Below are 243,793 nucleotides of genomic sequence, written 5' to 3' on the forward strand. Positions count from 1 at the left end.
TAGGCAACTCATAAAAGTTGAGTATAAGATGGTGCAATTTACAGAGGTGAATCAGGAGTGGGTTTACAGTGTGCTTATAAAGAGTAGATGGAGCTGTTTATGGAAAGCTTGCTGAAGGAAATAAGCTCTGAACCCTCACTTAAAACAGGAGAAGGAATCCATATGGTGAGTGGGCAGAGGGAGGTGACAAATCCACATGAAGGCGCAGTTGGCATGTTTCCAGGAAAAGTAATTGCTCCCACAGACTTACCATGTAGATGGACCACATTTAAATAAGTCAGAACCACTTTCATAACTGCTGTATAGCGAAACATATAGACAGTAGCTGAACTATTTCAATGATTATCTACAAAATATCTTCAATTAAGAAAATTAAATATCATGCTACTGTAATTGTAGCCACTGTAATTACTGGATTATTGATTTTCAAAGAGCATACTCAACACACTGAACACAAATCTGGTTACCTAGGACCAAAGTTCATCCTCTACCTTGTTCTAAACTCTGGTACACAACAAAATGACAAGCGGAAATTTTTGAATATATACACACCCAGACCTCATTGCTGGAGTTTCTGATCCAATGGATCCAGGGCTAGAGCCAGGGCACCAGTGTTTTTCAAAAACTCTGCAGGTGACCTTAACTGGCTCAGCACAGTTTCTTAGTGCAACTGGCTTCTCAAAATAACTGGCTTCAGCTTATTGCATGAGTATGTCTGCCTACCATTCAAAAGCTGGTTCTTTAGCTTACCATGCATTTTCCACTTTCAGAATCTGCATTTCCCTTTTGGAAGAAGAAAAAATAGTGACCACTCCACTTCCAGATCCTACAACTAATGATTTCTGCAAGATTGTCTTAATCGCCACCACATAACACAAACGTTAGGAACTCTTATGTAGACTGAGGCTGCAACACTACTTGAGAAAGTCCTAATGACAGTCACGTGTCAAGAATTTTAGCTAAACAGTGGTGCTGGTTTAAATCAAAGGGGTGGGTTTGTGTATGTGTGTGCACGCACGCACACACAACTAAAGAAGAAAAGAGTGAATTTAAAGTTCTGATCCTGGCTCTCATATCCAGTGTCTGTGCAGTCCCAGGCAGCTTGCTGAGGCACTGGGTACATAGTAGTAAGCATCACATCACCAACCTCATCTTCATGAATCTTACAGTGCAGCAGGAAAAGCAGAAAATGAATGAGCAAGAACTCAACATATTGTGACTCATGTGGTGTATTAGGCCATTCCCGCTGATTATAACAAAATACTTGGAACTGGGTAATTTATAAGAAAACAAAATTCATCACCTACAGTTTTGGAGGCTAGGGAGTCCAAAGTCCAGGGAACACATCTGGTGAAGGTCTTGGTGGTAGCAACAGTGACCCAGGAGTCTCACATGGCAGTAAATGGCAGAAAAGAGAGACTAACCTTCCCATTCACTTTCCTTTTAAAGCCCACAGAAACACTCCCCTGACCACCAGTTTTAATCCATAGCATGGTCCCACAATCTAACCACATCTTCAAGGACTCATCTTTCAATTACCATCACAAGATTTCCCACCCTCAACTGTTACAGTGGAGATTAAGTTTTGGGGGGACATTCAGCCAAAGGCTGAATAGTAAGTTCTGGGAAGAAAATCAAGAAAGTGCAGTGACAGGGGCAGGATAAAGATTCTCCCCATATAGGAGAGTCAGAGAAGGTCTTTTTTAAGTCATGACATTTAGCATTTAAGCTTTCAGCTAAGACCTGAAAGGGAAGATGCTGATGGCCATATAAAAAAGGAGGAGAAAAATGTTTCAAGCATGTGAGAAATCCCAGGGCTGGAGAGAACTGAGCCATCCTGGGCCATCTGTAAAATGATGAATTGGGCTACGTAGTTTCAAACAATACTTCCTGTTCTAAAATTCTGTAAAGAACAGACCTAAGTAATTAGCAAGTCAGGAAGTAGATGAAAAACATTAACACGGCATTTTATCCCAATTTGATAGACAGGTAGGGATGGAAAAGATTTGTTTGTCTAATTCCAATTCTACCAATTGGTTTAATGACCCAGAAATAAGGTTACTCACCCCTTCTTATTAGTATAACCAGTAACTTCTACTCACAGATCATCTCTATGGCATTTCTTGAAAACATCACTTTAAAAGAGAAAGCTTAATGGACAAAAATACATAAATGGATAATGTAAAAAGAAGACTGGAATCAATTATTCTCATTAGTCAGGGAGACAGAATAAGAACTGATGGCTTTTAAGCTGTAGTGGGGAAAATGGGTTAAATAGAGCAGAACCTCACTAATCCTCACTTCAATAATTTCTAAATGCTATAATTTTCAGAAAGAAAACCGGTAGTCACAGCCACATTTCAATAAGCATTTAACAACACAAAGGTGGATGGAAAGTTCTCATAAATTAAGTTCCACTGCTATTCCAGACATGCGACAAGAATGTTTGCTAGGTAGAGTTTCACATAATATTACCAACAAAGTAAAAATCCTTCTTCAAAAGTAATAAGCTAAATATAAATTTGGCTATGGCCGTCTTTTGTCCTCCTAGAAATTTCTCTTTCAGTTGAGCTCTTACATTTCAAGATCAATAAATCATCAGGGGGGTTTCTATATAGCAGTGTGAATTAAAAATCAGACATCAAAGTATCCCATTTCCATCAGGAAGGGTAAGGTTTGTTTCATAAAGTTTTCTTCTATATTTGCTTTAAATTAATATATATATATACATATACATATATAAAACACGGAAAGATAAAATTTATCTTACAGTGCCATCTTTTGCATATATTCAGAATACAAAGAAAAGCACTACTTAAAAATAAAACAAAAAAAATAAAAAGTAAATGGTGGTGTGTCTGTTTTAGCATCTAAGAGTTTATTTGTCCCCCTGTCAAGCTAGGGCTGGGTCTGGAGGTCACAGACCCCTCGAGCCCATTCACAAACCCTTCACACGCAGGTCTATGAGCTAGGTAAATGGCAAAAACGTCCCTGGAGCGCTGTTGAAGTAGAAATACTCTTTATTCAGTACACACACGTCTGAGAGCTAGGCGATACAAAGAGAAACTAAAAACTCAACAGCTACTGGCAAAGTCCAAAGAAAAACTGAGCAGCAGCCAGCAGAATAAACATGCTCTATTTTTAGATGCAAGCTCTTCTGACCAGCTCTGCTTCACAAACTGAGGAACACACAATAGCAATTAACTAAAAAGATACATGGGTGCACATGTGCATTAACTCCACCCACACACAACTTGTATAAAAGAAATGTGCTGCACCACCCTCAATGGGACCTGCGTCGAGGGAGCCTGACTAAACTATTCTATTTTCCCCACATCCCTTTAGCTTAGAAAGTTGATGACTATACTCGGGCATGGAGTTTTTCAAGACTGGATCAGTGGATCTCAATCAGTTCTCTGTCACATACTGATGGGCTGCAAACTCTCCGTGGATATTAGCAATTTGTGGTCTAAGTGTGAAATGTCTGTGTGTTAAAACTAAGGATATATACTGTTGTATAATAGGCAATGTCTTGTCAGATAAAATGCCATAGAAAGAGGGCTACAATTTTCTTGGAGTAAAAAGTAAAAGGCATAGCATAACAGCAAAGTAGGTAATGCTAAATAAATACTACTAGTAATATTGGCCAACATTTACTGAGCAATCAACATGTGTCAAGTGCTGTTGGAAACTTTCTTATTGCTTTAATCTTCACAACAACCCTCAAGGGAGTTACTGTTGTCATTCCTATTTTCAAGATTAGAAAATAGAGATTCCTAAAGATTAAGTAACATTCCCAATTTCAAACAGTAAGTGATAATTCTCCGGGTATAGAAACTAGACCTACTGGAGATGTCTGCGCCTCTTTCTATCCTGGAGAGGACAGTATGAGCAAATAGTGTTTCAGAGCCCTATTGAGAGTATGGGAGAAGGGGCCACCAGGAAGCTATTGTAAACTAGTTTCAACCTCACCACTGTGGACACTGGAGCTGGATCCTTCTCTACAGTGGGGCTGTCCCGGGCACTGCAGGATGCTCAGAACTGGGATTTGAATCCAGGTAGTCTCACTCCAACGCCTATTTTCTTCACTAATACACTATAATCCAAATTAGAATGTGAGATAATTTTTTGTGATATTAAACCAATGTATTTGGTTATCCATATCAAAGGCTCCCATATCAAAGCCCATTTCTAGAAGATTCAAATCATAGACTTTCTTTCACACTGAAAAAGGCATTCCCCTTCATCCACAAGGATAAGGTCTGTTGCCTAAGCCCCATTTGACACAGAGGGGGAAAGACCACTCTTTTCAGCCCAAGGGACTGTAGCAATAAGATGAAAGACAGAGGTGGCAGATATCAGAATCCTTCATTATTATTTTCTTCCTCTTACCCTGTCTCAGGCCAACCTGTGAAAGTACAGGAGGTCAGATGCAGGAAAAGTTGTGGAAACCTACAGTTCAACATGAAAGAAGTGCCTGCAGTAGTGTAATCTCAATGGCTCATCAAGTTTAGGCAGAGAGAAAGGCAGAATTCAGCTCTCCTGAGACCCCTCACTCCCTGATGGTGGGGATGGGACTGAGAGAGTGGACTGCAAATTGTTCACACGCTCCCAGAGGAAAACTAGGAACTTAGTTGAGACTTGACCAAGCAGAGAGAGAATGGATCATAGGTACACCGGTATCACACTTCAGTAATGGACACTGAAGTGAGAAAAACGATAGGGCAAGTTGTATTTCAGTGTTCAGTCCTAGAAGCAACTTAGAACAGCCACCCCTCAGCAGGGACCAGCAAATAACAGTGACTCATCGTCAATTAAGTCATTGTCCTCCTTCATGTACCTTGGTGCCATCTTTAAAAAAAGATAGATGGTCAAGGTTTGAGTTATGTCTCCCCCAAAACAATATATTGAAGTCCTAATCCCCAGTACCTCAGAATGTGACCTTATTTGGAAATAAGGTCATTACAGACATAGTAAAGTTCAGGTAAGGTTATATTGGAGTGGAGTAGGTTCCTAATCCAATGTGACTTCTGTCCTTATAAGAAGACATCCATGTGAAGACAGAGACACACTGGGAGAATGCCGTGCCATGACAAAGGCAGAGATTAGTTATGCAGTACAGGCCAAGGACCACCAAAAGTTGCTGGCAAACCACAAAAAGCTAAGAAGAAGCAAGGAATGACTTGCTAAAAGTTTCAGATGGAGCATGACCCTACCTACTCCTTCATGTCAGACTTCTAGAAGACCATGAGACAGTAAATTTCTGTGTTTTAAGCTATGCAGTTTGTGGTATATTGTTACAGCAGCCTTTAGAAAACTAATACAATGAGCATGAAATTGAGTTCTAAAAGACTAAGCATTTTATTTGAATCATCTACACGGAGGTCAATTTATATAAGGAAACTATTTAAATGCTAGACTAAAAAATAGCCGGATTTTTTTTTTCTCCCACTATGCAATGGGTGAAGCCTTGTTAAGAAGATCAGATCACTATTGAAAAATTAAGAGTTTACATTTTCTTTGCAGATTTGACTATAGTTTGAGTGTATTTGTGATCTCATATCATGGAATCATTAAAATTGTCAGAAATTTGCCTCAAAGATAAATAAGAAAATATTGTCAGGATGGTAAACAATCCTACTTACATTGTTGAATGACAGCAAGTGAATAGTGTGATAAAAATAAACATTTTTTCTCAGTTTTCACAATTTGATTATTTAAACTATTTTTTTATGATTTTATTCCCTTAAGCATGTTGCCATAAATTTTGGTATTACAAACAGTGTTGACACCCAGATGTTTGAGAACTCTCTGCTCATTATTCTCTCCTTCAGACACGTTGTCAACCAGACTTATTTATTAAATACACAATGTAGGTTGGGCACTACAGATATGAAGAAGAAAAAATATTTCTCTCTCCTCAAAAAATAGTCAAGTACATCATGGACTATAGGAAAGTATGTTAATTGTTTGTCAGGGTATTATTTTTCAAATAATTTTCCAAAAAAAAAGTAAAAAGCAGGAGGGGAAAAAAAGACAATGAGACCCTATATGCAGGGTTTTCATGGAGTTCATGGATAATGCATATTGCAAAAAAAATCTATGTATGTATTTCAAAATGTTTTTGTACCAAAATAAGTTCACACTAACTTGTTATGACATGTCTGAACAGGATCTAGTTTGAGGCACTAAGAAGGGTAAGGTATCACTTTGAAAAGATCCCCTATCAGAACAACATGAATTTTGCTAAAATTGAAGCAAAAACAAACATCAAATTTATGGGGAAGCTTGGGTAGAAGAATGGTAAAATCACTGATGCTTAATGAAAAGTTTATGAGGACAACATCCCTAGGAAATCAGCCATTTACAAATGAATAAGTCATTTTAAGAAGATGTTGAAGATGAAGCCCACAGCGGCAGACCATCCACAGCAATTTACAAGGAAAAAATTGATCTTGTTCATGCCCGAATTGAAGAGGACTAACAACAGCAGAAACAATAGCCAACACCATAGACATCAATTGGTTCAGCTGACATGCTCCTGACTGAAAAGTTAAAGTTGAGCAAACTTACTGCTCAATGAGTCCCAAAACTGTTGCTCCCAGATCTGCTGCAGACAGGAGCAGAGCTTTCAATGGAAATCTTAAACAAGTGGAATCCAGATCCCTAAGTTTTCTTCAAAGAATTGCAAGAGGAAATGAAACAAGGTTTTACCAGTACCATCCTGAAGACAAAAAGCACAATCAAAACAATGGCTCCTGAGAGGTGGAAATGGTCCTGTCAAAGCAAAAGCAGACAAGTGAAGAGCAAAGGTCATAGCAACAAATTTTGGGGGATCTCAAGGCATTTTGTTTGTTGACTTTCTGAAGGGCCAAAGAACAATAACATCTGCTTATTATGAGACTATTTTGAGAAAGTTAGCTAAAGCTTTAGCAGAAAACTGCCCAGGAAAGTCTTCACCAGAGAGTCTTTCTCCATCATGGCAATGCTCCTGCTCATTCCTCTCATCAAACAAGGGCAATTTTGCAAGAGTTTTAATGGGAGATCATTAGGCATCCATATTCCAGTCCTGATTTTGCTCCTCCTGCCTTCTTTTTGTTTCCTGAGCTTAAAAAACCTTTAAAGGGCATCCATTTTTCTTCAGTTATGTAAAAAATTGACATGATTAAATTCCCAGAACCTTCATTTCTTTACACATGGACTAGTTGATTACAAAAGTGTCTTGAACTTGATGGAGCTTATGCTGAAAAAAAAGTTTGTATTTTTTATTTTTATATTTTAATTCTATTTTTCTATGATCTTTTTGAAGTCCCTGCATGTAGTGACCCTACATAGAGCCACAGGGAATTAGAAAGATTCCTTAACTAGCAAGGCATGATACCAGCACAGGCCTGGCAGGGCCACGTGGATGATGGGTAGATAGTTTCCTAGGGGTTCTGTAACAAAATGTAACAAAATAGGTGGCTAAAAACAACAGACTTCTGGGTGCCAGAAGTCCAAAATCAAGGTGTCAGCAGGATCATGCTCCCTCTAAAGGCTCGAGGGAAGGATCTGTTCCATGACTCTCTCCTAGATTCTGGTGGTTTCTGGTGATCTTTGGTATCCTTTCACTGTCAGATACATCACTCCAATCTCTGCCTTCATCTTCACATGCCTTCTTCCCTGTTTCTCCTCTGTATCTTCAAATCTCTCTTCTTTTAAGGACACCAGTCATTGTATTTAGTGTCTACCCTAATCCAGTGTGACCTCATCTTTACTTGACTATATCTGCAAAGATCTTATTTTCAAATAGGGTCACATTCACAGAAACCAGGGGTTAGGACTTTAACATATATTTCTGGGAGACACAATTCAACCCACAATGTGGGGTCACGAATGTTTACTAGATACTGGCGTTGAAAGACAACATCAAGAATCATATGCTTGCCTTCCCAGACCCTCTTCCCTGCCCAAGACTTAGCACCCTGAAACTCAGCCTCAACTCAAGAAAGAAGGATAAACTTCAACTTGACTGACATTGTCACTTGCCTTGGGAAAATGGGGTCTTAAAATAAAAATTGAGGTGTAACACAGTTACACATTTTGCTTTCCTAGGCTGTGGACTGAATTCAGGAACACCGCAATGCATTTGAGGAGGTGTATTTTGGGAGCAGAGCAAAGAGCAGGGCTGGGAGATGCTTGTCAGAAGCAGTGTTCTTGAGCTAATCCCTGCAGGAAGAGGAGGAATTGAATGCACTGCAACAAGGGATAAAAAGAATGCAAAGACCTTCCAAGCAGAGAGAACAACATGAGCTTAGGCACAGAGGCAAGAAGGAGTATTCAGAGCACTGGAATTCTTTTGGCACGACTGATGTAACAGCTGGATGAGGGATAGTAGGAGGAGATGGGGCTAGACGGTAAGCTGTGCCGACTGCACATATGTCAGAAGGATGGCACCAGCAGCTATGAGAAGGAGACTGTGAGAAAGGCACTACTGAAGACTGAGACCAGCTAGGAGGCCCGCTCATTAAAACAACGGAGACTTGAATGAAGGCAGTAGTGGAAGGAATGGAAAGGAAACAAATCTCATCTGAAGGAGAAAGTGAATGTTACCCCCAGGTTTCACAGCAAGGTGACAGAGAGCAGCGCCTTTCAAAAACTTTTACCTGTGATGCACATTAAGAAATATTTTACACAGAGACCCAGTGTACACACATGCACACACCACACATACATACACACATATAGATAACTGAGTACAGTTTTAGGAAACAATATTTAGCCCTACTATGTGCAATGCACTCTGATATTTTCTATTCTGTTTTTGTTTTCAAATGCTGGTCACAAGCCAAGACACTGACTTTACAACCCATTAGTGGGTCACAACTTCGAAAGAACTTAGGAAGACACCGAGTGGATGATGATGCTGTCCCTACAAAATTAAATGCAGGAGGAGGAGAAGTGGCAGGGAAGGAGGGAAGATGAAGAATTTAGCTTTAGAGGTGTTGCTTTTGACATTCGAGGACTAAAGTTTGTCTAGGCTGCTTTTGTTCAAACTCTATAGTCACCTAAAGATCAAGGTGTCCTTTTGCTCCTAGAGCTGACCTTCCTGGAGAGGTCATCTGCTGAGAGACATGCTGGAGGGACAAGAGGCAGCTCCACACTTCTCACTTCTGTATCCAGTTGCTGCTTTGTTCTGTGACCCTGTCACCCAGCAAGAGGAGGAAGTAATTTTCCCCGACCATGTACACGTTTAAGTAAATGTTTGCCAAGAAATGAAGTCAAAAAACGTTTGATGAACAAATTAACGAATTAATAAATAAATCCAAGGAAGGATAGGCATCCTTATATTTTGAATTTTTGAAATTTTAAGAGCACATTGTTGACAGACATGAATGTTTGAGGTATAATTTTAGACTTTATAGTCATGTTTTTACTAGGTGGATGATGTATGCAGCCAAAGTATCAAGTATACAATCAGTTATTTCTGGAGTATTTTCCTATAAACAATATTAGTTTTATAAATTGCTGCTAAATCAAAGGGATACTCACTGAATATTCTGCAGCTCAAACTTTGTATGTGTGCACCAACACAAATCCACACACATACCTCTATTTTTCCTCCTTTTAAACATATCTGTCTTTACCTCCCTCATTCTCTGACACTCTGGTCCCCTGATCCCCTCACATGCAAATCTCCATGCAATGTTGCACTGTAAAAGATTCCCTGTTTTGCCACCAACAACCACTAATTGGGGTATCTCTCTCAGAGTATAATTTGTGAAAATGGCTGAAATTTTACCATCATGGCTAAGGCCAGCAGAATGTTTCAATTTCAGTTCTAGTTGGGTACCATGTGTCCTGGTGGTAATTTGCTTATACTGATTTTTTTTTTTTTTTTTTTTTTTTGTCATCAATGCCACAAGAGTTTGGTGTTCCCTCCACAGTCCTACCCTGGGTCTATTTCTTACCTTATGCCCCACTGCCCCTAGGAAATTTCATTTACTTTCAAATTGTAAACTACTATCTAAAGCCTAGATGAGCTAAGTCTTTATCCTTAGTCCATACCTCTTGCCTGAGTTTCAGAACTACTTCTAAAGCCATCTATTAGTTATTTCAAGCACTTCCATTTCAGTATGTACAGACAAAATTCATTTTTCATGTACCTCTCACAACCTGTTCCATCTCTTACATTCTTGATCCTAGTTAATGGGGGGAGGGGTCCTTTAAAGAAAATGAGCGATGGGTAAGTCAAAATAACCACTCTCCCAAAATTCTACTGCATTCACAGAAGCTTCTCATCCTCCCAAAGAGGGGGGGAGATTTAGGACTTTTTATGCAGAAATTTGGTCTTATCAATAGCAGATCACTTAGGGGTGGCTGGTTAGCTCAGCTGGTTAGAGCACAGCCTTATAACCCTGAGGTCATGGGTTGGGATCCCCATACTGGCCAGCCACCAAAAAAGTAAATAAATAAATAAATAGCAGACCATTTGTATCACCATGCAAAAGCACCCCACCATGCTTATTTAAAAAAAAAAAAAACCCTTTTGGACTGACAAATTCAGCTTGATCTGTCTTTTTCCCACCTTAATTTTTTTCCTTAGTCTATGAATTCCAGAAGGCCAGTGGAGTCAACTATAAGCCTGTCTAAAATGTGGGGGGAAAAGTAACATTTTACCGAAGACTTCAAATTCTCTTAGCCCAAAGACAGGACCCTGGGGGTGGGGGGGCAAGTATTTCATCAACCCAGGAAAAATCAGATCTGATATCTTAGTATGTCCACCTAAAAAGCAGGTGCTCATTTTAAACATCTTTGTTCTCCACCAAACAACTTCTAGGCAGTCACTCGAGGAAAGCTTTTGCTTGAATGTGACAGTCTGATTAGATATAGTGCTTCTAGCCTTTGGTCTTTAGTTGATAGGTCTCTAGGCTTTACTCATCTGCCTTCTATCACTAAACTTGCTGCTCCTAAGGAAACACCAAAAAACTTTCAAGCTGGTGGGTAGCTTCATCACAATTTAGCATTCTGTCAGAGCCTGGAATACTCCGCTGCTGGGCTCACCTGTAGAGAACAAAACTCTGGTTTAAGAGTACAGGATTACATCTTGTCTACTTAGTAAGGTGGGGAGCAACTCTTTTTCCACATCCAAAGATACCACCTAGCTCAGAGAGATAGAAAGTTATTTTTTTTTAAGTTATTGCCACTTAATCTGAAAATAATAAATTAATCTCAAATATCCAGTTATCATTGTAATAGGCAAAGAAAGTATCACACTATATGGTTCAACTCTTTAAAATGCAAAATGCCTGCTGCAGTCCTTGACACATAGCAGGTGCTCAATAAATGCTCCTGTCCTTTCCCTTCCTTCTCTGCACTCCCCACTTTGACTTCTCTTTCCATCTGTCTCCACTACCACCTTACTGTACCTAACTAATAGGCATGGAAAATAGGCAGAAGAGTATCTTATGAACACAATTACTTTGCTTTAGCTCAATAAGTAAGATTAGAAATCCTATTCAAGACATGAATGTTTAGAAGTCTTCACCTTTTTTTAAAGTAGTTGTGCGGGAAGGCTAAAGGGAAAGCAAGGCTTTCTAGCCATGTAGCCTTTTACATATCCTACAGGAAAAAATATTTCTATGCCTCATTGAGGCACCAGTCCCCAAATCTGAAGACTCTAAAATCTGTCTTTCCTTCAGTAGACAGAATATAACTAAGCCTTTCAGGTGAGAGCAATGACTAAATTGCTAGATGAAGCCTGATCAAAATTTGAAAGGGGAGAAACTCATATTTCACCCTTTTAGCCCTTTTCTTACAGTGCTCTTTACCCATTCCACCTGCCTGATCCCTCGGAGGCTATCCTGCACCCTCTGCTCTCCAGAAAGTGACAACGCTCTTCTCTCCATTATTCTTTGAAACCACTGGCACTCGTCATCATACTACTGCCTTACATCAGTATAAAGTGTGGGCATTTCAACAGGGTTATGAGTAGAATTTCCCACTTTTAGGTTTCCCATCTCTGCAAAGCAAGTAAAACAGTTGTCTCCATTTCACAAACGACAAACTGAAGCTCAGGACTTGTTCAAGGGCAGATAGCCATAAAGTGAAAGCAGCCCTTCCTAATGGCCTTCCTGACATGACCCATGAGAGGAACTCATCAGGAAGTGTCTCTATTGAACTATAGGGGAAAGAGTGCGACATGATTCCAAGACGAATGTTCTACTCTCTTAACATCTGAGCCTTCTTGGCTGACCTGTACAGCATTAATATAGTAAATTCTAAACATTAAAAAAATTGCTCCAAGAAAAATAGACTAGCCTATGATTTAAATTGAGTTCTTGGACTTGTTTTACTAGAATGTCTTCTCAAGCTTTCTCTGAGGCTCACTCCCAGACTCTACTGGTTGAGGAAGTTAATGGAATAGATAAAATAAATTCAGTGGTTATTCAAAATGAAGTAATTCACACATACCCTATCCCTTCTCAGTCTAAACAATCTAGACTTGGTAGTTGGTGTCTAGCAAACTCATAAATGTTGATCCATAAATTTCCTTAATATACTAGGTTTGAAAATACTCAAATAGTGACTAGAGATTACTAGAAAACAAGTTGTCCCCATTTGCACCCTTGGAACTAAAAGAACATGTGTAACTTCTCTCCATGTATAAATTGGTATTTCTCATACAGCGCCTGTCACCAGCCTATCACTCACAGCATGCGGGTTTAAAGAAAATGAAAAGAAAGAAGCGAGGGAAGAGGAAGACAGGAAGGGAAAAAGGAAGGAAGGAAAGAGGGAACGGTGGGAGAGAGGGAAAGAGGGTAGGAGAAAGGAAAGAAAGAAATCTTTAGTCTTTATCTACATACTCAGTATTGAATAAGTCATTTTGAGAACTAGAGAGCAGAATCAAATCGTCTTTTGGAGCCTTAAAGTAAATTATCAGCCTAGTAGAGACCTAAGCTGAGACAGATATAGCATTTAACTTCACTAGTGGCTATAATTTCTGGATATATGAGAAAGTGATCCCTATTTAGTATATTCCAAAAAGGACATGAAGTTTCTTAAGGCCCTGTATAAATCAATTCACAATCATACTGAGGCAGTTTGACTGTGACTCCAAAATGTCTGAGTTTCATTTTCTCCCTGTTAGAGATGAAACCACTGACATTCATTTTTTATGGACATTTTCAGCTAAAGACTTTTTTGGTAAGTTAAAATTTGAAGAGCATGAAAGAGAAATTATTCTGATTTATGATGACTTCCAATCAGGACCAATTAAGAGAAAATGAACCAGGGAAATTGAAGTGGGGAAGGGAAATAAGATCCTGCAAAGGGAAAGTGTTTAAACCCAAGTTATCTCTCACTTGTGATCCCCTGGGTACAATCAAGCCATGGCAGCTTCAGGATCGAGGGCCCCTGCACCCCCAGGCCATACCCACATCTGGCTTTTTCACCTCAAATCCTGCTCTAGGCACACCAACTGCCTGGAATTACTCTACACATCCACCGCCATTTACTTGGGAGTCTTTCAAACATACAGAAATACTTATCCTTTGTTACGATATTCAAGTATAAGTGTAAAGCAATTTCTAATATTACCATGTGCTCCACTGATTCCTGAAGCTAAATACCTTCTGGTTTCAGGCTGAAAATTCAAGGGCTCAATTTTCACATATCTTTAAAAAGTACTTATGTTGGAACTGCCCTTAGATCTGAACACATGAGGCCTTTGTGCTGGGCTGATGCTTTGGGGATCCCTATAACACATTCACGTGCACACACACAAATACCTTCATTAAAGACTGCATTCGTGCCTCTGTCCATCAGGACCCAGCATTGGCATAGCACAACTTGTATTTGAAATATCCACCCTCATGACCAACACTAAGACCACAGGGAAATACTCTTCATCTTTTTTCCCATGTTTTCCACACAATAGGTAACTTCATTCAACTGCTGAAAAAGTTTGTGGGTTGTGCCACTCCTGTTGAATGGGCACTGCTTTATAGTATGAAGAAGACCTCAGCGGCAGAGACACTTAAGAAACAAGATAAATTAATTAACTTGTTAAATCTTTCCTCTGAAGTAGCATGCACAACAGATTATCGCATAACAAAGTACTGTTTCCCAGTAATGCTAAATGTTTTCTTGCTCTTCTTTGTGTTCCAATTCATGGTTCCAGAGGTACTCACAAATTAGTACAATATATGAAACCATTGCACATGGTAGCTGAGGAACACTGAACAATCTTAAACTATACATATTACTCTTACGTGTGTGTGTGTGTGTGTGTGTGTGTGTGTGTGTTTCTCAACTACTAAACTATTTACATTTGGAGTAGGGTAATTCTTTGTTGTGGAGAGGCTGTCCGGTGCACTGTAAGATATTTAGCAGCATCTTTGGCTTCTATCCACTAGATGCTGAAAATGTCTCCCCACTTACCCCCCTCTCCCCACCACTTATGACAACCAACAACATCCTTAGGCATTGTCAAACCTCTTATAGAGAAGCAAAATTAGCAGTGGTCCACAGGTCGAGAGCCACTAGACTAGACACAACATGAGTGAAGCATGATATTTCTTCACATCAGCAGCATAATCGGTATTGAAATCGAGAATTTTGAATAGGCCCATCTTTAAAAGTTTTTTATAAGATTTAATTAAAAATTTTTAAAATTACATTTAAAATGCCAGCTCTATTTAAATAACATTTAAAATCTTATATTTGTTTATTATAATTCGCATTTTACCTTGTAATTTTAACAGATTATTTTGAGCATTTAGGAAAAAACAACTTGTTGCTAGCATACATAAAAGAAATTTTCATTTTTGTTTTTGACATTCACTTTAATTCACATTTCCAATAGAAATATACTGAAATTTTTACTTTGTATAGATTGCATTTTATTTTTAATCTTTTAAATTAAGTGAAAATTATAGAAATAAAAAATAACAAAGTGAATCTCAGAAAAAAATTTTTAAAAGCCTAAAAACATAAATAGAAAATCTTTAAAAAGTGGACTGCTTAAACTTTTGAAAACTGGGAACAATCAAATTGAGTCGACACCTATTGGGCATGACCCACGATTTTAACCACATTACTTTGGGTGAGGTATAATGATGGCAGACACAGATCAAGAGAGAGAAACCAAAAAGAGTTTTACAGTTTTGCTATACTCACAGTCCTCTGGGGAAAACATGGCATGCCACCCAGAGCCAATATTATGTTTTGAATGTGTCCCCTCCAAAATTCATGTTAAAGCTTAATCCCCATTGTGGTGCATTTAAAAGGTGGGGCCTCTTGGGAAGTGATTAAGTCACGAGCGTTCTCATGAATGGATTAGTGCCTTATAAAAGGACTAGAGAGACCTAGCTTAGGCTTCTGCCCTTCTGCCTTGTGAGAACACAGGGTTTGTCCCCTTTTTGCCCATCTGACTTCCAGTTTTCACCATGTGAAGAAGCAGCAACAATGTGCCATCTTGGAAGTAGAGAGAGCAGCCCTCACCAGACACCAAACCTGCCGGTGCCTTGATCTTGGGCTTTCTAGACTCCAGTACTATGAGAAATAAATTTCCATTTTCTGTAAATTACCAGCCTCAGGTTTATTATTGTAGCAGCCCAAACAGACTAAGACAGGCACTGGGGAAGGAGTGAGGTCAGGCCGAGAAAGGAGAAGTGTAGGCAGGCACTGTTGTTGTGGTTTCCGTGGGAAGGAAAGGCTGAGGCTGAACAAGCAGGCTTGGGATTGGCTACTTTGAACGAATTCAGTGGGCTGGAGCATAGGTATGAACCCTGGTTATCTGGTACCTGACCCTGGAATAATTAGGACAGGTATATAGAGGCCCAGAGTGTGAAAGCCAGATATAGCAGATGGTTGAGGGTAAGGACTTGATCAGCTGCTCAAGTCCACACCCTGCTTTTGAGCTTCTGTCCAGGGCCTCAAAAGTAAATCAAGACAACATTTTTAAAAACTATATTACACCTACACACAGAATTCAGAAGTGGGAACTTACAAACTATTTATTCAACGAACATGTAATTACTGATCCATAACAATTAAGAAATAAAGTTTTTCTCAAAAGATAATAAATGGAATAGACCACATACAATCCCTGCAATTTCCCCTTCTCTACCAAGAAGATTTAATCAATTACAAATCAAAACAATGAGAAGGATGTAGGTCTCCTCTGTATTTCTTGGCCTGACTTGGAAAATGTTAAGTGTGTGTGAATCTAATTTAACTTGATTGAAAAAGGATTTGAAACTTACAGAAATGTATATAAACTAGGAATTAATAATAGATAAGGAAGTCACAATGAAGAGAGAAATATATAGAGATATATCCCTGTTCTCCAGAAAACTACATAAAAGCTCATCTTTAGAGATATTGTAGCATCTGTAGAGAGGATCCACAAATGTGACTTCCTAGTGACTCAATCAAAGAGGTAATCATTATTAGTTTCAAGATTCACAAAATACCTATCAGAGAATATACACAACTAGCTGTTCAGAAGAAAGCATCTTTTCCAGGAACCGGGAACCCGAGGAGAATCCATTCTAGAGTCTTGGAGCTGAAGACCATCTGCTTTCTATGGACCATCACTCACATTCACAACAGGAGGTTTTCTACATTGTTACCTTAGCTATAAGGTTCTTTTAACCTTATGATTTCCCATCAAGGGAGTGCACTGGGACCAACTATTGTCAACACTACTGGATTTCCCAGGTAGTTTCATCAAGGGTGGGGAGCCGGACACAAGAAGCGGGGTGCATTAATGCAATCACTAATGGGCAGTAATGCACCTCAACTAGCAATGCTGCCCGAGGCACCAGGGTATTTCTCTTGCAATGTATGCACCATGTCCAACCCTTACCTATCTTCCCCAGGTTCTGAGCACAGAAAATGGCCTCTGTACCACTTCTGGATGCTAACAGGCATCTTATCACTGAACAAATGATGCTATAGTCAGAAATTAGAGAAGGAGTCATCATATTTACCTATTTCAAATCACAATTTGTGCTCAATAACATTAAATGCTTCTATTACCTCAACAGCAAACATCACAAAATAGTAAACTTGGTGAAGAAGGAGAGGTGTGCATTTCATTGCCTGAAAAGAAACACACTCTTATAGCCAGTTAAACTCACTGTAATTGAATACTCTAACAATTTTCCCCAACACACATTTCAAGTTACCACTTCAGTACAATTTGTTTACAATTATCAGGGTTACAAATGGCCTTCCATACCAGTTTCTGCTGCAACCACCACTGCTGCAGTTACTGCCACCATCAGCACCACCAAGCAGCCACCATCATCATGTGAGCAGCCTGCTGCCACTGGAGCCACCATTGCCATGTGAGCAGCCTGCCAAAGCCACCTCCACAACCACTGTTGCTACAAGGGCAGCCTGCTACCACAGCAGAAGCCACAGCAGCCACTGCTCTGTGCAGATAGACCACCAATGACTCAACTGCATTGACACAAGGAGGGTCACTAGCCAAGTTCAGGGAAGGAGAGTTATAGAAGAAGCAACTGCTCTACCAGATGACAAGACATCAATGTAGAGCTACAGGAAATATGACGGGGAGAGGGCAAACACACATGAACATATAAGGACACTAAAGGAATACAGTAACTCTCAAATACCAGACCCCATAGAGCAGGAAACCCTTTAAATGACTGAAAATGAATTCCAAGTAAAAATCTTAAGGAAAAAAAAAATTCTTAAGACAAATAATAACTATAAGAGTTCACCACCACAGAACCAGCCTTACAAGAAATTCTCAAGGGAGTCCTCGTATGGAATCCAGAAAATGATAATCACTACTGTGAATATACAAGAAAGAACAAAACACACTGGTAGAAAAAAAATGCAAATGAGAAGGAGAAACTGTATCTTATCACCTCCAATAACCAACAAACACTGAAGACAAACAATAAAAAGAAAAAAAAGAAACAAAAAATATTTAAAAGGATACCTGCACTCCCATGTTTATTGCAGCCTTATTTACAATAGCCAAGAGTTGGAACCAGCCTAAATGCTCATCATCAGATGAGTAGATAAGGAAAATGTGGTACACAATGAAATACTTCTCTGCCATAAAACATAACGAAATTCTGCCATTCGCAGCAACATGGATGAACTTAGAGAAAGTTATGTTAAGTGAAATAACCCAGGCACAGAAAGAGAGGTACCACATGTCCTTATTCATCAGTGGAAGCTAAAAAATAAACTAATGAAAGAAAGAAAGAAAGGTACAACAATCAACAATAATATGTTGAACTTTCAAAAGGAGAGAACAGAACTGAGATTATGAGAGGTGGGAAAGGGAGGTGAGAGGTAAGAGAGGAATTGGTAAAGGGCCTTGAAAAACAATTATATTGTATAATATCAGATATATTAATTATCCTGATTTGAGCATCACATATTGCATACAGCTAATGATACTCTACCCTGTACCCTACAGATATGTACAATCAACTATGCTACGATAAACAAATAAATAAATTTTTAAAATCAGTTACTGGGGAGGCCTGACAAAGTTTTCTGTCAAGTATATACTGACCTAGCAGGGTAGTTCCCAGTCGGGCCCCAGAATACTACAGAAAGTCACTTTCCAAGTTACAACAAAAGTCTGACCTATACATGCCTTTTTTGTGACATGTGAGCTGTCATTTCCATGCCAGACCACCTACTCTAAGGCAACTTAACTCATATTTCTCCCATGTGTGAAATTTATTTAAAGGCACTTATTGATCTTTGATAAACGGGGGAAAATATTCTCCTCTAAAACAAATAGACAAAAAAGCCATCTATTTCTAAAGGCTTGATATTACACAGAATTTATTTTCAGAATGGTTGTAATCCTCCATCTACTCCCTCTAACTATGCCTAACTTCTTTATTGTTTTGTTTTGTTTTGTTTAACAAATATTTGTATTCAGTGAGTGCTTATTATAGCTGAGTACCACCTTAAGTGCTTTGCTTCACATGCTTTACGTCATTTTGAGCTCAGGACAATCATATGAAGTTGTTCCCATTATACAGATAAAGAAACCAAAGCTGGAATGAACTGAATAATTTGTCCAAGGTAACTCAAGTAAAACAAAGACCCAGAATTCAAACTAAGGTCTGTCCAAACACAGACCCAGCATCTTTAACCATTGTGCACTGAAACAATAGTGCTATTATTATTTCTATTGCAGATACACGACCTGCTGCTTTAATCAAATGTGTGTGTGTGTGTAGGTGTATATGGGTAAACACATATATACACACTGTATTTCAGTTACACCATGGATTAAACAAACTTTCGAAGACTAAGGAAACTTCCAGCCATGCTCATTTTAATTTTTAAAATAAGGCTTATTGGGTGTTTTATTTTAATGTTTATGTATACTCATTAGAGAAATTTGGGGATGTACACAAAAGAAGAGAAAAGAAAATAATCATCCAAACTCTTATGCTCAAAGATAAAACCTTCTATTATCTTTTAACCATAAATTACAACATTTTGATTAAAAAACATTCTTTGGGAATGTACTCTTTACATTTTAAAGAACTGATTTTATAATATTTTTGACATAAAGATTAGCAGACTTAGTAGTCAAACAAGCATGAGTTCAAAATCCCAGCTCTACCACTTACGAAGCTATTTGACCCCCTGAGCCTGAGATTCCTTCTATGTAAAATAAGGATGATAATTATTCCTACCCTACTGGCATGCTGTGAAAATTGAATGAGACAATACATGTAGAATGCTAGGCAAATACTTAGTGCACGGAAGCAGCGGACATAGTGTATACATATATATACATATATTTTAATCTCTCTGAATCTCTGCATTAACAGACAAAGCTATTAGATAGTAAACCAAAAATCCATGGCTAACATTTACAATGAAATTAGATGACTAGATTTCTTTTCAAACTTCAAATACAAGCTGGTGAGAACAAAGCACTCAAGACCAGGGTGGTGTCCACATCTGTGCATAAGAAAGCAGAGCAAAGATGAGGACCTGTGTGCTCCTTTGGGAACAGCCATGAAACTGGGAAGGTTTTCCCCAATCCACAGTGGGTGAGCGCAAGGGGCTCTCGGTGGGGACTGGAGGGACTGGAGGAATCTAGCCCTCAAGCAAGGGCCCTGCACTGAGGAGAAACTGCCAGAATGCAATCAAAATTATGCAAAATAGGCTCAATAGGAAAAAAAAGGGAAAAAAATATCCAGATAAAAGTGGAGAAGGAAAGCAGAACTAGGAAATCTTGGAAAACAACACAAGAGGGAATTCTCTGAAGTTAGAAAAGTTACCCTGAACTAGGCCTCTAAAATTTCAGAAAACTGATTTCACACAATAATGAGCAGCAGAAAAGTACTGAAGTCAAGTCCAATGCAAAGTTATTATAAGATAAAAGAGAATAAAGAGTAGAATAACCTCACTATAGATAATAAAGACATGACAGAAAACAGGAACAGATCAAAACTGTAACTTATTTCAAAATGAGCTAAAAGACATTAAGAAAATGTAAAAGAACAAAATAAATCAGAATTAGAAAAACTCAGAAACCAGGTGGCAGAACAGGAAAGAATTAAAAATAAATGAAAAAGTCATTTCAGAAATGAGCACTAAACTAAAAGAAACACAAAAGCAAATAAGCACAAAATATGTCTTAAAAGAACAGAAGGTATGAAAGAGGAAATTTTTTAAAATCAAAAAGAAAAAGAAAGATTAAAAGGATTAAAGAGAAACTGACAAAGGGAAGATAGGAAAATACGATTCAAATTACATTATATAGAAATCCCTAAGGAAGAAAAAGAAAATAAGGGAGAGAACAGAGACTAAAAACAAATCAGAAAAACTTTCCCGAAATTAAGAAAATTGCAACTATATATTGAAAGAATACAACACACATCTAAGAATATCAGCTCAGTATGACCAACAAAATGGCATACGCTAGTAAAATCATTGGATTTTAAAGAAAAAAAGCTCATTGAGCAACTAAGAAGAAAAGGCAAGTGACTTACAAAGGAAAAAATTGGTTTACCATCAGACTTTACAACAGCAATAAGGTATGACAGAAGAAAACAGAGAAACCTAATTCAAGGAAAGAAATGTCTAAGGGAAATATATAGAAAAAGATTTTTTTTCCCAGTGAAACTGACTTTCAGGTATAAAAAGAGTAAACAAACTATTATCAACATGCAAGAACTCAAGAAAACTCTCATGAGCCCTTACTGGGGAATATACTAGAAATGAGCTTCAGAGAATCCAAGCCACTAGAGAGACATAGACACAAGAACAGATGGTGAGGACTAAATATGTGAAATATACAGTAGTTACAGAACTAAGATCAAATGAGCATTAAAATGGGAAAGCATAGTATTAATGGGTATATACTTAGGTAATGCAGTTATAGGATAGCTATAATAATTAAGGGGAGAGTGGGAAAAGTACATAAAAAAATTTTTTTAGTTATTTTCAGTAATTATATTGCCAGAGCAAATGATTAATTCAGCAAAATTCTCACTCTGTCATCCCCTGTGTCCTTAGAACTAAGATTTTGATATGCAAGAAAGGAAATACAGAGGTAATACACAAGTTAAGTTAAAAAAAAAAAAAAGAAAGAAAAAAACTCTGCATTCCAGAATTTAAAGTAGAAATATCAGTATGAACTCATGAAGTAACATTGTCCACTGAAAACACCTATAAACAATAACCACCCCTAGTGAACAGGTTGTGGTTTTGAAATACTATTTCCCCCCCACACAAAAAAAAAACACCCAAGTCTTCTTGGAGAAGTAGCTTTTTCCATGTCTGGGGCACAGATTGTACAAGATAAGCCTGGAAAACCTTGCTGTGCCAAGTACCAAAAAAGTTATCAAAGAATCATGTTAAAAGGACTTGGAAACTAACTTGTTCCTTTGGAACTTTATTTTACACACACACACACACACACACACACACACACACACACACACACACACACACACACACACACACACACACACACACACACACACACACACCCATCCAGCCCCCCCATTAGCCAGTTATGGATGTGGGCTGCTCCAAGGAACACAGTGTGACCTTAGGCTAAGTAGCTCTATTCCTATGAGGGTAATTCCCAGACAGTCATTCAGCTGAGAGCTGCCAACAACCAATATTCCCAGGTGTTAGGGAAGGAGTGCCTCAGTCCTCCAGGAGGATCTAGACACTGTACTACAGCATCCATTACAGAGAGCAATTCAACCGTTGCACTTCTCTTCAGTCAATCTAAGTGTCAAGGCTACTTTGTCTCTGCAAGTTTGCATTTCATCTTGCCACTTCCATACCTATGGAAGTGAAAGCCTATGTTCTGAAAAAGAGTTTTGCTTCAAAGTTTCTAAGATGTCTAGGCATTTAGCCTTTAAAGGATTTTCTATGCGTATCAAATTCAATATAAGTGAAAACTTGGACCATCTTGCTATTATCACAACATTTTCCCTCACTCACTCAATCCATATTTATTGAACACTTTCTGGGTCCAAGCACTAGGAGCCTTCCAGGTGCAAGTACTGTGTGATGAACGGAGTCCCTTTCTGGCTAAAGTTTCCTGTCTCCAGCTTATCATTCTGTGTTGTTCAATTCTGCTTAATGATAGCATTCTGAGCATGTTCAGAGTAATCCTTCATTCACTTCCATTCTGTGGATGAATGTTGCAGAAGAAAATTATTGCCATTCTTGAAAAGTCTATACACTTTAAGATTTTGCTGTGACATTTCTTCTCTAAGTGGCTTCTTTAACTTGATATCTATTTGAGATTGTAGAAAGAAGAATTAAGCAGAGGCTTTAGTTTGCAATTCAAGATAGTGTTCCGGACACATTTATAATGATTGGGTTTCACACTCGGGGACAGTTGAAAAAAAAATCACACCACCTGTGTTTGTAATCATTCTATATCATTTACCTTTTGCATAAATGCATAGAACATGTGGTGAGATTTAATTCCCCATGGGTCTTTCACATTTCTGCATGTTTTGAGCTTAAACATAATACTCGAGCAATGGAACATACTTCTCACTTTATAATGTTGCTTTTGTCATGACTGATTTACATGCTGGTGTCACCCACACCTTTTTCTCTCCAGCCACAGTGCAGTCCCTTGAACATGGGACTTAAACTTGGGACAAATTAAACTTGAGGACACGGAGATGCCATATGATTTATGCATGATATTAAAAACTTTGCTTTAGTTAATGTTAAAGCTGTTGTTTTGCATTTTTACCAGAGTTCAATAGAAGTGAGTTCAAAACCCCAAATTTAAATTTCACTGACTTCAAATAATTTTTTCAACAGTAAAATCCAATATTAAGGAAAATATGACTTTTATCTATAAATTGTTTCCACTTCTCATGAGGGCAATCTGGTAATAGTTATAACTTTTTATGTACTTGAACACAACAGGTTTGCATATAAGAATTTATCCTAAATAAATAATGTTAAATGTACACAAATACGTAGCCAAATGATGTTGAGTTTTTACTTTTATTTTTTTAATGCTTCCTGGAAACTTAGGTGGTCCATGTTATCTGTACTCACTGCACTTTCTGTAATTTAGGGAATATGTTCTATATAGAAAAAGGGCTTCCAGAATCTCTCAATTTTTATTTTCCTAACTCAAAAAGAAACAAACAAAACAAAATTTGAGCTTTTTGCAAAAACGTTAGACATTTATTTAGGTTACTTATGGCTTCTAGCTGTTATCAATACACAAAGATTTTAGGCATAGGTGTAGATTTTTAGCAACTGTATAAATGAACACTTAAAAGACATGATTTTGACATGTGTTTTACTTTCACACATATTTGGCCTTTGTACCTATTGGAAGAAAACATTTTTTCTCTTTGATAAGCAGCAGAAATTTTATCAGATTTTGTAAAAATTAACGAATTATAAGAAGTCACAGATAAATATTCTATGATACCACTTTACTAGAACAAGATGACAGGAGGTTCCTTTGGGAGCTTCTGAGCACTCGTGAGGGACAGTCAGAAAATGTGGAGAAGAGGTAAATAAGCTGGGATCCCTCCTGGTGGATATGGGTGCATAGGTGATTGTTTCTATTCTCCCAGCTGCCATCTAACTCTAGAGAAAGGGATCAGCAAAGATTCTCTGAAGAGTTCCTGCAACAATCCTCCTTCCTCTACTGGCCTTCTACCCAGGTGAGTTCCAACAGGGTTGCCTCTAAATATTCTTAGATTTGTGGCAGGTTAAACTGCATATTGACCCCAATTTCCACCACCACCACCATGACCACGAAACTTAACTCCAAACCCAGCCTGCAGCAAAGACCACACTTGGTCACCCTCTGCACCCAGGCCCTGGAGGCAAGGCCTGAACACCGTCAGAGTAAGGGCAGTACATAGCTTTGGAGTCATCAGCTGCTTTCAGAATAACAGAAATATGTGAGGAGATCATCCTTAGTGTAATTTAATAATAGCAAATTGATCCAAACTTAAAAATAGTTTTCTGTTACAGAGAAGTAACATTCTTCTAAGGGATTTACTTTAGAACAGTGCTAATTAATCCCTAAAGAACAAGGGTGTCGTTTCATGCTGTTCCTGAGAAAGAGCCTCTCTCAGGGCACCAGCATTTTCCTCCCAATCTCGGAGGTTGAAAAGTTCCCTGGAGGAGGCCTGCACGGTTGCACTCTGGACACCACCCCTGGGCACAGCGTGCAGAAGCTTCCTCTCTGCTCCTCTCCAGCAGCTCAGCAGACACTCCCAAAACAGATAGAAACGTAAGTAGGAGCAGAACAGGTTGCAGGGAGAACAGTTTAAAAATCCCAGAACTTTATAAAACTGAACAATTTTATGGGCTTTGAATGAATCAGTATATATGTATGCATAACTTCAGTTCTCTTTTTTCTTTATTCCATGGGATGAGGGGAGGAGGTTCCATAGTTACAGAAGGTACAAAATTTCAGAGTCAGAGCCTTGGGGATAAGTGCCCAAATTTCCCTTGTGTTTCACAATATTGAAGTAGAGAAGCCACTTACAGCTATAGAAATATTAAACTGAACTTTGGCCAAGGGCCTCTTTGGAGGAGGAGGAAGCAGATAAAAATCCATTAATGTAGCTATTTGGGGGAAAAGAGATTATGATGGAGCCTCAGGAAGACAAAAGATCAGTTCATGCAAACAAAATTATTTACAAGTGAGGAATATAGGAAGTAGCCATGGAGTTAAATTTGGAAAGATGAATAGGTATCAAGGTGAGGAAGGGCATTTGGGACATAGAGAATAGTATCAGGAAAGGTGGAGAAGGGGAAAGGAGCATGGATAGCTCAGGAGAACTGGAACATCGATCTTGATGAATGGAGATAGTTACCTGAGAGTAAGGCTGGGGCCAGGCCACGGGGGGCCTTTGTACCATACCAAACACTTTGGACGTGACGTCTCAGGAGGTACAGCTGAGGCCATCAAAATCACCTCGTCATTGCTCTTCAAGAGCCAGCCTTGTGCCCAGGAGCTCCAGTCCCTGCACTGACATTTATTCTCTATGCGAGCAAATTACCTCATCTCCCTGAAATGCCTTTTATCCATCTTTTAAAGAGGGGATATTTACATCTATGTCATAGGATTATCACAACAATTAAATAAGCTAATAATGTAGGTGAAAGCATATAATACAGTGGCAGGCATGTAAATACTCAGTAGACACTATTTTATTTTACTTTATGCTTTCTTCTATATATTTTTATGTAATGATAGCCCTACTGGAATGAACTTCTATCCCTTCCACGTATTCGAATCTGACTTGATTTGTTTGTTTATTCATTAGCTCATTCATTCAGCGATGGTTATTAAGTGCTTGTCATGTACCAAGAAATGTGATAGGGGTTGAAGATAAATATGGCACTGCCTACTGTGTGGAAATGAAAAATAAATAAATATACACAGGCGATGTAAAAATAAAATGAAATCTTCCTTGACTGCTCCACTTGTCGGTGATCGATCATCTCTGATTCTTTATGCCACTTTCACCACTTAGGGCAAAATTACCTCGAAATGTGTTAACTTTTCAAGTGGCTGTGATTCATCTCCCCAATCAGATGTCAGTTCCATAAGGAAGGGCACCCTATCTTCTCATTTTTGTAATCTCCTCAGTACCTTGATCATGAGAATTTAATAAATACCTGTTAATGATGGTAATGAGATGGAGAAGCAGGACCTTATTCACTCATACATTCATGCAGATAAATTCCTATCATTAATACACTAGCATTCTGCTCATCTTTTTACTGGCTTATCATGTAATCAATATTAAAGGAAACAAGGCACGCATTGTTAAGTTTCCACCCATACAACTAGTGTGTCCTATCTCATTCCCTACAACTAATCCAATTCCCAAACTTCGCCAGTCTTCAGCCCCACCAATACATCACTTATATTCTATAGATGGGTGCCCTAGCTTTTTCTTTCCCAGAAAAAGTAAAGTTTTCCGGGTGAACATTTCTCAGACTTTCTTTCTCCTATCCCTCACCTACACACACGTTTATACCCCCCATCTATTTCTTTCCCTCCCCATCCCATTATTGTTCTTGCTTAACATTACACACTTTCTCTTCTGCATCTGATTTTCTCCCAAACTCAGAGGAATCTTAATTCTTCCCTTATTCTTCCCTGTCCCACACTCAGTCCCTAGTATTTTAAGTCTTTCTCTATTGGCTACTTCTTTGGAGCAAATAAGTATGTTCAAGTTTCTCCAAAGAACTAAAGAGTGAGAAAGAAGATGCAAGAGGGAAGGAAGAAGAACAAAAGAAAAGCCATTCCTTGACTGGTTCCCTCCACTAATTACCTTATCTCTGTGCTCTGTGCAGAGCCAAGCTTAGACCGGGTGTAGGCAGCATTTTTAATGACTTTCTCCAAGATTACAAAATAAATACAGTCTCAATGCAGAAGTCTTAGAAAACATATTTCATAGCATTTTTTATGTCTGTATATTTTCTTCAACCTAATTTTCTAAAGGAATTTACTTTTCTAATTGGAATTTATTGATTGTACGTATTTGTGGGGTACAGAGTTATATTTCAATACATGTATACAATGTGTGATGGTCAAATCAGGGTAGTTAGCATATTAATCATTGCAAAAATTCAACATCATTTTATGGGCAGTATATTTTTTCCTCACATGACTGAATCATAATTTACTTCATCAATGCCTTAGAGTTGAACATTAAAATTCTTTTCAATTTTTATCATTATAAACAATGCTGTAATTAGTATCTGTGTATGTACACTTTTTATGCACATCTCTCATAATTTCCTTAGTAACAAAGTGCAGTTTCTTGGCCGGAGACCACATTTTGGAAGGTCACAACTAACCAGCCTTAAAAGAGTTCCTTTAACATCTATACTTATTTCCCTGACAGTCACTCTTCAGGCCACAGAAGTCTTCCACCCCCATCACATTACTGTATCTGTTTGAATTGTCATGAGTGTCCAGTGTCTACGTTGGTCTCATTAATTCCTCTAAAGCATTTGGCACCATCAGCAATCCCTTCCCACCTCAATGAAATTTTCTCCTCTTTTAGTTTCTGTAACATCACTGTTCCTTGGGGTTTTTTTCTTGCTTTTCTGTGTCCCCATCTTCCAATTCATTTTTTTCCACATTGTATGTGCTACCCGTTGAAGTTGTTATACCATTCTTAACCTTTTTCTCAGTGTATTTGATCTTCCTGGGAGATCTCATCAACCTACACTAAACTACCATCTAGAAACAGATAACTCCAAAATCTCTACCTCCAGTCTAGAAATGTCTCTCCTTAGCTCCAGGCCGGTATATCCAACCACAAACTGGGCATTGTCTTCAAACTCAGTATTTCCAAAATTGAACTTATTCTCTTCCTCCCAAATTCATTCTTTGGCCTGTATTTTATGTCTCAGTAATGATGACTCTATGATAGCACCTCGTCGTCCAAGTTAGAAATCTTGGAGCCATCCCTACTTCTAGTTACTCATCAAGTCCTACTCCTTATCTCCTTAGAAGTTTCCTTTCCTTTGAACTGTGAATGTTAAAACCCATGATACATTCATTATATAGCTCTTCATACTTTATGATTGGCCTTTCATATTTTTCTATAACCAATTATTCTATGGCCTTTTGGTCTATGTCATATCCACACTGGAAACTGGGTTTCTGTCCCCAGTCCATAACACTGAAATCCTTTTATGGTAAGAGGAGAGAGAAATTAATATCTTATTTGTTTATATGCAATAAATATTGTTGAATTGAATAAATGAATAAATAAATAAATAAATGATGGCATTATGCTCCTTGGCAAAATTCTGAAGTAAGAAGTATGTCTTTGGTTCCTGCCTTCCTTGTGCACATTCCTTCTCTTATTTCTTCCTCTCCCAAGACACTCAGGCCTTTCATGTTGACCAATCTCTCTTGCAAAACAGAAAAGATCACCTGATGAAAACTTGCACTGTGAGATGTGTGACAGCTCTCCCAGAAATATTTGCATGTTGAGAAGTCAATGGGACAGCATGATTTAACAAAAACAAATGGATGACAAGTGGAGGACAATTCAAGATTTACCAAAGATGTCTGCAACCGTCTCATGTTGTCTGTGTATAGCAGAGACAGATTTCTCATATCATATAATAGTGACTAAACTTATTTTGATTTGTAAAATACAGTAGTGTAGATTCCAGTGTCTCTCATCCATTTCATAGAAACCACAGTCTTAGTTCATGAACTCTTCTTGGTTGCAGGCTCAGTGACATGGACTACATTAGGGAAGTCAGTGGGGAAGCTAAAAAACGAAGCTAAATTCCTATGGTCTAAAATGGCCCTTGTTGGTACATGGTTTTATGTCAATAAGCCACATATCTAAATCTCAGAAACTATCTTGTCCTTTATTCAATAGTTTAAAGGAGGAGAGAAAAAATCTTCAGACCTGCTAATTCTATGCGCAGTTCTTGCATTAAGTCATTAAAATCCCTCTTCAAAGCTTCGCTGGTACTTAAGTGGACTTAAAAGAAAAGTGCAGGCCAGTTTGTAGTTCGAGAATTATATAATACTCAGTCGGCTTTGTCCGTGTTTTTTCTTTTCAAACTCACAGTGGCCCCCAGCCTTACGTGGAGAATAATGCACTCACAGTGATGTTGGTAGGCACAGCAGTCTCCCATTTTTTCAGGCCACAGGAATTCTCATTACACACAGCTAAGATAATGTTCTACATTGACACACTGGGCTCTCCCAAACATCCCTACAGTCATGCAATACGTTGTGACATTGGTGAGTAAAGAAGAAATTTCAGGGAGGGGATCAGGACAGCAAGAGATTGGTCTTTGGAGTGCTATGACATTATTTCACAAACTGCATATCTCATTCCAAACATATGTTGTACTGTAGACACCATAAATTTTACCCCACTTTTTTTCTTTAGTATCTTCTAAAATATATTTTCTTTTATTCCTGTGAAGACATGAGCATGAAAAACCGAAATGTTCCCATCCTGCTACCCAGTAATGCTTCATTTCACTGACACCTACACCTGCCGCTGTTGCTTTCCAAACCAGAAATCCGGCAAATGGCATCACCAAGGGCTGTTCCCGGCATCCCCCCTCCCCCACCAAGATGTGGTTTGAAGAAATTAAATGCATGCAGTAGCCTGCTGTCCTCCTCCTTTGCGTGTCTCCTCAGAAGTTCCCTGCAAACACAGCACTGCATTTATTATTCTGCGGGACATTTATTATCAACTGTGTGCAAGGAATTTACATTCCCCACCATATTCTCATCCTTCACGTTCCAGAATTCTCTGCCAGGGCCAGTTTCGTTTGTTTTGTTCAGTGGTGGTGCTGGTGGTGAGGTTCTGAGAGGTAGAGAGGAAGCACACCGGGGAGCTCTCGGGGTCAGTTTCTGATTTCTCAGCACTGCCCTTCCCTCCTCTGCTCGCCAGCTCTCCGCCCAGCCCCGTGCCCGACCCCTTCTCTCCAGGAATGCCAGGATCTGCCGTCCCCTTCGGACCTTTATCCTTCTCCACTGCAGCCTGGTGGCCACAGCGGCTTCCTCCCTGCGGGGGCGCTGGCCCAACACGTGCTCCTTTCCAGGGCAGAGTGACAGCTGCGCAGGGGACCCTTGGCTCCCTGCCGCCAGTGCCGCCTCCTGTCCCACAGCCCCCCAGCCTGGCTGTGCACCCCACTCCTGCCACTCGGGTGCTGCCTTCACCTGCCAGGTCCATCTGCCCAGTGGAGCTAACGCCATTCCAGGATTATGGCAAACTGAGCAGCAACCTCATGGGACCTGGGTCGCCACGTGCCTCTGCAGCTGGAAGGTCTCAGTTCCCGCTGCAAGGCCTCGCCTTCCACCTGCTGTGGCGTCTTCCGCACCTCGACCTCCACCCACAGGCCGCCCCACCGATCCTGCGCCAGCGGCGAAGCCCCAGGGGCCTTCCCGATGGGCAAATGAACCTGGGTCCCCAGGGGACAATGAGCCTGGGTGGCCTGCACCAAACTGAGGGAGTTCCCCTTGCCCCCTGCCCCCCAGGGATTGTGTATAGATTATAAATATATACGGGGTAAAGGGGGGGTAGGGAGGAGTGGTGGAGTGGTGGGACTGGGGTCTTGCTTCCTCTCATCCCCCTTTCCCTGGTCTCCCATCCCTAGGGCCCTTTGTCAAAAAAGAATAAAAGAACTATTCAAAAAAAAAAAAAGAATGACATAGAAACGTCCACTTCCAGTAAGCATAAATAGCAGATTACCCCCTAACTATAACAACTAATTAGATAGGTAGGTAGGTAGGTAGGTAGGTAGGTAGGTAGGTAGGTAGGTAGGTAGGTAGATAGATAGATAGATAGATAGATAGATAGATAGATAGATAGATAGATAGATAGATAGATAGATAGATAGGTATGAAAAGTGGTTTTCAGGACATGAGACATCAGAAAATTAAGGACAATCATCACTAAGAAACAGGAAGGAAATGAAGTGAGCCTTATGAATGCTCCACCCTTCTAACTGGAGAGAGTTCCCAGGCTGTAGGACAGGAAAGGAAAATCCAGGAAAGACGCCAAGGTGCCCCTGAGTGAAGAAACGGGAATCTGGATGGGCCAAGGCAGCTAGAATTCATAGTGCAAAGTACCAGAGAGGAGGGAGCTTGAGACAGAGAACTCTGGCAATCTTTAGTGGGTCTCCCCAAAGTGTAAAAGAATTATTCTTCATCCTAGAATTCTGCTCAGAAATAACACAGATGATAGAATTAGTAGACAGATGTTGAAACAGTTATTATGACCATATTCTATGTGTTCACTAAGTTAGAGAAAAGATTAAGTAGAGAGCTGAAAATATATAGACGTATAAAATGAGAATCAAACTTCAGAAATGAAAACTACATGCCTGAAATAAAAAATACACTGTATAGGAATAATAACAGATTAAATGTTGCACATAAAAATACTAGTGAATTTTTAGATATATAGTTAAAAACTATCTAAGAAGAAGCAAAGAAAGAAAAAAGACTTTTAGAAAATCAACAAAGATTCCATGAATTGTGAGACAACTTCAGGAGGCTTAATATACATGTAATTGGTGTCCAGAAAACTGAGGGAGAGGTAAAATATTTCAAAGTATAATGGCCCAATTTTTTCCTAATTTGGTGAAAACTGTAAACTCACAGATCCTAGAAGCTCAACAAACCCCAAGCACAATAAAAACAAAGAAAACTATATCCAGTAACATCATAGTTAAGTCACTCAAAACTAGCCATAAAAAAATATATACTTAAAGCAGCCAGAAGAAAAAAGGCTCATAATGTACAGAAGAGCAAAGATAAAGATAATAATAGACTTCTCATCAGAAACAAGACAGTGAAACAACATCCATTAACTACTAGAAGGATAAAATTGTCAACCTAGAATTTTATATGCAGCAAAAATGTCTTTCAAAACTGAAGGGCAAATAAAGACTTTTTGAATTGTACAAAGCTGAATAATGCATTAGAAACTATATGGATAAATACAAAAACTTTTTCTTGTTATTTAAATCCCCCTAAAAGAAAATTATCCTTTAATGAAAAAATAATAAAAATGTACAGAGTGGATCTTAAACATCATGAGTAGTTAGGAAAATGCAAATTAAAATCACAATGAACACTTTTAAAACACAATTTAAACCACTATGCAACAATTAAAATGTCTAAAATTAAAGGTACTGATGGTGTGGAACAGCTGGAACTCTCCTGCCCTGCTGAAGGGAATGTAAAAGGTACAACCATTCTGAAAAATGGTTAAACAATTTCTTAAAAAGTTAAACATACACCTACTCACAACAACATGGATGAATATCAAAATAATTATGTTGAGAGAAAGAAGTCGACGAAAAAAAAATACACGTGTAAAATACGAAATAATACAAACTAACCCATATTGGTGGAAAGCACATGAATGGTTTTTTGGGACTGAATAGGATGGGGAGGGAATTTAATGAACTTAAAGCCATATGATAACCATATATATACAAATAAATATACACACACGTATATATGTTATACTGCTTGAAATGAAAGTTAAATAATATATTTTGAGTATATGCAGTTTATGAATGCCAATTATATGTCTGTGAAGTTTGGGGTTTTTTTAATATAAAAGAATGGCATAAAATACAAGCTCTATGAATTAGGGATTTTTTTTTTTTTTTTTTTTTTTTGGTCTACTTTAACTGTGTTATCCCAAGCATAGACACCACATATACTTATTAAATATTTCCTGAATCAAAACAACTAGGAAAATCCTGGCATGTAGTTACAGTTGTCACATATATCTGTGCCATGTTCTCTTTTCACAGGGCCTTGTGTGCAAGAGGCCCCTTCTATTAAGATATGGACCTACTGTAAATTTTTACTAGCTGAGCTGGTGGCATTCTGTGAATTAAAAAAGCATTAAGCTTACCAATACTTTTCTGACTTTTCTCACTTGACTACTGCAGATTCTTAAATATTGGCTATTTTAAAATATTATAAGAACTCATTTGTTTCAAACTTGGAAACTTCAAACTTGGATAACAGAGACTGCTAGCTGTCTACCAAATATCCATAACATAGAGCTGCTGCTGGGAAGGGTCTGCCCTGTTAAAGATTGCATTTCTCAGCCTCAGGCCCTGCTAGCTAATTTGTGTGGCCTAATGCAAAGTAAAAATGCAGACCCTCTTTTTTAAAAAAAGTTAAGAATTTCAAGATAGTGGTAATAGAGCATTGAACTAAGCACGGAGCCCTTCTAATCATGGGGCCCTCTGCTGCACAGGTCACATGTCCATGAAGACATTTACATACCTGCTCCACCCCTATCCAATTGGCATAGGAATTAAGGGAAGGATATGATTGGATGTGTCAACAGAACAAGAGCAGAAATGATATCTATCACTTCAAACCAAAATGTTTAAGAGGCATGTGTGCCTTCTCCAGCCTGCGGGATATCAATGGTAGAGTGATCACAATGCCTTGTGTTGAGCACGTCAGAGCCTCCAGAGTCTTGAGTCTCAGAATGACTGTGTGCCACAGAGCCTGCCCTCCCTTTGCATACTTAAACTGGTACCAATCAAAAATGATGAATATTACTTAAGTGCACAATAAATGTCTGAGATGATGAGCCCCTAAGATTTGGGGATTTCCTGTTACAAAAGGTAGCATTACCTTAACTAATACAAGAGTTGAGAATATAAAACTCTGAGCCAAAATCCCTTAAGATGCAGAGAGACAAAGGAGTCCACTGTTCCACTCATAACAAGTCGTAATCTCTACTTCTCCTCTCTCTCTTCTCTGCCTTACATAACTTTGGACACATAGTAGATATTCAAAGCACGTTTATCCATTCTTTACTTTTAGTTTATGAGCACCACCCATGTGACAGGTACTGGGCACTAGGGATTCAGTAGTGAACTAGACTGATGAAGCCTCTGTCCTCATGAAATTTACACTCAGGTAAAAAGCTATTGAATAAATGAATGAAAGAAAGGACGAATATATCAAGAGGAGAGTAAACAATACCCAGGTCACAATGAACAGTTTTATTCCTCAGAAACTGTCATGATAAATGTAGAACCACTGTATCAGCTAAGACCATCTTATACCACTGTAGGACTTAACCCCTTTTGAGCAGCAAATGCCCCAGTAATTGAATGGATTCCAAATCATCATCCAGAAGACCAGCAACCATCCTTGGTGGGAGGGGAGCTGTAGAAAGTGGGTCGAATCTGTCGCTCTCTCCATAACCCAAAATAAAAGGCTTAGAGAAATGCCATTTAAGAGAAATCTATTTTTGCTCATAAGCCAGAGTCCATTCTACTTAACAGTACCATTACCTTTGGAAGACAGAGCTCACTTTCTCTCATCATAAAAAAAGATAATGTTTTGGGTGTTATTGTAAAAATCTTACAAAAATAGCTAAAACACTACTGTATAACATTGAACTTAAAGTCATATGATAACCATACATTGGACAGCAGGGCTTTCAAGTTCAACATTTGAGGCAATAATCATCTTTTAATCATTGTAATTTATTTTATGTCTAAGTAAGCAATTTCAATAGCAAAATATTTTTAAGTAAGCATATGCAGAAACTATACAATTTAACTTAAGCCCCCATTTTCCCAAACTCAAAAGATTTCTGAAGGCCCAGCCCAAGCTCCGACACAGCCTTTTATAAATACAGCATTTTACCCACCATTTTCTCACATTGAAAACCAACCACTTCCACCTCAGTAGAAACAAGCTACTCTAAAATGTGAATTCTCTACTCTGTCTTTTTAATTTTTTTAAGTACAAGATATATATAATACATGCACAAATAGTAAATATATAGCTCGGTGCTCTAGCTCAATGGGAAGACATCCATGTAACCACTTCCCAAGTTAAGAATTAGAACTGTCCTAGACCTCAGTTTGCTTGCATCCCCTCCCAATGACAAGTCCTTCTGTCCTCCCCATAGGTAACCTATATCTTGACTTCTATTGCCATAGATTACTTTTCCCTGTTTTTGAACTTTATACTCATTTAAATGGAATCACACCATCTATACTTTTTGTTCTCTTAACTTTTTATTTTGAAAACTTAAATCTACAGAAAAGTTATAAGAATAGTACAAAAATACCTACCCATATATCATTAACATAGATTTACTAGTTGTTAACATTTGGCTACACCTGCCTACTCTGTCTCTCTCACTCTTGACAGATAGATAGATGATAGGTGATGATAGATAGTAGTTGATGGATAGATACTAGGTAGGTGGCTAAATCATTGGAAAGTAAGTTACAGGTTATGGACATAACACCTCATTTTTAAGCAGTTCACTACTCATGCTCCAAGAATAAATATAACCACAAGATCATCACACATGAAAATTGACAGTAATTCTATAATACCTAATGTACAGTGCATATTCAATTTTCTTTAATTATACCAAAAAATGACTTTTATAGACTTTATTTCTAAGCAGTATTCAAACAGGTCTCATTCATTACATTTGGTTGTTAACTGTCTCTTTAGTCTCTTTTAATCTAGAAGCTAACCCCTATTTCTTTTTTCTCCATGGTATTTCCTTTTTAAAAAAATCTAGACCAATTTGTCTTTGACCAACCTGCTAGATCTAGTTCTTTATGGTGTCATTTGACTTGTGCCTCTATCACCTGTATATCCTCTACACTGTTGGTTAGTTCTAGAAGCTTGATGAATTTATGCTAAATATTCTGGCAAGAACACTTCATAGAAGGTTACGGTATCTGTATATCTAACCCATACATTTTCATATCCATTCATCTCATATACCTTTCTTCCCAATTCTCTGTCACTGTTTCCAAGAATAGCAGCAGTTAAGCCTCAGGAACCCCTCCGTAAAACCAAAGCAATTAACAAAAAATATGGACGGAGAGAAACTTGGCAATTTGACTTAGTTGGCCACAGTATCATTTTCATTGAGGTCTTAGATCCCTGACCCTCACAATTGGCTTCTACGGTCTGAATATTTGTGGGTCCCTCAAGTCCATATGTTAAAACCCTAAGACTCAAGGTGATGGTATTAGTAGGTGAAGCCTTTGGGTGGTGGTTAGGTCATGAGGGCAGATCCTTCATGAATGGGATTAGTGTCCTTATAAAAGAGACCCCGGAGAGCCCTCTCACCCTTTCTGTATGTGAGGTTACAGTGAGAAGACATCCGTCTTTGAGGAAGTTGGCACTCTGCAGACACCAAATATGCCGGTTCTTTGATCTTGGACCTTCCAGCCTCCAGAACTGGAAGGAATAAAGTTTTGTTTGCTTATAAACCACTCAGTTTATGGTATTTGATTATAGCAGCCTAAAGGAACTAAGACTGTGGCAGATTAGAATTCTTAATTTCATGTACGAACAAGATAATTACTATTATCATTTTTTTTAGCAAAAGGTAGCCAGCTCTGTTTTTTGCAGTTACAATTTATTAAAGACAAATATCTCCCCAGTACATTTCATGCCTATCAGCATCAAAAAAGGCAGGAAAAGAGAAGTGAAATTAAATTAGAGAAATCAATCAGGAGACAATAACATTATTAGAGAGGTGGCTTTCAAACTTTTTAGACCATGACTCACAATTAATTATACACAAGTATATATAAACTGAAACAAATATTTCATAAAACCTTGCTATCCTTATTACATGTGAAGAAACCCTGATATTTTATATACTGTTTTTTTTTTAAAGAAAAGCATCTGTGTTTTATCCATAAAATTTCATAACTCCCAATGGTTCATGCCCTGGAATTGGGAAGGGGTGAATGCAGTAGACTAGCTAGGCAGGTATTTAACAAGGAAAAGAGGAAGAGTTAGAATAATAGAAATAGCATATCTCTGTAGAGAATTATCTGTCACATTGCAATTATTCAAACCAGTTTTTTCCTTCAGCTATAATGTCATGTAAATATCAATTGGAATCAAAAGACGTGAATTTGAATTTCCTTTTAACTACTTCCAGCTGGGTGACCATGGGCATATCCCTTGGATTTTTCTGGAATTGTATTCTTCCACTGGAGACAAAGATAACACCAAGTTCACAGAGTTGTTGCAAAAAGTTAAGGGAGAAAAAGAATGTGAAAGGGCCTGGCACAAAACAAGTGAATGCCGTCTTGTGGATCCAGGGGGATGAGTTCTAAAGCCATGGCACAACTTCCCTTGTGCTTGAGGAAACCAGAGAAAGTAGACTAAGTGAGCTTTCTCAGTCATTTTAGAGTGTGTGCCATCACCCTGACAAACCACCATTCCTGGTGTTTCAGGTAGTTTGGGAGAAGGGTAGGTTGGACAGTGAGCAACACTAGGCAAAAAAGATCTCAGTATGTATCTAAATTCTCTCAGAATGACATGATTCTTGGATAAAGAAACAGGAGAAATTGGCACAAACGATCAGCTCAGATTATATAAATTTCCTGCCCTGAAAACCAGCAAAATACTTCAAGTTTATGCTGTTCTAGTCCTCTAAGCACATGAGTCTTGCTTATCATTGGTTTTAATTATTCCTGATGTGTTGCCTGTCACATCACAAGCTCCTTCAAAGAGAAAGGAATAAGCAGTTGTCATAACAACAAAGCTCTTCATTACCCTGGGAACCTTCGACAGCTTTATTTAAAATGAAAGAGAAAAAAGAACCCTAACCAATTAGCTTTATCAGTCTGATTCATGTTCTTCTTAAACTGATAACCGTGTTTCCTGAAGAACTTACAATTTGATGGGGAATGTGTCATGAATATTTATGCTAACATAAAACTCTGAGAAAATTGGCAAGCTAATTATCACTTGGAAGGTGTTTCTGGTCAAATTCCTGCCTGGTGATCCATTTGATTTTTTTAAATGACTTTTATTAATCAAATCAAAGAATGAGTAGGACTTTTGCCAACATCTATCCATTGGTTCAAGAACAGCAATGAGACCTACTTAGGTTGAAACGTTAAAGCCAAGGCTTCGCCTTCGCTAATTTGATTTGCGTTAACTTTTCATTCAGTGAAACCGGGAACGTTCTGGCCTCCCTTCCTCCCTTCCTTCTCTGTGCCAGAGATACAGCAGAAGTCCCAAGACAATTTTAATTCTGCCCTTCTCTGCAGAATTAAAAAACAGATGTTTTCTTCTGGCTATAGGAGATAAGAGTGAGAAGTAATTATTGTTCTGGTCCCAAATCCCACAGGTGTTTTCATTCCTGCCCTGTGACCACAGGCAAAATAAATAGTAAATCTGAGAGGGTCTAGCTGGGGCACTCTTCAAGTTCAGATTTGAAGCCAAATGTCTGAATATCTCCTGCAAGTGAAAAACTAAGTAGTAGTCAGCAAACTTTTTCTGGGAAAAGCTAGATAGTAAATATTTTCAACTTTGCAGGACATAGTCACTGTCAAAACTACACAGCTCCGCCATTGTTGAGTGAGGCCACCACAGACAATATGTAAACCAATGGGCTTGCCAGAGGTGGACTAGCTAGCCACAGATGCTGACACCAAAGACGTCCCAAGAAATTAGATATTTACCACCAAAGAAACAAGTGCATACATTATTTTTTAAAAACAATATTTGGGGGCCGACCTCGTGGCGCACTCAGGAGAGTGCGGCGCTGGGAGCGCAGCAGTGCTCCTGCCGCGGGTTCGGATCCTATATAAGGATGGCCAGTGCGCTCACTGGCTGAGCACGGTGCAGCTGGTCACAAAAAAAAAAAAAAAAAAAAACAACCAATATTTGGATAGCATGTTTACAAAGAGTTTTCACATGTGTTATTCCATTCAGTCCTGAAATGAAGATTACTCTTAGAGGTAAGCACTATCATTTTCTTATCTCACACATGAGAAAGCTAAACTTGAGGTGCTCAAGTAATTTCCTTGTTTTTCAAGATCAAACAGCTGATCTCTTGATAGCAGTTTCAATGCTCTTTCTACCACACATCCAGCTGCCTGGTAAACAATGCACTTTATACAGACTAAACAGAAAGAAATATAAATGATAATAATTTCTATAGGTATAGTTAATACTCAGTAGAGTGAAAAAAAAAATTATCAACACTCAGCAAGCCACTTTGAATCCTCTATGATATTAAATCAAGCATTAGACCAAGTTGTTAGCAACTAGAAAGCCAGAAAATTCTGTGTTCAGTATTAACCATATAGGCCTAGTTCACTCTGAGCTGCCTGGTTTTAATTTAACTCCCAAACTAAAACCAAGAAAGACTCGAATAATCATTTGGGGTAAAGGAAGGAAATTCACCCAGAAACAGTCTGCACTGAATCAAATTTAGGAGTAGTTTATAGATCAGGCTTGGAACACGGAGTCTACATATAGGAAAGATTCTTCAGTTACCAAAGATTGTGCAGGCAACTATTACTTAATTATGACAACTCTACGCAGTCAGAATATTGCATTAGGAAACACAGATGCACCATCTGTTAAGGGAACACGATTTAACTGATTTTTTCCTAGACTTTAGCCCTGTAAATATTAACTCTGTATTGTTCAGCTCAAATGAAAGTCTTCATAAAATATGTTGCTGATGAGGGATCTGTCAATGATATCCTCCACATCCGATTTAATTCCATTCTACAAGCATTTACTAAGTGACTTCTTAGTGTCAGACATAGTAAAATAATATCTTCCTTCAAGTAGTTTATACTTTCAGCAATAAGAATAAAACACCTATATAAATGAGTATGATACAAGACAAAATTTAGTTTAGGAAAGGATTTAATATTACATGGATTCAGAGAAAGAAGAGATGAGGACAAAGACAATGGAAGATTCATGAAGAAAGGTATTTTAGTCTGCTCAGGCTTTCCAATAACAGAAATGTATTTCTCACAGTTCTGGAGACTGGGAAGTCCAAGACTAAGGCACCAGCAGATTAGATGTCTACTGAAGTCTCATTTCATTGTAAACAGCCACCTTCTCACTGTAATCTCATGTATGAAAGGGGCGAGGGGACTCTCTGGGGTGATTTCTATAAGGGCATAAATCCCATTTATGAGAGCTTCACCCTCATAACCTAATCTCCTCCCAAAGGCACCATCTGCTAATACCATCACCTTGGGGGCTAGAATTTCAACACATGACTTTGGGGAGGACACAAACATTCAGATCAAAGCAAAGCAGATCAGGGGAAATTCCAGAAAGAGTGAATGACAGGAAAAAAGATGGAAGGTAGTAGTCCTGGCCCTTCAACTTGCATGACCAAGGAGACTGGGGCAGAAATTCAGTTGCAGGTTGGGGATTTAGCTGGTTTACAGTCTGCCACTGGGGTTAAAAATGGAAGTCTGTGGACCATAGTCAGCCTGGAAACTTTGCATTGTCTTTTTCAGTTTACACATTTTTTGTTTTTTTAAATTTCAATCATTCAACTATTTAAAAGTTGGAAGACTCAATGTAAGTGTTAGATTTGGGCTTCTCTTAAAGAATTGGTAGATCTGGCAACTAGGGGCACCATTACTGCATGTCAACAATTAGGGCTGTGTACAAGCTAACCTCTTAGACAGGGTGTGACTTCTTCCATTTGTCTGGTCTCCTCCAGACTCCATTTACATTGCCTATGTGGTCATTTGCAGGCATTTGAGTTTGCAACAACTACTTCAATGGGCCGAGCCCGTGGCGCACTTGGTAGAGTGCTGCGCTGGGAGCGCGGCGACGCTCCCGCCGCGGGTTCGGATCCTATATAGGGCTGACCGGTGCACTCACTGGCTGAGTGCTGGTCACGAAAAAACGACAAAAAAAAAAAAAAACATGAAATATCTTCTAAGATGAAGTAAGAGAACTTAAAGCAATTTCAATATGATTAGGAAAGTGCTTAAAATTATCCTTTTCAGTTCAAAAATAAGTGACTGAATATTAAGTTATAAGCCATAAATTAACAAAACAGGAAAAGTAGATTGAATACCTATACAACAGAGAAGATAATTGAGTTGCCCATAAGCCAAAAATTGTGAGTTTGATTCAGGAGACAATAGCAAGCAATCAAAGGTTTTTGCACAGAGGAGTGATAAACTTAAGCTAATTTTGGCTTTTTCAAAAGATGTTAATTCTGACTAAAATAAATTTTGAAATTTAAATGCTTCATTTCAGGAAGTAAACAGGTTATTTTATGCACTATGTTGCAACTAAATGTACTGTGAAGTACACTGATGTTTTAATTTATAACTTGGTTAACCTCACTCATTTGTCTATAACTTTTTTTCAGTCCCCTGCATGAATTTCAAAATGCCTTCCCATAAACTCTAGCATAAATATATGTGGAACCACAACCATTAAAATACTTTAGTTTTATAAGTTGTGTGTTTGCCTATAACTTTCCTTTTCTTTATACCACTTACAGGTAATTTTTTCCAAATGGAAAATAATTCATGCTGCATATATTCTAAAGTTTATTTATAAGTAAAAGGCAATCATTTTTGAGACATATATTCTGAGATTGCCCACATTTGCTGTTAACTTTTTTTGAAGTTCACTACAAAATGCCAAAATATCAGTTGATTACATTAAGGAATTTAAAGTTATTTCTTTCATAACATTTATATATGCATAGTCAGCCTTTTGAGTAAGTAATATCTCTAACAAGGACTACTTTTATCCTATGTTTAAAGCATTCATGTCTTACTTATATATTCATATAACAATTTTAGTAATTTATGGCTTATAACATAATTGTTACCTTTTTTGAAATGAAAGAAAGTAATTTTAAGCATCTTTGTGTTGATAATTAAATTAGTTCAAGTTCTCTCACCTTTTCTAAGAAACAATATGACTGAATGGGCACATGTCATCTGCTAGCCTTTTTTTTTTTTTTTTTTTTTTGTCATCCCATTACCTTTGCTCTCCTAAGGTTATTAGTCACTTCTCCCTTTAAGATGTTAACAAATGTATAAAATGTCAAGCCATGCACTTGGGCTATTGGCCAAGAATAAGTCCAGCAACAGCTACTAGTTATCTGTCAGCTAACGTTATTTTTCATCTCTATTACCACTATATGGCCCCTAGAACCATTTGTTTTTAGAACTATAGTCTCCTTAGTATATAACAAACGAGCTTGAATTTGACAATTGTATAAGAATTGCATGCATTTATTTCCTAGATAGGGCCTGCCTGATGACAAATTTTAAAATAATCTCCTCTTCAAACCAAACGATCTTACTTAAGCCAACAAATGCTTGTCCCTCACAATAGAACTGCAAAGAAAACTATAATTAGGTTGATAATCACTGGGTTTCTCTAAGAGATAGCCACATATATGCACACATTTAGTTGGTTGTTGTGCCATTCATTCCTCATAAATCAATCTGGCAGGTCCTTATAATCATTTGTGCTTTTCTCCTTCGTTGTTCGGTGTCCTACTTGTGCTGAACTCCTGAGATCATGTGTATTATTCCAAATGTGTTTTCACCAGGGGAGATATAAACAGACATGTCTATATTCTTCCTGATCTATAGTGTGATTTCTTTGCCTAGTCTATCTAGTTATATCGCCTTTTTTTCTGCGCCTTGCTCCTAAATTTGATTCAGTGCTGACTGTTTCTGGGTGAATTTCCTTCCTTCACCCAAGTCCATCGAGCATTACTACTTTCCAAGTTTTCTCTCCTATATTAGTGTCTGTGTTTCATATTATACTTTCCCAAATACACTCACTTCATTTTACCTCTGTGTATCCTTAGTCAGCAAATTTTCTTTTCACATCTTGTGCTCATTAAACCCAATAGGAATTTGGTGATGATTTTTGAGAGTTCTTCTAATAAATAATTGAGTCAAATTCCAAATATGTTACTGATATTAAATTTCATTTAAATCACTAAACTATTCTTGATCAAGGTATTACGCTCATCTAGCAACTTTGGAATTAAGTGATTTCTACATCTGTATGCTCTGTAGAGTAAAGCTATAAAGCTATGTCTACATGAAAGAAAAAAACTAAAAACCCCAGATTATTCACAGCAGAGATTGACAATGGGATATGCTAAATTTGTAGGAAATATCATTGATCCCATATTACAAACTGCCTCAGTACACATCTTACAATAGGATATTATGTTGCAATTCAACAATTATATCTAAGTTTTTATGCCTTGTCTCCTCAAATAGATTCTAAATGCTTGAGAATAGAGTGTGCGTGTGCATGTCTGTGTGTGTGTGTGTACTACAAGGTGTACATAAGAGGGGCTCAGAAATATGTAAAGAAGGAAAGAAGGAGGGAAAGGGGGAGGAAATAGGAAAGAGGAATAAGAGCCCTTGAACACCACCAGGAAAGGAAAAGCAGGGATCCAGGCTTCCTGATCACCAACTCACTTGTCACGAAAATTTCTATGGGGAAGAAAAGGATAGTGGGAGAGGTAGTTCAATCGCACGCTGTTCATTCTTTTTGGAAGAAAAAAACCAGTGCTATCATGGAGAAAAAGAAAATCATCAGTGCGCAGAGGCTGAGATAAACATGAAATATAGACAAAACCAGGCCAGCTACAGAGCCAGAGTGGAAGCCCCTGGGGTCCTGAGATGGAGGCCGAGGGCCTCAGCACCCCACTTCCCTTTCCCCCACCCCTTCCCCCTCCCCTCCCAACAATATCTTAGAATGTACTTAATAAAAAAATTAATTAAATAACATGAAATATATAGTTACGTAGCTGCCGTTGGATATTCAGCACATTTTTGTCACTCAGTACACAGCAGAGACTCAATACATCTTTGCAGGATCTATTAATAGTAATATCTCACTATTTATATGAACTCGATCATATGCCAGTCACTGTGCAAAGAGCTTTATATGGATTATCTACTCTGAAAAACTCATTAAATTTATATAAACAGGTAATCAATTCATTTTACTTATTCAATGTACATGACTCACCTTATTGAATTCTTGTTGCAGTTCTATGTGGTAATTACTATTATAATCCCCATTTGTACATTTATACAGATGAAGAAACTTAGGCTAAAAATGATGAGTAACTGACCCAAGATTTTACAGCTAGCTAGTAAGTAACGGGGCAGAGTTCAAACTCAGATGCTCTGACTGCAAAGCTTGCATTTAAGCTCTACTCCGGAACTTTAGGGACTCTACTACATAAGGTATATGCTTTATTAAGGAAGAATTATGCAACTCTGTCTGCATGCTCTGACCCATGCTAGGCACTGTAACGTTAAGTCTAATAGTTGAGTCCTATATATAACAATATCCAAAAGAGTGATGCAGCTTTGAGACTCCATTGAGAGATTTCTGGGTAATGCCTGAATACAAATACAGAAATGCGAGTTATAATTATTTTGCTGTTCTTAGGCCTAACGATAGACAACAAATTATTAACACTATACAGTGTTGATTGCATACCAATTCCTCTTTGGAACTTTAAGCTAGTGTGAGGAAAAGAAGAGCTCATTTCTATTTTATCCTGGTCTTGATCTTTTGTGTGTTATCCTAGTTCTACTATACTCTTATCCTCCAGGATGGTCTTCTCTTCATTTTTGAGGTGTCTAGGACAAATTCTTGGTCTTTTCAATTACAAATGCCCACAGCCATTTTTAGGTACCCTGCTCTGTAGGTTTCCTTGGGGCTCTGCTCCCCTCCAATGTGCAGAGCTCTAGGTGTTACCCGCCTCATTTGTTTTTTGGCTCAGAGCAGTCTGTCCCCTAGAGCTCTCTCTACCGACTACTGTCTCTTTGGCAGAGGATTAAAGTGTAGATTTTGAAGTCCACGTATATTGGCAACAAAAACGACTTCCCATCTTGAAAATGTATTTCCCCGTGTCTCATGCCATGATACTCTCTGTCAGTCTACACGTACTGTTGGAAGTGGTGGTTCAGAGACATGACTGTGTAATCATTTCATACCCAGTACCTGTGGGCTACACATCTGCATGTTCACTCTGAAAAAGAAAAGTCTAGAAGGGGCTGAGTCTGGCATGTTCAGTTTCTTCTCTTGAACCTACAAATCAGACAGCTGACAGGAAAGTTAGGATTTTTCTAGCAGAAATCCCATCACATGGAAACATGAGGCCAGAATGATTACACAAATAATAAATAAAAATGAAAACAAGTATAGTTGAGTCAGGGAAAACTTCCTCGTCCTTGGAAACTAAGGATTTATTGAGATTAGGAAAAAACTCTCTGAGTCATGGGTCCATAGGTTAATTAACACTGATTTTGAGGGTTTGTGCATACAATGGTTTCGGTAAATGATCGTAATACTAATGGTGACTTTCATTCTGAAAGCAAAAATTGCAGGTGAAGCAAAGATATGTAGATCAGGAATTGCAAGGTTTCCACTCACACCTGAATTAAAATAAATAGCAATTTAAAATACAGTCTACGTAACAGTGAAGAGTAATTATGACAGTAATTGGAGGAAATATTTTTAATGAAGCATTACATGTGGAGAAAAGTTTTTTGAATAACCCTGTCACTGAAAATTCAGTATCACCTTCTTGCAGGTTTGGCTTTATTAAGCTATTTTCCAATATAATCTAAGAAGAAACAAATGGTTTTCAACCATAACAGCTCGAGTAATCACTCATAAGACCTTGAGTAATGATGGATGACGATTCTCTCACTCCGGAGGCTGCTGCAAACACAAGAGTCAGTCATATTCCAAAGCTGTTGCTTGTTCCTAAGAGATCAGGTCACACCGTTGAGTCCCTCAATTTATTTAAATCTGTTATTTTATTTCAAGTGCTAATTGTCTCTCACAACAAACAGAGACTCCTCTCAGCTGCAATTATTGGCATTACAATAGATAATCAACAGGAAAGCCTGAAGAAGCAGAGCAGGAAGAGTTGCCTTGGTTACAAACCTGAGATGCTTTTGGTATTACAATTCTAGCCATGTTTCCGAAAGTTGCTAAAACAAGAGCAAAGTATTGCATTCTTTTTCTTTTCTTCTTTGTGGCCCATCCAAATGAGTTTTAAGATGGAGGCTTAGTCTTATATGGATAAGGAGGCCTCTTCAATAAACAACCCTGCAAAACAGGGCTTTCATTTAGAACACCCGTATGGACTTTCAGCATAAAGAGAAGTAATCAGAGTAATTGTTTTTAGCTAGAGTAGCATATTACTATATTTGCTCTATCCACAATGATGCAATGTGGCCATTACTCTACATTATACTCTCATCTCCCTTTTCTTAAAAGCAAATGGAAAAACAAATCACCTTATGACCCATCTCTATTTCAGCTTCAAAATGCTCTTTTCCCTGAGTGCAGATTGAGTAGGGCCAACAGAGCAGGCCAACAGGTAGACCTCCACAACAGGACTCTGCTAGTAACTGTTTTGTTTTGTTACCTCCCCATCTATTTAGTAAATCAAGGTTTTAAAAATTAGGATGATTATTCAGACAGTGATCTATTAATATAACTAGCAGTTTAGAAAGCACATAAGAAAATGCATGCTGTACTTATAGAACGACATCTTGTTTAACAGGCTGTATTGGTGGCTAGTATGATCTCCCTCTTCATTCATTAAACCTGGCTACAGGAGATTTTTTGTTTACTTTCAAAATGTTATGTCCACCCCCAAATGACTTACATTTTACCTACTTCAGTGAAGATATTCAGAAGTATAAATGATAAATACCATTTATTAAGACCTTAATGCATGACAAACCCTGTACTAGAACTTTACACAAATGTTGTGCTAATCACAATGTACAATATTACAATGTAATATTTACAATGTGCAACAATCCTATCATGAAGGAATTATTATCCCTATTTATAGGTAAAGAAACTAAGTCTTACAATATAACTTGAAGAGATTTTTTTAATCCAAAATGTTTTTACCAACAATGTAGAGTGGAGTTTAAGAGCAAGAACACCTGGGTTAAAACCCTAGCTCTGACACTTAAAGCTATGTGGTTATTGGCAAGTTACTTAAACTCACACTGACATAGTCTTTCTATCTATGTCTTTCTAAAATGAGGAAAATAAATAAATAGGATTACAGTGAGAACTTTGTACATTAAAATATGTAAAGCCCTTAAAACAATGCCAGGCACATGATAATCATTCAATATTAACTTTTTAAATATCTGGAATATTATATAATTTCCCAAAGTGACCATGTTTTAATGTTTTAGTTACATTACTATAGTTATTTCTTGTATCTATAATAAGTTCAATCATTTTTATCAGAGTCATTGAAAGCTATAAAATATCAGTGTGGGTATAGTATATCTGTACCATGCTTAGCATAGTTGGATATGCAAAACAAATTTTAAACATAAACATGTATTATTATTTTGTTATTTATATACTTAGTAATATTTGCAACTGGCTTTAGCCTTTCTTCGTTAACATTATTTTCTGTAGGTATCAAATATCTGTATCAAAGCTAACACTGTGCAAAACTATGACAAGAAAACCCTCCAATTCTACGGTCCACCCTCCAAATAATTTCATCTGTGTGCCTCTCCAATTCCATTAGAATCTACCTCCCTAGGTTTTCTTGTCTATCAAAACCGGTTTTCAAACCTTTCCTTTCATAATAAGTGTGCTGGTTATTAAGCTATTGTCTTTCAGATCAAAATTCATCCCTCTATATTCTGATACAATGGGTAGGACTTGACAAAAAGAATTTCTCCTTTGTCTATCAGGCACAACCAATAGGGGGCAACACAGAGAGAGAATAGGGACTTGCTTTTCATTTACAGGTTGTTCATGTATTGCCAGCGGCAGTAGTGGTCCCAGTTCCCAGCTTTGTTCATCAATCCTTAGAGGCATCTGGTGAGTTGATCCTCTCCTTAGGATTGTGAGTACTAAATTCATAGGCCACTCCTCTGACCTCCTGAGATTGCAGAAGCAGCTAAACAGCTCCTCCTGCCCAGATGTCTGAATTCCAGCTCCACCAGGCCTCTTCCCTAAGTCTCTAGATTCAGACAACTCCGACTTCTTAGTTCTCCACGGCCTGGATGGTAGCTACTTCTTGTAATTACTATCTCTGTGCTATCTAAATGTTCACTTTGTTTTTTCATTCTTCCAACATTTGTGTAACCAATTCCTTTTTTAAAATTCCCTCTATTAAAACACCTAATGTGGTTTCTAATCTCTTATCTGAATCCTAACTGATCCAAAAATACTATATATAACTGTTTGAAATGTTATATTCTTAGAATTTTTTTAAAATATATCAAGAAAAAAAGAATCAAGGAGAATTTTAGGCATGTTTCAGTAGATAGAAAAGATTTTGTGGGAGCAGAAAAAAATTTTGCCCTGAACCCTACCCCACCCCAAAAATAAATTATACTCCATGTAGGCAGCCAATTCTGCCCACAGCTTAAGATCCAACATTTCCTAACACCCATCTTATGGAAGAACAATTAATAAACTTATTAATTAGCACTTTATGATATATGTATTATAAAGAATTAGCCAGTTTCAAGTAACGTGACTTTAATGATAATGTATTTGATCTTTCACAGCTTGGCTTTTATTCATTGCCCACCAGATTGAATCAACAGTTTTATTTTCTGGCAACCATATTCACTATCTAGGCTTTCAGTTCAGAGAGCATCTTCTGTTATTTATTTTAAAGATACAACAATCATTACTAGCTGCTCTGTTTTGTGAACATGCCTGCCTATACTAAATCTCAGCTATGTTCCTATTCTATTTGGTTTTTCAACTCCGTCTCTTACCTGTTCTTTCTTATCCAGCTCACACTCTGGACACCAATTTTAGTTTCCCTAATGAGATTTCTTTGGCATGTTTCCCTCTTTTGGGGAACCCATAGACATTAGCATTTGCCCCTCTGCTCATGACTTTAATCTTGTCTACCAGTTCTCCATGTTCCCTTCCCCTAATCCTACATTCGAATCTCCAGATTTCTAGTGGTCACACTACTACTTTTGTATGCTGTGATCACCTGTGCTACTGGTAGCTGCCTATCAACCACACCTCCTGATATGCATCTCCTTGTATAATCTGCTTTCCTGGAGTCTTCGCTGGCCCTGTGAAGAAGTAGCAGAAGTGACTCAATGTCAGTAAATATTAAGAAGGATTGACAGCTTTCACTCTTGCCCTGAGACTACAAGAAGAGAGATAAAAGTCTGGCTGCCCCAGCTGAGTCTAGCTTCCAGACATTGTGCCAGCTGAGGACAGCCACCCAAGTAACCACCAGCAAGACTGGCAGAAGACCACCCAACCAAGCCTGGCCCAGCATGCTAAATAAATCATCGCATAAAATTGTTATTATTTTAAGCCACTAAAGCTTTGGCATGGCTTGTCACACAGCAATAGATATACTAGCTGGCCCCAGGCTGGGTCCTCTTTCCCCTCACACAGCTTAGTCTTGCATCTGAATCTGACCTGACTCACTACCACCTGCAAGCTGATATTGAAACTGTTGCAGTGACACAGACACTATACACATGCTTTGTTCACCAATAATTCTTGAGTTATTTTGCCACTTGGAATTTTGTGTTTTACTGCATATCTTTGCTGTTTTCCAGTTTTATCACTAATATGATATTTTCATCATCCTTGCTTAACTCATTTGTCTGATCTCTACTGCCAGTCAATCTTCCTCCCTTGCTGTATTAGTCAGGGTTCTCCAGAGAAACAAAACTAATGGAATGTATACACGTACACACACACACATCACACAATATATATTTAGGATGTATATATATATATATATATATATATATATTTTTTTTTTTTTCTGTTTCTCTAGAGAACCCTGACAAATACAGCAAGGAAAGAAAGGAAGAATATAGAGAGAGATTTATTATAAGTAATTGGCTCATGTGATTATGGGGGCTGACAAGGCCCACGATCAGTAGGGCATGTCTGCAAGCTAGAGACCCAGGAAGATCTGATGTTTCAGTTTGAGTCCAAAGGCAGGAAAGAGCTGATGTTCCAGTTCAAAGGAAGTCAGGCAAGAATTCTCTCTTACTTGGGGGAGATTCAGTCTTTTTGTTCTATCAACCCTTCAACTGATTGGATGAGGCAGACCTCCATTAGGGAGAGCAATCTGCTTTACTCAGTCTACAGATATAAATGTTAGTTTCATCTGAAAACATCCTCACAGAAATACCCAGAATAATGTTTGACCAAATACTGGGCACCCCATAACCCAGTCAAGTTAACACATAAAATTAACCATCACACTTGCTAACAAATTAAGTCATCAGTCAAGATTTCGTCCATGGCCAACTCAAACAGCTGTGATTGCGGAGGAGAACTTTGTGGTAATCCAGTGATCAGTCAGAGCTTTTGTCCTACACCACGCCCCTGCCTGTGAACTCCGCTGCGTCTTTCCTTTACGCGAGTTTTGCCTCATCCGCCAGGTCTTCGTGTTCCTTTCTGTGCTGCTGGAATGGCTCCTCAGTCCTTGGGTTCTGCAGCTCATGAGTAGTGCACATTAGCAGCAAAGCACTGAGAAAACTTACAGGATGCCAAGAAATGTCTTGGGAATAGTGGACTGAATAAGCAAGTGCAAGGTAATCTTTAAAACATTTTTATATATTCCATAATTTTTTAAACGGATAGCGAACTTTTTTAGACTATCTGATTTTTTTCCCTAGAAGCTGCACTGGTCTAGTTAGGATACTTCTAGAAAAACTTAGACCAGGAATCAGCAAAATTGACTTCCTCTATTTTAAGAGTTTTTTGATGACTCTGTCCTTTGTTATCTGAGGCATGTCAACAGCAAGTACAATGCAGGGTCTAGTAGTATGTGAAATTTTAAATTATTCAGAGACTGATTATGTGGCTTGTGAATTACTCTATCTCCTTTCATATCTCACACTTCCCACATCCACTAGCATCTCCAATAAGAGTGTGGCTTTGAAAAGTGAAATTCATAACATGGGATCTTCTCAATCTGAAGGAGACTTAAAGGCTACCCATGCCCCATCCTTTACTTTGTGGGTTAGCTAACTGTCTTAAGAAGGGAAAGTGAATGAGAGGGACTAAAATTAAGCAGTTGGTTATTTGTAAACTGATTTGCTTCTACCTTCGAGGTGCTTCCAGGAAAGACTATGACAATAGTAATGAAAGTAAGGTTTGGAGATTTTATAAGGATTTTAATTTTCTGTGTTAGCCCTACGCTTTCTTCTACAGAAAATTGAAAATTGCCTTTAATGGATTGCTTCTGTTCCTGAAAGAGACAGTTAATATTTCCTAATCCAGTGTCCCAGTCCTAACTGATAGATATATATATACCGTTGTCCTTCACCTTTGAAAATGCTAATGTTGACAGAGTTATTGTCCTTGTTTATGATTGTAGCTAAGAAGACGTAAGCATCCACAGCTGACCTGCCACCCTGCAATATGTATAAAATGTCCTTTCAGAGTGACAGCATCCCTTGACTCAAGCTCTGTCACTAGCTGAGTCCCTACAACACCCACAGCAAGCCAGCAGGCCCAGAAAGGGGACTTGCCAGGATGGCTGGAGAAACACGGAACATAACCCCTCAGTTCACGCTGACCACGGTCCTAATGTTTCAAATGCGTTTAAGGAGAAAAGAACTGGAAAAAGAAAAGAGAAAAAGGCAGCAGATACACACTGAAGGCATTTGATTCTGTTTCTAAGAGTTGGAAATTAACCCTGCAATAGATGCCCTAAATCTCGATGGCTTCCTTTGGAGATGCAGGTACTCAGAATCATTAAAATCTTTGCATACCTACCCATATCCTCTAAAAAAAATGCCAGGCAAGGTCCTTTATGACTTCACCTTTGATGAATTAGCCCGCCCAAAAGCAATATTTCTCAATGCGTGCACTCAGCAGCACCCTCCTACCCCCAAACTCTGAATCCAACAACAGAATGATGTTCTTTCACCCTCCCAGACCTTTGCATATGCTGATGCCTTTCCTTGGAACGGTTTTCTGCTCTCCTGTGCCTGTTGACTCAGACTGCCAGACTCGCTTCCAATGCTCTCTGCTGCAGAAAGCTCGCCTCCCTCCAATGTGTTCTCGGGGGCTCTGTGGTAGCCAGGCTTTATGAAGCCTCCTTTGGATTCTTACATCCTGATGGTGACACTCTTGCAGTCTCCTCCCACAGTGAATAAAGCTGCCCTGTGTAATCTATGGGAAGTTGTCAAATGTGTGACTTTTAAGTTTAGGTCATAATAAAATAGGAAGTCCTGCCATGCTCTCTCTTCAGTCACTTACTCTGGGAGAAGCCAGCTGCCATCTGTTGAGATAATTCACTCAGCCTTATGAAGAGGACAATGTCAATGCTTGTGCCCACAACCCACATCAACTTGCCAGCCATGTGAGTGTGCCATCTTGGAAGCAAATTCTCCAGCCCCAGTCAAGCCTTCAGGCAACTGCCAAACTGGCTGAGCTCTTGAGAGATCCCAAGCTAGTATCCTTAGCTGAGCTGCTCCCAAGTTCCTGACTCACAGAAACTGTGTGAGATAATAAATATGTATTGTTGTTTTAAGCCTCTGCGTTTTGGAGTAATTTGTTATGCAGAGATCGACACAGGGTCTGTCTTATATTTTTCCATAGTACTTTATGTCTCCCTCCACCAAAGCCTATTTCCCACTGCCTATTCACTTGTCTGTCTCTTCCGCTAGCCTGAGATCATCTTGAGAACAGAGACATGGCAATTCATCTTTGACTTTACAGAATTTCAATAGTTCAGAAAAGGACTATTACTAACGGTTGTGCAAATTGTACACTTCAAAAGTGCCTGCCCGACATGCTGAAGCAAACGGAGCTGAAGTCCAGCTCTCACTTCCCGAATGAACTGGATGCCTTGGTGAGGGGTGCTGCCTCTGGGAAAAAGAGGCATTTTTTTCCTTTGCACAAAGGCAACTTTACTCATTAAATCCTGTCAATGAACCACCATTCTAATTCATTCACTGTGTGAGCCAAGGTCCACTCAGGGGGCAGAAATCATAAATAGGTAGAATAATTAACTACAACAGGGGACTGGAGGAACAGGGGGTTGGAGGTCAGCTACTCAGAGTAAAGGGAGCTCTAAACAACACAGGTATAAGGTACGGGGAGCAGCCACTACCTCTAGGACTGAGGCATAGCACCCAAATAGGGAAGAAAGCTAGACAAAAGACCCCTGTCTTCCAGGGCTGCGATACAGGCTTTGCTGGAGAGAGCATGGCAGGGTCCCCTGAATGTCAGAGAGGTTTGCTGAGGCGTGGCGAGAGCACAGCTTACTGGGGAGCTATCCTTTGGAGAGATGGGGAAAGATGCACATGACGAGGCACCACGAATGCCAATGACAGCACACGCTGAAAACAGGACAAGGAGCCCTCCATCCTCCAGGTCCCTCCAGCACCCTCTATTGACAAACTGGACATAGTGCCACTTGGTGGGGGAGAAACGTTCCAGTATCATCAACAGGGCAAGGAAGAGTGGATTTGTGGCTGGAAAGCAACAGACTGACAACTGGCATGTTCAACTAGAAAGGGGCCTTTTTCAAATTTGTCCACCAGAAGGAATGCCTTTTCCATACTCTCACAAAGACACTCTGTGGCTCTGTTTGGGTTTTTTTTTTGGGGGGGGGGGGGTTGTTTTGTTTTGTTTTTGTTTTTTCATAAAAAGATAACCGGCAAGAGGATCTTAACCCTTGGCTTGGTGTTGTCAGCACCTCGCTCAGCCAGTGAGCCAACCAGCCATCCCTATATAGGATCCGAACCCGTGGCCTTGGTGTTATCAGCACCACACTCTCCCGAGTGAGCCACAGGCTGGCCCTCTGGTAGTTTTTTTAAAGAGCCATGAAAATATGGTTTGGGGTAACTGGTGTTCAAGGATTGTTCTTAGTCTGGCTTGCTGTTGGCAACTGTTCTGTTCAGCTTGCTGCTTCTCAGAGGCCATTTGAGCTAGTGTAATCTCTTAGTTATTTCTTTGGACATGTCTTCAAACTGGACTTAGCAGCCTTCCTGTCTCACATCTGGCTGAGTTTGCCTACATGGCAACTGGTTTCTTTTCCTGGTGGCTTCCTGTCCTATGAGACAGCAGCCCATACTCTTTGAGCACTGATGTCACAGAATACCTGGACACCTTGTTATTGCAAATGTGGTCCTTGCAACTGATGTCATGTACATCAAGTAAGTATGACAGATAAAAGACGAAACTCCCCAATGCTGAATCTGATGGGGTATTCTGCCATTTGGAGGCTGACTGGCTCTTAAAAGAAGTTTGGTTTACAATAGCTGTCAGAGAGGTATGGTGTTTAGTGACATCAAATCACAACAGTATCTCCACCAATAGGGTATAATAGTAATAGAAACTTGCATTGAGTTACACAGCATGAAACTATGGCTTGTCATCTCTTCCTATTTGTGTTATTTTTTCTGTAAAGTGAAATGATAGCATTGGTGTAAACACCTAGCAGTCTCTGTTTATCCTGCTGCTCTGAAGAAATACACTAGTTATACGTTGAAGGAAAATGTTCTATTTCTAATATATTAAGGGCAGAATTAATGTCAATTAGTTTAGTCAAAATTTATTGAATGTGGTAAAGTTACAAAGAAAGAAGATACTATATCCTTGCCCTAAACTAACATACACTCTAATATTTCCTGTCATGGCTTTCTGTTGGACTCTGTATACTGCACTTTTTAATTATATTATTTCTCCTCTTTTCTCTGATATCTTGACATTAAAATGAAAGCAGAAAACAGGAAGAGCTTCACCATATGACTAACTGGATTTTGTTAAGCAACACTGTAAACAGCCCTCGAGATGTACATCCTCACTTACCAAAGAACTGCTGAACAAGTAAACAATTGGAAAATAAATTTAAATCTAGTCCTATTAAAATGTCTTTGGTCAACAATTCTTTATATCCTAAAAAAGTATCACACAAAACAAAAGTCGACAGAGAAACTTTAAGTGTTCTGCTATATTTCTTGGAGAAATACAGAAAAGATAAGATTTCCAAGCAAATAAGATGAAAAGGGCCTAATAACCATTCCTTTTAAGAAAGGAAAAACAGATAGCTACTGTCAATCAAACTTACTCACCAATGATGTATTTCCAAAGAAGTTAAAGAATAAGCTTGGTTAATACCAATCCAAAGAGTGCGGGAATGATGCTGTTGAGAAAGGAAAGGGGTCGGAGGTATAATGATGATAATAAAGACGATAATTAATGCTAACATTCCCAAAACGTTTCGGGTGAGCCAGCACCGTTCTAAGCCTATGGGGTGTGTACTGTTGTGATCAGCCAGTCTGACTCCACTTTTAACCACACTGCTCCACTGCACATTTCCCCAACTGAAAGTAGAGACACGCACTTCAACACGTGTTCGCATAAGATTTCTATTGGTATTGACCTATAAAATGTAGAACCAATAGTTGCTATAATTTTACTAAATAAATGGAAATGAGAAGAAAGTAAACATTATTAAGAGACTTTGACATGCCTAGCACCTATGGTAGGTGATTTGCAATACACTATCTTGTTAAAACTGACTCCCAACCTTGTCAGTAGTAAGCAGTACTTGGTATCCTATTTTTATCCTTTGTCAATCCTATCTTCTGATAAGAGTATCAATACTTAGGGGGGAATAGATGTTTGGAAAGCAGTGAATGGACACATGTTTTGGTGTGGCTGTTCAGAGTGGTTTGGGGGGAAGCAGAACAGAAGCCCCTCAAAGAAGAGTCATAGCTTTCTTAAGAACATTTGGTTGTATATTTCAGGAGTTCACTCAAACATGGTTAAGGCAAATGGAAAGGATTTTAGTAGGAAGCCAAAAGGGAGTCCCAAACTCAATTGCAAGAAGTACATCCAGATGTCCCCAGACAAGACCTGGGGAGTGAAATGTTGACAGCAGAGTTTGCTCTTTCTTTCTCGCCAAGGGTCACATGGTCCCCTCCTCCCCACTGCCCATCACCGTGATTCTTCTCTGTGTCAGCCTACTGGTCCTTCTGCTTGCTCAGGTGCCTCTGGGCCACCCCAAACCTAAGACAAGTCCAGCAATCTTGAGAGAAAGGAAATGTTTTGCCCAGCCCAGCCTTCGTATCATCTACACTTCCATCCAATTACCTATAGTCTGACAAGAAGCGTCAGAATCACGAAGTGTAAATGTGAGGCTGTAAAGGCCAGGGCTGGTGAGTGCACGGGGGCAGAGGGCGGGCTTCAAAGTTGTGCAGGCAAATTAGTCAATTTCTACTCTACATCAATACCAGAAGGAGGTGACTGCGACACTACTTCCCTGGGTACCTTGAGTAAGATACTTGACCTCTCTGTGCCTCAATTTCCTCATCTGTGAAATGGGGATAGTAAGGTTTTTTTGGTGAATATTATGTAATTTAATTCACATGACATGGTTAGACATAATAAATTTTACCTATTAGTATTATTGCATGTTGTTATTACCTAGGGTCAACTCCTAACACCTATAGATTTGAGAACCTAAAATATCTAAAGAAATTCAGCACACTTCCTTGTTTTCTCATTTCCTACATGAAAATGATCAGATTCCATAGACTGGCGGATAAAATTATTGAAAGATTCCAGAATGAGAGGAATGGGAGTTTTGACTCAAAAAAAAAAAAAAAAGACTGAACCTTGGGCAGTGGTCCTTGGAGCAGGTGACCAACTACTATAATGTAACTGACCAGTCAAGTAGTCCCAGCAACCAGTTTCACTAGCTTTTCCATTTAATTGACTGGCGATTTGACCACTGTAGAAATGTTCTGGAATGTGAGTGTTACAAAACAAAGCAGAACAAGTACCCCATAAAAATAGGTTGCCATGAAAGGGACAAGGCTCTGCTGGGAACTGGTTTTAAACAAACTGCACCATTTTGAATAGCAGAGACTTTCCTTTCAAATTTTCATTATTTGGAATTATTTTGCAATTTCTGAAATAGATGTATAATTTTTTCATCATCCCTCGAAACAATTCTTTCTTCCATTACTAAGGCTCTATGTAGCTTAGTTGACTATTATTCTAATTCTCTCCAGTCTTTTAATTTTTGTTCTTTCTCTAAATCTCACATACACTGTGTGCTAAGAATTAAGATATTTTCTTAGTTTGTCCTATAAGAAGGAAAAATGCTTCTTTTCCTTCTCTTGCTAGATTGGTGTCTCTGCCCCTCCACCCCCTGTATTAACTTGCCGTTCACTTTGCACTGCCTTCTCCCTATCAAAAAAAAAAAAAAAAGCTAATTTTTTTTAGTCCTTTTTCTCTGTACTGTCACTTCAGATTCACAGTTGCTAAGTATTCCAGGAGCCCACCAGAGGGACCTTCTCATGGTGTGATTTGCAAACTTTGAAATAACACCCACCAGCAGAAGCACCATATGCTACGGAGTTACACAGTAAACTGACAGGAGCATCTCATTTGTCATCTGAAATTCAGAAAATGTCAGCAATTTTCATACCCATTAATTGCCTAATGCCTCTCTGGTTAGCATGGAGTAACATTTACTATAAATGTGCATGAAAATATAATACTTTATATTGTGATTCTAGAGGAATAATAATAGCAAAGCCAGTATTAAGATTTCCACAACTCAATGAGCATATGGACAGAAACATCAAGTTTCTACACTTACTTTTTACCCTACATGTGCATCTCTAGGTGAATGATTTTATCCATAAGGTTTATGGCATTTGGACTATTCACATTCTATAATGTTGGTGATTCAAATGAACCTTTTTATGATAAAATATAATACCAAAGAATATTTTTAATCTATTAAAGGCAAACTTAACATAAAGCACAAGCTGTTTTCTTTGTGATTAATTTTCATCCAGCTGCACTTAGCTACAACAGAGCCAAGAGAGAAAACTACTTGGCAATTCTTCCTAATTAAAGGATGTTAATTACTGCTAAATACCATACACTTTCTATGTTATAAAGGTTCATCTAAATCAATGTTATTACAGTACTAGAGAAATTAACAAAATTTCAAATCTAGTAAGTGTGGCCAAACTACCCATTAGTTCATAATTTAAATTGGCTTCACAGTGAAATCTCTGAATTGGTGTTATGTAAAGACTGGAATGTTCATGGCCTAGCACAGTTAGCACATCTTTTATGTATTAATCATAGTACCTATGATGTCTCTTCTTCATAAGTAAGTGTTGATGATGTGAAAGAAGCAGAAGCAGAGATTGTGGAACAACAAAAAAATGAAACATGATAAGACTCTGGGTTTTTCCTCTAGTCTGAACTCGTCTTTGGCCAGCCTGGCCTCCAAGGAAGGAAGATGTTAGACTAAGTTCTCCACAACCTACATGTCCAGTAGATCATGATGCCTAGCGACAGAGAAACTGACATTTACGGAGCCCCAGATGTTTTCTCACTTGACACACAGTTTTTCAAGGTAAATATAAATAACCCTTTTAGCATAAGAGGACTTTGAGGTTCAAAAGTGAAAGTTCCCAAGTTTACCAAGTGGCGGCGCTGTTCAGGCGAACGTCGTTTTATTGCACTTCGCGGATATTGTGTTTTTACAAATTAAAGGTTTGTGGCCACCCTGCATTGGAGCAAGTCTATCAGCGCCATTTTTCCAGCATCATGTGCTTGCTTTGTGTCTGTGTCTCAATTACATTTTGGTAATTCCTACAATATTTCACGCATTTTCATTATTGTTGTATCTGTTTTGGTGATCTATAATAAGTGATCTGTGATGTTACTGTTGTAATTGTTTTGGGTCACCATGAACCACTCCCATGCAATACTGAACTAAATGAACAAATGTGTGTTTTCTGATTGCTCCGCAGCCAGCCGTGCCCTGTCTCTCTCCCTCTCCTTACGCCTCCCTGTTCTCTGAGACACAATAGTGGAATTAGGCCAATTAATAACCCTACAATGGCCTCTAAGTGTTCAAGTGACAGGAAGAGTTGCATGTCTCTCACTTTCAATCAATAGCTAGAGATGATTAAGCTTAGTGAGGAAGTCACACTGAAAGCCAAGACCAGCAAGGAACTAGGGCTTTTGCTCCAAACGCTTAGCCAAGTGGTGAATGCGAAGGAAAAGTTTCTGAAGGAAATTAAAAGTGCTACTCCAGTGAACAGACAAACGATAAGAAAGTGAAAAGCCGTATTGCTGATATGGAGCACGTTTTAGTGGCCTGAATATAAGATCAAACCAGCCACAACATTCCCTTAAACCAAAGCCTGATCCAGAGAGCAAGGCCTTAACTCTCTTCAATTCTATAAAGGCTGTGGAAGGGGAAGAAGCTGCAGAAGAAAAGTTTAAAGCTAGCAGAGGATGGCTCATTAAGTTTAAGCCTTATATTAGAAGAAGATGCCATCGAAGACTTTCATAGCTAGAGAGGAGAAGTCAATGCCTGGCTTCAAAGCTTCAAAGGACAGGCAGGTGCTCTTTTTGGGGTCTAATGCAGCTGGTGACTTTAACTCACAGCCAATGCTCTTTTACAATTCTGAAAATCCTGGGGGCCTGAAGAATTATGCTAGCTCTACTCTGCCTGTGCTCTATAAATGCAACAACAAAGCCTGGATGATAGCAAAAATGTTTACAACATAGTTGTTGTGGGTAAATGTATCCCCCAAAGGTTCATGTACTGAAACATAATCTCCATTGTAACAGTGTTAAGAGGGTGGGAAATCTAATTACAGTAACTGAAAGGTGGGGCCTTGAAGAGATAATTAGATTGTGAGGACCATAACTTCATGAATAGATTGATCCATTCACAGAGTAATAAGTTGATGGTTTAATGGGTGTGGTTCTGATGGCTTGGAAAAGAAAGCAAATAGGCAGGTTAGCTCTCTCTTGCTCAGCCCATTTGCCATGTAACAACCTGCTTCACTGTAGAGTCACCACCAAGAAGTCCCTCACCAGATGTGCCCCCTGGACTGTGGACTTTCCAACCTCTGAACTGTAAGAAAGTCTTATTATTTAGGAAATACTTTTTGTAAGGCTACCACTGCCATAGATAGTAATTCCTTTGATAAATCTGGGCAAAGTAAATTTAAAACCTCTGGAAAAGATTCACCATTCTAGTGCCATTAAGGACGTGCATGATTCATGGGAGGAGCTCAAAATATCAACATTAACCGGAGTTTGGAAGAAGTTGATTCTTCCAACCCTCATGGATGACTTTGAGTAGTTCAAGACTTCAGTGGAGGAAGTAACTGCAGCTGTGGTGGAAACAGCAAGAGAACTAAAATTAGAAGTAGAGCCAGAAGATGGGACTGAATTGCTGCAATCTCATAATAAATCTTTTAACAGATGAGGAGTTGCTTCTTACGGATGAGCTAAGAAAGTGGTTCCTTAAGATGGAATCTACTTCTGGTGAAGATGCTGTGAACATTGTTGAAATGACAGCAAAGGATTTAGAGTATTACATAAACTTAGGGGATAAAGCAGTCTCAGGGTTTGAGAGGATTGCTCCAATTTTGAAAGAAGTTCTACTGTGGGTAAAATACTATCAAACGGCATCACATGCTACAGAGAAATCTTTTATGAAAGGAAGAACCAGTCGATACAGCAAACTTTATCATGGTCTTATTTTAAAAAATTGCCCCAGTCACCCCAGCCTTTAGCAACCACCACCCAGATCAGTCCGCAGCCATCAACACTGAAGCAAGACCCTCTACCAGTGAAAAGATTAGGACTGGCTGAAGACTCAGATGATCGTTAGCATTTTTTAGCAATAAAGTATTTTTTAATTAAGGTATGTACATTGTTTTATAAGACATGATGCTATTGCACACCTAATAGACTACAGTATTGTGTAAACATAAGTTTTACATGCCCTGGGAAACCAAAAAAAAATGTGTGACTCGCTTTATTGTGTTATTTGCTTTATTGCAGTGGTCTAGAATGGAACCTGCAGTAGTATTTTGGAGATATGCCTGTACTGAAACCGAGTCACCCTGACTTCAATGCACAGGCTCTTTCCACTAAATCATGCCCCCTGTTACATGAAGAAAACCAAAAAAAAAAAAAAAAACCATTTTACTTTATGGTTAAATGTTCTTCCTTCCCTTACCATTTGCCCACATGTCCTACTATGTTTATTTCAGTTTGGGTTCAAAAGGTGTCTCGTCTTAGTCCATTTGTGCTGCTGTAACAAAACTAAGACTGAGTAATTTATAAATAACACGAATTTATTTCTCATAGTTCTGTAGGCTGGAAAGTCTGAATCAATGCACCAGCAGGCTCAGTGTCTGATGGGCACTGGCTGTCTCTGCTTCCAAGGTGGCGCCTTATTGCCACATCCTCATATGGTGGAAGGCAGAAAGGCAAAAAGGGTATAAAGCTCACTCACACCACTGATCCATTTACCAGGGCTCTGCCCTCATGACTTAATCACCTCCTAAAGGCCCACCTGTTAATACTGTCACATTGTCTACAAGTCCCACGTCATCCATCAGTTCCACTACTGGACATATATCCAAAGGAAATGAAATCAGTATGTCTAAGGCATATTTGCACACCCATGTTTACTTCAGCACTATTTACAATATTCAAGATGTGGAATCTACCTAAGTGTCCATCAACAAATGAATGGATAAAGAAATTGTGGAATAGTTACACAACGTAATCCTATTCAGCCATTAAAAAAAAAAAAAGAAAGAAAGAATGAAATTTGAAGCAACATAGATAGAACTAGAGGTGAAATAAGTCAGGCACAGAAACACAGATCTGTGTGATCTTGCTCATTCGCGGAATCTAACTAAGCTGATCTCACAAAAGTAAAGAGTAGAATAGTGGTTACCAGAAGCTGGGAAGGGGAGATGAAGAGGTTGGTCAATGGGTACAAAGGTATAGTTGCATAGGACAAATTAGTTCTTGAACCACTGCACAGTAGGGTGAATATAGTTAACAATAATGTATTGTATATTTCAAAATAGCAAAAAGAGAGGGCTTTGAATTTCTCACCACAAAGAAATGATAAGTATCTGAGGTGAGGTGATGGATATGCCAATTACCATAATTTGATTAATACATATTGTATATATGTACTGGAACATCACACTTCCCCATAAATATGTGTAATTACTATATGTCAATTAAAAATAAATGAAAATATAAGAAAATTTAAAAATTCTATCACATTGTCAATTAAGTTTCAACATAGGTCTTATGGGGGTGGGGGCCATTCAGACCACAGCACTTGTGAAGGAAAGAACTTGGCTCTGCCACTGATGAGTAGAGTAACCTGGGGAATCACTTTGTGACTCTGATCCTCAATTTCTTTACCCGCAGAACGAGTAATGACCCTAAGGCTCTCCTAAGACTGTGATGATGGAATGAGATAACATATTGGGAATGAAGATATTTAGAAACACATAAATTGCAATATAAGGCAAGGTACTTTAGTCAAGTGCTGCACAGGAGACTGGAGAGGGAGAGAAACATGCACTCTTTATAACCCCACAGACTGATAATTATTTTTAGATTACCAAAATCTACCCGGATTGGCCAGTTAGCTTAGTTGGTTACAGCATGGCGCTGATAACACGAAGGTCCAGGGTTGGGTCCCTATACCAGCCGGCCAAAAAATAATTAAATAAATAAATAGAACCCACCAATGGATATTGGCAGCTGCGTAGCTGAATAGTTCGGGGTGTGAACTGTGGGTTCAGAAAGACAGATAGACAGACCAAAGTTTAAATCCAGGCTCCTCCAATTTCTGGTTGTTTAAGCTTAAGTTACTTTCCCTGGCCCACCATTAGTGTTGCATCTAAAAAATGAAGATTACAGTATTAACTATCTCATAGCCAAGGTGGTCTTCACAGACAAGCATCCTGTATAGTCACACAAAGCCCGGTGCTCAGGGAGGCCTTCTTGGCTGAATGCTCTGCTGTCACTAACTTGAAATTCTTAATAATTTTCTCTTTGAACTCATGTTTTATAAGTGAGGTCCAGTGTGACAATGGAGCATGCACAAAACAGAGGAGACACGCACAATGGGTCTCTGGCTCCATTCATTGCTATTTCATTAGCATATGGCATTGGGGATACCCCATGAGCACAGAATTCCAGGGGACCCTCCGTGCAGAGGAGAACTTGAGATTTAAAGCAAGTACTAGGTAAGCATGTTACATCCGTGACTGAGGAAGTGGGGCGAGGTCTGACAGCCCGAATGACCACTCTTTCTCCTTGAACCAGAAATTGTTTGAAATAAAGAAAGAAATTAGTTGTGTTCAAAGAAACTCAAACAACCAAGAAACCCTGTCAGATCCTTTCTTACTTTCTTGTTACTTATGCTAAAAATGATATTGAAGGAAAGGGAAAGATGGGGCAGCACACAGTTTCTCTTTTCAGTCCTTCCTGACTCATCAGTAAACCAGAGGTTGAAAGCACTGGTAGAATGTGTCGCTCAGAAGTTGTTAAATAAAAACACTCAAATTAGTTTTGTGCAGCACCTGGTAAAGGTTGATGTATTAGTCCGTTTCTGTTGCTCATAACAAAATACACGGAACTGGGTAATTTATAAAGAAAATGAAATTTATTGCCTACAGTTTCAGAGGCTGGGAAGTCCAAAGTCCAGGGGACACATCTGGTGAGTCTTCTTTGGTGGTGGCAACAGTGACCCAGGGGTCTTGCATTGCAAGATGGTAGAAGCAGAGAGAGTAGAGAGAGGACAAGAGGACAACCTCCTCATTCACTCTCCTTTTAAAGCCCTCCAAACCACGCTCCTGACCACCATTTTAATCCATTCACTACAGCATGATCCTATAATCTAATCACCTCTTCAAGGCCCCACCTTTCAATTACCATAATAGGATTTCCCACCCTCTTGACAGTCACAATGGGGGCCAAGTTTCTAATATGTAAAACTAGGGGAACACAGTTCAAGCCTCAGTGAGTTTTAGGGTGACATGATTCAATCCACTATGGTTGACTATTATTATTGTGATTGTTTCTGATGTTTTATGACATTAGAGTATAAAAAAGATGCAGCAGAGGGCAAAATTTAAGAACACATGCTCTGGAGTCTGACTAATTATATCTAGGTTAAAATCCGTGTTCTTCCACTTTCTAGTTGTGGGATCTTGAGCAAGTCACTGAACTACTCTGGGTCTCAAAAAATCACAGTGCAGACATCACAAGATTGTTGTAGAGAATCAGAGTCAATGTTCCTAGACCAATGCCTATAGAAAATGTAAATGTTCATTAAATTGTTGCAACGATTAATTCTTGTCTTTGTTGTTGGAATACAGAAGAGGAAAAAGTTAATTAGAGCTTGGAGAAATCAAGGAAGGCTTTACAGAGGAGGTAACTTGAGCTCTCCCTTAGAATTTCACATTCATAAGTAACATTACTGGAAATGAAAATTCAGACTCGAAAGGGCCTGCTGCATTTACTGGTTTTGATGGCCAAGCCACACTAGTCAGAGCCATCTCCGAACTTTCAGATAACTTTTGTAAAACTATTTGAGCTAGCATGCTATTCTCATTACATGTTGATTTATGCTCTTGGGAAGACCATTATCAGAAAAAATAATATTCTTTTAAAACACATAGTTGTCAGAAACAATCCAAGTTTCCCCCGCTGGAAGACTGCATAAGAGAACCTTTTAGCAGAATAAAATTGCTCCTAATGTGCTGCCATACACAGGAATCAATCAGCCCTTTCCTGCCGCTCTTGTCTGTTCATTTTATATAGATGCCCAGTTTGACAAGAAATCCAGAGAAGGGCTAAGAAGTGTTGTCAGCATGAAGATGGGAGAGAGGTGATGTACTAGGCTAATAAAAGGACTCACAAAGGTCCCTGAAGTCATAAATCCTTCTTGCAGCTTTTAAAATCTGTTTCCTTTGTAGGATCACTATGATGGAGCTTTGACAGAGTGCCCTTTCTATCCTCTCCCCTGCATGTGAGAAATCCTGAGCTAAGTACGCAGAGGGAAGAGAAAATATGATATAACTTCCTGCCTTACCTCTTGTCCTCTCCTTGCATGCCATGTCCCAGCCTTGCTGGAGAGAAGAGCGGTGCCGCCCACAGCCTCCCGACCCTCTCCTGCCTGGGCTGACCTGCCGTCCCTATCAATTCTGAAGTTATCCCCTTCCACACATGCTTAGAGAACTACCAGCTTCTCTTCCGCATTAATCTAAATCCTGGCACTAATCCTCAGCATTTTTATTAAGTAGGTGGGTTTCCTTTTGTTTTTAAGTCAAATTCTTCAGGTGAATCCTGCATGGAAAATATTGCAAATGACGCACTGGGTTTTTGACTTTGACTAACATATGAACAGTATCCAGGGATTCCACACATAGGTCACCTTTGAGCGTGAACAATGACCAGAGACACAGTCAGCTTCCCATTTCTGTTTGGGATCATCTGCTTTCCCAGGCTTGGGAAATACAAATTCATTTTTATATTGATGCAGGCAAAATGCAATTAGGAAAATAAATTGGAAAATGCCACTATAAAAATGTACTATCCAAAATAGAATATTAATGTATTTCTATTGTTATTGTTTTTAGTTACCCATACGTTACTTTTCCTTATACAGTGCAAATATTTCAAAGCTATTGGAGTAAAAAAAAAAAAAAAAGCACCCATTTGGGTGTGCAGATCTGGCATATTTTTAAACATCAGACATATTACGTTAGAGTGACTCTTTAAATATGTGATATGTTCAGATATAGGAAAAGCCAACCTGGAACATAAAAACATAAATGTCTTCTGCCTAAAAATGATGTTTAAAACACAACTAAAAAAAAAAAACTATCTGTTTTTAATAAAGTTAAATAAGTTTTCCCTTTAACTTTCCATAGCAATCTGTGTACTTACCCCCACTCTACTGTCAGTGCTGCCAAGTGTTTGTGAGTGTGTGGGTCACCATGTCTCATTTTCCTCTGTCAGGAGATGAGTCCCAAACAAGGGTCCCAGAGTGAAGACGATATGAAACAGAGCCCCTGTCAACCTGCACATAGCAGGAGCAAGATAGGAACCTTCACTGCGTGTGAAAGCAGCATCCCTAGTTTACACTGAGTGATTCAATGCAGCATTCAGGTTAAATCCAGCCTCATTACTTTATAGCCACTTTTTCTTCCTTCGTTTTTCTTATAAAGCTTGAGTAGACATGTCATTCACCAGATTTAGTACCAAATGACTTTGGGCTGTTTTAACAAATTAATTTTGCTTTTAGAGAATGACAATCACCACCAGAGCCTTTAGCCACTGCTCATGAGGATAAGTGCAGTGAGTGTGTGGTCACATAGGGGTTGCACCAAGAGAACTGTTCCAGGTGTCAAGCTGCATAAAGAGGGGTTTTACCCAGAGCTGCCCCATAGCACATTAGGCAGAAGAAAAATCAGGATTGTGGTCAAGAAGAGAAGTAAAGATTACAGCTAAAATTGTGGAGCTAATGGTCATGTCAGAATTACAAGATGAGGTACAAGTGGGAGATTAAGTAATGGATTTAAAAATTAGGGGGTCCAAAGTGGGTGAAGATGTGGAGTAAGGAGACATGCAGACTTAAGGCAATAAAACAGTGAGAGAATATCTGAAGCATCCTTTTCCTATGGAGCCATAGAATCCCAAAGATATTCAAAATAATGCTCTTAAGGCTCTGAAGGCAATTCCAAAATTGCAATTCCAAAAATGTTTTTATCAGTGACAAAGTGACATTGAAGTAAGTGTGTAACATCCCAAGATGCCTCTTTTGAGGGAAAAAAACACCTATTTGGGTGTGTGGATTCTGGCATATTTGTTCAACATCAGACATATTACTTTAGAGTGACTCTTTAAATATGCAATATGTTCAGCTACAGGAAAAGACAACCTGGAACGCTGGTGTGTTTTATTTCTTTGTTGCTAGAGGTCCTATCCTTTTCTTTGTTGTTTGTCTCAAAACCCAGAGTCTTCTTATTTGAAAATATTTATGTGTGTAGGAGAGGATCGGAGATTTTCTGCATAGTTCTTTGAAACTTGTTTTTTACATTACTGTATTCTCACACATCTTTTTCCATGGGGCAGGATGACTCTGTTTTTCTTTATAACCATTAGTTCCCAAATCCACGGGGACTCTAGATAGCACAGCTCATGATAACTTTCTAGTTATGGAAGATTTGGGGCCGGGGGAGAAGCATATTAACTTTCTATCAGCAGATGAAGCTGCTTGACTTTATTTGAAAACTTTATCAGTCTGACCCCATAAAGACAGGTAACTAGGGTACAGTAGGTCTGGTGACACATCTGATGACTGTGATTCAAGTGACAGTCTGAATTTCACCAGTCTCCTTTGAGATTTGGGCTAAGTTGCTTTGTCTTCTGGAATTTCAATTTCTTCTCCCAGTGCTTCCTACACACTTGGCAAAGACATTGTGAATATTAACATGAAAGGGCTTTGAGCACTCCTGAAGAAAGACAGGCTCCAAATGCAGGCATTAAATAATCTGAAAGGCTCCCGTTCATGATTACCATACAAATCATCAGGAGGATTTTGCCAAGAGAGTAGTCACTTTGTGCTAAATCCAGCTCAATAATGGGGTAAAAAAAATTCATGGAAGAGACAGAAAATAACCTAATGTCTCAAAGATGTAAATACAATAATGCTTCAACCAGTGGGAATAAAAGTAAATCAATAAGCAAACTGTAGCAAATATTTTACACTGTTGATGTGCTGGATTTTGAATTATAGCATTCCCATTTTATTGTGGACACAGAGTTCAATGCAGAGGACAAAAGTCAGTGGCAAAATGCTCAACAACATTAGTCACCAGAGATATGCAAATTAAACCACGGTGAGATACATACCCATTCAAATGGATAAACTTTAAAAGACCAACATTACCAAAGGTTGGTGAAGACATGAAGCAACCAGAATACGACTATATATATGGCTGGTGGGAGTTGGAAGTGGCGTAACTGCTTTGGAGATCAGGGTGGTGCTTCTCATAAAGTTAAACAAAACCTATGCAATGACCCTGTGATCCCATTTCTAAGTGTGTACCCAAGAAATGGAAAACAAATATCTATGAAAAGGTTTGTCCAAGAATGTTGATAGAAGATTTATTCATAATAGCCCTAGACTGGAAAAACCCAAATGTCCATCAGCAGGTGAATGGAAAACAGACAGCAATATAGAATACTACTCAGCTATAAAAAGGATAAATTCCTATACAGCAGCAATATGGATACATCTCACAGACATTGTACTGAGTGCGAGAAACCAGACAACAGAGCATATCAGGCTGACAATAACCATTCTGCTATAATGTCCACAAAAACTGTTTCCAATTTCCAGCCATATAACATTTTCTCTCTCACACGCACACATACACGCACACACACATGCCCTCACTTACACAATTTGTGGCATGGTGGAATGTAAAATCATTACATTAACATTAAATCCATGAAAATAATTTTAAATGTTTGAGTGCTTTTTATATGCCAGGCAATATTGTAGATGTTTTTTATCCATTGTATCATTTCATGGGTATAGTACTATTTTTATCCCCATTTTATAGACAAGAAAACTGAGGCTTAGAGAAGGCAACTTCAATCACAGCTAAAAATAAACAGAGTTGGTACCGGCCAGCTGCAAAAAGAAAAGGGCAGAGTTGGCACTTGAACTCACCCCCTCCTGAGTCCAAAGACCATAGGAAAAAGCAGTGCCCTTAGCAGGCTCTCACTGCTTAGTGCGACCTTCGTTTTCATAAAAATTCAAAACCTAATCTATCAATCCTTTTTAACCTATGGTGCTTTGTATCACGTTGTGATAGAGAAGAAATGAGTCACGGACTATGAATTATTTCCTCATAAATATCTACATTTATCAGGACCCAGTGGGCAATAAGGAAGAGAAAGCTCTGTCCAATCTGAAAACAAAGAACCCAGATCTCTTGGAAGAAAAAGTCTCAGTATTGATGGCATACGTCTTCCATTTCCTTTTCTACTACGATTCTACTGAATTCAGTGCATGGTGCCAGTTTCTATGTTCTGTCCCTCTACTTTAGCTCCCCACTTTCTGCCTCCCCCAAAAGTTCACAGCTAAGTCAGCTCATCTTCATTCTCAACCCCCACAGCTAACTCTAATAATCTCTGCTCCCACGTGCATGCAAAGACTCAGCCTGCAGTTCCTTCAAAAATTAAGGCAAGATACAAGAAATATGTAAATAGCCTCAATTCCATTCTTCCTCCAACCGACTTACATATGCATATACATATACATTCTTAGGAATGGGTTGTCGCTTTGGTTCTTTCTGCCCTGCTCTGCTCTTCCTGGTCCTCTCTCTGGGGACTGAACCCTTGCTTCTGAGCCTCGTAAAATGGCTAAGGCCCTGCTATACCATGGAGACCCACCCTGGTTAGCCATGTTTTTTGTCTACTTGGCCATAAAATACCACAAACCAGATTCCCACCCCTGGGTCTCTGTGCATGCTAAGGTACTTTTTGATGGCAGTGGTGTTATGGTAAATGTTTAAAAATGGGTTCTCCTGGGAAAAAAAGATTTGATTTATAGCACTTGCTAATTTTGATGGCAAATAACTTTATTCATAATATCTTTATGTTATACAATTTATTTAATTCTAAGCTTATATAATTTAATTTTTAACAATGGCTCTGTTTAATGAATTGACTCTCACAAGCAAGTACAAGCTGGCTCCAGTGCACCACTGCTTGAGGTCATGGGTCACCCTGTTATTTACTACTATAAGCCCTACTTTAGGGCATATGCAGGCATTCGATAAACCTATACCAGTCAATGCATAGAATGCATGAATGAATGAATGGATAAATAAATAAATCTCTTCTGGCTAAGACAATAAAAGGATTCAATTGGGTATGCTATTTGGAAGTCGTACTACTAAATATTCCAAATGAATAAATATTACAATTTAACATGTGTTCACTTCATAATATCCAGTGAATATCGATCTCCCACTGTTCTACAAGCTGGGGTGCACCCATGAGCCAGATAGACAGGTGCCTGTCCACAAAATCTTAATCCAGTGGAACATAATAAATATTTTAGCACGTTTCCCAGCTCCTTCTCTACTATAACTTACACCCTCCCCTTCTAATCAGAGCAACTCTGCTTCACTCACGGGCATCTCTCTCCCATTTCAGAGCCTTCGTTAGTTAGTACCCTTCTTCCTCTCCCTCAACACCCACCCACCCCAACCTGACACCAGTTTGGAATAACCTATGGCCTCTTATCTCTTCACTAAGTTTTCGCTTTGCTTCTCTGCCTCCAAACTTTCCAAGACATACTACTGTTATTACCACCGCTCTCCTTGGAAAAGGAAATCAACAACTATTGAACATATTTTGCACACTGGGCATTTATGTACCTTATTTCATTTAACTCTCACCATAGTTCAAATGATGTAGGTATTATTACTCCCCACCCCCCTTTTTTTTGGGGGGGGGCAACTGGCCAGTGTGGGAACTCAAACCCTTGACCTTGGTGTTATATCACCACACTCTAACCAACTGAGCTAAGCAGCCAGGCCTATACCCTCATTCTTAAATGAGAAAACTGAACTTTTTTCTATTAAGTATGACAAGATTTAAGGCCGGATTAGACTGACTGCCAAGTTTACATTCTTTTCTTTACAGAGACTTTCTCTTAGCTCTGATATAGAGCTTTATTTGATCATATACATGTTCAGGTGTTCTTTATTTCTTATATTTACTTATCTTTTAGATTATAAGCTTTACAACTATAAAAGAGAATGTATTTCTGTATCATCTGGAATAACTGGAGTTTAATACATTTGGTTCACTGATTTTATTAAAATCTATTTTATTTATTGCTTTGTTTATATGATCAACATTAAAATGTTTATTGCTTTGTAATACATGATCAATATTAAAAAATGAAAAACTTAGATAATCACAAAGAAAAATATACATGATCCTACTAGACAGTGATATGCAATTATTGCTATTTTGTTATTTCAATGTTTTTCTTTTTATGTGTAACCTTTGGAAATATAATCAGCATCATATATAGTACATATATTTTCATATTGTTTTAAAAAACTTTTTTTATACTTGACATATCATTTTCCCATGCCATTTAATAGCCTTCTAAAACTATGGCAATCCCTTGTTTTTATTTATCATAATAATAGTAATCACTTTTCTATTATTTTTCCTTATAATTTCTTACTGTAAACAATGCTTGGTGAACATTCTTGTAGATATATCTGTGCACATCTTTATTTCATAAAATAAATTCCTATATGTGAAATTATAGATTTGGGGATTTAATCTGTGTGTTATCAAATCGTTTTCCTACAAAATTGTGCCAGCTCACCCATCTCCTAACAGTCGAGTGCCCAATTATGCACACACTTGACAGCATTTGGTATTATGTTCATTGTTCATCATTACTATTTTGAAAGTCATGTGTATTCTATTTGTTATTTCTTGGTTGTCAGTGAGTTTGAGTAATTTTTAATAAGTTTACCTACCATGTTTTGCAAAATATCTATTTATGTTTTTTGCCCATTTTTTCTACTGGGACGTCCTTCTTATTGATTGGTAAGTTTTTTATATACTAAGCCTTGGAATTTTTTCCCTCCTTATGCTGCAAATTTTTTTTTCTAGCTTCGTTTACTTTCAAAAACAACTTTATTTTGAAATAGTTATAGGCTCACAAGAAGCTGCAAAAATATAGTATAGAGCTCCTATGTATCCTTTATCTAGCTTCCTACATTGAGAACATGTTAAATACCTATAGCGCATCACCAAAACAAAGAAATTGCCGTGGTACAATACTGGTAGACTACAGACCTTATTTGGATTTCTGTATTTACTTCTAAATTTATTAACGGAGATTTTCAACATAGGTCTTAATGCATTTGCTCTTTTTCTTTTTTTAAATAAAAAAACCCTCATGGCTATCTATCTTGAATTACTTAGACCATACAATTTCCAAAAATTATATAATTTTCCTGTACTTTCTCCTAGAATTTTTATAATTTTATTTTGTGCATTTAACTTCAGGAATTTATTCTGATGAAGATGTATGGTAGGAATATGAGTTAGACATTTAATTATCTTTTTTTATTATTAACACAGTGTTTGCTATATATCACTCACTGTTTTAAGCACAATAAAAACTTCTCACAATCCCATGAGGTAGGTCCTATTAGCATCCACATTTTACAGATGAGGAAGCTAAGGCACAAAATAGTTTTAAGCAACTTGCCCAAGGTCACAGAACTGGAAAGAGGTAATAGAGTCAGGATTTAAACTCAGGTAGGGCCGAGCCTGTGGCGCACTTGGTAGAGTGCGGCGCTGGGAGCGCTGTGACGCTCCCGCCGCGGGTTCGGATCCTATATAGAACTGGCCGGTGCACTCACTGGCTGAGTGCCGGTCATGAAAAGGACACAAAAAAAATAAACTCAGGTAGCTCAGCTCCAGAGTTCATACGAGTACTTTTAAACCGTCATGCTACGCTGACTTACTTGCTGATTTGGCACAGCTTACTTGCTTCAGCTTTAAATAGTACACCTGGGGCTGCTGGTTAGCTCAGCTGGTTAGACTATGGTCCTGATGACACCAAGGTCCAGGGTTTGATCCCTGTACTGGCCAGCCACCAAAAAAAAAAAAAAGAAAAGAAAAGAAAATCAAAAGCACACCTTTTTTTTTTTTTTTTTAAATTTAGCTCTGCAAGGCATAGCAGATAGTTCCAGAGCACTATTTTCATAGACCCTGCTACACTCTGACCTGAGCTCCTACGCTTTTCCAAGCCCGGTACAACATGCTAGGGGTAAGAAGACGGAAAAGACATGGCTCCCTTGAGGAGCTTTCTGACTGGTGGGGACGAGTTAGACCCTAAGCAACTATGCCTAAAACCTGACAGAGACCACCAAGCAAACACATTTGAATCCCAAACAGGAAGGTTGTCCCAGGCCCAGAGCTTAAAATGATGCCATGTTAAACAAATGAAGGCCTCCAAAGTAGCCTACTGCTGTTACAGCTAGACGGGATTCTACGGGCCTCAAATACCTGAGTTAAAGGCCAATAATACCTGCTTTAGGAATTCTTCAGTCCTCTCTCTGAACTGGTTCTTAAGAAATGCATGACCCAGGGTCCCTTTGGCATACAGCAGCTCCAGGTATTTTTCATTTGGATTGGAGCCTTCTGTCTGAATCCTGTGTATACACAAATAGACATGTCCCAGAAAGCAGGAGGAGACTCTCATTTTGAGAAAGCTTTATGAAAGGGATATGTGAGGAGATACAGGATACCATCAAGGAAGAGACTGGGAGAGTGAAGAGTTTGGATGGATGAGTACAGACCAGGGGAAAAAATTCCCATTCGTGCTAAAGGCCTCTGGTTGGATCCAGGTTAGGGGACAGGTAATACAGCTTTGAATGGAATTTGTATTGATTTTTTTAACATCAATTTTTATTCAGAGATATAACAACCACAGCTTATGTTGCTACTATAATAATCTAAAATATGTAAAGGAGCATAATATGCCTGTGCAAATGAATAATGTGGTGTTCTCAAAATATAAAAAGTGGCATAAAAAATAACACATAAAACTGTCACAAAAATGGTCTCGTGATCCCCATGCCCCTAACCTGAATTTTTGTGTCTAAAACCAAACTCTTCACTTTCCTTACAGATATCTGTTCCCTCCTCTGAATTTCTCATCTTAGCTGATTTCACCCAAGCTAGAAATCTCAGAATTTTACTCAGCTCCTCCTTGTTTCTTTATTCCTCTTAACTTATCTATGGCTCAAGTCTCTTTCCTTCTGCTTTATTAACACATTTCTTTCTTTTCCCCCCACTGTGCCACTTCATTGATCGGCCCTTGCCCTTTCTTCCTTGAGCTATTTTCACATCCTCTTGTAATAGACGCCTGCTGTTTACTACCCCATCAGCTTGTCCTTGCCTTCGTGGCATAAAACCCAATATCCTTGGGGCACGGCCCACCCCCACTCTTAGGGGGGTTGCTGACTGGGGTGAGTCAATCAGCTGCTGCATTCCTGTATTTTGTGATTAGCTCGGGGCTAGGCCCTGACCAGGGCAGTTCTAGTCCGATTGCCCCAGACGTCCGTCCTCTTCTGGGGACGCTGAGACAGGCACGCTCTCTTCCCCCACTGGACACAGCCTAGGAAGCACGTGGCTCAACCCACCGCGGGCTGTGCAGCGGACGTCCAGTGGTGGGCTTCTCCGGAAAAAACAGATATGAACTCGCTTGATCAGATTTTCTCTCAAGAATTTGAATTAGAAATAGAGAAGACGGGAATGCAGTTGGGAAGAGGCACAAGCACTGGAAGGCATGTAGCTAAGGCAGTAGCAGCAAATGCCATGCGGGGGTAGAAACTGGAAAGCAGAGGCATGACGCAGGGAAAAGGGTTACCCAGCGGAGGGGAGCGGAACGGGCAGAAGCAGAGCCCGATCGTGCCAAGAGGAAAGAGCAACGCCGCCGAGGTTGGGGGCTGTCTCGGGCTCTGGGAAGCCCAGCAGCACCTCAGCTCCTTTCTTACCTGTGAAGCCTGATTGGTGAGGCCCTGATTCCCCGCCTTACGTCCGTGTATTGAAATGCACCTGAAATCATAAAGCCCCCAATACTTGATATAAGCCTACTTTCTGTTCTTCATAACCAGAGGAGCCCAAATAAAAATACAGATTAATATAATCATTGTATATGCATATTCTTTTTTTTTACTATAAGCAATTTTTCTACATTCAACACTAAACTGTAAACTTCTTTCCATGTCTAAAATTACATCTACATCTTTGTTGTTGAGGTTACATACCATAGTTTTACTGATTCCCTATTATTGGCTTATTGTTGGAGATTGTTAGGAAAATTCCAAGTGGACTTGAAATTTTGGGCACCAATCATGCAAATTTCATTCCTCTTTTAGGAACAAATCTAATATTGTCAAGGATCGCTGTGCTCTACACATTTGCACTGTTGGAAAGGGAGTCTCTTCTGAATGTTTTGATTAGAGTCTATGTGCTTTATAAACCATGTTGTTCTTTAAAAGATATATTTTTTCATAAAAAGTTTTGTGAAAAAGTCATATTTTAATATCCCAAATATGGCAACAGGAAGTTGTAGAATAATTTTATTGTAGACTTAGAATTTTGTCCCAGGAAGTGCAGTACAGTCAAATTCGCAGACTCAGGGCTGTGTGGCCATGGATAATCTCCTCCTCACTGCTATCTCCTGGGCCCTTGGGGAGCAATACTGCTCTGGGTGTCTCTGGATTTTAAAGACCCACCTTGAAGCAGATGGCTGGAGGCAGTGCGGGTAAGTATTGAATATTATTGGGTGCTGATTTTGATGGAGTTCCCTTTAGGGCACATGCATCTTTTGATCCTTCTTGAAATGCTGAGCTCCCAACTCATTATAATTAAATAAAGTATCAAGGCTCAGTCTGGCCCAGGCACTGGAGTGATTCCCCAAACTGGCAAAACCTAAACACAGGCATTTAGGTTGGCTTCTATTTTTTAATAATTATAAACAATACCACAAGTATTCATATAAAGTATTTATATCTTAAACATATGTTCACTTACTTCCTTAGAATAAATTCCTAGAAGTGGAATTTCAGAGCCAAAGAGTATGCACTTTTAAAGTCTTTTGGTACATATTGCCAAAAGACCCTCCTTAAAGGCTGTACCAATTCATATTGCCACCAGTAGAATATAATAATGCTCATTTTCCACATCTTTGCCAACACTGGGCATGGCCATTCTTTGTAACTTTTGAAGAATTAGGTATCTGTAGTCGATTGAGTCATGTCCCCCCAAAACTCATTGAAACTTGAATTGTGTCCCCCAAGTTTTATGTATTAGAAACTTAGCCCCCACCATGGCTGTTAAGAGGGTGGGAAATCATATTATGGTAATCGAAAGGTGGAGCCTTGAAGAGGTGATTGGACAGTAGGACCAATCCAGTCACCTCTTAGTGCAGTAGTGAATGGATTAAACATGGTGGTCAGGGGCATGGTACTGAGAGCTTTAAAAGGAGAGTCTGTCTTTCTCTCTCTCTTGCTCTCTCTGCTCTGCTCTCTGCTCTGCTGTTTTTGCAATGTGATACCCTGCTATCACTGTCACCACCACCAAGACCTTCACCAGCTGTGTTCCCTGGACTTTGGACTTCCCAGCTCAGAAACTGTAAGCAATAAATTTTATTTTTCTTTATAGATCACCCAAGTGCATGTATTTTGTTACAAGCAACAGAAACAGACTAATGCAGTATCCAATATGAATTGTGTTGATTCCCAACTGTAAAACCTCCAGAGGTTCTCCATTGTCTATAGCAGCCACTCTCAACCTTTTTGGTATCAGGACCTCTTCATGGTCTTAACAATTATGGAGCTTTGATTTATGTGGATTATATTTATCAATATATGCTGTACTATAAATTAATATACTTCATATTACAAATATATAAAAACATTTAAAATTTTTATTTAATTCATTAAAAATTGCATTGTGTTTAATTCATAATTATTGAATTCATAATTATGAATTGTGTTTAATTCATAAAAATTATTTGTTTAACATAAATAACTTTTTAATAAAAGATAACTATTTCCAAAAAAACCTACTAGTGAGACATGTGGCATTGTTTTACATTTTGCAAATCTCTTTAATGACTGGCTTAAAGGAAGACATTCTATTATAGTAGAAGCTGAAATCTCCTATCTGCCTCTGCATTCGTTCTTTTGCAATTACATAGCCTCCAGAAAACTCCCTTGTACACTCGTGAGAAAACAAGAGCAAAAAAAGTAAATGTCTTCATATTATTTGAATACAGATTTGGCTTCATGAACACCTGGAAGGTTCTCAGGACCCCTAGAGGTGTCCGGATTAAACTCTGAGAACTATCAAGTGCAAAGAATGAAGTCTAACTCTTTAGCACATCATATAAGTCCTCTCTTGATTCAACCCTAAACTTTCCTCATTCTCCTCTCTGACATGCTCTCTTATTTTTTTAAATTTATTTTTAAATTTTTTATTAGCATATTCATTATTACAAGTCATACTTATTCTTTATGCCCCTTATCCAATCTCTCCCCTTCCCCCTCCCCCTCTCCCCTCTAATAACCATATATTTGTTCTCTCCATCTGGTAGATTAACTGTTCCTCTGTTGGTTTGTTGCCTCAATGATCTGTCCAGTACTGAGACAGGTGTGATCAAGGCCTCCCCTATTTTCGTAAATCAGATGCTTCTTCTATTACTCTGGCGTGTGCTTTGTGGAGAGAGAGGACCTCTTCTTTTTTTTTTTTTTTTTGGTCTCTGCTGGTGCCTCTCGTGTCAATGCAGTTGAGAGTCTAGTGTGCCATCTGCACAGTGGCTGTGACTGCTGCTATAGAGAATAGCCGATTTTGTGGTAGCCATGGCAATTGTGGTAGCTATGGTGGGCTACCCACATGGAAATGGTGTTTTTGGTGTGCTCTTTACCTGGTTGCAGCTGGGTTTGGCTTCCCCCAGCTCCATGTCTCAGGCTCCCGGCTGGGCCCAGGGGTGGAGGTGGCAGCTTGCCTAGTTGCGGCTGGGTTCTGCTTCTCCTGGTTCCATGGCATGCTCCTTCTTAAAGCCATGCAGAATTCTGACTCCTTCCCAAACACATTATGAATTTTTAGTTCTGTTTGCTTTTGTACATACTATTTTCTCTTCCAAGAATGCTGGTCCCTGGCTGATATATTGGAGTTTGAGGGAACCCAATAAATGATAACCTTCTCCAAATTCTCAATAAACTGAGACAAAACAAGAAAGCAAGCAGAGAGAGAGAAAGAAAAAGAGTGAGCAAGCGGGCCAAACATCACCTTTATTACCAGTAGAGTTGATTTTGAAGAACATAGCTTACAATATGGTAACAATAGGCTTCCTAATACTCCACCCCCTGAACTTTACAGACCCACCTAGCCAGGTGCAGGCAGCACTAGAAAACTGCAAGCCTCCCCAGATAGAGTCCCCTTCCCCGTTACTAAATTTTGGTAATAGAGAAATTTAGGGTTCACTCTCAAGAACAGGGAGGAGGAAAGACTTGAGCCACATACAAATGCCCAGTTCCTTATCCCATAGCCAACAACAAGGTAAATCTCTCCACCTTCCCTGGAGGGATAACAGAAAGAGAAAAACAGGAATGGTACAATAAAAGCTTTCTTTCATAAGAATACAAATAAGATACTATTTTTACTTTCAAAACTTGGGGAAAAGATGTCTATGACAGGATCTCTGATATAGCACTCAGATTTTTATTCTTTCAGGAAATTTAGAAGCACCAAGCCCAGGGGCACCCTTATCCAACAAAATAATTTGTGCATGTCATCACACCATCTGAAATATGTTTACACCATTTGACTCTCACCAACCTCTACTCAACTTTCACTCTGACCCTGAAGTCTTTCCAAACTACCCTCATTTCCTATCAAGATCTAGCCACACCAATGTCACCAGTAATTATCCCCCAAACCCAACAATTCATTTTTTTTATCTTTTCCATTTCCCTAGTAATTTTATACTTGGGTGGATGCCTTTGTGTGCTTGTGTGCTTTGTATTTACAGCTATAATGGTAGAAACCTGCAGTATCAAAGCTCATTATATAAGGATTTGGAAATAACATGAGCCAAATCCCAGATCCTAAGAGCCAGCAGTAAATATAATAAAAGCCTGATATAACATGTTTAACCTATAAGGAGGGCATTGTTTCTGTCCCTTAACAGCTCATTATAGAGATTCTACTGCATCCTTTTCTCTCCATCTCCATGGCAGCCTGCAGACTGCTTGAGAACGTGATCATTGGCTAGATGGTTAGATTAAGTGACCTTTGAGGGGTCTGTTTTTATCCCCTGAAATTCTATAATTCTGGTGAGTTTCCTTTTCTTGGAAGTATGGCCCAAAGGCTTCATTTTACCAGAGTGCCTGGCTCATGGTCTATTCCAGTGGTTAGAAGCACAGACACTAGAGCCAAAGTAGCTGGGCTCAAATCCCGGCTGCATGTGTTACCTTAAGAAAATCACTTTAATTTTTCTATGGCTCCATAAACTCATCTGTAAAGTGAAGATAATAATCATACCTATCTCATAGGCTTGTTGTGAGGATCAAATAGTTAAGGTACTTAGAACAGTATCCAACACAGACTAAGTGTATAATAAATTATCAACTACTAGCCAGCAAATATGTGTCCAAGCAATTCCATGAATTCCCAGTAACTTAAAAAGTACATTTAATAGGCACTCAGGAAACATTGGAGTCTGTTCCTGGGTCAGAATTTTATAGACCTTATCCAAACTTTTAAAATAACTGTCTCATCAGAACAAAAGGGTTTTTAAATTAGAAAGGCAGTTAGTCTTTTTTGAAAACTAATTCTCAGCATAAATACAATGTATATGCATATTGAACCTACCAACTTAAATCCTATTACAAGACCATGTTTGCATAATTCTATTATATTCAGAAATATTTGTATGCATTTTTTTAAAGCTCAGATCAAGCATTTACACAACAGTAATATCTCTTCTTTGCAAAACTTTGCTGTAGGTGCGTCAAATCTCTAATCAGTCCACCAGATACAGACACTGACTGCAGTTTAAAAGACATAATCGAATATCATATTAAGTATTTCCATAAAGCTTGGAAAGTGAAACTAACTTTCAACTACGGAATGGCTTAAACAGTAGATAAATTTGGCACATCTGCTCTTAAGTCATTTTAAAACCATTAAAACATATTTCAAAGATTTCAAACATGCAATTATATTTGCTGCCACTCAAAACATGAAGTAAACATTGCTTTAAAAAAGATATGTGCTTCTTCTTTATCTATCAAAACAAACAGCTTAATGAATAAAAATTGTTTTCCCAAACCATTTCTCATACATTTGCAACTCATCCAGCAAGTTTTAGCAGTCTGAAATTAGAAAAACCATTGGTAAAATGTACTATCCCACCCCACCCAACCCCCCAAATTAAAATGTATCAAACTTCAGGTGTGATTATTTTATGAAAAACTCCTCTAAAAATATGTATCATGCATTTACTTTGAAACATAATTTGCTAGTGAGACTATGCTTCTGTCTACCTGAACGGCACTGATTTTTATGATTATCTTGCAGATTAATCCATTTTATAATCAGAACTTCCCTATATTTATCCAAAGTGGTAATTATCTTTTAAATTAATTTAACAAATAAATCTGGAGCACCTGCTCTCTGTAAGGTACCCTCCTGGATGCTGTAAGGAGTTTAAGACTGGTTACAATAAGGCTTACTCCTCAAAGACTTCCTACTCGCAATGGGCAGAAAGGCAATGCAGGAAATAAAATGAATACAAGATACAAGATACCAGCTCTGCCCCTGCCCATTGACAAGTTGCAGGCCCAGTGTGCCACCGCGATGAGGGAAGAGTACACAGGCTACCCAGACATTTGTCCTGGACCACCCCTGCTTGGTTTGTTTGCCACTGGTCCCCAATTTCTTATTCTGCAATCTCTTGGTTTAAGGACTGGTGCTCTGTACCCACTCCAGGCTTGTGCTTTTGTTGACACATTTAGAGCCTTCTCCTGACTCAAATTTCTCTCCACTCCTGAGTCCCAGACTTGCAAAGCTCCAGGTTAGCATCCCTCTGCCCGTCCTGCTTTATAAGACTGACGCTACTTAGCCTTGCCTCCTCCCCACCCTCTGCTTTCCCCTCCCCCTGCAGTCTGCCTGCTGCAGAAGGGGAATCAGAAAAAGGCACTAGACAATAACTTTATTATAAGGATGCTATAAAGAATGATGAAACCAGTTGTTACAGGAAGTCAGAAGAGAAATGGCTTCTGATTTTGAATCTTCTTTTCTGAGGTTGCTTAGTGACAGGCTTAAAGGATGCCCAGTAGGTAGAATTGGAGCAGAAAAAGAATGTTTATACTCATAAAAAGAGTATAGATTTGTATTACCAGAATAGTATATTTTTACACATGTGATTTTCTACCTTTTTTTGTAGTGTCATCATGGTGGTAGAAAGAATAACTGGAACTTTTAAAACAGTTTCTACATGCCATGAACTTTCCAGGTCCAGTTTTATCTGTTATTCTCCTCCACATTCCAATGGGAAAGATAAGTTTTATCTGAGGGTGAGACACTAACACTAACAGTAACAGTGCCTTAGGCACTGCAGCTTTGACCACCCATTTCTTAAAACTTTCAGTTTTAGTTATTGTTGCCTCTTCTACTATTTCAAAGTGAACCAGAATTCTTTTTTTATTTTTTTAACATTTACTTGTACATATTTGTGGAGTACAGTGTGCTGTTTCAATACATGCACATACTGCACAATGATTCCCTTAGGGTAGACAACATAGTTTTGTACCTGTTAGCCCACCACTTCTCCTGAACCAGAATTTACATTCATTGCAAACATCTCTTCCTATTCAAATGTAACATTTATACAAATTTCAACTCCTTGTCCTCAGGCAGGCAGTAGATCAAAGTAGGTGGCGTGCCTCAGGAAGACAAACCCAGAACTTCCATGGATCGATGGGGATAGATGCATGCACTGGCAGCAGGAGTACCTTGGACCCAGTCTGGCATCAGAGAGGATAGGTGGGGCTAAATGAAAATTCAGACAGCAACCCCATACTTGCAGGAAGCAGCCTGTCATCAAGGCAGAGCCAGAGAATGGACTGCATTGTGAGTAGCCCTAAAGCCACCAATTTCTGGTGGCTAAGGAGAGTTGAGTCCAAAAGAATTCATTCAAACATACTATCCTTTGTCATAAGGAACTTATGTGTCTGCAAACAACAAGAATTCTGGCTAACCTAGAACATGGACATGGCATTTCTCCCGTACAAACCTCCTGCCGTAGGTGGTTCAGAAAAAAACGGATCTCAATCAAAAAATGAGCATCAATGAAAAGTTATTGCAAGAAAACAAGAGAAGAAATAAGCAAGGGAAACAATGGAGAACAAAGAATACTCACCAGGAAAAATGTTTCCATAAAACAGATAAAAATTTGGGCCAAACATATTGCCATAAACTTTAAAACAAATAAAAACCTAAATGAAGCTACCATATCTATAAATCAAGAGTTCATATCAAACATACAAGAGCTCAGGTAAGATACTGCAAGACAGTAGGAAATGAAATATGATTTGGTGCAGCCCAGGAAATACATGTTTCACTGGCAGCAATCAGATAGTGCTGAAAACATGGTAAAACAAAAACAAGGATGGCAGGAATGGAAGAAGAGTGCAAAATAAGGTAGGGAAAAAAGAAAAGAATTCAGAGAGAGAAATAATAGCTAGACAGGACAGATAAAAAGACTTTAAAATATGCAATAACTAGCATCCAGAAGAAGAGATTTTTTTAAAAGGTAATAAAGCAGGAAGAAACATCTCCTTGAACAGGAAAAGTTACTTGAAAGTAGCTTTCCAGAAATATAAATCATGAATCTATAGGCTGAGAGAGCACACTGAATCCCAGGAAAAACTGACACAAAATATTCAACCCTGAATCGTATTTTAGTAATGTTACCGGAATTGGGGAAAAAAAGAATCTGTTGTGCCTTAGTGCACTTCCTGTATACTCTGTAATATACTCAACCTGCTTTAAAAATAAATATCTTCTCTGCTTCAACAAGGTGGAAGGGAGTTCTATTGTTTGCAACTAAGAACCATGTATAGTACTGGCAGAGCACATACTTAAAAAGCAAAAAGTAAATTTAAAACATCCTTTAGTATTGAAAAGACTAAGGAACTAATGTTCTAATTAGCTTCCAGTGTAGATATCATCTACAAAGTTAACTTCAAACCAGAAAGTCAAGTTATGTATCCCTTTCCCTAGAACATCTTATCTATTCCAAATGTCAGTCAAAGAACAGGTTCTGTTAAAACAGTTCTTAGTTTTAGGTACATTATTAAATAGGAATCACCAAAAGTTAAAGCATTCCAAATTGGTAAAATCAAATACAGCTGAATCTTACTACCTTGGCTTGCTGAAATCCTTTGGAGATTTTCATGGGTAATGCTACTAAACTTGTTTAAAATGTTTATTCTAGGCTTCAAAGCTTGTCTTTAAGCCCAACGTGGAGTGAAGTTCATTGCCTACTGTGAAAGGATTAAGAGATAATGCCATTTCCATTGTTTCCTCTCCTGTTCTTGGCTATGAAAAGCAGCAAAATGTACATATTGATTCTGGAGTTTCATAATAAAGAAGGGCTGCAGTTGGTGGATTTGACTGCTTAATGGATGCATTTATTTTGGAATCTAGGTGTTTAGTATAAGGCTTTCTAGTCCAGTGGTTCTCAAAGTTTGGTTGCTGGATCACACCACCAGTATCACCTGGGAACTTGTTGGAAATATAAATTCTGGGGCCTCACAGCCAACCTTCTGTGTTGGAAACTCTGGGACTGGGGCCCAGAAATCTGTGTTTATAAATCTCTCCCAGTGATTCTGAGGTATACTGAAAGAAAGTGAGCTGAGATGCCTGGTACCATTCAAGCTTTATTAAAGGAAAAGAATCTGCTGGGCTGTGCTGAAAGTGGGTGGGCAGCCCGGGGCTGCCTTCAAAATGGAAGACAGCACCAGGTGTGGGGTGGTAGAGCTTATATAGGGGGTCAAGGGCTGGCTGATACCATCAAGGAGGGGCATTATGCTAATATGGAAACTATGTGACCAGGGTGGAGAATTGCGCCCTTGCAGAAGCAAAAGGGGTTTCTCTTTAAGTCAGGAGGCTTCTGAAAAAGGGAAGAGGGGAGGGGTTTGGTGCTGGAGTGGAAGACGGGGCTGGCAGCTATTTTGTGCTTATTGTGTGCACAATGGTGCCAGTCACGTCCAAAATCCATCATTCCTGCCTTTTAAGTATAAGAGGAAGGGGAAAGGGGCAAAGGTCTCATTCTTCTGAAGCTACTTCTTGCTGGAGATGGGAGAAGATATGGAAAAAATAAAAGATTTATGTTGGCGAGTAAAACAATTAGGTGGTGGGGTATTGGTTTCGTGTGGGGAGGCTGTATTCCTCTGAGGAAGGGTCGCTGATTCTGAGGGGCTGGTATCCTCCTTTCAGGAACAATTTGGTGACCTTTTGTTTTGTGAAAGCCTGAATACATTCCTGTAAGAAATTAGAGAAACACCAAAAGAGACAGGGACCAAAAAGTAGGATGAGTCCCAGCACAGTTAGGGGTCCTAGTAGGGGCATAAGCCAGGGCATCCAAGGGTTCAGTGACTGGGGCCACCCCCCAGGTGCGCTTGTGTTTTGTAACCCTTTGCATCAGTGATCAATGCTTGCCTTTAAATGGTTTAAGTTGTCTTGGATCACCCTAGACTCATTTACATAATAACAGCATTCCTCCCCCAAGCAGAGGCAGGTGCCTTCCTTCTCAGCTGTAAGGAAGTCAAGGGCCCCACGGTTCTATAAAGTGACTTCACGAGTGAGGTGACCTGTCGCTGGAGGGAGGAGATGCTATCTAGACTTAGTTTTTTGAGAGTTTTTGACAGAATTGAGAGGCTGTGGCAAGGCCCACTATGCCAGTCCCAGTTGCAGGAAGGATCCCTGCCACAATTAGAAGGTACAATTAGTGCCCTACAGGAGCAGGGGCACTTCCTGAAGGGGGGGGATCAAAGTTAGTCCCTGTCCCATCTCTATCCCTCCATCTGTCTGGACAGTGATGTCGTGATGTTAGCGATGTCATGATGTCATGATGTCAGGGACAAGCCAAAAGAATATGCAAGAAATCGCGTTGGGGGCAGGCAACAGGATAATGTAGTTTTACAAAGTAAATATATTCTGGTTTTCGGGCATGGATGAGGAGGGGGTAAGTGAGTGGCAGCGTTTGGTGTTAGTGAGGCACAGTGTGGACGGGCCCCGCACAATGCTGACAGTCCCCACTGGGTGACATTAGAGGAAAGTGAAGAGATATTTGTGGAAACTTTACGAGCTGCAGTGATAGGGAGGGGGGTGACCACAAAAAATCTCATGAAGTGGGAGACAGATGAGTTGCTCGGGGACCAGTCTGAATCGCTGAGGGCTGCATCGTCCCTGCGGACCTGGAATCTCCATGTTCCAGGTAAGGGGGGCATTGAGATAGGAGGAGAAACAAGGGAAGGATGTGAAAGGGTTAGGGAGCCAAGAGAATTTAAAGGGCACATTGCCACAATAAAATTGCTAAGAAGCATCCTACTGATAGGAGGTAAAGAAGGCCAGGAGAAATCTTCCCATAATGTTACACTCCTTTGGGGCAGCACTGGCCAATCGTGTAGCAAGTACTAGAGCAGAGAGTATAATAGAGGTTAGGGACACAGGGTGGCATATACTTATCATGTCCTATGATGGCAAACCCATGATAGCAGATCAGGACCAGTCTTGGAGCAGCTCTTGTGCAGAGGACGTGAAGTGAGCCTGCAGGAGTGAGAGGATAATCGCTGGGGAAAGATCATCCTTTTTCTGGGATTGAGGGAAGAGCGAAGGTCCTGGAGATTTTCAGTTTCGTGGGTCCTAAAATGGACGAAGTGTGAGGAGATGTTGGGTTGGGGGTTGAGCAGAGGGACCCCTCTGCTTGGTGTTAACAGATTCTTGGGTAAAGTCTCAGGTGCTAGTTTTACCAAGGATAAGTGATACCAGGGGACCTTTCTTAGTACTTTTACTGCCATGGGGGTGGCGAGACTTACTGTCTAAGGCCCCTCCCAGCATGGTGACAGTGGCTTTGGGATTCGGGTTTTAATATACACTTGCTGTCCCGGGCTCAGTTTAAAGTCTGAGGGGGTGGTGGGGAAAGGATGAGGTGATAGAAGGTTGGCCTGTTCCCTAAGATTCCTAATGAGCGAAAGAGTAGGGAGATACTGGCCTAAAGGCGATGAGCTGGAAGGGAGAGGTGAGAGAGTGAAGGGTCTACCGTACATAAGTCCAAGGAGGCTGAGGCCTGTGGGTTTGCAGGGGGCAGCCGTAGGCGAGTGAGTGACTGGTGGGGAGGCCCAAATGAGGGATGATTTCTGAGGTGAGAGCCTGTGTTACTGCTGCAGCATCCTCTGAAGTGCAGGGAAAAGCCTCAATCCAACCTGAAAAGGTACCTACTAATGTTAGAAGATAGCGTGTCCTTTTGTGCGGAGCCATGTAAGGTCAATTTGCCAATCCTGGCCAGGAGTGTATCCTCTGGCCTGGTGGGTGGGAAAGGGTTGGAGCAACGAGTACACACAGGACAGTTTTCAGTGATTTATTTTAGTAACTTGGCCATGTGGGGAGAGTAATATAAGGGCTGGGGGAAACGTAGTAGGAGTTCACAGCCTATATGAACTGAATTGTGGAAATCTAAAAGGGTTGCTCAGCTTGTGTGGTAGGGAGGACATAGTGACCGGAGAGAGTATACCAGTTGTCCTTTCTCTGTGCCCCCAACTGTTGAAGGTGTTGTATTTCTTGAGGTGTATATTGGGATAAGGGCTTAAGGTCCATGAGAAGGACCTGAGCAGGAGAGGAAGAGTGGGGCCCTAGTGATTGAGCAGCTTGTTTTGTGGTTAGATCCGCCAGATTCCCTAGGCTATTGGGGTCATTGCAGGTTTGGTGTCCTCTGCAGTGTGTAACCCCAGCCTCCTCTGGGAGTTGTGCAGCCTCAATAGCTTGTGTTAGGTTTACTATGGCATAACCCACCTGGGGGGCGGGTGTGGAGGTGGCGCTCCCATCTATGAACCGTATAATGGGATTCGGGGAGAAGTGAGGAAAGGGATTGAGAAAGAGCTCTAAAGCCACCATGCAATTGTGTTCTAAGGGTCATGAGTGTTTTGGGATAAGAGTGGCTGGATTTTAAGGGAGGGCAAGGTTTAAAGGAGAACTGGGAGTTCTCAATGAAAGTAAGGCGAATAAGTTGTAGGCAGAAAAGGGAGAGAATTGACTTGCCCTTATGGCTCAGAAGGTCTTGACCGTTTGTTGTTCAAAAGTTAGTTTAGAGCTTTCTTATGCTAAAAGGGCAGCTGCCGCCAAGGCCTATAAACAGGGGCCCATTCTCGAGCTGTGGTGTCTAGTTGTTTAGAGAGGTACGCAACCTGGGAGAAAGTATCTCCTGCCTTTTGTCCCAAAACCCCGACTGCCAATCCTTGGGTTTTGGTGACGTATAGGATAAAAAGATGAGATAGGTTTGGGAGGGATAGAGCTGGGGCTGCGAGCAGAGCAGCTTTTAATCACTGGAAGGGAGAATGAATGGGTTCTGTGGGATCTAAAGGAATGGCAGGACCCCCTTTGGCTGCCTCATAAAGTGGCTTTGCTAGCACGCCAAAGTTAGGAATCCGTAGGCGAAGATATCCTGCAAGCCTCAAGAAAGAAAGGATTTCACCCTTTGTGGTAGGAGTAGGGAGTTCAGAAATTAGACTCTTGCGAGCCACCATTATTTCTCTGGTGTTGGGGGTGAGGTGGACTCCCAAATAGGCAACTGAAGGAGAAGAAATCTGGGCCTTGCTGGGGACACTCGACCTCCCCTGGAGGTCAGGAAATTAAGGAGGCAATAATGTGGGCCTGTGAATCCTCATAGGAGGGGCTGCAAAGGAGGAGGTCGTCCATATATTGTATTAAAGTGCTGGAGGTTGGGGGAAGTTCAGATAACTCTTGAGCTAAGGCCTGGCCAGAAAGTGGGGGCTATCCCGAAACCCCTGAGGTAGTACTGCCCAAGTAAGTTGTTGGGAACGGTGAGTGTCAGGATCAGTCCTGTACTAAATGGTATGAGCCGATAGGCTTTATAACTGGAAGGATGGGTGTATTAAAAGGCAAGTGGATGAGCCGTGAGAGATAAGAAAGGAGTTTGTGTATGACGGTTTTAAGCCTATTAGGTGTTTGTTAGTGATGGGGTACTGTGGGCCATCAGGGAACAAAGAGGGGTTCCACAACTTAACAAGGATAGGGGAATGGTGCCTAGCAATAGAGGGCAAAGAAGCGTCTCATACTAGGGATTAACCTTGTCTGAGGGGGAGGGGAAGGTGGAAGCTTCAGGGGCCAGGTCTGGGTGCAGCCTGTGTGACAGGAGTATTGTAGCTGGAGTTAAAGTGTTTAATGTAAGAGTAGCTTTGAATTTGAACAGAATGTCCCATCCCAGTAAGGGGGCTGGGCATTGAGGCATTATTAAGAATTTGTGTGTGAATTGGGTGTGATGTAGGGTGCAGGAAAGAGTTTTGAGTGATCCATGGGCAGTATTCTGATCCTGTGACCCCTACTACTGTGATAGAGGATGGGGTTGTTGGTCCTGCATACTCAGGAAGGGTAGAGTAAATGGCCCCTGTATTCATGACAAAAGAGATTGACTTACCTGCTACAAGGCAAGTTACCCTGGGCTTACAAATGGTGATCTCCGTGGGGGCCTCAGGCCCTGGGCACTGTCAGTCCTCCTCCTGGGCAAAACCTAGAAATTCCAGTAGAGATGGCTGTGAAGCCAAAAGCTGTGGGTTGGGGACTGGGCCACTCCGTCTCTGGAGAGTGGCACAGTCAGTCCCCCAGTGACCTGGCTGTTTGCAGTGAGGACAGGGCCCAGTAGGGGACCTGGGGTTATGACAGGCCCATGTTGAGTGGCTCAGTTGACTGCATTTGAGGCAGTTCTCAGGTGGCTTGCCTCTTAAGGCTGCTGGCTTTGTGAGCCTTGGATGGCATTAGCCAGGAGCTGGTATTTGGCCTGATCTCTTTCATAGTTTTTTGAATATCAGGGGCTGATTGGGTAATGAAATGAGAGTGTAAGAGGGCCATGCCTGCGGGGGAGTTTGGGTCTATATGTGTGTATTCACGTAAAGCCTCAGAGAAGCGGGTTAGGAACTTGCTGGGATTTTCAGTGGATCTCTGTGTGATCTCTCTAAGCTTGTCATAATTGACTGACTCGTGAGTAGCCTTTTGGAGGCCGTGAAGTAGATGTGTGATCAGATTATCCTGGAGATCCCGATCCCCGTGGCCAGCCTGGTAGTCCCAAAGAACAGCAATGGCTCCCACAGGCCACCTATTATTTTGAGCATGTACCTGAGCCACCATCCAGATCTGCTCCCTGTACATGGACTTGGACAATTCCTTCCCTCCCAGACACTTCATGGAAGGGTTATAAAAAGCCAGAGCTGAGGTGGGATTGTTACCTGATGAAGGTGGAGGAGAGGAGTTGGGCTGAGGACGAGCATCTGGAGGCCTGGTGTGGGGAGGAGAGGGAACAGGTGGAGGGGCTGGTGAAGGATTTGGAGCATATGGAAATAGTCGAGGTGGCCCATATGGGGAGCAGAGTAGTCTGACGGATTAAAAGATTAATCTGAGTCCAGAAGTGTAGGTAGGGCATGAGCTAGGAGAATTTGAGAATAGGACAGTTTTGACAGAGAGAAGAATGCGTTCAGAGACAGGAGAAGGCCTGAACAAGGAATCTCTCTAGCCTTTGCTGTTCTGGTGACAAAAGCTGTCTAAATCTCTGATAGTTATCTAAAGCAAGTGCCATCTTGTGGCCACTGGGATCCATTGTAACGAGGCATTAGAGTTTTAGTGTCTCCCTGGAGGCCGAGAAATTGGCCAGGAGACGGCCCAGAGGCATAGAGTGCAGAGTACAGTAGAGTGTGGAGGTTTGGATTGGGAAGATCCCATGTCCAGGATGAGAAAGGGAACAGGCAGTCCTGGTAGGAGAAGAATGCCTTCAAGGAACGTCCTCCTTGGTGTGCATCTTCTTTTTGAGCAAGAAGCCACTGACCAGCTAATGAAGCGTCCTCCAATAGCTGGGGGGCACGAGGAAAGTTCCCTCAGCCTGGCGCCTGGGCTTCGTAGAGACCAGTCGTAGAGTGTAGTTGGGGAAACTGTAGACGTAGGCAGGACAGACCCACTGACTCCTCATGAACTGAGGCCAGAGTTGGATGCATTGGTCTGAAATGGCAAAAGGAGAGTCCCGGAGGCACCCGGTTTTGGCAGGTCTGGGAAGGGCAGCCAGGGGGCAGCCAATCAACCCAAAAGAGAGAGGACCGTCCAGAGGTCCTGGCCAAGACCCTTCCTGGGTTTCAGTACCATAATGAAAGAAAGTGAGGCAAGATGCCAGGTACCATTCAAGCTTTATCAAAGGAAAAGAATCTGCCAGGCTGCCCTGAAAGTGGGGGGCAGCCCGGGGCTGCCTTCAAAATGGAAGACAGCACCAGGAGCGGGGGTGGTAGAGCTTATATAGTGCACCAAGGGCTGGCTGATACCATCAAGGAGGGGCATTATGCTAATGTGGAAACTATGTGACCAGGGTGGAGAACTGCACCCTTGCAGAAGCAAAAGAGGTTTCTGTTTAAGTCAGGAGGCTTCTGATAAAGGGAAGAGGGGAGGGGTTTGGTGCTGGAGCGGAAGAGCAGGCCGGCGGCTATTTTGTCCCTACTGTGTGCACAATGGCACCGGTCACGTCCCAAATCCATCATATTCTAAAGTTTGAGAATCACTTTCTTTGGCAGCACAACTAAACCACTCCAATCAAAGGAGAAGGGAAAGACAAAATGTGCCTTCTTAATAACACATTCCAGAGTATTAAAGGAGTTCTTCTCCAGAACTAACTTAACTTCACATGCAGCATAAATTTATTTCTAAAGAGTAGATATAGGACTTTTATTTACTAAAATCTTATATAAAAGTAACTTTTCCTGGGATTGTCAGACATCAAGTATCCTTCAATATTCTCAGGCTAAATAACCCAAGTTCCTTTTATCTTTATTTAAAATCACTTTTTTAAACTCTTCATCACCCTCGTCAACCTCCAGAATAAGGTATAACCTCATTTCACTGCTCATATGTATTGAAAACATTGCCTGTCGTTGAACCATACAAACTAGTGCCGCAAAGTCTAGATTTCTTATATTCTACCCATTTTACAAGATGTATTTCTAAAAAAAAAAAAAATCAAATTTTAAGTCTGTCATTTCTTGATATTCTGATTCTTACTCCCCACTGCTGTTCTTTTTCCTTAAAAAAGTTTTAGTTCGTTGTAAGGTCACTAAGTATCTCACATATACTGCACTAAATATTCTGATCCTCATTTGCCCTATTAAATAAGAACTGACCAGATGGATATTCCTCTGACTCTCTCTCCTGAGCAGGTTTTAGTTAATTAAAAATGATTATTTTTACTACATATTTTTTATATTAGCCAGATGTTACTTGTGGTCATTTCTGGAAAGGCTCATTCGGTGGTGGTTATAAAATACATATTTTCTTGTGGGAGGCAAGACTCCTGAGTACGATCAGGAAAATAAATGTAGAAATTGATTTCAGTTCATACCTTTTTCCTAGTGCCAAAATGGGCATAACATTTCATTTCCTTTGAAGGTAAGATCTACTCAAATTTTCCTCTTTGTATTTCTGTACTCTGGCCCTATTCATGTTGTGTAAAAAAAATTGTTAGGTTGATGCAAGAAAAATTAATGTTGGCTCCCACCTGTTCTAGAAGTATACATTGATTTTTTCAAATAAACTGATTTGCTTTCTTTAGATTTGGTTTATGTGAGACACATATGTATTACACAGCAAATTATTCTGCTCAATCAGGACAGACACTGTCCCGTGTCACTGTGAGGATGCACTTCCAGATCTCTGTAACAGTTCTCATTTTTGCACAGGTCTCCTTTGAAGCTATTTTTCATGTGGACTGATTTGTCTGGGTTTCCCAATAGTGTTGAAATAATCCAGAATGAGGCAAAAATACTGTAATTATAAAATTGTTTTGTGATTCCACAAGTCATTTTCTCTCTAGGGGTATACAAATTAGAATACAAACAAGCCCCCTCCTTTAAAAATCAAAACAAAGCAAAGCAATATTCAACCTTTTTTCTTTAAATTCAGTTCTAGAGGTCACCCAAAATTCTAAAATTCTAACAGATGAAATCAACCACACTAATAACACTGTCACTTGGGGTTGATTGAGATGGTTGGTCTCCAAAGACCATTTAGGATGCCTAGAGGCAAAAGTGAGTCTCTTGAAAGTCTGAAGCTGCACATGCTGACAAACATTATTAGGTGTGGCAGGTTCACAAAGAAGCAAGAAATTCTCAATTGCAAAGATGTGGCTACATACTGTGAAATATTTCATCATGTGGTGGGGACATGGGTTCTGGCCTCAGCTCTATGTGACCTTGCACAAGTAACTTTACCACCCTGAGTTTCTTTTCTCACGTAAACTAGATTTGATCTAGATGTTATCTGAAGTCACTTTAAGCCCCCAAATTATATGATTGATTGCTTTAAAAATTACTTTAAGGCCTAATATGCTTTATTGAACAATTGCAACAAGGGGGGGGGATGCTCTTATTAACTTAAAAGTTTTACACACTGAACACAGCAACTCGTTTTGAGTGTATAAAGCATCTGCTCTCAATTTTCTGAAGTATATGAATCTGCTTGTAGGAAGCCACAGTCACCCCAGAAATGACCTCTTCCTCTTATGTTTTAATAGCAATCAACATTAACTAGGGTGTGCCTATCAATGTCGTCTGTGTTACATTTGATTTCAAGAGTCTGGTAAGAAGGGGCAGACATTCCTGATGACGAGCCCCACAGTCCTTGGCATAAATTGTCCTCCAAAATGTAACATTACTTACCTTTAGACCAGGCTGTGCTCATCAGCCTCTAACAGGTTTGAGGTTTGAGGGACTCACTAGTCTTAATTTCCTATGTGAATCCATAATTGTCCACAGAGGTCAATTTCAATGGATGCCTTACATAAATTAAAATTGAAGATAATGATGCTTGTTCACCTGATCAACTAAAATGACCAGCTGGGTTTAATGGGAGGAATACAGAAACCCCCCATGAAATTGGAATAGCTTCAAAGGTGATAGAAGGCATTTATTTTTCTGTAATATTTCTTCTCCAAAGGTGACTGGCCATTGCACTGATGGGTACCTGGGCCAGCATGTGATGAAGTTGGATATGGCATTCAGAGCCACTGACCATATCCAAAGGCCCAACAAGTCAAGAGTCAGTGTTCTGCTAAGGTGCTGGGAAAAGGCAGGATTTCTTTTCTATTCTTATTTCAGTCATTTCACTTACTGTTAGAGAGGTGCTTTGAGGGACTTGCTTAATTGACTCCCAAGAGGCAAACTCTAATTTAGATTGGTACAAAAGGAGCCCATTCTCGCCCGGAGTTGCAAAGTGAGTTCCTTCTGTAGGCTTGAGTCAAGACCTCTCAGTCATCTTGGTAATACCGGGTTGGATGCCTAAAGCTACAAGAAAAAGACCAGAACTTTCAGGTTATATTGGATATTTTAAAAGACTGATGTCGGATCCTAAGATGGCGGTTGCTGCAGCGGTTGCGCGGAGTAGCTGAGGTGGAAAAGGTGGCCACTGGGCCTTAGGCAGCCGGGAAACTTGTGGACCTTCCTCTTGCCATCTCTTAAGGTAGGACCACTGCTGGTGGCCGGTCGTGGGGGCTGACCGCCACTTTACCCTTGGCAGGAGAGGCTGCCTCATTTACAGGCAACAGCTTTGAAGTATGGAGTAGGAAAAGAACTGTTTCTTAGCCGCAAAAGCGAGTCTCTAAACAGGGAACACGGCCCCGGGGCTGCTGTTGACGCTGACAGGATCCCGGAGGTCGGGGCCACGCTGAAGGCAGCCAGCTGCCCTATTGAGGATTCGAGGTTTCAGGCCGGCATAAAAGAAGATTCCTGGGAGTGCCTGAGCCGTGCCGCGGGACCGAGTGAGCAGCCCGAGGCGGTGGTGGCCAATAACAGGGACGGAGATAACGCAGAGGCAGAGGGAGCCGCCCGACCTGGCAAAGCCCCGTGAGTGACCCCCGGCCCAGCCCTGCTCGGGGGGTGGACGCCCGCCTGGCTTCTGCCTGCCCCACCAGGCCACTCACCAGCCCTGGGGCTGCCTCCATTTTCTCAGGTGGTGGCGGCTCCGGCCCAGCTCGGCCAAGCCTGTCCTCCTCGCCCGGCTCGGCTCCTCACTGAACCTTCCCACTTGCTTGCCCCGGCGCGGGGCTTCCCAGGTCCTGCGGGCCGGCCTCCCCTCCCACTCCCTCTGTGCTTCTCTGGCGGGGCTGGTGGCGTGGGGCGTCCCCAGCCAGCGTCGGGAGGGCAAGGAAGTACGGGCGGGGCCGACTGTCACTCCACCACACCCTGAACTCCGGCCCCCGGTAAACTTCCTGTTACCGGGAGGCAGATACCATCTCTGTGGCCACTAATTTGGAAAAACGCCTAACCGATTTCTGGTTGGGAATAATGTGGTCGGAGAGTTCCCGAGTTCGCTTGAACCTACCGGAGAGCTGACTGCGGGCGGGCACCGGACTCGGTACGCGCCGGGGGGATTCAAAGGTGAACCGTGTGCTGCAGGGTCCTCCCCCGAGGAGCTCACACTCTGGTGTGGGAGATAAGAAAAGTACACAAATAACTGCGATACCAGGACGAAGGTGATAAGTCCCGAGAAAGATCTACACAGTGCTACAAAGGTACCCAGAACGACCGGTCGTCTGCGCCTAGCAGAAACCTGGTAGACTTCCTGGGCGAGGCGGTGCCGAGCACGGTCTTGAAGGCCCAGCTGATCGACAAGGGCTGCAGAAGACACATCCCAGCCCAGCCCAGTGCGCACAGAGAGGGGAGACGTGCGGCCAGGGAGGCGGAGACTCGACAGAAACCACACACCCTGTGAGGTCGCCACTGCGTGATCCAACAGCCCGGGCCAGAGTGCAGAGAACAGGGAGAAGTCCAGCATGGGAAGTGGAATCTCAGCAGAGACCACACACCCTGCGGTACCACCCCGTGATCCAAGAGCCCAGCAGAGTCCAAGCTGACCAGAGAGGTGGCTCCCCGGACAGGCCCAAGACCCGAGGCAACCACACAAACAAGGCACTAGAGGCCAACTGAGCAGTCATGGAGGTAGCCATACCAAATTGGCAACCACAGCAACATCTTAGTTAGTCAATAGTCTCAAACCGGTGGAATGTGAAACCCCCTGCCACAATGAATAAACATAAAAAAAAAGATACCAGAAATACAAAAAATCAAGAAAGTACACCACCAAAAGTTAATAAATCTCAAACTCTAGATCCTATAGAACAAGAAGCGCTTGAAATGACTAACATGGAATTTCGAGTGATAATTCTAAGGAAACTGAATGAGATACAAGAAAACTCAGCTACACATCATGATGAAATGAGGAAAAGTATACAGGACCTGAAAGAGGAAATGTACAAGGAAATCGATGTCCTGAAAAAAAAGTAGCAGAACTTGCTGAACTGAAGAAGTTATTCAGCAAAATAATAAAGAACGGAGAGTTTAGCCAGCAGGCTTGTCGAAGTTGAAGAGAGAACCTCTGAACTTGAAGATGGGCTGTTTGAAATAACACAAGCAGACAAAAAAGAAAAAAGAAAAAAGAATCAAAGACATTGAAGAAAATCTGAGAGAGATATCAGACAACCTTAAGCGCTGAAACATCCGAGTCATGGGTATTCCAGAAGGGGAGGAAAACGGAGATTGCATTGAAAACATATTCATCAAAATAGTGGCAGAAAACTTTCCAGGTATAGGAAAAATCACAGATCTTCAGATTCAGGAAGCTCAACGATCTCCAAACGTATTCAATCCAAAAAGGCCTTCTCCAAGACATGTTATAGTCAAATTGGCAAAACTCAGAGACAAAGAGAGAATCTTAAAAGATGCAAGAGAGAAGCATCAAATCACCTATAAGGGAGCCCCAATCAGGCTAACATCAGACTTTTCATCACAAACCCTAAAAGCTAGAAAGGAATGGGATGATATATTCAAAATACTAAAAGACAAAGATTGCCAGCCAAGAATACTCTACCCTGCAAGGCCATCCTTCCGAAATGAAGGGCCTAGTATATTTCTCAGACAAACAAAAACTGCGGGAGTTCACTACCACACGACCACCCTTACAAGAAATCCTCAAGGGAGTACTGGGTTTGGTTCCCGAAAAATAACTACAACTGCCATAAAAACCCAAGAAAAATCAAAACCCACTAGTATAATAAAAAAGGCATTCATGAAGAGAAAACAAACAAACAAAAATGCTATCTACAACCTAAGGAACCAACAAACACAGAAAACAAACAGTAAATCAGAAAGCAAGGAACAAAAGACACCTAAGACAACCAAACAACCAATAAAATGCTAGGAATAATCCAACACCTTTCAATAACAACTCTTAATGTAAAAGGCTTAAATTCCCCAATCAAAAGACACAGACTGGCTGACTGGATTAAAAAGGAGGACCCAACTATATGTTGCCTACAAGAGACCCACCTTACCCATGAAGATTCACAAAGACTAAGAGTGAAAGGATGGAAAAAGATTTACCATGCAAACAGAAAAGAAAAACGAGCTGGAGTAGCTATTCTTATATCTGACAAAATAGACTTTAAACTAAAAACCATAAAAAGAGACAATGAGGGACACTACTTAATGTAATAGGACTGATGCATCAAGAAGACATAACAATCATAAATATGTACGCACCCAATGTTGGAGCAGCCAGATTTATAAAACAAACTCTATTAGACCTAAAGAAGGAAATAGACACTAATACCATAATAGCAGGGGACATGAACACTCCACTGTCAATATTAGACAGATCATCTAGGCAAAGAATCAGTAGAGAAACACAAGACCTAAACAATACTCTAGACCAATTGGAATTGGCAGATATCTACAGAACATTCCATCCAACAACCTCAGAATATTCATTCTTCTCATCAGCACATGGATCATTCTCCAGGATAGATCACATATTAGGTCACAAATCAAGTCTCAACAAATTCAAAAATATTGGAATTATCCCATGTATTTTCTCAGACCACAATGGATTAAAACTAGAAATTCATAACAAAAGAAACTCTGGAAACTATACAAACAAATGGAAATTAAACAGCATTCTACTTAATGACATATGGGTCCAAGAAGAAATCAAGCAGGAAATCAAAAAATTTATTGAAACTAATGAAAATAATGATACATCATACCAAAACCTGTGGGATACTGCAAAAGCAGTATTGAGGGGAAAATTTATTGCATTAAATGCTCACCTCAGAAGAATGGAAAGATGGCAAGTGAACAACCTAACACTTCACCTTAAAGAACTAGAAAAACAAGAACAATCCAAACTTAAAGTTAGCAGACGGAAAGAAATCATTATGATCAGAGCAGAACTGAATGAAATTGAAAACCAAAAAACAGTACAAAAGATCAATGAATCAAAAAGTTGGTTCTTTGAAAAGATAAATAAAATTGACAAACCATTAGCATGGCTAACAAAAAAAAAGAGAGAAGATTCAAATAACAAAAATTAGAAATGAAAAAGGCGATATTACAACTGATTCATCTGAAATACATGGAATCATTCGAGACTACTATAAACAACTATACGCCAACAAATTTGAAAATCTGGAGGAAATGGATAAATTTCTGGACACACAGAAGCTCCCAAAACTGAGCCATGAAGACGCAGAAAATTTGAACAGACCAATAACAATAAAGGAGATTGAAGCTGTTATCAGAAGGCTCCCAACAAAGAAAAGCCCAGGACCAGATGGATTCACAGCAGAATTTTACCAAACATTCAAAGAGGAATTGACACCAATTCTTTACAAACTATTCCAAAAGATTGAAACAGACGCAAATCTCCCAAACTCATTCTATGAAGCAAACATCATCCTGATACCAAAACCAGGTAAAGATATAACCAAAAAACAAAACTACAGGCCGATATCCTTGATGAATATAGATGCAAAAATCCTCACTAAAATACTAGCAAATAGAATACAGCAACACATATGTAAAATTATTCACCACGATCAAGTGGGATTCATCCCAGGGATGTAAGGTTGGTTCAACATATGCATATCAATAAATGTGATACACCATATTAATACAGTCAAACACAAGGACCATATGATCATCTCTATAGATGCTGAAAAAGCATTTGTTGAAATTCAGCACTCATACATGACAAAGACCCTCTATAAGTTAGGTATAGAGGGAAAGTATCTCAACATAATTGAAGCCATATATGACAAACCCACTGCCAATATCATCCTGAATGGGGAAAAGCTGAAAGCTTTTACTTTAAGAACAGGAACTAGACAAGAATGCCCACTCTCACCACTCCTATTCAACATAGTGTTGGAAGTACTAGCCAGAGCAATCAGAGAAGAGAAGGAAATAAAGGGCATCCAGATTGGAAAAGATGAAGTCAAACTGTCCCTGTTTGCAGATGACACGATCCTATATATCGAACAGCCTAAAACCTCTACAAAAAAACTCTTGGAATTGATAAATGATTTCAGCACAGGACAGGATACAAAATCAACACACAAAAATCAGTAGCATTTCTTTTCTCCAATAGTGAACATGCAGAACAAGAAATCAAGAAAGCCTGCCCATTTACAATAGCCACCAAAAAAATAAAATACTTAGGAATTGAGTTAACCAAGGAGGTGAAAAATCTCTATAATGAGAACTACAAACCACTGCTGAGAGAAGTTAGAGAGGATACAAGAAGATAGAAAGATATCCCATGCTCTTGGATTGGAAGAATCAACATAGTGAAAATGTCCATACTACCCAAAGTGATCTCAAATTCAATGCAATCCTCATCAAAATTCCAAAGACATTTTTCTCAGAAATGGAAACAACTATCCTGACATTTATATGGAATAATAAAAGACCACGCATAGCCAAAGCAATGCTGAGCAAAAAAAATAAAACTGGGGGCATAACACTACCCGACTTTAAGCTATACTACAAAGCTATAATAACCAAAACAGTATGGTACTGGCATAAAAACAGACACACTGATCAATGGAATAGAATAGAGAATCCAGAAATCAACCCACACACTTACTGCCATCTGATCTTTGACAAAGGCACCAAGCCTATTCACTGGGGAAGGGACTGCCTCTCCAGCAAATGGTGCTGGGATAACTGGATATCCATATGCAGGAGAATGAAACTAGACCCATACCTCTCACCATATACTAAAATCAACTCAAAATGGATTAAGGATTTAAATATACACCCTGAAACAATAAAACTTCTTAAAGAAAACATAGGAGAAACACTTCAGGGTATAAGACTGGACACAGACTTCATGAATACGACCCCAAAAGTACAGGCAACCAAAGGAAAAATAAACAAATGGGATTATATCAAACTAAAAAGCTTCTGCACAGCAAAAGAAACAATTAACAGAGTTAAAAGACAACCAACAGAGTGGGAGAAAATATTTGCAAAATATACATCTGACAAAAGATTAATATCCAGAATATACAAGGAACTCAAACCACTTTACAAGAAAAAAACAAGGAACCCAATTAAAAAATGGGCAAAAGAGCTAGGTAGGCATTTCTCTAAGGAAGATATACAAATGGCCAACAGGCATATGAAAAAATGCTCAACATCACTCAGCATCCGGGAAATGCAAATCAAAATCACACTGAGATACCATCTAACCCCAGTTAGGATGGCTAAAATCCAAAAGACTCTGAACGATAAATGCTGGCGAGGTTGCGGAGAAAAAGGAACTCTCATACATTGTTGGTGGGACTGCAAAATGGTGCAGCCTCTATGGAAAATGGTATGGAGGTTCCTTAAACAATTACAGATAGATCTACCATATGACCCAGCTATCCCACTGCTGGGAATATACCCAGAGAAATGGAAATCATCAAGTCGAAGGTATACCTGATCCCCAGTGTTCATTGCAGCACTCTGTACAATAGCCAAGAGTTGGAACCAGCCCAAATGTCCATCATCGGATGAGTGGATACGGAAACTGTGGTACATCTACACAATGGAATACTACTCAGCTATAAAAACGAATGAAATACTGCCATTTGCAACAACATGGATGGACCTTGAGAGAATTATATTAAGTGAAACGATATAGGCAGAGAAAGAGAAATATCACATGTTCTCACTTATTGGTGGGAGCTAAAAATTAATATATAAATTCACACACACACACACACACACACAAATAAAAACCGGGGGGGGGGGAGAAGATATAACAACCACCATTACTTGAAGTTGATACGACAAGGAAACAGAAAGGACATTGTTGGGGGGGAGGGAGGAGAGGGAGGAGAGAAGGAGGTTTTGGTAAGGGGCAACAATAATCAACCACAATGTATATCGACAAAATAAAATTTAAAAAAATAAAAAAATAAAAATAATAAATGACTGATGTCACAGTTATTTTTTAAAAAAAAATAGATTGGTAAAAAGTGTTTTCTCCTTCTAGCCATAAATGATTTTCTTAGATTTGTTCTAATTATCCTTAGGGTAATATATTTTAGGTCTGAAAGAACCTTGGTATCACCTGCCCCAACCCTTTTATTTTACAGATGAATAAACTGAGGTCAAGAGACGGGAACTGACTGGACCATGGTGCCAATTAAAAAGAGGCAGGGGCTGGACTAGAATTCAGCAGATGAAAAGATGAGACTAAAGCTGACTCCCAGTCCAGGCTTTTTGCTTATGAGTAACTGGAGAGTCATTCAGGGAAGAAAAAAAGATTCTCTAGGTGAAAATCACCATTTAAGGCAACTTAGGTTGTATAATGTGGCAGAGATGCCAGCAGACAAAAAAAGCTGGAGGTGAGAGGTTGGGAGAGACAGAGAGCAGAGGAACTGGAAGACCATGAAACAGACTGGCATGTCCCGTAACTGACAGTGGGCTGTCTGTGTGCACCTAACTGCATGCACTGAGGCACAGTTACACACCGGGCCACTGCACAGACTCAGGAGCCAGCCTGCCTGCTCGGCCTTGATTCTTGACTCTGCCCCTTTGAGCATCCTTTGGCAAGTTGCTTAAATTCTTTTCCTCAGTCCCTCATCTGTGTAAAAGGATGATAATAACAGTACTTACTGTTGTGAGGATTAAAAACCTTACTGTACTCACTTTACTATTATAGAGATTAAATAAGAATAAAATAAATTGATATATGTAAAGGGCTTAGCACACAGTAAGTGCTACGGTAGTATTTGCTGTTTTTCCCCATTCACTCTACTAGAAAACCTTAAGTTTCAGAATATACACGTAAGTTATATTCATTAATAATGTACTACAGTGCTTTATCTGAGATATATACCCAAGGAATCTACTAGAGAGATTCAGAAGGTCATTGATAAAACCTCTTTATATGTTTAATGGACTAATTTTTCAATGTCTACTGTTACAATTTAAAGTATTTTTTTAGGGCCGACCCCGTGGCGCACTCGGGAGAGGGTGGGAGCGCGGCAGTGCTCCCACCGCGGGTTCGGATCCTATATAAGGATGGCCGGTGCGCTCACTGGCTGAGCGCGGTGCAGCCGGTCACAAAAAGACACACACAAAAAAGTGTTTTATTATTTTAATAAACAACCCCAGGGACTTTTTTTATTTAAAAAATTCAATGATGTTCATAGTTTCATATAACAATGCCAGAAAGTTTATTAGCAAAACAGTTAATAAAATAGCATATCCACTGCAAAAATTAAAGACAGGTTTTCATGGTGGGAAATTAGTGCCAAATCAGTGACGTCTTAAGTTATTACTGCGGCAGCTCAGGTACGCTGCATTTCCTTTTGCTATTGTGTGCTTCTTGGCCAGTTTAACATTTTTTTCCCCCTTAATATTTGATGTTATCGAAGCTATCATTAACATTTTACTCAAGAGTTTTTAGGAGAAAACTTTCACAAAATTAATAGTGCAGATCTTCTAGTAATTAAGACCATTTCAGATATGTCTGAAATGGGTACGACATGTGGATTAGTTTATTCTTTCATTATTTAAGTTCAGTGGAAATTTTAAGGGAAAGAAGTCAGCTACCCAGTCCCCTATTTTTTAATTAAATGATTTTACCAATTATGTAAAAAAATAATTTTTAAACACTGTGATAAAGAATTTTTCTGGAACTGGTTGCTGATTTAAGACATTGGAAGATCATGATAAGCTGCATATCTTCCAGTCACATGATGGTAAATCTGTGAGGAAAACCAGAGTTTACAATGAATAATTATTACATAATCATACATATCAGTTAATAATTCTACTATGACATAATAATTACTAGTTTTAATTAACATTTCATTATAAAGCCTCTATTATGTGCTACAGCAGCATCTCCACTCAACCTACTTCAGCTGGAGGGCTGCGTAGAAAAAAGTAGAGGTTTGGGTATGATGAAGTAAATCAGATGAGATTTCATCTCTAGATCTAGACTTGACTTTTTAATTTCTTTCTCCAAAACACTTGTCGATTTGTTCCAGGGACGATGGATTGTTACTCACCTGCCTCTCAATGTCTGAGAGCAGAGTGCTGGCACCTATTCGAAAGAGCTCTGGCTTCAGCCACTCATCTCCCAGCTCCTCCTTTACAAGAGAGAGCCACGCGAGGGAATCCTTCGCACTGCGGATGCCTCCTGCTGGTTTAAAGCCTATCTGGAAAGGAAAGGCAGAAATAGAACAATGTTACTGGGTTGCTTTAAAAAATGGCACTGTGTTTATACAGATTCTTTTTTTTTTTTTTTGTCTTTTTTCGTGACCGGTACTCAGCCAGTGAGTGCACCGGCCATTCCTATATAGGATCCGAACCCGCGGCGGGAGTGTCGCTGCGCTCCCAGCACCGCACTCTCCCGAGTGCGCCACAGGCTCGGCCCTGTTTATACAGATTCTTCTCTTTTCTTTTTCCTAAAGTCTTTTTCACTCCGTCCAGCAAGAGCTTTGGTCACTGACTCATGCCCATTCACACTACAAAATAACTTTGCCAAGATTTTTGGAAGAATGTCTCTGTTTCTGGGGAAACACTAATGAGGATTAATAACCCTCATTCACATTTCACTTACTGGAAAGTCATAAGCCTCAACCATCTAGACTGTAGCTGTGTACCTGGGATAAACAATACGGTGCTAATAGGAAAACATATCACAAAAGCCCACTCACGCTATGTTTCTACAAATAAGTCTGTATAGTCACCTTTCAGCCTTCAAAAGAAATAAATGTGAATTTAAAATAAGAGGACAGAATCAGGGAGGCTGCAAGGTCACCCTAACCAAACTGGCAGCAATATGGCAAGGAGAGTTGACAGTTGTTTTAACCAACTTAACTGCAGGGACTTTTCTGCAAATTGTAGGTACATAGTGTCCTATCAAGCAGGCAGACCAGTTACATCAGCACAGTAGAAAAAGACACCATAGAGGGTACTTCATACTTCAGCAGTCTTTAAGGGATGACCACAAAACAGCCCAATTCAGCCAATATCTGATGTTTATAAATGATGTTCCCGAATCCATTAGGAAAGGAAAATATGTCTCATATACAGTAAAACCCAGATTATCTGGATTTACTTGTTTTGGGAACTTAGCTATCCAGTGCAGAAATCTCCAGATGGGAGCAGTCACACCACCCCATATCCCAAGTACTAAAGTGCTCACATCTTATCACTCAGAGCTGTTGGTCTGACAGGTAGCACCAGCAAAGGTGACTGTTAACAGAATGCTAGAGACACAATAAAATAATGGTGCTATTATCAACCCAAGCAGGAAACCTCACAGCTAACCTGAACTCTGCCATTCCCTAGCCACACCACAGTCAATCCATATCAAGTCCTGCCAATCCCACCTCCTCAATTTCTGTACTTCCCATCTGCACACCTTCCTCTCTACTCTCCCTTCTGTTTCATTTTGGACCCTCATCAGTTCTCAAAGGGAGGATCAGTAAAAGTCTCCCAATCCCACGTCACACAGCTAAGCAGTAGCAGTGCAGGGATTCTAACCACATCTGCTATTACTCTGGAGTCCAAGCCATGACTCTGTAAGGGTGGAGGGGAGCAAATACGCAGGAAAGTAGGATGGGGTTATTTGTTGAGAAGAGGGCAAAAAAAATCAATCAGCTGATATTAGCATACATGTTAATTAAAGGGGCTTTTCTGTCAATTATTCAGTGCTTCATATAGATCTTCATATAGATTTTTAGTGTCTGTCAGCAAGTTTGTTTGGCAATGTTTCCAAAGAGAGGTTCTGGCATTAGTTTATTCTTTCATTTTGGTTTTTTTTAAGGGAGAGAATATGGAAAACATAAATCTGCAATGAAATCAGTTATGAAATATTAAACCTCTGCTTCTCAGGAGTGAGACTAATTATGGTCTAGAAGGCGGACTATCACATTTTAAAACATTCCTTCAATCAATGATGTAGAAACTTTACAGTCTAAGGGCTACCCAGGCAACTTGTCAACAACCCAGAAGGCTATACCTGATTTGCAAATATATTCACAGATCCTCCTTGTTTGAAATCAAACATGATTAAATGAATACAATTTGACATGTACTTGTCCTTTTCTTAATAAAACTAGGATCGACTTTGTCATTAGCTGTGTAAGGAAAGAATCAATACAATTAAAAAGGAAGGACTGAAAGACAGCAAAGGGTCCCTCCCTCTGTACTCTGGTCAGAACACTGAGCACTTAAAACTTTCACTGTAATTCTTTGCTTGTTGTCCAAGAGCTTTCCTGGGAAGCGACTTGTTTGTTTTTGTGTTCTTAGCATTTAACATAGGCTACCGTGGCACATGGTTAACAACTCAATAAATGTTTGTTGAGAACAGGATTGGGTCCCCAAAGGCGAGTTTTAACCCTGACAATAGGCTTATGGAAATGGATGCCTGAGGATGACCCCAGATCCAGAACTGCCAGGGACAGGGGCTCAGGCTTCCCATCTAATTTTGATGTTCTTTGGATGAGAACGAGACCACTGGTCTCGCGAGCGGATGTGGTCTCAACTGAGAAAACCAAAGATGCATTTCTCATTTTTACGACTGTTTTTAAAATAATTTTTTTTAACTTATTTGGATCATTGCTCTCATTTTTACAACTTTTCTTTAAAAAAAATTTTTTTTTAACTTATTTCGATCATTGCAGAAAGGCTGTCAAAGTAGAGGTTACTCAAGATGGGTCAGCTTTCACATGGAGGTCACAACAGATATTTACCCTATTTGTACTCAAGACGTGAAGTTATTCTGAGGGAGAAAACTCTGGACAGAGTTTATTTCTTCTTAAAAACCAGTTCATCCTAAAAAAAAAATTGTCCTATTCCAAAATAAACGGAAGCTACAGTGACATATAAAGTCATCACCTCCAGTTGGCAAAGGATTTGGGTTTCTGTTCAGCAGAAATCAAGAGAAGAGTCTCAACACACACACACACACACACACACACACACACACACACACACACACACACACACACACACACACACACACACACACACACACACACACACACACACACACACACACACACACACACACACACACACACACACACACACACACACACACCCTTTCTCTCCAGTTATGTAAAAAAATCCTTTCAGAGAATTTGCAACTAAACAAGCTACTTGAAGCAAAAAAGGAAAAACCCAAACTCATTTTTAAAAAACACCTCATACACATTTTCCTTTTTAATTTTGTATGTTTCAAAAAATATGTATTATTTTTCGAAAAGCTGACAAAAGCTAGCATATACCCTCCTCAACTTAACAGTCTTCCAAAGAGCACATCCACTGCCATAAAACGCAAAAATGGATATTTAATTCAAGAGCTATATAACGTCTAGCTACCTTTTCCCTGCTGTTTCACAGCATTTCATTATTTTGTTTAATAAGTTCATCTCCTCGAGAATTTTCTCTTCACCTCATATTATTAAAAGTAATAAGTTTTTCTGGACCGGGGGTTTCCCAACAGAAAAACCAATTTATGTGTGTCCTTCAATAATGACAGGAAAAGATTATTTCCCATTATATTGCATACTTTTCATATCACCACCACAGCTTATCATTCAATAAATGTTACTCTGCAATTCCTTCCATTCCTCGAGGAAGTTTAATTTCTGCATTAACCTGTTTTTGCTGGCCAACGCCTCGCCAGAAAGCCTCTGTGTTGCAGCAGAATTAGTTCGTTAAAGAACCCATTTAGGAATCTCTTGTCAGTGATAAAATTGTCTTCGGTTAATAAAAGGACACAGTGAGTTTACATCTTGATCACACACTCATTCCCACACTCACCCTCACTTTCTGCTAATAGCACATTTTTCTCCACGAATGTGTTCTTTTGTAATGAAAGGTAAATTAAACATTTATCTTAATAAAGGTAACTCATTCACACCTTCTGCATATAAAGACAGTTATCGCGGCTGGAACTAGTATTATAAATAACATTATCTTTACTCTGATGAAAGATTTGCTGGCAATAATATACCTTGTTTCCAGTTTTCCAGAAGAAATCTCTAATGGCCCGTAACATTACTATAGCTACCGGGAAAGTGGCATTTACTGTTTCTTTTCCAGTAGAGGTCTTAATAAAATCTGATCCTAAAACAAAGGAAAGAAAAACTACATGTTAATTAAAAACTTATTGTTTACACTTTTGAGGCAGTGGAAGAAATGAGGTGTGTAAACTGTTTTCCTGAGGAACATAACTTTATATTTCATTAATTATTTGAACAATTAAAACCAAAATCTCCCTTTAAAATAGTTGTCTATACTTTCTTCCCCCCTCACCATCAGATGAATTAAATTGGTCACCAAACAGATTCTCACTAACCTCTGGTACTCCTGCCTCCATATCTCCACACCACCAATTAAAATCAAGTTGATTTATTTAATGCATAGCAGAGATGAAAAAAAACAATTTTATGTCCTGTGCTTAATACCATGACACTTTACTACAAAGCTAGAGTGCCTACTCACTGTTCCTTCGGTTTCTCTTACTCAGTAGAAAGGACACAGTACAGTTGTGACACACGACAATACTCACCATTAGCTGATATCTATTACAATTGTTCATTAATCACAGCACTAAGTTTTCCAACCAGATTAGGATTTTTATGAAAAACACCATGCTATTCTCATACTTTGCAAATATTTTAAACAACTTCCTTCTCTCAAATGTATCTTAAACTTACTCATATTAATGTAGTTTAACAGAACAGCACGAGGAGACAAAGAAATGAAAATAAAGATTCATTGAATGCTGTGAGTCATATATTACAAATCTAGGTGCTTTACAAGTATGAACTCAGTCAATCCTTGTAACAACTGTATGAGCTAAGTACCAATGTGACCTTCATTTCTAAAGAGAAAATTGAGGCACAGAAACATGAAGTAACTTGCTATTCTGGAATAATGCTGACCAAGGATGTGAAAAATTCTACGAAGAGAACTACAAACCACTGTTGAGAGAAATTAAAGAGGACACGAGAAGATGGAAAGATATCCCATGTTCTTGGATTGGAAGAATTAACATTGTGAAAATATCCATATTACCCAAACTGATCTACAGATTCAATGCAATCCCCATCAAAATTCCAATGACATTTTTCTCAGAAATGGAAAAAACTATCCAGACATTTATATGGAATAACAAAAGAACATACATAACCAAAGCAATCCTGAGCAAAAAAAAATTAAGCTGGAGGCATAACACTACCTGACTTTAAACTATATTACAAAGCTATAATAACCAAAACAGCATGGTATAGGCACAAAAACAGACACACAGATCAATGGAATAGAATAGAGAACCCAGAGATCAACCCATACACCTACAGCCATCTGATCTTTGACAAGGGCAGCAAGCCCACACACTAGGGAAGAGACTGCCTCTTCAACAAATGGTGGTGGGAAAACTGCATATTCATATGTAGAAGAATGAAACTAGGCCTGTACCTCTCACTATATATCAAAATCAACTCAAAATGGATTAAAGAATTAAACATACCTCCTGAAACAATAAAACTGCTTAAAGAAAACATAAGGGAAACACTCCAGGAAGTAGGAGTGGGTATAGACTTCATGAATAGGACCCCAAAAGCATAGGCAACTAAAGGTAAAATAAACAAATGGGATTATATCAAACTAAAAAGCTTCTGCACAGCAAAAGAAATAATCAATAGAGTGAAAAGACAACCAATAGAGTGGGAGAAAATATTTGCAAAATATACATCAGACAAAGGATCCAGAATATACAAGGAACTCAAACAACTTTACAGCAAAAAAACAACCCAATTAAAAAATGGGCAAAGGAGCTAAATAGGCATTTCTCAAAGGAAGATATACAAATGGCCAACAGACACATGAAAAAATGCTCAACATCATTCAGCATCTGGGAAATGCAAATCAAGACCACTTTAAGATACCATCTCGCTCCAGTCAGGATGGCTAATATCCAAAAGACTGAGAATGATAAGTGCTGGAGAGGTTGCAGAGAAAAAGGAACTATCATACATTGTTGGTAGGACTGCAAAATGATGCAGCCTCTATGGAAAATGGTATGGAGGTTCCTCAAACAATTACAGATAGATCTACCATATGACCCAGCTATCCCACTGCTGGGAATATACCCAGAGGAATGGAAATCATCAGGTTGAAGGGATACCTGTAGTCCAATGTTTATTGCAGCTCTCTATACAATAGCCAAGAGCTGGAACCAGCCCAGATGTCCATCATCTGATGAGTGGATAAGGAAATTGTGGTACATCTACAGAATGGAATTCTACTCTGCTATAAAAAAGAATGAAATACTACCATTTGCAACGACATGGATGGACTTAGAGAAAATTATATTAAGTGAAACAAGTCAGGCACAGAGAGAGAAATACCACATGTTCTCACTTATTTGTGGGAGCTAAAAATAAATAAATAAACAAATACAAACAAACAAGGGTGGGGGAGGGGAAGAAGACAAAACAATCACAACAATTCCTTGAACTTTTTAAGACAAGTGAACAGATATGATGTAGGGGTCAGGGGAGAGAGGGAGGGGGTTAAGGGTCATAAAAATTGACTACAATGTATATTGAGAAGTTAAAATTTAAAAAAAAGAAAAAGAAAAAAAAGGAAAAAGTGCAAAGGCCTTAAACAGTCATATGCTAAGTTCATTAATAAATGAATAAATGAATGGACAACAGGATTGATACCCGGCCCATACAACATCAGCAACAGGACAAACAATAGAGATTAAAAGCTCCACACAGATGTAAGAAGGTGAGGGAAGCAATCTAAAAGAATTCACAATAAGACCAAGATATATTTTCCTAATAAATGACATTATCTTTTGATTCACCACAAGCTTTTTGGGTACAGCAATGAACATCATGTAAATGTTTTTAAGCGTCTTGAAAGAGAAGATTATTAAAAGAAAAGACCAAGGCCACATTTGGAAGACTAAAAATAAGGCATAGTTACTTAAAAAGCACACTACTTAAAGTTAATCAAAAGAGCCAAACACCTTTGGAAGAGGAGTTTGGAGGCAGGGTAAGAGTGGAGACTCTTTCTAATGTATCTGGGAGGAGCAAAGCAGAACATCTGCCCTAGTACCAACAATGGCCCAGGAGTAAGAACACTGGCCCACGCATTATTTATTTACTTGTCTCTCCCCCTCTGTTGACTGTATTGTAAGCACATTTGGGGGAGGGGGACACAGATGCTATATCTTTCCTGTATACGCAGTTTGTCCTGCGTCCCCAGCAAATGACACACAGAAGAAGCTCAGCAAACAAATTTTGGGGTGGATGGGTGGTCATGCTACCAAAAAAACAACAAACTACAATATTTTCTACTTCTTACTAAAGAGGAAGGAAAAACAATTTTATGTTTCATCCCAGTCCCATAACAAAACTGTGCAGGTGACTCACAACAAAATATTGTTTTATTTACTTATTTGTAAATAAACTTTTTTTTATTTTGGTCTTTTTTGTGACTGGTAAGGGGATTGCAACCCTTGGCTTGGTGTCATCCGCACCGCGCTCAGCCAGTGAGTGCACCAGCCATCCCTATACAGGATCCAAACCCGCGGCAGGAGAGCCGCTGCGCTCCCAGCGCCGCACTCTCCCGAGTGCGCCATGGGCTCGGCCCGTAAATAAACTTTTAATTTTAGAAAAGATTTAGGTTTACAGAAAAATTACAAAGATAGTACAGGGTATCCATATACCCCACACCCAGTTTCCCCTATTCTTACCATCTTAAATAAGTATGGCACATTTGTTACACTTAAGGAATAAGGCTGATATATTATTATTAACCAAAGTCCATACTTATTTAGATTTACTTAGTTTTACTCAGTATCCAATCCCATCCAGGACACGACATTTATCATGTCTCCATAGATTCCTCCTGGCTGTGACAGTTCCTTAGATTTTCCTTATTTTGATGATCTTGAGAGTTTTGAAAGTACCGGTCAGGTATTTTGTAGAATGTCCCTCAGCTGGAATTTGTCTAATGTTTTTCTCATGATGAGACTGGAGTCATGGGTTTGGGTAAGAAGATCATTGAGGTAAAGTACCATTGCCATCACATCATATCATGAGAAAATACTATCAACAAGATTTACCATTATCGATGTGGACCTTCAGCACTTGGCTGAGGGGGTTTCTCCACTGTAAAGTTAACCTTTTTTTTCCACTTTCCATACTGTACTCTTTGGAAATAAGTCATTGTGTGTATGCCACACCAAAGGAGTGGGCAATTACAATCCACCACTTTGAGGGGGAAATAATTACAAAACTTACCTGTCTTTTCTCTATTTTTTAATTTACAGTAATTTATTTATACTAGTATGAACTTGGAGATATTTATTTTCTACTTGGGTTTACAATCCAATAATACCTCATTTATTTTGTTGTTCAAATGGTTCTAGCTTTGGCTACTAGGAGCTCTTTTAGTTGCTTTCTGTATCTCTTGGCATCGTGTGGATTTTCTCATTTTTTAAACACTTTCTTTCTAGTACTACAAGATGTTTCAGGCTCATCTGGTATATTTTCTGCCCCAGTGCCAGAATAAGCCATTTCTCCAGGAAGCCCTAGTTCCATTTATTGGAGAATGGTATTAGAAAACACGATTTGGGAGCTAGGTGTGCTCATTGCTACTGCAGTGTTCTTGCTTTTAGGCTCTCCGAGCTGACTGAGAAGGACATATGGTAGAGTTTGGATGTTATTGTCCCCCTAAAACTCATGTGGAAATCTGATCCCCAGTGTGGCAGTGTTGGGAGCTGTATAAGTCATGGGGGCAGATTCTTCAGGAATGGATTAATACTCTCCCTGGGGGCTAGGGGTAGTGAGTGAGTTCTCCATTAGTTCCCACGAGAGCTGGTTGTTTAAAAGACCCTGGCACCTCCCCTCCCTCTCTTCTGCTTCCTCTTGCCATGTGATCTACTTATACCCACCAGCTGCCTGCAGATTTCTTCCATGAGTAGAAGCAGCCTGAGGCCTGTACCAGACGCAGCTGTCCCAGAATTGTGAGCCAAATAAACCTCTTTTCTTTATAAATTACACAATTTCAGGTATTCTGTTATAGCAACACAAAATGGACTAATGCAACATATATTTGTGTATACCAACCTATTTACATACACAGAATATATAAATAGTGCATATGTAATCATCTATATCTGCATTAAAGTAAATGTGAGTTATACTGATCCATAACCACATAGATCATTCTAGCCTCTTTTCCTTGCTTATCTGTAAACCTCTACTCCAACAGTGAAAAACCTAGCACCCACTATCTGCTATCCATTTATTAACTGCTCATGTCCAGTATCCATATATAGTGTTATCAGGATCGGTAACCATACCATCATGGGAAAAACTTCATCACAACAGTACAGTGCTAATGTGCAGTTTCATTTTCCTTTAGTTTTACAGGCTCCACTCATTTATAAAGTTACTAGTCAGCATCTTTTCCCCCCACCCCTTTCAGTGAGTCCGTGCCATACATTTGTAATACACAGATTCTTTGGTCACAGTCTGCAGTCTATCCTGGGATCCCCCAACCTCTTAATTATTTTTTTCCATTTGTATCCATTAAGGTTCACTCATTGTTAACATCGTACGGTTTGGACAAATGCATAGTCATGTATCCGTCACTACAGTATCATGCAGAACACTTTCACCACCCTAAAAAATCCCGTGTCTCATATATTCACCTCTCCCTTCTCCTGATTTTTTATTATCTGAATAGTTTTGCCTTTTCCAGAATGTCACACAATTGGAACCATACAGCCTTTTCAGACAGTTTCTTTCATTTAGTGATATGCATTTCAGGTTCACCCATGTCTTGTCATGGCTTGATCATTTCTTATTATTGAATACTATTCCATTGTATGAAAGTACCACAATTTGCTTATATATTCCCCTATTAAAACACACATTGGTTGCTTCCAGTTTGGGGTAATTATGAATAAAGATGCTATTAAACATTCATGCGCTGGTTTTTGTGTGGACATAAGTTTTTAAATCAGTTGAGTAAATATTGGGAGGGCGACTACTAGAGTGTATGGTAAAATTTTGTTTAGCTTTGTAACAAACTGGCAAACTATCTTCCAAAGTGGCTGTCTTCCCAAAATGGTAATTTTCCATTTCCAACAGCAATGAATAAGAGTTCTGAATGTTTCTCTACCTCTTCACCAGCAATTGGTGTTGCCACTTTGGGGATTTCAGAAAATCTAATAGGTGCGTATATAGCTCCTGTACATATTTTTATGTTTATACCTAAGTGTTCCATTTGAGGAGTGCTTTTGTATATGGTAGTTTTCTAAATTTCAAATTCAATTGTTCATTGCTGGTAGATAAGAAAGCAACTGAATTTTGTTTATTAACCTTGTATCATTCAACCTTGGTAAACTCACTTAGCAGTTTCAGTAGTTTGTTGATTTTGGGGTATTTTCTACATAGATAATCATGTCATCTGAAAACAAAGACAGTTTTATATGCTTCTTTCTGTTTTAATTTCTTACGGTTATTGTAACAAATCATCACAAACTTAGTGGCTCAAAACAACAGAAATGTATTATCTCACATTTCTGGAGGCTGGAAGTCTGAAATCAAGGTGTCAGCAGAGCCACATTCCCTGTGGAGACTCTAGAATTTCTGCCTCCATCTTCACACAGCCTTCTCTCCTGTGTGTGTCTAATCTCCCTGTCTATCCTGTAGGGACACTTGTGATGGCATTTAGGGTCTTATCTGGATAATCCAGAATAATCACGTCATCAAAAGATTCTTAATTTAAGCAATGACCCCTTTTCCCAAATAAGGTAACATTCACAGGTTCCAGGGATTAGGAAGTGGACATGTCTCTGGCAGCCATTATCAGCCTACAATACTTCCCAATCTGCATACATTTTATTTCCATTTCTTGTCTTATTACACTAGCTAGGAGCTCCAGAACAATGTTTAATGAAAGTGGTAACTGAGAGAGAGAATATCGTTACCTTGTTCTTAGAGTGATCTTAGGGGAAAACATCCAGTTTCTCATTCCTAAGTATGTCAGCTGAGGTTTGCTTGCAAATGTTCTTTATTAAGTTGAGGACATTCCACTCTATTCTTCTGCAAGGATTTATGGAACAGGTGGAATTTGTTACAGACCTTGAAGGACAGATAAAATTTAGAGACGAGAGAGCACATGGAAGAACATCACCATTAGAAGAAACACCAAAAGCATAGAAAGTATAAGGCACATGCAAACAATAATAAATGGATACATGTAAGGAATCTGTGTGTGTGTGTGTGTGTGTGTGTGTGTGTGTGTGTGTGTGTGTGTGTGTGTGTGTGTGTGTGTGTGGTGGGTGTGTGTGTGATGTATGAATGTATGTTTTAGAACGTTTTACTGCAAATACCCTTTATGAAAACATTACAGAGGGCTTCAAACCTGCAAACTTTGTTTGTGCTCTGTCCTTTAGGCAACACAAGGACTGATCCCATGAAAAGTGTTTTAAGATACTAAATTTAGCATCTGTTTTGGATGTGTTGAGGAAGGTCAATTGAGAGTCAGAGACCATACAAGATATTAAAAATAGTTCAGGCATGTAGGCACTGCCTACTTTTTTGAATCCAGTAATAAGCTTTAACTACACAAAATATTTTAGAAAGTACATTATTACTTTACTACTGTCAAAAGAACAATGGATTTTCCAATGGAACTAAGTAGGCAGGCACACACTTTTGTTTTTACTTCTCATTTTAATATTGCTTCCTTTGTCCTTCTGCTAAAACAAAATTACCTTAGAGAAATAAATGCTACATTTTGAATTATTAACACCACAGAGCAGTACAGATTCTCTTCAGAGCTCACATAAATCCAACGTGAGGGTAAAAACTTTGTGAGAGAATATCCCACCATGAAAATAGCTATCTGTACAAATGTTCTTTCAACAGTGCCCAAAATTTCAACAGAATGACTAAACTAGGAGATGAAAGGCCTGAAAAAGTCAAAAGTAACACATTAAATAGATTAGTTTTCAATGGTGATTAGATGAAATTAAAATTAATAATAAACTTATAGTATTATATTAAATTGTATTTTTTTTAATTTTCCTAATTTGAAATCTTTAGCACGATACTGTTTTTGTGGTCTGAAGCAACTCGAAGCTTTTCTAAGGCCTATAATTACAAGTCTCCATGGTACAGTTTCATTAAAAACTTTCATTAAACAACAGCTGCCCTTGTATATGGTCTTCTAATCAATTTGGTCAAACAGAATGACTTCTAATCAGCTGTTGATAAAAATAGAAGATGAAATTTTAATTCTAATAGATTAACCACAAACTCAAGACAGTCTTCAAAATCCATCTAGCTCTATTCTCCAGTGGATTTAATGACTATTCAGCAACTCATTACTAAATAGAACAAGATGAACATTTTCCAGTTCATTAAAGAAATGTACTATGTATTTTTGCATTGTCCTCATGATTCGTTACAGGGAGTCTTAATTACAAGATAATGGATAATGGTTATTAAATGCAGACTGCAGTAATGAAGCTCTATTCATTTGCGAACCTCAGAGACTGCAAAGAGAGGAAAATAAAATTACTAGCTTCAAAAGATTAACGGATCAAATTATTATTCAATTTTGAAAATCTCATTCTGACTTCATAGAAACAAGAAGAGATTAAAAACTAGTATTAAGACCAAAGTAGTACATTTAAAAAAATAATATCTTAAGGCTATTACTGCATAATAAGCTTCAGATGTGATTATTAGAAAAACACATAGCTAACAATGGGAAAACATACATTTTTATTTCCCGAACAAATCTCATTTATGATATAGGAAATTACTAGTAGGATCTTAAAAAGAGTCTCAGTGACCATGGAAGATATATGCTACTATGCTACAAAAGAACAGCACAATGGAAGGTATTATTAACATTTTATACCTCACTAATGAAAAATAGGATTTAAAATCAACTGCTGCTTGAGAAAGCTTGTCATTAAGTGGAATTCATGCCAACCCTATAATAAGAGCTTCTGGGCACATTATTCATTAGCACCATGTTTTCTATTGCTCTCTGAGAAATTACTGATTAAAGTTAGCAAGGGAGTTTTGTATTGTAATTCTAACACTAATTGTCACAATTGTCAGCAATAGGACACTTCTTTTTAACAGAGTGTACAAAAATATGAACCCCAAATTAAAACAGAGTCTTTGATATTGTATTCTTTTGCTCAACATAGGTTTGAAAATAATTTGGGATGAGATATAAAGAACCAGCGTATGGTTAAAAAAGTGGCCAGAAGAAAGACGGAGGCAGAAAGCCCCTATGGAGGTATCAATATAGTACTAATACTCAATCTGGATTATTCCACAATCATTCCACAAAGACATGCTTACATGACCCAGGGATAATAGCCACCCATGTGAGAAAGTGGGAAAATAGATTTCGAGAGAGAGAGAAGAAAAGCATAAGAAGGAAAGAAAAACAAAAGAATAAAAACACCTGCTCTTTCCATTTCTTTCCTTCAATCTGAATAGTGAGATACTCTTCAGAAATACTTCTCCCTGGAAGAATAGTTCTTTCTGGTCCAATCCATCACAATACTAAGGCAGAAAGCCGTGCTCAAGTATAATGGCAATCAGAAAGCAATCACAGGCTGGCCGGTTGCTCAGTTGGTTAGAGCGCAGCCTTATACACCAAGGTCATGAGTTCAGATCCCGGTACATGCCAGCCACCAAAAAAAAGAAAAAAAAGAAAGCAAGTTACACTGTCAGGGTTAGAAAATATCTCCAGTCCCCCCAGGGTAAGATTAGCTCTTGATAACCACATTCCTTGCAGATGCCTTCCTCTCAACAAAAATAAAGATGTGGTCGTTTAACATAATGCAAAACAGGATGATTGAAATGGAATACAAGGAGGAAACTCCGTCTATATAATCTTTGGTAACTGATAATAAAGTCCTTGGGAGAACATTCTAAACAGTTATGCTATCCATTCAAAGATATGTGGTTAGAATCACTTTACACAAAAATAAGAGTCCTTGAGTTGTGCCCATTATGCCAGAAGTTCCCTTTCACTTTTAAAGCATTATTTGAAATTAATTTCAGAACTGTGGTAATACTGGAAATGAGATACCAATCAATGCAGACAACTTCTATTTTAGAGTGGGTTTCAACTGTTTAATCTTTCAAACGACTGTACTTTTTTTTTTTTTTTTTTATAAATTTGGAAAAAGAAAAGGATTACTTAATTCAAAAGTTTATAAGGCCATTTGGTCAGCATTCTAGACCAAAAGTCAAATTGGGAAACAACGAAAAGTCTCCTAAACCTAGCTCTGTGCCTACCTTCTCCAATTTCTAATATTGTATCGGTTTTCCTGAGGACTGTTTGCAAATATCTACACAGAGTTAACAGTTCAAATATGGGCTCCCCAAAATGATGGTTCATTTCTTAGTTCTCACCTCTCCCCTGCCCCTGCCTTCTTCTGAGTAAGACTGTCCAGGAAAGAGAGGTACAGGTAAGGGAACCCTACAAAATCTGTAACTAAAACCAAAGGCTCTGGAATAAGATGGTGGGGACGGCTGCACAATTTTGTGAGGATGCTAAAAACCCCTGAAGTGTACACTTTAAAGGGTGAACTTTATTGTATGAGTTATATCTCAATTTTTAAAAGGAAAAACAAAAGGGTGTGAGTTCATGAGGGAGAAGGGAGGAGAAAAAGAAAAACTACCTAGAAAAACTAACTCCACATGAAATTATCAAATAGCTGACAACTGGCAAGTGTGTATAATCATCTGTACCTTTACTCTTTTCCTGAACTCATCTTTTAAGTCTGCTCCTAGTCTTCTCTGTAAATAGTTCCCCATTAGCTCCCAAATACAACGTCCATAATCCAGGCCGCCTCTCTAATCTTCAAAACGTAGCCAGTCATTGGTCACATCCAAGCATTAAACCACCTAAAGCATTTCTTTTGAAGAACAGTATTTCAGCACATTACTAGGGGTCTTTGGAAAGTTCATGGAAAGACTTGTATTATCTCTTGATTCTATTTTTCCATGAATTTTTTGAAGTATCTTCGTATAATTATAGTTCCTTAAAAAGATTTTTAAAGAGTGGTACCAACACTGGGAACTTCTCGCTGGCCAAAGAGAGAGGGTTTGGTTAAAAGGCCTTTTAGGACCACCCCCACGATGCCCACCAGGAGTTACTTACTCTACTCTGAACACTCTAGGGCTGCAGAGTCCAGTACGGTAGTCAGTCACCGTCAGTGGCTACTGAGCACTTGAAATGGCGTTAGTCCAAACTGAGATGTGCTGAGTGTAAAATACACACAGGGTTTTGAAGACTTAGTCCAAAAAATAGCATGTAAAACACCTCAGTAATTTTTATACTGATTATACACTGAAATGATATACTGAGGATTTATTAGGTTAAATAAAATACATTATTATAATTACTGTTTCACCTGGTTCCTTTTACTTGATTAATGCCGTTACTAAAAAATTTTAATTACATATCTCTATTAAACAGTACTGGTCTAGGGTTTCAATGAGACACCAAAACATGTAATCACTCTGTGGAGGCTAACAATTTGATACCCTTTTAGACCAATATCCTTTAAATGCTGGATTAAAATTTATTGAGAAAAAAGACTTAATTCTGCATAGAGGTAGAGTAGAATAGAATAGGAAGATTCCCAGGTGACACCACTTGGCTATTCTCTTTTGTCCAAACAATTTGACTCTATTCTCAAATCTGAACACTTCACTGAGCAAAAAAGCTCTGTAATTAACTCAACCCACCTTCCATTGAAAGCAGAGAATATCTGCTTAGGGAACATGAGGGCATATCTGTAGAATGCCTTATGTCTAATCCCAGTCACTGACAGTAGAGGAATTCCAGTAAATACAATTTTCTCTGTCACAAACACTTTCAGTGGTTTCAGTGCTTCTTAGAGATTAGCACACTGGGATACTGCCCAGCTGGCTGGCCTCTTAATCCTGTTTCGGAACTGGCCTTGCTTTCAGTTTTCAAATACACAGGAGTAACTCTAAAACTACACTCAAAAACTCATCACTGTGTGTGACTTGTGCTCACATCTCTGTGCTCAGCCCAACCACTCGCTTTCCCAACCCTTCAACATCCATTCAAGTAGTATTTATTGAGCACCTGCTATGTGCTAGTACTGTTCTAGAAACTCGGGACACTGCAGTGTACAAGACAAGGCTTTTCTTTATGGGACTTTGCCCCATTACAGGAAACACTAACTCGGTTACGTTAAGTTATGCATGTTTTCTCTTGGCCTGACCACCTAATCTAGAAAAAAATCTTTATCTGTCTTCATCATGCTACCTTTGTTTTTCAGAGAGCTAGTAGCAATGCTGAGAAGAAAAAAATAAGATTCATGGCAATTAGGCAAGTATCCTATGATCAAAAGAAAATGCCAGAAATATCCACAGGCATTATTATACAGGTGTAACAGTTTGGATAAAATATTAATGTGTTTTAGACTCAATATAAAATGAAAACATTTATCTGTAAATCAAATTACCAATGCCAAATGCCTCAAAATCAAAATGCTTTTCCAATTAACTATGTTAGGCAAATATCCTCTATTGATACGGTAGTTTTAAAGCCATCTTATCTTAAAATAACACAACCATATTTAACACCTTTTTTTCCTTCACTTTTGCTGTGAGGGGAAAGGAAGATAGAACCTCAATTTGAGATAAAATATGATTTGGTATCACTATACTTTGGCAAAGAAGAGTAAAATGAGGAAACGTTTTAACAAAATAACAGGCTAGATATGCTTTAAACAACTGAATTTCATTTTGATTGTGCTTTCTATTGTCACTACCAAGTTTGGAATATATAGTATATATTAACATTAAAAGTCAGGTATGCTTGTATGGAATCTATTAACTTGAGAGAAAATTACTCAGATTGAAGAAATAGCTGCTTAAAATGGATTTAGAAATACATTTTACTGAACAAAGCAAGCTAGAAAATTAGGCTACTTTATCAGGATTAGAAAGTGCTATGAATTTTAAACACAAAGATTTTAAAAAACAATGCAGAACATATTTGAGATTATCACACTTCAATGTCATCATAAATCTTTTCTTTTTTTTTTTTCCAACAATTGATAATAAGTATGGGGAGTCACTTTTTACAGTGACCTGTCTTTCACAAAAGAAGTTGTGTTAATTTTTCTGCGGGGAGTTTTATCTCCAGGTGATTGTTTCACTGTACCTGGAGACTCACATGCTTCCCATTAGCAGATCTATAGATGGGTAAACCTTGAAAGGGCTCTGAACGCAAAGCACTCACCATGCAGAGCTCTTGGGGTGGCCGCCTGGGTTACTGCAGTTACCACTTACCAACCACTCAGAGACAATGCTGCTGCTCTCCTTCTGTTCACAAACAATTTTCAAGTTAAAATTCTGTCTCTGTTTCTCAACTAGTCACGTCTTCATTTTTATCTTTACTCCTTTTCACTCAGCCACCCACCAGAGACCTTGATTCCTCAACAAAAGAGGTATATGCTTGCAAAGGAGAAAGCTACCGAGCCTGGAAAACCTCATCTGTGGGTCTGGGTACAATCAGAAAAGGTCACCATAAACCTCTGCCAGGTGGTTATGTTGTGCACCACTGCGATGTTAGAATAGTTCACAACTTCCCGAAGACACATGAGGCGAGGAGAAGGGAAGGAAAAAGAAGTATGGGCAGGAAGAATGGTCCTGACCTAGACCTGCAAAAGTCATGCATTTATACTGACCATGCCTGCAAGCTGGATCCATTATGCATATTAACTAGAAATCATCTACCATATCCCTTGATGTCACACTTTTATCAAGGCACTACCTTGCCATGAATATATATGCTCATGCACTATATTTCCTTCATAGCAGAGAAGCTATGGGTTCCTTTTCTAAAACTCTTAAATAGAAATTATCTACAATCATATGGTAATCATGCATATTTCAGACAAATATCTTACACTGCACACTTAATACAGAGGTTTTCTGTGTGTCTCACACAACTTCCTATTACTAATAGGTTTGATTAAAAGGCCATTAGTTTTTAGGAGCTGTCCCCCCAGCATAAAATAAAATATAAATAGTTTCTTAACATGTATACTATGGAATTTAGATTTTTTTTTACCTGCCTTCCTTTTAAACCTGCGTTGTAAAATTTTGGTACATATTTATTGTTTTGAATGCTACCTGTATGGTTGCTTTGAGTGTTGAATTGATTTCCTCCCCCTAAAGTACATGTTAGAGTCCTCTGTGTTGTAGATATAATTTCTCTCATGCATTTCAGGGGAGTTATTAAATATCAAGATCCAAAGTGAATACATGGGGAACTTAAAAATATATAACCTTAGTGAAGAAAAATTTCAGCTCTTAAATTTATTACCAAAATGGGAAATGAGACTCACATGATAACCTATAAAGTAAAAAGGCATTTGGATTACAAACAGTTAACAGTGTCAATGTATGCTGGAGATCCAGCCACCTGTACTTTTGTCACAAAAATCATAAATTTACTCGGGAGAAGGTTTTCTGGGTTGACTTGGCCTGGTTGTTCACATTTAACATGTGAAAACTAAAGATCACAAAAAATTTTACACATAAGGATCTCAAAGGTGTTATAATATGGAATGGACAGATAAGACTGGTCTGATCGTGGCATTTTTCATCACAAAAATCTTCAAGCATTTTCATCACAAAACGCTTCAAGAATAAAACCCTAGGACTTGCACTCTCTAGGATCTGAATTTAACCTAGTATTTAATTGCTCTCTTCTGCTACTCACACCAAAGCGTCTTAGACTCTAGTTAATTCTGATGATGATGACAACAGTGTAAAAACAACCTTAAGAGGAGGAGTAGTAGTAATAGAATAGGTCTCCTTTTCTGAGAACTGCTAGGTGCTTGGCCTCACCAAAGCACTTTATATGGACTGAATTATGTCCCCCCTCTCCAAGCTCATTGAAGCTTGAGTTGTGTCCCCCAAGTTTTATGTATTAGAAACTTGGCCCCCACTGTGACTGTTAAGAGGGCGGGAAATCCTGTTATGATGGTTGAAGGTTGGAGCCTTGGAGAGGTGATTGAGTTGTAGAACCATATCCTAGTGAATGTATTAAAAAAGGTGATCAAGGACGTGGTTCTTAGGGTTTTAAAAGGGGAGCATGAAGAGTCTGTCCCTCTCTCTGTTCTCTCTGTTCCAACCACCATGCAATGTGAGATCCCTAGGTCACGGCTGCCACCACCAGATGGACTTTGGACTTCCCAGCCTCAGAAACTGTAAGCAATAAGTTTTGTTTTCTTTATAAGTCACCCAGTTTCAAGTATTTTGTTATAAACAACAGAAACGGACTAACGTATATGTCTACACTAATGCAATCTGCACAATACCTTAAAAGGCAGGTACTATCCCCCTTTACCAATGAAGAAACCGGGGTTTATAGAGACTGAAAAACTCATCTAAGACAACAGCTTCATGAGCGTTATGCATGGAACGTGAATCCAGGGTTTTCAAACTCAAAGCCCAGGCTTTTACCCACTATACACTTCTGCCTCCTAAATCAGACCAGTTATTGTTTTACAGAAACACCCTCTACCTTATCAACTTTGTATTCTGCATCCATTCTCTCCCTGTCAAAATCCTACCTGGCTCAGTTCAATGATTTTCTTCAATAGGAAACGGCACTGTCATTGCGTTCTTCCTGTTTTAAATATAAACATGATGACTGGAGTGGTGGCAGCCGTCTTAAAACCGTGAGGGAAATGCCTAGAGAATAACAGAGGCACCAATCCTGATATGACAAACCACCAGCAGTGACTAGCTATCCCTCCAGGCTTCCTGGAATACAAGAAAAACCAGCCACGGTTGTCAAGTTCGGTGCTATCTGCAGCCACCCTCAGTCCTAACTGTTGACTTTTGCTCTGCTGACCTAGAAACCCAATGGTACACTACATGTTAATTTCCCACGGACATCACACTCTGCAGCCACAGACACAAAGTTATCACCTCCTACATACACCCTGCTCCGCCTAGCTGAGACCCCAAAGACCCCATCAGCTATGCCTATCCAGACCGCTAACTCCCCCCACTCCATCTACACCAGTAAATCAGACAGAACAAGTCACAGTCTGACTGACTAGAAAGTAGAAGGAAAAGTAGCAGTGAAAGGGGACCAGAGAAAGCTGTTAAGAATTACTAGGAAAAGCTAGAAGTAACAAGCCACAGGGCTGTAAGATTTCTGTTGGAGCAGCAACCATCTGAGAGACTCAAGTATCTCTATACAGCATCTGTCTGAACAACTTACTGAAGGAGCAGAAAAGAACTGTTATCAATGAACAGAGAATATAAGGAGCTCTAGCAATAGTAGAAAATGGAGGGGAAAACTAAAGCACAACTCTTAGAAGGCCACTTGCAGAAGATACTGGGCCTGAATGAGCTAAGAAATTTTTCTGGCCACCCCTAGTTCCCCACCCCAGTGAACTGCATGCTCTTTGAGGACCGTGGCATCCGCATGCACTGTCTTTACACTGCCACAGAGCTAGCACAGTGCCCTGTGCATAGTACAAACTTAATGAATCTTATAAAATCTACGTGAATTCAGTACGAGGCAGGCTTTAATAAAGAATAAGGTCTATAATGAACATAACGAAATTCTTCAGTGCTTCTACAGCTGCACCTGCCTACTTGTATAAAAAATGGGTTTTTATTTCATTATTTTCTTTAATAAGTACTAATATAACATTTACCATGTGCCAGGCACTTTTCTAAGAGCTTTATAAATAACCTGACAAATCTTAAAAAATAAAGCAGTGATATGACTCCTCAGGCTCCTCCTGAACTATCTTGCTGAGGAAGTCTGGGAGTCTCACAGGCAGAAGGCTTATTTTTAAGGCTGAAGTAGCCAAGAAGGAATCCCCAGAAACCCTTGATGGCAGCACAGGCTTACACCTCCCAACTCTTAGGACCTTTCCTTGACCTATTCCGTCCCCGCAGAGATATTTATGAATAAGTTCTGTGTTCTAGGCTGTGTGCTCAGAAACTATAAATAAGCCTCTGTCCCTGACTGGACACTGCTCCTTTCTGAAAGAGGCAGATACGTGCATAAGTGCTGGAGAGGAGGGGGGAGCACATGGATATGATCAGGTCGCTGGGACCTGTGGGGACGCACAAGGCGTAGCATGTGTGCAGGGCTGTGAGGTTTCTGTCTTCAGTGGCAGGGCGGGAGAAGCAGAGGATGGAGAGAGGGCAGTTTAGCTCCAGCACAGGCTACACTAGGGCTGCTCACTAACTAACTGGTAAAATTTTGGTTTTGTGTTTCTGATTTTAATCTTCATTTTAGTCAGTTTAACTGAGCCAATCTGTATTAAATTTCTTCTGCTCTCCTTTTCTTCCCCCAAATATTTATTTAGTCAGAATATTAACACAAATACGTCGATGGGTAAAAGTTTTCAGCCTAAAGAGACATTCTGTCCTTTCTTGAAGAGTTTCTGATTTGGGTTGGGCAAATGTCCTAACTTTATTTCATAGGGGGGACGGGGCGGGGGGGGGGGGGCAGGGTGAGAAAGGGACTGTAACCTATGGTCTCAATTCAATGGATTTTTAAAAAAATTGATTATTTCCACAAAATCCACATCTAGGTCTCATCTACGACTAGTTTTCCACAATGTTACATATCTGCTGAACACACTACTTCCTTCAAAAAAAAAAAAAAATGTAAATTTTAACAGGCTTAAACTAAAGTGTGAGGATCTACCAGTGGAATTCGAGACATTAGCCACAGGCATGGGAGGGTGTGGTGTTTAAAGAGACTGCCGGGGAGGTTTTCAAAATCGGACCACGTACACCTGCACGCTGACGCTCCTACAGTTAGGTGGTCATTGTCATCTTGTCTGCTTAAAAAAGTATACTCCCCCAGAGCATAACCTTCTATGTCTACAGGACCTGACAGAGCCTAATAAGTACTCACTTACTCTATTTTTTGGTGGAATATTCACAATGATACACGAGAAAAACTTTGTCATACTTTAAATAAGCTTGTTCTGATGGGCTTAAACAAAAATGTACAAGTTTCCCTTTTGTAAACTTTCAGGGTCTTTTCTAAATGCACATGCGCTGTGGATGGCTTACAGGGGTCTATGTTACACAGGGTTTCCCCAAGTTGTATGACCATGAGACCCCTTCGTCAGAGAAGTTTTCACTGGAATAATGTTTAAACAGAACACAATTTAGAAATCACAATTTTAGGTAAAAATAGTTCCAAGACACACAGCCTGTCTTTATTCATTGGGTTGGAGGCAAGCTGGTCTTTGGAATAACCTTTTCAATTCCAATAGTATTTTATAGCACTCCAAACCATCCAAGGGCACATGCTGTCAAGTTCATTCTGTCAACTGGCTAATGTAAATGTTTTGAAGTAGACTGTATGAAAAGACAGAAAACTTAATCTTTTAAACTTTGAAACTGTCTTTTAGCAAAATTTAATTTGTACTCTGTAGGGCATGAAAACAAAACCTCACTTGCTCTTTTTCTTCTTTATCTAGTTATTCACAGACTCTAATTCTTAAAAGAGGTTCATAAATTCCATTAAATTATCAAAAGTTTTCTAAGCCCTTGCACTGAGAAACATACGTCTACACAGAAGATCTTTATAAATCAATGGTTCCTAACCTTGATTTCAGGAAATCCCAAGGCATCTCTCCCTTAATTTATAGTAGGATTTTCTTTAATTCTTGAAAAAAATTTTAATAAACATAATCCACCTTAATCTTTGAAATAAAAATGTAACAAAGAACCAGAGCCTTATTAAGTCATTTGCTGTCATTGTACAAAGGATACATTCGCAAACACCCTCCTAGTTTTAAGAAAACAGCATATAATTCAACAAGTTAAAATAATTACTAATAAAAATTCAGGAAGACGGCCAGTCCTTTTTCTTTCTTCCTATGTCAGAAAATACTGGATCTCTCCTTTTCCTCATTAGCTTCATTTCTTTCCCAATGCATTAACAAAAATTGAGAATTGTGTCACTTAAAAATAATCTCTTATTAAGGATTCCAGGAAGCATAAGACTTCTAGATTTGTAAATCGAAGGAAAAAAAACAAGATTTAGTGGGGGGAACGAGGTTGTTAGGGAGCGGTTAGGTTTGCTCTGTTTTGTTTTTGGCAGTGGTTGCCTTTGCCTTATGTAGGGTCTCTGGGGGAATTACCTGTCCTTTCTATTTTTTCCTCTTTATCTATTTATATTTTGAATATTTGGTTTTAAATTCATATACAAATGATCTACATATATTAAACTGCTAGTTGACTGCTCATATAAACCGAATACATTTTTATACCTTTATTTATGAAATTGAGCAGTTTAATGATGCAATTCTCCAACCTAGAAATGGATTGCACTCCAAAAGTTTGTAAACTCATGGTTGGCTGGATATCAAAATATACTTCTCCAGATTTCAGGTGGTGCTACTCCAGGCCAGGCCCAAAAACCATGTTTTACCCTTACTGAAACTAATGTATGATCCTATTAACCCCTCCTAGGCATTCTGCATAACAGTGTTTTCTTAGGAAACAGAGAAGGCAGGACAAATATTACTGTCCAGGTATACAACCCATCATACTATGTTGTTTGTCAGGTTGGGGATGGGGTTACTCTGAGCTCTCAATTATCAACAGAGTTATCAACAGTTTAAATTTGGACGACGAATCTCAAGATGGGGAGGCAGAGAAGGGCTAGGTATCTAGGTTTGGGGGAGAGGGTGGTGAGGAGTTATGGAAGCTGAGAGCTTCTCAGCACAAAGAGCTAGGAACACCTCTCCCTTGTGAGCCAGGCGATCCTGACTCTTGCTTCCAGACACCCCCCAGCTGCCATAGCCTCTCCTGCTTTTCTTTCATCAGCCCTACAGTCTACTGCCCTGTCCACTGCTGCCAAGTGTTTGTTTTTAGCTGGCGTCCAGCCCACAGCAGTAGAGAAATACAATCTCACAGCTTCTCTCCTACCCAAAACCTGTACTCTGCTCTCAGGCACACGATCAAATCACCGAGCAAAAAGATCCTCCCTAAACTCTAGCTTTGCTTTCCTGGTTGTGAACTCATTTGTTATGGGTTAAACTGTACCTCCCCCAAATTCATAAGTTGAAGTCCTAACCCCCAGCATGTCAGAATGTGACCTTATTTGGAAATAGGGTCACGGCACATGTAATTAGTTAAGATGAGGTCATACTAGAGTGGGGTGGGCCCTACTCCAATATGACTAGTGTCCTTATAAAAAGAACGCCATGCGAAGAGACAGAGACACACACATACAGAGAAGCCCATGTGACCATGAAGGCAGAGATTAGGTGATGCTTCTACAAGCCAAGAAACACCAAAGATTGCCAGCAAGCCACCAGAAGCTAGGGGAGAGGCACGCAACAGATTCTTCTGCACAGCCTCAGAAGGAACTAGCCCTGCCCACACCTGGATCTCACACTTCCAGCCTCCAGAACCGTGAGACAATGGATTTCTGTTGTTTAAGTCACCAGAGTGTGGTGATAATGGGTTGGAGGTGAGGACTGGGTCTTCAAGGTTTGATGACTTAGGTTAGGTCACTTACATTTCATTTCAGAGTAAATCCAAACTCATCTCTCCAGAGTATTTCAGCACAGAGCCGGGGCAGGTAGGGGACTGATAAGAGATGGGACAGAGAAGGACACAGCCAAGAAACCAGCACGGGGCCCAGGAGAGCAACATTTGTAGAGGAGAGAAGAACAGCTCTATTGCCTTACAAGACAAGGTAGTACTTCAAGAAAGGGTAAAGGAATAGTCTCAGGCAGCAACTAGCTCAGGTAATAAGGAGATGTACAGCATGGTGGGGTCAAGTAATCCCAATTAGTAATACTGCATTGTACACTTGGAATTTGCTGATAGTGTATCTTAAATGTTCTCACCACAAAAACAAAATGGTAACTATGCAAGGAGATGTGTGTGTGATTAGCATCACTGCAGTAATCATTTCACAATGTATATAAAACATCACGTTGTACACCTTAAGTACATATGATTTTTATAATAAAAATTAAAATTAAAAAAGGAAAGAAGAGAGAGAGAGAGGAAGATCCCACCTGGCAGTTCTGAGGAGCAGGGGCGTTCCCAAGTTCTCTGCCAAAGTTCTTGCTTGCTTCCTGGCCACATACAAGAGCCACATTTAACTCAAGGTTATATACATTGGGTCCTCCTTGAGATTTCTTTCCACATCTGTAATTTCCCTAGCAAACAACTGAGAGTTGAAGAATAACCCTGCTGCTACAAAGTGCGTGGTAAACATCACCCTAATTTTATTTGATCGGACCTTATTCGGGGCACTAAAGAAAGGAATATTTTGTCTTAAGAGTTCACACTGGGATTTCCTTTCTAAGCTCCCAAAGCACCTGAACTCTCAACAAACTCTCTAGCAAAATGCCTCCTGCACCAGAAATCGGTGGGGTCCAGTAATCCCAGATATGTCTAGAGCTACTAAAACATTGAATACCTTAAGAGCATCAAACACATCACACAAGATCCTATGGCTTCACAAGTGTCTGTGTTTCTCTCTTTGTTACTGAGCACGGATCTCTTTCTGGTCTCTGTGTGAGTGGCTCTTTTCTCTCAGTCAATTGTCTTGAATAAAAAAATTGAACTTTTTCACTCTAGCCCTGAAGGAACAAGCAAAGAAAACCGTTAGTGGAAAGGGGTGGGTTTAACTGAAAAGTATATTCAGTTATAAAGAAGTACCTTATCACCTCCTGGGAGTCTGGATTATAAAAAGCAAAGCAGGAAGAAACAGAGGACTGTATCAGCTATGGGTGTGCGCTTCCAGACAGAAAATGAAAACGACAGACGTACTTCAAAAACAATTTCAGCAGAGAAATATTTTTAATAGCCACTCAATTTAGAAAACACCAACTATAACAACAACATCTCAAAGCAGTTTTAAGGATTTTTATTTTATATTTTTGAAAGGCATTATAATATTGAATCCTGTCAAATAAGAATGCCAAAGAAAACCTGCTTTTTAACTGCCGAAGTTACCTAATTCACAGTCCTAGTAAAAACCTCAGCAGCTCATGGATGCACCCACAGGTATGATTGTAATCTGAGGTAACTTACATGCTTTTTCTTTTTATTAAAAAATAAACAAGAACATTTTAATTATTCACTAGAATGTTAATATCAAACCAATGTCATAGCAGCTAACATTCTATGGACAGCCTTCTGCTGGCTTTGTGTGACACGGATGATCTAAATTCTTTCCAATTTCATTGACTATTCAGTGCCTCTTCTGTTGTCCCTGCCCAATTTAGCAGCTTTGTAACACAGGAAACTAACTATCAATGCCCCAGTTGGTGATGAATTTTTTACAAAAAAGCATGCTATAACACTCATTCTTGGGTCACTAGCAAAGCAAAGCATCACCCTGATAATTCAAGTAAAAGCATCAATTTCCTTTTCCTCCCGAATCACTAGAACAACAGTATTAGTTCTCCATTTTGATTTGCATGCTTTGTCTTGCAAATGATTTCTAAATAGAAAAATCACTTCTCTTTCTTTTACCTTCATAGCCTGTATCAGATTTCCTTAAAAACGTTAAATATTTTTTTCCTTGTTACAAGAACAGAAAAGTAGAGGGAAAGTGGTGAGACTCTCCTATGTTCCATAGCAAAGCAACGATGGAATAAACAGGTGGAAGTCTTCCAGAGAAGGGGAGCAGAAGCTCTGGTTCCTGGACTGGCAAAAAAGCCTTGCTTCTCTTAAATTCCCCATCTCTACAAATGGCACCGTTGTGAGTTGGTTTTGCCCCCCCGCCCCCAGCATGCAGCCCTTCACAGCCTCCTGCTGCTCCCCCATCCCCACTGCACTGCCTCAGTTCATGGTCAGCTGGGCTGTTATCACCGCTTCCTAATGGGTTCCCTCTCTCCAGCCTACATATTACCCAAAGGTTACATGACTAAAATGAGAATCTGATCATTGCTCCACTGCTACAAAGTGTCTAGAATATGGGTGTCATAATAATCTGTCTCCAAGGTCTGACACATAGCAGACTTCCAATAATTCCCTATGACCGAATGAATAAATGGACAAACAAACCACCCATCCAATCACTCATTCAGACAATCGCTCATTCCTTACGCTAAAACCTTTCCATACTCCCCAAAACAGGAAACCCAAATTCGTTAGTATGGCATTAAGCTCCAGGCTACTGAGCAGCGTCATCCCCCACCTCTCCTGACACTTCTCCATTTACTTCCAACCCCAACCCGGCCAGCTCTCTCGGCATGACACGCTCTTGCACGTATCTGTTTACCAGAGCCAGTGATTCTCTGCCTGAAATGCCTTCCTCTGCATCTGCACCTAATGACTCCTGTACAGATGCCACTAGCTTTGTGAATTCTTCTGTGACTCCCCCAGAGAGGGTTGGCTGTTTTCCTGCAGTGCTTGGAAAGTGTCCCTACTTACTCCTGTATTCCCAACAGGGCAAATCATAATCCCTATTGTTCACTCCTCACCAGACTAAGAGTCAGGGCTGCTTTTCACAGGCCAGGAGCTATGTCATACTTACTTTTCTCTTTCCATTCTCTCTTCTGATCTTTCTCCAATACCTAGAACAGTATCTGATAAATATTATGTGTTCATTAAATACTTGCTGGGTGAGCCTATTCAAGGAAAAGAAATATCTCCAGGTATTTAGATGGCAGAAAACACTGGTTCCTCTCTTCTTGACTAGCCTCCTTCCCTTTCTCCCAGTTCTTCAGTCTTCACTCCAGTCCTCACCATCTCTCAATCCCTTATTTCTTTCTACTCCCCAGGACAGTTTGGAGTTGAGGAAGTCCCTATGAAACCCCTGGCTGTCCCCCTGACCCCTGTCAGAGCAGGCTTCGGCTGGGGGAGGAGGAAGATAGCTAATGAAAAGCTGCTTGACCAACGCTGGACGGGTTGGATTCCTAGGAGCAATAATAAGGTAAGAGTAGAGTTGATAAAACATAAATTTCCTTAGGCTAAGACTTGATCTGGAGGTCAGCATGTTTGTTCCTTAAGTAAATGCCTTACGGCTCAGCATAACACCTGTAATGCCAATCTCAAGTTTTCTTTGCAGATAACAAAACTGCAAGCCCTCACTGAAGTGTGTGCACCTCCAGACTCAAGGCAGGCAAGGAGGACCTTAGCCAGGACGTGAGAAATAATGATACTGACCTCACCACTGACTCAGATTCACACGCAACTCACAAGACCCCGCTCATGATTTTGCTCTATAAATGCTTGTGATTTTAAGTGGTTGGGGAGTCCGGGGTCTTAAAGCTCTTTTAGCTACCATGGGCTCCTCTAAATGGCCACCCAAATAAATGCTAATCATTAACACTGCAAACTTTAGCGTGAAAGACTTCTTAGTCATTTGGGCAGCAGATGAGGAGATGGAAGGAAGACAAACCTTGATACAGCTATAAAGGCAGTAGAAGGATAAAAAAGGTTCTTAGAGACCTAAATTAAAACTTTAAATTCATAGCCTTATAAAAACACTGTCTAGGTTCAGATCCCTCTACTGACCTGCCAACAACGACAAAAAAACCACTGTTAGATGTGTTGGTTATGTGACAGGATAGGCTAGGCCTGTGAACCAAACCCACTCCATTTTCCCTGCAGAGGACATTTTGTTATTTTTCTACTCCTCAGTCATGAGACCCTCAGGGCACATGATTACCCCATGGCCCTGATAAAAGTGACCAAAAGAGACTGGTTGGGCATAATCACCCTCATAAAATAAACTGAGATAAGAGGGGAACAGATAGTTACTGAGTTGCAAAACCCCTTCCCCAAGGCTTTAAACAGTTAAAATATAACTTTCAACAGTTAAAATATAACTGTTAGCTTTGTTGAAAACTTATCATTAGGTACCCATTCTTTCTTTTCCCTTAATTTTGAAGAGTAAGTTACAGATTAACTTTAAGACCCCTGTAGGAATTACACACAAGATGCTCCTGGAACTGACCTCCCTTGCTACCACACTAAAAATACCAGAAATCCTCAAAGCAAGATGCCCATGTCAACAGAGGAACTGCTTGCCTTTGAAAAAAACCCTTCTCCAACTTCCCCCAGGCAGCTAGCCCAATTCCCATATGTGCACAAGGCTTCAAGGTGACCACTACACTGACCCTCCTGGGGTAGCAATAGTAAGTAGCATCACCTTGGACCTGCTCAGTAGGTCCAAAGCCCTAACTGGACATGTGCCCATGATGCGGCCAGGAAGAACAGAATGGCCCACCTCCAGAGGCACAGAATGATGACAAGGCCTGCACCCTTTTCCCCTTGCCCTATAAAGGACCCTGAACAGCTACCCCTCGGGAAGCCAGCTTCCCTGTAGCTATCTCCCTTATGCATAAGTCTATCTCCTCTTTTAATAAAGCATTGTTTGCTTGACTGCTGGGCGCATTGTTCATTTCTATGACTTTGAGACCCAAGAGCCTAATTTGGTAACATTTTGGATTTTTATAACTATTGGTGCAGGGCTACATTTGAGTTATTCTGTATGCTAAACTCTGGGCTTGCCTAGAGACCAAGTAACCATGTATAATCTTGTTTCTCTGGGAATATAGGTTCAACTAAACAATTTGTAATGTAAATAACTACTAAAACAATTGGTTTGTTAATAGTGGACTCTCTAGCTAAAGTTCCCCCACCCCAAATTTAAAATTCTTTATCCAAATAATTTCTAAACTACAAGTGTGAGTAGAAAGACTTCCTGTCTTAATATCAGGAAACATAGATTCAAGATCAGAAGTTTTCATTCCTGCCCACCTGGGGAAGTTTTTTAAAGTTCTTTTTAAAAAGTACTAATTCCCTTGGCTCGACTCAAGGCCAATTAAAATCAGAATGTGTCTGGTGGTAGGATCTTTTCAACAGTTCATTTCAGAAGCTCTTCAGGAAACTCTATTGTGCAGCTCAGGCTGCGAACCTTGTTCTAGACTGTGTTCTGACTTTGGTTATTTGTCCTCAGGCAAACTCATTGTGAATCTGACCTTTCTGGACCTCAGTTTTCTCACCTGTAAAATGAAGGTTTGAGGTTAATGGAGCTTCTTTATATTTTATAATCCTCACAGTCTCCTAAGTATTTACAAATGCTATGAGTTAATTTTCGAATATTTATTTGCTCTGTTTCTCTTGGCTTATCTGACAATGTATTTAATGGGGAAACAGAGATGAATTCGTAAAAACCTTTTAGTGGCTTTTGCCTAAAAGGAGTTGCAGGCAAAATCCCAATTTGAAAAGTATGTTTCCCACATACTTAACTGGTTCCTGGGAAGACTAAAGTTACATATATATATATATGTACAGTCACTGAATTCTATGGATTTTTTTAAAGCCACATTAAAAGGAAAGAAAAGAGAAAAAGGTTCCATACTATATTTCACTCCCTCAGTCTCATCATTCTAACAATAACTTTTTTGCATATGCTTCCATTAAAGTCACGACTACAGAATAAGCTGATGATTTCAATAACACCCCCTCACTCCTTAAGTCTTTTTACTGAATAGCTTGCTGAGCAATTTAACACATACGGTCCCTAATTTCTTATTCTAGTGATGGCAATATAACCTTTGTCTTGCTTCAACCAATTTTTCCCTCAGTTAACACATCTTTCCAAATTTAAAAAAATGTATTTTTTCATTTATTTGGCTTATAACGTAAACCTAGAAACCTGCAAATATTTTTTTAAGAAGCAAATAAAGAAATATTCACCCATGCGAAGAAAAGAGAACACAGGAGAATTGCTTGCTTCATTTTATAATATTATGGTACATTGTGTAGTCTTGTGTCAGTATTTATTATCAGTCATTTAGTTTATGATAGAGAATAACTTTTGATTACTGATGCTTGTAGTATTACTCACTCTGTCTTGGACTGTTTGAAGATCTGTATTTTTATTACAAAGTCCAATAAAAATAAAGTGAAAAACCCATAGGTCCCAAAACTGATTCCTGGCTATGCTGTATGTCACTTCTTTCTCATCTAAAAAGTATTTCCTTCTACTGTTAGTCTCTGTCTCTTGCTCATAAGCAAATTTATCTCCTAATGCTTCATTCTTTATTTTAGCCATTAATCTCCCATTGAGAACCTTACCAAATGCTTTTTGCAGATAAAAATATTTAATATCTACTAGATTTCCCCTATCCACAAAACCATCCAACATTGCTTACAGGGAAAAATCAATCTTTTGTACCTGAATTCAAGTTTGCTGGCTGACTCAGAATATTTTTCTCTAACTTCTTCAGGTGTTTATAGAAAATAAAAAAACCAAAGAGCAAGAATACTATTACTTCTTGCTATGAGTTGAGACTCGTGCCCCTCAAAACAATACACAAAATCCTAACCCCTAATACCTCAGAAATAGGGTCCTTGCAGATATAATTAGTTAAGATAGTCATACATAAAGCCATTATGAGGAGTGCATTGCTGGTGTCCTTACAAGAAAAGAGACACAAAGACAAATGACCATGTGATAACAGAGGCAGAGGTCGGAGTGATGCATTGACAAGCCAAGCAATGCCATGTATTGTGAGTAAAAGAGTGAAGTTAGAAGAGGGAAGGAAGTGTTCTCTCCTAGAGGTTTCAGAGAGCAGGGCCCTGCCGACACCTTAATTTCAAGTTTCTACCCTCCCGAACTGTGGGAATAAATTTTTGCTGTTGTTTAAGCCACTCCATTTTTGGTACTTTATTATCAGAGCCCTAGGAAACTAACATACTCTTCCATTACCACTATATCTGCATTTTGGGTCCCTGTTTATACTGAATTGTAGTCTATGCTGAAATTTCATGTACACACACACACCGCTGCACTCATGTGTGTCTGCATAAAATGTCTTTCTGTTCTGCATAGGATCACATCAACTCAAAAACAGAAGGCACTGCAAACGGTTGCTGAGTATCACACACCTAATAGTAGTTCCACCAGGCCGTCGTTCAGCTGTGCTTGGAACATCTCTTACATTCTGACGTGGCTTGTCCAATTTCTGGATGACTCAGACTTTAACCAAATTCCTTCTCATAATAACTAGGCCAAAATCCATTTACCCATAACTCCTAAACACTGGTTCCAGACCTATTACCTTGGGGTAACACAGAAAAATCCTCCCTTTTCAGGAAAGTCCTACAAATATTTGAACACAACCCCAGTGATTTTTCTCTTCCTAAATTAGATGTTCACTTTCTTTTCAACAAATCTGCATGGGAATTTTCTATTTCCCTCCCCCGTGCTGTGACTTCCCTCTGAACATGCTCCAATGTTATTTCCCTTCTCTCACACCCTTCCATCTGACCTACTCTGTTTCTGCGTTCTCAGACTGCCTGCCCTCCGCCTGGATGTCTCTACGTCTTCCCCAGGCGGGAAAGAGAAAGGTCCCTCTTCATTGTCATTCCCTAGCTATTCTCTCAGCACCCTAGGTAGGAGAATCTGAAAGTAAAAAGAACTTTAGTACAAAAATCAAGCAGCAGTTGTAAGTCAGGACCCTGCTAATTCTGTAAGTGCACCATTATGGGGCCATCAGCAGAGCAGGTTAACACAAAAAAACAGTGGAAGCTGCCTGAGGTGAGACTCTTCAACTCTGGGCACCCTCCCTTTTCATTTCAACAAGGATTTACTGCAGACCTATCATAGGCGGGGCCCTGGCTTGCTTTCACTGTTTTCTTTCATTTGACTGCATGTCCACCAGCCCCTATACTTTTTTCTTCAAACACAGTGCCTCTCTATTGTCTTCCTTCCCTTGCCCTCAATAGAAAAGTATAGGGCAACATAAAATCTCATTCAGGGACTGGAAACACATCAGTGTCTCCAAAGATTAAACTTAGCTTATGCACGATATCTTATGTACAAATCACTTGCAGGGTGGAGAGCAGGACCGTGCAATAATAAAACCATGAAATTTGGAGTCAAGAGTCCTTCAGAATTCTGCCACTTACTTGATGTGTGGCCTTGGTCTAGTTTCTTAACTTTTGAGCTTCAGGTTTTCACTTTTCATCTACTAAAAGACAACAATAAAATACCTCTCCTACCTCCCTCTTGGTATTACTGCAAAAATAATTTGTAAATTGCCAACTTCACATGGTTTATTCATCTTTATTCATTAAACAAATATTCAACAGATATATCAAGCACCTACCTGGTGTAATTTACTGGGGGATCCACTTAAGGATTTCTATTTCCCAGGATTTTAAGAGTCTGCAAATAGATCAGTATCTACCTGGCACAGATGTTAGAGAATAAATAACCAAAAGTTAAAGTGACAAGAATTACAGACAAATGAATAACAGAATCTCAGACACATGAGCAAGTATCAACAGGTCTAACCTCTATGTCATGTATCAGAATTTCACTTAGAAGAGAAAATGAAATCCTTTAATGTTTCTTTTAATTGGAATATATAGCTTTATTAGAAAATTGATTTTTATATATGTTGTTTACAAATGTATCTATTGATGCCCCTATATATATATGCCTGATAGCTGCACTAGCCTTTAAACCCATTAATTTCTCTTGCCTGGAAGAGGCAGTTATGTGACTTTGGAATTAAGTTGGGTTATATTTTTTTAGAATTTCATACAGTAAAATTTTACACAGACTAGTATACACCACATAAAAAACTAAGCTTACACGCTTTTTCTTTTTCTCTTTCTTTTCTTTTTCCTAGAAGCACAGCCATGAAGAAGCAAAGAAAACATTTTATGTTTAAATGTATGTCATATATTAATCCTTTTCTCTAAAAGGATATGCATATACCAAAATGCACCATCAGTAGTTCCGGCACTGCTGGGAAGCCAGAAAATATAACTTCTTTCCTCTGAAGAGCTCTTTATTTTGCATGCTCCCCCCCCTAAAAAAAAAATGGCAAAGGGGTGAGAGGGGATAAACTTTCTGAAATTTTTGTTTGGGGACCTGAATTTAAATTTACTCCATGGATGAGATAGCAAGTTAATTAGTTTTCACCTTATAAGTGGTTTAATTTCCAGGGCTAGTTTAAGGAACTGTAAATAAATGTACACTTTAAATACTTTAACTCTTAACCTCAAACACATCTATATTCTTATGCTTTCCCCAGTGATGAACTTTCAGTTGCTGAATACCTTTTTATAAATTAAATGCTTTTCCTATGAAAGGCAAGATCTTATTTTAAAAACAACAACAACAACAAAAAACCCAGGCTGGAACGCCACAGGGGTCTAGATGTGCCATCTGGATCAATACTTCTTGAACACACAAAGATTTGCAGCCTAAGTCCTAGGACTCGGTGTGACTTGTGACAATCTTTAGAAAAATAAATCTACACTGTCATTTACTCTACTGTTTGATGCATGTTCGAATTTTTAAAAACAGCTTTTAAAAAGTCTCAAGTCACAAATCACTTTTTTTAGTGTTTTGGTTTCCTTTGATCACAGCAAGTTTCCCACTATTTTTCCCCCTTTATTTTATCTTTCAATGGCTTTCCTTATATTTTCTCTTATTTCTCTGCTTCACCTCATTGTTTCTGGATTACTTTGATCTTATGGGGTTGAATTTTGAATATTTCCTCCCCTGGTTCCTACTTTTTTCATTTCTTGATTTCCTATGCATTGCAAAATTCCAGCCAAGTTCAAAACTCATTTTGCATTCCTTCAAGGTCTGCTTTTCTCAAGCCCCATATTTTTGTGTTAGTACTCTTCCCACAGATCTTCATCAGCAATTCAAACCTGATGACATTATGATTGCATCTTTAGTGCTTTTCTACTCCAACCTTATTTATCATGCCTGCATTATTTCCAAAGATAAGGTCTAGAATAACTTCAGAGCAGAGCTTGTTAGCTGTTGCGTGTGCGTGAACACACCGCTACCGAAAGATAAAGCCACTTTTCTACATTCTGGCATTATTCTTAATGTTTGCATGTCCTGGGCTGAGATCCCTTAGCAGCAGATTGACCTGCTTTAGATTTCTCTTTTCTGTAAGCGTGTTTCCTATCTTACTTCCTATCATCTTGTTCTTGGATTGCTCCATGAAAAAAATATGGCACTCTTTTTTCTTCACTGATTATATTCCCTTCAAATTGTTACTCCTACTTTACCTCCTCCTTTATTTGCACTTCTCTCATCATATTTCCACTAAAGGAAATGGAAGATTGTTTTTCTTTGACAAAAAGCAAAACATTCTCCCAGGTTCTTCCTTGCCTCTGTATCCACCTCAGTTCTTACAAACCTTTAAACATGTCATACCCCAGCCCTGTATCGCCTAAAAAAATACCTTGGAAATATAATCTCCTTGACAAAGGTATAATTTGTCTATCTTTTTGTCAATTAAAATAAAAGTGTGCTTTCTAAAATAACACATTCAAATGCTACAAGATTGTGGTACATCTGGAAAGATACATCTAGATTTTCAAATTCCATTTTGCCTCTTCACTTTTCTTTATCTCTTTTTTTTTCTCTCTTTCATTCATTCATTTGTGTGTTTGAAGATATATTTTTTTAGGCCCCGTTAGAGGCCAGGCATGATAGTAATCACAGAGGAATAAAAATAAGTAAGATGTATGAGTCCTTGGCCTCAGAGGAGCTCATAGTTTTGCAAAAAAATCTGACAGGTAAAACAATTGATGATGATACTGTGTGACAAATGCTACTGGTATTTACAACTGTCCTAGAAGGACAACAGTGTGATCAATCAATTAATTAATTAATTCTGCCTCTAGATGGGCAAGGGGAGGTTTGACAGAATAGGGAAGGTTTATTTAAACCTTCACAAATGGCTGAGAAGGTGCTAAGGCAGTAACAGATGAAATGATATGGGATGTTCCCAAATATCAACAATGACCAGATAGAACAGCAGCAAAAGGATCCTTTCAACTGATGTCCTTATTTTATCATATGAGTACCTACCACATAGGGTTATTGTGAGGAGTAAACATAAATATGCATAAAGCCCTTAAAACAGTTCCTGGCACATAGTAAAATGCTCAAGAAATTTTAACTATTATTCTTGTTGCATTATAGGTTCTATCACATATTTTTCATCTATTCAACATATCTTCATGTTTTTTCTGGTTCTTGTCTTGGTTCTGGATAATTGTAGCTGCTAAGTGATCTCCAGTTACATATTTTATTTGGATACATATTGAAGAGCTAATGTAGGCGTTACACCTTCCAGAGTAAAAGAGTAAGGGGAAATGACAGATAATCATGGCTGAGAAGTGTACCATAAAAATATAATTAACTGGACCACATCTAGTTATTATTCTCAATTGATCAGATTCTTTTTACACCTTTCTTTTTGAAGACAGAGGCAAAAGTTAGCAAAACAAGCTCATATCCAAGATTCATTGAACCAGCCTGCTAATATAGTAAACTTTGGGATCAGTACAGAAAAATCCAGCTCAATATCATATATATCCTACAGTTATACCAATGATTTTGAAAAGTGATGTTCTGAATAATGCCTTGTAAGAGACTAGGAAAAAAAAATTCAATTATGTTTTTTTTCTTACTGAGGTAGGATGAGGTACAAAGGTATTCTGATTTTTCTTTAATAATTTGCATAGTCTTTAATTTATGACTTATAATGCATTCACATAGCTTACTTCATTTGAACTGATAATCAGATTAATTTATTTACTCAAGGTCCCAATATATGCAAGGTACAACAAAAGACCAGATTTTCTTACTCCTATGACTGTGCTCCTTCCCCTAAAACTTTTTTTTTTTCTTTTTGGTAGCAGGCTGGTACAGGGATCCGAACCCTTGACCTTGTGTTACAACACTGTGCTCTAACCAACTGAGCTAACTGGCCAGCCCCCCTAAACCATCTTGAAAGATTTCTAAACAAGACTAAGCCAAAAGTTGGCTATTAATTATTTAGTTGACTAAAAATGCAAACACCTTTGTTAACTGGGTTTTTACTTACAATGACATATAATATGCCTACCTACTCTTCCTCCAAAGAACTGTTTTTGCCATAATCTAAACAGCTATCAAAATTACAAAATAGGGCCGACCCGTGGCTCACTCGTGAGAGTGCGGCGCTGGTAGCGCCGCAGCGCTCCGGCCGCGGGTTCGGATCCTATATAGGGATGGCCGGTGCGCTCACTGGCTGAGCGCAGCGCGGGCGACGCCAAGCCAAGGGTTGCGATCCCCTTACCAGTCACAAAGAAGACAAAAAAAAAAAAATAATTAAAAAATAAATTATTATAAATCTAAATTATAAACCCCTTTCCTTTGAGATTTTGATTTTAAATTAATGGTTAAAAAAAAAAAAGCAATGAAGAATTCCAGAAATAGCAGAATAAATGTTACCAGGCTTTCTCTCCCATTATAAACAACCATAAAACTGAACAAAATATTTTCAGACACTGGAAAATTAGCAGCTCATGATTACAAACCCTGAGATAATCCAGATGTACAAATTAACAGAGAAGGACTTTAAATCAGCTATTATAAATATGTTCAAGGACGTAAGGGAAAATATGATCTCAATGAATGAAAATATGGGGACTCTCAGCACAGAAATGAAAATTAATATTCAAACGGAAATTCTAAAACAATATGTACAGTAGCATAAATTTCACCAGATGGGCTTAAATGCAGATTTGAGACAGAAAATAAGGGTCCCCAGGCAGCTACTAAACAAAGGAAAAAAAAATAAGGGTCAAGGAACTTAAACAAAGATGAGTAGAACATATGGGAAAAATAGATTATAAAAATAAAATAAACAGGACCTCAGTAACCTATGGGATAATATCAAGCAGTCTAACACTCATGCACTTGGGATCCTGAAAAAAAAAAAAAGAAAAAAGAAAAAAAAAACAGATAGAATGGGGCAGAAAATATATTTGAAACAACAGTTTTGAAAATGTACTAAATTGGTAGAAAACATCCACCTACAGATCCAAGAAACTCAGCAAACTCCACGCAGGATAAATACAAAGAAAACCATACTTAGGCACATTGCAGTCAAATTAGTAAAAAACAAAGATAAAAAGAAAATATTGATTGACAACAGCCAGAGTAAGAAAAGACATTACATAAAGGGAAACAAGAAGAAATGGAATTTAAGAAATAAAATGACATATGTAAAGGCTAAACTAAGAATAAAATTGTCAACCCAGAACTCTATATTTAGCAAACTATCCTTGAAACATGTGGGTAAAATAAAGACATTTTCAGATAAACAAAACCTGAAAGAATTTGCTGCCAGCAGACTTGCGCTGCAAAAAAATACCCATGGAAGTTTTCCAGGCTGAATCATACAAGGTGGAAACTCAGATTTAGGGGAAGGAATAAAGATGGAAATAATATATGTATGGAAAAATATAAAACACTAGCCTAGCTTAGTTTTTTCCTTTTTTAAGCTTCCTTAAAAGACAAATGACTGTTAAAACAAAAATCATTGTATATGGGGTTTGTAACACATGTAGAAAAAAATTAAAATAATTCAAAGGTCCAATGAGGACATAAACAAAACTGTTGTAAGGTTCTTATATTTATGACATATGAAGTATAAAGTAGAACAATATTAATTCTAAGTAGACTGTGATAATTTAAGTATGCATATTGCAATTGCTAGAGCAACCACTTAAAAAAATACAAAGAGATTATAAATAAAATGCCAATAAAAGAAATAAAATGAAAGGCTATAAGATATTTGACAAAACCAAAAGGGAGCAAGAAAAAAGGAACAAAAAATAGATGGGAACAAATAGGAAACAAATTGCAAGATGACAGACTTAAATCCTACCATATCAATAATTATATGAAATGTAAATGAACAAAGCACTCTAACTAAAAAGCAGAGATTGTCACAATGGATAAAAAGACTGCCTACAAGAGATACACTTTAAATATATAGCCACAAGTGGGTTGAAAATAAAAGAATACAAAAAGATATACCATACAAATGGTAAGCACAAGAAAGCTGGCATGGCTAGATTAATATCAAGGTGGACATTTTGACAAGAACTAGTATCAGAGATAAAAAGGGATGTTTCATAATAATGAATGTGCTAATTCAACAGGTAAACATAACAATTCTAAAAGTGCATATACAGAGCTCCAGAATAACAGAAGAAAAATGGGACAGGCTAAAGAAATAAGTAGACAAATCCACAATCATATTTGTAGATTTTAACAGTAATAAACAGAACAAGACAACCAAAAACAAAACAAGTAGATCTGAAAAACACTGTCAACCAATTTGAACTGACATGTGCACTAACACGCACATATACATTCTTTTAAGTGTGCACTTGAAGCATATACCTTATACTATAAAATGAGCTATAAAATAATTCTTACTAATCTCAAAAGACAAAATAGATATTCTCTAAGAAAATTTTAAATTATAAATCAAGAATAAGCTACCCAGAAAAAGTACAAAAATATATGGTGATTTAACATCTCACTTTAAATAACACTCTAAGTAACATTCTAAACAATAAGAAAAATCACAAGGGAGATTAGAAAATAACTTTACGTAATAATAAAACAACAACAAAGCAAAACGTTGGTTCTTTGAAAAAATTAATAAAATTGGCAAACCCCTGGCATGACTCTAGAAGAAAGAGGAGGAGAAAAAGTAACAACAGGAAAGAAAGAGAAATGACCAGTAACAGGAATGAAAAATGAGATAGAACTACAGATTTTAGATATCGGAATAAGGAGATACTATTATGAGCAACATCATACCAATAATTTCAGCAACTCATTTTGTACATAATTTTAGCAATTTTAGAATACTTCTAAGCAAACTCTTTAAGCTCTCACAGCTATTATCTTTCGTGAGGTGGAAATAAAAAACAGGGACAAAAGAGCACATATTATGTGATTATATGATACTCTAAAAATGGCAGAGCTAATGTATGGTGATAAACTCGGAGCAGTGATTACACGTGGGAGAGCAGGTAGGAAGAGTGGAATTGACTGTAAAGAGGCACAAAGGATATTTCTGGGATGGTGGATGTGTTCTACTTTTTGATGGGAGTAGTGGTTACAGATGCACACAACTGTGAGATTCATCACACTGCAGACGGAACATCTGAATGTTACTGAATTCAAGTTTACCTCAATAAAATTAATTTCTAAAAATAAATCAATAAAAAATTCCACAGAAGTATAGAAGTAGGAAGCAATGTGAACTTAAGTCAAGAATTATAAAATTTTGTGAGTTACATATAAAATTAGAATAAGAATATAAAGAATATTTTTAAATTTTAAAAATTCTTCAAAAAATACTTTAATACTCTTACATACCCTCTTAACAGGATAGGAAGTATAAACTACTGGCTGGGAAGTGTGCTAGATGCTTTCATATAGTCGATCTCACAAAGATAGCATCACTAATAGCCTGGTAAGCTGATTTTCAGTAGGGTTCCAGGAATGATCTATTCGGTCTGACAGAGTATTAAAAAAGTACATAAGAGTATAAAAATCTACAGGGTGACTACAATGGATGGCCCACATTTAAGACCAGAGAAGACAGGTGTCTTCATCCAAATGTTGGGACCCTAGTAGGGCACCTAGAAATTCAACACTCAATCACAGTACGATGTAATGAGTTTTCTGATGGAGGTTTTAACAGAATGCTACAGGGGCACACAGAGGAGAGAAGGAGCCAAGTGGTGGGGGAGCTGGCAGCATCAGGGGAACTGTTTCTGAAAAGGGTGAGTCCTGTGCTGAACCCAGAGTTCTTAAGGAGTTATTTGGGCAACAGGCATTTCAGGCAGGTGATAGAGTTTGGATGTGTTGTCCCCTCCAAAACTCATGTGGAAATTTGATCCCCAATGTGGCAGTGTTGGGAATGGATTAATGCTCTCCCTAGGTGGGCGGATGAATGAGTGAGTTCTTGCTCTATTAGTTCCCGCGAGAGCTGGTTGCTTAAAAAGACCCTGGCACCTTCTCTCTCTCTCTTGCTTCCTCTCGCCATGTGATCTGCCTGTACCCGCTGGCTGCCTGCCACTTTCCGCCATGCGTAGAAGCAGCCTGAGGCCCGTGCCAGATGCAGCTGTCCCAGAATCGTAAGCCAAATAAACCTCTTTCCTTTATAAATTACCCAGTCTCAGGTAATTCTGTTATAGCAACACAAAAAGGACTAAAACAGCAGGAGAGCACGGCATGCACAAAGGCCAACTGCAAGTCCTTCTGCATGGCTGGAGCATACGGTGTAAAGCGAAAATGGGATGGCAGAGGCCAGGTGGGGTCTTAGGACAGACCTCTTTTAAAATAAAGAAGGGAAGTCACTAAAGGATCTTAAACAAGCAGAACCACAATCAATCAAAAAGATCATTTTAGCAACAGTGTGGAGAACATATTGGAAGGGGACAAAAGTAAGAGTCAGGGAAGCTAGTTGAAGTAAGTCAGGTGCAGGATGGCAGCGGTCTAAGGAGCAGCACTCAGAATGGACAGAAGATGTACGAGACACAGGAAAGCAGAACCCTGCAGACGCCATCACCGCTTAATGTGAAGAGGAGGAGAAGAAAGAACCAAGCATGACTCCTTGGTGTCACACTCAGGCATCTGAATGGACAGCCCTGAAGCTCACAGAGATAAAGAGCAAGTCACCTTAACATTTGAGAGTATAAAAAACAATGATACGGCACTAAATTTTAAAAGCAGTTAACACAACAAAAGCAGAGGCTGCCAAAGATAGTAGGGATACACATCTCTGCGAAAAATCACAAGCTTAAGTTCACAGAGAGGAATAAGTCAGTGAAAGAAATTCCTGTCTAACATATGTTGATGAATGAATAATCAAAGAATAAAACAGAAGGCAATTCACTAACAAGAGAGCCATCTACTGCCTTACGAGAATAATGCAGCGATAAAATGCCACCAAAAATGTCAAAGAAAGCCAAGTGTCTGACCACTTCACATTGTACACAAAGTATCTGACCCCTCCCACAAAAAAATTCCAAGTGGTTGGCACGTTTAATAATAGCCAGATGCTTTCGCTTATTTATTTCTCCTAAGAACATCAATTCAGTATAAAACATCATTTGAATATAAAACGCTTACCTGCCATCATTGCGATCATACTGGCTTTATAGACATTAGTAAGAGATCCAAGTTCTCCTGTTGCTAATATGGTTTTGAGATGAGCCTCCCCACAGGCCTCGCGAAACTGACGAATCTCATCATACAGGGCTGGGGAAGAAAATAATTGAGGCAGTTACAAAGCAGGCAAGTGATAACATAACTTGGCAGCCATTTAGAGCTGGTAGAACCCATTTCGGATTTGGGGAAAATAAAACATTTGTCACTTTCTAAAAATCAGCCCAATTTAATATTGCCTAGAGCATTCTGTTGCAGTTCACATCCTGTTACAAGGAACGCTTAGTTTGCTACCATGAAACCATTTCTAAGCCCTGTCCCGAGGTCCAGAGTCTTGGAGCTTTTTTAATATCATTATAATGACACACAAATTATAAATGATTACTATCTTTTCCATATGATGGTTACTTACAAGAAGAGACAAATTTATCTACCATACATATAGCGGTATACTACTTTGCAAATTAAATTTTAAAAATCCTCAGGTCCTTATTAATTCTTCCATTCACACGTAATAGGCTCTCTTGTTGGAATATAAAACAGACCTTTCCTGAGAGCTCTGCTAATGACAATAAAGACATAACAGCTTGCCCTACTATCTGCCAGTGTATATGCATATATATGTAACTAAAAAGCGTTGAGCCTAGCTAGGTAGTGTTGGATGTATGTGCACAAAACCATCTGTAGAGGGGCTCAGACATGCAGCCTTGAATCTATTAACCCTTGACCCCCTGGCCCCAGTACCACAACTGGCTTCCTAGGGGTCCATACAGTTCCCAGAAACAGCTTGATTTAAAACTATATATACAAAAGAATGAAATTCTGCCATTTGCAGCAACGTGGATGAGCTTGGAGGAAATTATGTCAAGTGAAATAAGCCAGGCACAGAGAGAAATATCACATGTTCTCACTCATATATGAAAGCTAAAAAAGTTGATCTCATAGAAGTAGAGTAGAATAGTGGTTACTAAAGACTGGTGGGGGAAAGGGGATGGATGGGGCATGGGGAGAAGGTGGTCAGTGGACACAAAATAGTAGAGAGACAGAAAGAATGAGATGTAGGGTTCTATAGTACTATAGGGAGACTCCAGTTAACAACAAAATCCTGTGTGTATCTTTGAATAGCTAGTTGAGATGACGTTGAATGTTCCTAACATAAAGAAGTGACAGATGTTTGAGGTGTGTATACATATATGTACACACACACATTCACATATATACAAACAGTAAGCACCCTGATATGATCGTTTCACACGGTATGAATGTATCCAGATATCATATTGAGCTCCATAAATATATACAATTATCATGGGTCAATTAAGAACAATAAATTTAAAAGAAAGAAAAAAGAGATAGAGAGTAGAATAGTGGTAACCAGAGGCAAGGAAAGGGAGGCGAAGGGGGCCAGGGAAAGGTTGTTAGACTAGTACTAAGTTACAAAGTTACAGTTAGATAGGAAGAAAAAGTTCTGGTGTTCTAGGGTGACAGCAGCTACTAATATTGTGTTGTATATTTCAAGATGGCCAGAAAAGAAGATCTTGAATGGTATAACTACAGAGAAATGATAAATGTTTAGGTGACAGACATGATAACTATTCTGACTGGATCATTACACAATATATTCATGTATTGAAATAACAAACTGTACCCCAAAAAAATGTACAATGAAAAAAATTAAATTATTTGCCAAGAAAAGTACACACAACAAAATAAAATTGGGGGAGAAAACATTTCATATTCAAAGTAACAGAGTTTTAGTAAACAAAACCAATATAATGAGTATTAAATTTTCAAAAAAGTGTTTAGCAGTCTTTTGTTGATGACACCAGTGGATTTCGGCTTTTACCCGGTATCAGGCTGGCCACCCTCATTTCTTAACTCAGGTTATCAGGACCAAGATGGGGCTTTTTCTTTCCTTTGTATGTGTGTTTCATAGAAAGTGGTTTTATAAGCATATGGACTAAACTGAGCAGGAGAGAAACATTCACAATAAGTGTTAGGGTAAGCATTTTTTCATTCTGAGAGTTCTATAATTAATAGATTTACTAAAGTACATATGAGATTAAAACTTAATCTCAAATCAACAGACTCAGTCAAAATCATAAGTTATAACAAAATGAACAGGACTCGCCTTCCCAATCCTAGAAAACCTAAACTTGACTTGAAGTTCAAAAATGGAAACTGAATATAAATAAAAGCCAGCATTCTATTACAAGATGCTTGGTTAGTTTAGAGTGTGTTACCACCAATGATGTGTGTTTAGAATGTGTTACCACCACAGAAGGTTTTGCAAGAACGGATTAAATATTTTCACAAATCCTTAATAGTAGGTAATTTTGAGTACTGGAGGTGATCTGAGATGCCACACTCCTACTTTGTCCATTGTACCTAACCTGTGAGAAAATCATCTTACCTATGCACCAAATAGGACAATTTGTGTATGTTATAATCAGTAACAGCCATGTAGCAATAAAAATTTATATTCTTTTAACAAAGAGAATGAATCTTGGATGGAATGACATTTCTTGAGTTACTGAATCTAAAAAGAGAAAGTTCTCTAAGAACAAGTGATAAAGAAACCTCCTGGTCTAAAAATTCAAGAATACTAATTCAGACTTAACTTTTGATTTAATCAATAATTTTCATTAAAAGCAGGCTTTAGAGTCAGACAAATGTGGATTTAAAATCCAACTCTATCACTTCTTGTGTAGCCTTTGGCAAGTTATTTCTCTCAGTGTCAGTTTCATACTTAAAGTGTCAATAATAACATTTATTTTATAGAGTTATTATCAGGATTAAAAAAGAAGATATATAAGAAGTACTTTGCATACTGCCTGACATATGATAAAGACTCAAAAAAAAGTTTAACCATTAAGTTCGGAATTCTAGTAAAATGAGTTACCATTAAGTGTTGTGTGACAAAAGGCAAATCTTATTTCATGGCCTGACCCAACTCCTTACCCAAACCAAAACTGTGTTGTATAGATGAATGCTTACAATCAGACAGCTATTAGATAAGGCTTAATAATATTTTGTTAGAACATTTGTAAAAGTGAGCTTTTTGGCCTGTAGACCAAATTCTTAAAACATGGATCCTGATCACATTTATGAACAAAACCATCGTCCTTTTTCTGAAGAGTACTACCTTTTGATACCCACTTAATTTCTTTACCTACAGCTAAAAATAATCCCTCCCCCAAAACCCCAAATGTATTTTATGATTCAATTATCAGTATAGAAGTTATGCTCTTTAATTCTTGATCCAAACAGAATGAAAAAAAAGTGGTCACTTAGAGCTTAACAGGGTTTAACAAATACGTAACCAGTTCCTTCCTATTCTTTAACTGCCAGTTCCTCCAATCATTTTACTGACCTATTTTACCACAATAAAGGATCGAGGTTTTCTCAGAAAATATCTTCCCATGGCACATCTGGCAGCATTCTCTGCTCCCCAGCCTCTCAAGGTCCTGCTCATTTCCCAAGCCTAGTTCTCCAGGCTTCCTACTCACCAGTGAGCTTCTCTGTGTCCTCCTAGCAAATCTCGTTTCAGCTCAACTTAATCAGAGTTGGTTTCATTATTTCACAACTCTAGTATAACGAATATTTACTGAGGAAGTACGGTATAGTGCATAACAGCACAGCTTCCCCCAACTGCCTAGATTCATACCCCAGCTCTACCGCGAATTTGGTTTTGATTTGGGCAAGTTACTTAACTCCTAACCTTTTTTTCAGGTTCCTCATCTGTAAAATGGATATAACAGAAGTTCGTACCCCTCATGGAGTTATTCTGAGCACCAAATAGATAGAAAGGACAGTATAAATATATACAAAAGACATACAAAGTTAATATATATAAAGTACACAGGACGCATAGGGACAGTGTCTGGCACATAGTTCATGCTCAAGGAATGTCAGCTGCTTGTTTTCTTGTTGTTGTTATTGTGGTGGTGGTGGTGGTGGTTTGCTCAGTGCTTCTTAGGCTCAGAGTACAAGAGGGAATTACAAAAACAGAGGACACCACGATCTATGTTTCTTAAAGAATGTAAAACACAATTTCTTTGGGGCACTAGAAGAACTGTCTGGGGAAAAAGTTTACTATATATCACAAACAAGTTTTTTCTTTTTAAATTCAGAGCCCATGCTCCTTTAAAAGCACAGACTCTGGGATAAGACAGTTTTTACCACTTGCTCGTTATGTAAACATGTAGAAATTGCTTAATCTAAGCCTAATTACTTAAGAAGGCTCAGTTTGTTCACATATTTTTGTGCAGATTAAATAAAATAAGACATATGACTAGAAGAGATCCAGGCATTTAGTAAGCATTTAAGCATTCAATACTAGTTTTCCATAATTTTCCTCATATACTTCCAGAAATGCAAAAATAATGTTAAAGAAAAAAACAAAGCAAGCACTGTCCCGATACCTATGAATGCACAATTAGAATCTGCAGATCTTATACATAAGAAAAAATAGACCACTTCACTCCAACACAAGCCATGAAAGCCATGAAGAACCATTACTGGTGTTTAGGTAGTTTTGAGTACATTGACATGATAATCACAGACACCTTGGAAACTAGACAGATGATTCTTGCAAACCAAAGTGACTTGATGGCTGAAATGTAACCTGATCAATCTCAAATTATGTCCTTTAACATACCCAACTGACACATTTCTCACAACATAAATAAGCAAAATAATGGAAAAACTAATGTGCTTTCCTACATTAGCAGGAAAGGACAGCAGTAAGGTGTGGATTTATTATAATTGCTACTGGATTATATGTACGGAGGAAATTACAAGAGAAGTAATAAGTTCAAGAGATCCCCTTTCTAAAAAATTCTACATGAGGAATAATTACTCAAAAGAATGAGAAATCCCCTAAGTTTTCAAAGTATCTTCCTTCAAAAATGTTCAAAGTATTTTCCACAAATTTAAACATCCCTTGTGAGGTAGTCAGGAGTTACCTTCACATTTCACATTTGAAAAGTGAAATGTGGAAAGATGAATGACTTGCCCAAAATCTTATCACAAGGCAGTGGTAGAACAGAGATCAGAATTGGTGTCCTCAGATGTGAAATAAAATTTTATTTCCTCAAACATTTCTGCCTCTGTCCCAGCACACACCCATGTATGTGAGTGTACACACGCTATGTTAAAATGTATTCTCAAGGAAATAAGTTGAAGTACTTTGAGTAATGGAGTGATGGAAACCTAGAACCTAAAGGGATGTCAATTCCTATCAAGCTCAAACTACTCACTTTACATAGATGTTATAATGGGTATTTTCATTCTTCTAGGAAACAGTTGCATCAAATGAAAAGTTTCAAGGCAATTCAGTACCATAAAATACTTAATTCTGTATGATTTTAAATAGCAAAACTAATCTATAAATTGCTCCATTAGTCTGGACGGGAACAGAACAAGGGCATTGTGTTGTAGAGTTCACATGTTTGAATCAAGACTTTTCAGCTTTTGGTTGGTGGCTATTTAGCTATGTTGCTTGGAAAAGCTACTGAACCTCTCCAAGCTTCATTTTTCTCCTGAAGATCAGATAGAAGAGCATTACTTTTACAGCCCAAACACCTCTCAAGTTCTGGAAATAAATGTAAAAGTAATCATTCAAGTGATTAAGAAGGTAATCAATTAATTATTTTTCCTTCAGATCTATCTTTAATAATAAATACATGTAAAATGAAAATAAACCTTGGTTTACTCTAAAAGCTTAAGTTATTAACTAAGACCAAATTACATCGTTATTGACTTAGAAAGACGATTCTGAACTCTGTCTTTTGGGAGGTCTCAACCAGAGAGAGGTAGGGGAGCAGGGGTACTTTCAGCCACACAATGACGTGTAGGTGTGGGGAAACCTGGGGCTGGCATGTCACCGGGGCCTAGGGAAATTCTTGGCTCGCATACTGCCAGATCAGGGGTGCAGGCGAGGTGAGGAGGAGCTCTGCCAGGGAAAGTAAGGGACACCCTTAGCAGTGAGGCTTGGGAATTCTGGGGTTTGGGGAGGACTTGGCAAGGGCAGCCAGCAGGGCTGGGCCAGGATGACAGTCCACAGGGTCTAGACATTGTCATGTACAAGGCAATTGATCAAACAGGTAAATATTGACCAAATAGGTGAATATACTGAGGAGAGTGGAGCAAGATTTCTCATTGACAAGAAAGAGGGATGTAAATATGGAAAGGGGGAAGGTGAGAATAAACTACGTGATGCTGAATTGTACTGGAGGTTATCAATGTAAACTTAGGAGTTCTAGGATACATGGACGGATGGATGGAGAAACAGATATAGACGTATGTGTGTTTATACGTGTGCTATATATATGTGTACATTCATTTATTTCCTAGATCTGCCCAGTAAGAGGGCAATAACATCCCAATAGCAATGAGCATATCTAGCACCCAGATCTTGGTTTCTAAATACAATTTCTTCAATAAAAGGAACCAGAGCTCCTTGGAGAAATGGCTGATTCCAGGGCTGAGTTACAGGAAGTCAAAGATAAACCTGAGACATCTTTTACAAAAAAGCAAGGAAGTTCTCAAAAAATGATGGGAACGTCAGCAGGACAAAGGAGCCAGTTTGAAGCAGCTTACACTGGCCAAACCTGAGACAATTTAATATCAAAAATAAATAATGATAGTAAAGGACTATAATCAATTGAGTAGAATCTATGAATTCTTACAAATAGGAAGGAAGGAACAGAAGGAGGGAGAGAGGGAAAGGTAATGGCAACTAATTAGTATAGAAAAAAGGATGGAATTAGAAAAATCACTATTTAGCAACCATCGAAGTAATAACGAAAGAATTACCAAATGGATGCCACAATAGTGAATAAAAGTTAGATGAGAAACAGAATTTTAACACAGTTTCAAAATATCTCCATTCATAATCTGTATTAATCTCTTATTAAGATGCAAAATACTTATTAATTTTGCAATGAAGAAACTTGGCAGAAACCATCTTAGCCAAGCAAAAAAGTAACATCATCAATAATGGGACAAATTAACATACTGTGACTGCAGAAATAATGCACTGAGAAGAACGGAACAAAACTTCTGCGGTGTTTCTACCAAATGCGCATAACCTGAATTTAACCATGAGAAAACGTCAGATAAACCAAATCAAGGTACAACTTACAAAATAACAGGCCTGTCATCTTCAGACGAGGAAAGACTAAGGACTGTTACAGTTTGAAGAAGACTAAAGAAACGTGTAACAATTGACCCTAGACCTAATAAAGAACACTGTTGGGACAATCTGCAAGATCTGAATGGTCTGTGGTTTTAATGGTGGTATGGTATCAATGTTAATTCATGATTTTGACGGTGTACTATGGATTTGTACAAGAGTGCTCTTGTTTTTAGGAAATATACACTGAAGTATTTAAAGCTAATGGGCCAAGAGGTCTTCAACTTAATCACAAACAGTTCAGAAAAATTATACATATATACAATTTATATATATATATATACACACACACACGCCCAGAGAATAAGGTAAAAAAGGTAAATGGTGTAGAATTTTATAATTGGGGAGTCTGAGTAATGAGTAAACCAGAATGGCTTCCGGTCAATAGACTGGAATAGATGGTCCCCAGCATCAGTCCCTCTCACAAATCAACCAATTTACAACTATTAAAAAGCAACAACAACAGCCAAGCTGGGGCCACTAGAGCTCAGGGGAAGGGGAGAATAGACCTACGGAGTTCATGAAGGCAGGAGAAGCCATGATGACAGAGAGAAAGGACCGCTCCCACCGTTTCAAATCCCAGCCACTTCCAGGCTGGAGCTGCTGGGTGCACAGAGCAGGAGCAGGCAAAAGCCACAGCTGTGCCCTTCGTATGAAGTTGCTTGGAGGTGTCAGGGGAGAAGAGGGCCATGGTGGACCCCAGGCCAGCAAGACCACTAACAGGGTTCCTGTGGACCCACACAGGAGTGAGTAGCCACAACAACTGAAGAAAAGGAGCCACTCAGAGGCCAGTGAGTCATTGCAAGGGACTGGTGCATGGCCCAGCCCATGGGAAGTGTTTGGATCGCCGGTGGTGAGGGAGACGGGCCCACTGGGGGAATACTGGGGCATGGCAAGGACAGCTGATCTGCCCCTCAATCAGCACAGGACCACTCAGAGGAGACTGGTCAGAAATATAGAACTGCATGGGTGAGCAATTTGCTGAAAAGGCTCAGGCTCAAACCAGATTTTCCACATAACCCAGGTGTCCCTGACTTCACAAGACCCAGAAATACATACGAGGTCAATAATTAAAACCTGAGCTGCACAGAAAGCCTTCCCCAGGGAACCAGCAGCAATGAAGCAATTTAGTTCAATTACAGGGCTCAAGTGCTGGTCCCCACAGGAAGTTCCATATTAGAAGTAAGCAAAATACAACAAATGAGTTCCAGTGCAGAATCTAAGTGATAGGAACAGCAAATAATCTAACACAGAACTGAAAGAAAAAACAAAATACCCACGCACCAGAAAAAAAATTTGATATTAACTAGTAAAGGTCTAACACCACCAAAGAACACCTACAAAACCTAGGACTGGAAGCCCCCTGGGCTACCAAGCCAGGGAGCAGGGAAGACCATCAGCCATGCCCTCCCAGCATAAGCACCCAGCCCAGCAACAACCACCAAGCCACCCAGGAAGCTCCCTGTGCTCCCAAGCCAGGGTGGTGGGGGGCTGACAGCCTCACCCATGCCCCCTCAACATCCAAAAGCAGACCAGCAGCCACCACCAAGCTGCTGCAGGAAGTGCTCCGGGCTCCCATGCCAAAGTATTGGGGGCACTGAGGGCCTCAGCCACACACCTCCAACATCCATAACCAGCCCAGCAATGACCACCGAGCTGCCGCACGAAGCTTCCTAGGCTCCCAAGCTGGGGAGGTGGTTGGCCAAGGGCCTCCGCCATACCTCCCCCTGACATCTGCACCAAGCTCAGCTATGATCACTGAGCCACCACCAGAAATGCCCCAGTCTCCGGAGACAGGGTGGTGGGGGACCAAGAGCCTCAGCCACACCCTCCTGGCATATGCTACCAGCCCACCAACCACCACTGAGAAGCCACTGGAAACATCCTGGGCTCCCAAGCCAGGGCAGTGGGGGGCCAAGGGCTTCAGCCAAACCCCCATCTACAACCAGCCCAGCAACGACCAAGCCACCACAGGAAGCCCCTAGTCTCCCCTGCCGGAATGAGGTGGGTACCATGGGCCTCAGCCACACCCCCTTCCTCCTCCCACTATACCCCCCCTTTCTTCTACCCCTCCCCCTCAACTGTTCCACAACATCATCTTAGAATGTAATAATATAATAATATTAATAAATAAGTTTTTAAAATAGAAATAAATAAATAAACTAGAGTTTTGTGTACTATTTTTGCAACTTTTCTGTAAGCTTTAAGTTATTCAGAAATAAAAGTCAAAAAGATCTGTTTGATATGTTTGTTTGGATTTGTTTATCATCCAGGTATTTTTCTTATGGGATGGATTTTGAGACTATCAACCACTCTATTGTTTTTAAAACAAACAAACAAAAAATGATTATATATGGTACATATAATTTTGTAACCTGCTTTTTTCCCCTCAACATATCATATACATCTTTCCATATTAATAAATACAGGTCTATAGCACATGTTTTAATGGCTGCACAATCTTCCATCACATGAATATAAAATTCTAATCAGTCATTTTCCTATTATTGGATACTTAAGGTTCCAGATGTTTTCTTATTATAAATAATGCTTCAGTAAATGTCCTTATAGTTAAATATTTGCATGCATCATGACCTTATTCTCTAGAACCTTTAGTACTTTTCCTGCTTACATACTCAGATGTAATATGTGTTCACTACTAAAAACTCTGAAACATTCTGAAACTGAAAACTCACCATTTTAAAAAAAAAAAGAAAGAACAATTCTTGCCATGTACCAGAAAAACAATAATTTGGGAGGCTATTATAAAAGATGACTGACAAATGAAAATGGAATTCCAACACCACAACTGCAAATGAGTCAGAATAATGCAAAATTTAACAAAACACATGCACCAGAGAAGTGGCTGGCATAGTGATGTCACATTGTCACATTAAAAACCTATTAATAAATGCTTTGACTTATCATGAGGTCTTCAGGAGTAGTGAAAGTGGGTGTACTAGAAACCCAGGATGTATTACATTGCAGATGCTTAATCAATATAGTGGCATAACTAGCAGAGGAGTTGTCTTCTGTCTGTCCCCATAGGCCTCCTATTACTGCCACACCGATGAGAAGTGGAGGTCATAACCTCTCCTCGGCCCATCATTGCCAGCTGAAAAACAAGTGAGGCTGTGTCAGTGGAGTCATCACTGACAGGAATCAGAGGACTTAGCCACACGGGAAAGGCTGATGTACATCAGTGTAGATCTGAGGAGCAGAGGGGGAGCGGGAGAGGTCATACTGCATCTGTTTTAAACAGTATCCAAAACAGGTTAACAGTTGGTTCTACCTTCTGCAACACTGCCCCCATTTGCCAGCAGGAAGTTGCATCTGTATTATTTTACTTTTCTCTATTTAAAATTATCGTTTCTCTCCAGGTTCCACCTAAAAGGAAAGTATATTCTTAATCTTGAAGCAGCTGGCACTTGTTAGGTTTTCTCCAAAAACACTGTTCTAGACATAGAAATCTATGTTAGTAAAACTTTCCTGTATAGATTTATGATTTAAGTAAGAATCCAAGTGTTTAAAGACTATGTTTCCTATCTAAAAGTCATAAAATAGATTTCTTTTTATATTTCATGCTATTCAAAGGCACTTAAAAAATAATTGTTAACGAACATATCTAAGCAATTATTTTTCTGAGTACTGGAAAGATGTTCAACACTGCACAAGAATGGCCTGAGAATAACTCTTAAGATAATTATATGTATAGTAAAGCACTTAATATAAAATTTTACAGCAACCTTTTAAACCAAAAAAGTCATAAAATGTTCAAGAACACAGTTTCATCCACCAAAGCAACTAATTAATCTTGTAAGACTAAAGCAGAGATGATCTAAAATACCAGGTAATAAAATAACCTACAAGGGATAAAACACACATATTTTTGTCAATAGAATTTAAAGTTTTGAAGAATCATAGCATAAAAACAAAAACCATAAAAGCATACAGCTGCCATAAGTATCTCCAGAATTTCTCTGTTATAAACAACCCCCAAAACACAGAAACCACAGATTATGGATTATGTGATTCCTCCCCAGAAAGAGTCTATAAATTTAAAGACTGCTTTTCTAATAAGATATTATGATTAACAGCTCTACAAAGAAAGAATGATACCAATTTCTTTTCAGAGATTTCCGTTCTACCATCCTTCTTGTGTAAAAATAAGCAAATTAAAATTTATATATTATTATAAGCAGATTAAAATACATATATTATTGCTCAGATTCAAGATGCTTAGGATCCATTTCATATGACAGAACAAAAGACATTGTGGTTTTGGCCCCGATATTTCATTCTCTCACCCTAAAACCCTTGATAGCCATGAAGTACATACTCCACAAACCAAGTACAGGAGAGCAACTCAGAGGTGAACAATTGAGAGAGAAGAAAAGTACACGAGGCTCTGGATACATGAAACAAACAATACTTCCAATTGCTACATTGAACATACAACACAGGAAAAATGTCCTAGCCACCTTTGGAGCCATGTATGGTGGTGCTCCAGGGTGGAACAGGTCTCCCGAACTAGAAAAGCCAGCTCTAGGTCCTGAGATCAAGGAACTAGATTCCTGAACAAGGTAGAATCTGATAGCATTTCCATGTCAGTGGTAAATATATCAAGCAAATAATACGCAACAGAGAATGGTCACAAAAAAAGGAAAAAGAACACCTGTGTATATTTACATAGCATAGAATACATTTAATTTTTAAAACCTGCTCAATAACTTTTATGAGATGATGAACCACTTCTGGTGAAAGGTTTCTTCAAGGAATGGTTTAAGGAATGCAACTTAGACGTGAACTTTGTGACCATAAAGAGATATTGTATTACGTGAACTGATCATGGGAATAATATTCACTAACAATGAAAACACCAAGTGTAAAATCACAGGCCATTATAGCTCTAAAGGACTGTATGGGGAAAATAGAATAGTTAAACAGGCCCCCTGGCCTGGGATCTGGTTGGGGGTGGTGCAGCACATTCCTTGTAAACAGGTTGTGCGTGGGTGGAGTTAGTGTGCATGCATGCCCGTGTATCTTTTTAGTTTGTTGCTATTGTGTGTTCTGTAGTTTGTGAAGCAGCAGCAGCTCGCCAGAGAGCTCACATCTAAAAATAGAGCATGTTTATTTTGCTGGCAACTGCTGTTTTTCTTTGGACTTTGCCAGTAGCAGTTCAGTTTCTGAGTTTCTCTGTGGACTGCTTAGCTCTTAGATGTATGTGTGCTGAATAAAGACTACTCTTTCTTCAACCAAGGTTCCAAGAACCTTTTGTCCAGTTACCTAGCTCATAAACCTGGGTGTGAAGGGTTTGTGACCCAGTCTGGACAATGGGCTTGAGGGGTCTGTGAGCTCCAGACCCAGCCCTAGCTCTACAGACTGTAAAAATGATTAAGTCCTATCCCCTCATTTGTAGCTTATTTAAATGGAGGCAGAAAAAAGTGAAGTTGTTTGCCCAAAGACTGCATGTAAATTATCAAAATCACAAAGAATAAAACCCAAGTCTTTAGAGTTCCATTTCATTCACTCAATAAATGAGCTATAAGGTTAATTCCCCTGGCAAGGTACCATCATCAGGAGGAAGAGGAAGGGGAGGAGAAGATGAAATTGCAGTTAGTACGGAAGGATTCATCTGGGACAAGCAACAGACGATCATTTGATGTACATTATCCCCATTTACACAGAAGAAACAAGGCATAGAGAAGAACATGTCCAAGAGTAAATAGCTACTAATGACAGAACCAGGATTCCAACCAAGGTCTGTCTAATGTAAAGGCTCTGCTCTCAATCACTCCTGGTCTCCCAGTGCTATCCCCTCTCCTTACTCCACAGTGTTTTCATTCTGGGCATGTTCTGGGCCTGACTGTGACTCCAGTGATGACTGGCCTATCTGTCTGTCTGGCTGGCTGGGTGGATGTCCCCCTTTGGCTGCTATCTTCAACACAGAGCACAGCCCTCTCAAAGAGAGAAGAATTCTCTTTTTCCCAAGATCACAGAAGTATTGGTACTTCCTGGCTAAATTCACCAGAATAATGCTTTATTCATCAAGCCTTCTATTTGCAGCTCACTGCAGATTCAGGCTAAATAAATAGAAACACACGAGATATACAACACGTACTAATTAATCGACATGTAAATTCAACAATGCTTCAGTTATCCAGCACCTAAACTCTATGGAACCAAGAACTAGAAGTATGTTAAAAAAAAAAAAAAAAAAAAGCTCTAAGTTAGTGCTTCTTAATAGGACATATGGGATTGGGGGAGGTGGAATCAAAATCACCCAGAGGCATTTTCACAGTCTAGGAGCGTATTCCTCCCTCACATCCAACCCTTGATCCTGGTAACACACACCCAGGGGGACGTGCTAGATTCTGTAAGGAGGGGAGCCAGGGCAAGTCATTTGAAAAGGTTTGTCAGGCAAATCTGAGAACCAACAACACATCCCATGCCCTATCCAGTGAAAACTACTGTCAATCATGAGTGATAAATTCCATTATACATTTCTATACCTAGACGGAAAGGAGTGAATACTGGCAGGGAAGGACAGTGTGCCATAACGAGCTAAATATGATCTGACAGTAAAAAGCTCAACAAGCAAAGACCAGGCAAAAAGACAATAACAAATAAAAAGATATGTGAATCAAAAAGTACAACAGTCTGGACTGTTAGCTCTGGGGCAAATCATCTCAAGTATTTCAGTAGCCCCTGAATACATCATTGTATTCCAGGATAATACAATCAAATAAAATAGTTCTGAATAATCAAGAAAAAAATAGTGTTCAATAGAAATTGTTAATAAAGCCAGGGAAACGTAAATATTTTTAATAGATTTCTTCCTAAAATGGCTAGATTCTCTATTGTGTCGAGATGCCCTGATTTTGAATGTCTACTGATGTAAAAATGTTTTAGTGGGAAAATGGAATACAAGTTCTGGAGCCAGACAGACCCAGGCTGTTCTGGTGCCCAGGAGGTTTGCTAGTCTTCGGCATAGGGAAGGAGAGGTTTCTAAGGGACAGCGTAGAGGGTTGGAGGAGAAGTCAAGCTGGGACAGAATCTGAGGACCACTGACACTTTAGGGATGACAGAGGAGGCAGAGGAGCTTACAAAGGAGATGCAGGAATAATCAGAAAGACGAAGCAAAACCTGAAGAATGTAGAGTCACTAAAGCCATGAGGAGAGTATGTCCAGAAGAAACAGACAGTCCACTGCGTCACATGTGGTTGAGTCGTGAAACCTGGCAAACAACTGAAAAATAGCCCCTGGGCACAGTGAAATGAGAGGTGATTGGTATCTTGGTTAGAACTTGTTATCAACACAAAATAGTAAATATAACTCTTTTAAGAATCTTAATCATGAAGGGAAGAAAAGAAAGGGAGACTCGGCTAGGGATGAAAGAAACATTGGTGTGTGGGGTTTTTATTTTTTGAATGGATAAGAAAAATCTGAAGTATGTCTAAATGCTTGATGGGAATGAGCTAGAAGAGAGAGGCTGAAGATTCAGGAGAATGGCTAATAAATGGAGCAAGGCCTCTGAAGATGCAGGAGGTGAGAGCCACAGCACAGTGCAGGGTTCAGACCTCAGAGGAAGGAGAACTGGAGGCCCAGAGGAAAGCAGACCAGAGGCCAGGACCTTCAGCGACTTCCTGTCTGATGGGTTCCATATTCTCTGAGAAGTAGCAGGTAGATCATCGCTAACAGGAAAGGAGCCTCAAGAAGGATGTTAGAATTAGAAGTTTGAGGAAAGTAGAGATTTTAAAGGGTCACCAAGGAGAACCCAAGGAGAGGAATATAAGTCCCCTCCAGTCTCCTCCTTGAGTTCAGACCCCAAGTCACGGACCAGGACAAATGGTTAAAACACACTCTGAATGACTAGGTTTAAGAAATATGATTCTTTCTATTGTTCTTTACCAAGTGTCCTACACACCTCAGTACACAGAGGAGAAGGCCTGGATTTGAAAATGCAATAGCCTAACAGACATTCCATCATCAAATTCCAATAAATTAATTTTAGGCTCATATTTGAATAAATAGCTAATATTAAAACATGACACTGAAAGACACAACATGTAATCAAATTGAAAATTGTAATTAAGACAAAATACGGCAGTGAAAAAAGCCCTAAGTCATTGAAGGTTTCCATTTAGAATTAAATTTCTAGTATTAAATGTTCCTTTTCAATTTATTTTGGGTTAAGAGGTTATTAACACTACAAAAAAAGAGTTAATAGAAAAGTATGGTCTAGGACAAATGTGTTATATTTTTGCATAAATGCCTATTATTGGGAGATTATCAGTTTTTAAAAACAACCATTCCTAGTTCATTATGGGACAGTCAATTACATCAAAGTCCTTCTACTATATTTTATTTTCCCATTTGTAGTATAATACAAACTTATTTCTATATCTATAATTGCTTTAAAAAAGACAAAAGTTATCAACTGTATTTCTATATCTACAAATGTTTGAAAAAAGACAAAAGACATATAGGTTTTTATCCAAGTCACATAAAGTTAATTTCCAGATTTATTTTAAATATTATGCTTACTCACTTTTTCTTCTTACTCTAGCCTTAAATCTTAACTGAAATCCAATCTTAAGTTAAATCTTAACTGGAACAAAACTACACAGAGCCAGGAATATCTACTCAAAATATCTTTTAAGAATGATTGCAATTGGACAAAACACACATGAAAAATAATAAGAAAAGGAACACAAATTAAAAGTACAAAAACATATTTGTAAACTGTCAAGAATTTAAATCTGGCAAGGATTAAAAGGTTGACAAGTATTATGGGAATGGGAATGTACCAAAGTGTAGCTAATATTCCAAGCTGACAGCTACGTTTTCCAGCTTCACCTATAGCCAAGCATGGCCATGTGACTCAGTTCAGGCCAATGAGATGCAATCAGCAAAGGTGTTGTGTGAGATTTGAGGATGGGACAAGCCCTTCTCTCCTACCATCTAGGATGAGTGTCAAGGCTGGAGCTTCAGAAGCCATCTTCAACAATGGAGTGCCGCTGAGTGTGCCAGTAGGAGCCACATGCTTTGGAACCAAATTTAAAAGTAACCTAGGTCTCCAAGAACTTTGTGGGGCTACCACAGCACCCCTGAAATACCTGTCTCTGGACTTCACATAGATTTTGTTGTTGCTGGCTGGCCAGTACAGGGATCCAAACCCTTGACCTTTGTGTTATAACTCCATGCTCTAACCAACTGAGCTAACCAGCCAGTCCTTGGACTTTACATAAGAGAATAAATACTTTAGTGTTTAAAACAATGACTGAATCTTTGCTACTTCATAACCAATAGCAATTCGCAATTGATAAGACAACAGGATTAGGCTTTACAGATAAAAAGATAAAGACTTTACAGAAAAACATAGATGGATAGAAAGAGTGACAGGAAGATTTCCACAAGATTTGGTAAGTTCAATAAGCAGTTTAAGAAAAAACACATTAAATATAATCCTATTTCTTATTAAACTTTTTTAAAAGGTGGGGGCAGCATGTGTGTATATGAAAAGTCTGGAAACTTACGCACTGCAGTGTTACCAGGGGTTGTTTCTAGGGGGTGAGATTATGGCAAACATCCACTTCCTTTGTTACTAGTTGGAATTTTTGCTTTTATCAGTGAGTAGGTATAATATCTACAATTAAAGTAAAATATGCCTTTTATTTCACATATGCATATCTAAAAAGGCAATATATTATCCTGGCTTTAACTTGTGATTTCATTAAAAATTTTTGGTTAAACTACTTGCTACAATGCCTTTTTTGAAGAGAGAATTGTATTTATTTGGGCTATCTATGCCTCATCTTTAATATACAAAATATATTTAAGACAGAGGTAAAATCTATTTGATTTTTAACATCTAATTATAAAAACAATAGCTTGTTACTAGAATGGGCAATGTCTTACTGTAATCTGGTGCCATAGTGAGTCAGTAATCTAAAAGGTAAATATGAAATAACAGTCATAGGAGCTATGTGTAAGAATACTAGGAGTAAAACAGAATTATTAATAATCCCATATCCTTAAAGTCCACAAAGATTAACATAAAAATGGAAAGTTTCTTCCAACACACTAAAATAAATTTTGCATAAAAGACTTGCCTGGAGTGATGTGCTCATCGAGTAACAAAACGGTTCAAAATAGTAGTAAATTCTCTAAAGGAAAAGCATATTGGTAAACTAAAATTTTTAAAATAATTTATAAATCTACTGCATGAAAATAACCATTCACCTAAGCACCCAAAGAGACCTAAAAAGTTCATATAGGTAGGCAACTGCCTAAATTAATGAAAAACACAAGGATGAGCTATTCTAGCCCTGTTTTCTCCTAAATTCACCCACTGACCTAGCAGTGACCTGGAACCTAGAACAGTGACCTCCAAAACATGCTGACTCTGACCAGATCCCCACCATTTGTTCACCTAGGAGAGGACATGCTCCTACCTTCCCACTGGCCTGTCAGCACCAAGCTCCTGTTAATGACCACGTCGATTTCCATAGCTCCGTCCTCCACAGCCAATCTGATCTCTTCTAAGCGTGTTTTTAAATGAGTCTGTCCAGCTGGAAAGCCAGTGGCCACTAGGAGAGATGAAAGAAGAAAGGGAAAAGAGGAGGGAGAAAGGGAAGAAGGAAGGAAGGGAAAGAAAACAAATTTCAATTGGTCAGTAGCTCAACAAAGAATTTTGAACCAAAAAAAAAAAATCAGCATTTAAAGCCGAAAATATTAATAACACTTAAGAACATCATGCATATCCTACAAAGCAAGTGTGAAGAAACAGAATGCTATCTCACATCCTATTGGTGTTAGGACAAATATCAGTATTATATTCTCTGAAAGACCTGAAATTAAATTGTTACAGAGATGCTCATAAGCGTACGTTAAACAACCAGCAATTAAGAAAACATGTTATCACAGTGACGGTCATAAAATAGCAGTTGTAGCCCTGCTTGATGAGCACAAGTCGATTCTGGATTCTACTCTTGATAAAGTTGGCTATCTTGATTTACTCATCATTCATGAACCTCTTTAGCTGTTGCAACTAAATCATAGTCCAGGTTCCTCCCACTGCCTGTCTTAAAACCACCACCCAGGCAGACGAGAATAAAGGAGGGAAAAGCACCTTAGTTATTCGACAAAATTAGGGTGGAGCAGAGATGAGACATGCAGGGCCAAGTATAAACGAGCGGCAAGTGAAAACACAACTACACTACTGAAAAAGTATTAACATTTTTTTGCATGCGTGTCATTGATTCCATCCCTGTTTCTGAAGGTAACTTGTGTTTCCTTGAGATCATTAAATTCCTTGAGTCAGCTGCCTTAGAGGAAAGTACATTTCTCTATTGTACAAAGGAAAAACCGAACTGACTGAGACTGATAGAAAATTAAGGTCTATAAAGGTGCAGCTGCCAAATACACTGGGGATCCTCACTAACAGATCATACACAAATACTATATACCATGTTTCTTTTAACGTATCCCTAATACAATAAATTAATGATCTTTATAGGTTCATTTTTTAAAGCACCAAGATACTCCTTTAACATCATTAATAATTAGAATCTAATTTTATATTTATCTATCCATCCATCCATCTATCCACATACACACACAGACACATTTTTAGTAAACTGAAGCTTTTAAGACTTTTCTCTTCCTCACACCGAGACCTCCTGAGCCCATGAGAAGTCAGTAATCCCTGAGGGTGCCCTCTTTTCTTTACCTTACAGGCTTTGCTGTGGCTCTCATAATCTGCCACATGGACTGTGATGAGTCTCCCTAACTCCTTTTTACCCCTTTCTAATTAGCCCACTACCATCAGGTAACTTACTACACCATGAAGCTGGTCATGCCATGCCTCTGCTTAAAACCTTCCCATGTCTTCCCCACCATCAGAGCCCAATGCCACAGCATGGCATGGACTCTCTGTGAGATCTGGCCCTGACCTTCCTTTCCAGCTTCAGCTCCCATAGCTCCACCTTTGTCCTGCCTGTGGATCCAACAATTGCAAACCTCTTTCAGTTCCCTGAACGTGCTTTTGTGCCTTCGAACATGCTAGTTCCTCTGCCTGAAATGCCATCTGCTACCTTATCAATACTGTAAACTCCTCCTCGAGCTTTAAGACCCAAGGCAATTATGACCTCCACTATGATGCATTCTCTTACTCTCTGAGTGCCATCAACCTCTGCAGAATAAATCATTCCCTGCTCAGTCACAATTGTACCTTTTGCATATCTTTATCATATTTCACATATATATAACAGAATACATAAACATGTGTGAGTATGTATACATGCTTCTGTGTTCTTGGGAATTAACATAATGCCTGCTACCTACTAAGCAATTAATAAATACTAAAATCATGAGTAAATATAACTAATTAAATACATAAAACTAATTTAAATCTTAGTATAAAATAATAAGTAATACTCCATGGTGTCTGAGTTGAAGAACTAAAAACATGTTGAAAAAATAACGACAAAAGCCACAACAAATTTTACCTGATGCCACAGGGATATTACAGCCTGCAGCCTTTAGTGCTTTTACAGCGTCATGCACCCGGGCAGGATAAACACAAACAGCAGCTGTAGTAATGCCTGCAAAGAAAGAAATCACAACAGCCTACTCTATAGGCAAGTGAACTCAACTCACCAAAATGCTTTTAATTATTATTTATACTACAACACTGGCAGAAATCAAAATGAGAGAAAAAACAATTCCCCCATGACCCTGCAACAAATTAAAAGGTTTTTACTTTCCACATTCCTTTAATGTAGTTCTTGACAACATGTATCATTTTCTAATAGTTACAGTCATAAAAACAATTTTGATACATTGTTCTTTGAAGTTAACATAATAGTATTTTATTTTTTAATTCCTAAATAGTAAACCTGGTGACCATGACTCAAAGAAAACATTTTATTTCATGCAGATAACAAAATCCAGGTTTGTACAGCATTCAAACAGGACAGTGGATGAAGAAAAATGTAAGTGAAATTTACCAGGTGGTGCAGCAAAAAGACATTTAACTAATCCTACACCCTCTCTGTAAGAAAAAATAAAATCTGAACCTGAAGCCCTCATTTTAAGGAATAAGCTCTTAAATTAAAAAAAAATAATAATAATTTAAAAAATCAAAAAGTCACTATAAAATAAAGCAATATCATATAAGATCTCATACGGAGTTGTTACTTTTAAGTGCTATAAGGGGATGTTTTTATTGTCAACTGGAAAGAAACACAATAAATACTTTTCAAAAACTGTAGAGTTGTTTAGGTTTATAAGCTATCTACAAATTATTTGGGTTCAAATACCTGCCTTGGGCTGACTCAACATCTCTACCTGCACTCACAGCAGACGGCACTCAGGAGTCACACAGCCTCCCTCCAAGGAAAGGAGATCTGTCTCCTAAAACCACCCCAACAAGTAAAAAGACATGTCGTCTTGAAAATACCCTTAGCCTTCCAGGTCTTGGTTTTCTCATTTAGAAAATAAGATCAATTCTCAAAAGTCTCCTCCATCTCTAAAATGTTACGGTTCTAAACTCACGGCAACTTTAGAGAGTTCTTTCTTTCACGTATACTAAGGAAGTGAACATGACTAGTTCTGTAAGATCTAACCTAATATACAAGCATGCAATATTCCTATTTGCATTTTATTCTCAAAAGTATTTCATTTACTCACAGAAAATACTTTATGTATGAGATGTGATTATTAAGTAATGAGACTAGCTTCTTCCACAGGGCTAGGGATTCAGAATCGCTATTTTAGAATCACTAGACAGAAAATTTCCAAAACTGAAAAATTGAAAAGAAATATAAAGAAACTCTCTACCAGCAACTTTAGTCCATGGATGTAAAGAAATGAGCTAAAAACAAGACAGATTCTCTCCCTGCTGTTTTTCAAAGAAGAATCTCAGTTATTTCTCTCCATGCACATAACGCGTGTTTCTACCATGGATTTTATCTCTGCTATCATTTTAGCAGCTGAATCCAAGTCCTCTTAGATATAGCAATTAGTATTGCAAACAAGTAAGCACCAGACAGATTATACACAACAACATTACCTTTATCGTGCATATTTAAAGCTTTTAAGAGATCTTCCCGGATTGGATATTTGGCTTTATAACACAGCCTTTGAATGTTGGAAGGTGTATCATCACCTGAAAGTGTAGTAAGATCTATAAAGGTAACAGCTTTCAGGAGCCAAGCAGCCTGGTTTGAAGAAAAGTAAAAACAAGGTGAATTTAAAACAAACAAACAAAAAAACGAATCTCCAAGCCAGTTACTTATCAGTAGAGAATCATTACACAAATATGGGTGCTAACACTTGATGTGTACCTCGTCCTAAGGCGTAGTCTGATGTATGATATAAACACTGCTCGAAAGGGACTAACAAGATGAACACACCCAGAATAAAATAAAGGGGGGGAACAGTAGGCTTAAAATTTTTTTTTGTCCCATGGATAGCCCAAAATGAAACCTCTAATGAACCGAGTCGCCCCACTTCTGACTTGTTCCTCTCATCCGTAAGGACAGCCCATCGTGGCTACCCCGATGTGGGAGAACTTGGGAGGGTTTCTATATTACCTTTTGACCTCCAGCCCTCGGATCTGGGATCATATGATTTTTAAGTCTCTAAGTTCCTTGTGTGCGTGTGTATGTGTGTGTTTTTAATTTCATCTGATTCCATTTTTAAAACAATACTTATATTTCACAACTCATTCTGATGAATTTCCTTTTATCTTTTCAATTAGAATATTTCCAAGGATGAGCAAAATGTGAAATGTCACTCTAAGAGGACTTGACCACAACATTCTGCCTCGCTTGTGAAATGAACTCTGAATTCTGCTTAGTCCTGACTGGCACGTCTTTGGATGGTAAACACTGAAGAATATGCTGACCACAAGTACTCTACGAAACATCATTTTTGGAATTTTGAAAAATGATTTATGAAAAGTAATAGTAAGTAAAACACAATGGTCAAAGAAGGTCAACTCTTACACCTAAGGGCCTCAGAAGTGGATACTCCAGGTTTAGATGTTACGGTTTTAAAATTAAAATAGAAGACAACCAAAGAAGGCATGTCTAAGAAACTGAATAAATGGGTTGAGAAAATATGCCATTTAATTCACTCATGAATAAAGATGCTTCAAATTCATTTGCGGTTTTGCCACTCAAGAGTGATAAGATTTTTAACTTGTTTGGATAAATGTGTTATCTTTCTCCAACCCATCATCATCATATATGAATTATTAAAATAAGTCATGGACAGCTGCAATCTTTTAAGTTTAGATGCATCTTGAGCGAAATTCAATATTTTGGCCTTGAGGGAAGAGAACACGCGTCGCAAAATACAGGGACAGAATGCTCAAGAAGAACCCTACCTGCCACTCCTTTTTCACGGTTCTGCGGGCCTGGATCTGTTCTGCACGCCTCAGAACTGCCGGTTGATTCACCTGTATTTTGGAGATCCAGCCAAGGTCTAAAGGGGGAAAGAACAACACTTTTTGAAACTTAAAAGTTTTATTAAATATAGTCACCTGTTTTTACATGGCCCTTGAAAGGATACATTTATCAATTGACATCAATGCTCTTTTAAAACTTATGTTTCTTTTTTGCACAACTACAAATAAATAACTTGGTTGAGGGAAGCCCAGTCATCAAAAGGCATACTTCATGTAAAATCAAGTATAACTGGAGCTAGAAGAACCTGTACTGATTCACGGCACAGACATGTCTAACCATGGGAGGAAATGCTGTGTTACCCATGCCACGTACCTCACTGCTGGCAGAAAAGACTTATTTGTGAGTGTCTAGTCCAGGAGAGCAAATGATTAATCAGGACTTAAGTGAATTAATATTGGGGCTTAAAGAAATCCTTGATCACTACCCCGTTACTGACAAGATTAATATCTACTAGATGCTGCTAGGATACAGCCCATTCATTCTTCAAAGGAGTATTTTTCAAAATGTATTAGAAATAACATTGATATAACAGAAGGTAGAAAAAAGGGACAGAAAAAAAACAAGCTGTTCGAAGTTCCAGGAGACTTCTCTGCTGCTTCTGTTCTAAAATGCTCTCTCCTACCTCCATCCAGTCTCTCTTCTCTTCTGGTTGGCTGTAATTTCTACTTTAAGTCCCAGGCTAAATGTCACCTTCTGCAAAAACACTGCCGGCTCCCCGGATAGGGCTAACATTTGGGTATATCTCCACTACAGCACTTGTAGTAGGAGTAAAGTGAAATTGTCTCTTGTGCTTACTATATAGTACGTCATGATCTTACTCATCTTCGGGTGTTTAACACCAAACACAGCATCTGGTACACATGTTTCAGCTTCATCCACTGATATTCTACAATATAAACAGCCTCACAGCTAACTGGACATGAACTCATTCATCTTCCATAACTAACCTCATTTCTATATCCCTCTAGCAAGTCCATGTTTTTGCAGAATCATCGTCTTAAAAGAGCCTTAAAAGACTACTGTGGAAAAGGTTACCCATTAAAAAATATGACCCAACTACACAACTCCTTATAATGTAATGGGCAAAATGAATGTTGATTGCATACTGTGTTATGTAACAACACAAATGACAATAATAATAATAAAGTATTTGCATCCACCACAAAGATGAGATCACCAAGAAAACCAATGCTTAAAAAGATATTCTCTCATTTCTCTATCTCATTTCATTTGGTTCTTCTTTAAAAAATCAGTATTAATGATATAGAAATTCCAAGTTGCAATCTGAGTGATTAATAATGATATTTTTATTTAAACATCACCGAAGAAAGAACAGTTTGGGTGCTTTTTTTTTTTTTTCACGCTAATTAAATTATTTTCTTAGCCGAAATCATTTAACAAAACAGATTTTTAACATTTCAATCCATCTGCTCCTGCTCCTCAAAGACATTGTATGTTTCCCTGCTTGTTTGCTAAGCCAGCTTCACAGAGAAAATGGGAGCCCGGGGTCAAGCAGATGAAATCTGCCTCTTCTTTCCCACCAAAAGACCAATTTGTTTCCAGGCAGAGCTCAAGGGAATAAGACCAGAGAGACACCCTAGACTCATCCCAATTTATCTAAGATCTATCAGCACCTCCCTCTACCCAAACACAGGGGAGTTCTTCTTTTTTTTTTTTTTTTTAATGCCCAATAATGGTGATTAGGTTCATGGTAAAGACAGAAGCTAATATTTCAGGCAGACAGTAAAAGTTTGAAACAAAGAGTTGTGTGGGAAGTGCAAGGCTGACCACCAAGTAACGGCTGACAGTGGTCAGAGGGGGTGGGCAAGGCTTTGAGGGGCCATGTGACACTTCCTCAAAGTTCCTCCCCTCCTTTTCTCTAGTCCCCAAGGTCTCAGGCAAAACCAGGGCTCCCATCTGGCTCCCTCCTCTGCTCACACTCAGCTCCTCCCTGTCTGTCCCTCCAACTCTGTGGAACAACCTTCATCAACTACAGGCACTGCCTGACCAGTTATGCCATGTTCTCTGCAGCTGCGCATTCTGCTTGTTCCTTCTGCATACAATGCCCTTCCTCACCCTGCCTGTATGGAGAACCTCTACCGATCCTTTAAGACTCAGGTCAAATGCTGTCAGTTCTCTGGGAGCCTTCTTCCCTGAACCTCACAGGTGAAAATACCCCTTTGCTTCTTTGTGCTTCCATGCAGTCCCCTTTCCTCAGAAAGGTATGATGTGCCAACAGATTTTTAAAACTCTAAGCAAGTACCTGAGATATGAGTGGCATTCAATAAATATGTTGAGTGGTTCCCAAAGACCAGAAATGATCTAATTCTGGGCAATGTCTTTTTTAATTTCTTTTGATTAGAAAGGACTTTTGGATCTCCACAAGAGAAGTTAGGATTGAAGCATGAATGGGAGGCTCGGGAACATTCACCTTAAAAACCAATTTTTAGTACAATTCTCACCAAAGGTTAGAACCCACAAGGCCTGCTCTCACACTTCTCAGACATCGCTTGGCAGAGGTCCCTGCAAACCATCTACTGGAGAAGAGGGTAATAGGGTTGCTTCTCAGCCTTGACTGCTAAAAATATCATTAGTGGTCATAAAATTATCCAGCCCCATATTTAATCCAGCCGCAGAATTTGCCTCTGTGACCTCCCATGGCAATGAATTATATAAGTGACTATCTCATTTTATTAGCACTTAATTTGCTACTCTTTAATTTCATCAAATAACCCTTGTTCTCATATTATGGGGTCTGGGGAAAAGAAAGGACTCATTGGCCTATGTTACGTCCTTCATAATTTTTAATATTTTATTCAAGTACCCTTTAGCGTCTCCTTTCTAGGAGAAGTGATTCTAATGCACATATTCTCATCAGGACCATAGAATCTTCTTCTTATGAAGCCAGGAAGGGTTTCAAGTACACGTGCCTTTGGGGAGAACAGACATGAAATCTTAATTAGAAGGCAATAATACTTTTTTCTTAAAACTCTCCAATGAAGAAAATCCCACTGTTTCTCTTAGTATGTCATTTTGGTGGCTTTCAGGCCCTTCTGTTGGTTGTTCTCAAATACTCCTCTCACAATTTATTTTTTTATTATTTTTCCTGTGGAGTCTCAGTGGAGACAGAGATGATTTTCCCTGCAAATCTACTCTTTAGCCTTTCCATTCTTCCATCTCTGTTTCTACGAATGTTCTTATAGTCTCCAAAGTATTCCTAAACATGTAATTCCAAATGACAACTCTAGGAAAGGAGGTGCATTTTGTATTTTGATTTTTCCTTTGTTCCTAAAGAACAAAAATAAATTATGATACTTTACTAGATTTTTCCCAAAACATTTTGGAAAAAAATAAAAGAGATTAAATTTCCCATGTTTTCATATCTCACTGTACCACCCAAATTTTTTTTCTAGTGTCTCTAAAGAGTCTTTTCCTGATATGCACTTAAGAGTATATTTTGATAACCACAGTATATTACTGAGTACCCTTTTTACTGTATTCACCTAAGCGTCTATTGTTTCTGCATTGTTTGTTTTCAATTCTAATTTGAAACCTCCCAGGTATTAGCTGCACCTTCCCATTTGTGCAAGGACCTAGCACAGAAATAGTTGTTCAATAAATGTCTGTGCCTCTTCCGTCATGGTAAATTTATTTTTTTACATCAGACACTGAAACTAGTGAAATATCACTTGGTCATATCCTTCACTCTTAACCTTGGAAAGGGTTAAGTTGGCTAGATAAAAGATTCCTGGATGTCAGTACATGCCTGATCCAACCAGGCTCAGAAATCATTCCGTTTTTACAAATATGCAGATTTATTAGCCTTGCCCGGTTCCTAACCCAAAAAGAAAGAAAACGAAGGCTATCCTGAGAGATCAACCTGCTGGCCATTAGAATTAGTCTTCTTTCCAAAGTCCAGCATCCAACAAACTCTGGGTGAGCAACCTAGGGCATCCATGCCCCAACTGGTCATTAGCCAACTCTCCTAACTTGCTACTGGTTAAACCCAGTCCTTGAAACCCAAACAGATGTTCTATAAACCAATAACGACATATCTCCCCACTACCACTCTGCCTCTGATCTCTAACTCCCATCCCACATACATTCACCTGCCAGGCCATCCTTTAGGCTATCAATACAAGTCCAGGTGAGTATATATCCCCTATATCCCCTAAAAAAACGACAACTTAGATTGCTGGCACCAAGTTGAAGTCCAACTTGATTTCCCAATTTGTTGCCTCTGCACCAAGCTCATCTGTTCTCTGTTTATACTCCTCTGCCATTTGGCTGTCTTTTCCAATATGTCCTGTATCCATAGCTAAATGGGTTGTAATATTCTTTCAAAATACATCATCACAACCACAAAGAAATGACAGATGTTTAGGTGACAGATATGCTAACTATTCTGATTAGATCATTGTACAATATGTACATGTATTGAAACAACAAATTGTACCCCATAAACATGTATGATGAAAAAAATAAAATTTAAAGTAAAAAGAAAAAAAAGAATACATCATCACAGCTGAAGATAGTCTGGGTTCATATTACAAGGTATGTGCATTCCCGCACCTTGCTATGCACAGGAGTCACATCATGTTTTAAGGTGTTCTCACCTTCCTTTATCCTTCATCCCTCCTTGAGACAGTAGTCATTTCTCAACTACTGTTGCTTTTTAGTAATAAATTGCCAATTTCTGCCAATTATACTCCTCCTCAACTCATTAGCTATTGCCAGTACGTTAATTTAGGAACTAAAATTATTCTGGCATCTGAAATACTGTTTGGTACAGCCCTCGAGCTGGCCATTTCAGTTCCAGGGTGCCCACGGTCACTCAATTATCAGCCCCAGTTTCCAGCAGCAGTTGGTGACTGCGGTTATGCAGCTAGACAGCCACAGCTCCTTAGTGGAATGAGGCAGATTATATCTGAGCTCCCATATGCAAGTCCTACGGTCTCTCCATTCAGGATTTCTAGAGTACCTTGTGCTACATGGTGTGAGAAATGCAATGGCATAAAAAGAGGTTGTTCCTATTCTGTAAAGGCTTAGGGAGAAAATTGAGGAGAAAAGCCATAGACCTGGGAGGAGCTGAAAAATGCAAAATAAAAGCCAACACAGAAGGACAAAAGTCAATGCTTTCAACCAACATTTCCCAACTGGCTCCACAGGTTTTATCAGTTCGAAATCTTTCAGTCGGAAATATGAAAATCATCTGCGGTGACTGGAGCAAAAAGGGAAGAATATTAAGGGCTAAGAAAATTGAGAAGAGTTTGGAAGACCAAGCTCAGAAAACAGACAGGAGCCAGAGACAACAGAGACCCAAGCTAGAAAGACAACACAGCCTTTACAGCAACAGTCTGGCCAAGATGTCACAGCAGCTGCCACCTGTCAACATCACTGCCATCTTCCTTAACTCAGTCAGAGCTTCAAGTTCCCATTGAGCATCTGATGCCTAAGCCTAGGTCATGTGCTGTGCATGACTATGGCGACAAGGAGGACAAGGAAGATCTCCTTCCTCTGTCATGCCTCCAACCTAGTCCACATACTAAAAGATGCTCCAAGAGTAAGAGGATGGGAGTTGGTTGCTAGAGAGCCAAAAAATGATAAATTTCTATTACAATGATCAGTAAGTTTGGGACATGTTAGATGGGAAAACTTCTCTTGGAGATGCATAGAACACATTAGCATATTAAACTCTATGACAAAGTCCCATAGTAAAAAAAAAAAAAACTCTTGAATTTTCTTGAATCCAGTATTTCTCAAACTTTTTTGACCACAAAAGTCTTTTTCCCCACAACATATATTTATCACACTGATTGGGAATAAGTCAAGTTCAGAGGAAGGGTAGTTCATAGTAGGCTTATCCAATTGGCCAAGAAAACCCTTAGTTGGTAAGTAGAGATTTGAGGGAGATATTTTTGGTTGTCACAGCTGGGGGTGGGGGAGTAGGTGCCACCTGCATCTAGTGGGTAGAAGCCAGGGACACTGCTAAACAGCCTACAATGCACAGGACAGTCTCCGACAACAAAGAACTACCTGGCTCCAAACATCAATACTACCAAGGTTGAGAAACCCTGCCCAAAGGATGGCCAGGATTCAGAAAAAATAAAGAGGAAGCACTGCAGTTTTGTGGAAAATGGGGGTGTCGGGAACAAAAATCTAATGGCTATATTTTATTGAATGGGGCTTATTTGTAAGGCATCTTAAGTACATGGCTAAGTCTAGAGACCTGTGCTATCTAACCAGTAGCCAGCGGCCACATGTGCCTGTCTGAGCACTTGAAATGTGGCTAGTCCAACTTGAGATGTACTTTAAATGTAAAATACACAGATTTCAAAGATTCACTACAGAAAAGAGAAAAATGTAAAATATCTCCTTAATAATGCTTCAACACTAATTCCACCATGAAATGATAATATTTGGGATATATTTGGTTAAGTAAAATGTTATTTAAAATATTTTCACCTGTTTCTTTTTACTCTTTATAATGTGCATACTGGAAAATTTTAAATTACTTCATGTCTTAAATTATATTTCTGTTAGACAGTACTGACCTAGACTTTATCCTATAGGTGATCAGAAGTCACTGAAGATTTCCAAACAGAACTATAATAAATTAAAGAAGTATTTTTTTTAATAACTAGCATACAGAATATATCCCATAGAAATACTTTGTAAGTATGCAAATGCGAATATAAAAAGGTATTTATGGCAGCATTGCTGCAAATGACACAAAGATCCATGAATGATTCCATAAAACACAGCAAATCCATAATAGGGAATGTATTTCAGCCATTAAAAAGAATGAAGTACATCATTAAGCACTGTTGTAGAAATCCGATTTTGATAAATTACTCAGTGAAAATACGTAACCTGCACAGCAGTGTAATTTTTTTTAAAAAATATTTATAAAAAACAAAAAGAGAAAACATCTATCTGTTAGTATATGTGTAAAAAAATAATAGAATATATACCAAATTGATAGAAATATTTCTCTTCAAAAGTATGCTTATGTAAGGTATCTATGAAGGGTCTTCAAAAAGTCCATAGAAAGATTTGCATTAGCTTTTAATTCTATTTTTCCATGGACTTTTTAAAGTACCTTCATACTTTCTCATGTTATGTATTTCCGTAGTAGTTAAAATTTTTACAAAGAGCATGCATTACCTATTGAGCAGGAAAAACAAAATACACTTAACTCTTGAATTAAGAGGAACTGCCAGACAGGACAGGCAGAAAGTGAAGCAGACTGCAGCGGGTAGACCAGTAAGGCCACTGTCACTGCAGTCTAGGTATGGCACCACACAACACCTCTTCAGTATGCTTTCATCACACCACATCCTTCAAGAGCAATTCTAGGCCACCGAGCTCTTCCACATAGTCAGCCTGACAAAGCTGCACAATGTCAGGCAGAAATAATGATGTCAGAATGCCCCTGTTACTGTTCTCAAAGAAAAGATCACCAAAATGTTAGCATCATGCACCACCAGATAGAACCTGAGTATTATATTACTCATACATAATACCAAAATTACACCTAGGTGAGATGGGCCCCCAGTTTAGAGTCTGTTCTGGTCCACCACAGCCATGCCCTCCCCCATAGGTGGGGAGTCTGTGGGGCTAAGGGTACAGACTTTCCCTGGACCCACATTCCCCTTCTAGTCCACGCTCAAGGTGTACAGGACCCCAGAATTCCCAGACCAAATGGCTCCAGGCTTGCTTACAGAGTCTACTGCGGTCTGTACCCAAAGTTGACAGGTTGAACTTAAGATACAAGACAGATAAGAGACAGAAAATCTTCTGGAAATTTTGATAAATGCAATTCTGACTATGAATTACATTCCTACACTTAATATAAAAGGGGTACCCACAATGATGCCAGGCACTACTGTAAGCTCTAGAGATTCAGCAGTGAATGAAAAAACAAAACCTTATTCTCACAGGGCTTTTTCTAATGAAACATAATAAACATATAAATATCTACTGAATATATTATATATATGGCTACAACAAAAACTTACACAGGATAACAGAATGGAGAATGCAGGAGTGGGTATGGGCAAGGAACATCTCTGATAAAAAAAAATTTTGATCAATACCAATGACACTCTTCACAAAAACATGAAAAACAATTCTAAAATTTGTATGAAACCACAAAAGACCCCAAAGCAATCCTGAGCAAAAAGAACATTGGAGATATCACCCTACCTGCCTTAAAAATATATTACAAAGCTACAATAACCAAAACTGCACGGTACTGGCATAAAAACAGACACATAGACCAATGGAACAGAATAGAAAACTCAGAAATAAAGCCATGTATTTATAGGCAACTGATTTTCCAACCATGAATTTTCTTGGCAATGGTGCTAAGAATATTCACTGGGAAAAGGACAGTCTCCTTAATAAATGATGCTGGGAAAACTGAATATCCATATGAAGGAAAATGAAACTAGACCCCTATCTCACACCATATACAAAAATCAACTCAAAATGGATTAAAGACAAGTGTAAGATCTGAAACCATGAAATTGCTAGAAGAAAACATACAGGAAGTTCTTCAAGACACTGACCTGGGCAAAGACAATGAAGAGGACCTCAAAAGCACAAGCAACAAAGGCTAAAATAGACAAAAGGGATTTTATCAAATCAAAAATCTTCTGCACAGCAAAGGAAACAATCAACAGAGTGAAAAGACAACCTGTAGAGTGGGATAAAATATTTACAAACTATGCATCTGGGAAGGCATTAATACCCAGAATATGCAAGGAACTCAAACAACTCAAGAACAAAAATACAAACAAACCAATCAAAAAATAGGCAAATGAGTTGAACGGACATTTCTCAAAAGAAGACACACAAACGACCAAAGGGTATATGAAAAAGTGCTCAACATCGCTAATCATCAGAGAAATGCAAACGAAAACCACAGTGAGATATCATCTCACTCCAGTCAGAATGGCTATTATCAAAAAGACAGAAAATAACAAATGCTGACGAGGATGAGGAGAAAGCGTAACTCTTATATAATGTTGGTGGGACTGTAAATTAGCACAGCCACTATGGAAAACAGTATGGAGGTTTCTCAAAAAACTAAATATAGAACTACCGTATGATCTAGCAATCCCACTACTCAGCACATATCCAAAGGAAAGGAAATCAACGTATCGAAGAGATATTTGCACTCCCGTGTTTACTGCAGCACTATTTTCAATAGCCAAGATTTGGAATCAAGTGTCCATAAACAAATAAATGGAATACTACTCGGCCATAAAAAAGAATGAAATCCTGTCATTTGCAGCAACATGGATGAGTCTGGAGGACACTATGCTAAGTGAAGTAAGCCAGGAAGAGAGAAAGAAATACCATATGTTCTCATTCATACGCGGAAGCTAAGAGAGTTTATCACATAGAAGTGGTGAACAGAAGAGTGGTTACCAGAGACTGAGGAGGCGTGGGGGGAGGAGGGGTAATGAGAGTTAGATTAAAGGCTGAAAAGGTCTGATTTAGGTTTTAAAAGAATACCCCTGGCTACTGTGGGGAAGCTGGTTAGTAGGCTCAGGCAAAAGCAGATGACAGCGTGAACCAGAACTTTAGCAGGGGCACAGCAGAGAAAGGGGGCAGAATCTCATCAGTTCACTGACTATAGCATTTCTATTCTGTCTTTAAAATTTGCCTTCCAACAAATAAGAGCTACTTTTTCTCTGGTGCTATTATTCCCATCTGGTGAGTGAATAGTTAAACAAAAATTGATATTCCAGAAGTGTCTCTAAGGTTCACAAAGCACAAAATTTAAGGAAGAGCTTCCTCTGTTCACCCCACATAAAAATCCTCAGGTAATCTGTGTGTGGAAGAATCCATGGATTAGAAGTGTCAGGGCTAATCTCTCTGCCCCCTCTCTCCAACTACAACATGTTCTAAGTGACTACTGGAGTGAGATTCAATTACTCTTCTCTATACAGTCCACCTGCTGAGCTTTTGGTCCTCACTAAGGTGACCGCCTTTGCCCAGGCATACTCAATTTACACTCCCTGTCTCATCTGGGCTAACATTCATTTTGTGTATTTCATTTTTTAACAATGTTAAAATAAACCAGGATGGGTCTGGTAGTGTTGGGAAAATATAGGAAAATGGTCAGGGCCCCGCAGAGGTTCAGAATCTTTGCTGTGAATAGGTTGTGTGTGGGCAGAGTTAGTGCCCCTGCTCGGCGCCCCAACTTGGCTGGTGTTTACTGCCTCGGGTGGCCACCGCAGAACTAGCAGCCATGCCTTTCCCACCTGCGGCTCCCAAGGGCCTGTTTGCCGGTTACCTAGCCCATAGGCCTGCGTGTAAGGGGTCTGGTGACCCAGCCTGGCATGTGAAGGGTTTGTGACCCAGTTGTGAAGGGGCTTGAGGGGTCTGTGAGCTCCAGACCCAGCCCTAGCTCAACAATTGGCCCAGTCCGCAGGATTCCAACATTGCCTAGCACTACTGGTAGACTCCAGCTTCTTCCAGGTCTCCTGTAGCAAGACGTGAGAGGCACGTGCAGTGAAGAGAGTTCTCATTTTACCAAGTGGCTCATTCTGAAAGGGACCAAAATGACTCTTTTCCCCACCCTGCCAGACATAATTAAACTAACACTTCCAGCAAGCAGGGCATTCACTGATAACTTGAGGGTACTCACAATATTTACAGCTAAAGTCAGCTAAGTCCTTCCAGTCTTGGATGGCGATAGGAGGAATATTCAACATGGTTGTGTCTCTGCACCCATTTGATATAGCAGCTAGTTGTGCATGCAAGTGACACAAATGCACAATGCAGCCAATCAGTAGGGTCAATGAGACCCTACTAAAGGTTAAGTGAACCCACCTGTAGGTTAGGTGAATGTGGAATATGTTTGGGGAATCTCTAGATTCCTTGCAGAGAGCAGACTGAAAGCAGTCCTTTTATAATTTAGTATATTCTAGAAATCTAAAATGATTTACTTTCAGTCAGGCTTTTTAATTCCCGGGGAAAAAAAACTATCAGCAACAATGCCCTCCAAAAAATATATTTAAATGAAAGAATTAATTCTGAACTTCCATTTCTTAGGAAAGTTGATTATCTGTAATTTGCATAAAATGTTTTTCAACATTTGCCACATGCCATGAAAACCAGAGATTACCACTGACTACAAGATGACCTAAACCTGCTAAAAAGCATTGGTATCTACTTCAGAAACTAAGCAGTTATGTTAGGAAGCCTGTGCCTAAAGATGCCGATTTAACACATCCTCAGAAGACACAGCTACATAAAACTCTGCAGCATGACTTTCATTTAGATAAATGACTATTCTAAATACTGCTCATTTTTACATCCAAATTTTCTAGTGAATGTGTAAGAAGTAAAGCAGTAGTTATTAATTTGTTGGCTCCATTAGCAGATAATTTCACAAAGTACTAGAAAATACCTGTTTTATAGCAGAGTCATAGTGTGGACCTGAACCCCTTCCCCCACCCTTAAATATTAACTGACTAGCTTTTCTGCTTCTGTAATTAGCTTGCGCAAAGGTAAGGGCAGATAAAGGACTTTCCAAACCGCCCAATGTTCACCCAGTTCCGGGAAGGGCCTAACCACACAAGGGGTGGGCTGTTGGGCAATTCCCCAGTTCCTCGTCTGTATACTACCCCACTAAAAGCAACCAATGAATTTAAAAGTCACCTCAGGTGACCAATAAGCTGTATACAACTCATCCTGTTGCCAAAGTCTGCCTACCAAACTGTATAAAAAGTGCTTGTGTTAAGAGCTCGGGGCCGCTTCTGTGCTGAAGACGGAGCAACCCCAGCATGCTGGAATAAAAACCTCTTGCTTTATTGCAATGATCTCTGTCTCCTGGGCTTTGCGAGATGAGCCTTCCCAACAGGTAAGATTCGCACTTTCAGGCCAGTCTTACAATAGAAAATCAAACAGAAAATCAGTTAAATTAATTCAAATATTGGCTCATTCTTTAAATCCAATTTACCAAATCAAAGAAAAAAATTCGAAAGTCTGTGTTGCTCACAGTAAAATATCTGACATTATTGTGACTGCCACTACAAATTCAGCTTAAGAGGGTAGCACTGAACATGTAATTATTTGATTCTGCACTGATAACATGGATACAAATTTGTTGGAATATAGTGACCCGATAAAAACAATGCTCTTACTAACAAACCTATGGAGCAGAAATATACTTGGATGTCATTGTGATAGATACATAACTTACAAGTTCATCCACATAAGCTTCCATATTCTAACAAAGTACAAGCTATAGTTGTCAGATTTTAAATATTTCACACATGCACAGAATAAATGAACTACCTGATCTTTGTGAGAAAGCTGATGTTAAATTAAAAATAAATACTTCTTCATGGCAATATGGTCTCTCTCTCTTTGCTGGTCATCATCAGTTGTATACTAGAAACATCTGACTCTTTCAATGTCAGCATTTTGTCAATCAATCTAAGCTGATGTGCACTGGTCATGAATTATTCTTAAAATAAAACCTTTAAATGTTGGTGTTTTTTTTTTTTTTTTGTCAAAATCAGTTGGGAATCCTAAAAAAAAAAATAATAATAATAATAACCCTATTAAATAAATAAAACACCAAAAGCTTCCAGCTTTTCAAATTTTTAGTGAACTGCAATTACTGATGACAATATTGCAGAAAAAGACACTGAAATTTATCCCTACAAAAGTAAGAGTGGATTTGAACAAACTACATTATGAGATTTCAACTAGTTGACAGGTGTTAATTTTAATATTTTAAAGCTGCAATTTGGAATATCTCATCTTATCTGTTTAAAATAGACCCACATGGACGGACAAAATGGACTCACTGAGGTTAAGAGAGACATTCAAACAGAACCAAATGGCCACAGCAGAATGGAAAGAACAGACGTGTATTTCTTAACCTTAAAGTATGTGTCTCACTAACTGTCACAAAGTTTTCTTTTCTGTACCTACACAGTGGCAACTGTCAGAAGATAAGGCCCCATCGGCTACAGCTTGAATTCTACAATCACCTTCAACGAGTCCACCGGGGCCAGCCACAGCCCGTCCCCTCCCTCTCATCCCCGGGGGCCCACTATGGCTCCAGTTAGACAGAAAGTGACTCCAAGGACATTCTTCCTCTTCTCAGAGAAGAGAGGCCACGTCAAAACCAGCCACAGCCAGCCTATATACAGCCTAAGCAATAACACACCTTTGTGATGTGTTCACTCATTACGCATGTGTACAGCCTTCACCATAAATATTCATAGCATTCCTCTAAGCTCACTGAATATGCAGATGACCTGTTAATAGGCATAATTACTAGCTGTCCTCCTTTGTTCGTCAGGATGCGTGTCCTACGTCCAGCCAGGGCCTGTGTTCCCCAATCTGAAGATTGTCCCTTCACCCGTTTTTTTCTTTTTCTGGAAAACAAAGTCTCCCTTTTGTTCTTAGAGGATACATACCATGGTCCTCCTTTGTTAACATCTGTTTTGACTATCTATTGCTGCATAACAAACCACCACAAAGTGTTGTGGCTAAAAACAGCAACTGTTTTATTATTTTTCCCAATAGGTTGACTGGGGCTCTGCTGAGCGGCTGTGCTGCTGCTCTCACTTGAGATCTCTTGCATGGCAGCAGGCAGATGGCAACTGGGGCTGGAACATGCAAGACGGTTTCTCTCATGCCTGGTACCTTGGAAGGGGCAGCTGGAAAACTTGGCTCTGCTGTGATACTAGGTCTCCTCTCTCTCCGTGCAATCTCAGAATCTTTCCATCTCTATGTACCTTCTCCAACAGGGCAGCTAAATCTCTTAAAAGGCAGCTCAGGACTCTCAAAATTGTAAAAGCAATTGTCACAGCATCACTTCTGTTGCAAAAATAGAATAGTTTGGTCAGGGCCCACACCTCGGGTCCAGTTGGGTATGGTTCAGCATCCACTGTAAGCAAATTGTGTGTGTGTGTGTGTGGAGTTAGTGAGCATGTGCACCAATGTATGTTTTTAGTTTTGTTGCTATTCTCGTGTTCTTCAGAGAGAGAGAGAGAGAGAGAGAGGAGAATTTAGTGAAGCAGGCACCCTGCAGTCAGCCTCGGGCATCTGCCTAGCACAGCCATGCTTTCCAACCTAATGCTCCTAGGACCTTTTGGCCGGTTGCCTAGCTCATAGATCTGTGTGAAAGGGGTCTGGTGACCCAGTCGGGTGTATGAAGCGTTTGTGACCTTGTCTGAAAGGGCTCGAGGGGTCTGGGAGCTTCAGACCCAGCCCTCGCTCAACATTTGGCCCAGTTGGCACAATTACCAGCAGGTAAAAGAACCTGACAACTAGCGTGGTCGAGTAGCTAGACAATTGGCATCATGAAAGGATTAAGAGCGCTACGGTTGGCTATGTGAGCAGGATTCCAGGCCTTAGCCTAGCCTCACAACTTCTACCACATTCTATTGGTTACAGTGAGTCACAGGGCCAGCCCAGGATCAATGCAGTAAGGAAGTACACAAGGACATCAATACCAGAGACCTGGTCCATCTTTGGAGACTAGCTACCTCAAGCTCCTATTTTAGTGGACAAATTTATATTCTGTACAGAAAAGAAATAAAATTGAGAAAGCTTGCAATTCTACAGTGTTTAAATTTAGCAAAACATTCAAAAGAATCATACAGACATTTTATTTGACAAGTTTTATCTTATAAAAATATTTCTTATTTTGTCTCATAATGAAGGCAAAAATATTATCTGTGAAGCTATCTGTGTTAAAATATTTACACATTTCAATACCAAAAAATTGAAAATTGAAAACACCCTCCATTTATAGCATGTGCTGAACTTACCAAATACCTCAGCACTTGTAGAGAAAATATTTTCTCAATTAAAAATATGTTCCACAGATAAAAATCAATTGGTGTCAAGAATTTTAAATTTAATAAACATAAAATGCAACTTTGACATATCAGAGATTGATACAGCTAAAAAGCTAATTAAAGCAGAGTAATAATTCAACTTATGCTGCTTTATAATGCTGAGATGAATATGAATTTTTTTGGCTTTGCTGTACAGGAATATATTTTACTTTTAGAATAAATGTTTTTTAAAGTGTCTGAATGAACTATTATCTCTTAAACAGAAAATCCACCAATAAAATAAAATTTGTCAATCAATATTTTTTAATGATAAAATCTTAGGTATTTTTAGTCCCCCCTTTTACTGTCAAATGTAATCTAGTTTAAATACAGGGTCACTTTAGATAATATCCAACTTAAGGTCACCTCTTAGGTACTTTCTCCAGCTCTTCAACCACTAAGTCTTCCTCTGGGCTCCACTGAACCTTAACAGGTAAACATCACAACTCTTACTCCAGTCAGTCAAAAAGCTATCTCTCTCTGCTTCCACCATCTTGCAATGTGAGACCCCTGGGTTGCTGTCGCCACAACCACCAAGACCCTCACCAGATGCGTTCCCTGGACATTGGACTTCCCAGCCTCAGAAACTAAATCTGCCTGATGCATCCCCAGGATGTAGTGAAAACCAGGGAGAAGTCCAGCACGGGAGGTGGAAGCTCAGGAGAGACCACACACCCTGCAGATCCGCCCCGTGATCCAGCAGCCCGGCCGAGTCCAAGCTGACCAGAGAGGTGGCTCCCCGGAGAGGCCCAAGATCTGAGGCAACCACACACACAAGGCACTAGTGGCCAACTGAGCAGTCACTGAGGTAGCCATACCAAATTGGCAACCACAGCAACATCTTACTCAGTCAATAGTGTCAAACCTGTGGACTGTGAAACCCCCTGCCACAATGAATAAACATCAAAGAAAAGATACCAGAAATACGAAAAATAAAGAAAGTACACCACCAAAAGATAATAACTCTCAAGCTCTAGATCCTATAGAACAAGAAGCCCTTGAAATGACTGACAAGGAATTTCAAGTGACAATTCTAATGAAATTGAATGAGATACAAGAAAACTCAGCTAGACTTCATAATGAAACGAGGAAAAGTATACAGGACCTGAAAGAAGAAATGTACAAGGAAATCAATGCCCTGAAAAAAAATGTAGCAGAACTTGCTGAACTGAAGAAGGTATTCAGCAAAATAAAAAACACAACGGAGAGTTTAACCAGCAGGCTTGCGGAAGTTGAAGAGAGAACCTCTGAACTTGAAGATGGGCTGTTTGAAATAACACAAGCAGACAAAAAAGAAAAAAGAAAAAAGAATCAAAGGCATTGAAGAAAATCTGAGAGAGATATCAGACAACCTTAAGCACTCAAATATCCAAGTCATGGGTATTCCAGAAGGGGAGGAAAAAGGAGATTGCATTGAAAACATATTGAACAAAATAGTGGCAGAAAACTTCCCAGGTATAGGAAAAATCACAGATCTTCAGATCCAGGAAGCTCAATGATCTCCTAACGTATTCAACCCAAAAAGGTCTTCTCCAAGACATGTTATAGTCAAACTGGCAAAACTCAAAGACAAAGAGAGAATCTTAAAAGCTGCAAGAAAGAAGGGTCAAATCACCTATAAGGGAGCCACAATCGGGCTAAAACATCAGACTTTTCATCACAAACGCTAAAAGCCATAAAGGAATGGGATGATATATTCAAAATACTAAAAGACAGAGACTGCCAGCCAAGAATACTCTGTCCTGCAAGGCTATCCTTCCAAAATGAAGGGCAAATAGTATATTTCTAAGACAAATAAAAACTGTGGGAGTTCACCACCACACAACCACCCTTACAAGAAATTCTCAAGGGAGTACTGCGTTTGGTTCCTGAAAAATAACTACCACTGCCAAAAAAAAAAAACAAGAAAAACCAAAACCCACTAGTACAATAAAAATGGCATTCATGAAGAGAAAACAAACAAACAAAAACACTATCTACAACCTAAGGAACCAACAAACACAGAAACCAAACAGTAAATCAGAAAGCAAGGAACAAAAGACACCTAAGACAACCAAACAACCAATAAAATGCTAGGAATGAATCGACACCTTTCAATAACAACTCTTAATGTAAAAGGCTTAAATTCCACAATCAAAAGGCACAGACTGGCTGACTGGATCAAAAAGGAGGACCCAACTATATGCTGCCTACAAGAGACCCACCTCACCCATAAAGATTCACAAAGACTAAGAGTGAAAGGATGGAAAAAGATTTACCATGCAAACAGAAAAGATAAACGAGCTGGAGTAGCTATTCTTATATCTGACAAAATAGACTTTAAACTAAAAATCATAAAAGAGACAATGAGGGACACTACTTAATGATAAAAGGACTGATGCATCAAGAAGACATAACAGTCATAAATGTGTACACACCCAATGTTGGAGCAGCCAGATTTATAAACCAAACTCTATTAGAACTAAAGAAGGAAATAGCCACTAATACCATAATAGCAGGGACCTGAACACCCCACTGTCAATATTAGACAGATCATGACGGCAAAGAGTCAGTAGAGAAACACAAGATCTAAACAATACTCTAGACCAATTGGAATTGGCAGATATGTACAGAACATTCCATCCAACAACCTCAGAATATTCATTCTTCTCATCAGCACATGGATCATTCTCCAGGATAGATCACATATTAGGTCACAAATCAAGTCTCAATAAATTCAAAAAAACTGGAATTATCCCACGTATTTTCTCAGACCACAATGGATTAAAACTAGAAATCAATAACAAACGAAATTCTGGAAAGTATACAAACACATGGAAATTAAACAGCATTCTACTTAATGACATATGGGTCCAAGAAGAAATCAAGCAGGAAATCAATAAATGCATTGAAACTAATGAATATAATGGTACATCATACCAAAACCTGTGGGATACTGCAAAAGCAGTACTAAGGGTGAAATTTACAGCATTAAATGCTCACCTCAGAAGAATGGAAAGATGGCAAGTGAACAACCTAACGCTTTACCTTAAAGAACTAGAAAAACAAGAACAATCCAAACCTAAAGTTAGCAGACCGAAAGAAATCATTAAGATCAGAGCAGAACTTAATGAAATTGAAACCCAAAAAACAATACAAAAGATCAATGAATCAAAAAGTTGGTTCTTTGAAATGATAAATAAAATTGACAAACCATTAGCATGGCTAACTAAAAAAAGAAGAGAGAAGATTAAATTAACAAAACTTAGAAATGAAAAAGGTGATATTACAACTGATTCATCTGAAATACAAGGAAACATTTGAGACTACTATAAACAACTATATGCCAACAAGTTTGAAAATCTGGAGGAAATGAATAAATTTCTGGACACACACAAGCTCCCAAAACTGAGCCATGAAGATGTAGAAAATCTGAACAGACCAATAACAATAAAGGAGATTGAAGCTGTTATCAGAAGGCTCCCAACAAAGAAGAGCCCAGGACCAGATGGATTCACAGCAGAATTTTACCAAACATTCAAAGAAGAATTGACACCGATTCTTTACAAACTATTCCAAAAGATTGAAACAGATGCAAATCTCCCAAACTCATTTTATGAAGCAAACATCATTCTGATACCAAAACCAGGTAACGATATAACCAAAAAAGAAAACTACACTCCGATATCCTTGATGAATATAGATGCAAAAACCCTCACTAAAATACTAGCAAACAGAATACAGCAACACATACATAAAATTATTCATCACGATCAAGTGGGATTCATCCCAGGGATGCAAGGTTGGTTCAACATATGCAAATCAATAAATGTGATACACCATATTAATAAAATCAAACACAAGGACCATATGATCATCTCTATAGATGCTGAAAAAGCATTTGATAAAATTCAACATTCATTCATGACAAAGACCCTCTATAAGTTAGGTATACAGGGAAAATATCTCAACATAATTAAAGCCATATATGCCAAACCCACTGCCAATATCATCCTGAATGGGGAAAAGCTGAAAGCTTTTCCTTTAAGAACAGGAACTAGACAAGGATGCCCACTCTCACCACTCCTATTCAACATAGTGTTGGAAGTACTAGCCAGAGCAATCAGAGAAGAGAAGGCAATAAAGCACATCCAGATTGGAAAAGAGGAAGTCAAACCGTTCCTATTTGCAGATGACATGATCCTATATATCAAACAGCCTAAAGCCTCTACAAAAAAACTCTTGGAGTTGATAAATGATTTTAGCACTGTAGCAGGATACAAAATCAACACACAAAAATCAGTAGCATTTCTATTCTCCAATAGTGAGCATGCAGAAAGAGAAATCAAGAAAGCCTGCTCATTTACAATAGCCACCAAAAAAATAAAATACTTAGGAATTGAGTTAACCAAGGATGTGAAAATCTCTATAATGAGAACTACAAACCACTGCTGAGAGAAATTAGAGAGGATACAAGAAGATAGAAAGATATCCCATGCTCTTGGATTGGAAGAATCAACATAGTGAAAATGTCCATACTACCCAAGGTGATCTACAAACTCAATGCAATATCCATCAAAATTCCATTGACATTTTTCTCAGAAATGGAAAGAACTATCCAGACATTAATATGGAATAACAAAAGACCACGCATAGCCAAAGCAACACTGAGCAAAAAAAATAAAGCTGGAGGCATAACACTACCTGACTTTAAACTATACTACAAAGCTATAATAACCAAAACAGCATGGTAGTAGCATAAAAACAGACACACTGATCAATGGAATAGAATAGAGAATCCAGAAATCAACCCACACCCCTACAGCCATCTGATCTTTGACAAAGGCACCAAGCCTATAACCTGGGGAAGAGACTGCCTCTTTAGCAAATGGTGCTGGGATAACTGGATATCCATATGCAGGAGAATGAAACTATACCCATACCTTTCACCATACACTAAAGTCAACTCAAAATGGATTAAAGAATTAAATGTACACCCTGAAACAATAAAACTTCTTAAGGAAAACATAGGAGAGACACTTCAGGAAGTAGGACTGGACACAGACTTCATGAATACGACCCCAAAAGCACAGGCAACCAAAGGAAAAATAAACAAATGGGATTATATCAAACTAAAGAGCTTCTGCACAGCAAAAGAAACAATTAACAGAGTTAAAAGACAACCAACAGAGTGTGAGAAATTATTTGCAAAATATACATGTGACAAAGGATTAATATCCAGAATATACAAGGAACTCAAACAACTTTACGAGAAAAAAACAAGCAACCCAATTAAAAAATGGGCAAAAGAGCTAAGTAGGCATTTCTCTAAGGAAGATATACAAATGGCCAACAGACATATGAAAAAATGCTCAACATCACTCAGCATCCGGGAAATGCAAATCAAAACTACACTGAGACACCATCTCACCCCAGTTAGGATGGCTAAAATCCTAAAGACTCTGAACGATAAATGCTGGTGAGGTTGCGGAGAATAAGGAACTCTCATACATTGTTGGTGGGACTGCAAAATGGTGCAGCCTCTAGGGAAAATGGTATGGAGGTTCCTCAAACAATTGCAGATAGATCTACCATATGACCCAGCTATCCCACCGCTGGGAATATACCCAGAGGAATGGAAATCATCAAGTCGAAGGTACACCTGTTTCCCAATGTTCATCGCAGCACTCTTTACAATAGCCAAGAGTTGGAACCAGCCCAAATGTCCATCATCGGATGAGTGGATACAGAAAATGTGGTATATCTACACAATGGAATACTACTCAGCTATAAAAACGAATTAAGTACTGCCATTTGCAACAACATGGATGGACCTTGAGAGAATTATATTAAGTGAAACAAGTCAGGCACAGAAAGAGAAATACCACATGTTCTCACTTATTGGTGGGAGCTAAAAATAGATAAATAAATTCACACACACACACACACACACACACACTCACACACACACACACACACACACAAAAACGGGGAGGAGAAGAAGACATAACAATTACAATTCCTTGAAGTTGACACGACAAGCAAACAGAAAGGACATTGTTGGGTGGGACAGGGGAGAGGGAGGAGGGAGGGAGGTTTCGGTGATGGGCCACAATAATCAACCACATTGTATATCGACAAAATAAAATTTTTTTAAAAAAAGAAGACTTAAAGATAAAGTGGCGAAAATCTCCCTACTCCCCAGACCCGCAAGAGAAAAATGAGATAGAAAACAGGAGGAAAAAAAAAAAAAAAACATTAGAGAATCAGTCTAGAAAGCCCAACATCCAAGGAACAAGAATTCCAGAAATAGACAAGAAAATGGAAGAATGTGGAGGAAAGGGAACCCTTGCATGCTGTTGGTGGGAATGTAAATCAGTACAGCCACTATGGAAAACAGTATGGGTTTCCTCAAAAAGTTAAAAACAAATCTACCATACGATCCAGTAATCTCACTACTGGGTATACATCCAAAGGAAATGAAATCAGTATGTTGAAGAGATACCCGCACTCCCATGTTCATAGCAGCACTATTAACAATAGCCAAAATATGGAATCAACTATGTGTCCATCAATGGATGAATGGATGAAAAAAATGTGTTATATACACATCATGGAATACAATTCAGCCTTTAAAAAGAAGGAAATCCTGTCATTTGTGACAACATGGATGAACCTGGAGGACATTATGTTAAGTGACATAAGCCAGGCACAGAAAGACAAATACTGCATTATTTCACTTATATGTGGAACCTAAAAACGTTGAATAATAGAAGCAGAGAGTATAATGGTGGTTACCAGGGGCTGGGGGAAGGCAAAGGTTGAGAAGATGTTGGTTAAAGGTGTTAAACTGAAATAAGTTTATCCTAAAGCTGCTTCCATACATATTTTAAGTTTGGCCTAAAGGTTTCCCCCCACCTAGTGAAATGTAACCCAGCTTGAACCAGACTGCACCTGAACATGAAACCTCACTTTTTGTAACAAGCAGCTGAGTCTCAGCCAATCACAGCAGGTCAGCCTCCAGCCAATCAGAGGCTGCATACTGCCACAACGTGACAGTATAAGGCAAATGTGACCACAGCCAATCAGCTTGTTTCTGTACGTCACTACCATTTCTCTGGCGATAAACGTGACCTGCATAGGTGGTGTGCAGCATTCTGAATCATTTTTGGTCTGAACTGCTGCCCATTCCAGAATTGCAATTAAAGCCAATTAAGATATACAAAACTAGACTAGTTGTAATTTTGTTTTTTAACAAATACAGAATTCTGTTTAGATAGGAGAAATAAGTTCAAGAGACCTACTGCAGAACATGGTGACTACAGTTAATAACTATGTGTTCTTGAAAATCAGAGAGATTCCAAGTATTCTCACCACAAAAAATATGTGAGGTACTGCATATTAAGGTGGATTCAGCCAGTCCACAATGTATACAGATTTCAAAACATCATATTGTACATGATAAATACAGATAATTTTTTGTCAATTAAAACTTTTTTAAAAAAAGAAAATGAAAGGGGAGAAATTAATCAGAGAAATAATTCCAGAAAAATTCCCAGAACTAAAGGAACATATGGTTCACAAATTGCAACAGTCCATCAAGTGTGCAGGCAATTAAAAAAGGGAGGCGGGGGAGAGCACACCAAAGCCTATTGCTATGAAATTTCAGAACTCAGAAGATAATGAGATAATTTTCAAGCTTCCAGAAAGAAAAATAAAAGAGACCATATTACAAAATAGGGCTAAGAATATCATCAAATTTCTCAACAGGAACAATGATTGTAAGCTAGAACACAGTGGAAGAGTGCCTGCAAATTCCTGAGGAAACATAATTTCAAACACAGAATTCTATACTCAGACAAATTATCAATTAATATGACTGAATAAAAGCATTTTCTGGCATTCGAAGCCTTCTCAGAAAGTTAGTGGTGGTTGTGCTTCACCAAAATCAGGAAGAAACCAAGAAAGAGGAAAACATGGAATCCAGGAAATAAGGGGCCCAAAATAATAGTGTGAAAAGGGAGAGCCCCGGAGAGCAGACATGCAGCAGGCCTGCAGAACAGCTAGGTTAGAGCAGGAGAGTGAAGGGCTCTTGCAGTGTTGTCTCCAGCAAAAATACCAAGCTGATAACATACCTGATCTGTTTGAAAGTATCAAGAAAAGTTTCATTAAATTAGAAATAACTACACAGAAAACCAAGCAAATGAGACAATTCCAGGGAAAACAAAAACTTGTAGAAGAAAGGGAATGCAGTCTTAGTATACCATATGGCTTAAATATTTATATTTATGTAGTCATAACAACAAAAAACACTGAAAACTGATCTAACCAAAAGTTATATAACAATTATGGTACTATAAGGAGAGGATGGGAGAAGGGAGCTAGGCAAAAAAGGGGGAAAAGAATTTAAAAAAGCACAATCTTTATCTTCCGTAGCAGAAAGTCAATGGATATAATTTTAAGCTAAAAAATTAAGAATAACAGTAAAAGAGTGTTATAGAAATGCAGAGGTAAATACTAGAAAAAATGGCTGCCTCTGGGGAGTGGGAACCGTGGACATAGAAGGTGGGACCAGGGCTCGCTGTATTTGTTCTTGCAGACTTACGCCTTTTTAAAGGATAAACATACATATTGTCAACAAAAATTAAAATAATAATTTCAAACAGAGGAAAAAAGCATTTTATAATTAATCAAGATGAATACCAGCAAGCCTCTTGCTGTACAATAAAAGGGGGAGAAAGTACTGTTTCCATTTCTTTTTTTTCTGAAAGGGATCTTCTTAAAAGAAGAGCTGACCAAAAACTCAGTGAGGAATCAGAGTGTGACCCAAGACGGAAGCCAAAGACCCAACTTGTACTTCAGTGTTTATAAGCTACCTGGTTTTTTGTTTGTTTGGTTGTTTGCTGGCTGGCTGGCCAGTACGGAAATCCGAACCCCTGACCTTGGTGTTTCAAGGAGGCGTTCTGACCGACTGAGCTAACCAGCCAGCCCCCGATACTGCCTGATATTTGTAAATTACTTCACCGCTCTCAGAATTCTCCCAGGAGATGTGATGCCAGGCGTGCGTCCAACATTAAGGGTCACTGAATAGCTCTTAAAAATTCTTTTAAGCTCCATTCTATTTCATCTTTTCCCTCTTTCCAAAATTTCATTAGAATGTATACTATCATACTCCTAAAAGATGCAGCTTCTCCTTTCCTATAGACCACCCAGACTTACATTATGGACTTATGTCATGACTAAAATCTTACCATGTCCCAGATGCTTTGCTTTGCAAGGATAGGAGAAAACATCTCAGAAGCAAGAAGGCAAAAAGTCCTTTACAGTTTCTTTTACACTCTACCTATCACACCCTTCGCCTTCATGAAATGGACTCACTCTGTCAGCCGAAGTCAAGTAAGTATTGATTCTTCAGCCTCTATCTACAGCTATTACTGTGCGAGACAAAGCAAGTTAGGGATCTATAAGTGTTCATACGAGCTTGCCAAATTTGGAAAACACACACACACACGTTTTTATACCCAACAATGTTGACAATACAGGTATTTCCAAAACTATCATCTAAAAATTAGCTTTTTTTCACACTTTTCAGTCAAATTAAAATCTTAAATAAACGTGGTAACAGACAAAGTTCCCAAATCACAAGATATCTCACTGTCAAGATCTTGGTTTTAGTACTATATGTCCTCATGAAGATACACCATAACGGACTTAGTAAACCACATTTGGATTTCTAAATACGTATTCTTTCAACTTAATATACTCTGGGAAAACTTACAATGAGAGTTTCTCCAAGCCCCTAAATGTGCTTAGTGTTCAGAAAGAATCATTAGACCTTAGAGAAATTCATCAAGAAGCCAGATCACTTTGGCCCCCCGTTGGGTAAAGAGTCAACTCTAAGTCCTTTGAAAAGATTCGATCAATTATTCTAGGAGCCAGAACTTCAGAGAAAACATACTTAACTCTTCCCTCACAATGAGAGACTTGATAAAGGACTTTCCTAAATTGAAATTTTAGAATATCCAAAAATGCCCTGTTACTTACTGAATTCATACTATTAGTCAATAGAAATTATGCATAAAGCTGCCACCTATGGTGGATGTCATGCTAGTCACGCAAGTTAGAGAGTCTGTAAGGATATGTGCTAAAACAGACCTGCACACAGTCCTGTGAACTATCATCAGTATTCTTTAAATGCACCAGAAAAGAACAAACTAAAAACAATAAAACTATTTCCCTTAAATTTTAATAAATATGTTAAGCTCCCCCCCGCAAAAGAGACAAATGGCTAAATATGTTAATGGAACTTAAAGGCTATACAGTATCTGTACCTACTTTTCCTGAAACCTATTTCCCCATTACTGCCACCCAGTACTCAACGTCCTACTCTTACCACACACTATCCATTTAAATTTCAACTCAAGAAAAATCAATTATATTTTACCATGAATTTAAGGACATACATGACCCTTCCCAGGAACAATTACTTTTAAGTTTAAGGTGAGATATAGTAAATTATGAACAACATTTTACAAGGGAGGTTAACAACTTTCACTTCCTAAAGTTTGTGAGTTCGTATTATTCCTGAAGTCTAACCTTTTTGGCAAATATTTTTTAAATGATCTACTGGGAATCACTACAATTTTGCTATTAAAATTTGTATATTTGAATTTTGAAACCAATGCCCATTTTGGCCAAAAAAAAAAGTTGCTGTTCTCGGGTAATAGTATGAGAACATTTGTCTCTGATTATTTACCTAAAATACTCATAGGATGGCACTAGTAAGACTTATCTAATGAATATCTACTTTATAGTCTGGCTTTAATTGACAAGGACACTGATCAAAAAAAAAAATCATAAAAATGAAAGAACTTGGAATAGATAAATTCCCATGGTGGGGGGGACCCAGTACTAACTACCGTTAATCACATTTCCATATGAAGGAAAACAAAAGGTGATTGGATACATGTCTAGTTTCAACTCCCAATATATTCTAGCATATACTGGGGCTCCGACTGCCCTGGACACTTTGAAATGTCTCCTCACTTCGCCATGTTACATTTCAGTCAGTGAATATCCTCATTCACAATCAGTCACTCCTTAGCTTTAATGTCACGACTTTCCAACAGTTTCACTACATTCTGTGTAAAAGGAAAGGTGAGTAATTCCTACTGCGGCTCACTACATTCGAGGCACCATGCCAGCTGCTCTCCATGTAATACCTCATTTAATCTTCAAATGACTGTGCCCTAGCTTTTATTCATTACATTTTTTAGGTATTAAAAACTCAAAAATCCTAAGTAGAGAATCAGGATTTGAATCCCAGACAGTCTAACTTCAAAGTCCAATTTCCATTCAAAAAAGAAGTTATGTTCAGTTAAATGGGTAACCATCCCAACATATTTGCAGAAAATTTTAATAAGGGCAGGCTAGGACTACATAACCAAATTCTCAAACTGAGATAAGAGACCATCCTTTGAAACTGAAGTGAGCTAAATTTTGAAAGAAAATAAAGAAAACTGAAAGACTCATTATGTAGCTACTGGATATATTACACCTGCCTTACATCATCTTCTCAGTACCCTTTGATTTGCAGAAAAACTCAAATGCTCTCCGGATCCCTACTTATCAGTCTCATGCTCTGCAGTAATGTCTTGATCTATGTTTAAATATATATTTAAACACACAGATACGCAGAAGGAGCTTGGATGTAGGTGTACCCATTAAACAGCAGGCATCTAACATGTGCTAAAATTCTCCGACTATAAGCAAACAGGGCTTGAGTTGATATTGTCTCCCAAAACAAACAAACAAACCCCCGTACATTATGGAGCACAGTGATTGCAAACACTGTCTGGGAATATCTGTTCAAAGCTGAATTAGAGTGGAAATCACCACCTGCTGGGTGCTGATTCAAAACACTGCTTCCCACAGCACCTGATCTCCTTCTGCAATATCTCCTCAGGAAGAAATTCTTTTGTGGCACAAGTTTTGACAAGGTGGCTGGTTTTCCCATTGCTTTCAGATGCTCTGTGACAAGTCATCAAAAACTTTAAAGTACCATCCTCCTTTAAAAGAGAAGTCATTAGATGTGCCTACTCAGAAGCTAGTCTGAGTTAGTTCTACAATAGCTCTGTGCCTGAATGCTGGTATGGAAACATTGTCCCTTATGGTGCACCACAGGAACACACGCTTCCCGCCGCCTGCTGCACTGACCCAGGTGAACCCAAAGCCCTGGGGGAAGTCACATGACCAAGTTTGCTCTCTAAAGTTGCTGGGTCTTGTCCAATTTTCAAGAGAACCCTGCTCCTGTCTGCAGGGCAGGATTTAACAGCTACATATCTAGAAGGCTGAGACGAGCACTTAAGGTCAAGTGCACAAAAAACAGGGTGGACAGAAGTCAAAATGGAAAGACTTCAGAGATAACAAGAAGGCTCCCCAAAACCAAATATTCCTTTTGGTTACATATTTTAAACTGCACAATTAAAGCTTCATTCTTTGGTACCTATTAAAGTTACCTTTCCCTGGAAAAGTAGCTCTTTACACCATCAGTCTTTTACACTTTAGTGGGAATTGAACTTTCTATTCTTCTCTCATACAGCTTTTAATAGATGAAAGGCACCCTCAAAGACGACCCGCGGGGGTGGAGAAAGCATGCAGCAAGAGGCTGGTGCACAATCCAGAGGCAAAATCTCCCCGACCGCATAAGGTCTATTCCTGACATCAGCTCATTCTCAGTTAGTCAGGGGTTAATGATCCAGCACGTTGGTGGAGGCCCTGGCCTTTTCCTGACTTTCTCACTGTTTGCCCGTGGCATGTCCACCACATAGTCCAAAATGCAAATATAAAACAAATATTCAACTCCTTATACAGGAGTTGAATTTTAAAGTAATCATTTTTGTTTCTTGTTTTAAAATCTCCATAAGAGGAATAATGAGAAAGAAATTTAAAAATTGTAAATTAAAATAACACTTAGAGACTATCTACAGATTTCATATCTACCTTCATTTGGGTTTTCCAGTTAAGACAGGTAATTAGAGATGTTGGTCAAAGTGTACAAAGGTTCAGTTAGGAAGGAAGAATAAGTTTTTGAGATTTATTGCAAAGCATGGTGACTATAGTTAATATTAACATATTGTATATTTCAAAACTGATAAAAGAGTAAATTTCAAACATTCTCAACACAAAAAATAAGCATGTGAGGTGATAGATATGTTAATGAGCTTGATTTAATCATTCTACATTGTATGTATATATCAAAACATCACATTGTACCCTATAAATATATACAATTATTATTTGTCAATTAAAGGTTATTGTTAAAAACTATTTTAAGCCAAGAAAGAATTTCTCTGAATAAATGCTAGCAAGAGAAATATAAAATGACTACCAATTCATTTATCTGCTAATTGTTCTTCCCTCATATAGTTCTTAGCCACTATTCAATTCCATATTGATCTATATATTATCCATGTAAACTATTTTGAATTTCTAATAACAAAAAAGCCTTTAAGAACAGACAGATAGTTAGCAGTTGGTCATACACAGAATGTGAAATTTACATGAATAATAAAACATACATAAGTACATGAGGCATAAGAGGCAATGCAAAATCAGAATGAAAATCAAGATAAAAACAGTACTGACTGCATAAAATTGTTGGGAAGAGCAAAGTACAGGATAACGCATGCATTTACAAATGCCATGCATATTGTAATAATCAGTAAATATTAACTTTTACTATAATATTTATATTACCATCTTAACGAAGGCATGAGCAACTTCCTGTCAAAATCTTTTAGGTAAATCAATTTTAAGAAAAAATGAATTATGTTGTTATATAATGACTTGATCACTGTCATGTTAACACATGCTAATTATATGTTAATCACACGATAATGAGCAAGTCATTATATAACAATGTATTGTTTTTCTAGAGACACTATCAAAGTATCAGGTGCAAAATGGCATGATGTCATGGATTTGTTTTAAAATACTATAGTAAAAAAGGGGTGGGCTAGTAAAACAAATGAGGTAAAATTGATTACTGTAGAATCTGAGGGACAGGTATGAGTTCATTGGACTAGTCTCTGCTTCTGTGAATTTTGAAAACTTTTACAATTAAAAGGTTAAAAAGAATCAACTGGTTCATCAATATATTTTTACTGAGAACCATCCAGGAGTCCCATATAGAGCTGGTGCCATGAAATAACAGTTAACCATTATTTTAAAAAAAAAAAAAATAATAAGGCATGCGTCAACTTTACCTTTCTGGCATGTTGCCCACAACTAAGATTAATTTTTTTTAAAAAAGGCCTTTGACCTGCACATAGAGATTTCACAGTGTGCACAGATGGAGTTTATGCACTTGATTCATAAGAAGAGCCCCATCAGCCTTTTCTAACCAAGGTTCCTCATCTAAACTATAGAACAAAAAAATGATGAATGACTATTTTCTTAATTCTCCCAATGGAGAACTAGTACTGTTCTAGATGCATCAGAAAGAAGCTAATTAAGTACTTATAATGAATGCCCTAGGACATTGGGCTGTATTCTCTTACAGAATCCCAGCTGTGGAAAGCTGCTAGGACCTCCACTCAAAACTGTCTTGTTCTTAGTTTACACACAATTTGAGTAAACTTGATTCTTGTTTCTAGCCTCGTGCATATTCAAAACAGCACACCTGAAGGTGGAATTGCTATGACAGAAGAGTGAGAGCCTGATCACAGGGGAAGAATCAAAAAATTCGTTAAAAACACACTTAGCAAACCAGCAAAACACAGCAGCTCTGGCCACTTGATTAGAGAAAAAGTGGCTCTAAAAGGCTCAGGAGCCCATGGGGGACTCACTGCATGAAAACACCGCAGCTTTGATGCTTGTAATAATGGCCCTCCAAGTCAACAAAAATTACTAAATTCTGGCCAGTACAACCTGTCTACCACAGGGACTAAACTAAACCTTCAAAGTTCTACTTCTGCACGGGATGATACTGGGTAACTTTAATTTCCTTGATAAGTTATCAATAAGTTATAAAGGTAATCTGTGTATTACCTTCAAATTAGGCAAAAATATTTTTTAAAGATACTTAATTTTAGAAAAATTTCATCTCAGATGGCATAAGATTTAAACATTTTTTTCATACTTAAAACAGTAAAGCTTCCATATTGACTCATTTTCTAAAATTTACAGATAGGTAGAGCCCTTGTACGGACTAGTTATTGTTCTTGATGTTAAGAGGCATGTGATCAAAATGGTGAAAAGAAAATTTGCAGAGAAAAAAAATCAAAATAATTAAGCATTAAAAGACAACAGGAGTAAGAGAAAGTTTCACAAAAGTGGAGGCACTTAATAAGCTTGACCTCCAAGGCCAGAGATAATTTCTAATGGCAGAGGGGATAATATCAACAGGCATTCAAACGGGAGCAACATTCTCAAAGAACAAAAATCAAAGACCAAGCCAACCTGGCAAGAGCAAAGGGTTTTTTTGGGGGGACAAGAGGAAATCCCCCCTGGAAAAGGGGTACAGGCATGGGGCCAAGTGACCCAGGATCTTCAAAGGCAGAGAGTGAAGTGTCTGGGCTTGGTACACCAGGCAGTAAAAGGCCATTGTGTAAATTCCCAGAAAAGGCAGCAACTCTTCCTTATTCGTTCAACAAATACTGATAAAAACAATTCCCTACGTGATGTAAAAGTACTGTTCTATGTGCTGTGAGGGATACAGAGACCTAACAAACATAGATCCTACCTGCAAACAGTTTATTCATAAAGCATCATCGCAACATACACACAAGACTGAAGTCAGTAGGAGCCTAAGAGAAAGCAAAGCATCTCAGGACAAGAGCGCGATGAGAAGCCCAGCAGAGGGAAAGCCAAGCAAGCCTTCACAGAGGACGTGAAATGGTGAAAGCGTGTTTTAGGAAGACAATACAGGATTGATTGGAGTTAACCAGAACGAGGGCTAGCATTTATCAGGAAGATAAGGGTGATTTAACCACATTTCATCAATATTCACAACAACTCTACCAGGTAGGAATTAGGTCCATTTTTCAGACGAGGAAACTGGAGCTTAAAGATGAAAGCTTAGAGATCCAAGGTCACACTGTACTTGTGAGGGCTAAGATGGAAGCACAGTTCTCCATGATTCCAAAATCCAAGTTATTTCTAGAATGCTGCATATATAATCTCCAGAGTGAAAAACGTATTTACTTACTTCAACTATTTGACTTATAATTTTAATAGAGTTTTTTTTTTTTTTTTTTTTTTTTTTTTGTCTTTTTCGTGACCGGCACTCAGCCAGTGAGTGCACTGGCCATTCCTATATAGGATCCGAACCCGCGGCGGGAGCGTCGCCGCGCTGCTAGCGCAGCACGCTACCGAGTGCGCCACAGGCTCGGCCCTAATTTTAATAGAGTTTAACAGGCATTTCTATTTCTAGTCTTGAGAAGTCCCACCTGGCTAACCCCGTTCATATACTTCCTGACAGAATTATTTGACTGTCCCCATTAACTCGATTATTTCCTTCAACTAAAGACAGAGGTTACAATAATTGGATTCAGTCAGATTATATACTTTTCATGAAATCAAAGTACATCAAAAAGAAAGCAAATAATCAAAAAAGCAAATCTGAGAAGATAAACATCATTTGAACCATTTGAACAAACAACAAGAAAAAGTTTAACCAAATATTGATTTTCCTGGGGCAGATGAGAAAGCCCAGAGGTAAGGAAACCAGTTATGAGGCCACCATCATGATTTAGAAGTATGACAGAATGAGCCAAACCTAGGAAGATATTTTTATGGAAGAAACAGTAGGACTGTACCCAATGCTCTGCCATGCAGACGAATGAATACAAAATAAAAGGCTCTGCTCACATAAAGATTTATGAAGTCAAAGTGTACAACCATGGAACAACTAGAGAGAAAGAAAATATATAATAATGTGTCTCATCATCAGAGAAAGGAGTAAAAATGTAAACTGATCTCTGGAACTCAGAGCCTTGAAAGCCAAAGAAGATTGTGCTGGCTGGAGGAGGAAGGAAGTCTCAGCTCCAAGCACCTGGAGCACCGCAGACCTATACAATTCCACTGAATGGTCATTTTAAGCAATGATCGGAAGACTCAAGGAAGCCCAGAACTAGAAAATTTCTCAGAGATCACATGTCTGGTTTTTTGGTTTGTTTCCTTTTTTTAAAGACTATTTTTTAGAGCAGGTTTTGATTCACAGCAAAATTGAGCAGAAACTATAGAGATTTTCCATAAACCCCTTGCCCCCACACTGCATTATCAACATTTCCTGCCAGACTGGTGCATGTTACAACTGATGAGCCTATATTGTCATGTGTCTGTTTTACAGATTTGGAAAGTGCAAGCCTCCTGCCCAAGGTCCCATGGCCAGATGCTGTCAGAACTAGGAAAAAAATGCCTGGGTCCCAATCCTATATGCATTCAGTGAAGCATAAACAGGCAAGTACAGGTTCCCCTACATTCACTCCACAGGATGCCTCATTTCAACTTGGCCTGTAAAAATAACTATTGTCAGGCACCAAAATGACTTAACTGTGTTTAGAATGTAGGGAAAACTCTGCTTTTCTTTGAGACAATCTTCAGTATTATCAACACCAATGCCTATCTCCTGGGTTCTACGTGCTAATCACTGCGTCCCACGACTTTTCTATACTATGAAATTACTAGTTTAATACTCAAACATAGCATTCATCTGCAGACTGCCATTATTACTTTCTTCTTCCTGGAGACAGATCTATGGAGGTGTTTTCACAGATAAAACTAAACCCCATATTAGATCTTTTTCTAGCTCAAGAGATTTCCCACAGTACAGCAGTGTCCACTCATCCACAGGGCATACGTTTCAAGACCCCCTGTGGATACCTAAAACCACAGACAGTACCAAACCCTATATATACTATGTTTTTCCCTACACATACATACTTCTGATAAAGTTTAACTTATAAATCAGGCACAGTAAGAGATTATTAACAATAACTAAAAATAAAGTAGAATAAGTATAAGAATATACTGTAATAAACGTTATATGAATGTGGTCTCTCTCTGTCTCTCAAAATATCTCACTGTACTGAACTCACCTATTTTCAGACTGCAGTTGACCACAGGTAACTGAAACCACAGAAAGGAAATTGTGTATAAGGGGGTCTATTGTATTTTTATTTTTATTTATTTATTTATTTATTTTTTAAAAGATGACCGGTAAGGGGATCTTAACCCTTGACTTGGCGTTGTCAGCACCACACTCACCCAGTGAGCAAACCGGCCATCCCTATATGGGATCCGAACCCGCGGCCTTGGTGTTATCAGCACCGCACTCTCCCGAGTGAGCCACAGGCCGGCCCCTCTATTGTATTTTTAAATGATTATCCAAAGGTTAACAAATACAATGTTGACTGGTTAATCATTTCAAACAGGGCAACTGCCTATTCTGATGATGGGAGTGTTTGTTACCCTGACAAGAGCAAACCAGTGTTCTTCCCTAGTGATATTTTAAAGTCTGATGAAGGGAAGCTTCACAAGAGCAGGGCTCCCAGCTTCTATTGCTCTTGTATCTTTCACAAAAACAGGACAGTGATGAGTTCATAGTAAGTAGTCTACATATATGCACATATGTACTGAATGAATGAATGTGAGATTATAATGATTGCCTCCTGAAGAGTCAAAGTTGGAAAAAAAAGAAAAACTATGCTTATAAAGACACAAAACTAAATTACTTCTTGTTTTGTCTTTGGAAAATTATCAGAAGCACTTAAATTTCTCCCTACATACCAAAAAAAAAAAATTGAAAAATCTCTCTCCAAACAACACAATACACAGAGATTGAGCTCCTTTACCAAATACAAATACGATAAGGACTGAAACAACCTACCTTCCTCACTGGGTCCACAATACAAACTTAATAATCTCCAAGGAAATATGAATATGTTCTCTTTTCTACTAGAAAATTAACTGAATTACTCTCTCTGGTAGACAATCTCCCATCTTCAGCTAATGGGAGGGGTCTGTCCCCTCCAGTCTCTGAGACTATGGAGAAGATACCCCTCATGTCATTTCCAAAAATCATCCAGGAGAACACTGTTTGACCACATTTTTCCATCAACCATCGGCATCATTTGAATGAAATATGCCCCTTTTCAGACTCACTACTTTTCAGATACATGAACTTAACTACCTTACCCTCCTGATTTTTCCAATATGCCTTCACAATCATTTTAATACATTTCTTCGCCTATCTCAATCAGAAAATAAAAGGCTAATTTCTGTCCATATTTGCTTACAGAAATTTTGCTTATGAAATATAAAAAATACGACATATAAGGATAATAATATAAAAAATAATATGAAGGTAAGTGACAGAGGATTTGTCAAAAACTAATATACAGTAATTAAAGATTGTCTGAATCTCTAATTAATCTGGGTCTACTCTACGGCCTACTGCATGGTTCTAAATCTGCAGTGTTCATAAGAACCGTCTGGGAAGCTTCTGAAAATGCAGAATCCTGGGCTTCTCCCCAAAATACGAATAATTAAAGCTACTGAGGCGCTCAAGAACTTTTTTTTTTTTTTTTTTTTGTGACCGGTAAGGCGATAGTAACACTTGGCTTGGTGTCGCCCACACCGCACTCAGCCGGTGAGCGCATCGGCCATCCCTATATAGGATCCGAACCCACAGCCTCGGCGCTCCCAGCGCCGCACTCACCCGAGTGAGCTACGGGTCGGCCCAAGAACCTACATTTTTAACAAGCATCTCAGATGATTCTGATGCAGGGCCAGGGCCCAGCCAAGCTCACAGAAAGCTAGTGGGAAGGGAAGTAATACAATGTTTTGGTATAAATCAGCATAGACAGAGCCTGAGTTTCAATTCTAGTACTTCTGGCTCTAACCGGCCATGTGACCATAGACTTAACTTCCCCAGGCCTCAGTTTACTTGTCTGTAACAGAAGGGTGTTGGACTGATGGCTAAGATGCCTTCCTGCTATAAAACTCTGTGATTTATAAAAAACAAAAAAGAGGTAGCTTAGCTTTATAAACGTGGACACTGTTATTTTACTAGAAAATAGTATTTGAATATTCACAAGAATAATGTTTATTCAAGTATTTCTACATCAGAGATAAAGAATCTCTTAACCATCCCTTAAGCATGCCAGATACATAGTTCAATGTCAAATTTTAAACATCCGAATTAAATCTCACACACACACCCCCACACACCCAGCCCTATCTGGGGCTGTAGAGGCAGGAATATGTCTACTAGGTGTTCAGCTGAAAAGTTTACCTAGATTATGTGAACAGTTAATCTGGATAATGTTCCAGACTTTAAAGACCACAATCGTGACATCATTAACCACATTCCAAAAGAACCAAGGCAACATTCAAGTGGCACCTTTTTGGAAAGTAATTACCAGCAGCTACTCGTATCTCAGGCTTTGCTTTGGAGGAGGAAGGCCTCACTCTACAATAAGAGCCAGAAGTTGCAGGCAGAGTGTCTCAACATTTAAAAACTCTGTATAGTTTGCTGGAGCTGAGATTAAACATTTATCCTTCCCTTGCAACCACTTTGGTTTCCAGGGAACTGACTGCTACGGCTGAGGCAGGCTGAGGAGAGGTACACACAGCGCACACCAAAGTTAACTGAAAATTTTCAAAGTGTCTTTTTATCCCTTTAACTCAAAGATGAACACATTTCAAGGTGACCCAATCCTCAAGTGACAGACAGTGTTTTAAAACGGCCAGAGCTCTCCATTTAAACAATTTCTAGTGACATGTTTAAATCGTATTCTCGAGGGCTCTGTCTGCTGTCTCATTTACTAGTCTTTCTCTCCTGACAGAGGCATCCCATTTTAAATGAGTGCTTGAAGTTTGTCTTCCTAATAATTAAAATCCACAGGCCTTAGATGCTTAAAAAAATGTTTTTTAACTTAGCAGGCACCATGGAGGACTTTTAATTATTTAATTATACAACAAACCCAAATTATTACTTTACAGTTTTTCTATTTATCAAAACAGTATCAGAATAATAAAAGACAGCTTCATTACCTATGCTTACAAGCAAAAAGTAAAAGACTTCTAAGGTAAAATCAAAGTTAGCATTTATAACAGATGCCCCATTTAAAATCTAAAAACGTACAAATTCACTATATTGACTCTGTATACGTATTTCATACATAGAATATGAAGAATTTTTTTCTTTCCTCACTAAAATATTACTTTTAACCATTATAGTATAATGAGAAGATTATACTAGAAACCTGATAATTGGGTTCCTGTAGTTAATGAAACATGCCAGGCTGCTTTTGCTCAGTGCCTCTGCAGAAACTACTCTCTGTCAGAAATATCCTTTCCAAAAACACCTCCTCTGGACTGTCCATGAGTTCATCTTTATTGTTCCAATCCTAGCATGTTTCTATTTCAGTCTTATCACACTATATGTGATGATTAACATGACTGTCCCCTTTGGTTGACCATGAGCTCAGAGAAAGCAGAGACCAGGTTAGGCTCACCTTGGTCTCCCTACCATTACCATGAGCAATAAGTAGCAAGGACCAGGAACAGCAGGCATATCACATAAGGTTTTTAAAATATTATTGTATAAAAATGAATTTTAAAAATTTATTCTGGCCCCTTTCCCCTTCCCTTCCTCAACAACTGGGGGTTGGGAGGAGGTGAGCAAGGTAGGCATTTGAGTCAGGTTGGGATGGGGGCGCCATTATGGCCCAGAGAGGGGTATAGGAGCCCAAACAGGTGAACAGGGCACCCATACATGGAGTAGGCCAGAGTTCAGTCACAACAAGGAGGGAAACCGCACAAATGGGCAGCCAGACATGGGGAGTCAAAGCACCAGCAGGGTAAGGAGGGTCTCTACAAGGAGAGGCAGCCTGGCAGAGTCCACAGTCCTACTGCTAGGTAGGGGGCCATGCACGTGGGCAGCAGTCTGCTACAGGAAGTTGGAGCAGAGCAGGATGAAGAAGGTACCCTCACAGGTGGGCTGCCCAGCTCAGGGAGTCAGAGCCTGAGAAAGTTGAGAAGAACGTCTACGTGGGGTAAGAGAAGTGCAGCCCCACATGTGCAGTGTTTCAAATATGGAAAGGACGAAAACGGGCATAAATCCTGTGGTGTCAGACGTGTGTCTCAGATCATGGCTTCTAAATATCATTATCCACTGAAAGAAATGCTCCTTGGAGAACTGACTGACTACAGTGCTGGGACAAGAAAATTATAAGATAAACCAGAAACACCTACTTGAGCCAGAAAGTAAGAAAATATTTTAAAAATAATTGGAGGGGGGGCAGGAAGGGAGTATGTCAAAAAGAAAGAGAAGCCAGCCTGAAGGGGATGCCATTAGCAAATTCTGAAACAATCTGAATATTAAACAATAATAGTGACAATTATAATTAATTGGGAAAATAGGAAACCTCCAATACATATTAATATAAAAAAATAAATTGAAAGTTTGCAAACAAACAGAATACTTAAATAGTTTCAAAGTTCCTCCCCACAAATAATTACAAAGGTTAAAAAGTAACTTTAGAGTAGAGGAGCCTGGCAGACACCGCTTTAATCAAGTAATCAAAACATGATCAATAATGAGACAAATCAAAATCGTGTGTTACCAATAGGGTGCATCATTTCTGTGGTATTTCTGCCAAAGATGAATAACCTAAATCTAATCATGAAAAGACATTAGCAAACAGAAACTGAGGAATATCCTACAAAATAACTGGCCTGTATTCTTCAAAAGTATGATGATCATGCAAGTCAATGAAAGACTGAGCAATTACACCAGAGAAGACTAAAGACACATGACAACTAAAGGCAATGTGTCATTCTGAACTGGATCTTTCTGAAATAAAGGACATTATTTCAACTGGCTAAACTTGAATGAAGTTTGCAAATGAGATAGTAGTCAAGTATCAATGTTAATGTTTTCATTTTGATAGCTGCAGTGTTATAGTTATTGCAGAAAATGTCCTTAATATATAGAAAATACTAAAGTACCCAGGGGTGGCAGAGCTTTGTGTCAGTCAACCATTTTTCTCCAGTGGTTCAGAGGGAAAAGTTCTTTGTACTACACCTGAAACTTTCCTAAAAGTTTGAGATTGTTTCAAAGTTTAAAAAAAAAAAAAGCATAGAAAAACGTAATATGCTAGTTTATAATCAAGACTCCATGGAAGGATAATAAATTCATCATTATAAATATCATGATTATATAAAAATAATTATCTTCACACTATCTTTCTTCCCTACCACATGGTAAATATATTTCTTTACCTAGAACATCATATATATACATGAGAAAGAGAAAAAGACTGACAAACTCTGCTGTAGCAACACCTGCACAGTTTTGGTTCTAATAAAGACTAAAAGAGATAATACGAAAAGCATTCAGCTTACTGCCTCGCACATAAGTAGAGCTCTACATTAACCATGATCATTGTACCCACCACCTAAGCATGGCATCTAGCACCTAGCAGGTGTCAAATAAAGCAAAGAATTATTACGCAAGCATCCCGTGCCCTGTCTACCTTTAAGATTTAAGATTCCATTCCAAAAATTTAAAAATTTTAAAAACAATAACTTTGCAGTGGAAAGTCACCATCACCGAAATCAGAAGCATTCTATATCGTAGCTCAGCCTCAGCAGAAATAGCAGAAATAAGCTCTCTATACCCCTAATTCTTATCAGGTAAGAATTTTAAGAGTAAGGTATTTAAGAGGGAAAATAAAGATTATAACACAAGAGGATCAGAACACTCAGTTATCACAATCCCTTTAAAGTGCAATCTAGGTACATCTGTCTAATTTATTAGACAAAAGTAAATGGAAAATAACTGCATATCATATTTGCAATTATTTTAGTTGTAGCTTTGGCTTGATGCTCACAAGCTCCTGAACCAGACCTAGCCCTGTGAAGGCAGGAACCACCCCTGTCCATCCTGTATCTCCAGAGCCCAGGTAAGGTAGTACTACCCAGGACACAATTGGTGCTTGATAACCACTTGCTGAATGAATAAATGTGCTTCGTGAAATACATAATCCTATAATGGTTCTTGGTTCAGCAAACTAGCCAGCAGTGGTCTCCTTCATCTGTACTTTCAACAAGCTGCTCTATTTGTTCTAACTTGGATTACAGAGAGTGCCTCTACAGAGCAAAATAGTTTTCACATTCACCAGTATCCATGACTCCTGATAATTCCTATTGTGGATGTGTGCCTGAAGCAGTCTCTTGTTAACTCAGTACAGGAAATCCATAGAATTGTCCCCATATCCTCCCAATTAAAGATGAGTTTTCAATTACTCTTTTTTTTTCTGTTACTTTTCAGGTATCTTTTAAGTTTTCCTTTTTTGTACACAGGAGTTTACAGACATACAGACAAATATAGAGCAAGAAGATCATTAGAAGTCACCTAATACAACCCCCCCTCCACTTTCCAGATGCCTCCAAAGGTAACCACATTTGAAATGAAGCCACCCTGTCTACATCTATCGTAAGCCTCTTGAGATATCTTTAAAGAGAGAAGTCACAAAATTGAATTCTGAAGACATTCAGGAGGAGGAAGGTTTAGTGCTTCACAGCACCCGTCCGCACAGAGGAGCCCAGATGGACGCCCGAGTTCCCCCAAGCAAGCAGCAGTGCTAAATTCATTCCTTCATTCAACCGGCCCCTTTGAGGGCCTTCTGTGCAAGACACTGTTCCAAGTGCCTGGGATACATCTGTGAACAAAAGAAAGATCACGACCCACGTGGCACCTACATTTTAGGCAAAAGTTAAGGACTTTAGGCGAATAAAGAGATCATCCATTCATTTTAATAGACCACAAAGGGCATAATAACAACAACACTGCACAGCACCTTAGAGATCATTAGGAAAGTGGTTCTCAAACGTGGGTGTGCCTCAGTGCTACCCAGACGACTTATTAAAACTCAGAATGCTGGATCCCATGCCCTAATATTAAAGTTAAAGGGTCTGTTCGCTACTTGGAAAACATCTTTCACACGTCCAAATGCCATGCTAAAAAGAACGTTTTCCTTGTAGGATTTTTATCATCAGAGTCAGGCACAGTCTCAAAAAAACTCTATAAAAAACTCTTTTTTTAAAAAAAGTCTATAAACTAAAACTATATACATTAAAACATAAATAACAGTGACTGGATTAGTAATAATTCTACAACACTTTCTGTGCAAACAACTGTATTTTCCGGAATTTTTACAATAAACATGAATCGCTTCTGTAATGAGAGAATTAAAAGTCAATTTATTTTAAAAATTAGTGTTTATTAAAAAGATTTTAAATTAGAAAACTCTATAAAAATCATCAATTAATATACTGCATAAATTAATATTAAATAATTTTTTCCTTAGTGCATAAATAATTCAAATAATTTATTTTAGCATTGTAGTCTAAACTTGTCTATATTAATGATTAATACTAGTGAAGGAAAAACACCCTTGAAATATAGCTGATTTTAACAAAGAGAATAATAAAAGCAAAGCTATGATCATTTAAACAGGTGCATAAAATCACATTTACTATTATTCTGTTTGGGTCTACACTATTACTTTTCAATGTATGAATGGAAGTGATTCTAATGTTTGCAAATTAAGAAAGTAAAAATGATTTAATTATATTTCTTGAAAGTAAAAAAAAACCTTCAAGGTTTTGGAAAAGTTACAGTCACACAGCCATTAGGCACAACTACCCTATCCTTATCTCCTATCCACAAATTTCAAGGATCTTCCAATTTAGGGAATAAGCCTTTATTACTAAAGTCCATGTTCCAGAGATAGAACTAGGGATTAAACCATAACCTGCTAGTGGGCAATAACTAAAACAAAATCAACTAGGTGAGGAAATCAACTCTATTTACAAAGAGGGATTTACTCTCTTACCATTCAACAAAAATTCCAAACACCTCTTGAAGTCTAGACTTTAATTAGAACAGCCACTTTTAAAGTGAAAAAAAGTGTTTGTATGTGTTACATATAACTTATAGCTAATTTTGATAAAATTATAAAACATAACTATAGCAGGGTACTTCAAAAAGTTCATGGAAAGATTCGTATTATCTTTTAATTCTATTTTTTCAAGAACTTTTTAAAGTACCCTGTATACTAATACCACTACATACTGAACACTTACCGGGTGCCCACAATGTACCAAATACTTTACACGTATTCTCTCATTTAATGTCCAAATCACCTTATGAGTTAAGCACCATCATCTTACAGATGAAGAGACTTAAAGCACACAGTAATTAAGAAATAGGCCCAAAAGTCACAAGTAAGAAGTTGAAGATCCAGGATACAAAAATACCCAAGCTCTACAACTTAAACTGAGATGCTTTACCTTAGCCCGACCATGGTTTTGCTGTTTAAACTGTAAATTATACACATTTTAGGAAATCTGAGCTAAGCTTTCTTGCCAGTAAACATTTGAACTTGTATCAATAAGATGTAAAAGGCGAAATAATACAGGCACTTTCACAAAACTTTGTACATCTAAAATCATACATAATTTACGTTATACTTTTACCACAGAGGCCTGACAACTTTTTCACCAGCACGGCCACCTTGGGGATGATACGGTTGTGTAATATTATCCACGGAAATCCAGCATTAAATCGTACTGGCATTCTATTAAGAAGGAGGAAGGAAGATGTTTATGTGGTTTTGTTTGTTTAAGATTTTGCTTGTGGTTGTTTGCAACTAAATGCAACTAACGAGCTAGAAAATGAACGAAGAGGTTGGAAGATGAAAATCTAACCCTTTTCCTACTCCTGCTACAAAAATTAGACTTCGGTCAAAAGCCGGCAGCGTCAAGTGCCCAAGAGTTAAGTCTCCCACGCTCGGCCTTCGCTTAGGCTCGGAGCGGACACGATGCCGCCGCTTCCTGCCCGGGCGAGAACCCCGCGGGGATCCATGGCCAGGGCACAGGGCGGCGACGAGCCCCGTGCTGGCCCCGGCGGTGTGGGACGCGAGGGAGAGGGGAGGGGGCGACCCGCTGTCCCCTTACCGAGCTCGGTGCCCGGATTGCGCGCGACCATGGTTAAGGCTGCTCGGGAGCTGCAGCTCGTCGGCGTGCGCCTCGTCTGCGCGCCCAGCCCTTCCTCCTTCCTGCGCGCCCGCGGCGCCGCAGCTCGCCCCGCCCCGCCCCGCCCCCGGCCCGCTCCCCGGGCGGAGTCCCCGAGCTCGGCCGCGCGGTCAGGACAGCAGGCCTAGCGTCCCTCCCGTCTGCGCTTGCCTGCTGCCCCTCTGCAAGTAGATCCCGGAGATAATGTTCCCCAAACCCGCTTTAAAATACTTAAGTTGCCAACTGCACTGAACTAAAACATTCTTATAAACTTTTAACTGTAGAATTACAAAGCCAGAGGGGAGAGGATCTCTCTCTCCCAAGTATGGCCAATCGCTGAGCTCTGCAGCTGAAATGTCCGCAGTGATCCTTTAGCCTTGTAAGGGCAACCGAGGAGCAATCAAGGGCCCCAGAGCACACTGTGTCTTCTAATCTAGATCATGAAAAGCAGCAGCTTTATGGCCTGAAAAACGCAATGGCTTAAGAGTCAGACCTGGTTTCTCAGCCTAGCTGTGACAGTAATTAAATGCGACACCGGGCAAATCAACTGCCTTTCTGAGCTTCATTTTGCTTATCTGTAAGAGATGACCTTGACAATTTCTTAGATCTCTAAAATGCTATGGTTCTGTGATTCTAAGATTTTCTTTAGCCTGAGTTTTTGGGGTCAAGAGGTGAAAATCGTCTAGAGTCACTCCACAGCCTGAATACAGTCAACTCGTCCGTATTCACAATTAGAGGCACCTGAAAGAGAAAACTTTTAGTGATGCCTTGTCTACCGTGAGCCAGTTATTGTGCTAGATGCTTTCAGATGTACGACAGCATTTGAGTCACAGAACAATCCTGCCAAGCATGTATACATCTCCACTGCTATACCTGTAGACACCAAAGTTCTGAACAGAGGCATCATGGTACAGCAGAAATAGAGTGGGCACTGAATGGGCCGAACCCATTCATATATCAGCTCTTCCACTTAATAACTAGGTGATTCTGGGGATGGTACTTGCTGTCTACTTATCTATTAAATGGGGATGATCAAAATTTTCCTTGCAAAGTTCTTGTATGTGTTATTGTTATCGTCAGATTCACACAGGAATCATCACACTAAATAGGAAAAGTAATCCTTGTCTTATTCACCTACATTGAGCTGACTCTGCCTTGTCCACAAAGAACTACTGCTGAATATTTTGGATGTACCTAGATGTTATTCATACGTATAATCGCATTTACCTTAATTTTTATTTTAACCCCGAGAAAGAGAAAAGCAGGACCTGAAATCCTGAGCTGGACTGGAATTCACAGACTGTGTCGTTCCCGTTGAACATAAACAATTTCACAGAACACTAACATCAGCCAAGGCCAGCCATTGTGACCACAATGAATCAACAAAAACAAGACGGCTCATAATCATGTCTGAAGACAGAAAATCCGTGAGTATTGTTCAAACCACAAATATGACCAAACAGCCCTCATCCTAGCTAATATAAGTAACTGTCACTTCTTCACCCACTAGTTTTAGCCTTACTCCATTTTCTTCTCATTTTAGATGAGAATTAAGATGCCCTGTCGTAGAAATATCACCACTTACTGCCAGCATCCAATCCAGAGCAAGGCCCCACTTCCTTGAACCTTCCCCAAATCACCTAACACAATCCCAAATCCTATGTTGTTTCTAACACACTCTTCCTGAGACACCTAACAGTTCCCCATGGTGAGCATTCTTTTTTATTGCCACAAGTCAATAAGTGCAACTTTGTCCAACTACAAGTGTGTTCCTGGTGGTCTTTGCCTGGAGAGCACTGACATCCCTAAAAGGTAAGACAATAAATGTAATTCTATTTTTAGGGGTAGATACAACCCCAAGCCAGCTTCCAAGCTGTTCATTAAATATTCATGCATAATATAAATTTATTAAAACAGAAAAGCTGGAAAAGACAGAATCAGGGCAGCCTCCTGAAGCAAATATTTTAGCAATATGTCTGAAAAGAATTTCTCAAGGACTTCCTCTAAAATTGACCTGGTGCACTGTACTAATCTGGAATTAATCTCTGCACCTTAAAAGCATGTTAAATTGGCAGCATTCAGAGACAGTGGGATAGTATGAAAAAAAATGAGTTTCTTTAATGGAGAAATTTACCAAGTTTCACTTTGTGGAGATCCCTTTTAAATTTATTGCCTTCTGAAACTTCTGAAGTACCCTAAGGCAAGACGTCTCAAGGAAAGGTCTATAGATCACTAAAATGAAATTCCCCAAGATCTTTTTTCTAAAGCAGATTCTAGGCTTCAAACAGCCCTCCTGAACCAGAATCTCTAGGATCCTAGAAACTGTAATTTCAACAAGTTCCCTCAAATGATGTTCATGCAAACTAAATGTAAAGAACCACCAACCTAGGGGCATAAGACAGTAAACTGTGCATGCCTATTTGGAACCACAGCCCAAACTCGCTCTTAAAAGACTTAAATTGTCTTTGAAGTATTAAGTATTGTATTTTTTTATCCATGTAAACTTTGCCTGCCATTCCTGTTTATGGATGTTAATATATTTAAATTGCCAGATAAATTGTCTTTCCATCTCCACTCCTCCTTCAATTAAAATTAAATCTCTAAGCATGTCATATTTGTCTTGACACTCTTAAGAACCAACCTACCTACCTGGCCTGGGAGATAGGAGTAATCCAAATTTTAAGTTCCAAAGGGCGTGGACCATTTGTGTTTGGTTCGTCATATGCCTAGGGTCTAGTAGAGTATTTGGCACATAATAGGCTACAAATATTTGTTAGATTAATCAATGCGTATGGCTGTCTGTGCTATTTTTCTTATTGTGCCTATTGTTTTATCTAGCCCCATTTCATTTATGTAGTCTCTAATCCTATGATTTCTAAGAGCAGTTAGAGATTCATTAGGTAAATATCAACTTAGACTATGGATTGCCAGCCTATTTCTAGGTCTGATGGTGACTAATATAGAAGCAGTGGGTACTAGGGAAGAGTATGAATATTATAGTCAAAATATTTCAGAACTAGAGCGAGACTTAAACGAGCATGTAATTCCTAGTTCATGGGAAAATAAGAAAAATAAGAATTATATCGAGTCTTTTATGAAGTTAACTTTATTCAATTTAAAAAACAGTTCTTCATTCTGAGACTATGTCATTCACTAACAACTTAAATTTTAAAATGTCCTTTCTTTTGTGAAGATCGTGGTGGTAGATAATTTTTTTAATAACCTCACTTGGCAAGATAAAAAGCAGACTATTCTATCTTGCCCCCCTCCTTTTTTTTTAAGTTTATTGGCCATGAAATCCTAAAGTTTGGGAATCGATGGTAGAAATATAATACTAGCTAATATTAAGTGCTTCCTATGAATTAAGCCCTTTACATCAATTATTTAATATTTCAAAAAATATCTATTTTTCCCCCCCAAAATCTGTGTGAGAACTATTATCTCCCTGTACAAAGAAACCAAGGCTCAGAGAGATTAGTCTGTAAGTGCTAGAGGATGGCTTAAAACCCAGGCAATATAACCCTGTAGACCACACCACACACTTATTGTTCCCTAATACCTCTTTTGAAGGCAAACTTATTAGTTAAGCCTCTTAACTTTTCTAAAATTCAGGTTTCCTACACATAAAATGGGGATATTACCTACCTCATTAGGTTATTGGGAGAGATTAAAAAGTAACAAATATTTTAACACAGAAACCTAATGTAAGGTACTTAAAATTTCCAAACTCATCCTTAAACTAAAATCAATTATTTTATACTTGGCCAAGTTCCATTCTCTCATTAAAGTGATTCAAACCAAAAAGTATTATTACTGTTCATTAGCTATCATTTAGATGCATGCTTAGGCCTTGTTCCCAAGGGTAAATTTGTTAGATGCCTCAGTTGTTTCTCCAGTAATTCTACTGGTCTAGAGTCACACTGGTCTAGGAGACGCTTCGTCACACGGGCAATGTGCATTCCTATAAGCAAAGAAAAGCTAAGTACCTCCTTCTGCCTGAGAATGTTCTTGCTCTAATGATTTTTTTTTTAAGTATTCCCCCTAGTATAAGAGACCAACACGCACAGTAACTTATATAGTAACCCAATAGGAACCTCTTATTTAAAATGTTAATCCCCTAGGTGTAAAACATAAGCAAGGTACCTAGTAGAGAAATATTTTCCCTTGGTCTGCTTTCTCAAAGCCCCATTTTGTTGTTGCTCCCTTATGAAAAATTATGTCCTTTTTCTCCCCACCTTGGTCTTACAGAAGAAAAGGCAGCTACATTAATATTCCCACTGAATTTGAGCAATTACTAGAAAATGTAACCTGTAAGTTATTATAAATTATGGCACATCTTTGCTATTTTGTAACCATTAAAAAGAATGTGTTGAACTTTATTGACATTAAAAATATTCTCAAGAGAACTGGCTGACCACACTCAAGCATGGTTGCCTGAAAGTAACCTTTGGACAACACTAAAATTGAGAATTAATGATTCAATAGAAGGTAAATTGTAATATTAGGTGGGAACTTGGGATACCATGACCTACTGGACATTAGAACCTAGACAGGATGCTCCAGAGGATGAAGGGAATGAGGAAGCAGAGTGAGTGGAGATGAGATTGTATCACACAAGCTGGACTCCTCCTGGGTAACTGAGTCTCACGTTGGCTGAGGTTGAACACGGGTTCACCAGACAGGCAAGGGCTTTTAATAGGTTCCTGCCATGTCTGACACTTCAGTGGAGAGGACAGCCTACTGCATGCAGGTTAACTAGAAATTAGTCTTACTGGTCTGATATGATTTGGTGCTAACTTAGGGACTTGTTTCAACAACGACTGAGCACTCACAGCATACCAGCCACCTTTCTAGGCAAAGGTAGTAGGATTGGTGAAGACGAAAAATACACAGAATAATTTCATATAGTGTTTTAAGAACTACAATTAAAATACAGTAAAATAGGAAGGGACACAGCAGGGCTTGAAAACTGAATCACAAGAAAGGGTGAGTCATGCAAACATTTAGGTAAGAGTAGACCAAGTAGCAGAAACAGTGAAAAGGCCTTGAGACAGAAATGAGGCCACTGTGGTTTGAACAGTGCAAGCAAGGAAAATATGAAAAGGTCACAGAAGGCAGAAACCAAATCATGGTAAAAATCTGGTGTAATGGGAAGCCATTACAGATTTAAACAAGGCAGTCACCTAGTCTCTTCATATCCTAAAGCAATGACCTTTCCTACTGTAGATAACTGGGATGAGGGCCAGCGGAGGGAGAGTAGGGGGCAAGAGGGAGCAGTTAGGAAGACACTGCAATAGTCTAAGTGAGAAAGGCAGCCTGGCCTACTAACAATGGACATAAGGCAAAGTACAGATTCAGAAGAGCCCATAGGACTTGATAGACTAGATATGGGGATGAGAGAGAATGGAGTCAAGGACTGCCACATCTTTTAGTCTGAACAAGTGAGTAGAAGGTAGTGCCAGTTACTGGAATGGGAAACAAGCTGAGGGAGAAACAGGTTCAGCTGAAAAATCAAGATTTGTGTTAGATAAAGTCTGATATGCTTATTAAAGGTTAAGGTAGAACACCTAACTATGCCATTAAACTGGTGGCCACAGGCAGGCTGAATGGCTCAGCCATTTTCTACAATGAGAGACCCCTGCACTGATCTAGAGCCACCACCCAAGACCCTCACCAGATATGTTCCATGGACTTTGGACTTCCCAGGCGCTGAAACTGTAGGCAATGTCATTTATAAAGCAAATCACCCAGTTCCAGGTATTTTGTTATAAGCAACAGAAACAGACTAATGCAACTGGTTCTTATTTCTTTCAAGAAGAGTTATCATCAAGTCATTCACATGATCAATCAGGAGAGAAAAAGCAAATTGGCAGAGATATTATTCATTGGTCTAAAGTATTTCCAAATTACTAGTTTAATATCCCCTCCATATTTTAAAAAATAAATTATAAGTTTAAACTAAGTTGATCCAATTTATTAGAAGGTTGATAAAACAGCTTTTTAAATGCCACCCAAACTTAAAGAACAAGTTAAAATAAAATTTGATACTTCTTAAAAAACACTGCAGGTCTACAGTTATCCCATTTTCATAAAAGCATCTTTATCTATGTGTATATACGTAGACAGAGACTCACTAATGTGCATTAACCGTCTCTCAATTTTAATAGTTTTTTGGAGGGAGATGAGATTTTAAGTGATTTTTCTACTATCTTTAATTCTAATTGCTTTATATTTTTTATAACTAGCATACAGCATTTAAATATAAAGTCATTTTAAAAGGCAAGTTCAAGTATTTCTATCCGGTCTGAGAGGGGAGGTAAATGCAACTCAGTAAAGGACATGAAAATTTCAAAAATTCAGTAGAAGTAACTGAATTTCAAAATTCGGAAAAAATGTTTACTGCAGATTCTTTAATCAAATTGTCTTCTGCTACGGTTATGACGGAGAAAAACTTTCTGGCTATTTATAAAACTCAAATCTATGAGTATTTCCCAAAGAAACAAACATTGTTTTGTTTTAGACACTTTTTATTTGGACAACTAAAAACAATTAGATGTTCAGAAGCAGTGTACAATGAAAGAGAAATCAAACCAGTACTTTATCACGTATTCCCTCTTCTTTACAACTAAAGCAAAAAAAAAAAAAAAAAAAAAAAAGGCATCCTGCTTTAAGGGAAGTCAGAAAAATAGGCCAATATATTTTTCTTCTCCATAATAACATAAACAGCTACATGAAATCTAATTGTAATAAGAGAAATTGGATGTTGGCTTACACATATTCATTAAAAACACAACAGGCTGTCGTACTCTAAGAGCATAACTCCACCTGCCTTCATCTGATGCTCATGAATTTTCACTCATGGGTCACACCAAGTTAGTTGTTCCAGCACTGGAGCTAATTCATATTTCCCATTATTTACTGCTGCGTTTGCCTTAAGCAGAGAGTAACTCTGTAAGGCTGATGCTTTTCTCTGCTTGTTGTTTTAGTCCGTAAGTTGTAAACTATCTGTTGCATATGCTTGATGCTCAGGCCTTAACTTCAGGAGTTGAAGAATAGATGGAATCTGAATTCTCTGAAGCAATTTCTTCTACAATTAAAAAAACAGAAAATCTCAGTAGTTAATTTAATAAAGGAAAGAAGCAAATCTACATTTCTGTTTAATGAAGGAATAAAAAATTTTAAAGCATGTTGTGGTGAGGGGGGAGAAAAAGAAGGCAACTGCACATGTCCCCTCTTCTGGGCTAAATTTTCAATGACTCTAGCTATCCAAAAAACCCTGTATTAAAGTCATGCCTTTTTGAAAGATCTGGCCCTCTCCTTTAGTAATTCAAATCCTAGTATGAGGGTACTTCAAAAAATTCATAGAAAGATTAGTATTATCTTTTAATTCTATTTTTCCATGAACTTTTTGAAGACCTCTTACATCTAATACTATCCATATCAAAACATTAGCCACCAAACATTGTTTAGCAAGGAGATGTTTAACAATAAAAAAAAATTAAGGAAAACTAATTGGATAAATGGTAAACACCTTCCCAATGTCTCCAAAAATCATACCAAATTTCTCATGCCAGCAATCTGAAATTTTCCTTATTATACCCCGATTCAGCAATGTAATAAAATTACCAAGTCTTAATTTTTTACTACTAAAAACTCTCAACTCCATCTACCTTTTTCTGTTCTCGCTGACATTTCCTTATTCAAAACCACATAACAAGATCATCTAGATTCAATGTCCCCTAACTGGTCTGTCCTCACCTCTTGTCCCCAGTCCAATTCTTTGTACAAACTACAATCATTAAAAACTTAAATCTAAATTTATTACTATTCCTCTGCTTAAAATTCAAAGTTTCTCGTTGCTCTAAATATAACTCTTCAAGTCCTAATACAGGAAATGATGCCCCTAAATGATCTAGCTTCTCCAGCCTCACACTGCCCTTGCTCTTTAACCTGTAGGCATAGCAAAGTTCTTCTAGTTCCTCATATGCTGTGTTCCTTTTTGCTTCTGAGCCTTAGTTAATATCTTTTTTTCTGTTGTGATCTCTTCCATCCTGTCTCCACAACACCCCATCTCATAATCTCACCTAAGTCACTCTTGCTCATCCTCAGGTCCCAATTTAATTGTCACTTCTCCAGGAAGCTTTCCCTAATTCCCCTTACGATTGTAATAATTTGTTTATTTGTTTTAGCATCTGTCTCCAAGTTACACTCTAAGTTATGTAAGAGTAAACCATCAGTCATGTCCATACTACATCATAGCACCTACTATTAACACAGTAGGTAAATATTTAGTTTATCTATATATATAAATGTTTAAACTTTCCATTATCTAAATATATTTACATGTAATAAATTTCTTTTGCCAATGAGTTAAACGTAACACTTCAATTTTAAATCCCCCAGAACTCTTACAAAGTCAATTATTTAGTATTTACCTAGCTCCTCTTCTGTTGTCTCTGGAAAACCAATCTTTGGCTTTGCCAGCTCACCACTATCTTCTTCTATGAAAAGAAAAGCAAGATGACTGATTATGTGAATTACAATATTACAAGTAATTTCTAGTATTTAATAATAAAGAAGAGTAAGACATAATTATACCAAGCAATGAGCTACAAAACATAATAGGAACAACTCTTTTTTTAAGAATTGCTATTCTAAAGTAGTAAATCTTTCTTCAAAAATTACTTCTAGAGGGTGGCCAGTTAGCTCAGTTGGTTAGCGTGCCACCTTGTAACACCAAGGTCAAGGGCTCAGATCCCTGAACTGGCCAAGGCACCAAAAAACAACAAACACACACACACAAAAAAAACCTAAAAATTACTTTTAGATTCATACCATAACTACTTTGAGATCAATTACTAGGTATTTTTTTATTAAAAACATGTCTACCTTATTGGTAAAAATCACAGAATACTACTACTCAAAGATTAGATATATTTACTTGTAAATTCCTTATACTGCCCTCTAGCAAATTTTGCATTGGGTCCATTTCATTCACCAAATGAGCTAGTATAAAAATTTAGGAATGGAATAGATTATACAACAAAAAAATTTAAACAAACGAACATAGTGGCCAACATATAAATATTGGCTTCTCTTTGCTTAAACCATATTAAATAACTTAAAATCTACAGGAGACAGAAACACTGAAATAGGATTGAAGAAAAATGACACAAAATCATACATTTGAATTTTATAACTCAATAAAAATCCTTACCAGGAAGCACACATTTCCAAAGGCCATATGTTTTTCCTACCACAGTTTGCCAGAGTCTCAATGTTCCATCTTCAGAACCACTAGCATAGAGTTCTCCATCAGGACTAAATCTCACACAGTGAATAGGGCCAAAGTGTCCTTTGTAGGATTCTGAAAAAGAATGAGGGCTATTAGATAATTTAATTCTTAACTATTAGGTTAAGTATTGAAACTAAAGAAAATACTATCTATATTACTTGGGAGATGCAAAATTCATAGGGAAATACGAAGAACTGTACTTAATTAAAATTAATTCTCATCACTAAGTGGTACATCACGTCTACCATTTCTCTGTAAGATATCCTTTTCCAAATCTAGCACACATTATAATTTCAGATTGTCTCCCTAAAAAAAGAAAATGGGGCTTCATGTCCCATTAAGAATGGAATTAGAGGGAAAATGAAAACCCCATATATTTCATAGAAACTAGATCTAAAGTCTATCAGTTCAATCCCAATTTCTATACCTTAAACTCACTGCCTATTTACTAGAGAACCTATTCTTATTATAACTATTGAGAGCCACCAGATGGAGCTCTTTCATACATTTTGCCTCAAACTCCTACCAGGTTATCTAGTCCACTAACTATTCTGTCACACATAAAGTTGAGTTACTGGATCAACAGTGATCCTTAAATATTTAATCTATGAAATCAAGTAAGAAAATGTACAGATTAGGAGCAATGATCTGTTTAAGTTGTACCTTTCTGAATCTTTCACATTTACTTTCTAACGCCTCATCACCTTTTCAGTTCTCAAAGCTCTTTACTAGAACGTTCCTGTTCTGTTCCCCAACTCTGTCCATCCAAGGAATAGAAAAGGTATGAGAGTAGAAAGAACATGAGGTTTTGAAATAAGAATGGCTGGGCCCAAGGTCCGGCATTCACTAACTTGTGACCTCAGATCTCAGGCAAATAATTCCGTTCTCTTATCTTGAAAAAGAACAAAACATGTGTCTGAAACATTCTAAAACTTTGAAAATTGGCATTAAGTAAAAACAATGAGGAAAAAATCTCTTATTTAAAGGTCACTTACGTTCTAGTAATAAAGGGTGAACCATAAACAATTAAAATAGATTCTACATGGTCCATTCAGCAAGGCTCCATTTGTGTAACCCAAATACATCAGTTTTCTCCAAGATACAAAAGATAAAATTGTGTTTTGTTCTTTGTGTATAATTCTAGCAAGCTTAGTTCTTTGGGTGGTAAAGCAGACAGCTAGAAACAGACAAGAAGTTGCTTACAAACAAAAAAAAATTATAAAAACTAAATACAAAGAGGTAAAAGATGTGTGAGGTGATGAATATGCTAAATACCCTGATATGATCACTGCACACTATAAATGTACCCAAATATATTATACTCCATAAATATATACAACTATCATGAGTAAATTAAGAAAAAATAAATTAAAAAAAAAAAAAAAAAAGCAACCTGCTGGCTCTTCATACATCCATTCAATAAACATGTATTTGTTGGAGGAAAAAAAAACCAAAGTACTAATCTTTCCATAAACTTTTTGAAGACCCTTTGTAAATATGTAAAATATATTACTGAAATTAAAAACAAACAACAACAACAAAAAAATCCTAAATGCATTTTTGAACTAAAAGCAAAAATTATTTGTGAAGCCTAGAAGTACATACCAAGAACCAAACTTAGCTACATGAAATATCTGGTCCATCAGATAAATATAAAGTTAGAATATGCATTAACTTCAAATTAATCCCACATGTCTTTCCCTTTTCCTTTATTAAGGACTATTATCATAAAAATGGACACAAAACTCAGACTTCAAAAAAGAATAAAATAAAAACAAATTAAAAAAATAACTCTCCAATTCAGACTCCTAAAGGTATCCTTATAATATGCTATAGTGTTTTTCCCCCCACACTGTTCTCTATAAAGTCTTAGGGATTCCAAATTGGAAAAAAGTAAGGGGGACCAGGTAGGTGGGGTTACACACCCATATCAGAGAAAGAACAAATCTCCTTGCATCTGTTTAATACATGACTTTGGCATAAGATGGCACCTCTCTCCCCCCAAATAAAGCCTGAAAATCTGTACTATAGTACAGATCATCTGCATAAGGATGAACTTCAGTTAAAAGGAAAAGGTAAAACTGAGTTAAGCATACTTTGCTTATGGGTCTACAAAAATTTCTATCCAAAATGAGTAAAACTTTACTTTTTCACTTGTACACACCAAGCTTCAGTTAGCTGAAAAATTTGCTTTCATTGTGTTATGTACATAAATGAGGAGTTAATTACCAGAATGTAACATTTGATAAAGGTAACTACATCACTTTAAGGGAAGAAGAGGACAACTCACCTAATTCTTCTCCACTATTATAATCATACTTATAAAGTTTAAAATCTTCACCACCTGCAACAAGAAACTCTTTCTCAGGATGAAGAGATGCAGAATTGATGGTTGCAGGAGCTTCAAAGGATTTAATTGGGTCCAAACTGGAAAAAACATTTAAATAATAAATATTTACAAATTTTGAATATTATATAAACAATACTTGTACAAGAAAATAATTTTTTATGCATAAATAGTTCCTAAATTCTGAAACCCAAAGAAAATTAAATATTCATTTAGTCAAACATAAACAGTGATGTAAAAAAACTCTAAATAATGTTAGAAAAAAAATTCACAAGGATATTATGCCCAGGTGGAGTTCATCTCAGGAATACAAAGACATTTCAATAGAGGAATTGTCCACACTTAGTGCAACAGATGCCTTCCTGGAAATGAGTGCGCTGGCATATTAAAACAGTATGGATAATATACTGAGATTTTTCTTTTTTAAAAATTTCATTCTGTACTGTTTGATTTTTCTATAACAAGCATGCACTATCTTGTTAATAGAAAAAAGTTTTTACACTAGGGTTTAGCTTCTGCAACAAGATTAACCTTCAATACTATAAAATATAAAACTGCTAAAACAGCTCAGTTTTTATTATCAGGCAGTAAAAGACCAACAAATTTGAGACTACAGTTATACAATAAAAATCAATGCATAACAACAGCTTTAACTGAATGAAAATCAATTACACTTTGGACACTGGCTCTTTTTCATTTTAACCCTATAAAATCAAAAAGACCCCAAATGCAAAACATTATAGCGTTCCAGCTCTTAAATGCCACCCTCCTACTCCCATCATAAGATGCTATAAAGCTTGAAAATTAAAGTTAGTTATAACTTATACAGAATCACTGAATAGCAACTTTCTGGCTTAAATGTAAGAATATTCAATCGGCCAGCGTTTTAAACCTCTGCCACCAAAATGGGATTTGAAGCAATGGTCTACAGCAAGGCTGCATGTTGCCTAACTCCAGGACTGAGCCTTAATATGGCTGTATAATTTGATGGCTCTATGCAACAGTATTCTGCTATTATCAATTCACTGTGTATATATAAACTCCTTTACATTCTTAATTGCCTGTCTCCAATTTTACTGCCTTCTTTTTCCTTCTCCCATCAGTGAAGCTTAGCTCTGCAAAAGGCCCTTTAGAAAGAAGGTAAGGGCTGCTGGTCAGAGAGTAATGAGGTATAAGCTTCATGGAAATCAATTAAGTGCCATAAGAACTCAAACTCATTCCTACCCTTTGAACCGTAATTCTACTTACAGGATTCTATTGTAAGGAAACAGAGATGTACCATAACACTCACTGCAGTGATAAAACAGACGAATTGATACATAATTTAGTACAACCTATAATGCAGTATCTAGTAAAAATGTTTTCAAAGAAGTTTTAATGGTGAGGAATATTTTTTTCAGAATCAAAATTTCATTCATTATGGTCCTAGTAACAAAAGAAAAAAAACACAAGTATACACACTTTTAGGTATAACAGAAAAAAAGTCTAGCAGAAAATTTAGCTACCATTAACATTCTGGCATCTATGGCTATAACACAGTAGGTAAATTTTTTTTAACTGTGATATATATTCCAAATTTTTTATGAGAACATTTTCTATATTTATAGTCACAAAAATTAAGAATATTAAAAAAAATCATTAGGTCTGCACATACTTGTGAACAAGAAACATTAATTAGGGCTGGCTGGTTAGCTTACTTGGTTAGAGCATGGCATTCATAACAAGGTTAAAGGTTCAGATCCCCTGACTGGCCAGCCACCAAAAAAACCCAACATTAATTACAGCACCAATCCAATGGTTTTTTTAAGCAAAATATAATTTAAAAGTTGCTGAATTTTACCAATAAATGTCCTAAATACCTGGAACTTAATTTGTTTAATTCCTCTGATTAGAGTACACCAGATTCTTATAAAACACACAATAATGGGTATAGAAACATTTCCCTCCATACTGTATAATATGGGTCAAAATTTGCCTTTAAAAGCATTAAATGCCTTTCACATGTCTTCTGATTTTTAAGTACCATAATTGTCCTTTGTTACCCAAAAAAGAAAATGAAGGTATTTCTTGAACATACCTTACTGCACTATGAAAAGCAATAGATCGTCCATAAGTCATAACCAAGATCTCTCCCTCAGGAATATATTCCATACTACTAACAGACATATTAAAATTTAGAGATTTCACTTCTGTCATGGTAGCATGATCCCAGAGGCTGCAAAAAGAAAGGAGGAAATATAGTAATATTTACTCACATAAGAAAAAAGCTTAAATTCTAATTACAACTGCAGATTAAACAAATGAAAGAATAATCACAATTGTAGTGCAACAACATTCACTCCAAGTCACGAATATAGATGATAAAGAAATTCTGGGTTTCGATAAAATGTCAAATTATTTGGTAGCTTGTTGGTGAAATCAACTTTAATACCTAAATATACTTCCCAAACAACTTAGCAAAACTATGCTTAAACACTCAAGTCCTAATCTAATCAATTTCAGCATTGCTCTAAATAGTGGTTCTTAACACTGTTTTTGTGAATCTTATATTTCTTTCTACAGAAAAGTGCATCAGGTGTCAACACACAAAATTTTGTATAGAATTTCCGGGGCTTCACAGACCCCATTTAGCCAGACCATCCATAGATCCAGGTTAAGAACACATGCTTCTAATGGTGTCAGTAGTTTTAACTAAATTTCTTATAAATCACACTGTATGTATGTAATAGTAAATGGATAGCTCCAGATAAATGTGACCTGTGTGTAACTTAAATTTTAATGTACAGACCATTTTGCCTACAAAAGTTATTAAAAATATTTAAAATAAGCTCTAAGATAAAATATTTTTCAAACTTTAAATTATTAAAGAAAAATTACTTACCGAACAGTTTTATCATCAGCTGAAAGAATCTGTTTATCCTCACTGCACCATAGAGCCTTTTTAATACCAGAGGTGTGACCACTGATTTCCTTAGGTTCTTAAGATGAAACAATTTAGAATATATTTGTTAATATCTGATTTTTAAACTGAGCAATATTGGAAAAATTCAAACATGTGGGGGGAAAAAAAGCCAAAAAAACCAAGCACATTTAAAATTAGACTGCAACTTTTCAAAGCCCAGCACAATTAAAACTTGATATTTACATAAAATACATTTAGTTTTTCTATACTGGAACAAAAATTTATCTTCATGACTAGGAACCCAAGAACTACAATGCTTGCTATATGTAGCAAAGTGAATGTAAACTCACTCCCCCTAGGCTAGTTTTCTGCACAACTAATATTCAAAAGCATTACTTTACCTCAGTGAAATAGAATAACTAATGTGGCGTAATTTAATAAAAAAATGAACCCAGAAACAAGAAGGCCTGAGCTAATCTTAGTACTACTGCAAACTCTGAGAGCTTCACCAAAGCTACTATGTGTAGTAGCTATGGAAAAAAAGGGGGAAGTAAAGGCTGGAAGGAAAAAATGGAAATTAAACAGTAGTGCAGCAATTACCAGAAATGTTTCTACACTGAGAGGAAAGCACCAAAAAAAAAAAAAGAGAGAGAGAGAGAGAGAGAGACCTGTCTATGTAGGAGACTACCCCTTCAAAAGATTTCAAAAACTCCTCATTGTTATCTCTAGGCAAAAGTAGGTGCTGGAGGCAATGCCATTCAACACTACTTTAACTCTGGGCATGTTGCTTAACTTTCTGAAAACTGCATTTCTTCATCTGTAAAACGGGATAACAATAGTTACTATACCTCATAGTTTGGCTGTGAGGATCAAATGAAAATATACATCTGAAGTGTTTAACATGATGTCTGACATACAATAAAGCCTCAGTTCATATCTATCATTTCTATTGCTGGTACGGTGGAAGAGCAACTTTCAAAAAGTAGCTTTGGGAAAGATAAAATGTTCATCCAATCCCTGAACTACCTTGCTGTGTCGGACAGGTTTGCTAAGTGAGGACAGAGTGTTTTGCTATGTCTTGGCATAAACTTATCAAGAAGAATGGAGAGAAAATTTCCTAGGTACCAATGGAGAATAAGAAATCTATAAATGTAGTTTGTTTCCTCACTTTAGAAATGCTTTTAAAATAGAAGATATCTCAAGAAAAAAATTGCTTAATTTCCAACATAGTTCTGACTCTCCTACTACTCTTAAATGTTATAGATTTATGAACAGATAATAAATGCCCACGGTATAAAACGTAAATGATACTAACATATAACAAAACAAAATTCTGTTTTTCATGCTTTTTAAATACGTATATGGCTAGGAAATCATTAAAATACTACAAAATAGAGGTGAATAGCTGGACTTGGGGAGAAAAGATATCTACAACTACTGTACAATGACAGAATTCAAAAAGGAAATGATAGATTTTACCACCAAAATTTTTTAAATGTATGTACCACAATACCTTATTAACAAAGTTTAAAAGCAAATGACAAATAGAATGCAATAAAGAACCTTTAAAAACCAGTAAGAAAAAGATGAACAACACAGCAGATAAATCAGGCAATGGGCATGAACAGGAAATTAGTTCATAAAAGAGGAAATACATTAAAATGGTACTCAACAGCATTTTAATCTCATGAATAACTTTTTAAAGTTCACATTAATACAACAGAAGCATTTTTAAAATTAAATTGGCAAAAATAAAGTTAGTTATCAGTGTTTTAGCTACAGACACATATTTATATTTTGCTGTAAAGCACTTTGGAAATATTTACTATCAATGGCTTCCAACAATTCTATTCCTCTTTGTCCCAACAATTCTACTTTTGTATGGTTATCCTAAGGAAACCACTGTGAAAATATTTCCAACTATAAAGATGTTTAGCATAATACTGTTTTTAATATTTAACATTTGTTAAACAGCCCAAACAGGCCATAATAGGAAACTGGTTAATTCACTTACGAAATATCCATAGGATGAAGAAGCATGCAGTTATTAAAAACAGTTCATAGAATCTTTAGTGACATGAAAAAATTGTCATTGCAGGTTTTAAAAAATTCTTTTGAATACCTAATACATTCACATGACTCAAAAATCTGAATAATATATGTATACACTGAGAATTCTCACCATCCTCACCTTCTACAGATAACCACTCTTTCTTACCAAAAGGTAATCACACTGTTCTACACTTTTTTTTTTTTTAAGCCAGTCAAATTTACAGGGGTGGGGGTATTACATACCTTTTTAAAATTTAATATCATGATAAAAATTTACCATGACAAATTTTTTAACTGTAAGAAGGCTATACAAGAGTAATGTAGTAAATAAACCAATATTAAAGTGGATATTTGAACAGAAAAAAAGACTAGAAGGATATGAACCAACACCTAAAGATATTAACAGTGCTTGATACTAGATGTTAGATCATGCTTTAATTTTCTTCTTTATGACTATCTTTATTTTCCAAATTTGAGTACTAACCAAATTCCTTTAATCAAAGTTATTTAAATTAAAAGAGAATAAAAACACAAACTAATGCATAAATTACCCTTACCTGCTTCAGGTTTGTTCAAGTCATATATGCGTAACAGTTTATCCTGTCCCCCAGTTAACAAATAATTACTATCCTGAAAACACAAACAAGTAAAATATTAATAGACTATCCATTTCAATAGATATTTCTCTTTGAAACTTCTTCAATACCAAATAAAATCCAAATGCAGCTCACAGACATCACAAAAAACCAACTACTATTAGAAGATGCTGCAGAACAGCTGCCCTTCTCAAAAATGCCAATTCCTTTACACTTCCCAGTTCAAATGTATTATTTACACTACAGCACCAACCACTCACCACATGAATTCTCTCATTCTGCCCCAATCCTGCTCCCCTCCCTTTCTAAGTAGCACTTCTTTGATTATCTCAAATTTATCTTCCCCCTTCTGAAAATAGTTAGGAAAGGTTATTTGGGCTTTTTAGATATTTGTAGCTATTGTTGGAGGATTGATACAAGAGTTCCAGGTTGTCTTCACAGCCTCTTAACATCAACCAAGAAAAAACAAGTTCTGTAGCTTAATATACAATCAAATCCAATATAAACCAATATATACCAAATAGTCCACAAAAAATATAAACCAAATATACAATCCAATTATATTTAAAACTATTATCATACCATATGATAACAGCAATTTAACTCCCTAAAATAAATTCCATTTTCTTTTTTTTTTTTTTTTTTTTTGTCTTTTTCGTGACCGGCACTCAGCCAGTGAGTGCACCGGCCATTCCTATATAGGATCCGAACCCGCGGCGGGAGCGTCACCGCGCTCCCAGCGCAGCACTCTCCTGAGTGCGCCACGGGTTCGGCCCAATAAATTCCATTTTCTGATACCTGCGTGAAATCCACAGTTTTGACAATGTGTTTATGAGCCAGAGTCATCAATTCATCTCCTGAGACAGCATCCCACACTTTGCTAAAATAAAAAAAAAAAATTGAAAGGATAAATATTACTCAATATATTAAAAAGATAAATATAAAGGTACTTTTGATGATTACCAAAAAAGTTAGATATGTGAAATGTTACATAAATGCTTATATAAATCTCCTTTATCTCTAACATTGCCCACAGTTAGACTTCATTTGATAAAATACCTAAACGAGTCTAAGGGAAAATAAATTTCTCCATAAAAGCCTTGTAACCAACATAACGTTTACTGAAGGTGGAAAAGATATGAAGAATTTAAGTAAGTAAGATTCATGAATCAAGCCAGCCTATTTACTTTTAGCCCATAGCCTTAATTAATATCCTTTTAGCAAGCCTGCAAAACATATTAACCAATTTTTCATTTCACCATGCCATTTTTTCCTCTATCCTCTGTTCACATGCTAAATGAAAAACAAGAAATCCTTAAGAAATGTACAGGACAATAAAAGGCTTTGATACAGATTCTGTAAAACTTTAAATCAAGATAATGGAGATCCAAAGGTAGGCTCACTTGTTTTAATAAAAAAAAAAAAAAAAAAAAAGATGGTGTAGAAAATATTCTCCCTCAAAGCTGACAAATTTTCAAATCCCAGTTCAATTAATTTCCCCCAAAGTGTCAGCTTTTGAGTACAATGTTAACATTAAGAACTTTAATCTCTAAGTTACATTTGTTTTCCTTGACCAACCCCACCCAAAAATATATGTCAGTGATAGTGTGTATATACGTGTATGAGTATATGTCAAGGGGTACTCTAAAGGGATCCCCAAATAAAAAAACTTAAGAAGAAGAAGAAGAAAATAATTTTAGATCAGAAGAGGTCAGTGAAAAATAAACAAGAAAACTTTGCACACAGGGAAAAAACTGTTAACAAGTGAAGAAGCTATGCTCTACAGATTTCCATTTAAATGTAATTGACATTTATTTTTAGGAACACAGTGAGCAATAGAACAGTAGAGAAAAAAACAAAAACAGTGAAAAGCAAGGGTATCTCTTCTTTAGCTTACTCAATAAACACATGATAAATATACCAAAGATATACTGTCATTCGAGACAGTGCTAGGACACAAAAGAGAGAAAATATAATTCCACAGAAAGTCCCTGCCTTCGTAGAGCTTTAGCTGAGAAGAAAGACATCCGTTAAACAGCACATTTAACAAATATAATTTAAAAGACAAGTATACTTGCATAGAGCTATAAAAACTCAGAAAAAAACACATTATTAATTATGCCAGAAAAGTCCAGAAAATCTTAGCAACAAAGCTAGCCATCTTTAAAGAGCAAGCAGAAATAAATCAGGAGAAAAACAAGGGAAAGCTATTCTAGACAAGCATTAATAGCCTGTACAATGGTTAAGAAATATGAAAGATCATCTAACAGGAATAGTGATGATACAATAGCAAACCTTGCATATTACATAATGGGTCATATGAGTGGATGAATAAATATGTTCTGAGAGAAATAATGTCAACTATGAGTAGTATTGCTACTAAAACTCCCAAATATTCATTTTTCTTTGCACAGGAAACCTGCTCCAGCCTCTCCCGTTCCGATTCAATTCTCTGGCCCCAATCTACTTCCCTGGCCTTATTTTGGATTATTTCTCTGAATCTAGCCACACCAGGTTGGTTATAAGACATTCCTCACACAAGCCATGTATTTTCCTCCAGGCTTTTATGTCCTTGTTCACATTGCTCTCTTTAATCTGTATTTTATATTCTCAGCTAAAGTTCTACTCATCCTCAGGGCTAATTTCAAATGCTATCTTTTCATTAAACCTTCTATCTATCCTCATCTCCAATAATTAACCATATCCTGAGAATGGACTTACCAGTAACTCTCTTTTGAGACTTTTACAAGAAAGAAAAAGTGATCATACCATTTGATTACCTATAGATTACTGGGCCCAACCCCAGATCTCCTTAAGCGCTCTGAAGCACAGCAGAGGAATCTTTTCTACTTTGGCACTCTCCCCAGATGATTCTGATGGGAGGAAAGTGAAAGTACAGAGAAAACCACGAGAAGTGCTAAGGTTTGAATGCCCCCCAAGTTCATGTTAGAGCTTAATTCCCAATATTGTATTTGAAAGGTGGGTCCTTTAAGAGGTGACTGAACCACGACGGCTAGGCACTCATGAATGGATCAATCTATTTATGGATTAATGGGTTAAGGGATGAATGGTTATCATGGGAGTGACACTAGGAGCTTTATAAGGAGAGCCAGTGAGCAAGTTGGCAGTGCTTTTGCCCAGCCCTGTGATACCCACGGGACTCTGTTGAGTTCCCACCAAGAAGGCCCTCACCAGATGTGTTCCCTGGACCTTGGACTTCCCAGCCTCCAAAACTGTAAGAAATATATTTCATTTCTTTATGAATTACCCAGTTTCAAGTACTCTGTTATAAGGAACAGAAAATGTATTAATACATAAAGTAATGCTAACACTGGCTTTAGGAATGAAAAGATACAAAGAGGATAGTATTGCAGGAACAAAGTACTCATCACCAGACTCAACTATCCAAATTACTTCAAGATAACATTCTAAACTGACCCACAGACCAGTTCTGCTGAATATAATTTCTCCACAACAGATATGAACAAAATTCACCTCTAGATGATCAAGTCAAAATGAGTTTTCTAAGAAACATAAAAATGGGGAAAAAAGAGATTTTCCTAAAAATGATTTATACAAAATATGAAGAATCATTTAAGTTGGAGAGAGCTACTCATTAGCTGGATCAAGTTCCATCATAGCAAGCCTCATACAAGTCATTAAAAGAGGAGAATATAAACCCATAAACACACATACTCAGACAACACAGAAGAAATGAGGGGGTAAGTCTCAGCTAGCACTTACTGAACACAGACTCTACATCCTATCTACACGATGCTACATCTTACACTACACTCCAAGGATACAGTGGAGAAAGATCGCTCTGCACCTCCCAATAACTTTGTGGTTCTTAATCCCATTTTACAACTATAAGAAACATCCTATGATCAAACTGGAAATACACAATACAGCCAGCACATGAATTCACTCAGGCCTACCTAATGCCAAGACTTATTACATCTTTTCACCTCTACCACAGCTCCTAAAGCCTCAATTGAGGAAAAAATTAACAAAAATCTTTGTGACATTTATATGTACTCAAACTTTCTTGCATGAAACTATATGGTTTCATGGCTTTAGCCAGAGAAGTTTTAAAATAACATGCATAATATATGATTTTGGTCTAGTGGGGATGGTAATGTGGTGATGGTGGTGGCTATCATTGTTACCCCACATATCTAACACTTACATAGTTCTGAATAGATTTTAGGCAATGTTCTAAGTATTTGAAACATACTAACTTATTCAATATTCGCAACCAACTTATGAGATAGATACTTTTACTATTTCATTTTTACAGATGACAAAACTGAGAAAAAGAGGGATTAAATAAATTGCCTGAGGTCACAGAGACATTAGATGGAACTAGGATTCAAATACTGGCCATCTGTCTCCAGCATTCGTGCTCCTAATACCCCTTATAAACATGAAATATTAAGAAAGCACACAAACAACACTGAATAACTATCCACAAGCATGTCCTTAAACGTGTGATTTTGTTTAGTTAGCAATGCTCTGTAAATGAACAAAGGTAACTGTTCCTCTAGCAGCAAGATAAAATCTAGGCTACTCATCAAAACTCTGTTAACTACTGAAAGTGCCACATTTTTTCATACCTTTTTCTCTCTTCATTTCAAAGTAATTGTCACATGAATAGTAATTTCTAGCTATTGCTCTTCATTTCTTTTCCTGAGAGCTGCAAATACAATTTAGCGTAATGCACAACAACAGTGTAATGATTTTACAAGGAGACAGGCACCTTTCCTAACAAGCTTTTGCACAGGTCTCTTAAGAATCATTTTAAGACCATCAAGCAGGAGGTGATAAAGCACTGTTTATGTAATTGGGCGAGATAACAATAGAATGGAGGTCAACAAAAACATATCTTTCCAATACGGCTATCCAAAAGCCTGTCTCTTTTAATGCCAATGTCTGCAATGCCTAAAATTCTTGTTACACTTTTAAGTTAATTTAATTTAAAATATCATTTTATTAACTATTAACTTATCACCACTAGACTAGGACCTAATTACCATATGGAATTTTTAAAATCTGCTTGCCAAATATCTGAAATCTAGAGTTATGTATGTTAATTCCAATTTTCCACATTCATTATAAAATCAGTAACATTCATTACAATGACAATATTCTCACCGAACTAAGTAGAAAACAAACTTTGGAAGAGCTGAAGAAAAAAAAAAGCTAAACTCATGGTAATCACAGACACAAATACTCCAGAAGCAAAATCAAGATCTATAATTCACTCATCCTTTATCCTTCTACTTCTAGAAAATTTCCTCAAATTATTTATTTGACAAACATAAGGAACTGAATAAACCAGGGATTTAAAAAATGTAAGACATGGCCCCTGACCTTAAGAAGCAATGCCACATTAAAAAAAAGTACTATAAAAGTTCAAAAGTTTTAACACAGGATATGGTATGGGCACAAGAGGGAACAGACACCTTCTTTTAACTTTCTAACACTCCTTAATAAATCTTCCATATCTGAAAATGGCTTTTACTTTCAATTAACCATCAAAGGAGTGCTTTGTCTCATTATAAATTAGCATGCATGCTGACTTCTTAAGCAACTTTTGGCCTGAAAACTAATGATATGGAAAGACTTACGTCAAACCAAGTCATTTATTTTATTAGTATTACACACCATCACAAGGCAAAGCACAGAGCTTTACAATGGTAATGCATAATGACGCAACAGCAATCTATTCATTGGGAGCACAGAAAAAAGTTCAGACTGGCATTTATAACCTTTATTACTGATCTTTTCTCATCTTTTCCAATTTAACCCCATGTAAGCATACTATTTTAAATTTTTAAATTTATTTTTAAATTTACACACAGTAAAATTCAGTCTGTGGTATACAAGTCTATGAGTTTCAACAAGCGCATAAGTCATGTATCCACCACCACAATCAATCTGCCTTTATTTTTTTCCATACCAAACTTGGAATGTTTAATTTACTTAAAACGAAGGGGCAACACATTTACAAACGCTCCTTAGTATGAAACTGTGTTTAGGGAAGAAAAAAAAAAAATCAACAAGACCACTTTTACTTTCCAAGCTCTTAAGTCTAAAAAAAGTTTATGTATGTACAATAGCTCTTGATATTATCTTCATTAAACATTGATGTGTCTAAGTCACAAACACAGGTAGGAACTGGAGATACCAAGATTTATAAAAATATAATACATGCTGTAAAGGACAAAGAGGGTCACTGCAAGTCAGTTTAATAACACATGCAAAACCCAAAAGTCAGAACAGGTAAGGTGCACCTTGGCAACAATAAGTTTAGTATATCTAGACTGTAGGGTTATGGCGTGCAATGCCAGAAAATGATACTGATGAACTGGTTGAGGCCAAATTGTAAGATACCAACAACTGAAATTTATCCTTTAGGCAAGTTGTTCTAAAACTGTACTTCAAAATCACCTAGATGTACTTATGGAAAGAAAAAAAAAATCCACGATGGGTACTCCATCCCTATACCAATTCAATAAGCCTGGAAGCAACCAAGATGTCCTTCAAAATGTAAAGAGATACACCAATTGTGATATATTCAAGCAACTGAATATTATTCAATGATAAAAGAAAATGAACTATCAAAAAAATCAGAATTACTAGGACACATGCATTTGAATATTTTGAAAGCCCTAATGTTATGAACCACTAAAATGGAAAAGTATAGACAGGAAGATAAGATCATGAGGCACAGAACTGACATGATGAAATTTAGAAAAACAATTGGCAGGAATTTGGAAAGAGACTAGTGGCAAGGAGTTAAAAATGACTCTGAACTAAGGCAGTGGTAGATACATGAAGAAACAATGTAGTAAGAAGACATTCTGCTGGTAGAATAAAAAAGATGATGATAATCCAGAGGGAAGGAAAAATCAAGAACAACTTAGATTTCAACCTTAAAAACTTAAGAAACAGTAGTTGAGTTTGGGACACAATGAGTTTTAAACACATCTAAAGCCAGTTAACAAAAAATGAGAGTGAAATAAAAATCTAGGACCATAAGAGCACTTACAGAGAAGTATGTGTAAAGATCACCAACATTATCTGGAGTGCTTGTTAATAATGCAGATTCCCAGGTCACAATCAAGGTATAAAGAGAAGCACATAGGACCAGGATGGAATCTTGGTGAGATCAAACATCACATGTTCTATATGGTAGGCACTGAGTCAGAATTTTATTAACAACCAAGGTAGAAGTTTTTGATTATCTGGGGACACAATCCACGGAGAAAACCAAAGTTAGCCATTTTGGCTACACTTACGCAGTGAAATCTGCAGCGGCTGTAGCTGCTTTTGTGGCATCCTTATTCAACGTTGCACCCCAAACCGCACCTTTATGACCCAAAAATGTTCCAATCCAGTCTCCTGTATCTCCCTGGCGTAGCATGGGTTTACCATCTAGAAAACATTTAAGACATGTGATTTAAAAGTTTAAATTACTTAAAATCAAAAAATTACAAATTACAAATTGTCAGACATAAAACGGTTATGTTGAACAACGAAGCGGAAAATCACTTTTGTTGTCTAACTAGTCCCACTCACGGCGGTCACTAAGAAATGTCCAGAAATAAATTAACTGCAGAGCTGAATCGGTCATTCTCTCCGGGAAGCATCTGTGATCCGGTGAGAATACCGATCTGCATCAAAACAATTTAGATTTGACTCTTCATATGGACACACTGCGTAACCTAAATCTGTTTCCCATGTGAAAAATGGGGCTAATACCACAAAGGAATATCCAATGAGATAACAAAAGCAAACGTCTTTGTAAGGTATTGCTCGGCCTGGTCGAATTTCTCCTTTCCCTAAATCCTTGAAAGATATTTACAGTATTTGTTGTCCGGAGCGTCTATCCAAGTGCGGTCCAGCTTCTCCACAAATAGCAATAAAAATAAAACGAGGAGAGGCCTTGGTGGGAATACTTAGCCTCGTCTGAGGCGTCAGAAAAGAAGCCTCTCGGCTCCAGCTGCGGATCCTCTGACACTACTCCTGTCCTCACCAGACCAGCATTGGCCCCACCTCAAAGGTTAAGATCCCGCCACCCCTCCGGCACCGGGGAGTGCAGCCTGCCCCGCATCGGCCCAGTCTGGCTGTCGGGGACCCGGGTCGGTGGCCTCGCTCACCTTTGCAAGCGCTGATTAAGAAATATCCATAAGGCGTGATGCCACTGAAGGCCAAATCAACGACGGGCCGTGTGTGGCCGGAGCAGGTAAGCGGCGTCTGCCTCATTGCCATGGCGGCGGCGAACCAGAGATCGGGCTGGTGAGCCGAGGGTCGTCGTCGTCTTGTCTCTCCCCAGCTGCAGCGGCAGCGCCTCAGGCTCCTCAAGGCCCCCCGCCCTGACACTGGGGCTAGGCCGGGAGACAGAAAAAGGAGGCCAATCCGGCGGCACCGAGGTCAGGAGGGGGTCAGGGAGGGGTCAGGGAGTCTGCGACGGACGAGCGGCAGTCGCCGAGGGAGGGAAAGGGAGGGAGGGAGGAAAATAAGGGAAGGGGAAAACCGGAGAACCGGCCCAGCCACGACCCACACCGTCCACGCCGGTAGGAGTAGGAAGTGACGACGCAAATGACGCTAAGCGTTTGCCGGAAGTGACGATTGGGCTTGAAGGCGGGTTCGCCTTGCGGAAGAGTCAACGGAGCGAGGAACAGGGAAGCGCAGGCGCGAGTTAAGCGCCTATCGGCACCTGACGGCCGCTCCACGCCGGATGCGAATGGGGCCTGGAGGCGCTGTAGCCTCTGAGGCCGAGTCTCTTGCGCCGAGCTCTGATCGGCCGGAAGTGCCTTGCTTTCCTGGGGCGGGGTTCTCGGTGTACGAAAGTTGTAAGCCCTCGGACCGGCGGCTGCTGTTGACTGCGCGGAGCAGTCCACTGGTTTGGACTGTGCTTGACATCTGGACATCTGCACAGAAACTGGAGCCGCCTACAGTGGCGGCCCAAACCTGCAAACATCGTCTAACAATTTTTAAAGAAATTTTCCTACTAGTAGCTATACGTATAGGCAGCTCCTCTGGGGTTGCCTACAGTCAGCCCCTTAAGGAAAGTCATTTCCCCAGCCACCCCTACTGCTGTGTGTCTTTTCCTGTACCAGTATTGCTAGTGTTGTAGACATGAGTGTTATGTGGCTTGAAATACAGTTAAATTTTTTCCTTGTAGGTCTTAGGAGGACTCCAGAGGAATAGAAGCCTAGTGTCTGTTCTTTTTGTTGTTGTTGAAAGACTCATCAATAAAGTTTGAGCCTGCACTTTCAATATGTGAATAATAATTTGCAAGTCATATACATGTATATTGTAAAATAGAGACAAAAATAGAATTATTGAAAGACTCTAAACACTAAATATAATCAGAAATTCCGATATTGTCTTCCTGCAGGCAACCCCACGGCGGAAATCACAGCTTTGTTTAACAACCAGAACTGTTCAGTGACTCTCATACAGAAATTTTCCTAAGCAGGAAAAGCTCTTTCTCTGGGTGAGTTGTTTCTTTCCTTTAATGTTTTAGAGTGTAAGCTTAAAACAGCAGAGATTTTTGTGTTTTATTACTTTATCTCCAAAGCTGTAACGTCTTGGCATATATCAATAAATATTTAATCAACACAAATTTCTGAGAATGTTTCCTTCATTTTTTTGTATCAAACATCTACCATCCTTTAAGATTCAAGTCAAATAACCTGAATGGGGACTTGAAATGTGCGTCAGTTTTATTTCCTTAGCACTTTGTTCATTCACTTATAGTCAGCACCTAACTAAGTATGTTTTTCATTATCTTTTTTTTTACTCCTTTGTGTCAGTCTCACCCTGTGGTCAAACACACACACACACACACACACACACACACACACACACACACACACACACACACTCTTAAGTTAATGAGCTCTTTAATTATAAATGGCTTTGTCATTTGTACTCTCGTGCCAGAAGTGCAGCCGAGTACAAATTCATTTAGTGAATGCTCAGCAAATGATTGTTTACTGATTGAATAAATTCCTGCATTGATAGAGATAAATAAAAGACACATTGAAGTAAAACAGCACACTGGTTAGTAAAATATTGATATGTGTTTACATATTGCTCATTGTAGATAAGAATACAGTGTAACTGATAACTATGGTATTCTGAGTTCTAACAGTATTAGGCATCATGAACAATTGTGTGAGCTTCGAGGTCAGTTTAATGTTAGAAGACAGACTAATGCAATTAATATAATTAACTATATTACAAGACTGAAGGAGAAAAATCCTATCAATATAGTTCTAAAAACGGTTAGGTCGGATAAGAACACCACCTTGTAACACCAAGGTGAAGAATTCGTATCTTGTCAAGGGCTTGGCTTCCCATACTGGCCAGCGCCAAAAAACAATAGAGGTGTAAAAAGGTTTTGATAGAATTCAGCATTCATTTATTCATAAGAGAAACTCTTAGGCACTAGAAATAAAAGGGGATTTCCTTAACCTGATAGAATATCTGAAAGAAACAGCACACCCAATGATGAAACACTGAAAGCATTCCCTATTAAGTTGGGTACAAGACAGGGATGGTGGGTACTCCCATTTCAATACAGCATTGCACTAAACATTCGGGTAACCCAAAAAGGCCTGAATGTTGGGGAAAAAAGTTATAGAATGTGATAATTTAAAGATTATTTATAGAGGTCATATATAAAAAATGAAAACCTAATAAAAATTATTGGAATTAATGAGAGTTTAGCAAGGTTACTGGATTGTTAAAAAGTTTAATGAAAGCACTCGCATTTCAGTACATTAGCAACAAAAACAAAATGGAATTTTAAAATCTGCCATATAAAATATAATCAAGAGTTGTAAAGTACATGGGAATAAATCTGACAAAGTATGTTTCCCCACAGGAAAAGACTGGCATGCTGAAATGTAGAAATTTAGGAAAGTTTAATGAACAATCACTTATTACGGTATGGTAAGAATCATAAGCAACCCAGAGAGAAAATGAAATACTAACCATAGATCTGAATGAGCCACTGAAAGGGAGCAGGTATGTGTACCTGTATTCACAGAGACAGCTGTGGCTGTAGGAGAAGGCTACTGTACAAGAGCTCTACCTGTCAGTAGAGGAACACAGCTGCTGCTGACAATTGTCAGCCAGCAGTGGGGTAGAAGTCAGGGAATGAATAGCAACTTAGATTTCCTGCCCATGCTTCCCATTGGTCATACCTATTCAGAGGCCAGAAGGCAAGGGAGCCCTTTGATGGAATCCGTAAATGTTGACTTTCTAGGACATGAACCACGGTGCAGAAAGAAGGAGAGAGGTTCTGGTCAAGTAAATGGAGAATAGGCAGCATAATGTTTAAGACCTGTATGGAGAAGAATACATTTTGTTGAAAGGCATTAAAGAATACAAATATACATGAAAAATGTTCATGATATAGTATGTTCACGGATTGGAAAATTCAATACTGGAAAAATGTCAGTGCTCTTCTGTTAGAGGCTGAATTGTGTCCCCTCCCTCCAAATTCATATGTTGCAGTCCTTACCCCCACAATATCAGAAAGTGACTTTATTTGGAGACAGAGCCTTTAAAGAGATAAGTAAGGTAAAATGAGTTCATATGGATGGGCCCTAATCCAATCTGACAGTTGTTCTTATGAGAAGAGGAGATTAGGACACAGACAACCCACAGAATACACAGACCAAAAAATGCCCAGATGAGGACACAATGAAGAGGTGGCCATATGCAAGCCAAAGAGAGAGGCCTCAGAGGAAATGAAAACTGCTGGCACCTTGATGTTGGACTTCTAGACTCTAGAACCATGAGAAAATAAATTTCTGTTATTTAAGCCACATAGTCTGAGATATTTTGTTATAGCAGACCTAGAAAACTAATATCCCCAAATCAAATTGTTTTCAGATTCAATGCAGTTCCAAAGAAAGCTCCAATTGTTTTTAAATAAAACTTTTTATGCTGATGTTAATAGTTATATAGAAAAGCAAGAGGCCAAGAGTAGCTAAGACACTCCAGAAGAAGAAAAACAGGGGGAGAGGACTTCTCTAACTCGGTATCAAGCATATTTTGAAGTTATAATAGACATTTTGGCAATGGCAGACAGGGATAAACAAATAGAAAAAGGAACAGAATAAATAATCCATATATTTAGAAGTCTAGTTAATGACAAAGCTGCACTGTAGATCAGTGGGAAAAGAATAATATTAATAAACAGTACTGGGCAAACAGGTTATCCATTTGAAAATGAGTGAAACTGGATGCCTACTTCAAACCATACATCCTAGGTGAAATATGAAATATTTCATAATTTGAAAGTCAAAAGTATAAAATATGTAGAAGATGCAAAAGGAGAATGATCTTCAAGTAAAGAAATGTCTCACTAAGCTCAAAGTGTGCAAACCATTAAAAAATTTGTTGTTTAAGTTTAACTACCATAAATTTAAGAAATTCTATTGCAAAATAACATAGAGTTGAAATGGCAAGTCAGAGCAGGAAAAAATATTTGCAACACATATAACTGACAACACAGTAGTACAAGAATATGTACAGAACTCCTACAAATCATTAAGAAGACAGACAACCCAATAAAAAGATAGGGAAAGATGATCAAACTCAGCAATAGTCAGAACAGCATAAATTAAAACCTCCGTGAAGTATCATTTCACATTTACCATCAGCAGAAATTTAAAAGTCACATAATTCTGGTGTTGGCAAGGATGTGAAGCCAGGGTATGGTAAGATTGTAAATTATAACTATTTCAGAAAAATAATATGGCAATATCTAATACTGTTAATGACATACACAGCAACTTCACTCCTGGATATATACCCTACAGAAACCTTTCCACATAGTATAAAGAGATGTAAAGAATATTCATGGCAGGATTGTTTGGAATAGCCTAAAATTAGAAGACCAAAAATATCCATCCATAATAGAATAGAATACAGATGCTCCTGAGCTTACAGTGGAGTTACATCTCAATAAACTCATGCTAAATTGAAAATATCTTAAGTGGAAAGTGTGCTTTTGACTTAATGATATTTTCAATTTACCATGGGTTTGTTGAGATGTAACCCCATCACAAGTCAAAGAACGTGATAAATACTTATGCATAATAAATGCTTTGCACCATAGTAAAGTTGAATAATCACAAGTTGAACTATCCTAAGTCAAGGACCACCTGTATAAACTCTGGAATACTCATACAATGAGATAAGTCACAGAAACAAAAATTCAACATGAATGAATCCAAGAACCATGATGTTGACAATACATACAGATGTTTCATTTTTATAAAGTTAAAAACTGTGCAAAAGAAAGCATAAATCATCTAGGGATATAAATATATGTGATAAAACTATTAATAAAACAAGGAATAATAAATAGGATTAAAGATTGAGAGGCAGAGAATGGAAGAGGCACATGGAGCTTCAAATTTTATAATTTTTTTTCTTAAAATTGATGGTGTATACTCAGGTGTTTGTTACAATGTGTTTTTTTTTATATCCTACATATGTAGTTTTATAAATATCCTTTAATTTTTTCTTAATATTTGCTGTAGGCAGAATTCTAAGATAGCCCTCAATATTCCAGTCCCCTGGTATACATGTCCTATACATGCCCTGTTCCCTCTGAGTGTGGACAGAAGATGTAAATATAATGAGATAGTCGCTGCTTTGAGTTGCATTATAAATTACTCCTATGAGCCTTATATAAGGCTCCATTTTAGAAGATCAAAGAGAGAGATTCTTCTGCTTGCCATGAAAAAGCAAACTACTACATTGTAGACAGAGGGCAACATAGCAAGGTCCTGAGAGTAGCTGCTAGGAGCTGAGAGCACTCCCTAGTTGATAGCCAGCAAGAAAACTGGGATCTTAGTGTATAACCATAAGGAAATGTATTCTGCCAACAACGTGAGGGAGCTTGGAGGTGGATATTTCTCTAGTTCAGCCTCCATATGAGGACACAGCTGGCCAGTACCTTGATTTCAGCCTTGTAAGACCCTGAGCAAAAGTCCCAGCTAAAACATGCTAGATTCTTGACACATAGAAACTGTGGGGTAACACATTTGAGGTGTTTTCAGTGGTTAATTTCCTGGTAATTTGTTACATCATGAGAGAAAACTAACACAATATTTAATGAAACAAAAAGAAACCCAATTGTAACCAAATATTTGTGAAAATCCAAATATTTAATGTATTGATTTTTTTTTTTTAGCAGACTAACCATTCTTTAGCTAGCTATCACAGTAAAAACATGGTAAGATAAACGAGCTTTAAAGTCAGTGAAAGTAAAATTTTTATTTCTTATGTCAAACCAAAACAACATGAGAAACAAATGAGATTGATAAATACAAGAATAAAGCATAGTAGGCATTGTATGAGATAAATACTTAAAAACAAGACTATAACAAGTTAGTGTTGCAGATTGATACTATATAGTGTATTGACCTAAAAAAAGAAAGTGAGGCCAAATATATGAAGTAGAGTTTATTTGGGCCACAGCATTGCACTGGAAATGCACATGCCATAGTAAATTATGTATGGAACACGAAGGGTTTTAAAGGAAAAGTGATGGAGTATGACATAATTGTTTGGGCATAATTTTCCTTGGCTACAAGAAACAATAACAAGAGTGACACCAGTCTGAGGCTGGACAGACAGTTGCTGGTAGTTGTCCCCTAAAAAGTATTCTTTAAGTGATGGCTTCTGTGCAAGGTTGTGGTTTGGCAGAGTCCTTTGTGATAATTTTTGTTCTCAGGCATTCATGTGTGAGAACCCCCCCCCTTCACGTCCTTTCCTGGGTCAATTTGTCAGAGTTCTTTTTTTAACACAAGTAACTCCATTTTGATTCTGACAGCTTTCACAAGTGTGTAGTGGTGGTTAATGGTGACCTGCCCAGATCCCCTGTACTGGTTGGTGCACCCATCCACCAGCTGTTGTGCTGTAAGTGTGGCTGAGAATGTTTACAGCTGACCCTCTTCACTGGATACTGGAGTTGCTTGCCTGGGAGGTTGTTATTTCTCCTCCTCACCCCATGACCCATAGCCATTGGCTGACTAACAGAAGCTATCTCCCTCACTTCAAGGCAAAGGCTATTATGTATGACATGCTTGGGTCTACTAAGCCCCTCCACCACGTGGATCAGGACAAAACTGTAGTTTACCTGAGCTCACATCCTTACTTGGCTCTTTCTCCTTCTCTATCCTCCTGCTTTCCTAACTCCTTTAAAGGTTGTTGTTTTTTCTTCCTGAAGAGTACTTCAATAAATCACATGTGCCAAAGCTCTGCTTCTAGGGAACCTAAACATATTATTAGTTTAGTTTACTGCCTACTTTTTAGTAGGCAGTAAACATAAGTTAGTAGGCTCATGATAGACTTTCAAAATTATAATATCAGATTTGCTCACCTTCTTGTGTAAATGTTGTTAGATTAAAAGTAAAGGTACTGGGCCGAGCCCGTGGTGCACTCGGGAGAGTGCGGCACTGGGAGCGCAGCAACGCTCCCGCCGCGGGTTCGGATCCTATATAGGACTGACCAGTGCACTCACTGGCTGAGTGCCGGTCACGAAAAAACGACAAAAAAAAAAAAAAAAAAGTAAAGGTACTAATCAAGTGCACATGGGACATTTTCCAGGAATTAAGTCTCATTAGATTTAAAAAGACAGATATCATTCAAAGTATCTTCTCCAACCACAACTGGAAAAAGAAAGCTAGAAATGAAAAACAGAAGGGCAACGGGGAAATTCACAAATTTGTGGAAATTAAACAACATGCTCTTAAGCAACCAATTGATCAAAGAAGGAATCACAAAGGAAATTATAAAATACGTAGAGCTGAATAAAAACAAAAACATAACATTCAAAACTTACAGAAAACAGTGAAAAAAGTGCTAAAGAGATAATTTATTTCTATAAATGATCATATTAAAAAAGATGATCTCATGTCAACAGCCTGTTTTACAACTTAAGGAACTAGAAAAACTAGAACAAACTAAGCCCAAAGCTAGCAGGAGGGAAGAAATAATAAAGATTTTTAGAGCGGAGATAAATGAAATAAAGAATTCAAAAATTAACAAACCTAAAAGTTGGTCTTTGAAAAGATCAACAAAGTTGACAAACTTTCAGCTGGATGAACTAAGAAAAAAAGAAGATTCAAACTATTAAAATCAGAAATGAAAATAGAGACATTACTACTGAATCTGCAGAGATATAAAGGATAATAAGAGAATACTATGAACAATTATACACCAATAGATTGGATAACCTAGATGAAATTTAAAAATTCCTAGAAACACAAGACTTCCTGGACTACGCCATGAAGAAATAGAAAATCTGAATAGACCTATAACTAGAGAGGAGATTGAAACAATAATCAAAAATCTCCCAACAAAGAAAGGCCCTGGGCCTGATGGCTTCACTGGTGAATTCTACCAAACATTTCACAAAGAAACAACACCATTTCTTCTCAAGCATATCCAAAATGTTGAATAGAGGGAAGACTTCCTAACTTATTCTATGAGACCAGAATTACCCTGATACAAAAGCCAGGAAAAGATACCACAAGAAAAGAAAACTACAGACAAGTACACTTTATAAACATTGATGTAATAATCCTTAACAAAATGCTAGCAAACCAAATTCAGCAGCACATTAAAAAACTATACACTATGACAGATGAAATTTATTTCTGAAATGCAAGAATGGTTCAACAGACACAATGGATGTAATACACTACATTAACAGAAGAAAGGAAAATCACATGATTATCTCAGTTGATGTAAAGAAGCATTTGACAAAAATCAACACCCTTTTATGATTTAAAAAAAAAAAAAAAACTCAATAAACTAAGAATAGAAGGAAACTACCTCAACACTATTGAAGCCCTATATGAAAAACCCACAGCAAACATTATACTCAATGGTGAAAGACTGAAAGCTTTTCTGCTAAGATAAGGAATAAAGTAAGAATGCCTAGTTTCAACACTTCTATTCAGCATAGTTCTGGAAGTTCTAATCAGAGAAATTAGACAAGAAAAATAAAAGTCATCTAAACGGAAAAGAAGAAGTAGAATTATCTCTGTTTGCAGATAATATGATTTTATATGTAGAAAACCCTGAAGATTCCACACACAAAAAAATTGTTACGCTTAATTAATGCAGCAACCTAGTAGGATACAAAGTCAACACACAAAATTGTATTTCTGTACATTGATAATGAACAATTTGAAGAGGAAATTAAGAAAACAATTCCAGTTAGAATATCAAACAAATAAAATACTTAGCATTTAACTTAACCAAGAGGATGAAAGACTTGTACAAAACTACAAAACATTGCTGAAAAAAATCAAAGATATATTTAAATGAAAAGACATCCCTTTTTTATGAGTTGGAAGACTTAATAATGTTAAGATGTCAACACACCCAACGTTGTGTATAGATTCAACACAATTCTTAATAAAATCCAAATGACATTTCTTGCAGAAACAGAAGAACCCCTTGTAAAATTCATATGGAATCTCTAGGGACTCCAAATAGTCAAAACAATTGTGAAAAAGAAGAACAAAGCTGGAAGCTTTACACTTCCTGATTTTAAAATTTACTGCAAAGCACCAGTACTCAAAACAGTGTGGTACTGGCAATAAACACAGAGATATAGACCTGTAGAATAGAATGCAAAGTCCATAAGTAAACACTCTCACATATAGTGAAATGATCTTTGACAAGGGGCCAGGACCATTCAATGAGGGAAAGGACAGTCTCTTCAACAAATGATGCCAGGGAAACCGGATAGCCACATGCAAAGGAATGAAGTTGAACCCTTACCTGACCGCACATACAAAAATTAACTAAAAATAGATCAAAGACCTAAATGTAAGATGTAAAACCATAAAACTTTCAGAAGAAAATAGAGGGAAAAAG

The 243,793-nt window shown here is 38.4% G+C and overlaps 2 protein-coding genes across 2 annotated transcripts; both read right to left on the bottom strand.

The window, feature by feature from the left end:
• Positions 1-101,109: 101,109 nt before the first annotated feature.
• On the bottom strand, positions 101,110-208,694 carry DERA (deoxyribose-phosphate aldolase). The gene is made up of 9 exons (XM_063075956.1): positions 208,611-208,694; positions 166,635-166,732; positions 165,315-165,462; positions 163,750-163,845; positions 161,695-161,829; positions 144,004-144,132; positions 105,935-106,047; positions 101,973-102,122; positions 101,110-101,666 (listed from the first exon to the last, which is right to left on the bottom strand). Exons 1-9 carry the CDS (start codon positions 208,639-208,641, stop codon positions 101,610-101,612), a joined length of 957 nt encoding a protein of 318 aa, XP_062932026.1. The 5' UTR covers positions 208,642-208,694; the 3' UTR covers positions 101,110-101,609.
• A 6,493-nt stretch (positions 208,695-215,187) lies between these two features.
• On the bottom strand, positions 215,188-234,469 carry STRAP (serine/threonine kinase receptor associated protein). The gene is made up of 10 exons (XM_063075390.1): positions 234,025-234,469; positions 233,164-233,299; positions 226,658-226,739; positions 225,821-225,893; positions 223,191-223,287; positions 222,387-222,524; positions 220,253-220,389; positions 217,885-218,034; positions 217,103-217,168; positions 215,188-215,754 (listed from the first exon to the last, which is right to left on the bottom strand). The coding sequence occupies exons 1-10, from the start codon at positions 234,134-234,136 to the stop codon at positions 215,693-215,695; spliced, it is 1,053 nt and encodes a 350-aa protein (XP_062931460.1). The 5' UTR covers positions 234,137-234,469; the 3' UTR covers positions 215,188-215,692.
• Positions 234,470-243,793: the final 9,324 nt, after the last annotated feature.

This window comes from Cynocephalus volans, chromosome 12 (assembly GCF_027409185.1).
Source record: "Cynocephalus volans isolate mCynVol1 chromosome 12, mCynVol1.pri, whole genome shotgun sequence".
NCBI lineage: Eukaryota > Metazoa > Chordata > Mammalia > Dermoptera > Cynocephalidae > Cynocephalus > Cynocephalus volans.

Coding starts and splice junctions, on each gene's coding strand:
- STRAP (XM_063075390.1), bottom strand. CDS start 234,136: ATGGCAATGAGGCAGACGCCGCTTACCTGCTCCGGCCACACACGGCCC. Junction 223,288..225,820: donor CTTGAACAAACCTGAAGCAG/GTAAGGGTAATT, acceptor TTTCATCTTAAG/AACCTAAGGAAATCAGTGGT. Junction 217,169..217,884: donor TTGGAAATGTGTGCTTCCTG/GTAAGGATTTTT, acceptor TTCTTTTCATAG/AAGAAGATAGTGGTGAGCTG.
- DERA (XM_063075956.1), bottom strand. CDS start 208,641: ATGGTCGCGCGCAATCCGGGCACCGAGCTCG. Junction 166,733..208,610: donor CAATCCGGGCACCGAGCTCG/GTAAGGGGACAG, acceptor TTCCCCCTTTAG/ACCTTGGCTGGATCTCCAAA. Junction 161,830..163,749: donor TAATATCCCTGTGGCATCAG/GTAAAATTTGTT, acceptor CATCTCTCCTAG/TGGCCACTGGCTTTCCAGCT.